General features: G+C 53.6%; 3 protein-coding genes and 2 long non-coding RNA genes across 20 annotated transcripts; 3 read left to right on the top strand and 2 right to left on the bottom strand.

Moving 5' to 3' along the window:
- Window positions 1–19,017: 19,017 nt before the first annotated feature.
- On the bottom strand, window positions 19,018–29,763 carry LOC141575735 (uncharacterized). Its single transcript, XR_012503508.1, has 3 exons — window positions 23,988–29,763; window positions 21,381–21,531; window positions 19,018–20,102 (listed from the first exon to the last, which is right to left on the bottom strand). It is a non-coding gene; the product is annotated as an uncharacterized LOC141575735 (long non-coding RNA).
- A 28,505-nt stretch (window positions 29,764–58,268) lies between these two features.
- Window positions 58,269–64,114, top strand: CKS2 (CDC28 protein kinase regulatory subunit 2). 2 transcript variants are annotated; one of them, XM_074355830.1, is made up of 4 exons: window positions 58,269–58,533; window positions 59,089–59,304; window positions 62,278–62,405; window positions 63,655–64,114. In XM_074355830.1, the coding sequence occupies exons 2-4, from the start codon at window positions 59,246–59,248 to the stop codon at window positions 63,705–63,707; spliced, it is 240 nt and encodes a 79-aa protein (XP_074211931.1). In that variant the 5' UTR covers window positions 58,269–58,533; window positions 59,089–59,245; the 3' UTR covers window positions 63,708–64,114. The 2 variants fall into 2 exon arrangements, with proteins under 2 accessions (XP_074211931.1, XP_074211930.1); XM_074355829.1 differs by having other exon boundaries at window positions 58,420–58,533; window positions 58,965–59,304.
- Window positions 64,115–65,613: 1,499 nt separating this feature from the next.
- SECISBP2 (SECIS binding protein 2) lies at window positions 65,614–104,982 on the top strand. 4 transcript variants are annotated; one of them, XM_074355827.1, is made up of 16 exons: window positions 65,614–65,771; window positions 66,774–66,922; window positions 72,402–72,651; window positions 73,127–73,250; window positions 74,513–74,742; window positions 77,895–77,976; window positions 79,617–79,705; window positions 82,180–82,302; window positions 84,981–85,113; window positions 94,255–94,421; window positions 95,081–95,219; window positions 96,606–96,729; window positions 97,332–97,552; window positions 103,105–103,259; window positions 103,540–103,732; window positions 104,107–104,982. In XM_074355827.1, exons 1-16 carry the CDS (start codon window positions 65,736–65,738, stop codon window positions 104,208–104,210), a joined length of 2,319 nt encoding a protein of 772 aa, XP_074211928.1. In that variant the 5' UTR covers window positions 65,614–65,735; the 3' UTR covers window positions 104,211–104,982. The 4 variants fall into 4 exon arrangements, with proteins under 4 accessions (XP_074211928.1, XP_074211927.1, XP_074211926.1 ...); XM_074355826.1 differs by having other exon boundaries at window positions 79,614–79,705; XM_074355825.1 differs by having other exon boundaries at window positions 79,500–79,705.
- Window positions 104,983–106,035: 1,053 nt separating this feature from the next.
- On the bottom strand, window positions 106,036–215,728 carry SEMA4D (semaphorin 4D). Of its 12 annotated transcripts, XM_074355821.1 has the most exons (22): window positions 215,564–215,728; window positions 184,469–184,541; window positions 151,902–151,966; window positions 140,415–140,774; window positions 138,773–138,918; window positions 136,131–136,193; window positions 134,456–134,554; window positions 131,354–131,447; window positions 130,655–130,768; window positions 129,753–129,898; window positions 128,634–128,809; window positions 128,393–128,549; window positions 127,213–127,435; window positions 126,312–126,427; window positions 121,062–121,234; window positions 120,926–120,969; window positions 117,494–117,703; window positions 112,339–112,492; window positions 110,690–110,899; window positions 107,752–107,849; window positions 107,258–107,433; window positions 106,036–107,137 (listed from the first exon to the last, which is right to left on the bottom strand). In XM_074355821.1, exons 4-21 carry the CDS (start codon window positions 140,518–140,520, stop codon window positions 107,258–107,260), a joined length of 2,505 nt encoding a protein of 834 aa, XP_074211922.1. In that variant the 5' UTR covers window positions 140,521–140,774; window positions 151,902–151,966; window positions 184,469–184,541; window positions 215,564–215,728; the 3' UTR covers window positions 106,036–107,137. The 12 variants fall into 12 exon arrangements, 11 of the variants coding, with proteins under 11 accessions (XP_074211922.1, XP_074211921.1, XP_074211924.1 ...); XM_074355820.1 differs by having other exon boundaries at window positions 106,036–107,433; XR_012503505.1 differs by lacking the exons at window positions 106,036–107,137; window positions 107,258–107,433 and adding an exon at window positions 108,141–109,089 and having other exon boundaries at window positions 107,774–107,849; window positions 215,564–215,727.
- Window positions 215,729–259,516: 43,788 nt separating this feature from the next.
- On the top strand, window positions 259,517–278,495 carry LOC141575676 (uncharacterized). The gene is made up of 2 exons (XR_012503374.1): window positions 259,517–260,048; window positions 271,020–278,495. It is a non-coding gene; the product is annotated as an uncharacterized LOC141575676 (long non-coding RNA).
- Window positions 278,496–283,654: the final 5,159 nt, after the last annotated feature.

Raw genomic sequence — 283,654 nt, 5'->3', positions numbered from 1 at the left:
TACAATCAAGTATTTAATTTCAATTATTATATATATATATTCATTTCTGTAAGTTCTGTTAGTTCTCTTTTCTAACCCTTTGGTCATTCTTATAGTTTCTTGTTCATTATTCTATTTTCAAATTTCTTTTTACTTTATGTAAACATGTTAATTGTAGTTATTCTATACCCTGTGTATAAAAATGCCAGTATTTGAAGACTTTACGAGCCTGTTTCTGGGAACTGTTTTTGCTGCTGGTTCTCACTCAAGACACCTTATTTCCTTCTGTAAGTGACTGTGAATTGCCCCCTTTTTTGCTAACCTCAAGCGTGAGAATATTTCACGTGAAGGATAATGTTTAGTGTCCTCCAAGAAGATGGTTGTTTGTTCCCAGGTGTTGCCTAAGAACTTAGTCAATTTGAAACCACCTGAAAAATAAATTCCAGGCATTTAGGGTCACCCAAGTGTGACTTCAAAATGAATATCTATATAAACAGTGGCTTGTGGTTAAAATGCTCAGGGAGGTTTCTTCTCATCTGAAGGAATGTCAGCAATTATCTTCGTATCCTCCACATGGTAGGGAAGGTTTGTTTGTGCCCCACCCCTGCAAGGATGGAGTAGACCTTTGGCGTCCCACTTCAAAGTTGGAGGTTCTCCTCTTAGAACTTACATCTCAGCCTGAGTTCCACGATGATGGAGTAGAAGGACCCATACCTCTCCCTCTCCTGTGAATACACCAAAACTTTACATCTGAAAAAGGATTAATTCACATAGAATACCAACTGAACTTTGACAGAATATCTCTCACTTTAGAAATACAAGAAAATCCTGACAAAACCAGATAAACAACAAGTTTCTTCTGTATAGCTCAGGGGAATATAGTCAATATCTTGTAGTAACCCATAATGAAAAAGAATATGAAAATGAATATGTGTATGTATATGTATGAATGAAACATGGTGCTGTGCACCGGAAATTGACACAATTAATTGACATTAATTAAATCAGTAATTTAAAAAAAAAGAACCTGCACCTGGTTCCGCAAATGTCCTCAAGATGAAAGCCGAGTTCAGGAGCCAGCTTGCCTGTTTGGAATCCTGCCTTCATTCATTTTTGTTCTTACTGTTCCTTATTTTGTGTATCAGTCAGAGTTCTCCGGAAAAACAGAACCGAGATACACACAATACACATATAGATATACAATATGTCTGGGATGGGGAAGAGAGAGAGAGAGAGTTTTTAGGAATTGATTTATGCAATTGTGGGGGGCTGGTAAATCTGAAATCTGTAGGGCAGACTCCAGACTCAGACAGGAGTTGGCAGGCAATCCTGGGGCAGAATTCTTCTGCAGGAAACCTTGGATTTTCCTCTTAAGGCCTTCCAGTGGTTGGATGAGACCCACCCACATTGTCAATGGCAAGCTCCTTCACTTAAAGTCAACTAGCCGTAAATATGAAACACATCAACAGAACCCCTTCCCACAGCTTCCAGCACCTTCACAGATGATGGACGAAACAGCTGCACACCACCGCCTAGCCAAATTGCGATACAATTAACCATCACACTTTGTTGCCAGATCATTGATCAATTTAGGGATTTTTTTTTTATTATTATTAGGCGTTACTTTCAGCTGTTCTCACTGACACAGTCAGGGAGATGTCCTGGTCTACCATATTGCCAGATATAGAAGTCCATTTTATTCTTTTTTTTTTTAATTTATGTATTTATTTTACAATATCATTTTTAATTAAAGTATAGATGATGTACAATATTATATGTTACAAGCATACAATAGAGCGAGTCACAAATTTTTAAAGGTTATACTCCATTTATAGTTATTATAAAATATTGGCTGTATTCCCTGTGCTGTACAATACATCCTTGTAGCTTATTTTGTACCTGATAATTTGGACCTCTTAATCTTCCACCTCCATCTTGCCCCTCCCCCTTCCCTCTCCCCACTGGTAACTACTAGTTCCTTCTCTATACCTGTGCGTCTGTTTCTTTTCTGTCATGTTCACTAGTTAGTGGTATTTTTTTAGATTCCACATGTAAGTTATAACACACAGTATTTGTCTTTCTCTGTCTAACTTATTTCACTTACACAATGCCCTCCCAGTCCATCCATGCTGTACATCAGGAGCTAGTACAACATTTTAAATCAGCTGTACTTCAATTAAAAAGCAAGCAAACAAACAGTCCATTTAAAATATGGACAAAAGAACTGGACAGACATTTTTCCAAAAGAGAAAATGCAGATGGCCAACAGGAACGTGAGAAGTTGCTCAACATCACTAAAATCAGGGAAATGCAAATCAGAGTCACAATGAGATGTCATCTCACATCTATCAGCATGGCCATCAGCAAAAAGAACAAATGTCAGCAAGAATGTGGAGAAAAGGGAACCCTTGCACATTGTTAGTGGGAATGTAAATTGGTGCAGCCACTATGGAAAACAATATGGAGGTTTCTCAAAAACCTAAAAATAGAATCATCATATGGCCCAGCAATTCCACTCCTGAGCATATGTCTGAGAAAAACAAAAACATTAATTCAAAAAGATACATACATGCACTATTAAAGCAACATTATTTATAATTGCCAAGATATGGAAGCATCCTAAGTGCACATCAATAGATGAATGGATACAGAAGATGTAACATGTACATGTAATGGAATACAACTCATCCATAAAAAAGAAGGATATTTTGCCATTTGCAGGCCTTCAATCAGTTTTTTTTTTCACTTCGAAAACCAGAATTTTATAACCAGCATAAACATTTCCATTGCATCAAAAACAATAAAATACCTGGAAATAATTTTAACCAAGAAGCTTACCCATACACTGAAAACTGTAAAACATTGATGAAGGAAATTAAAGATGACACAAAGAAATGGAAAGATATCTTGTGCCCTTGGATTGGAAGAATCAACATTATCAAAATGGCCTTACTACCCAAAGCTTCTACAGATCCAATGCAGCCCCTGTCAAAATACTCACGACATTCTTCACAGAACTAGAACCAACAATTCCAAAATTTATATGGAACCATAAAAGACCCCAAACTGCCAAAGCACTCTTTTGTAGGTCTTTTTTCTTTCTTTCTTCTTTTTGTTCTTTTTTCTTCTGGCTTGATGACTAGAGAAGATCCTCTAACATTTGTTGTAAAGCTGGTTTGGTGATGCTGAAATCTATTAGCCTTTGTTTATCTGTGAAGCTTTTGATTTCTCCATCAAATCTGAAAGAGAGCCTTGCTGGACAGAGTGTTTTGGTTGTAAGTTTTTCCCTTTCATTACTTTAATTATATCGTGCCGCTCCCGTCCAGCCTGTAGAGTTTCTGCTGAAAAATCAGCTGATAGCCTTATAGGAGTTCCCTTGTATGTTACTTATTGCTTTTTTCTTGCTAATTTTAATATTTTCTCCTTAATTTTTGTCAATTTAGTTACTGTGTGCCTTGTTGTGTTCCTCTTGGGTTGATCCTGTGTGGAACTCTCGCTTTCTGGACTTGGGTGACTGTTTCCTTTCCCAAGTTAAGAAAGTTTTCAGTTACTATCTCAAAATTTTTCTCAGGTCCTTTCTCTCTCTCTCCTCTTTCTGGGACCCCTATAATGCAAATATTAGTGTGCTCCATGTTGTCCCAGAGTTCTCTTAAACTATCCTCATTTCTTTTCATTCTTTTTTTCTTTTTTCTGTTCTGCAGTAGTGATTTCCACTAATCTGTCTTCCAGCTCATTGATCTGCTCTTCTACTTCATTTAGTCTATTCTTGGTTCCTTCTAGCGTGTTATTCATTTCAGTGACTTTATTCTTCAATTCTGTTTGGGTATTCTTCATATTTTCCAACTCTTTGCCAAAAACTTTGTTCTGTGCATTTATACTCCTCTTGAGTTCTCTGCACAACTTCACCAACATTACTTTAAACTCTTTCTCAGATAAATTGCCTGTTTCCTCATCACTTATTTCTTCTTCTGGGATTTTATTTTGTTCCTTGGCCTGGGAGATATTCCTCTGCCACCTCGTTTTGTCTATCTCTCTATTTGTATTTTTAGGTAGGTTAGTTATGCTTCTAGACCTTGAAGAGGTAGCCCTCTGTGTGAGACGTCCTACGTGTCCCAGCAGTACACTCCTCTCCTGTAACCCAAGGGTCAGGGTCCAACAGTCCCAGTGTAGAGCCTGGCCTTTGTGGATTCCTTCCACAGGCTTTGGGATTGTTGTTTGCTTACTTCTGGTATCTGCCCCCTGGTGGATGAGGCTGGACTAGAGGCTTATGCAGGTTTCCTGGCAGGAGGAGCAGGTGCCTGCCCACTGCTGGGTGGAGCTTGGCCCTGGACCTCTGGTGGGTAGGGCTGTGTCTAGAGGCATTTGTGGCTCAGAAAGTCTGCTGATGGGTGGGTCTGTGTTCCCACCCAGTACGTTGTTTGGCCTGAGGCTTCCCAGCACTTAAGCCTACAGGCTGCTGGGTGGGGCTTTGTCTAGATGCTAATGATGCAATCAAGATGTCAGCCTCCAGGAAAGCTCCTGTAGATGAACACTGCAGTAATGTCCACCACCAGCTTTTGTGTCTCCTAGGTGAGCCATGGTCATTCCCTACATCCCCAGGAGACATTCCAAAACCAGTAGGCAGGTCTGGCCCAGGTTCCTACGCAATCACTGTCTCTGCCCCTGGACCTGGTGCCTGCGAGATCCCAAACACGCTTCCCAAGCGAACTAAGTCTCTGTCTTCCCCAGTCCTGCGTGGGGCTCCTGGGCCTAACTCCACCCCCTCCCCCGGCCTTCAAAATCAGGTGTTTTGGGGTCTTCTCCTCCTCCCAATGCTGGAACCCCAGGCTGAGGAGCTTGACGTGGGGCTCAGGACTCTCACTCCTGTGGGAGGGCCTCTGCGACTTAATTATCTTTCAGCCTGTGGGTCGCCCACCTGGAGGGTATCGGGCCCAATTACGTCTCAAGCACGCCCCTCCTACTGTCCTGCTGCGGCTCCCTCTTTATGTTCCCAGTTGAAGAGGAACTTTTTTTGCTGGTTCCAGTCTTTTTTCAATGGTTGCTCAGCAGTCAGTCGTGGTTTCATTGTAGTCATGAGGCGAGGCGAGCTCGTGGTCCTACCACTCCACCATGTCGACTGGAAAAAAACCAGTTTTATTCTTTATACCAAGAATTGGCAATCTATAGCTCTTAGGCCAAATCTGGCTTACCGTCTCTTATCTGGCTTACTGTCTGTTTTTGTACACCCATGGGCTAAAAATGCTGTTGCTGTTTAATGGCTTTTACTTTTTTATGAACTTTTTTTAATTTACAAAAAATTACAAAGGCAGTACTGAGTTCCCACGTACCCCACACGCACGTTCCTCTGCTACTAGCATCTCACATTAGCATGGTACATTTATCACAATTAATGGGCCTACACTGATACTTTATTATTAACTAAAGCCTACATTTTATTCAGGATTCCTCAGTTTTTCCCTAACGTCCTTTTTCTGTTCCAGGATCCCATCCAAGCTACATTAGGTTTAGTCGTCACATCTCCTTGGGCACCCCTTGGCTGTGACAGGATGATTTTCACATTCTTAAATGGCTAGGGGGAAATTTTTTTTAATAATACCATTTAATGGCATAAAAATTAAATGAAATCCAAATTTTATTGTCCTTAAATGAAGTTTTATTGGAACACAGCCATGCCCGTTTGTTGACATGCCGTCCTCTGCTGCTTTCCCATGTCAGGGCAGAGGGCGTCTGTGTGGCCCAAAATACCTAAAATATTTACTATCCAGCCATTCACAGATAAAGCTTACCAATCTCTACTGCATACCAAGCAAATGCAGTAGACAGCTTATGTATCACCAATGGGGAGAGGTCTCCACAAAGAAATACGAGGAGAGTTGAAAGAAAGCACTGGACATGGACGGTTCCCATACACCGTGTGGCCGAAATGAACACCGTCAATGACACAGGTGCTCTTGGTCGGCTCCTCCAAGTGCAAATGCAGAGCTTCCAGGAGGCAGGGTTGAAGGGGAGAGCTCCTGAGTGGGCTGCTCCACATCTCCCTTGTCAGGGTCATCCTTTGATGGAAGTCACAGACGCCCACTACTCCCATCCACCCCTCCCTCTACAGTGTTCTGGTCACCACTCCGTGGTGCTGGCTCCTGCTTGCTTCTCCATCTCTCCTAAAAGAAGCAAAGCACAGGGGAGGGAAAGGGGTGGTCAGCAGGAAAAGCTTAAGAATTAAGTGTTGGGGGACACTTGGCAAGGCCAGTGATGTGGGTTGGTAAGAAGAATTTACCCAAGGCAAGGGAAAGTTTGAGAACAAAGGGAAGTTTAACAGGTTCACTGCTACAGGCAACAGCAACCCACACAGGCAAGAGGTGCCCGCGTGTCCACCGAGTGTGGAGGTGCAGGGTCTTTTACTGAGGAAGAGGCTGTGAACACAAAGGATAGGGGAGCAGACTTCTGATTGGCTGTAAGTGAGGTAAGGGGCTTTGGTACCTGGGGGGATAGTGGATTTATGACTTCAGTAAGATGGAGACACGAGCTGACACGAGTGGGCCTGACAGCCTGTGAAACTAGCCATTTCCCAGGGGTGTTAACTCTCCTAAGGCAAACGCGCGTCAGGACTGTCTCTCCCAAAGAGGAGCAGGCAGGTGGCTAAGGGCTGGAAGTCCGGTGGGGGTGTGGCCATAGGGCCTCGGGAGGTACCAGCTGGCATTGCAAAAGTGTAGGTTGACTCCCCAACCCTGTCCTCTACCCCCGCATCTGTCCACACAGCAGGAGACAGGAAAGGAAAGGTTGCTTCCCAAAGCCCTAGTCCACTGTCTACACCGGTGGACCCAACACCAGAGCAGATCACAGACACCTGCCCTGTGGGCCCCAAACTGCCCTGTCCTGTCCCTTCTCCCCAAATCTCCCCACATCACCGCCTTCCTGAAACACTCGCTGCCTCTCAGCCCTTCTCTCAAAGGCTCCGTACCAGACATGGTCTTCGGTTACCATTTAATCACCTGCTTGAAGTTTTTCAAATTTTAAACCCTTAGCAGAAAGGAGGGGCCCACTGCAGGGGACACCTTGCAGATGCCTGCTCAGCTCAGCTCCATTCCCCTAAACCCGCCAGGCTCTCATCATTCCCGTGGTCGTGAAAACCGACCCCTGGTCGTCCTTGCCTGTCATTTTCCTCTGCGCCTCTCCAAAGCCTGCTGACCTGCTGGCCTTTCTCTAAACCTGCTGATGACCCTGGCTGGGTTAATTTCCGGAATATCTTTCACTCCGTCAATACAGTGACTCCCCATCTGATGTCCCCTGCCTGGTAGAACCGGCCCAGAACGTCTCAAGGGGGATGAGTCCAATTAATTCGGTTCCCTGCCTTCCTGACTACTGAAAGTTCCTGAAATCTGACCTCTCGATACACAGGTTGTTACTATAAAAGTCAAAAACCGCTAATAATAGAAGGAAGATGTAGGGGGAAAAAAAGGGTAAAACACCTACAAAGGGGAGGCATGTGTCTGTGCACTTGCTGCCTCTTCTGCTTGAGAGGAGACAGGGGCTTTCTGCTACTTTTCATCCTGAGGCGGGAAGCCCCACAAAAAACCCAGTAGCATCCCCAGGCAGGGCCGCTGCTCTCCTCCCAGCACCGGCCAGTTCCCCGGCCCAGAGGCTCTAACTCACTTTTTGACTCTAAAGCGGCTAACTTACATCTACAATTCTATTGGCTCCCTAATTGGTTATTACTTTCACTCCTGATTGGTTATTACTCTCACTTCTAATTGGTCCACTTCCCTAACTTCTGATTGGTCCATTTGTAGTACGTCATTTGCATGGAGCTCACTCCTGATTGGTCTATTTCTACAAAGCTTGTTCCTGGTTGGTCAACTTCTGTTGTACTTTATTTGCATATGATGTTGCAAAGTGTAAACCAGCAGCCTATAAAGGCCTGTGGAGGCTTGCAGACGGGGTCCAGAGCTTGAGGTGTTAACTCGTGTGTTCCTGGTGGTGTGATAAACCTGAGTTCTCCAACCCTCCGAGTGCTGTTTGATTTCTCCCCCGGATCCAGGTTGCTGTCACAACAGATCTGAAACACCGAGCTGTCACAAATTTTTTCGCAACAATCCGAGTGTCAAGAAACAGAGGAACGGCAGTTTCCAGAACCAGAGCCACGTGTCCCATCCACAGGGGCTTCTTGGGGGCTCCAGGCACCACGCCAGCCTGGCCTTCTGGCCTCCCTTGAGTCTAAAGGTCAGCTCTGGAAGACATTCAGAGCTATCTATTTAAAAAAAACAAAAAACTCATTAAATAGAAAATCATGGGACACATCTTTAAAATTAGTAATCCAGGTTTTTAAAATGTCAATTGCAGGCTTCGGGTTTTGGAAAAAGATGACGTAGACTCACCTTTCCCTGTTCCTCCTCTAAATACAGCTGGGAACCCTGGAGATAATTTAACAGACACTGATAAAAGGACTGTGAGGGCAGGAACAAAGGAAGCCACTGACTCCGGTGCGGAACTTGAGAGATGACGACCCAGGGAGTTCCAGGGGCTCCCTGTTTGTCCCCACATACCTCAGACTGGGCGCTCGAGAGCCTGCAAGCGGGACCAGCAGCTACAGAGTAGGACAGAAACAAGGAACCCAGGCCCTCCGCCAAAGGACCAGAAGAGGGAAAGCCAACAGAGGCCTCGTGCTTATCGCGAGGGACCCGTGTGGCACCTGCTGGCTAGGCTGTGTGAGTGGCAGCCCCAACGCCCCAGCAGGCGGCCCCAGCTCTGTGTCACCAGCGCAGACAGTTGGAGTTCTCCGCCTGCAGGGCGAGCAGCAGTGGAGCCCATCGCCCTCCCCGCAGTGGCACAAGGAGACCCGGGCCCAGGAGAGTCGGCCTCTGAGCCCAGAAAGTGGCTTGGCCACACCAGGGGTCTGGAAGAGCCTCTTTCCCCTGCGGGTGACAACTGCGGAGCTGTGTGTGAGCTTTGGCAGCTCACAAAGAACGAGGCAGACCGGAGTAACAACGCAAGGGCCTTGAAAACAGAACCGCCACTGAACTACAGCCACCAAACCAGGCACAAGCCTAGCCCTTAAACCTAAGCCAGGAAGCTGCCTGCAGGAACAGAAGTCCTAGAAAGGACGAGGCTGTCCTAACATGATGCCAAAACGTTCTCATACAATCGAAGATCACTCATCATACCCAGAACCAGGAATTACCGTGACAACTTACCCTGAAATAAATTTTTAAAGTGGAAAATCTCAGCAAAGAAATACAAGGGTATTTTAAAAAGAATCAAATGGAAATTATACAACTGAAAGAGAACAACTGAAATTTTTAAAACACGCTGGGTGGACTCAATAGTAGAATGGAGATGACAGGATAAAATCAATGAACATGAGGACAAATCAATAGATTTTTTTCATATTTTTTAAAATTGTATTTTATTGAGTTGTAGTCAGTTTACAATGTCATCAATTCCCAGTGTAGAGCACAATTTTTCAGTTATATATGAACATACATGTATCCATTGTCGCATTCTTTTTCGCTGTGAGCTACCATAAGATCTTGTGTACATTTCCCTGTGCTGTACAGTATAATCTTGTTTATCTATTCTGCATATGCCTGTCAGTATCTACAAATTCAGAACTCCCAGTCTGTGCCTTCCCACCCCACTAAAATCAACAGAATTTACACAAGATAGCCAAGATATTTAATCTTGAACAAGATAAACTAGAAAAAAAAAAAAAAAGAAGAAGAATAAACAGAGCCTCTGGGATCCGTGGGGCAGGAACAAATGATCTAGGATCCAGAGTGTAGATTCTCAGAAGCAGAGGGAAGAGCATGAGGCTGAGAAGCAGTCAAAGAAGTAATGGCTGCCAATCTCTCAGATTTGGCAGAAGACATATACTGGTGTCCCGGTTTCTTGAAAGTTCGATTCCTATGCCACCTAGCTTTTACAAAAGACCTACATTGGTACTTGTTTTTGCCTACCAAAAGAAGTCTGAAGAGGACTTTTACCCCCCCCAAAAAAAAAAAAAAAGAAAGAAAGAAAATATCATTCAGCATTTATTTTGTTGAGGTTGTTACAGAGGCCACATGAACCCCAAACAATGAGCGGGGCCCCACCACGCTCCCTCCCAGGAAGGACACTCAGACCTCAGCATCAGGCCGTCGTAGCTTTGAACTGTCTGTGAGCATCTGTGCTTTCTCACGGTGTATTTTGTGCATCCAATAGCGAGGTGTGTCCCAGTGTAATTGCTTCTTCCCTCTGTACCACTTTGGCTTAGAAAGGGTTTTGTAGGAATGCTCTGCTTTTGGGTAGTGGGGGAACCTGTGCCTACAAATTCAGGCGGCTGAGGAAAACTTCCATTGGATAAATCCAAATAAATCCACACCAAAGCTTCATAATTAAACTTTTGAAAACTAAAGACAAAGACAATTTTCATAAAAATAGCTAGAGAGAAATGGCTTGTTCTCTACAAAGAAAGACCCGTTTAAATGATGGCTGATTTCTCACATGAAATCACGGAGGCCAGAAGGAGGTGACAACACTTTCAAATTTTTAAAGAAAAGAGCTGTCAATTATGAATTTACTATCTGGCAAAATTGTCCTTCAGGAATAAATGGAAAATAAAGATGTTTCTCAGGTCAAGGAAAACTCAGATAATTTGTTGTTAGCAGAGTTACCCTTTAAAAAGAGGCAAGGGAGGAGGTCTTCGCTCAGTGGTAGAGTGGGGGCTTAGCATGCACGGGGTCCCGGGTTCAATCCTCAGTACTGCCATTAAAAAAAGAAATAAATAAACCTAATTCCCCTCCCCATAAAAAAACTGTCAAGAAAAAGAATAGCAAAAGTGATTAAAACCATGTAATAAATAAAAATTTAAATAATAATAATAATAATAAATGTACATTGATTTTAGTATACTAATTACATTTTGGAAGAAGGCAAGAATGGGAAAAAAAGGGCTGCTTTTCCTAACCGTTGCTCGTATACACCTCCCATGGCAGCCAATTAAGGCCATGTTTCCCTGGGAAGATTTGGCTGCTTTTTTTTTTTCCCCGCATTACTGCACCATTATCTTCTTGACATGTCACTGCTCATGTCATCCTGCAAAGCAGGCTACGAAATGTTGCAACATTTATCGTTTCCAAGTTTGCGTTAGTACAGGGTGAAATCAATTGTAATTCCGCCGAGAGAGGCTCATTCTATTTTTGAACGATTCTGATTGGACCCGGGGTCATTGTCATTTTAATGGCGAAAGTGTGTCACGGGCACTCGCACCCGCCTCTCCGGGGCGCTCCTTGATTTGGGTTGTTATGGAAACGAAGCTTCCCCGGGTCGGCCTCACCTGCGAGTGGTGAGGGCTACCTGTCACATGCCCCCAGGGCAGGCCCTGAGCCGGGGTGGGGGGTGGTGCAGAGGCTGGGCCCACGGGGCTGCAGGTGCCAGCACGGCGCCCAGAGAGCGCGGGACCCGGCGCACCTGAGCCCAGAGCTTCAGCGCTGGTTACAAAAACCCTTGAAATACTAGAAAAGACTCTAACCTAAAGACACAATTTCATCGTTCCACCGGGAAAATAATGTTACATGCGCAACGTAGCAAGAACTGTGACAGAGAAATCTGTCCTGTTATCTTAAAAGAGAGTTAAGTTCATCCAGCAAGACCCATTCCGCCATCAAGGAGCCAGCAAGGTTCTCCAAGGCAGGAATCAAAATCTGCCTTTTTTTTTTTTTTTTTTTAAGACAAAGGATAAAGGAAAAGTCCTCGGGTGCTGGCTGGGAATAAACATCTCAAGTTGTAAATGGGCTTCCAGTGTTCAAATGTTCCTGCCGGGGAAGAGGGCACCATATTCCACACTGTCTTTTCCACTTCATGCCCCCTTTTTAACTGTTCTAGTATAGTTGGTTCATTCATTCAAGTATTGTCTTGCAGACACCGCAAATCTAAAATAAAGTGGCAGTCCCCCAGATCTCAGTGGTTCCTTCGTACCTAGAGGTGGCATTTCCAAGGAGAGGGTGCTCCCACCTGGTAATGCGGAATCTTCAGTGGAGAGTGAGTGCCAGGTGGGGAGCTGGTCCCTGCCAAGTGTGCGGGAACCCAGCTCACGTCTTTAGCATCAGTGCTTGGCTTCCTCCAAGTGTATTGCCCACAAACCAAGAGACTAAAAAATGCAGATTCCTCCAGGAGAGTTTTCTGTGCACGGAAACACGCATTTCATATGCTCATTCATCCATGATGTTATATGAAACACTTTGATGTTGTTACAAGAACCACAGGACTCTGTGGGACCACAAGTTCCATTAATTTTAATCACCCTGAGCACCTGATATGCAAGTGTTCAGCGCTGGAGGAAACGGCAGTGCGCAGTAATACTGCAATACCACGTCACAAAGTTGAATGAGCAGATACTAAGAAAAAGCATTTTTCCCTTTGGGATTCAAAATCCCAAAGATGGGAAGCGGAGACAGGAGGCAAGAGGGACAGGCTACGAGGCAGCCTTGTGGGAAGGAAGGGAGGGCTGCACTGACAACACCAATATCACCATCTTCCCTCTCCTGGACTTTGTTCTTGGCTTTCTGGTCCCCAGCATTTCCTGTCTTGACCTCATTCACCTTCATTCTCACAAGACAGAACTAGGCTTTCTCAGGAGGAATGTCTTAGGAAACAGCTGGTGAGTTTGTCCATGCAGCTCTGAAGCTTAGCTCACCAGCCTTGAATGCTGTTCCTTGCTCTGGGCCCCGGGAACCGCCTTGCCTAACTCTGTTAACCCCATGGCTTGAGCTTTGCCGCTGACGATCACCGGGCCCCACGGACTTGGGGTCCAGGCCTCCAGGGAAGATGTCATTTTCCCTGGAGCCCCCCTGGGTCATTTGTCCCAGGGTCTCTCGCACCTCCTCTGAGGCTTCCTCAAATCACCTGCCTATCCCTGGGGGGTCTTCCTCAGGCTCCTTCTCACGGTCCTCTAACAGCCGCCACTCCCTCCCCCGATGATGGGAAATGGCACCGGAGTTCCCATCACCGCAGGTACGGGCCATCGTATGAAAATAAAAATACCCCGAACATAAACGGTACTCAAGGACAAGCATCGGAGAAAAACCATCCCCAGCCAGTCAGTGCTGCGCGTGACGTCGCCGGCGCTAGCGAGGAAACGCCTCGCGGTGCCCTCTGTGTGCGGAACGCTGGAGACACTGTTAGAATGCAGGTTGTCCGTGTTGCCCAAGTGCAAGCAACAGGCACAACTGACCTGATGGGACACAAATGCGACTTTGTTTCACTTTCCCATCGTCTCTTTAAAAATGTGCTCAGTGGGGGATGTTCCCCCACATCTTCCCTGCTCAGGTAGGCCCAGGTTTGCTCCAGTTAAAGGAACGTTTTGAAGCTTGGGTGATTCTAAGTGACCAGCAGGGCCTCCCTGCCGGCTCCGTCGCCTCTCCCTGCGCCGGGCTCGGAGCGCGGCCGCGGGGAGAAGGCGCTCGGCCTCCCCTTCCTTGCTCGTCCCTGCCCTGCCCTGCCGAGCTGCCCCTTCAGTCTCCGGGCTCAGCAGGGGAAGGGAAGTGGGGGCACGGGGTCCTCATCTCACAGAAACGATTGCAGGATGCTTTCCCCTCTCAGAGGGCAGCTGACAGAGGGCAGGCCTCTTCTCTCATAAGCAGTTTCACCGCAGAGAAGCTGTGTCCGTCCCTGTCCATCCCCCCAGCCCCTGGTCTCTTCTACTGCCACTCCTGGGCATGGGCAATGCACCCCATTTCCCAGACTGCTACTCCCCAATCTGCCCCTGGTTTCTGGTCATTCTCTCCTCCACACTCACCCAGGGGAAGGCCCGCTGCCCTCCTGGGGGTCAAGTGCCCCCAGCCCCTGAACTCGTGCTGACAACACTCTGATGACTCCCCTGCACCCTTTAGCTGGAGAAGCTGCTAATTATTATTACTGTAAAACAAAAGACCCCAAAACTTAGTGGCATAAAACAACACGCATTTTCTTGTGATCGTGGGGTTTTGTTGGTTAGAAACAAGCATCCCAATGCAAAATTGGCAAAAGATTAGAACAGACACTTCACCAAAGAGAATATAAAAGGGGCAAGTAAGTACAAAATAAGATGCTCAGCGTTGTTATCCATCAGGAGGGAAATGCAAATTCCAACTTCAATGAGGTGTCACTACACACCTATTCAAATGTCGAAAATTAAAAAGACCCACCATACCAAGTGCTGGTGAGAACGTGGAGAGACTAGAACTCTCACACGCGGCTGCTGGTGAGGACGTACAATGGGACAGGCACTTCTGCAAACAGCTTGGCACTGGGTTAAGAAGTCCAGCGTGCATACACCATATGACTCAGCGAGTTCATCCCTGGTAACCACACAAGGGAAACGAAAGCAGGTGCCGTGCTGGCTTGCGCAGGACTGTTCACAGGGGCCACACGCAGCACAGTGTCAGCTTGTGGTCAGGGAATGCGGTGTCCCTAATGTTGCAAGTGCGTCCCTGTGGCTCCACGTGCCCTCGGTTCTTCTAACTCTTGTACACAAGCTAACGGTGGTGCACGTGCAGTAGACTTTAGTGCAGGAGTCGGTGAATAGCCTACAGCCTAAGTGCAATCACCTGCCTGCGTTGTGTAAAGAAAGGTCTCCTGAGCTACAGAGCTGCCCCTCGTTTATATGATGTCTACTTCACATGATGACCGCAGAGTTGAGCCATTGTGACACAGACTACGTGACCCACAGAAAGCCAAAATATTTTCTATCTGACCCTCTATAGTAAACATTTCCAGTCTCTGGTCGAGCAGAGAAGAACTTGGGATCTGGCTTCAGGTGAGCTCGGATCCAGCTGTGTCTCTTACTAGCTGAGTGATCCTGAGTCAGTTACTCAACTCCTCTCCGCTTCAGTTTCCTCAGCTCCTAAGTTAGCAGGAGTTGGTCACGCAAAGTGCTTAGGACCCTGCTGGGCACACCGTAAGTACGCCCACAAATGTTAGCAGTTATTATCATTATTCGTTTGGCACTGGGTCCTAAGAATGTGCTCTCTTTCCAGCTTTTAATTTTGTTCCTCAAATATTTCATATCTTTACTGAATATTTATCTGACGGATCTGTTCATTTCTGGAAGAGATGTGTTAAAATCTGCCGTTATCTTTGTAGATTTTTGCTTTATAACGTGTGGAAGAAAAGCGGTTAAGTATTGTCAGCTGAAATAAATATGCAGCCTAGAAGCTGAGAGTTATGTTTTATTTGGCAAGAGGACTCCAGCCAGGATGACAGCCTCTCAGATCGCTCTGAGGGGCTGCTCCCAAGAGGTAGGGGAGGAGCCAGGATGTATAGGAGCTTTACAACAAAGACCAGGTAGTCGGAACAATAAAAGATTGCTTGTTACCTAAAGAAAAGCAGGCGTCTCAAGTTAAAGAATGTAGCACTTTTCTATGTATGGGAGGGAGCAAACCTCTGGGCTCACTGAATCCATTCCTTTGACAAGCACCTAGAGATCCAGGGCCAGTGTCCTGTCCTTTCTTATTCTGAGTCCCCTCAGAGGGCACCACTGTGAGTGGCTGCAGAGGCCGGGCTGCAGGCTGGTCTTCACTGAGGGGAGGGGCGGCAGCGGCTGATGACTTGATGGCTTCAGCATTCTTTGTTTACTGATATGGTTTGCAGTATTTTTCATTCACAGTATAAAAATTAATAGAAAAACCTCAATTAAAATAAGGTCAGGAGGCCAGAAGGGGACGCTCCCACACCCTGTGATGATGGCGGAGCCCAAGGGGAAGAAGACTTCCTCTTCTTGCCTGGCACGAGCTCAGCCAATGAGAGATGTCACAGCTCAGCCAGTGAAAAGCCACTCTGCTTCAGACTCTCAATTCCTCCAATGGACTCCTGGTTCACTGTAGCCCTCCCAGCTCCCTTTTCCCCTCTTAAAGAGAGTTCTCCTCTCCTTGCTGCATGGAGACTTGCGCATGGCTTGCTGTGGTTGCAGACCCAGAGTTACAGTCCTTTGCTGGTCACCAAAGAAACCAATTTTTTGCTGGAGGAAAATTACTGACAGTCTATTTGTTTTAGGTCAGCACAGGACATACGCTTTTACGAATTTTATGTCTTCCTGGTAATGATTACTTCATCATCAAGTAGTGAGCCTTCTTAATTCTTCAGTATTTTTTTTCAGAGTCTAATTTATCTTAAATCCATGTTGCTGCACCATCTTTCTTATAGTTACTATTTTTTAAAAGTTTTATATCACTGTCGACATTGATTATGTCTAAGCTGTTTGTCTAGTAAACCATATAATTTGGCTTTTCTTATTCCAAATGAACTTTTCCTTTTATTGGCTATGTTTAATACATTTTCATTTATTGGGTTATAGATATATTTGGTTATTTCTTTCACCTGATTTCGTTTTCCGTTTACTTTCTAGTAAGTTGATAATATTTGCTCCATATTCTTTTTCCTCTGAATCGTTAAAAAGAAAACCACGGTCCCCAAATGGCCTCACTTATGCTAAAAGGCCACGATGCCAAACCTAGTTTTAATCCCTGATCTAATGGCAGTTTCAGCCTCTCCCAGAATGTAATCTTCATCAACCAGTTTGGAATTTTCTGGTCAGCACCAACAAGGAAATCTGTCAAGAAAATGTCCTGGCGTAAAAGTGATCCTTTCTCTTTCTTTTGCTAACAGCTCCCTCGTCCCACCCTTCTTCCTGTAAAACTCTTCCATTTTCCACACCCCCTCGGGGTGCCCTTCTGGGTGGTAGGTGGGATGCTGCCGACTCGCACATTGCCTAATGAAACCAACTGGATCTTCAAATGTACTCGGTTGAGTTTTGCTTTTAAACAGTATTAATTTAGAAGTTATATTCTACTTTTGGGAAGACAGACAGAAGAGAGGGAGATTTTTTAATGGGTTACGCAACACAAGGATTTAAAAATTTAATCGTGAATTACGCGTCTCATCCCCCAGCCTCCCTCCCCAGAGGCACCCCCTCTTCCCAGGTTCCTTCCGGGAATATTCTATGCTTCCGATAGTGAAGTGAGTTCTTCCGCATGTTAATTTTCAGGTCCGCCCTCTGTGTTTCTTAACTGTATTCTATTCCTCCTTTTCCCTTAATCTTTCCAATCTTCTACCAACCTTAGCAGGAGGAAACAAGCAGAGAGAGACAGGAAGTGGAGAACAGAATCTGAGGGAAGAAGAATTATCAAAGAAACATAACGCTCAGAAAGAAATCTTAAAATGACTAGTTCAACCAGAGTTCCAAATGTATTTGGTCTTTGTCCCCAGTTGCCAGCAGACCTCTTAAAACCCCTGAATTTCCTGAGTGGTACGAGTGTCCATTATTATTCAGAAGAAGCCCCTGAGAGTTTATGCTAATGAAGCGACTCAGGGCGGGGCCTCAGGGTGGGGTTGATCACCAGAAAGACCCAACAGGAGATTGGAGGGTGGGGACCTTCCCAGACTTCTCTATGTGGAGGGGCAGCCAGAGACTGGCTTATAGAAACCCTTGGACGTTAAATGAACGCGGTGATGTGCTGGGAGGCAGCTCTGCCCCTCCCACTCCCCATCTTGCCCTGTGTTTCTCTTCCACGTGGCTGTTCTAAGTTTTACTCTTTATAGCAAATCAGGAAATGCAAGTACAGTAAACACAAGGTCTGTGGGTCTTTCCAGTGAATCACTGAACCTAAGGAAGGGGACTCGGGAGCTTTAATTGATAGCTGGTGGGTCAGGAGCACAGGTGACAACCTGGGACGAGTGTCGCTTTCAGAACTGAATGAATCGTAGGGCACCCAGCTGGTGTCAGAACTGGAGAACTGGTTGGTATCAGGAAACTTTCCACATTTGGTGTCAGAAAAGACAGATGTCACAGTTCCAGAAGAGAAAAGTGGGAGTGACAGACGAGAGGGACACTGAATAATATGTATTGCTTCATCAACCTCTTGATTACACTGGTGTGTGAGAGCAAAACAAATAAACGAACAAACCTCCTAGCAGACTGAGCCGGTCCCGGACGAGAGGAGCAGAGGGAGCTTCGGGGAAGAACCAAAAGCTGGCAGGCGTGCTGGCCAAAGGCTGTCCCGCTTCACATGCGTCCTTCGGATCTCAGCTGAAGGAAGCGAGTCAGTACTGTGCACAGATCCCTGCGTTGCCGGTACATTCGACCAGGGTCCGAGTTCCTGGCCCGCCTCAGAAAGAATTCAGAGGCAAGACAGGGAGGTCAAGAAAGTAAAGCGGGGATTTATCAAGGGATGGTCAGCACACTCTCCAGGGGAGAGCGGGCAGGCTCAGGTGGGCGGCTGCCCTGAGTTTCTCTGACAACTTGGTTACACAGGGTGTAGAAATGAACGGGACATTCATTGGAGAGGGACAGGATGGGGTCATATTCCCTGATTTTCACTCCAGCTCCACCTTCCCAAAGGGAGGAGGGACTTTTGTCCTTATTTAGTCTGGATCCGAAGTGTCATGACGTCAGTACATGATGAGTTCTTCTAATCTGCAGGCAAATTTTACTATAACGAGGGCATAATGAGCAACAGGTTACATTCAGACACCGGAGATTCCTGCCTTTTCTCGCGTTTCTTTGTTGACCTCCAGGCCTATTCTTCATGGGCTGAAATTCTTATGGGCTGAGTGGTATCCTCCAAAATTCAGACACTGAAGCCCTGATCCCCAGTACCTCAGAATGTGACTGTATTTGGAGACAGTGACTTTAAAGAGGTGGTTAAGTTAAAATAAGGTCAAACGGATCATAAACTTAAGTGTAAAACTTTTAAGAAAAAACACAGGATAAAAATCTTTGGGATCCAGAACTGGGCAAAGAATTCTGACATTTGACATTAAATGTGGGTAATCCATGAAAGGAGAAATTGGCAAACTGGGTGTCATCTAAGCTAAAAAAAAAATTTGATCTATTAAAGGTCCTGTTAAGAGAATGAAAAAATAAGCTACAGACTAGGAGAAAATATTTGCAAACCACATGTCCAACCAAGGACTAGAATCTAGAAAATACAACTCAACCCACGATTAAAAAAAAATCTCATTTAGAAAATTAGGGCAGAGACATGAACAGACATTCCACAGAAGAGGACACACAGATGGCAGTTAAGTACATGAAAAGATGTTCACTTTTATTATTCATTAGGAAAATGCAGATTAAAACCACCATGAGCTATCACGACACATTTATCAAAATAAAACTGAGTGACAACACTAAATGCTGACGAAGGTGTGGAGAAACTGGGTCATTCATACATTGCTGGTGGGAATATAAAATGGTAGCGCCTCACTGAAAAACAGCTTGGCAATTTCTTATAAACCTAAACTTGCAGTTACCATGGGATCCGCAATCTTGCACTATTGGACCTTCATCCAAAGAAACAAAGACTTGTGTTCACATCAAGACCTGCACACTAATGTTTATAGCAGCGTCACGGGTAATAGCCAAGACTGGAAACAGCCCGGGTGTTCTTAAACTGTGGCATGAGTGACATGCCAGAGAATCTACTCAATGGATTTTTTTTTTTAAATGAACTGCTGACGCAAGCAACAACTTGTATGAATCTCCAGGGAATTATGCTAAACGAGAAAGCCAATCCTAAGAGGTTACATACCATATGATCCCATTGGTGTATCATTCCTGAAATGACAAAGCTACAGAAATGAAGGTGGCTGCCAGGCATTAAGGATGGCGGGGGAGGGAGGCGGCAGTGAAAGGGAGGTGGTGTGAAATTACCACACAAGGGGTCCACGTGGTGACAGAGTCAGGTGGTGCCTTTGTCACTGGTCAAGGGCTGGCTGCCTGGCACACATGAAAGCCAATACTATGGCACTGGCTTTTGAGAAAAGAAAGAGCTTTATTGCAAGGCCCACCGGCAAGGAGACAGGAGGCTCGGCTCTCAAATCTGTCTCTCCCATCCAGGTTCAGGGAGAAATTTAAGGGGTGAGGGAAATTTCAAATTTGGGAAGCTGATTGGTTAGTCTCAAATCAGTCCACGTAAGCTACTCATGCTGCTGGAAGCCAGATTCTCCTTACTGAAAAACTTCTTGGTTCGTAAAGGACTCTGATGACAATATTTCTACCCTTTGAGCTCCACAGACTGAAGATTCCTGGGGTCGCCCTGGAGACACAGGTTCCCGGCTTGCACATGCGCGGTGCTGTCTCTGTAAAACAGCTCCAGGTCTGATTTATCAACAACCTGTTTTAAGAAAGCAAAACCATGTTAAGCTGGGCGATGTTTCATGTGCTGTTTCACACTGACTGTGGTATGGGTACACAAACCTACACGTGTGATAAAACTGCATAAAACGCACACACCCCTACTCACATACACACACACAAATGAGCAGGTGCAAATCAGGAAATCTGAACACCGTCTAGGGTTTCCATCAGGGTCAGTATCCTGGCTGTGATATTACATGACAGTTTTGAAAGATGCTACCCTTGGGGAGACCGGGTAAAGGGCACACAAGATCTCTCTGTGGCATTTCTCACAATTGTATGTGAGTCTACAATTATTCTCAAAGTTAAAAGTTTAGTAATAGACTCATGTTCATAGTAGCATTATGCACAATAGCCAAAATGTGAAAGCAATCCAAGTGTCCATCGGTGGATGCATGGATAAACAAAGCATGGTCTATCTGTACAGTGGAATATTGTTCAGCCTTAAAAATGGAATAAAATCTTAAAAAACAAAAAAAAAAATAGGAATGGAATCTGACACACACTACAACATGGGTAAACCTTAAGGACATTACGCTAAATGAAATGGGCCGGTCAAGGAAGGACAAATACTGTGTGATTCCATTTATAGGAGGTTCCTAGAGGAGTCAAATTCATAAAGACAGAAAACAGAACGGCAGCTCGAGGGGCCAGGGGACTAGGAATGGGGAGTTGATGTTTAACAGGCACAGAGCATCAGTTTGGGAAGAAGAAGAAGTTCTGGAGATGGATGCTGGTGACGGTTACACAGCAATGTGAACGTGCTTAATGTCACTGAACTGTACACTTAAAAATAATTAAGATGGTAAATTTTACGTTATGTGTCTCTTACCACAATTAAAACAATTTTTTTTATGTTAGGAAAAAAAGACAACTAGCTTAAGAAAAGAAAAGCTGGAACTGACTCATTGGCTCAATTAGCTGAGACATAAGGTGTGGGTCTGGGTCCAGGCACGGCCGGCCCCAGGGCTTCTCATGGGGTCATCAAACCCGTCTCCTCCATCTCTGGGCCTGCCGTCCTCTCTGTCACATCATCTCAGGCCAGATCTCTCCATATGAGAACAAAGATGGCCAGGGGCAAGTCTAGGCTGACATTATTTATAAGTAATGACATCTGGAGAGAAGAGCTAAACCCCGTCTCTCCAAACAGTCATGTCAGTTCCTAAAAAGAAATTGACGATGCCAGCCCAGGCCTCGGGTTGCCCCCAGCGTGGGGTAAACGGGGCACATGACTGACCCCCCTGCCCAGTGTTACCGGAAAAGGACTGGGGTTCCATTTCTAGAAGGAAGGTCTGCAGGCAGGTCCACCAGCGAGCACACAAAATTCGTGACATCAAAATCGCGCTTCAATATGACAGTATCTAAGCCTCAAGAAACTTTTCCCAGCATAAGAAATCCTGGAGCATCTAGACACAAAAATAGGCGGAATTGTACAAATTTATGGAAACAATTCTCTGCTGATGACTAAATCACTAGGTCTGTGTAGTATTACAATTTAATATTTTAAAGAAAATGAGACCTTATAATCAGTGGAGCTAAAGAAGGTGGCTTGGAACTAGGAACAAAAGTTTTCTGTGCTTTGATGGCACAAATTTCTGCTGTATTTGGCAGGAAGCTTCATTTGTATTAAGAGTCCTCTTTTAGTGTTTCTAGAATTCCTCCTTGAAACAGTCCCCAGGGAGTGCCGGGCGAGGACACCGGGTACGCACCGTGTGACGCGTTTTTCATCCACTTTGCAAGCCCAACGTGTTGTGGGACAAGGCAGACTGATACCTCAGGTGGTAAAAGAATTTACCAGAAGCAAAGCAAAATGAAAGAGAAGTTTATTAGCTATGCCGCTACCAACAGCAGCGGGCAGACGGACAGAGGCGTCTGCGAGCCCCGAGGGCCGGTTGTGGAGGTCTTTTATGGGGGAGGGGTCACTGAACACAGGGGGCTGGGGGCTGTGTGATCAGCCTGTGCACAGGTTTCTGCTCGGTTGTAGGTGAGGTGAGAAAGCTGGGGTCCCTGAGGGGGCCGTGGGGTTCATGACTCCAATAAGGAGGAGACATGGCCTGAAACAAGCCATCCTGAGCTGTCGTGAGAGCAGCCGTTTCCAGGGCTACTAGTCCTGCAAAGGCAAACAGTCGTCAGAAAACGAGGCACCTTCTCTTTGGAGGGAATGCAGGTGCACATCTGAGAGCCCAGGAATGGGCGGCGGCGTGTTAGGTGGTCAGACAAGTGGGGGCACCGGGCAGACAGGTGGAGGGGAGGGAGGAGGGCCCGGAAGATGGCGCTGTGCCCGCCTGCAGTGTAAAAGGACTTCACTTCTTCTAAATGAGTGTCAGCAAAAGACTGGTTAGAACCGGACAGCCATGACTGCCAGGTAGCAGAAAGGACTTAACCAGACAGGACCCAGGGCTCATTGCATTATAATTAACGTTGCAGTTTAGGCTCCCCCAGCCCACGGGTGAGCCATTCATCAATCAAAAGACCAGCTCTGAGTGAGGGTATAAGAGAAAAGGGAGACCAAAAAAAAAAAAAAAAAAAAAAGAAGAAGAAGAAGAAGAAAAAGCTGCTTTTTCCTCCCGGGATCAGCCAGCCTCCCGTTCTTAGAGGCCTGCTTTTCCTTTTCTGAACCAATCTTCTAAAATCTTTCGCTGCACAACGCATCATCTCCCAACTGTAAACGTATCTTTCAGGTATGACAAGAACAGGGGGTCTCCCCTCTTCACCTACCAGGGTAACAGCGTGACTTGGAAGGACGCCAGGTGGCCCCATACACCGTAAGGTGCCTCTTTTGCTGAGAAAGGACTCGCAGGCATTCGCAGCACTTAGGCGTGAAGTGCAGAGGTGAAGCAGAATGGGGGCAGGGGTGGCGGCCTCTGCTGACGCGAAGGAGGTTAGAAGGAACCCCTGTGTGGCTCGCACAGCGGCCCTCCCCCATCCCGAGCCTGGAGGCAAAACCCGGGGGGAGGGGGGCCTGTAGCATCTCTGAGCGATTCTCCCTATGCATTTTCCTTGCTGTGTGCAGGCAGTGGTCCCCTGTGCCTCCCTCAGAACTCTGCCTGCAGCCTGACACCCTGAATTTACAGGGGCGCAAGTGGCTTCCTTGTCTGCAAGAGACAACAGAGCCTGCAGGGTCAGCATTCACGGCCTGACTGGGGAAGGGGGCCGCAGGACAGTGGCCCCAAGGGCAAAACATTCAATAACCATTAGATACACATACTGAAATGTCTCCCTGCAAAATGACACGTCTTCTGGGCTCTACTTTAAAATACCCCAGTAGGAAAACAATAATTAGGTAATTAACTAAATACTCCAGTGGGAGCGGGAGGGTGTGGCTCAGCATGCAGGAGGTCCTGGGTTCAATCCCCAGCGCCTCCCTTAAAGAAACAGATAAACAAAACTAATTACCTCCCCAACCCCCCAAAAAAGAAAAAATTTTTTTAATGGTTAGAATGGTAAATTTATAAAACCAACAAATAAACCTTCAGTTTTGAAAAGTGAGGGGAGTGTGAAAACAGCAGAATGCTGAGGTGGCAGTGGACACGTGGGGTTCACCACATTTTTGTCTCCACTTCTGTGTGTGTTGGAAATGCTCCGAGACACAATAAATTTTAAAAGCTGTATCACCTCTGACCTCCTGCGGTGACGTCCCCTCGCAGCCCGTGCGAGGAGGGCGCGGTCGTCGGCAAACCCGGAACCGCCCCGGGCCGGGACCGGGACCGGGACCGGGACCGCCCTCCAGGCCCCGAAGCCCCTCCCCGCCCCCCCCCCCCAGACCCCAGCCCCGGAGATCCCCGGGTGGAGGCGGGGCCCCAGGGTCGGTGCCCGCCGTCCGGCTTTTCTGATCGGCTGGTGCCATTGCTCCGCCCCCTACCGTTTCCACGTCGTCCCCCGAGGACGGGTGGCCAAACGGGGGAGGGAGACGCGCCGGCTGCGTGCGTCCTTGCTCCTTTCGCCGCGCAGCTGAGTTTCCGTCCACGCGGGGCGGCCGAGCCCGCAGCAGCGGGAGCGGGCTGTGCGGGAGGTTTGCAAACAGGGCAGGTGCGGCGGGACGCGTGGCTGAACGGGGCGGCGCCCTCCCGCCAGCCTCCTCCCGGAGGCGTCCCCGCACCGCGGTGGCCGGAGAGCCCGGACCGCCTTCCGCAGACACCCTTGCCACCGAGGCCCTGAGTCCCGCACGCAGGCGGGAGACGCGGGCGGCGGGGAGCGGGGCGGGGAGACATCTCCTGGGACGGCTCCGGGGGCGGTTCTGGAGTCGCAGAGGGTCGGTGGTGACGCTGGCGCGGGAGCGGTATCCCGTTGTGCCAGACGCCTTCTGGTTCCCCTTGGTCCCTCCCGGAATTTCTTCAAGCCACTCGTCCTCTTTTTAATGAGGAATGAATCTCTTTTCGCTTAAACCCAGTTTACTGGTGGATTTACTTTGAATAACGGTAAATGCTACAAGGCGCCCAGTTTTTGTAAGGACTGAGGGGAGAGAGGGCTGTACTCAAGGGAGAACAGGTGAAAAGCTAAACTGGAACCGAAGATCCCAGTCGAGCTCCAGAAAGCACACCTCACCCTGCCTGGCCCGTGGCCTGCCCCGATCTGGGACCCCCACTCCCGTCACTCTGGTTCTCGCCGCTGGGACCTGCGCCATCCGATCCGGTGGGTCCGCGGTCAGCTCCGTTCCGGGGCCCCCTGCAGAATCGGCTCCTTTCTCCACAGCTATGGCTCTGCTGGAACCATCCTCCTGCCCACTGTCTTCCCATCCTGTACTTCACGGGCAGTGAAGGTCATTGGCAGGGCTTGTCCTTTGCTGACAAGTGCGTCTATGTATGACCCCACCCTCATGCAGTCCTGGCCAACTTGGATCCCCTCGGGCCCAGGAGCATCTCCCAACCCCCTGGGTCCCCTCGGTCCGCATCCACTTTGTCACCTGCAGGTGTGGATCACTGAGTGTTCTTGTACGCGGACCCAGCCTCAGTCATCACTTTCTCTAAAATGCCTTCTCCCATTGAGTCGTCGCTGTTATGCTGGGCGCCCTGCACACGTGTCTGCCGTACCCCCACCACGTTGGTCTGCAACGGCCCCACCACATGCCTGTCCTCTCTGTCTGAGGGGAGGGACAGAAACCAGGGATCATTCCAGATGAAAGCAGGGTGTCAACAGATGCTTTGTAATGGAACTAAACTTACTCTTTGAATCAGGGTTTTTTCTGAGAAACAGAACCAACTGAATGTGTGTGGAGAGAGAAAGGTTTATTTTAAGGAATTGGCACACAGGAGTGTGGGGGCTGGCAAGTCTGAACTCTGCAGGGCAGGCTGGGGACCCAGGCAGAGTTGATGTTGCAGCTAGAGTCAGAATTCCTTCTTTGAGAGAGAGGGCAGTCCTTGCCCTTAAAGCCTTCAACTGATTGGACGAGGCCCACCCACATTATATAAAGTCATCAGCTTTGCTCAGAGTCTACTGATTTAAATGTTAATCTCATTTACATGCTACTTTCACAGTGATATGTGGACTGGTGTTTGACCAAACATCTCGGCACCACAGTCTAACAAAGATGACACATAAAATTAATTGCATTGATAATACATTTTGTCCAACACCTGCTAGTTGTTCAATAAGTGAGGGAGGAAGGGAAGGAGGGAGGAAGAGAGGAAGGAAAGGAGGGAGGGAGGGGGAGGGAGGCTTCACGCCCCACCCCGAGTTCGGTGTGCCAGGCTTCTGAGAAGACAACCAGGCTCCCCGATCCACCTAAACTGTGTGGTGTTAAAAAAACAATGTTCAACCCAGTGAAGGTTAAAGCTATAAATGGCTTTACTGAGTGACTCGTGAATCAGCCGGCATCCATCTAGCAAGGAGGGGCCTCCAAAGGGCCGCAGAAAGGGAAAGGCTTTTAAAGGCATGACAGGAAGTCATAAGCGGAAAAGGACGCTTGCAGGCGTGGGTGACCTACCTGCGGCGGGGAGGCGTCTTTGTGGTAGACTACCTCGCCTTCCTCAGGGACGTGGAGAGGGTCCATGTAACAGGCTGCCTCACTGGTGCCAACCAGCGGGATCCCATTCCCGAGAACGGCTGGAATGGCAGTGGGTTAGGTATTAAGCCCTGGCTCCGGGGGCCTGGCTTAGCGTAAGTGACTCCGTTTTAGGCCTGTGGTTTCCTTTTTAACAGTAGCTAGGTGAGGTTTTCTGGAAACAGGGCATTTCTTTCTTCTAGCTTTAATTCCTGGCTCTTTTTGTTTTATTTTGTTCTGAGGGGGAATTAGATTTTTATTTATTTATTCGTCTTGTTAATGGAGGTCCTGGGGATTGAACCCAGGACCCTGTGCGTGGCGCGCACTGTACCACTGAGCTATGCCTTTCCTCCCAGGTTCAATTCCTGACCTGTCTGGTGCTGGCTGAGTTGAACCGACACCTCACTGCCTCCTTCCTCTGGGATTAGCCCGGCCTCCCTGGGTTTCCCAGGAGAGTCAGGGACAGTCACTGCCTAGTTCCTGCCAGTGGACAGGACCTTATGAGAAGCAGCAGGACTAAATGTGCCTTCGTCAGGCTCCCAACCCCCACCTCAAATTTCAAACTGTAGCCCATTTTAAACCAGTATTCTCTTGCTTGCATGTCTTAGCTCTCCCAAACCAGAGCCTTGCTGACCACACGCTGGCATCTCTGAGGGCGGGCCGCGATATCTCCAGAAGGCACCCGCACCCAGGTGTATCTCCCCAAATAGTCACACATAACGTGATGTGTTATTTTAACGTACTCCAAACACTCTCTTGGAATGTAGTTTCAAACACATCGAATCACTTTCTTATGATGCAGCGAGAAAACTCAAAACACAATTTATTTGTACAGGGAACTATATTCAATATCTTGTAATAGCCTTTAATGGGGGAGACTATGGAAAGGAATGTATATGTGTGCGCATAACTGAATCACTATGCTGTGCGCCAGAAGTTAACGCAGCGTTGTAAGCCGACTGTACTTCAATCTAAAAAAATTTTGAAAGTTTAGTTGTGACAGATTCCACTAGGAAAAAATCTTGCTTAGTTTTCACTTTCTGTGACCAGTTCCTCCTCTTTTAAATATTGTTTAAAATTGTCCTCATCTGGAAACTACTATATGCCATTCATGCCATTTAACTACGTTCCTTATCCTTCTTCTAGACCGATTCTAAATTTGCTTCCTGTTTTCAGAAGGTGTCTGCAAGACAATACAGTGATGTTCCCAATGAGAGTCACACTTCATCAGCAGAACCCTTTGTTCCCCAGGATAGGAAATTTCTAAGAGGAGTCCCTACCCTGGAACACCCTGGGTGGGCACGGGCTCGGGGGAGCAGGGCTGCGGGGCTCTGAGGAAGGCGCTCCCTGAGGCTCAGGTCAAGTTCAAGTTCAGGGACCAGCCTGGAGCTCAGACTCAACAGGGTGCTTTCCCAGAAATTCTGGTACCGACGGCAGGCAGATGTTAAAGCCCGCAGCCGCACGTTCTCGGCCAGCTGAGAACATCAGCATGACTGCTGGGAGGCCGCACAAGAGCGCGCTCGCTCACCGCGCACTTCTGACAGCTCGCCCTTGACTTCGGGCACTTCTTTTCTTTACACTTGAACCTCCGGTGAGTAACAGGTCCGCTCTGCCCAGGACTGTCCCAGTTTTGAAACTGAAAGCCCCGTGTCCCTGGTACCCCCTCAGTCTCAGGTAACCTGGACAGCTGGTCACCCTACTTGAGGCCAGTGGGCATGTGACTCAAGCCCGAACTGAGACCCTCGGGAGAAGCACACCAGGTTCACAACAGGCAGAAATGAGCAATGCTGCTAGAAGCGGGGAGAATGCTGACTTGAGGAAAGGGCTACCGACTGATCGCCTGGGGTCTGCGGGGGAGACTGGTCACGTTCCAGTTCCTTCTCTGGTGCAGGTGGCGTGGAGAGTCAGTTTGTGAAGGTGCCGTGAACTGCTCCACGTGACACGTGGGCTTCTCTGTGGGCCACACGCTTTAGTACAGAGCGGCCATGAGAGAGGGGAGGTGGGGAGACGTGCCGTGTCCCTAAGGACCGCCTACGGGGTTTGCATTATATTCCATCTTTGAGACTGTTGTGCTCTGATCTTTGTCCCCTCACAGTTCATATGTTGGAGCGTTAACCCCCAGCGTCACTGTATTTGGAGATAAGGTTTCAAAGGAGGGGCTCAGAGTCAAATGAGGTCATAAGGGTGTGGCCCTAATTTGATAGGACTGGTGTCCTGAACAGAAGAGTGAGCGACACCAGGGCGCGTGTGCGCTCTCTCTGTCTCTGTCACTCTGTCTCTGTCTCTCTCTGTCTCTCTCTCTCCCCCTCCACGCGTGTGCACTGCAGAAGGACCACGTGAGGACACAGCGAGAAAGCAGCTGTCTCAGTCCAAGAAGAGCTGTGTCTTCAACACCAACCTTGCTGGCACCTTGATCTTGGACTTCAGCCTCCAGAACTGAGAGAAGTGAACATCCGTGTCTAACCCACCCGGCCTGGGGCGTTTTGTCTTGGCCGCCGAGCAGAGGCAGTGAGACCTGTCTCGAGTACCCTGCAAGAAGTCTCTCCCTCCCTCCTGGACCCCGGCGTCCCAGTCCCCGCCGCGAGGCAGCCATCATTAGCAGTACCCTGGGTACCCTTTCAGAGGCGCACTGCGCAAGGACAGAGGGTGGGACGCTGCCTGCTGCTCGGTGCGGCCCTGCCCCCCGCGGTTTTCACTTTTCTTGTGGAACTCGCTCCGTATCAATAAGGAAGAACCTCCGCTAGTCTTCTGATCGGGGGCAGAGTATACTACTCAACGAACGTACCGTCATTTATTAACCCTTTCCTCTATTAATGGACGTTTGGGTTATTTTCAATATTCCGATTCCATGTTTCAAAGGAAAACTTTTACTCACGTCAGGTCAGCTGTGTGTGCGGACACCTGAGAAGTTTGTAGGCGTGGCCTGACGAGGCCTCCTGGTCAACGTGTCAGCCATTTCAGGAGCTCTAGCAAGGGGGCCCTCCGCACACGTGGGGCCCAGGGCACTGGCAGCACCCTCCTCACGTCCTCACCCCGGCGTGCTGTCACGCTTAGTGACCTTTGCCAACATGAGAGGGGAAAGTGACCGCTCAAGACCATCAACACGCTCACCTTTTAGTTTTCTCCTCGTTTCAGCGAAATGGTGCCAAGCCCTACGTGCTGGTCAAGGGCTCCCACAGCTGAGGGCTTGCTGAGAGAGGACAGGGAGCAGCCACGTGGCACCTTGGCTGGCGGCCACAGGGCCCAAGCCATTGCGCAAAACCTTCATCGGTCAGCAGGATCTTGCATCCTGAAGCCCATTTAGGTGTGACAACAAATGTGTGTCCGCGGAGGTCAGGCGTGAACTGCCGAGGCCCAGCCCTCGCTGGGGCAGCCCCGCATGTCCCCGCCCACCGCCCGCCCGGCCCGGGGCCTCTCCGCCTCTCTGCTCTGGTCCAGCACGACTTCATCAAGGGGAGGTCGGCCCCAAAGGACTGGCCAGGCCACAGGCGTATGAGCGATGTGTTGTGTTTCTACTTCTGCTCCTTGTCACTGGCACAGCCTCGCTCATCACATTCGCATTAATTCACTCATGTGATTACTAATCCTGGAATACTGTGCCCAGTGCAGAACACTGCAGACCAGGACAGACCAGTATTACCCAGTACAGACCAGTGCTGACCAGTATCATCCAGTACAGACCAGTATTACCCAGTACAGACCAGTGCTGACCAGTATCATCCAGTGCAGACCAGTGCTGACCAGTATCATCCAGTGCAGACCAGTATTACCCAGTACAGACCAGTGCTGACCAGTATCATCCAGTGCAGACCAGTATTACCCAGTACAGACCAGTGCTGACCAGTATCATCCAGTGCAGACCAGTATTACCCAGTACAGACCAGTGCTGACCAGTATCATCCAGTGCAGACCAGTATCATCCAGTACAGACCAGTGCTGACCAGTATCATCCAGTGCAGACCAGTATCACCCAGTACAGACCAGTGCTGACCAGTATCATCCAGTGCAGACCAGTATTACCCAGTACAGACCAGTGCTGACCAGTATCATCCAGTGCAGACCAGTATCACCCAGTACAGACCAGTGCTGACCAGTATCATCCAGTGCAGACCAGTGCTGACCAGTATCATCCAGTGCAGACCAGTATTACCCAGTACAGACCAGTGCTGACCAGTATCATCCAGTGCAGACCAGTATTACCCAGTACAGACCAGTGCTGACCAGTATCATCCAGTGCAGACCAGTATTACCCAGTACAGACCAGTGCTGACCAGTATCATCCAGTGCAGACCAGTATCATCCAGTACAGACCAGTGCTGACCAGTATCATCCAGTGCAGACCAGTATCACCCAGTACAGACCAGTGCTGACCAGTATCATCCAGTGCAGACCAGTATTACCCAGTACAGACCAGTGCTGACCAGTATCATCCAGTGCAGACCAGTATTACCCAGTACAGACCAGTGCTGACCAGTATCATCCAGTGCAGACCAGTATCATCCAGTACAGACCAGTGCTGACCAGTATCATCCAGTGCTGACCAGTATCATCCAGTACAGACCAGTGCTGACCAGTATCATCCAGTACAGACCAGTGCTGACCAGTATCATCCAGTGCAGACCAGTATTACCCAGTACAGACCAGTGCTGACCAGTATCATCCAGTGCAGACCAGTATTACCCAGTACAGACCAGTGCTGACCAGTATCATCCAGTGCAGACCAGTATCACCCAGTACAGACCAGTGCTGACCAGTATCATCCAGTGCAGACCAGTATCATCCAGTACAGACCAGTGCTGACCAGTATCATCCAGTGCAGACCAGTATCATCCAGTACAGACCAGTGCTGACCAGTATCATCCAGTGCAGACCAGTATTACCCAGTACAGACCAGTGCTGACCAGTATCATCCAGTGCAGACCAGTATTACCCAGTACAGACCAGTGCTGACCAGTATCATCCAGTGCAGACCAGTATCATCCAGTACAGACCAGTGCTGACCAGTATCATCCAGTGCAGACCAGTATCATCCAGTACAGACCAGTGCTGACCAGTATCATCCAGTACAGACCAGTGCTGACCAGTATCATCCAGTACAGACCAGTGCTGACCAGTATCATCCAGTACAGACCAGTGCTGACCAGTATCATCCAGTGCAGACCAGTGCCAAGCAGGACAGTTGTCTGCAGGTGCTGGGGTGGCTGTGGCTCTTTCCCAGGCTGCGCAGAGCAGAGCAGCGGGCTTGTCAGATCGGCCTTGGAAGCCCCCACTTGGTGCCAGGCACTAGGATACAGCAGGAAGCACACGGAAGGGCAGCCTTGACCTGGAGGAGCTTACACTGTCGTGGAGGAGACAGAAAACAAGACATGTAGGTAGAATATCTAGCTCGACAGGCCATGATGGGTGCTGGTGAGAAACATAAATCAAAAGAGTGGAGCCGGGATGCGCCGTGAGAGGGGAGGAGGTGCGAGTTCAGGCTGGCTGTCGAGCGAAGGCCCGCCGAGCAAGGGCGGCTTAGAGTCACGCTCTGGAGAAGCCAAGAGAAACTGGGAGAAGTCGGGCAGAGTGGGTGGAAGACGCAGAGTCCCCGAGCAGAGCATTCTGGGCTCTGACACCAGATGCCTGGGAAAGAGGGAGGGGAGACCTGAAGCAGAGGGTCAGCAGGGACCCGGCCACGTGGGGCCTCAGGGGCCACAAGGAGTCCTGGGTTCACTCAGAGGGAGATGAGAAGGCATACATTCAGAGCAGGCTTCCGTATCTTACATCCTTCTATGGACGGCGCCGGCCGCCGTGTGGAGAACAGAGCGCGAGTGCAGGTGCAGGAGCGGTGGGCGCGTTAAACAGTGATGCTGCGGTCCAGGTGGGAACGCGTGGTGCCCGGGACCTGGCCAGGAGCAGAGCACCCGGAGAGGTGGCATCCTGGATGTATGTTGAAGGCAGAGCCGAAGGAATTTGCTCAGGTGTTGGACGTGGGTTGTAGGAAAGGAGTGAAGGACAAGTTGAAGATTGTTGGCCTGTGCATGGCAGGCATGCAGCATGGGGAAGTCTGTGGATAGAGCAGGCCTGGCGGGGGAAGGGGGAATTCGTCTTAAACTTGCTAAGTTCACGATATTAGAAGGCCAAGGGGCAACGTTGAGAATATATATACGAGGTATAGGAGTCTAGGGCTGAAGCAAAAAGTAAGGGCTAGTCGCGTAAATTCAGGGATGGTCAGCATATCTGTGGTATTTAAAGCCGTAAGATCAGGGCATGAATGTGGGTAGAAAAAAGAACAAGATCCTAATCCTGAGCTGGGGGTGCGCTCCAGAGGCTGGGGTTTGAGGGGAGGGGAGAGACAGGCTCTGCGGGAAGGACGAGGAGAGGGAGAGAGGAACCAGCTCTGCCCAGCGACGCTCGGTCACATGGAAACGGAGAGTGGGTGGTTGGCTTTAGAAGTGTGGGTGTTCCCTGGTGACCTGGGTGAGGGCGGCCGTGGCAGGCTGCATTGGACCCAGAAGAGGACAGGAGGGCAGCACACCGAGATGACACGTACAAGGGTATTTACTGCAAACTTAGATAAAAAACTATGAAGAGACAAGGGCTGAGATGGCGTCAGGAAAGAGATTCAGTTTTCAGAGGAGATAAGAGGTCTCTCTGATTCTTTGCTTCTGCTAGTCTTTTACTTTGGGATCCATTTTGAAGTCAGTGATTGATTAAATAGATAGATGATAGATAGATAGATAGATAGATAGATAGATAGATAGATAGATGAATTTATAGCTAATTCTTTCAGTCATTCTATTGATTCAAAAATATCTGATACATGTCTAATGCGAGGCCAACACCATGCTGACCCCAGAAATCAAAGGAAAAGCAAAGGGGCTTGGACTTCAGGGGGACTTGGTCTGGTGGGAAATGTTCTTCCCTAGACCGGCAAATATGTTGCATTTCCAATAGCACCGCTGAGTTTAGTAAGCATGGAAACATCTGTCCTACTACAACGGGCTGGGAAGAGAGATTTTAAAGTTGCGTTCCACAGCAACCCACACTTCCAGTGACTCCTCCAATACTTATGTGTAGCAGAATTCTGGTATGAAATAAAGTGTGTCATTGTAAGAGTATGGGTAGGCCTGCAGATACAGATCACACCACTGGCCACACCAAACTATTTCCACAAAGTGTGAAAGCTTGGAACAGCTTAGGCCTGGTATTGCATAAAGTCACACCTCTCCTCGTCTAGCTCCCTGAAGGCAGTGATGATTTTGTTTATTCTGGGGGTGGGTGGTTGGAGGCAATTAGGTTTATTTACTAATTTTTTTAATGGAGGTACTGGGGATTGAACCCACTTGAGCTGTACCCTCCCCCCAGGGCAATGATGATTTTAATCATTGGTGTCACTCCCCATTTCTCAAACAACCATCTCACTGAGCTCTCACGGAGTGTCTGGCTCTGTGCTAAGTACCAGGAATAAGATGATGAGCAGAGACTGACACAGCCCCTCGCTGAAGGCAAAGTAACATTGGGACCGTATCTCACCTAGAGGGACAGCAAAGGCTCCCTGAGGTGATGTGGGAGCTGAGACCTGAAAGACAAGATGGTGGGGAGGAGGGTTCCTGGGACAGGGAGCAGCATGTGCAAAGGCCCTGCAGCAAGAGGGGCCTGGAGCAGAGGAAGAACTGAAAAGGGCCAGTGCGGCTGGAGAGCTCAAAGGAGGAGGAGAGTAGGGCCCACAGATCCCAGGGGTCGGCAGATCCAACCACGCCAAGCCTTCTTGCTCTCCAAATATAACTACGTGAAAGGCAAGCTCGTTGCTTCTTACAGACTCTGACCATTGTCCACAGCTCTACAGGGGGTATCGTGAGAAGGTGGGAGAACAGAGTAGAGCACCAGCCAGGTGTCCTGGGTGTCACCGTTGACACTTAGGGCTGCAGTGTGAGATGTACTCATCTGTGAGACCTTGTCAAGTACACCGGTGGCTCCTCTGAGCTCTCAAACCTATAAGACTCCTGAAAGGATGTGAAGCAGAACTAGGCCCTCCATAAGTGACAAGCTCCAGGTAGCTTTGCTCTCCCTAACGAGAAGTTGATTTTCTCACATATAAATAAATGGAGCCCAGACGCCTTAGCAGCACTTCACATTCCAGAAAGCAAGAGAAATGAACAAAGATGGCAAAGGGTGCAGGCTGCTGGCTCTTGAAGGTCCCCGAAGGGAAAATCATCTTAAATGCATGGAGATAGGGCCATGTGACTGCGAGTAGCTGCTAGGGATGCTGGGAAATGTAGTCTTTATTCTGAGCCGCCAGGGGCCCGGCTAAACTTGTAGTGTCATTGGGAGAACAGATTTTGAATAATAGCAAACCCCTGACTTCATAGGACGCCTTGTAATTCCCCGATGTTTGAAATACTCACAAACATAACGTAATTTAAATTCTGGTGATGATTTAGACCAAGTTAGCTGATTCATTTCAGCATTTTCAAAATGTTTCAATAGTTCATAATCCCCCACAGTGAAATCTAAATTAAGTTCCTACATTTCATCTACCTCTAGCCAACATTCTCCAAGTTTAAAAATATTATTGATAAAATAAAGAATATTGTCAACTAAACGTTCATACTAAATTTGCTAATTTTCTTGATATTTATCTCAATTAAGAATGTTTAACGCAACAATTAATACACCAACATACTGTTGGCAGTAATTCATGATGATTCTAAATGGCAGGACTTTTGGAAATGTGGTTATTTTAGCCTTAATTCTGCTTCAGATTTCTACACCAATAAGACACTTTCCTCCCAGTGGCTCCATCTGCTAATTGGAATTTTGTTTTCAGAAACCATGGTAACACACGTTGTGCCACACCACAGCGTGAAGGAATTAATTTCAGGTTCTTTGGGCAAAATCCAGCGTTCTGTAAAACACAGAGGCAATCGAATTATTGGGAGAGAGATTTCCTGAGAACCCCACTCAGACAGTCCATGGCTGGCGGGCTACCACCGAAGCGCAGCAGCAAGCTAGCCTGCCCTTAGAAAACGCACGTTCTTAACCTTGGGTAAAGTGAGTTGCGTTAATCATGCTCGTTCATTGGTGGGATATGATTAGCACCAGTCTGTGCAGGAAGCGTCTCTTGTTTTTTCTGCCCTCCCCTTCGGAACCCGGCGCCTCCGTTTCCTGCTTCCTCCCCACCACGGGCATCCCCTCCAGGTGGTGCGTTTCAGGCTTCCGTGAGCTCGTCTCCTTGTGTGTGTGCATATGTTAGGCCGCAGAAATGGTCTTGGACTTTCTCTCCTGGTCTTCCCCCTTGTTGGCGCTAACTATGTATTTCAGAGATCACACACACTCCACTTGAATGCTGCATCCTCCCCAAGGTGAGCATCTGCCACACCCCACCGCCGTGAGCACCGGGGGACAGGCTCCCTTACCAGCCCGCGGTGGGTCTCAGCGACAAAGCCAACCACATCCTTGATTTCAACGGTGTCCGTCAAGTCCCAGCAGGCAGCAGAAGAAAAATTATCCACCAGGGTAATTGGAGGAGGGCTTCATAAGGAGACTAGGGGGAAATAAGACATGGGGAAACCACAAGGGTCGGTGGGAGGACGGCCGAGACCACCCCTGCGTCCTGTGGTTCCTGAGAAGGAGTCCTGTGCAGAGTCACCTTGATGGGAGCGTGGCCATCAGCAGAGGGACTGAGGCAGCCTGGCCCCCTTCATCTGTCCCCCACCCCTCAGAGCCCTTCACTGGGGACCCACCAGAGGGCAGAGGGCGAGATCCCCTCATGCAACTGGGTTGCTTCCCCTCTGACGCAGAGAGCAGGGACCCCGCCTAAAAGCCAATGTAAGGTGGTGGCAGAGCCACGTTCTAAACTGCCGTAAACCCTGTCATTTCGAATTCAACTCACCAAGAAGTGCATTAAGAGGGCTTTTTTTTAAGTTACGCTGTTGCCATTTAACATCTACGGTTCCATGACCAGTCGATACCGCCCTGTCGACCTGATTCTGCAAATCATTTGTAAACAATGTGAAGTGTTGTTTGTCATCTGGGTTTGATGGAGTATCTGAGACAGGAAGGGGGCAGGGCACAGCCACTCAAGGAACAACACAACAGTTAACACCGGGATGGCAGAAGAGTCAACCCCCAGGAGGCCTTGAGGTTCAGGATGGTGGGAGATCTGACGTCTAGTAGAACTTGAGCTTCATTATACGCCCACTGTAACATATTAGCGTGGTGAATAACACGCCCACACGCGCCATGACAGTCCCAAGGCTGGCCACAAAAGGTCACAGAGTGGGAAATGGCCAACTTCCTGGGTATCCCAGCCCTTCCCCAGGCTACTTAGACTGGTCCTTCCACTTATTAGCATATGAAGCCACCAAGCCCATAAAAACTGGCAACACTGCCCCTCATGGCCCCTCTCTCTCCCTCTTTGGAGACGGCCAGCACTCTGTCTATCTGGAGTGTGTACTTGCTTTTACTCTAATCTGAGCACCCACCCCCACACCTCGTGGCCTTTCTCTTGCCTTTTGATGTATCTCTAAGGAGAATTAATAAAATGGCCGCACTAAGGCTAACACACGTTTGGCTTTATGCTCACTGCTTGCTGTTAGAACGACCCGCAAACCTGACTGACCGGACACTGTTCCCAGCCCCAGGCCCGCTGTTAACGCTAACGGTGGTGGTACTACTGTTTGATCTGACCTTCCTCTGATAATTACAATCATGTTTGGCGTCCAAGTCATTCCCCAGGAAGGGAGCCACGGGACAATAGCCTCAGGAGAGCGACCGGACCCCCAGACCAGACCCCCAGAGCTCCTCCGTAGCGCCGGATGGGTCTGACCAGACAAAGGAGGTCGCAGGCAGATGGCCTTCCAGCTCCCGGGAGGTCCCAGGATCCCAGACCGACTCATCCAGATATTCAACATCTTGTAATAACCTTTAATGAAAAAGAGTGTGGAGATGAATGCACGTATGTGTATGTATGACCTGGACAGTGCGCTGTGCACCAGAAACTCACACATTGTAACTGACTGTACTTCAATTAAAAAAAATTTTTTTTTAATGGGACAACTATACAGAAAAAATTAAGGCAGGGGCCTAGCTACTCTACATTGGATTGCACTGACTGTGGGGTCAGGGTGGGGGGAACAGGAGGGACGGAGGAAAGACGGCCTGGGCAGGGAGAGGCCAGGGAGGGAGAGAACCTGTGCTCCTGGAGCCCAGCCACTCGACATAAGGAAGCGCAGCAGCAAAGCGGAGGCCACGTGGAGAGGAAGCAGAGCCCCGGACAGGCTCCAGCTGGGCCGGCAGCCAGCAGCCAGCCCCCCAGTGCCGACCATGCGGGTGCACCCAGTCACTCGGCCCCAGCTCACGTCGTGTGCAGCAGAGACGGCCAAGTCCTGCCCAGCTCCCTACTGGGGAGTAAAATTAATTATTGGTATTTTTAAAGGAGAAAAACGAAACCCTCCCTAGAGCTTTAGGAGATTGATGCGAATGTTAATTTGACAGAAGAGGAAACTAAGACCCAGAAAAAATAAAGAACTCACTCAAGGTCACGCACAGCGATGGAACCAAAGTTCCCACCCAGGTCCTAATGTAAAGCCCCTTGTCCCAGCCCCCGTGCTGAATGTGTGATTCTGCACCATCCGACGTGTACCCAGCCTTGCAGAACACACCTCGCTCCTGAGACCGTGACTTCTCCAGGGGGAGCAGTGTTCTCCGGGATTGCCTGCAGAGCCGTCCTGGAGGCTTCACGGATGCCTCAGACAGACGTGTGCGTGGTGCACGGGGCAGACACACATGCCCCGAGCTCTCCGCCCGCTTCCAAGTCCCCAGCGCTCTCTCTGTGCATGCGGTTTTCTCGGGCAGGCACGGGCTTCTGCTCCCCCTTGCCTCTCACGGCCCCACGCATCACCCAGAGCCCTACTGAAATGCTCTCATCTCCATGACTTTTCCCCAACCCAAATCAATTTCTCTCAAAATGAATTGCTCTGTGCCACCCAGTTATGTTGCTTGCACTTTCATTACAACTTACTTTATTCCGCCTTGTAAAAGTTGTCCTTCTCACTTAGAAATAGTGGTTATGTAACTTTCGATAATTAAAATATAATCCGGATTAATTTCTCTGACAAGTGCTCTTGTTCAAAGAAATTCATAATCAGAATGTGACAGTTTCTACAAAAGACACTTGCACGTGTGTGAGTGGCACATTGTCAGGGACAGACGGGTTTTCACATGTTGCAGTGAGCATCTGAGGGGTGCTCTTCCCAACCCCCACTCGCCGAAGCTGCCCCTTTCCTCCACTCCTATGAAAGCTCCCTGGACACAGGGACGTTGCTTTGTTCGTGGCTCTATCTCTGTGCCTAGAACACCTGGAAAGTGCTTCAGAAATATTTGCTGAATTAATGATTTTAGCAGTGAGTCCCCAGGAGTCAAGTGACCTCAGTCCTCTGGCTACCAGTCAGTGAGTGGTCCATTAAGGCATCATGATTTGGAAATGAAACAAGAAAAAATTGGTAACTTCTGATTGACCAGATCTGTAATTTGTACCCTAGGAGCCCTCTTTTCTGTCATGTGGACCTAAGAAGCAGAGGAGGCTTGTCTTCAAGGAAGACAAGAATCAGAGGGAAAGGACAGTCTTTTCAACAAATGGTACAAGGAAAATTGCATATCCATATGCAAAAAAAAAAAAAAAAGAAGTTGGACCTTTACTTTACCCCACATCAGTGAGGGGGAAATCTTCCCCTCTGTCCTTCTTGGGTTCTTGGGGCTGGAATAACAATAAAGTTGACCTGGAGTGGGGAGGGTGCAGCTCAGTGACAGAGCGTGTGCGTAGCAGGCACGAGGTCCTGGGGTCAATCCCAGCATCTCCATCAAATAAATGAATAAATAAACCTAATTACACCCCCCCCAATTTTTTTAAAATAAAAATAAATAAAATTGACCCAAGACAGAAGAAAAAGAAACCATTCTGATTCATGCACACAGAGGCTTTATAGAAATAAGATCTAATAAGTGGCCAAGGCAGGCAACTTTATACTTTTTAGACAAAGAAACAATAGATTTGTAAGGCATTCATAGGACAAAGAAACTTAGGCTTTGGGTACTTAATTAGTGAAGACTCTAAACAGAGTTTGGTCTTGGGCTAGTAACTTAAAGAAAGAGCAAGGTTTGATTATACAGACTCCTTGGTCCACACTCCCCATCTCTGGTGATGGGGGTGCCCTACCTCCAGCCTCAAGTACGCACCTTTCACGTGGAGGTTTATTTCCTGCCTTCAGTGATACAGAAGAGGGGGTCAAAGTGTCCCTCTTGCATCACCCACGTCTTAAGTAACTTTAATTCAAAATAATCAATATGCCATGGAGACATATTTTAGGGTGGCCTGCCCCGGGCCCCAACACCCATATATAAAAATTAACTCAAAACTGATCGAAAACTTAAATGTAAGATTGGATCCTAAACGTCCAATCACATTGTAGTATTTGTAAGATTGGATCCTAAACGTCCAATCACATTGTAGTATTTGTAAGATTGGATCCTAAACGTCCAATCACATTGTAGTATTTGTAAGACTGGATCCTAAACACCCAATCACATTGTAGTATTGAATGTTCTTCCAAATATGAAGATGTACTCAGAACTTTATTAATAAAAAAAAATGCAAGAGGTAAAACTCTTAGAAGAAAATGAGTAAAAGTTACATGACATTGGATTTGGCAATGTTTCTTGGATAGGACACCAAAAGCACAGGCAACAAAAGAAAAAAATAGATAAACTGGGCTTCATCAAAATTTAAAACTTTCGTGCATCAAAGGATACAATCCACAGAGTGAAAAGGCAATGGTGGCATGGGGGAACATATCTGCAAATGATACATCTGATAAGGAATTAACATCAAGAATATACAGAGAACCCCAAAGAAACAAAAACAAAAAGAATATATAGAGAACTCTCTAGCACAGGGAACTATATGCGATACCTTGTAAAGACCGATAATGAAGAAGAGTATGAAAAGGAATATATGTATGTACATGTATGTATAAATGAATCACTATGCTGTACCTTAGAAATTAACACAGCACTGACTATACTTCAATTTGAAAAAACAGAACTCTCAGCACTCAACAACAAAAAACTGACAGTTCCATTGAAAAATAGGTAAGTGACTTGAACAGACATCTCTCAAGAAGACACAGAAAAGGCCGACTAGCACATGAAAAATGCTCAATCATCAGGGGAATGCAAATAAAAACCCAGGCAGATACCACTTCATCCCACTAGGTTGGTTACTTGATAAAAAAAATAACAAAGTGTTGGCAAAAATGTGGAGAAATGAGAATTCCTGGGCACTGATGGTGGGAATGCAGAATGGTGCAGCTGCTGTGGAAAACAGTGGTGATCCCTTGAAAAATTAAATGTAGAATTATTCTGTGTTCCAGAATTCCTGTTTCTGGGTGTATACCCAAAAGAGTTTAAAACAGAGACCCGGACAGATGCTCGTACACCCATGTTCATTACAACATTATTCACAACAGCCAAAAGGTGGAAGCAGCCCAACTGTTCATCAGTGGAAGAGCTGGATAAACAAATATGGTACATCTGCCCATAGAATATTACTCAGCCCCCAAAAGGAAGAGAGTTCTGACACGTGCTACAACACGGATGAACCTCGAGGATATCATGCTACGTGATCTAAGCCAGTCACGGAAGGGCACATACTGTATGATTCCACTTATACAAGATACTTAGAGCAGTCAAATTCAGAGACGGAAAAAAGAATGATGGTTACCAGGGGCTGGGGGAGCAACTGCTTAACAGGTGCAGAGTCTTACTTTGCAATGATAAGGAAGCTCTGCAGATGGACCGTGGTGACAGCTGCAGGACAGTGTGAATGTGCTTAGTGCCGCAAAGCAGCACAAGTGAGCTGTCAAAACGGTAAGTTTTATGGTGTGTGTGTTTTGCCACGACAGCACACAGTCACAGGAAACAACAAAGAGCAGACAAAACTCTGAAGGATTCAAATCCTTGGTTCGAGCCTCATCCTCCAGGGTTCCACGAAGCACCCATTTCTCTCGTGGGCTTCTGTTGCTTGCAATCAAAGTAATGTGGTTGTTGGTTATAATAAAGCCCCACCCCCGGCTGAGGTCAGAAGGATCCGGAGAACGCGGTCCTGTCTCACCACTGATATGAGGTGGTCAGTGACGAAGGATAAACAAACACGCAGACAGAGAAGAAGGAAGGACTGTCGCTCTCATAAATTCTCCGTGCTGGTCGCCTTGGTCTGCCCCACCTCTGCTGAAATGCGCTTTTGTGCCTGGTGAGCTGGTTAAATCAAGGCTGTGAAATGAGAGCTAAAAAGCTCCGCAAATTAACCTAGGATAGAAGAAAAAAGCTTCCCCTGAAAACTAGTTGCTGTGATGCGGCAGTAACTGAGAAACTGAGCCAGGGAAAACGTGCTACCACATCTGCCAGCTGGCGCGACCTGGACCCTTCTCCGTAACCATGGTAACTACCGAGCTGTGGGTGAAAGGAAACAAAGCGGCATTAACTTTCGACGCCTGTGTAGCTCGTTTCATCAGCCTTTGTCTAAGCACTAGACATTATCTACATAGACACATAAAAAAGGGAGGAAGGACGGAGTCATAGAATTTCAGTGAAGATTATTATGAATGACAACAAAAACTGGAAGCTGTGGATCATTAAAACTAATTTGTTCGGACCTTGAAACTAACCGACAGTGGAGACTCTGAAGTTCACAAAACAGTTTTGAAGGAGCTGACTCATATAGTACATCAGTGAGGGGGCGGGTGCCGCTCAGTGGCAGAGCGCATGCTCAGCATGCAAGAGGGCCTGGGTTCAAGCCCCAGCACCTCTGTTACGTAAAGAAAGAAAGAAACTGATTGCCTCCCTCACATCCCCCCCCAAAAAAGAACACTGGTGAGGATGAGACACCGTAAACGAGAACACACATTAGAAGTTGTGCATTAAATCAAAGTTATGTCTCATCCTTGAAAGAGTGTAAGTCTAACCAACACTATGGAGTCAGAAGCAATGAAAAAAGAAGAGACAACTTTTTTTTAAATAGTGCCAATGCCCAATGCCCCCTCTCTCAGAGAACAGTTCCTTCAAGGTGCAGGAGCAAGTTCTGAGAGCCAGCAACATTCCAGTTCCTCACCTGAGTGTTAGGAGTGACTGATTTCATCAGTAGCATGGTTAATCATGTCATGATTCCGTCATCAACTCTTTTAATGGTATCTATACAGTAAATATTGTCTTTTGTATCGAAGATTTATTTCACAATGAAATTTTACATACAAAAATAGAAGAGGCAGAGTCAGGAGCTCCCCCACCCCCCACCCCTACTGTGAAGACATCAGGTCTGGCCTCAGGACAGTCTGGAGTCGGGGAGGAAAAAAGTTGCAACCCAGAGAGAGATTCCGTGAGACCCTGTGACTCTCAGACGCACCAGGAGGCCTTGTTGCCGGGCCCACCCGGGTTTCTGCTCCAGCAAGTCGGGGCGGGCCTGAGAATTTGCATTTCTAAGGGGTTCCCAGGTGCGGCTGCTGCCGCCCGGGGCCACATCTTGGGAACCCCTCATTCTGGAGGCAGTCTGTCTCCCCATCTGTGTTTGTTCGACCATTCGATTTCACCGGGGCACCCTGCTAGGTGCCGTCAAGGGCGGATTTCTCCCTTCCAAAGCGGTATGCTGCTTTGTGAACCATGAAAGGGACTTTCCCCTTTAGCGCCAATATTCTTCCCTTCATTTTCATTTTTGTTTCTGCTTTAAGTGTCACCCGCACCCGGTTTATCCGGCCAAAATCATTGGAAAATCAAAGAATTCAAAGCCTTTCCTTTTCGCCCAGCATACTGAAGATGCCGCATTTACACAGCAGTAAAATAACTAGCAGACCAAAATGAAACAGGCGTTCCGTCCTTACACGTCCCCCGTGGACTCAGCTACCTATTGAAGCCCTTACACAGAGTCTGAAACAGACCCAAGCTAGACAAAACAGCGCTGAGGTTCATCCGCAGTCGGTCCTCGGCGTCCACCGTCCAGATCCACAGCAGCGCTTGCCCGAGAAGGACGTGCCGTGTTTCTTAGTAAGCAGCTTCAGCACCGGATCCAATAAACGTACTCGCTTCTTTTCTACCTTTCTTGCTGCCTGTTAGCTCCCCCCCCCATTTTATTTGCTACTTTACAAGGTACCAAGGAGAAGAGCCCGCATCTAAAGGATAACACTGCCCAGGCTCCCCGGTCCTAGAGTGGCCGGTCTTTGCCAAGAGCCCCAGGGCTCCCCGCGCCCGGCGGCCGCCCTGGCGTTGGTTGTTAGGGCTCCAGCGTTAGCTGTTGCGGAGCAGCGGGCGCTCGAAAGCCGGGCCTGGGGGGAGGATTTACAGCGCTGCGAGGCTTCCTCCCCTCCTGAGCCGTTTGTCAAGTACTTACAGCACCACTGCCTACAAACGTACAGAAAAACAATGATAAAGTAAAAATAAAAATAAGGGAGGGAGGGAGGGAGGAAGGAAGGAAAAGACACCTGTACCGCTGAAGCCGCTGCGTAGGAACAAGAGGAGTGGCAGGCCCTCCTGTGGCTGCTGCCAGAATCGCAGGGACCGAGGGCAGGAGGTAAGGGACCAAGATTCCATCCCAGACACATTTTACATAAGGCTTTGGAAAGAGTGTGTTTGCTTCGATGCCACCTGCCTCTGAGCAGCCTTTCCTCAAGCTACCTAAGGACGCCACCTAACTGTCTCCTTCTCAAGGGCTGGAAGTACCTTTTTATGAAGAGCAGGCTTTCCTTCGTGGGAGTACAGTATGCATTACTTCTTCTGAAAAACATGCATTTTCTGTGGGTTACTCTGGGCATGTCACAGCAAGGCGGTGTGGCTTGAAATTTCTGTGTCCTTAGCTGTCCAGCAAACCTGTGTAAGGAAAACAAACCCACATATAAGACACAAGTCGCACCAGGCCACCCCCAGTGGCTTCCTGCAGCATCTCAAATAAAACCCAAACTCCTTGCCAAGCTGCACGGCCCTGGGCCACCTGTGGCCTGCTGGTTCTTGCGCCCAGCTTCCACCCTCCCTGCCCCTCACTCCACTCCGCACTGTCCCGTGTGCCTTAAGCTGTCCCTTAAGCTGTCCCTTGTCTGCTCAAAGGCCACTCCTCACTGGGGTCTTTTCTGGGGGCCTGCTAGAAATCCGTGCCCACCCACCTGGGGTGTCCATCGGCCACACCACCAGGCTGGTTGTCCTCTCTCTGTCTCTACCTGGGCTCACCCCGACTGTCTGGCCACCCAGGAGAACGGGATCTGGCAGCTCCCTGTGAACAATGCCTTGGTCTGTCTTGCGTGCAATGTTTCCCCCAAGGCAGGTCCCTGGCATCAATCATCAAGAAGGTGACAGATGTCCACAGACAGGGAATTGGGAGCCCAGAACACACCCAAGTTCCCGCTTGGGTGTTGGGTGACCAGCTCCTCTGGTTTGCCTGGAGCGGTCCCTGGCTTAGCACTGAAAGCCCCCATCCTGGGAAGTCCCTCAGTTCCGCTCACCCTCTAGCTGAGTCACGCACTTTTATCTAGAATTACCTTCTGGGATGATTGTAAAAACAAACTTCAATGACACTAAAACTTTTTTTTTAATATACAAGCTTCCTCTGAAAACAGAATTAAACTTGCAGATTATCTATCCTTTAATACTCTGTGGAAAGAAAAGTTATTTTGAATGAGCAGAATTAACCTATCTTAGCAAATCATCTGTATTTGCCTTAGCGCTTAAAATATATATGCAACATATTGTTTAACAAAAAAGGATCATATTGCATTTCTCAGGTAGTGTTTTTAATTTTAAATGTCATTGCAGAAATAACGTGTTACAAACACTGCAGGCATGACTCACGGCTGGTAGGGTTTGAAACTTCCCACTTGAAGTCACTTAAATTCCTAAAATAAGTTTATTCCTCTGTTTCTTTTACATCTTCCTGATAAGAACTCAAGATATTGCCTTTTCCCTTTTTAATTTTCAAAAGAAATATTCTTCGGCATTTCTGTTTCTCCTTGAAATTGGAGGGACGACCAGGGCCCAGAGGGGTCATCACCCCAAAGGACATGGGCTAAGCTACCAAAGTCATCCAGGTTGGGGAGGGGTTAAGTCAGTCTTCTGTTTACATTGATCAGAATGACTCACTGAAAGCACCCAATTTTTCCAAAGATAAATTTTAAATCTCTATTTAGTGAATTAAACTGCAAGCACGGGCAACCTGAGACTGCCCAAAGTGTGCCGAAGAGCCGAGAGCGCCACCGTGTCGCTGAAAATGTGTTGGAAGCCAGCGAAATATTTCTGACTGTTGTCTGTTTCAGCCGGTAGAGAGAAGGCGGCTGGCCAGGAGAGGCCTGAGGTCGGGGGCCCGGAGGACACTGGGCGGTGATGTGGGTAAACCTCCTCCCTGTTCTTTCCAGTCCTCACTCTCGCGCCCATCAGGGCTCACACCTGCCCTCTGAAACTGCTGGCAGGCGGAGAAGCCCCCTAAAAGGAGGCGGACCCCAAAGAGTAGGTTCCTGTCTTCCGGCCGTGAAAGAATCCACAGTGGGGACCGAGCGGCAGAGTGAAAACTGCCTTATTGCTCAAAACAGGAAAAGACATTCGCGCCGAGGGCTATACGCGCAGGGGGCCCGACGTGGGAACTCCCACTCTTGGCATCCTTTCATCTTTGGTGTTTCTTGTCCTCTTCCCATTGGCGGCTCTTTTCCTGCTTGGTTTCCAGCTCCATCCTGCTCTGTGGAGCAGACACTTCATGAAAACGAGATCAGGTGACTAGAAACCCCCAAACACCGTAGTCAGGCTAAAACGAGGTAACGGGACCCTCAGACAAAGTCAGGCTAACACGGTGTGGTCAAGCTAGATCGAGCAAGCCAGACCCTTAAGCAGTGCGGTCACATGGATTAGATCCAGGCGGGGATTTCTGTTCCTTCAGGGTGGCTTTTTCCATTGCCCAAGCAAAAGTGTCACCCAAGGCCAGTTAATTTTAAACAGGTTAATTTTAAACCTTTAAAGAAGTCTCTAGGCAACAGGTTCCAGCTTCAGTTCCCTAGCTCCCTGCCTCCCTCAAAAGCATGGCGAGCCAGCAGGTGGGGAGAGGGGCACAGAGGCAGCCTGTCGGCTTCATCGGTCCACACTGACCTTGCAGAAGGGACTGTGGCTCTCCCATGTCCCTCTCCTAGCGGCTGCCGCTCATGATCCAAGGCCAGCAAGAGACTTGCTGGGCAAAGTCTTGAGTACAAATCTGTTAAGTCACCTCTTTAGCTTACACTCATGGCATTTTTCACAGTGTGATCTAGTGAACACCCACGCCTCCGGAATCACAGAAGAGCTTTTTAAGAGTACCCAGGGTACTCTTAAAAAGGGTGCCCAGCCTCTGCTGAATCAGGGTCCTGGGTTGGGCCCCAGGAACCTGCATTTGTAACACACCCTTGGGTGGTTCTGGTGCACACTAGGTTGAGTCTCGGTGACTCTTGGTCTTCAGAGCATGGCTAACTCTCATGAACCCCACCCCACCCCCAAAGACTTCTGCCGTCCAAGCCACGGCCACGGGGAAGTCCCTTCCAAACATCCTTCTCTTTGGAAAATATCCACGCGTCCTGAGGATCGAAGTTAAGCGAGCACAGAAGTGCTTCCCTGGCCTCGTCTCCTGCAGACTAAAGGGCAGCCTGCTGCTCCTGAGGTATGTTAGTCGTTCTGATGCGACGGTAAATGGGACTGTTTCCTTAGTTTCTTTTTCTGGTATTTTGCTGTTAGTGCATAGAAATGCAACTGACCTCTGTATGTTAGTTTTGTACCCGGCAACTTTACCGGACTCAGTGATGAGCTCTGGTGGTTTTCCGGAATCACTTTGAGGACTTCCCGTCGGCAGCGTCGCGTCATCTGCAGGTCGTGACAGGCTTACTTCTTCTTTCCCCGTAGGGATTCCTTTCACTCCTCCTCCTTCTCTGACGGCTGCGGCCAGGGCTTCCAAAACTACGTTGAGTAGAAGTGGCGAGAGTGGGCATCCTCGTCTTTCTCCTCATCTCAGAGGAAGTGCTTTCAGCCTTTCCCGGTTGAGCATGATGTTAATTGTGAGCTTGCCACATGTGGCCTTTGTTGAGGTGTGTTCCCTCTGCGCCCACTTTCCAAAGGTTTTTTTTGTTTTTTTTTTTTTTACCATAAATTGATGTTGAATTTTATCAAAAGCTTGTTCGGCATCTATTGAGCCTATCATACGGTTTTTATTCTTCAGTTTGTTAATGTGGTGCATCATGTTGATTTGTGGATATTGAAAAAATCCTTGCACCCCTGCAGTAAGTCTCACTCGATCATCTGTAGGATCCCTGTAACGTGTTGTTGGAGTCAGGTTGCTGCTGTTTTGTTGAGTATTTTTGCATCCATGGTCATCAGGGATACTGGCCTGCAGTTTTCTTTTTTTATATCTTTGTCTGGTTTTGGTATCAGGGTGGTGGTGGCGTCATAAAGTGAGCCCAGGAGTGTTTCTTCCTCTGCAGTTTTTCGGGATAGTGTCAGAAGGATGGGTGCTGACTCTTCTCTGAAAGTTTGGTAGAACTCGCCTGTGACGCTGTCCGGTCCCGGACTTCTGTTTGTTGGGAGTTAATTACCGATTCAGTTTTGGTGCTGGTCATTGGTCTGTTCATTTTTTCTATTTCATCCTAGTTCTGTCTTGGGAGGTTGCACCTGTCTGAGAGTTTGTTCACTTCTTCTAGGCGGCCCGTCGTATCGGCGTACAGTCGCTGTGGTCGTCTCTCACGATCCTTTGTATTTCTGCGGTTTTGCTGGTAATTGCTCCTTATTCATTTCTGATTTTATTGATTTGGGCCTTTTCCCTTTTTTTTCTTGATGAATCTGGTTAAAGGTTAATCAATTTTGTTTATCTTTTCAAAGAACCAGATTTTAGTTTCATTGATTTTTTTCTAGTCTGTATTGCATTTATTTCTGCTCTGGTCTTTGTCATTTCTTTCCTTCTACTAACTTTGGGTTTTGTTTGTTCTTCTTTCTCTAGTTGCTTTAGGTGTCAGGTTAAAAAGAAACTGTGAGAATTGTAACCAACTACAAGACAGCACCTGAGTGCAGAATCTAGGGTAAGGACATCCGTGTAAGTGATGCCAGTTCTATCCAAAATTAGGTTTTGCCCTTCTTAGCCTCCAACCCTCAAAATTTCTTTCCTCAAGTATAAATTAGTAAACTCCTGCAATTCCTCCTCTTTCTTATGCTGGTTCTGTCTCACACACACACACACACATATAACCCCCCCCCCCAGGTGGGTTAAGTATGAACTCTGGGATGCTTAGAGCAGGAGGATAACGTTTTTCTACAGGTAAGGTAGCTTCTTCGAGCTAGAGAAGCACAGGGGAAGAGGGTACCTGAGAGGACCTGGTGTTCTATGAGTCTTCCAGTTCACCCACAATGACACCGATGCCAATTCAGGGAACCCATCCTTTCTGCATTCGTGCTGTACCTTTCAAGGAAGAAACTGAGTAAGAGAGTGAAGTCAACTAGCAGTTTTGCTCAGGAACCTGGAAAATCAATCTCTGAGGTTTGCTTTTTCCGAGATGTCAAAGCCAGAGCTCCAAGGATTCTTTCAGGACGCCGAGGAAAGATCCTGGGATGCGATTCCTGCCTCGCAGGGGAACAGGGATCCATGGTGTTCTTTTTGTAATAGGGGAGAACCAGTCTGACTCCTCGTTAGACCTGCTCCTTTGGCTCTGACCCTGGGCTCTGTCTCCTGTGCTTAGTCAAGCTGGTTCTGCACCTTTTGTAAAAGCCTGTTGCTTCGAGCCTGAAATGTATAGGAGAGCCCATGTGCAAGGCTCTGCCCTTTGAGGGTGTGACACTTTTCCATTCGCATAGAGATAAAAAGCTGCAGAACAGAGAAGAACATTTGTCTTGTTGGAGGTTTACAGGGACACCATGACCTGACCCACATGGATGGCTGCAAGACATAGGATTCTGACACCAAGAAATTCGCCACAACTGCATCCCCTCCCTTTTTAGTATGAAAGGAGCCTGAATTCTGACTTGGGTAAGATAGTTCTCCAGGACATTAGTCCCCCACCTTCTCAGTCTTCTGGCTTTTCAAATGAAGTCATTATTTCTTGCTCAACACCTCGTCTCCCAATTTATTGGCCTCTCCTTTGGCAAGCAGAACGAGTTTGGACTTGGTAACATTTCATCATCTTTAAATCAGCTTAAGAGTCCAAAACAATTGTGGAACCCTGTGATCGTGGCAGTTCCTGTCTCCTTTCACATGGTCCTTTCAGCATCCAGCTGGGGTCTCGAGCTCCTTCAGGAGACCCAGAGCCTCAGGGAGCCACAGGCAGCGGGTCAACCAGCTGGCTCCCCGCCGTGCACTGCTTGTAAGTGAGGGTCAGCTTTCCCAGAACAGGAGCAGACGGCACAGCCCTGTTGTAATGGAAAAGAACAAATCTGACTCCCTGTTAGTTCTGCTTCTTTGGCTTTAATCCTGTGCTCTGCTTTCCAGGCTTAGTCCTGCTCGCTCTGCACCTTTTGTAAAAGAATGCTGCCTTTAGCCTGGAATATACAGGAGAGCCTGTTCTCGGGGCTCTGATCTCTAAGGATGTTAACACCTTTGCACTCATATAAAGATAACAAGTTGCAGAATAGAAAATAACGTTTGCTTTGTTGGAGGTTTTACACGGGCACCATGACCTGACCCACGAGGACAGCTGCAAGAACAAAGGATTCCTGCAGCAAGAAGTTTGCAACAACCGACCACACCCCCTCCCCTTTTTAGGATAAAAGGAGCCTGAATTCTGACTTGAGGAAGGTGGTTCTCCAGGACATTAGTCTGCCATCCTCTTGGTCTGCAATCTTTCCGAATAAAGTCGCTATTCCTTGCCCCGACACCTCGTGTCCTTGTTTATTGGCCTGTCGTGCGTCAGAACGAGTCCGGACTGGGTAAGACTGTCTCAGTGGCTAACACTTCCAATGTCCACATTTCCTTTAAGGTCCTTCGGGCCTGTAACCCACTCCAGTGAAAGCCTTTTTTTTTTTTTTTTTTCCCAAGTCATTACAGTCAGAGGCTGAAGCTATAAAAGGGAATTATCCCAGGTTGCTCATAGGATCAGAGAGCAGGAATGGGGCAGCCAGGGTCTTGGGGAAGGACACGCAGACCACTTCCTGGGGACACTGCTACTGGACTCACTGTGTGAGTGTGTTCAGTCCCACTCAACATTCAGACTCCAGAGAAGAGGCCCACATGCTCACATGGGCCTCATGCTCTCCAAGCAGGTAAGGGTTAGGATCCCAGGTTCTGTATGAAATGAGGTAACAGGTGTTTGTGATGGGGCGAGGAGGGTGAGAATAGAAAGATCTGAGGAAACAGAGAAGAGGGAATGCGCTGACTTCACCTGGACAAAGGGAGGAGTGGGACTTTGCAGAACAGAAAGGAAATTCTGGACCAACATACACTCCAAAAAGTCAAAAACCTAATAATCCTGGGGCCATGAGCAATAAACTTCAGTTGGCCCTGACACAGTGATCAGAACCAGTGACAGGGAAGAGCTCACCCCCTATGTTGGTACGTCCCAAGCAGTTTGGGGGACGTGACGTTGACCCGTTCGTGGCCAGTGCTGGCCCCCCAGCCTGGGTCTGGGTCAGGCGCTCCTGGCAGCTCCCTTGGGCACGTGCTGCAGTGTGAGAGCTGCAGCTGAGGGATGGGGTGTCGAGGGGTTACTAAGGACCTGCAGATACAGGGAACGGGGACTGAGAACATCCTGTCCTGTGGCCTCCTCATTTCTTCTTAAATTTAAAGTATTCTGAGGAAGTGGGGAGATTTCGTGAGCTCTACCTTCAAGTATAGAAACAAACAAACAAAAAGTGCAGAAGAATTGTTCAGCTCCCACTGATGGCAGAAGACAGAGTCTGCAGACCCAGAGCTACCCGGGGTACGCTAGCCAAGCGCTTCTGTGTTAATCTCCAAAATCTACACTAGTTTTGACTTAGGAACTTCTAGTGGCCCATCCAGTAACTTATTTTATTTATAAAACCATGCTTCAATGTATAACTTATACTGATTTTTAAAATGTTTTACCTTACCTTGAAATAATTCCAAATTTACAGAGAAATGGCAGGAATAATACAAAGAACTCCCTCCTGTGTGCCCTTTATCCCTAATTCATATTTTTTCAAAATTACCTCAATTCACAAATTTTCACTTTCCATCACATTTGTTTTATTATTTTCTATGTCTTTCTTTCTCTGTACACTCACAGATGCATTAAAGAGTGTCCCCATTCCGAGGAAATACATTGTATTTGTGAGTATACGCTTACAGTGGTGTGTGTGTGTGTGTGTGTGTGTGTGTGTGTGTGGTTGTACAGTGATGTGGATGGGCCATCATTTATTTAATTAGGGCTTTAAACTTCTTTAGAGCTGAGCGTTTCTTCTTACCGGGAAACTAACAAAATTGTACTGTTTCCATGGGCAAATTTTCTTTTCTTTTTCTTTTCTTTTTTGGGGGGTTGGGGGAGGCACCTGGGTTTTGTTTTGTTTTGTTTGTTTATTTACTTATTTATTTATTTATTTATTTATTTATTTAATGGAGGTCCTGGGGATTGAACCCGGGACCTCGTGCATGCTAAGCGTGTGCTCTACCACTGAGCTATGTCCTCCCCTCTTACAGTGTTTTATGTATAAAATGTACACAGTATGTAACATATGTGGGTGTATATATAATATTTTTGAACCATTTGAGAGTAGGTTCTAGACAGCAAACTCCTTTACCTTTAATGCTGAAGTACGTATTTCTTAAGAATGAGAACATTCTTTGACCTAGCCACAGTACATTTGTCAAATTCTGAACATGTAACACTGACAATTTATATAACCTGCCGTCCTTTAAATGTCTCTGAAATGCCCGTTACAGCGTTTATCCTTCTTCCTGCTGCAGGATGACATTTTGCATTTAGCTGTCACATCGCTTTAGCCTCCTTTAACCTGGAACTGTTCCTCTGCCTTTGTCTTCCACATTAACAGTTTTCAATGCTGCTGCTCATTTATTTTACAGACGACCCCTCCATTTCTGTTTGACGTTTCCTCGCCAGTAGATTTAGGTTGTGTATTTTTGGCCCACGTGCTGGTGTGACCTTCTCAGCATCGCACATCTGAAGGCACGTGATTTCCGTCTGCTCTGTACGCGTGACGTGCATTTTGATCGTGTGGTTAAGGTGTTATGCAGTTTCTCCTTTTTATAATTAGGATTTCCCCCCTTTGTAATTAGTAAGTAGCTTGTATAGGAAATTGTCACGCATTTTACCAAACTATCAGAACAAGGTAAAGAAAAACTTTCTGCAAATGACTTGGCATACACAAATGACTTCCCTAAATATTTAACAGAATCAGAAATGAAGACATCATTGTATCCAGGTCATGGATTCCCAGAGGCAGAACTCTGGAGGTCTCTGCGTTGTCCAGCCCCTTGCAAAGCTCAGATAAATGAGCATTTACCCCAGTCCTCCTCTTCCTTTTAGAGGCCTTCACCGTCCCGCGACTGCGGTCTGCTGCCCACGGCCCCAGGATTGTTATGTCTTTTTGTGTTTTTGGAGGGAACAGGGAACGTTGGTTGGTCCAGAATTGGCTTCCTGTTTGGCAAGTTCCCCCTCCCACCTCGGGAAGCTCCAGACGATCACGTTCTCCATGACATTTACTTGGGGCAGTCCTCTCTCTACTCCAGGGGAAATGAATTTATTCCCTCCTCCTCTCCACCCCCAAATCAAAACCTCTTCCAGCAGGGCAATGTTTCGGCTGGGAGCGAGGAGGAAACTCATCTATTTACACGAGGTGGCTCCTCACCCCTGAGTGTTTGTGTCCTTCTAAAGCTCTCTGATTGTTAGGACTTTATGTGACATTTTTCCGTCTTGAGCGAAGGTCTGCATGAGGGAACACAGGACACAGCCAGCGCCTGGGCACACAGCCAGCAGTCTGCACACAGTCCACCTCCAGGAGGCTCTGCCCACACAGACCTCAAGGTGAAGGGCGTCCCAAGAGCTGTGCAGCACTGCAGGCCAGAGGGAGGCACCCCCACATTCTCATAGAGGTTTTCAAACTTAAGTGTACAGGTCACTTTTGAAGGGGAATAAGTCTCTCCGATCACCAGTATTAACTTTAAATCCATTATACTAGAGAAAAAACCACCATGATATATTTTTATTATAATGTTACTTAAATATATACAAAATTAGAATAAGGCTTGTATCATTTAAACAATTAAAGACAATAAAATGTTAAATACAAATGTGGACTGGATAAAAATGCACAACCCAAAAGTTGAGAATTATGTCTTATTCAGTGGATTTTCTGATGATTTCAAGCCTGGGAGACAGCTTCTCATGTTAGAGCAGGCAGAGAGCTAGACATGACCAGAGAAAGGGGGACATAGACCAAATGGCAGGAATTGGGCAGAAAGGAGGGGCACAGGCCAAATGCAGGAAACCACACATCATGTGAGCCCCAGGGGTCCCTGGGCAGAGAAAGAAAAGCTGGAACCTTTGGGCTGATAAGATGTCACAACTTTTGGGGTGATGAGAGGCCTGGAGACCACAAAGAAAGGTGGGAAAAGGCAGGAATCTCCAGTGTCCGAATGCAACTTTTTGTTCATTAAAATTAGCCTTGCAGGTCAAAAGTACTCATTATGCACTGACAACATGACACTTCCGATCCAGACTAAATAAGGACAAAACCCTCTCCTCCCTTCAGGAAGGTGGAGTTGGGGTGAAAATCTGGGAATATGACCCCAAGCCCTTCCCTCCTTAATGAATATTCCGCCCATTCACTTTTACACCCTATGTAACTAACTTGCCAAAGAAACGGGCAGCCGCTCCCCTGGGCCTGCCCGCTCTCCCCTAAGAGTGTACTATCCATCCTTTAATAAATCCTCACTTTACTTTTCTTAACCTCTACGTCTTGTCTCTGAATTCTTTCTGGGACGGGACAGGAATCTGGAACACCGGCTGCATCCACCAGCAACACTTAGAGCTCTGAGAGACTGCTCTGAAGAGGTAGGGGAGGAGCCAGAGCTCTCCTGTGTAAGGAAGATGCAAGAATCTGGGCTCACGGAAACCATCCCTTCGATCTGCACCTTAGCTCTCCAGGGTCAGCATCCTTTTCTTTCCCATCCTGTGTTCCTTCAGTGCTCACTGTCGGGTCGGCTGGGTGGCTTGATGGCTGCAACATCCTTTGTTTACTGATACGGCAGGCAATACTTTTCATTCACACAAATGAACTTCAGTTTAAATACAAATTAAATTGACTTAAACATAATGTGAGAATGTTTTGCTGAAGCCAATGATGACTGTCAACACAATATGACAGAATGGGCACAAAGATGGGGGTTTTTTGAGGCCAGCATGACTTACCCACCCCATTGGGCTTTCTGATACTTCATATTGTGATTTTGTGCTTTATGAAAGAAACATATATTTGGTCCTTGACCCTGTTCCTGGCACAGTTCCTAAAACCCTGGTAATTTACAAAGACAGGAGAGTGAGAAAGGTGTCTTTTGTTATGTTAATGAGGTGACTTTTGGAATGCACTTGAGGATGGAGGACTGGTTACCAGGGTAACCAAACACCTGACTATCGGTTGGAAATTTTAGTCCCATCTCCTGACTTCCGGGGAGGGGGAGGGCTGGAGGTTGAATCAATCACCAATGGACAATGAACGCAACTGTGCCATGAAATCTCCATTTAAATGCCCCCAAAACAGGGTTTGGGGGGATTCTAGTTGGTGAACATGCGGGGGTCTGGGGAGAGCTATGAGCTCAGAGAGCGCGTGGAAGATCCGTGCCCTTTCCCCACGCCGCGCCCTGCGCATCTCTTCCACCTGGATGTTCTTGAGTTACATCCTTTTATAATTACCTAGTAATTTTGTAATTGGCATCCTGAGTTAGAGGGCATTGTTGGAAACTCCAATTTGTCTTCGGTCAATCAGAAGCACAGGTAACACACAGGGATCGCAACTGATGTCTGAAGTCTGTCTGTCTCTCCACTGTCATGTGGGGGGGGGGACAGGCAGTAGGACTGACCCTTAACCAATGGGACCTGATGTAACTCCAGGTGGACAGTGTCAGGACTGAGCTGAACTGCAGCCTACCCAGCTGGTATCTGGGAATTGCTTGGTGGGGTTGTTAAGGGCAGACCCTCAGCCCACCCTCCACACTCTGGTTTGTGATCAAAATCTGAAGACAAATCCTTCACTACTTTCTCCTAATGACTGCAAAACCTTCCTCTAGAGCTCCTTTTGTTTTCTTTCCACATATGCAATCTAATTCTTGGCTTCTCACTGGCCCACAACTATCAATAGGAACAAAAAACATGCTTGGGCTCTGAAATTAATAAGTTACAAAGATGACGCAGAATTAATTTGTCCATGGGCTTAAAATGCAAGATTTAAACAGTCTGGCAGAGAACTTGAGAAGACTTCAGATCTATGAAACCGAATCTGAGAAAGAAATACTGCTCATAAAAGCTGTTTTCTTTCACAGCTGCTTCCCTTCTTCCATGCACATCTTCTGGTAACTTTTTTTTTTTTTTAACTTTTGTTTTTTGGAGGGAGAGGTAACTACGTTTATTTATTTATTTAACTGAGGTACTGGGGATTGAACCCGGGACCTTGTGCATGCAAAGTACGCACTCTACAACTGAGCTACACCCTCTCCACTCTTTTGCTTAACTTTTTAAAGAAAGAGTCCACAGTAATAAGATAATAAAAATCTTGGGCAGAATCCAATTTTTCACCTATGAAAAAGTGACAGAAAATGTTTCAATAAGAATAGTTAACAACTTGATTAGGTAAATTCAGGAGACCTTTTACATTGCCAGAGTTCGCTTTTTTAGACAATAATAAATGAACTAAGTTACTTTGCTTTATTTCCAATATATTTTGAATTGTCTTGAATTTCTTTCTACTTCATTCAGCGCTTTGTAAACAGTAATCTCTTTCTTCATGAATCCAGTGCTGCTTGAGATTGCTACTGTCGGTCTATTCTTGCTGCTTTTTAGGTGTGATGTGCAACTTCTCCCTGGAAGCTGTTAGAACTTTCCTTTGTCCTTGATGTTCTTAAATTGCACTATAAACTCTCTCTCCAGTTATATTTTTTTCTCATCCAGATTACTCAGCACTCTCCAAGCCCTTTCAATCTGAAGTATTTTATCTTTCCTGAAAACTGAGGAATTCACAGCCATTGTATTTGTGTATTTCCTCTCCTGTTTATTTTATCTCTCCTTTTGGGACTCCTCTTGTAACGAATGTTGTCACTTCTCCCTTTAGCTTCTGGGTTTTTCTACTTTGTATTTTCCATCTCTGTATCCCTAACTGATGGTTTCTGGGGCTGTTACTCAACCCTATCTTCTAGCTCACTAATCTGTTCTTCGTTAGTATCCACAATGCTTTCAGTTTACTTATCAAATATTTCAACTATTAGTTTTCAATAATATTGCCATTTGACTCTTCCTTAAGACTGCAGTTACTAATACCCTTAAATCTCTTTTGATATTTACAACTTATAGTCATAATTCCAAAAAACTATTAATCAAATGTAAAAAAGAAAAACTTCTAAAGTATTTGATGAAACACAATGTCTATTTATGATAAACGCTTTGCAAACTAGGAATGAAAAGATTACAACCCCAAATGACAACGGGTATCTAGAACTTCAACAGAACTGCAGTGAACACTGTACTGGGCTGGTTATTACATTCCAGTCTGTTTGTCCATCCGGTTATCTTAATTTCTGTAAGCTGCTGCTACAGTCTTGATTACCAAAGTTTCTTAATAGATCATGATCTGCTAGAGTCCACTGAAGTGTCTTTGCTGTCACTGGCCCTTTTCTCATCCAAGTACGTCCTCTGGTTGTGGTATTTTCATTAGGGTTAGACCCACTACAATGTGGAATTCATATGCCATGCTGTCTTCCTAAGCATGAGCGAAGAATAACTCTTCACTTACTCAAGTCTTCTTTTATGTCTCTCAAAGTTTCATCATTTTGCACATCACAGCTTTGTATATCTTTAGTTAGGCTTATTCCTAGCCATGTGACATTTGATGTTAATATTCTTTGTGAGTATGTTTTCCAGTCACTTGTTTCTGGTGTATAGGAATGCAACAAACTATGAATATCAGTCTTATACCCAGACATATAAAGATTACACCAAGTGCAAATGAGTTTTCTTTCTCCCTTTCCAATTATTATGCCTTAAATTTCTTAATTGTGCTGGCTGACTTCCTGTACATTGTTCAGTATAATTGGATGTAATAGAACATTTTAAAGAGAATGCTTCTAACGCTCCCTAGTAAGAATTATATTAACTGTCTTTTTTATAGACACTTTTACAAGGTTAACAAAGTTTCCTCCTCCAAATTACTAAGAGTGACATTACCAGTGAGTGGTGGGTTTCTAAGGGTTTGTATTATAAAAGAGCGAATTTTAGCAAATGTGTTTTCTGCATCCATTAAGGATGTTTTTCTCCCTTCCACTGTCAAATGTGAATTACATGAACAGATTTTCTAATGTTAAACTATCTTTGCATTTGAAGCTATTATACCATCCTTTTTAAAAACACAAGCGGATTCAGCCGGCCAGCACTTTACCCGGGATTTTTACCTGCGTCTGAGTGGAAGGGACATTGTCCTTACTTGGTTCTTGAATCAACATTATTCTCGCCTAATACAATAAACTCTCGGTAAAACCTGGAAGCTTGGTGAAGCTCACCTGCAGAGCCACTTGGGTCTAGTTTGCTTTAGACTTTTCGTCACTGCTTCAGTTTAACCGACGGAAGGCTCTTTCTCCGGCTTCCTGAGCCATCACAGGGAGCCGGGCAAGGGGGAAGCACAGCCCACACACACGACAGGTGTCAGAGAAAAGGGGGCCGTAAGTGCAGCAATGGCAGAGTGCTAGGTGTGTTTTAGGTTTTTCTGGAGCCTGTACACTGTACGGGGATACACAGGTTATAATCTCAGAGCGAGATGACGTTATACTTGGGACCTCGGTAGATACTCCAGGAAAAGGGGGACGGACGGAACCAGGCCGGCTGCCCTCCCCGCCCGCCCCGCGCCTGCGGCCCTCCGCGGCGGCCCCCGCGGGACGCCTCCCCAGCGAGCCCCTCCCCGTCCTCCGCAGGCGCGCGCCGAAGGCAGCCCTTGGGAAGAGGGCCTTCCGAGGGCGAGGGCGGAGGCGCAGGCGCGGCCCCGGGGACGGCGCGGGGCACCTGAGCGCAGGGCGGGCCGCACCCGCTACAAAGCTCGCGTGGGCGACCACCACGCGCCCGCTGCGGGGAAAGCAGGGCTGCCACGCGGGTGCGCACGGCGGCGGACGCGCCTCCCCCCGGCGGCCGGCGGCGACTTCCGGAACGTTCCCCGCGGCCCGCAGGGTCCCGGGGGGCCGGCCTGGCACCTTCCTCAGGTCAGGGCACCGCGTCGGCTCCGCCGCGTCCCTACTCGCGAACGCGGGCCCTCGGGCGCCCGCGGGAACACAGCGCACCGCGCGCTCCCCACGCCCGGACTTCCCTCAGGCCGCGGTCGCCCTCCCCCACCCACCACAGGCCTCTGGGAAGGCGCGCCTGCGCACAGGCGGCCGCTGGACGGGCAGCCCCCACCCACTCCTCGGTCTCACCAAACCCCGCGATACCTCACCCCCACTACCCCCCAACAGGTTTGCTGCCCCAACGGCTCCGCCGACCTGGAACCTTCTAACCCCCTGCGCACGCGCTCTTCGACCCTTAACGTCCCGACTCCGCCCTTCCCTGACCACGCCCTTTCCCTCTCGTATCAGGGAGCTCCCGCCCCCACGCCATGCCAATCATCCATTTCTTTCCTCGGCCAACCTCGCAACAGGCCGCTGATTGGCTGGTCTTGGGAGCGAAGGCCGCGGAGGGGCGGTGACGATAGGCTGGAAGACGGTCTCAGCCTGCCCCCAGAGTGGGCGGAAGGTGATTGGTTGGCGCTCTCTTCCAATCAGCGGCGGGCTGTCGGATTCAAACCTGGCTCGTTCCGCCTGCCGTCGGTTGGTCGCAATCGAGTCGTTGCCTTGGCCTGACGTGGACGTGCGGCTCGCTGCGCCCGCTTTTCTCGCCCCATCGCTCGGGTTCCGCGCTGCTCCCCCGTCCGCCGGCAGGATGGCCCATAAGCAGATCTACTACTCGGACAAGTACTTCGACGAGCACTACGAGTACCGGTGAGCGGGAGGGCCGGGCCCCCTCAGCCGCGGCCTCGAGCGGGCCTGGGCCGGGGTAGGGAACCGGGCGGCTAGGGCGGGGAGCCGGGGTGAAGCGCGTCGGGCTGGGGCTTGGGTCGGGGGCCAGAGGTCGGGCGGGGTCGGCGGAGGAGTTGGAAGTGCGGCGTGTCGGGGTCCGGCCTGCCCGGCGGGAGCGCACCCTCCCCTCGCCCGTCCGGCCGGCGGCTTCCGCCCTTTGTTCCCGAGCCTGCCGCCGCCCAGCGGGTCCCCAGAACTTTCGGCCGAGTTGTCGGGGCAGCCCCCCCGCCCCTCCCCGGCACAGCAGGCGGAGGCCGGCCTGAAGGCAGCTCTGCTCTGCTGATGGCACTGAGACGCACCTTGTGCGGGAACCGCCGAGGAACAGGCGGCTTGGGGTTTGCAGTGTCGCTGATAGCTGACTTCGGTGGGCGCCGGTGCTTCCCCGGGGCCTGGTGACGCGGCCCGGTATCAGAGGGCCTTCCTTCGCGGACTAAACCGAGGACGCGAATGGACCTTAAATGGGCGTTGTTCTTCCTGCTGGTGTTTATCGGCCAGATGACCTTGACTTGGAGGGACTTGGGGCTTCTGCATCGTCGTGTGATGCACTGCAGAGTAGCTTTTGAATTAACCTGTAAAATTAGCGACTTGGATTGCGGGAGGGAGGACCCCCTGCGTCCTTGTTGGCTTTCCTGTGGGGCGTGGCTTCAAGTCCAGCCCGGCCCAGTTCTCCCGGGCGGTGACGGGGACGCAGCCTTCGGGAAACTACAGCGTGTGGGAGGGGCCGAGGGCGACCTTGTTTTCTGTGCCTGTTCTTGCAGGTTGGCTTTCCCAGAATGCTATTTGAGTTCTCTCCTCTCTCCGGTCTCTTAGAAATCTATATTCTCTGGAGAAGAACTGTGGATCTCCTGGGCAGCTTTACAGATTAGTAGTACCTGCGTTGTTCCGTGTTGCTAGCTGGAACAACCTCTTGTTTTTGTGACTGTAGATAAGTTTGAAGTCGACTGTCTTATTTTTGCATAGTAACTACATACTGCACAGCTCTAGTCCTCTAATACGTTGGCATAATGCTCAATCATGTGAGGTCAACCAAGAGTCCGGCTGGGGATCTCCAATAATGGACAGAATGTAAAGTACAATTGGAAAAATACTGTTCAACACATTTGGCTCCAGGTGGAACTTCTCAGGACTGATGCCTGGCTGGCAGTAGTTCCATTTTCCGTTTTCAATGCAGTAGCATAATCAGTGATGAGCACTAAGTAAACTAGATTGTGCTATCAAAAGTTTAGCTTAATTTACTAAGTGGTTTGTGCGTAGTAGTGAATAGAAGAAAATCCTGTTACACCTGAAATGATATATTCTAATCGAATATTAATTAGAGTTGATCTTTCTTGACCAAGCTACTTGCATTCATGAAACAGGAGAGTAATCTCCAGAGATACTTTAAAGGGAAATCTAGACCGGTAATCACTGATGTGATTCTGGGGTGGGTTTTGTATACTGTTGTTCAGCATGCAATGTGAATTTCAAAGCTAGCATCTTAAAAGTAGACATTAAAGCAGCATTTCCAGAATGAAGTAGCTAGTAACTATTGCTAAGAATCACCATGTAGTTCACTGGAATTGGTAAAATTTTTACCAACCATGACACAGTAAGCATAATTTGATTTGGTGGCCTTGTGGCCATCAAGCAACATAGGACAATTGTTAGAAGGCTTGATTTTGTTGGGCAAATGATAGGAAACTGGTGCTTAACCAACCACCCACAGACTAGAACTTGACATTTTAGTGCTTATAATGGGTTATGGGTTCAGCCAGTTTTCCTGTGTGCCAGAAAGTGGCCAGATTGCACTTTTCTCACTCCTCAGCTAACAGACTCATAGGTAGATGTCCAATACTGGTCAAAATTCAGTGGGTGGTAATTAATGGATGAATCTATATAAAACAACTAGTGCTACTGGAAGTGATTAAAAATGAGGCTGGGAATTTTGATTTTTATGAAGATCCTTTTCATTGTAATAAAGTCAGTGGGGGTACAGATTTGTTTTTAAGAATTCTTCAAAGCTACAAGTACATAGTCTCGATGGTTGAATATTGCATGCCTTCCTTAAAAATTGATCAAAGGTTTGGATATAGGTCAGTAACTTATTGGAAAACTGAAGGTCTGTGTGTGAGGTAGTAAGTATGTATACATGTCAATTAGTGTTTGCTTTTAATTTTGAACAAAGTTAAAGCAATTTCTGGAGTATATACAAGGACTTGTTATTTACTACAGATCTATAATTTTGAAGCCCAAATTGACCGTAACAAGTTGGATTCCCCCCCCCCCCCCCTTTAAAAGGCTACCCAGGGCTGGTATGACAGCTTCTACAATCAGGGACCATTCTCAATTTATAATCACTTTGGTCCTAGATGGCTTCCCTAGCTCCCTGATCACATCAGTCGGCTTCATAACCAACAGGAAGAGGAAAAAAGAATTGGGCATGTTCTTTCCTTTTGAAGATACTTCCATAAGTTCCATATTTTCTGCTTATATCCTATTGGGCAGGATTTAGTCACAGGTGACCAGAGGTAGCTGCAGGGAAGGCTGGGATGTTTTGGGTAACCATGTGTCCCACTTAGTTTTTGAGGTTCTATTTCTGAAGCAGACTGAGGCAACTGGCAAGCAGTCTTCTATCAGGGAGAAAAGTTAATCATAAATAAAATGCCCTCTACTTCTGGACTGCATATTCTAACCTCTAGTTTGAACATAGGCCATCAAAAATCAGAATTAGAGGTAGTAGACAAAAGCCCTTAAGACTGATGCTGCATATGGTAACATGGTTGCTTCAAAGAACTTTGTTTTGAGGACAAAGAACTCAAATTTTAAGTATCTTAAAGATGCATGTGTAAAGTGATCATAATTGTAGGAAAGGCATATTCATATAGCGCACTAATATTTGGCTATATCTTTTAACAGACATGTCATGTTACCCAGAGAACTTTCCAAACAAGTACCCAAAACCCATCTGATGTCTGAAGAGGAGTGGAGGAGACTTGGTGTCCAACAGAGTCTAGGCTGGGTTCATTACATGATTCATGAGCCAGGTAAGTTTTGCTATTTAGGAAAGCATTTATTAAAATAGTAGTTGTTGAATTTTTTTTCATAGTGACATGCAGTGATATCTCAAAGTAACTCTCTGATAAGTTTGACTTATTTTTGAATGACTTGATTCCTCCCTAGAGACAGTCCCAATTTTATGGTAAATAAAATACCACAAGGTTGAAAATAATGCATTGTTCTAACTGCAAAAATAACTTATGAAGTAAAACCATACACTATTCTAAATAAGTAGGCCGTTTTATTTTAAAATTTGTGTCATTATTAATAGTATCTTAAAGTGTTTTGCCATAAATATATTTGGAATTCTGGTATTTCTTCTTTGAAAACTAAGAACTGGAGTGTCCTAAAGTTCTGTGTATAGAAACTGATGCAATTTGAAGTGGTTTTGTTTTTTCCTTTAGACAATTGGTATCTATCACATTAAGATTAAATGAGATAACATTGTGAGTGAACTCAAATTTGCTGCATACATTATACTTCTTGCGTTTTTATGCTATTATGTGGTATTTATTTTTCAGATACTAAATAGTAAACTAGACTAAGAAACCTTGTGCTGGTAAATTCTATTTTGGGGTAATCAGTCTAACTTGAAGGATTTATATTGCTTCGAATAAAATTTGAAGGGATAGAAGCTGAATTAGGTGAAACTAAAGCTATCTTGCTTTCCACTTTTGTTAAAGCAAAGTAGCAGCAAAAATTCTTTCAAGACATAACTTTTTTGGGATTGGAGCATGTAATTATATTAGAGTTCAGTCATTATATTAGAGTTCAGAAGTTCTTTCTCCAGATAATACAAAGCAACTGAGGAATTTAACCATAGGTTCCAGGTCTCCCCCACCTACTGAAACAGAATCTACAGGGCTGGGCCCCCTTGGATGGCCAGTTATTTTTGAATGAGGTGTTGTGTTTTCTCCACAAGAGATAACCTTTTCTTTTCACTGGAATTGAGATTCTGAAGATAGAAACCATTCTTCCTCTCAAGTGACTTCTTTATCATCCCTTTTCTTCAGTGTACGTAAAACTAACTGGGGGGGGTATTATCATTGTTACGTCTGTTTACTGTTGACAGCGACTTAGAAGCAAAATTTATGTCAGATACCTCGAGTAACATTTATTGACTATAGGGTTATTTTACTTCATTTTGCTTCAATTGAGAATTCTTTCCATTTTTGTTTAACAAATGAAAATTAACCATATTATATTAAAATAATATAAAACATTTTCTTTCCACAGAACCACACATTCTTCTCTTTAGACGACCTCTTCCAAAAGATCAACAAAAATGAAGTACATCTGGGAATCGTCAATTAAATCTTTTTCAAATTTAATGTATATGTGTATATAAGGTAGTATTCAGTGAATACTTGAAAAATGTACAAATTGTTCATCCATACCTGTGCATGAGCTGTATTCTTCACAGCAACAGAGCTCAGTTAAATGCAACTGCAAGTAGGTTACTGTAAGGTGTTTAAGATAAAATTTCTTGTCAGTTTTTCTCTTAATATAAGTGCCTGTTTGACTTTACTTGTTACTTTTGTTAAATAAAGTTTGTATGTTGCATTTATCAATGTTTGAAGTCATTGAGATTTGTTTTTGTTAAGGTTAATTTGTGATTATTGAGGTTATTGAATGGTTTCAGTTTTATGGATTTAGTCCTGAGGAAATAAATTCACTTTAAAGAAATAAAACTAAATGGTTTTAAACTTATTGCTTGGTGTGATGAGGGTACCATTTAAATTTGCTTATGAAGAAACTAAGAATTAAGGATAAGTTTAATAAAGCCAAAGTAGATTTTACAGCTGTCAATCTAGTTCCTAGAGAATTGTCTAGAATCTCCAATTGAACAAAAAGAAGCACAATTTAATACTCTGGCGGCTTCCACTTATCCAAGAACTGCCACATCTAGTAACCTTGGTAGAAACCACTTAACCCCAGTTCTCTTTTCCATGTGCTAAGATAAAGTTTTCTATAAAATACCACAGCATTTGAAAAAGTTCAAAAGCACTATAAACACCCTTTGTTCCATATGCATTTTGTATCTGTTAAATTGCTTTTTTTTTGTTGTTGCTAGAGAAATATTTTAGACTTAATGCAAACACAGGCTTTTTATCTTCATTGCTGTGCTGAAGAAACCTTTTAAATGAGCTGTCAATAAGCATTAAGACCCCAGTGTGGTGGTCCACTGTATGCCCTTCTCTTTAGAAAAGTGCCTTTACACAATGAGCAGAATACATACTGAAGGTGTTGGTGGGCAGCAGCCTAAGACTTACTCCCATCCCCAGGGACCTATCCGCTAGAGGTCCAGGATTAAGCAACAGAAAGAAGCCAGAATTGCTAAGTAACTATTTAGCGTAGACCACAGTACTGACAGGGAGGGATGACATCCCCCCTTCAGTCTCCAGCGCTGCTTAGACCCTAGGCCTCTCCCCACTCTGGAGGTTTGGGTATATCCACGTGTATTTAATCCACCTGTGGACTCCACAAAGCAGGACCCCAGGAGATGCACTGAAGCTGCCTGCGTTTACAGCTTGGAATACCTGGCTGTCACTCAATAGGAAGTCTACTATTACCTCCCAGTTAAGGATTTTTCAACCTAATTAACCCCTTTGGTCACACTACTTGGCACTGCAGGCAAACCTTAAATATGCCTGCAGTTTCCTCCAAGTGAGCAAGAGTTCTTGGCTCTTTGCTCTGCCGCCCCACCCCCGCCCCGCCGGTCTCCTGGGCACTGCCGCCCATTTCCCACCCCACTTAACGCCTCCTGCCCTGTGGACTGCGTTCTTCGTCCTACTTTTCCATCTCCGCCTTTCCCAGCACACTTCCTAATGGTCAACAGCCCTCTGTTGAACTGAGCAGTTTCGAAATTCTCTGTGGTTACTTCTAAACTGCTGTAGGTTCCTGGAAGTTTTAAGACGCCAAACGTGTTGGCTTTCTCCCTTTACAGGACTACAAGGCATACGGGACCCCTACCCCGCTCCAAATGCGCCGACTCCTCTTCTAGGCCCGGCTGACCGCATCCTGGAGGGTGTCGCTGCCTCCGCCGAGACGGTCGGCTGTAACTCCGTGCTTGGCACGGACCAGGCTACGGCGGCCTAGAAGGTCACCCCACCGGCCTCCTCGCGCAGGCCCAGAGCCGCCGCCGCGCGCACTTCCGGCCGGAAGCAGGGTGGGCCGGGGCGCGTTTTTGTGACGCACTTCCTGGCGTCTCCTCCGAAAGCGGAAAAGCAGGGAGGAGGAGCGTCGCGCCTGGGTCCCGCCGGCTGGCCGACCGGGCGGCTGCTGGCCTCGGCCCGGCCTCCCCCCAGCCGCCCGCCATGGCGTCGGAGGGGCCGCGGGAGCCCGCGGGCGAGGTGAGGATGGCTGCCCCGGAACGGTGTTCGTGCGCGGGCGGGGTGGGAAAGGGACGAGCGCGGGCCGGAGGCCGGTGGCGGACAGAGCGGGGGGAGGGGGGCGTCGGGGCGGGAGGCCGCCGTCCTCAGTCCCCGGGCGGACGCCGTCGACGGAAACCGCCCCCCGTCCCGAGGCAGCGTAGGGGCTGCGCGGCCGCGCGGGCCCACTGCGCTAGTGGGCAGGAGTGACTTAAAACGTTTTCTGAAGCGGAAGTCTGCCGGACGTGTTCAGCGTAACCTCTAGACACGGAGTCTTGGGAATCGCATGAATCGGCTTTCAAACGCATTAAAAAGCGTGATTATAAACTGTTACTGAAAGTGAATTTCTCAAGACAGATCTAAAAGCTGAAAGGAAAAAAAAGCCAACAGATTTGTACGTTCAAATTTCAACGGCTTATGACGATTATATATTGTATATTATGTATATTATATATATAATAAGTATTATGACGAAATTCTCCTGAGAGATTTTCTAGCAGAGCCTTTGCGTTTCAATAGAACAACTTCTAGTGGTTCGTTGAGTGAAAAGCAAGTGTTTTGTTTACGTTCTTTGAGAAATTTAATAGAAATAAGCTTCTACAGTGTGTTTTGAGTGCTGCAGTTAAGTTCGAGGGTCCCTGTTGGCCGAGAGAGGTAAGCTACCGTATTCCACGTTGAAGTTAAGGAAACGTTGTCAGTTGTGGGTTCTAACTATACAGTCTAAGTTGAATTTTACTCCCAATTTAATTGATGGTCCTTATTTTTCATTTTTAATATGTGGTAGGCTGCTTTTTCTAGTGGAAAAGCCTTTGGGGAGAAATTGTTAGCAAACAAATTCTTGTCTTTACTAGGCGGAAGTATTTGAACAGCAGCATTGGGATTAAGCGTTTCCCCGGCTTCCTCTCTTTAAGAGGGTTTTTTTTTTGTTTTCATTTTAGTTTATCTCAGAATTTATGTAGCCAGAACCTCCCTGTTTTTCCTCAGGGCATCAAGTTGTCAGCAGATGTCAAACCTTTTGTCCCCAAATTTGCTGGGCTCGGTGTGCCATGGTTGGAGTCGTCAGAAGCACGAGTTTTCCCCAGCTGTGCAGCCACGACATACTATCCATGTGTCCAAGAACTACCGGTGCCTGAGTATGTATTCTTCTGAACGTCTTGCCTTACCTGGGGGTTTTCTTGCTTATTGCTTGGCTTGGATGATGGTTAGACTTTGACGTATGTTGCAGCTAACACATTAGAGTCTTCAGAGCAACTAGCGAAGATGCTCCCAGCCAGGAAGGGTCTGAGGCAGTGGCACACCTTAACTGTGTCCTGCACCAAAAGCTGGAGCTTCGACTCTCCTTTCCTTTTTCCATACTCATTGGATTATTTTGGGCAAAGAAAGTATGGAGACTGCATTGCATTTATTAGTAGGAAGTGCAGTTCCTTTGTGCATACAGTTTAAAACTATCATTTATCAAATGGGAGATGAAGTGGGGCAAAGGAAAGCTCAAGTAAGTAAATATGCTGCTTGGTTTTAGGGCTTAACATTGAGAAGTCTTGCTCGGCGACAGAGTGGGGCCTTGCAACCATGGCTGCCGCTGTGTGAGATAATTCTTTGGAAATTGCTGAGTTTTGCTGTTTTGTTTTGTTTTGTACATGTCCTGTGGAAATGGGTTCTACAAATTTTGATTATAAATTCTTCTAGACTTGAGTTGGAAGAAGGCTTATATTGTCCTATAAGTGTTCTTTTTTCCTTCTCAGGATTTATTTTCTAGGTATTTACAAAATGATTTCCTTTATTAGCTGAATTTAGAAAAATAAGTATTAAATATTTTACAAAATTGTGTAGATTTCTTGTAGATTTATTTTTAAGGCATGAATTGCCTTTGCTTATGTAAAAATCCTATCTTTATGTGTCTGTCAACTTTTTTGTAATTATTGATAAGCTGAACTTTATTAATTTCATATCCATATTTTACTTGTTAGTTATTCATGAAATTATCTATTTTTTTAACTTTTTTATTGAGTTATAGTCATTTTACAATGTTGTGTCAAATTCCAGTGTAGAGCACAATTTTTCAGTTATACATGAACATATATATATATTCTTTGTCTCATCTTTTTTCGCTGTGAACTACCACAAGATCTTGTATATATTTCCCTGTGCTATATGTTTCTGTCTTATAAATCAGACTTTTTTCCGTTTTCCCCCCCATATCTACGTGGTGTGATTGAAAATAGTTTATACTTCATGTAAATTTTAGAACCGTGTTCACAAGGATAAAAGTTGGAATGAATAAAAAAATCATTGGGGTTGTCTGGTGTATTTAGGAAATATGGAAAGTTACGTTCTTTGACAGAAGCTGAAGCCCTGCCTGTCTGTGCTGAAAGCCTTTGGTAGGAATATCAAGCTTTCCGTTGTAATTTCATCTTTTGTAAAAGCGAAGTTGGCGTGAATCTCATTTGAGTCCTTTCCTACCTTGGATGGCTCACGTAACAAAATACAAGTTGTATCTCACTCCATGACAAGGACTCTAAGCCATCTGATGGGAGAGATTCTAGTGACCCGGAGTAAAGGTGGAAAACATTTGTGTAGCTGAAGCAGCATTCTGGCGGTAACATGAATAGAAAGTGATCAGAGGCTCCAAGATGCATAATGCTGAATTTAAAAATTATGTTTCGGGGAGGGTACAGCTCGGTGGTAGAGTGCATGCCCAACACGCATGAGGTCCTGGGCTCAACCCCCAGTACTTCCATTTAAATAAGTAAATAAGCCTAGTACCCCCCCCACCAAAACAAAAAACAAAAATTATTTCTTAACCTCTTATTCCTTTGTAGGTTTCGTGTTTGTTTGTTTGTTTAATTGTTTATAACTACGGAAAAGGTTGCCTGACAGTATTCCTGCCGGGCAAGAAAAAAAAAATTGGAAGCATGAAGCCAAAGGGCAAGGTTAGAAGAGACAGGGGTGGGGGTGACATGTGAGACTTTACACAGTGGAGAACTGGTTATCTAATAAGATGGTCAGTTTGAGTGTAAGTGAAGACTTGCATTACTGTAGTCAGATTTCATTTAGATGGCCATCTCTTGCTGCCTCGAGAAAGAGATTTTTTTCTGTAACAAACATACGTCCTCTTTCCTACTTGTTCCACTATAGCAGCCTAATTCTGTGTGTCCTTAAGGAGGGGTGTGACCTTTTACCGAATATCCACCTCTCGTACCTTTAATAGTGCACTCCAGGGGACTTCATTTATTCATTTGGAGTTAATTATCAAAAGGCTACTGTATGGAAAAGCACTAGTTGCTCAGAGGGGGAAAGACTAGCACATGAGCTGGGCTCCACGTTTTGTGGGTCTTACACAGACTTGCACCGGTGAGGGGACGGAAGAGAGTGTGCTGCCGGTCTCCTCCAGGTCTATAATATAGGTAAGACAAGTACCAGCAGAAGTGTTTGGTATATAGAATGGGCCGTGTTTGAGAAGTACTGAGTATTTACTGGTGTAATGAACAAACGGGGATTATGCAAACAAAGCAAGTTCTATGTTCCCAGGGATGTCCCTGGACGATGGCTTTGCTGATGGTCATAGTGCATGCTTTGTGACAGATCCTGTGGAGCACATGCATGGGGACGTCTGTGTTTTCTTTGGGAATCACTGTCTATGTTCGCTTCTGTCATGCTCGCCACAATCCACGCGGTTGGCAGGCAGGGGTAGTGTTATCTTTACAGACAAGAAACCGAGGCTAGAAATGCTTGTCCAGGTGCCCAGGCAGCCCCAGGGCCAGAGTGAGCGTGTGATTCTTCTAACCTGAGTTCGGTCGTCTTCCCCAGAGCTGCTGTTGCTGTTGAAGTCGAGCTTTCTCAGTGTCTTGCAGTTGTGAAAATCACAGCGCCAGTGGATGCTTTTAAGTGAAACTTGTCATCTGTGAGAATCAGCAGTCCGCGCAGAGCATGGCTCATGCCAGGGGGTGGGTGGAGGGGTGACTGCATTCCTGACAGCCCCTGGCCTGGGCAGAGGCACCAGAGGCAAGATTTGTTTGGGAGACAGTAGAGGAGCCAGGACCCCCTGTTTAGGGGGCTGTCATTAGTCACCTGGAAGCCTGCGTGGTACAGCTGAGAAGTTTCGTGTCCCTGGTAGGAAATGGGTGTGTTTTGGATGGGCTCGTGATAGTCACTCCTGGATTCTGGTTCCGCTGTCAGGGAGAGGGACGAGCAGGCTTGGTTTGGGTTCTAGGCCCTGGAAGTAGAGAGGAAAGTACATGGAGACCTGCTGCTGCTGCAAAAAAAAAAAGGGTTCAGTGGTGGTTCATCTGGGGTTTGGTGGGAAAGATCCAGCAGTTTCCAGTGGAATACATGGGAAGATGTGTGGGGTCACTCATCAGAACACGAATTGGCAAGGGGGCTGGTTTGGGGACCAGGTGTGAAGTTTCGGACTTACATGTGCCGGATGAGGGGCGAGGAGACTGGTGAGTGGGAGCGGCCTGAAAGCTGGAGACAGAAGCCTGCAAGCGGTGAAAGCGCTGGAGCTCAGGCACACGGGAAGTCCTGAGCAGAGCGACGGGGGTCCGACAGGTGAGACGGGGGCAGCGTGGAGGGGCCCGTGCCGTGGAGGACCCTGGGGAGGCGTGTGGGAGCACGGAGAGGGCAGGGGGCGCCAAGTCCAGGCTGGTGGAGCGTTTCTGGTGATGTCATGGAAGGGCCAGACCCAGCCGACACCATGCCGTGGGGCTGCTGAGCCTGGGAGGAGGGAGGTCCTGGGAGACCTGGGGACCTTGGTGGTGACGGGGAAGGGGAGTGGGGCTGAGAGATTAGCAGGGGAGGTTTACTTCAGGAGGCGAGCTGCTGGTATCGAAAGGAGAGGGGGGTGGGATGAGACGATGGGGCATAAAGGAAGCATGTTACTGTGGTTAAGGGCCGTCTGGGTGGTTCGTGGCAAGTGAATTTTAGAGATGAGCCGTTTGAAGCCCCAGCAGGTGCTGCGGGTTGGCTCTGCGAGATTTTGTGTTATGTCTTGTTCTCTGCATGTAATTGTATTTGCCTTGGAAAAATACCAGCTTTCTAGAGGAAGAAGGACCAGTGAGGGGATATAAACCCAAGTGACTTGTCCAAAGTAGAAAACCAGAGAGTGACCCAAGCCAGGGTCTCCTGATTCACAGATGGACATTTTCTAGGTGACAACAGCCTTCAAAACCACCACCGAATCCTACCTACCCCCCCGCCTCCCTCCTTTACCTAAATTTCGTTAGTTGGTTCACTTATCCAGTTTTTGAACTTGGGATGGTCTTTTAAACTATTTTTGCTGCCAACCCATCCTTGCCCGTCTTTTGTGAAGAACAGGTCCTCCACTTTCATCCGTCCCCCCTTTGTTAAGTTTTCTGAGCATCTCACAAAATAAAACAGATTGACATCTAGGATTAGCATCTGGAGAGCAGAATGAAGCTTTGAGTCTTTCTCTTCTCAACAAAAAGCAGCAGGAGGCCAGGTGTTCTTTGGGGCAAAAAAAAAAAAAAGGTCAGCGAAAGAGGGTTCATTGGGATTTTAATTAGGAATACTTCACTGCTAGAAGCAATTGCTTATAAGTAAAAGATCTTATGAGATCTGAACTTACTGTAAAATATCATGACTCCATGGACAGTGATACCAGGCAGTCTGTAATTCAGTGCTGCATGGAAGCAGAACTAGGGAGCATTCTCATGAGGGTGTCGTGGGTCTCGTGTCTGAATAGCGACTCCCTTCTACTTCAGCGCAGGCTCTCACTTGCAGCCGAATGGAAATTCTAGTGAGTGATGCCTCCTCCCGTGTCTCCCGTGTCTCCCGTGTCTCCTGTGTCTCCTGACAGTCAGACGGCTGGGAGACCGTATGGCATGTCTCATCATTAGCTGTGGAGTGTCCTGCCTTTCGGGGTGGACCAGTACGTTTTGGGGTTTCACTGATTTGCTACAAGAAAATTTTGAGCTGTGGAAGGTCACCAGAACATCTGCTGGTGCTTATTTGTGGGAGTGAAAGGACTGTGGTTTGTATTTAATCCAGTGTGTAGCATTTCGTCGCTGGATCAGCTTTCACTGCAGAGTGGCTGAAACCTCTAGCCTTATACCACATATTCTGAAGTCAGTGTTAACTTTCCTTTTGGTTTAGCCTAGTAGCTTGAGCAAGTTGAAGCAGTAGCGGTGTTCACAGGTGGTTCTGTCTCGTCTGCAGGATGTGTGGTTCCCGGACCACAAGTCAGCAAAGGACAGGATGTGGCAGTGGCCTTGGAACAGGGAAGGGGCGGGCAGGCTGTCTGCAGGCGTCCGGAGGCCTCAGGAAGCAGGCCTTGCCGGTGGTAGGGGTTCTGTAAAAGCCCGCTCGGCAGGGAGAACGGTCTGGACGGCGCAGTTTGTTGAGAGAGGAAGCGTGAGGGTGGAAGGCTGCTGGGCCTCCCTGGGCTCTTCTGATGTACGAGGGGAAAAACAGAGCTAGTGAGGCATCTTTGTTTGCAGGTGAAGCGAGAAGTGCTCAGAAGTTTTGTTTGGCTTTTAATTCAGTGCTAGAATGACCTCAAAAGTAATAAAACGTTTAAATTTGTTTGTTGCAAAATAGTAAGCTCCTCGGTTTGTAGTATGAAATCTGCAGCTAAAATTTACCCTTTTTATTTAGACAGAAACTCTATACTGAAGATACAGCTTTTGGAGCTTCAACCTTTCCAGCTCAGTATTTACCTCCTGAGATCACTCTTCACCCATACGCCTACCCTCCTTACACCCTGGAGTCTCCACAGAATGTTTGCCGAGTGCCTGGCCCCCAGTATGATTACAGCCAACCCCGTTGTTTTGGAGGTTTTCAGACAGTGAAGCCACGAAATGAGCACACGTGCCCTCTCCCACAGAATGCGAAAGCTCTCTTCAAGGTCTGTAAGTGTTTTCGTTTCATTGGTCACTTTAGCATTTAAAATGTGAAGCACTGGTCAAGTCTCGCATGTTATTTTTTTTTTTTTATTGAGTTATAATCAGTTTACAATGTTCTGTCAATTTCTGGTGCATAGCATAATGCTTCAGTCACACATGAACACGCATATATTCATTTTCATACTCTTTCACCGTGAGCTACTACAAGATACTGAATGTATTTCCCTGTGCTGTACAGTATAAACTTGTTTATCTGTTTTATGTATACCTGTCAGTATCTGCAGATCTTCAGCTCCCAGTTTCATTCTTGTATGTTATTTAAGTGCTACTTAACTTTTTTTGAGGTATTTAAAATTTGACTTGGTCTAACCTTTTTAAAACATGGTTAAGTTATGAGTACTTATGAATTTGCAAATTTAAGCCTTTTTTACAGTGGTAATTTTCTTAGTTTATGCTACTTTTTCATGTTTTCTGCAGAAGAAGGCCTATGAAGAGCAGAAGTTTGACAGTAAGAAGACCGATGGACCTGTATCATCTGACTTACAGTCAGTTAAAGGTTCACATCATATGCCCATTCATGCTGAGAATAGTTTGAAATCAGGTAAAGAGAACACACTCTGTAGCGTTCTGTCTTCTCGCCTTGTCTGCCCCCAGAAACATCACTGTTCTCTGAACAGCTGTTTTTGTGGACTTGTTCATCGTGAAGAACTGAGACTGTCAGACTTCCTGTGGGTCCCAAGGCCTCTCCTCCCAAGGAGGGGAGCTGCGTGTGTGGGGTCTAGGCTATGCCTTTAACATGTTATCACCTTGCTTTATGCAGGAACCTCTGTGAAGGCGCAGAGCAAGTCGGTGACAATCACGTGCCTCCAGATGTGTTGTCACAGTTAGACCCAGCGTACTGTGTCTGATCGTGTTCATTCCTGAAACAGCTTCTCTGCTGTTCTGTTGGGACACTTTTTAGTAGGTGGGAGAGTTTGACTGTGGTTTAAACCCCCCCCAAACAATGCCAAGGCTGGGGCAGGATGGGTACTCAGAGGACGTGTCTGCTCTGGGCGCGGGAACTGCTGTTCCGTCTCGGGGTGAAAGTTAGTGCTTCTGAATGGTGGGCTTTCCCTGTAAGTCATTCACTGTTGCACTTTGCTCACGGCCATCACCTGTTTTGTAAAGACGTAGAACCTTGGTAATAGTGTGCTCACTGCGGACGGTCTGTGTTTTATTTGCATGTGTAATATACATAGTATTTACGTGTATAGCATATGTTGATACATACGTTTTTTCTTTGCGTTGACTTCACTCAGAAACCATCTGGTACATGGTAACGTGAAAGGTAGGTTGAACAGTTAACTGTACTGACTTTAGCCTTAGACCTAAATAATTTAGAAAGTGTGGGGGCTTTGTGGCACTGCGACTTGCAGCATCAGTCGTTCCCGAACATGGGACAGAGGTTGTAAGTTCAGTCCTCCATGCTTCCTTCCCGTTTGTCCAGCAAGCTGAAATGTGGAAAACTTACTATTGAAGGACATTTGTTGGGACCCTCTTAAACTCACAGGACTCTGAAGTGTGTGTTAAGAATAACTGAAATGTCCAGCCGTACAGTCAGGTTAAGGTAACTGTTTCGTCAGCTTTAGAGTTACTCCCAGAATTTGCAGTGTTTTCGTTTCTCTGCCTGGTGGCCCATGTGGTCACTTACGTTTTCCACTGTGACGCAGACGGGCACCAACACCAGCAGAAGATCGGGCTGTTGGGACAGTACGTGTTGTTCATCAGTAGCAGTAGGCATTCTGCTCTGCAGTGTAAGTGTTGAGTACTGGTCATCAAACAACATCTGAATTTTTACCCCTACTTTTAATTCTGTAAATACAGGTGGTTATTATAAACGAACAGACAGGAAATCCAGAATCATTGAAAAAAGTGGATCTGCCTCCAAACCTGAGTTTGAATTTACCAGGTTGGATTTTCCTGAACTGCAGGGTCCAGAGAACAGTGAGAGACCAGAGACACAAAAGCCGCCCAAGTGGGGGCCTTCACACCCCGCCCCCACCGACATTTCTCTTCTAAGAGAAGTGGGGAAACCCGCTGCAGCGTTGCCAGAGGTGAGTGCAGCCCCCACTCCTCGTTCCCCTCTTCCTTGCTCCTCGGTGACGCACAGATGCAGGTCCATCACCTCAAACGCCACGCATCACAGCTGGGTGTGGGAGGGCCTCTCAGCGCGCCTGGGTGACTCTCTGTCGTTTGACCTGTTCACAGTCAGGCTGTGACACCTGTGTGACTGTTGTGTCTTCGTATCTGGTGGCTAGAAAGCCGTGTGCTGCCTCCGGAGGAGAGGACTAGCCTGAGTTCAGGCGCTCGCACAGCCCGCTGTGAAAATGTCGCTTCTGCCACTGCGTTCTGACAGCGCTTTTTCCAATACGGAGAAATTTTTTTTTTTTTTGGGCAAATAGTAAAATGTTAAAATCGCACAGCATAACTTCTGACTTTTCCAGGCTTGTTATCTGCACCCCTGTCTCATTAATGATGCGGAAAATGTTCATTGCAGCAAAGGCATTGTTTGCTGCTCACTAATTTTAAATCGCACTGTAGTCAACATTTGACCTCCAAGTTCTAGGCCATCAAATTGAAGCATTTTCCTATCAGACTGATTTTGAGACTTTCAGGAGAAAACGTTGTCGGGTTAGTAAGTCCCTAAAATGGCTTCTGACTCATTCGGGCACGTCCCCGTGTGGAGGCAGGGAGAAGGAAGAAACAATGAAGGAGAAACAGAGCTCACAGCTACGTTATTTCTTGAATGGAGACAGGATTTCCGTCTCCTGTCCCAGCACTGCTCTCGGGTGCCTGGATACTAGAGCCTGAAGTCTCAGTGGTAGTGGCTTGTAACGTGCAAAGGTAAATCATTCTCCACATGTTGACCTTTGGGCTGTTACACCTCGGGGTTTTCCTTTCACACAGCCTTGGCAAGTAAGGCTGATTGACCGATGGAGAAAAATCGGTTTGACTTGGCAGAAACGTGACTGCCTCCTGGGCCCTGGCTGGGTGTGCGGAAGAGCTGAGGAGTTGACGGTCCCCGCGCCTTTGTCACGGGCGGTTGGTGGGTCACTCCAAGCCCTTGAGCGCTGTACAGAAGTAGCGCAGGATGCAGTGGGTCCGGGGCGGGGGGAGCATGACTGACGCTTGATGGCAGGGCCGCCCGTCCTGGGGGAGTGCTGCGCGTCTGGGCAGCGCGTAGGGCCCACGGTGCTTCGTGGGGAGGTTTGCGTGCTCACTGCCCTGCTGTGTGTTCACACTCTCGAATTGTGTGTACAGTTTGTTTTTTTTAATTTTCCCTATAAATGAAAACTTTTTTTGTTGTTTATATTAGTAGCATCTTTAAACACCAGAAAAATATTAAGAAAAACAAAGAGTATAATTGAAGTTGCACAACTGAGAGAAAACCACGTTTGGCACTTTTTTCCAGTGATATGTTGTGGGAATTGAGGGGCAGTCCAGTCCTCTCAATTTCGGATACGTATGTATGGGCTTGTGCTTGAAGTTTTAAAACTCGCGCGTTGTTTTTTCCATGTCATTAAATATTTTCTCAAAACTAAACTGTCGCATTGAATCTTTGATAGCAATAATATGTAATTTGTTCAACCATTCTTGAATAGATAAGGCATTTCTAGTGTTCCATTGGCCTTGGTGTGCATGGAAGTTGCATTTCCTCAAAGAGCAGGCTGTGTTTTTGTCTTTTTTTCCCTCCTTTGATGAGGTTATTCTGTCTTGGTTAACACTTTTGCTTTACACTCTGTGTCTGTCTGGAACCTCCATAGAGAACAGAGCAGCCTGTAGGATGGGGCCAGATGAGAATTTGTTTCTCGGGGTGCATTCACTTCCACAGAGCCATGCTGATGCCACATCATCTCCTCCGGGACAGCCCGGTGTTTTGGAAGCTGAGAAAGACGCTAATAGAAGGGAGAGTAGCATCTTCGGCTTTGCCAAACTTCCAGAAATGCTCCATTGAAGATAAAAGTTCACTTCCCAGATGGCCCTTGTCTTGCATTCGTTTGGTGGCAGCATAATGAAGTCACCGAGATCCTGTTCAGAGGCAGGAATCCTCAGTCCTGCAGCGGGTGGGAGCAGGCAGCTCCGAGCTCCCGGGAGGGGGCCGCTGCTCTGTGTGGCGCTTCCTGCAAGATGTGTGTGATGTGCGTCTGTTGGGCGGTAATTTGGAGTCTGCAGCTTAGCAGGTGACACCTGTCCACCCAGGAAGCCACACCTGTTCTCTGGAGGGAAGCTGTGGGTCGTAGTCCGGGGAAGCTCTGGGGCAGGAGGGCCCGGGGCGGCGGAGGCATTTCCAGTCCCTTAGTGAGCTCTGCTGGGGTCCGGGGATTGGTGGAAGATTTTGTGTTGTTTTTGTTTTTAATGAAGATAGTGGCTTCGTGTCCTAGTTTAGAACAGGTCCTTTACACTATTCGGAAACACCTCTCAGAGGCTGCCAGGCTTCCAGTCCCCAGACAGAGAAGCGGTGCACGTGTGTTCAGCAGTCGGTGGTCTTGGCCGTTGGACAGTCTTTTTTTTTTTTTAGACTTAGATGTCATGAAATGGTAAAATGGGTACATGTATGAACTTCTGAATTTATTTTAAATCCATTCAGTTTGAATTTACCAATTTCCTTTCACCTTGGGTGCAGCCAGTCACTTTGAGGTCTCCTTTAATGTGCTTACATGTCCCCCCCGTGTTGTTTGGCGCCTCTTGTTGCTCGCGTGTGGCGGCTTCGTGTCTACAAAAGAGCGTACGCATCAGAAGGCTTGTATTTGCCTCTGTAGACGTCATGAGGGATTTGTTTTTGAGCTTTGGTGAGGGGGCTTGCGTGTTCATTGGGGGCACGTGGCTTCAGGCGTCAGGCAGGCACAGATGTGCTGACTTGGAAATTGTTGATGACACGTTTATTTTAAAGTTACCTGCTATTACGTGTGATGTGATCTCCTTATTGAGATCCGTGTAACAGTGACACACAGATGTTTATCTCCTAGGCAGAGATGTAGATTGAAGCTAGCTAAGCTGTAGACAGTAGGTGGTTTCTCCTCCAGGGAGTGAAATTTGGCGGAAGAAAAGAATTTGACTTCTCATATTCCATGCTGACGTGTTTGGAAATATTTAATTAACATACATTTTGCAGGTTTTAAAGAATGACAAAGGAAGCTGTATAGTTTGAAAGTAATGACTCACGTTTAGTTTGAAATAGTAAGAAAATAACTGGTTTGCTTTTTAGGGCGAAATAGTGGTGAAAACCAATAACCCGACCGAGTCTGTAGCTGCTAACGCTGCTGCCAGTCCCTCCTCGTGCACGAGAGGTAAGAGTGGCTGCCGAATACGGTTTTAGAAAACCCGGTTGTCTGCTTTCTCAGTTCATTCTTAGTCCAGTGCAGCTGAAGTGTTTTTGTGCTAAGCCTTCTTTGAGGCAGCTGATGGGTTGTTGATAAACTGACATCATTGTTAGAAGATTGAAGTAAAGGAGATTGCATATCCAGACACAAGGAGTGTTAGATGTGAGTAGAAAATTCTAAACGGAACGTTTGTCCCGTTAAGTGAGACATTTCCTGAACTCAGACATGACTGCTTGCTTAAGCATTACCTGTGCCCGTGGTTCTCAAAGTTTTTGGTCTCAGGACCCCGTAATACCCTTTAAAAACCCCAAAGAGCTCCTGTTTATTTGGATAACTGTCAACATTCGTATTATCTGAAGCTGAAACTGAGAAAAAGTATTTACCAGATCACTTAAAAGTAACAATAATAAACCCAGTACATGTTGACATAGCACATTTTAATTAGAAAAATAGCTCTTTTCCAGAGTTAAAAAACTAGTCAGCAGAGGAGGGCAGCCATCTTTTATGTTTCACAACTTTTTAACATCTGGCTCAGTAGCCCTCTTCGCAGTCGGCTGTTTCACTGTTCCCTGTGGCGCGGCCACTGTACCCCCTCGGGGGAGAGCGGGGAAGGCAGGCGGCAAGCTCCTGTTACCAGGAGAATGCTCCTGACCGGGACCCCTGGGAGGGTCCTGGCAGCCTCGGAGCCCACTCTGAGAGCTGCCGGCCCGTCCTGACCTGGCCCAGCCGTGTGCTGTTGACCGTTCAGTGGGTTCTGCTTCTGAAATTTTTATGACTGGCCTGTCCTGACGGACGACGTCTTTACAGAACTATTCTGGACTCATTCCCGGGTGTGTTTTCTCCTGCGTTACTGTGTTTGGTAGGTGTGTGGTGTAGGAGAGAGCTTCACTTCAGTGGCAGTAAGGGTGCGTAGCTCTGTGGTGCACCCGTGGTGGGGTGGCCGCAGGCCGCTGGCGTGACCTGCCCGTGTCCTGATGGACTCCTTTTTGTTTTGTCTGTATGTAGAGTTTCACGGGCACCTAAGGAGTGCTGTTCTAAAAAGAAACTGTGTTATGCCTGTGTTCTAAAAAGAAATAATTGACCAGTTATCGTGCTAGCTGAAGTCTAGCGATCTTTGACTTCTGATATTAAAGGTGCACATCCAGGTTAGTAGGGCCACAGTCTGATCTTTAGCTTGTTAATTCTGTGTGTTTGCCACGTGGATGTGTTGTGGATTGTTGTCTTTTTTTTTAACGGAAACTATTGTTTGCCTACCACCCGCACCTCCCAGTTAAAAGAACAGTGCCTAGGAAAATCAGCTCCCTTGCAAGTTAATTCGGCATGCATGTTCCAAGACGAAAAACAAGTTTAGTGGCGCCAAGAGAACGTTCTGAACAATACCTTTGTTTAACTGTATTCTTGAGTACTTCATGTAATGCATGTTTGGAGTTTCTAAGTAATTTCTATTTTACTGTTGAGATTGTTCAACAATTTTGGTTATCTTTGAGCAGAATTATCTTGGACACCAATGGGTTATGTTGTTCGGCAGACATTATCTACAGAACTGTCACCAGCCCCTAAAAATGTTACTTCCGTGATAAACCTAAAGATGGTTGCTTCATCAGCAGATCCTAAAAATGGTAGTATGTCGTCTTCTGAAGTTTTATCTTCGGCTCCTTCCTACAGAGAGAAACACGTTGCCCATCCTGCGAGAAAGGTATGCGTCACACTTTGATTATGTTGCTTTCCTGCGCGACCAGATAGTCTTCCTTTTTTCTCAGACCCTAAGCGGAAGTGTTTCTGTCTGTGCTGTAGTCACTCATCTGAGTTGGTTGTATTGCCTCTTGAGAAAAGAGTAAGATCTCAGTCGAGGGACACAAGTGGTAGCTTAAACACGAGCGAGGATGTGCATTTTAGATCTGTGGTCTTAAAATATCTGTGGGCCGTTTTGAACTCTTTAAAAGAGATGCTGGCAGAAGCTTTTGCTCTGGTTTATAAAGGGCTGCACCCTTTGTTGAATTTTACATGGCTTTTACCTGCCAGGTACTCGTAGCAGAATAGTTGTATTCCGTCACGATCATCTGGTATGTTACTGATTCTTCGTTAATTGCAACTTACTGTAAGATAAGATTTCAGAACCCGTTTTTTCCTTTCAATTCAAATATTTTTAAGCTGTGATTTTTATTGATCTCTAGATTTGTTTCTTGAAGAGTCTTTTTTGTTGGGCTAGATTTTGTGCTTGATTTTCCCTGTGTACTGATTTATTTTAGGTTGAAATGTGGTCATATTTGTTGAGTGTGCTGGTTCCCTATCTTTGAGTATCAGGATACTTTTTGATATCCACAGTGTCTTAGACCACCCCACACAGACAGGAGCTGTGCATTTGTGCCTGGTTGATCAAGGGAATCTGTGTTGGTGACAGTTACAGTGAAGTCCGACCTGTGTGCCTGTTCCCCACGGCTATATGCACACACATCTGAGGAGCCCAGGAGGTGGTGGTGAGACTGGCTGGAGACTGGCCAGCTCTGAAACCCTGCCGGCGTCTGGGTGCAGGCTGCCTAGCAGGCCTCTGTCTGGTTCTTCACTGTGGCCACCAAGTTACCGTCTGAACCCATTTTCCTAATGTGCATTCAACATGCTAAGAATTAACGGACTTTGCTTTATTTTCCCAGCATCTTTTGAAAAATTACTTTTTAATTAGAGGTGTAAGAAAAGTTTATTGTAGAGAAGTTCCAAAAAAAGATGAGAAAATAAAGATCTCCTGTAATCTTATAACCCAGATGGCTTTGCATTATGGTCCTAATATTTTTCCCCCTCTCTAAAACTTTCTGTCTTGTAAATTTTTATTACTGAAGTGACACATGAAATACTACAAGGATCTAATTATGGAAAAGGTCGTTTTCCCGTACCCCTTTGGTTCTCACCCTTCAGGAAGCCTCCATTAACAGTCTCAGAGCTTCTGTACAAACATAATAAACATATAAACAAATAAACGTAATATGCAATAAACAAAGACGTTTATTTTGTTAAGTTTTTTATTTAAAAAAAACAGAAATGGGATAATTTGTTGCACATTACCCATAAAAGTTGCCTTTTTCACTTAACAAAATATCATGGCCAGGTTAGTAGATAATGGCCCTTGAGGCTTTTACCTCTTGTATTGTTTGTTTTATGAGAGGGAGGTAATTAGGTTTATTCATCGATCTCTGTTTGGAGGAGGTACTGGGGGTTGAACCCTGGACCTGTCGGGTGCTGAGCGTGCGCTCCGAAAACCACTTGAGCTACACCCTTCGAGGCTTTTACCTCTAAAGGGTAAGTTCCCGTTGGGAATTAGACAAGGTCTCAGACACTATAAAGTTCCCGCCCTCTTCGAGCCTCCGTTCTCATGGTGAGAGACCAGCACAGAACCTGTTAGGTGGTGATCAGTGCTCCAGAGAAGACTGAGAGTGAGAGGTTAGATAGAGGTGAGGTGCCTGGAGCTGAAATGAGGGCACGGACTTAGCCCAGATCCAGATGTGTAGGTGTAAGCGCAAAGAGCCTGAGGCCTGTCGTGTACCAACCCTTAATGAAGAAGAACCTGAAAACGAATACATGTATGAATATCCATGACTAGGACACTGTGCTGTGCACCAGAAATTGACACATTGTAACTGACTGTACTTCATTTTAAAAAAAAGAAAAAAAGGGCCTGAGGCCAAAGCGTGCTTGACGTGATTGAGGAAAGGCCAGGGGACTGAGGCCAGGGAGAGTGGAAGCGATGCTGTCAAATCCAGCAGGTCTGGGATGAGCCCAGATGCATGTCTGATTTGAAGGTTCCACAGGTGATTGCAACGTACGGTCAAGTTCAGGAACCCCTGGGCTGTGGTGATAGAAATGGCACACCTGGATTTATGAAAGGACTTCAAGTTGCTATTAGTGTAAGAGTCATTAACATGACCTCAAGTTGAAAACTAGTGTATGTCCGAGTCTATCAGTTCCAAGGTAGTTGGACGTGACAGCTGTTTTAATGGATTTTTTTCCTTCAAAATCATTTAACCAAATGCTGGCTATTTGGGAAATAAAGGGAGTAACTCTGAGTAAAATTGCCATGTGGTTGTACAACTCGATGTCTTAATTTTATTCCCGTATGTGGAATTAAACAGTTACTGAGTGTCTTAAAAACCCATGATTTTTGCTGTTTTTTTGTTCTAGTCCAAAGCATCACAAGGTGGCGATCCTGAGCAAAACGAAGCCTCAAGAAGGAATAAGAAAAAGAAGGAAAAGTCTAAATCAAAGTACGAAGTCCTGACAGTTCAGGAGCCACCAAGGATTGAGGTACATTTATGTTTATTACTCACCTTGTATGGTGTAATAAATGGGTCTTCCTTAATAGAAGTACGAGTTCCTGCTGGTTGCCTAAGTGAAAATTCTCCAACGTGTTCTTTAGTATTTGTTTTCCCAGTGCTAAAGAAAGTAGTTGTCACCCATTTTCTCCACTTCCTCACTTTGGCGTCCCAGCACAGTGCCCGTCTCGTAGCGGGCACTCAGGAAACATTTGAATGAGTGAATGAGTGAATGAAAGGCCTAGAGACAAAACCGCTTGTATTGAAATGTCATGCTGTATATGCCATACTGCTGATGCATGCTCCTCGCGAGTCTCTTCTTGACTTGTTCTTCCCTTGCTGTGGCGTGCTGGCTTCTGCAGGGCCTCCCTTTCTGTCCAGAAGTCTTGGTACGATGTGCTTAGAAAACCGTAGCTCCATCGTGGGCCCTGGTCAGGAAGAGAATGTCATGACCACCTGAAAGCACTCTTGATGTTGTTGCCTGTGATACTCCAGGAACGTCCCTGTCCTCCAAGGAGCTGTCCTGAACTCTGACTGTTTCTCAGGGGTCTGCAGGACCAGACTCAGCAGCCTGGCTCCGAGCGGGTGAAAGTGTCTGTCAGCAGCGCTCCCCCGGCCTCCGGCTTAGGGCCAAGCCCAGGGTGTGCCCACAGACTTGGGGGGCTGCCAGGGCTCTTGGAACATTCCCTTGAGAATAACGGGACTGCCTCTTTGAAGACCCTCGGTCATGGTTAGAGCATTATTGTTTGGGGCAACAAGTAACTCATATTTCTGCCCCGTTTCTCACGTAATTTCTCCAGGGTGCCTAGAATGTTGACAGGAGCACGTTAAGACATTTTTAAATGATTTAAACAGTTGTTTAGAGACCTGTTCCCTTGTTTTCTTTTTTCTAACCGGGGATCAGCATATGTGACAGGATATTTACATCTCCTGAGTCCAGATTGATGGCTTCTCTAAAGAGAAGCAGAGTTGAAGGATGGGTGCCAGGGTGGTGAGGGGTGGTTCTGTAGACCACCCGGTGCACCCACATCCTTGAGGCCCTTGAGCGGGGATTAGGACCACGGTCTTCGGAATTTGTTCTGAGAGTAGAATAAAGCCGAAGCACTTACATTACAGGGTTTTCTTTTTTTTTTTTTTTCCCACTGTTTTATGACACCTTTGAGTGCTTTTATGGGAGATGATTACAGAAGGAACGTACAAGCGAGGGAGAGGTTGTAGTTGCGCATACTTGGTTCTCGTGGTTCCTGAGGAGCTGAAGGCGTGTGCTCCACTTAGGGTGCCGAGGAGCTCCCCAGTCTGGCAGCTGCATCTGAAAGAAGAGACAGAGTAGAGTCACCGAGAGTTCAGTCTAAGCAGCAGCCACAGGTCATGTTTAGGCTGAAACCACAACTGCTTCAGGCGTAACTTTTCTTGCTAAACTAAACTCTTGGGGAAAAGCTACCCTCCAGACCTCTTTGTGTGGGAGACACGTGGTTTTGTTTTGGTTCGTTCCTTCCTTGAACTGCATGTGGTGTGTTGAAACAGTGTCCCTGAAGCTGAAACCTCTCTGTCACTTTTGTAATAAGACTGCTGGTAGCTGCCATCGCTGTATAGAAAAGGGAGGGAACCACAGACGAACCACAGACCGCCTGTCTAAGTTCAATTTAAAGAGAAAAGGTTGACTTAGTTTATTTAAGAAACAGTTCCTTTCTGAGGCAGTGATGTCTGACTGTGGGGGGAAGGGCCACGAGTATCTCACTCTGAGTCGTCAGGATCAGGGGAAGACACAGTTCTTGTGGATCCAGGAATGAACTTGTAGTTCATGATCCAGATGGAGAACGTGCATGCTCTGGGCATGTTCATTGTCTTTTTGCCTTTCAAAGTGGGGTAATAAGTTTCACATTTGCGAAAAGTAAAATTCTAGACCCCGGTAACTTTGTGTTCCTATTTTGTAATTTGGTCCTCTTCCACCCCCATGGAGGTGTCGTGTAGCCACCTGTGCTGCGCGTGGCCCTCGCCCTTTGCCGTGAGCCCCCACCCAGTGGGGGTTTGGCGCCAGGGAAGAGAACAGCGGTGGGAGGGCAGGAGTGGAGGTGCAGACGCGCAGAAGACAGCGTGCATGTGCAGCCTTTGTACGGTCTCAAGACCCAGATCCCAGTGATGTCAGGAGTAGCGTGTGTTTAGAGTATATCTAACTTTGTGCCTAAATTTAATACTTTAATACTGCTGGATGTGGTTTGGACTTGTGTAAATGTTTGGTCATGTCTCCAAGATTTCATGGCAGTTGGTTGTCTCACTTCGGCAGTTGGAAAGTGCATGGTGCTAACAAGGCAATGATACCAACCAGTTAGCCTCACATGCAGACTTGTGTAGCCAAAGATTATACAACGTGCAAGCCTTGGTTCCTAACGTGTAGATGAACTCTGTTCTTCACAGTGGAGATGTAGATAGAAATGTAGGTGGTTTAATATAAACCAGTAATGTGAAAGGAGATGAACAACCGTGGGGGTAACGTTGACAGGTAAAGTGGGATTGATTGGGTTTTTCTTTAATTTTTTTAAAATTTTAAGATTATTATAGTCTCTAAACCTGTGCCATCTTACCTTTAATGATGTGACTTTGTCATAAGATGAAGAGCACAGTTGTAAAATATGCTACTATAAATAAACTTCTGATTTTTGACCTTCTTAGAATAATTTTAAAAATAGTGGAAAGAAGAGCCAAATTCCAGTACAGTTGGATTTGGGGGGAATGCTGACCGCGCTGGAAAAGAAGCAGCACTCCCAGAATGCAAAGCAGTCCTCCAAACCGGTGGTGTTCTCAGGTGAGAGTCTTCATTTCAGACAAATGATTGAAAGTCTTTTCCAGACAGTCTTGTGACTGATTTCTCTTGTAATCAGAATTGATTTATGTATAACAAAACAGCGTGGCGCTGTAATAAGGATCGGTAGAGACCAGTTGAATAGTCTTGAGAGTCCAGAAGTAAAACATATCTATGGCCAGTGGAGTTTCGACAGGGTTACTGAGCTAATTAAAAAGGACAAGGAACAATCTTTTAAAAAACGGTCCTGGGACAGCTGGATTTCCACATGCTAAAAAATGAAGCTGGGCCCCCTACCTCACACCATATACAAAAACTAGCTCAAAATGGATCAATGACTAAAATATAAGAGCTGAAACTTCAATTAAAACTCTTAGAAGAAAAACAGGTGTATCTTCATGACCTTGGATTAGATAATGAATTCTTATTTAGGACACCAAAGAGCACAGGCAACAAAAGCAAAAATAGATACACTGGATTTCATCAAAATTAAAAACTTCTGTGTACCAAAGGATATTATCAAGCGAGTGAGAAGGCAGCTTACGAATGGGAAAAAATATTTGCAGATCACGTGTCTTACTGTTGCAGAAAAGTGTGTGACAGCTCAGTTCTGACAGCAACCTGGATCCGGGCGAGAGACCAAGCAGCACTGGGAGAGCTGGAGAACTCAGGTTTATCACGCCAGCTGGCCCAGAGGAGCTAACACTCCAAGCTCTGGACCCCGTCTGTAGGTTTACACAGGCTTTTACAGGCTGCCAGTCTAGACTTTGCTACATCATATGCATCAGGTATAACGGAAGTGGACTAATTAGGAACAAGCTTTGTAGAAATGGACCAATCAGGAGTGAGAGAAATAACCAATCAGGAGTGAGCTCCGTGCAAATGAAGCACTACAAATGGACCAGTCAGGAGTTAGCTCAGGAAACCAATAGAATTTTAGGGGTAAGTTCCACTTTCCTAGAAGTTAGCCGTTTCAGAGGCAAAGAGTGAGATTGAGCCAACAGGCCAGGGAACCGGATGGTGCCGGCAGGAGAGTAGTGGCCCTGCCTGGGGGTCCTGCTGGTCTATTTTATGGGGGCTTCCCACCTCATTACAAGGGTTTAGTATCCAAATATATAAAAACTCCTACAAATCAATAAGACTCATTAAAAAATGGGCAAAGCTCTTGAAAAGACATTTCTCCGTAAAGATACACGTATGGCCAGTAACATGGAAAGATGCTCAGCAGTGTCGGTCATTTGAGAAACACAAGTCAGAACCACACTGAGGTAGTTCTTCAAACCTGCTGTGGTAGCTATAATCATAAACATGGAAAACGAAAAGTGTTGGTGAGGATTTGGAGAAATTGGAACCTTTGTACACACACTGCTGATGGAAATGTTCCGTGGTGCCGTTACTTTGGAAAGCAGTCTGGCAATTCTTCAGGATGCTAAAGAAAGAGTTGTTGGCAGTTCCTCTCCTCTGTATGTACCCAGAAGAATTAAAAACAGAGATGCAGAACGTGTACACCAGTGTTCATAGCAGCATTACTCATAAGAGCCCAAAGGTGGAAACAGCCCAGATGTGTGCCAGCAGAAGAATGGGTAAACAAGATGTGGCATATACATATAATGGAATATTCAGCCTTAAAAAGGTAGGAAATTCTGTCATGGACAGGCAGTAGATTAGAGGTTGCCAGGGGTTGAAGGGGGTGGGGAGTTACTGTTTAAGGGACAAATTTTCATTTTGGGGCGTGAAAAAGTTTTGGGAGTGGATAGTGTGATGGTTGTACAACACTGAACGTAATTGCTGCCACTGAATTGTGCGGTTAGGAATGGTTAAAGTAATAGATTTTATGTTATATGTATTCTACCACAAAAATTTTTAAAGTTATTTAAGTATGATGATTTTAAGAAATAGATCTTGCTAAAAGTTGGGTTTTCCATTTGATATGACGGCATGGTGTACCTGAGAACCTCATGGTAACGTAAGTGCCCGATACAGGTTAGGAAGCTGCGTCTGATAGAGATGGAGTACCTGCCTGTCCATGGGAACGCCGCTGGTGGCAGTGATGGCTCGGTACCGAAGCTGTCATTCCCTCCTCTGAAGCATCTCTTAGAGCCAAGACAGTTAAAATTGGCAGTATGTCATACAGAGAAATAATGCACATTTGCCACCTTAGTCTTTTAAATGTTTCTTTCTTCTGAGGAAGTTAACTTATTTAGAAAAATAAAAAAATAGGTACCCAAGGGAATAATAAAGAAGCTTACTTCTTTTATTTTTTGCATTTTAAAGCAGTTTGTGGACATCGTGTCATTGTACCTATGAATACCCCAGTCCACATGGGGGTGACTCATGGTGACTTCGCTACGGCATTAATCCCAGAAAGGATGAGCATCATTTGTGGGTAGGGAGGGAGGGTATTTTTCTTTTGAAAAATTTAAGACATCTGAGAAAGCTGAATAAATCCTGCAGTGAGCACCCCTGTACTCACCACCTAGATTGGACAGTTGTTCCCTAACTTTTTCAATCACACAACTTTCCCAGAGGTCAGCACACTACAGCCTGCTGGCCACTTGCACAGTTTTATTAGAACACAGCAACACCCATTCATTTAAGTGTTCTCTGTGGCTGCTTTTGAGCTGTAATTTCAGTTGAGAATTATGACACGCATACGCTCATTAGCCTTAAATGTTTACTCTCTGGCCCTTTAAGGAAAAGTTTCCTGGCCCTGAGCTATCCCTTTTTTTTTTTTTTTTCCCCTGCTCAAAGTAAGTTGAAGACATCAGTGTATGTTACCCCCAAGTGTTACAGCGTTCATGCCATTAACTAGAGTTCAGTATTGGTTTTATGGCTCTTTTTTCCCTTTGGAGGTAAAAATATGCATATAGTGACGTGCACAGATCTTAAGTGCACAATTCAGTTTTGGCAAAGATGGAAGTGTTACCCAAACTCCTAGCTACGTGGAGCGCACCCTTGACATTTTCCTCAGCACCTTGCCAGCCCAGTCAGTCCCTGCTGCTGCCCCCAGGCACCCATGCGTGGTTCTGGTTTTTTTTCTGCCATAGACTAGTTTTTCATGTCCTAGAACTTCATATATCTTACGAATCTTAGTATTTGCTCCTTTGCGCAAGGTTTCTTTCACTCAACAAAATTCTTGTGACTGACTTATGTATGTATGTCAGTAGTTCCTTTTTGTCGTTTATTGAGGTGAAATTCACGTAACGTAACAGGAACCATTTTACCCTGTCCAGTTTAGTAGGGTTTAGTACATCCAGAGTGTTGTGTAACCATCACCTGTCTCGTTGCCAACGTTTTCATCACCCCATAAGGAAGTTCCTGCCCATTAAGCTCCCCACTGTACGCCTTTCCCCAGCTCCTGACAGCTCCTGTGGATTGACCTTATTCTGACATTTTATAAATGGAATCGTACAATTTGTGACCTTTTGTGTCAGTTTGCCTTCACTTAGGATAATGTCTTTGATGTTCATCCGTGTGTATCAGTATTTCACCAGTTTTTATGGCTGAATCGTATTCTGTTGACCACAATTTGTTCATCCATTGTTGGTGAACATTTAGGTTGTTTCCACCTTTTGGCTGTTGTGGCTGATACTGTTACGAATATTCGTGTACGATTCTTTTGAGTATCTGTTTTTAATTCTCTTGGGACTGTGGAATTGCTGGGCCATCTGGTAGGGATGTATTTAGTTTATAAATTTGCCAGACCAGTTTTCAGGCTGCTTGTGTACTGTGTTACACTCACCAGTCATGTATGAAAGGTCTCATAGTTCCCATGTGATGTTGTTGGTCTTAGTTTTAGCCGTTCTGATGGGGGTCGAGGTGGGATTTTTTTGAAGCTGAAAACTCTAAACGCTGAATCATTTTATACGGGGTGCTGAGTGATCTAGTCAGCATTTTTCTAAATAGCTTTCTTATGGCTACAGCAGAAGTAAGTTTTCGTGACAGTTTCGTAGTGACCTTTATTAAGAGCCCAGAGTACAGACTTACAGTGTCTGAATGCAGTTAATTTCGCCAGAGTACAGTGGCCGAGGTGCCGGTCGACCGTGTGTCCCTGAACCCGGTGTTTCTTCTTCGTGCCGTCCTCCCGGGACCGCCAGCGGTGGCGCTGCCGGGGGGCATGCTGGACACGAGGGTTCTGGGAGTGGCTCAGATGTGGTGCACGGGAGGCGCTTGGTGTGGGGCCAGCGAACAGGTGTTTTCAACAAGCACACCATGGGATTTTTTGTTTTGTTTTGTCTTGTCTGTTTTTCACTTTTTATTGTAGCAAATGTAAAACATAATCAAAAGTAGAGACTAAGATGACCCTCGCCCGATGCGCCCGTCACCCAGCTCCCGCAGGCAGCAGCGTTCTGCCAGTCTTGTCGCACCTGTCGCCCTGCTCTTTTTCCTGAACTGTTTTAAAGCAGCTTGTAGACACCATGCCGTTTAATCTGTTAATACCTCGGTCAGTATCTCTAACTGATGGTGATTTAATTTTTAACCAAACCACTCTGCCATCCTCCCATATTTTTTCTTGTTAGCATCTTGTATCCAATCTGTATTTAAATTTCCATGACAGTCTTAATGATTTCAGTAATTTAACGTCTTCAGGACCCACAGCTTCGTAGATCACGTATCTGGGTAGTTCTTATGTATATGTCAAAGCTTGGGGCCACAGGCCCCTGAGATAGTCTCCCCCCAAAGTTGCTTCTCTTAGCTCGTCCCGTTTGGTGAAGGCCTGCAGTGCTTGCCTTTCCAGAGAAATCTGGAAAGTGCTCTGTTTCTGAAGAATGTAGCTTCTTGGGGAGCCTGCAGGGAAGTGTGTAGACAGCGCTGGCTGTTCCAGACCTCCAGTCAGAGGTGAAAGCAGGAGAAGGGAAGGCACCACCTCTGAGGCGACGCGAGGTGGCCCTCGTGCATCTGGGTGTAGGTTGGACCTCTCAGGTGGAATGGTGACGGAAGTAAGCAGCTTGGCAAAGAGGGCCCTCAGTCAGATGATATTTTTAAGTAGTTTGAGGTTGTTGTATTGTGAGGTTGGGATTTGGTAGTATTGAAATGACATTTTGAACAGAGGTCCCAGGAATGCCCAAACGCTAGCGTGCTCATCGCCTTTCTTTTTGACGTCACTAGTGGAACCATTCTTACCAGGAAGAGTAAAAATGAGCTGAGAGGAATTTAAGGTTCCTCTTTACTTTTAGATGTGCCAGGACCAAATACCCTCGTGCAGAGCTTTCTCGCCAGAACATAACTCAAAGGACTTTGGAGGCTTGTTTCTGTTCTGGAGCTTGAATCGGGCCTTGCCAACTGGCTGATGAGGTTAATGAGGAAGTGAATGCTTTTACCATCAGCATGAGGAAGAGTGGACCCGCCACTTAGCAGACAGTGTGTTTAATCTGAGATGCGTTTCTTGTAGACAGCATAGCATGTTTCTCTTTTATCCAGGCTGACAGGCTCTGTCTGTTGAATGGGGTGTTCTGTCCACTCACATTTGATATAGCTGTTACTGTGGTTGGATTTACTGCTGTTGGTCTTTTCTGATACTTTCATGTTTTATGTGTTCGTCTGTTTATCCTCAAGTGTTTTCTGTTGCGTTTAATAAGTATACTTAGAGTACCATTTTGATTCCATTCTTGATTTTTTTTTCCTTTAAAAAAATTAATTTTCTTAAAAATTAGGAAATAAGTGGTTGCTTATAAATAAGTGAAGTGGTTGCTCTGGGAATTACAGTATGCACCTTTCATACTTTATATTTTATATTCTGAAGAAACTTTATTCCAGTATAACTCTGTTTTCTCTCTTTGGGCTGTGGTTGTCATGTATGTTACACATATGTATGTTACAAATCAAACAATACACTGTTGTAATTACTGCTTTATGCAGCTGTATCTTTCAAAGAAGTTAACAGAAGAAATGAGGGGGAAAAATCTGTATTTACCAGTTTTACGCTTGTAAGTTTTTATGTTCATTATTTATTTGTCTGGATTCCATTACCATCTGGATTCAGTTACCATCTGGTGTCACTTTCTTCTGTGTTTCTACTCATGGGCCTCCTTTAACGTCCAGAAACTCTGCTAAGCAATGAATTCTCTGTCTTTGTTTATCTAAGAACATCTTTATTTTACATTCTTTGTTTTTGAAGCTCAGTTTTGCTGGATATAGAAATTCTTGGTTGACAGTTTTTTCCCCAGGACTTTGAATGTCATTCCGCTGCCCTCTTGTCGCATGAGAGGCATTAAATGATACTTGTTCTTGTTCCACTTTCTGTGATGGGTGGTTTTTTACCTTGCTGCTTCCATAGTTTCTTTTGGGTTTGACCTTCAGCACTTTGACTATAATGTGTCCAGGTGTGGGTTTCTTAACAACACCTTTGTTGGATAATATTGATACTATTTTGGCTCTACAGATTAAAATTTTCATCAAATTTGGGAAATTTAGAAATTGTTTTTTCACAGTATTTTTTCTTGTCTCTCCTCTCCTCTCCTGGCCTGGCACTCCCATTGTATGTATGCTGGTGTGTTTGTTGTTGCTCTACAGGTCTCCCGAGGCTCCGTTCGTTTGTTTGCAGTTTTTAAAAATCTTTTCTTTCAGTTGAATAGTTTCTGTTGATTTATCTTCAGGTTTGCTGATACTTACTCCATCTCAGATCTGCTGCTGGGCCTCTTCTTTATAATTTATATTTATCGAAATACTGTGTTTACACCTGTTCTCACAGTTCCCTTGAAGTTTTGCTCTGCTGTGTGCCAAAGCTGCAGACGCTCAGGCAGTTCCTGTTTTCTTAGGATGGGTCACCCTTTTTTTTTAAGTTATGGAAATTATCTTTAATGTTAGCGATATATAATAGCTCAACAATTCAGAAACAAAAGGGTATTTTAACATTTAATAATACGGGGAGGCCATGTACCAAGTAGACGTAGTTAGACTGATAATACGGTCCTCAGTATTAACTTGAAGACCAGAAGATGATGTTGAGAAATTTCAATCGATCTAAAATTCCAGACTGATCAAAACCATGTTCAAGACAGAAAGTAAAAGCAATGATATTTTCAGGTGAGCAGAAGCTGACAGAGTCATTTCTTACATTACAGTACATTTAGTTTGTTTGTCACAGTCTTCCTCGCATCTGGAAATGCCCTACATGTAAATATTTTTTGAATTGTACATGTTAAAATTTAATTTTCGCTGTAAAGTTCTGTGCATTCTAAGCATTTTGGCAGATGTATTAAATTCACCATTACAGTATTTTACAGAATAATTTCACTGCATTAAAATTTACTGTGCTTAATCTTTGCAGTGCTCCTAACACAACTCCTGGCAACCACTGATCTGTTGGGCATCTTTAATATTTGCCTTTTCTGTAATATTATGTAATTCAGTGGTAAAGTATCGAGCTTTTCGGAATGGTTGCTTTTTCACATAGCAAGATGCATTTAAGATTAATCAGTGTCTTTCTGTGGCTTTATAATTCATTTTTTTATTGATAAATAATTCTTTTGTGTATGTGCCACAGTATAGGATGGGTCACACTTTGTTGTTTCTTTGAAAGTCTTAAGACTTTTCATTAAATATTTTAGTTAATGTATTGTAGCAGCTCTGAATTTGATTTTTTCTTCTAAGGGTAGTGACGTTGATGGGTTTGGTTTACTGTTTTTTGTTTGTTTGTTTGTTTTTAAGAGACTGCTCTTGTCTGAATCTGGTGGCTGTCTTCCCCACAGCGTGGGTGCTGATGTCTCTGCTCACTTTTTCTTTTTTTTGCTTGTTTTTATTTATTTATTTATTTATTTATTTATGGCTTGCCTTTCCAGGAGTTTACCCGTGTCTACACGGCACTTTAAAAACATTCCAAAATTAAGGAGGGTGGGTAAAGTATGTTTGGAAAAATACTGATAATTGTTGCAGCTGGACAGTGAATTATGTGGGTTTGTTGGTATACATTCTCTTTTGTTTGGTGTGTGTTTGGAAACTTCCCTAATTAAAAAGCAGGGGGAAAGTCTGCACCAATGAACTATTTTTGGACCAGGAACAAGTGGGAAGAGCGGAACAGCAGGATGCGGAAGCACTGAGTAGTGATCTCGGTCATGTTCTGACCCTGTGCAGGGCTTGTGTGTGCGGGAACTTAGGAACCTGTGTTTATGTCTAGAAAACACAAGAGAATCAGTTTGAAATATTACTAGACTCTTAGAAGGCAGACGATATGCATAGGGAAACCAACAGCTGACTTCTGCAAAGGCGGCGTCAACTGAATATGGTGGAGAGACTTACTTAAAAGAGGCATCTTTTACACCCCATGTTCATAGCAGCACTGTTCACAACAGCCAAGACACGGAAACAGCCTAAATGTCCATCGACAGAAAAATGGATAACGAAGCTGTGGTGTACTTATTGAATGGAATACTACTCAGCCATAAACAATAATAAAATAATGCCATTTGCAGCAATATGGATGGCCCTGGAGATTGTCATTCTAAGTGAAGTAAGCCAGAAAGAGAAAGAAAAATGCCACATATCACTCATTTGTGGAATCTAAAAAAAAAAGGACAAACGTATGTCCAAAACAGACAGACTCAGACATAGTAAAGAAACTTACGGCTACCGGGGGGAAGGGGGTTGGGAAGGGATAAATTGGGGTTCAGATTTGCAGATACTGGCATATGTAAAATTGATAAACAAGTTTATACTGTGTAGCACAGGGGACTATATTTGATATCTTGTAGCTTATGGTCAAAAAGAAAATGAAAACGAATGTATGTATATTCATGTACGACTGAAGCATTGTGCTGTGCACCAGAAATTGATTATAAACTGACTAGACTTCAATTTTAAAAGACGAATAAAAGAAGAGGCATGTTAAGTACAAGCTACCTGGAAAAATCCTTAGTCCACAAGTGAGACCCGCACGTCATCAGACTTCACTGAGAAACATCCGAGGTCTGAGTATAGGGACAGGAAGATGGCTCTTCCCAAATTGATTGAGAACTGTGTTGGATCTCTGCCGAAAGAGAGTACATTCCACTGAGAACCACTGCCAGCTAGAACCACCTCTGAGGGCGGCTTGGTGAGGAGGGGTGAGGCGGCTTCGGGGGCCCGCGAGGCCGGCGCGGAGTGAGCCCGCCCGCCGGAGCCAGGCGGCCGGCGGCGGCCTGAGCCCGGCTCCCCCCTGTGTTGCAGTCGGGGCGGTGCCCGTCCTCTCCAGGGAGTCCGCGTCCGGGAAGAAGGGCCAGCGCCCCGGCCAGGTGAAGACTCCGCACAACCCCCTGGACTCCAGCGCGCCCCTGGTGAAGAAGGGGAAGCAGAGGGAGGTGCCCAAGGCCAAGAGGCCAACCTCGCTGAAGAAGGTGCGCTGCTTCGTTGGGAGCTGGGCGCGCGAACCCTGCCGCCCCTCCTGCGTCCCTGCGCCGCCTCCTGACTCGCGCCCTGTAATCTGCACGCGCTCCGTCCGGGTGCGCGCGCGCGGCGCCGGGGCGTGGGGAGCGGCGTGGGGAGCGGGTGCCCCAGCTGCGGGCGGGGGCGGGGGAGGGGGTCCTACTTTTTAATTTACTGTCTTAATACTTCGGAGTGACGTGGACGGAAGACCAGAAGTGTGGGGAGTGTGTTTTCACTCGCATTTCCTCAGCCTCCCAGTCGGTCTGACGTTCAGGTTTCATAAACACTGGCCCCCCTTGGCGCGTGTTCTTTGGTTTAATTCTCGAAGCAGCCTGGGGGGCGCGGTCCGTCTCATGTGGAAGAGCGGCTTTCTCTGTGGGCCTGGCGGCCGTGAGGCGCGCAGCGGCAGCAGAGCCCGCGTCGCGCGCCCGGGGCTGGTGGCCGGCGGCTCCTGGGCCGGGGCTGGGGGGGTTGGGCCGGGGCGGGGGTAGGGGGGGACATGGGGGGCCGGGGAGTCAGGGCCTCGGCGGGCGCGCTGCTCACAGGCTGAACTGAGGCGGCTTATTTTGCAGAAGATCTTTATTTTTTGATGCAGGCATTGGGTGTTTTAATCGTGTGTTTAATTTTAAAGATTATTTTGAAAGAACGGCAGGAGAGGAGGCAGCAGCGTCTCCAGGAGAATGCCGCGAGCCCCGCCCCTGCCGGCGAGGACGCGCAAGGCGGGGAGAGCGGCGGCGACGAGCAGGCGCCCGAGCAGCCTGACCCCTCAGGTACGCGTTCTGCTGCTGGCTTCTGAAACAGCCCTTCAGCAGGCACAGCCGTGACACCGCCGGCTGTGCAGGGCGCTGCCCCGTCCTGCTCCCTGCACAGTGAAAGCGGGTGGGCACTGGGCTCGGGGACGTGGAAGTTTTCAGATCCCAGCCGACAGTGAGAGGACGTCCCCGGGGGTGGGTGTGGGTGAGGCCCCAGGCGTGAGCTCCGTGGCCTTGGGTGGTCCTCGCGATTTGAAGTGGCCTTGGGAACGGACACCGTTCACTGCAAAGCTGCTTTCCCACAAGTGCGAGAGGCGTGGTATCCTACAAAAACATGGGGTAAATAAGCGTGTACTTTCGGAACAGCACACGGATCATGAGCACATAGCTGGGGTGGCCACAGCACCCGGTCCAGAAGCATAGCAACCTCGCGGTCCCTGCCGTGGTCCCGGCCCGAGGCCTCGCCGTCTGCAGCCCCACCCATGAGCCTTGGGCCTTCGTCCCCGTGGGATCTTGCAGCGTGTGCCCCTCCGGCCGGCAGCATGTCTGTGGCCTGCAGAGATCATTCCCAGTTGTCACTGCTGCAGAGCATCCAGGCGTAGGGACATGCCCGGTGGCCCGGGGTGTTCTGGGAGTTTCCACTTTGGGGCTGTTAGAAGCTGGGTGGCTGTGGTGGCGTGGGATGTGTGCAGAGGACGTGAGCACCCCTCCGGCTGGCATTTCCACGGGCAGAGCCCAGGCCTGGGTCCATGGCCCTCCAGCCCTAGAGGCTCCTGCCGCATGGCTCCCAGGACGTCTGCTGTCTCTCCTGATGGGTGGGCTCCTCCTCCTGGTGCACGTGTGCTTCGGAAGTCTCTAGAAGTGACCCTTGAGGTGCTGTGAGCTGTTGCTGAATCCTGCCTGATGTGTTTAAACACACATGTTGTGGCTCTCCCAGTTCAGATGCTGACATTCAGCTCTTTTTTAAGGTTATTTGATAAAGGAACAGTCTCAAGCATTTAAGTGCAAAAAAATTCAGAACTAAAAACCTGCGTTTAAAACTGATGGATATAAACTTCAAGTTCAGTTTCAAAATTAAAAAATAAGTTTGGCCACTGAACCACACATTTAAAAATGGGTAAGATGGCAAATTTTGTGAACATTTGTCACAATAAAAGTAAGTGAAAAACTAAATTAAGGGCGGGGAGGCACCTTCAGGCAGTGCAGAGAGTTGCTCGGTTCTTCTGTTTTTCCCAGGCTATTCCTGTCATTCCTCTGCCTCCAGGATGCTCGGAAGCCGAGGCTGGCCGCTCTGGTGACACCACCCGCCGAGGCGCTGTCGAGCATTCCTGTCTCCAGGCCCCCTCGGTTTGTGCACAGGGCCCTGCAGGTGCCAGGCCATGACTTCTTTCTCTGAAACTCCAGGGGGGTCGGAAGAGTCGGTGTCCTGTGCTCCTGTGGAGGAGAGCAAGTCCAAAGAGCACCCGGGAGCTGAGCTCCAGAGGGAGGCGGAGGCCCGCCCCAGGATCCACAGCCGGCGGTTCCGGGAGTGAGTGAGCCGGGGCCGTGCCCGCGCGGGGCCGGGGACACTCACATTGAGGGTTCAGCTCTCCGCCTGGCGTGCTCAGCGCAGCAAAGCTGCGAGGCTGGGCCCCAGGGCCCAGGGCCTAGTCATAACACGCAGAGGGCTCCCTGACGTTCTGCGACATCTCTGTCCTAGTGACATGATGCCAGAGGTGCGCTTGGGGAGACGGGTCGTGAGGTGACAGCTCCTGACATCTGGTTTCCTTCTTGTGGTTTAATTTCTCTGCATTGTTTTTTAGGGAGCTCTGCCTCCTTCCCTCCCACTTTCCTGCACCGTAGACTCCCCCAGGCGTTTGTTTTCACGGGGAGCAGCCGTGGTCGGGGCGCAGTGGGGCTGTGCTGGAGAGCAGGGCGGAGGTCTCTGTCCTTGCAGTCGGGGGCGCGGGAGGATGCCTCCATCCTTACCTTCCTGAAAGTCACATTAGCGAGGAGTTCCACCTTTCTGACTAGCGGTGTTGGTCAAAGCGCGGTTGTTGGGGGTGGGGGGGCCCTCATCTGAGCTGTGGCGGCAGCCGCGCGCTGAGCCACGGCCGGCAGAGCGCTGACCGTGTCTGGTGCTGCTTCCAGCTACTGCAGCCAGGTGCTCAGCAAGGAGGTAGACGCGTGTGTCACGGGTCTGCTGAAAGAGCTGGTGCGTTTCCAAGACCGGACGCACCAGAAAGACCCGGTCAAGGCCAAGGCCAGGCGCCGCCTCGTGCTGGGGCTGCGCGAAGTCCTCAAGCACCTGAAGCTCAGAAAGCTGAAGTGCGTCATCATCTCGCCCAACTGTGAGAAGATCCAGTCGAAAGGTAAGGGCGCCGCGCGTCCCCGCCGGGCTCCGGTCGGCCCCGTGCCCGCGCCGCGGCGGCACAGTTTGTTTTGTGTTCTTGTCGTGGAGTAATTTGTTCCCAAAGTTCGTATGGTCCCTAAGGGCCGTGCTCTGTGAGGTGGCCGGGCCCCTGCGGTCCCCACGGTGTGGATCGGGTTGGCCCCTGCGAGCCTCTGGCGGCAGGAAAGGCTGCATGTCCGTCACGGGTCGTGCGGGGTGCCTTCCCGGCGTGCTCTGGGGCTGGGGAGGGGCGCTCGCTCACACCGCACAGGCTTGTGATGGCAGCCGTGGGCTTCCGTCTGTTTCGCTTATTTTTTATGACTGGTTTTGGTTGGGGGAGGTCGTTAGCTGTGTTTGTTTTTTCATGGAGGCGCCGGGGATGGAACCCAGGACCTCGCGCCTGCTGGGCAAGCGCTCTGTCCCTGAGCTACACCCTCCTCCCTTGTGCATTTGAAGTTTACTTGCTCGGTCTGTAAGTCATCCGGCCACTCTTTACTGGTCCAAGCGCTTGCCCTCCCACTGCAGCTGGGGTACTGGCTCTCTTCTGTGGGGTGTGGTACGCCGGGCGAGGTGATCACCGGACGGATGCCTGTGATGAGGTCTCTCCGTCGACCCTCGCTGGTCTGTTCTCCGTCCTTCTTGGGCCACGTGGTAGAGAGGCTGGTAGTTGGGAGCAGAACGCCGTCGCTCAGACAGCGGTCCTCCGTCGTCGTCCGAACGTTCAGAGCCCCCCCCCCCCCCAGCCAGTCCTCCCCGGGGGTGTAAAGTTCGGCTCGGCTGGAGCCCCACCCCCAGGGGTCAGCTCAGCTGGAGCCCCACCCCCAGGGAGCCAGTCCAGGTCCTAGTGCTCAGCGTTTCCGGTTGCTGCTTCCAGACTCACTGCCGGCCCCGCGGGCTTGTCCTCGTCCTGGCTCAGGGCAGGTCCAGGCCCCGCCCTCGGGACGGAGCCTCGGGGACCTGCCCGTCTGGCTGTGCCTGGCAGCGTCCCCCCCGCAGTCCTGTGGCAGGCGCTGGGCGTGACGTGGCCCGTCCCTCGGGCTCTCGGCCAGCTGCCTGGGCCTCCCGTGAGGCCGGGGGTGCATCGGGCCTCCTGCAGCCTGGCCGGCCTCCCCGCCTCCCGTCAGGGTGTGCCGTGTGTTGGTTCCCAGGCCTCGGGCTGGGAGAAGGGGTGCGGGCAGCGCATCTGGGAGGTGGGGCTTGGCGTCCAGCCTTCCTGATCTGTGGCTTTTCCACCGTTCTCCCCTGTGCCCAGGGTGCTGGGACGCTCTGCAGGTTGTGCTCCGTGTCCTCCCCCCGACGTGCCGCTGGGAGCGCCTCCCGGACCCGTGCGTGGGGTGCCGGGCCTGCTGGCCTCCTGTGACTCCCTCCTCTTCCTTCCACCTCTTTTCTTTTGGTCTTGGTTTCAGTAGAGACTTTCTAGCCCTGTCTTTGAAGCTTTGTGTGGAGGTTTTCATCTCTGGGAGCTGTGTGTGTCGTTCTCTGCAGGTTCTGTGTGTGTCGCAGCCGCTGTTGCCTCGGGTTGGGGGGGGTTACCTCCCTGAGAACCGCGGCGACGTGAAGCGTCCTTCTCCGCGAACGGCCTCCCTTTCCAGGGAAGACCAGGTGGTCTCCAGGGGGCTTGCTGTCTGGTCTCATGGTGGACGTCTCTGCACACGTCCGGGTCCACCTGTCTGTCTGTCTGTCTGTCTGTTAAGAGCCACTGCAACTGAGGGATACCCGGGGGCGTGGCTGGCATTTACAGGCGTGGAGCTGCTCTGTGGGGCAGGGGCTCTCAAACCGCAGTGAGCATCAGAGTCACCCAGGAGGCTGGAGAGGACGCGGATACAGCGGCCCCCAGCTCTGCGTTCCTGGCAAGTTCTCGGGTGGTGGTGCTGCTGCTCAGGGACCCCAGGCGCCACCCTCTGCTGTAGGAGGGTGGCGGGGCCTCTGCCCTGTTGGAAAGCACCCCAAGGGCCAGCTCTCTGCCTCCACATGCCCTGGAGGAGAACCTCGTACCTCCTGCTGGGAGCGTGGGGTCCAGTGTCGCTCAGGCCTGCTGCTCAGTGCTGGGGTGTCCGCCTGGGTGAAGTGGGCCTGGGCACCAGCTTGCTGCCACCTCATCTGAGCTGCACCCTGAATCTCTGAGCTCCCTCCGGACTTGTGAAGCTGGCGCTGCCAGCTAGTTGGCGAGCTCTGGGTGGTGAATTCTAGGGTGTAGACGGCTGGTCCTGGGTGTTTTCCCCCTGGCTTAGTCAGCTGTGTGCATCTCAGCTTCCAGAAATGTTTTTGCTCTTCTCTCGCATTCTTCTGGGGATTTTCATCCTTGAAAGACACACCAAAAAAAGGGGATGGATGTATTCATCTGACGGTCCGCCCTGTCTTCCCTGTGAGCCCCACTCCTCTCCTCTGATGCTGGGAGCGTGCTGACGGCGTCCCGAGGGCGTGCTAGGCGTTCACAGTACGTTGTGTGCTCATTCGTCCCTACGTTGTTTTGTTTTGGGGCACAAGGAACTTGATTATGTGTCTTACGAATGTTCCTTGATAGCCAGTGGGTTGCGGTCACTTTAGAGATAAAATGTAGTGTTACAGCCTGGGATTCTGTTAAAATGCTGTATTTGCTCTGAGCAGCGTTTTGCCTAATAATTCTGAACTTAAACTTTTAAGTGGAAGTTGTTTCTCTGAGCACTTGCGTGTTTTAGGTTGAGAAGTCGGCACTTAGAAGTGCTCTCAGCTCTCACTGGAGACGTGGGCTGGGGGTCAGGAAAGCATCGGACGCTTCCAGTGTCTTCTCCCAGGCGCGTCAAACAGGACACGCTGAGTCCTCCCCAAATGAGGTGCGACGCAAGTGTGAAGTGTCATGTCATCCACCAGGGTAGCTCCTCAGAGACTCGCGCACCCTGCGTTTTTACTGGGGCTGGCCATGTGGGCACCCGCTGCCTGGCATGTGCCGAGATCCCAGACGCACAGAAGAAAAGCATAACCCTCTGTTTGCTTACGTGTTTTGGACACAGTAGCCATTCTCATCAGGGGTGGGGGGCGGCGCTCCCAAAACCCAAGTTCAGGTGCCAGCCAGGGTTCAGCCGCATAAGCTGACCTTCCTAAGGGTAGCAGCTGCCCAGTTGGCCCTGTGACAGTTCTTCCCTGCACCTGCTAAAGTCACGTCTGCGATCATGTCCGGGCTTGGGGTGGACACCAGGCGTGAGAGGCCACGAGGCCAGTGTCTTAAGAGGCTCGGTCAGGGTCCTGTGATGAGCTGTCCCCTGTCACCTCTGTCCCCGTCCCCCCGGCGCCCAGCCTCACCTCCATCCCCGTCCCCCCGGCTCCCAGCCTCACCTCTGTCTCCCCAGCTCCCAGCCTCAGCTCCGTCCCCGTCCCCCCGGTGCCCAGCCTGCCCGGAACTGGGGCTCTTCTTTAACGTCTGTGCCCCTGAGGGGCTCCCTCAGCACCTTTCACACTCTTCAGGTGGCCCTGGGCGGGGGGGGGGGGGCAGGTTTAAGGGAGGTGGGGCCTACGCATGGATCCCCAGTCAAGCCAGCTGGAGTGAGTTCCCGGTTCCCACTGAGCAGGCGGATGTGCATTTGAGAAGTTGCTCTTTTCAAAGAAAATTGGGCAGTCACACGTGACCAGGTACCAGGCGACAGGACATGCTGGGAAGTCTTCCTTCTCATGCGGGTGTTGTGGGTAGTGTGCGCGCGGGGGTCAGCTTGCCGAGGACCTGGGGCAGAGCCACGATGGGACCTGCTTCCAGGTGTTAGGCTCAAGCAGCTGGCCATGCCGGGGGCGGGGTTCAGTGCCTAGTACTGTGCCTTGGCGAGTGAGTCCCCCAGATTGTTCCCACCTCCCGGATGCAACCCCCTTTGTCATATTTTGATGTGTCCTTGATATTCTGTACGTGCGCACGTGTGTGTGTGTGAGAGTATGTGTGAGATCTGGCATCCTGGGCCCCAGTTGTACCTTGCTCTTTTTAGCATCACAGTGTGTCTCGGGACCCTCCCTTTCCTCCAGCCGCACAGTCTCTTGCTGATGGACACTTAGCTGCCTTCGGATTTCTGCAGCCGTAAACAAGGACGCCCTTGCACGCCGTGGCTTCTTGCCCTTGTGAATGTCTCTGTGGGCGCATTCCCAGAGGAACAGGGCACCTGCACCTGTAAGGCTAACGCACGTGCCACCTCCCGGGCCCCCGCCCGCTTTCTTGTGGGGAGACTTGGAGCACGGTCCACTTGTGTACGGACTTGGTGTTTTCTCTAAATTGTTGATTCTCTGCTTTGGGAGGTCCGTCTGTTTTGTGTGCATGTACTGTTTTTTATAATAAGAGTGCTTTGGGTGAGAGTTGAGTATTTTTCTGGGTTGTCATTTGCTCGTTTTTCTTTACACTTGGTTTTGGCCATGCAGAGGTTTGAGGTGGGTGTGCTCGTGTGTTTAGTCTTGTTTTCACTGCGTCCAGGTTTTATGTTATTCCTCGACCTTCTCCGTGATTATCCAAGATTTATTTTTCCATTGCTCTTTCCTGGGTTTTCCGTGTTTTCATTTTTGTTTGCTCAGGGAGAATGTGTTTCGGGTGGGGCCTCGCGGGGGCTGCCCTGCTGTTGCTGCTCCGCTGCCTCTGGGGCTTCGAGATGCCCCTGCTGACCCGCCCTGCTTCCGCGCATTTGGGTCATTTCCGGGCCCTCCCTTCTGCCACCCTGCGTCCCCTTATCACGTTCTTGTAGTTTTAATGGAGAATTGGCATGTGATCATCCTGGATCGTTCCATCCTGGAGTCGCGGTGCCTTGTGTGTGGACAGTCTAATCACCAGCATGTTGAAGTTGCTTCGTAAATCCCTCAGTTTCTTCGTATGGTTGTTGCCACCTGTTGGGACTCTCCGGCTGCTGTTGGAAGTGGAGCCATCTTTTCTGTTTTCTGTTCGGCCGGATGATGCCTGCGTGCGTGTTACTTGTGCGCAGACGCCCAGATGTGATTCCTTGTTGGTTCTGTCCCTGCAGTGCTGCTGGGTTTCTGACTCTGGAGGCCGTCACCCTCACACAGAGCCCCTTCACCCCTCTTCCTGCTCGTGGTGTCCCTGCTCCCCAGCTCCACCCTCCTCCCCAGCCCCACTGCCGCCAGCCCCCAGCCCCCAGCCAGGGCCTCGCTGGGAGGTCGGGTGGAGGCTGGAGACTCTGGGCAGGTGCCCAGTGACCTCTCGGACTGCAGATTTTCATCTTTCAGCAGGGTGCAGGGTTTCCCGAGGATTCAGGAGCTAATCCACGCGAGGTAGATAGACCGCGGCCTGGCGCCTAAGTGTTCATTTCCCGCCACAAACAGCGCTCGCTGTTGACTCGACATGGACACGTTTGATTCCACGAGAAGTGTCTTTTTTGGAGAGTTGATTTCTTCCCCGTGGCTCAGAGCAGTAGTGTACTTGCCCTGGAGTTTCCCAGCGAAGCCTGGCCCGGGACTCTGGCAGAGGAAGGAGGTCGCTGGGAGTGTCGCTGTCTGATGGGAAGAGCCCTTAGCGACTGGTGCGGCCAGCACGCTCGTGTGACGCACTCCTGCTGTGTCTGTTCCCTCGACCAGGTGGGCTGGACGACACGCTGCACACCATCATCGACCATGCCTGCGAGCAGAACATCCCGTTCGTGTTTGCTCTCAACCGCAAAGCGCTGGGGCGCAGCCTGAACAAGGCGGTCCCCGTCAGCGTGGTGGGGATCTTCAGCTACGATGGGGCCCAGGTGAGGCGGGGAGGGGGCGCGGCCTGTCTGCCAGTGCTCGTGGGAGGGAGTCGGGAGAGGTGGGGCTTGCCTGTCCTCCGGGGGAGCAGCCCGAGGGCCCCGGGCTGGAGGCGGCCGCCTTGGCGGCCTTGTTTCCTCAACAGCACAGGCTTGGGATTCCGAGAGCTCTGGGCTCACGGCAGGCTGGAGGCATCCCTGTGGAGGGCGCCGTCGCCAGTTTGCAGGGGGCCGTGTCCTCTGTGGTTGGGGGACATGACCTGTGCTCTCGTTTCTGCCCAAGGACCAGTTCCACAAGATGGTTGAGCTGACGATGGCGGCCCGGCAGGCGTACAAGGCCATGCTGGAGAATGTGCACCGGGAGCTGGCGGCGGCCCCCGGGCCCCAGGCCCCGGCCAGCCCGCCTGTGCAGGGGCCCGGCTGCTCCACGGAGGACGGGCCCCCGGACCCCGCTGGGAAGGAGGAGCCGCGCTACAGTGAGTGCGGGGTGGGGGGCGGCTGAGCGCCCTCTAGGTCTTCATGCCTCTCAGGCCCCATTAGGCTGGGTTCAGACTTGTGAGGGCTGGTCAGTGGGTGTCTCAAACAGACCTCGGGTCAGTCAGCACCCGAAGGGGGTGGCCTTGAGGACAGCTGTGTCCCCCGTGGGCCGTTGTCAAGGCCTCTGTGAGCCGTGGTCAAGGCCGCTGTGCGCCATGGGGACCGATGCTGCTCACAGGGGTCGCAGCGGGGGGCTCAGAGCGGGGTCCTGGCCGGGACCTGTCTGCTGGGCGGGCCGTGTGCTGCCTGCCTCCCAGGAGGCCTCCCGGCCTGTCCCTGCCTGTCCCTGAGCTGTGTGCTTTCCTGTTCCCAGTTGAAATCTGGAGAAGGCACCTGGAGGCGTACAGCCAACGTGCCCTGGAACTGGAGACGTCGCTGGAGGCTTCGACCTCTCAGATGATGAACTTGAATTTGTAAGAAGAGTTCTGTCCTGTGTGTGTACATTGGGAGTAAGGAGGGGTTTGAAAGACTTTGGGGCCTTTTTCTTCTCAGATCTTGGTTGACCACGCGTGTTTTTATGACTGTTTAATTGGGAGTCACCCAGCAGTGTCTGCCGGCATCCCCGGGCCCCACGGGTGGGCTCTCCGTAGGCTGGCAGAGACCTTTTCCAAAAGCCTTGGGGCACAGCTTTGGTTCCTGAGTACAGTGAGGCTGGAGGGGGCCAGGGAGGGCGGCGCTCAGAGCACCTGCTGCTCCGGAGACGCGTTGGCGTTGCAGGGCAGCTGGGCCAGGGTGTCTGTGGGAAGCAGCGGTGGGCCGAGGGGATGTGGCTAGGAGGCTCTGAGTGCCGGTGACCCAGCACAGCCCCGGGGACGCCGCCGGACGGGCCCTGCAGGGGGCCGGTGTCGGGGCAGGAGGCAGGGTGGGGTGCCTTTCTCAGGATGTGGCTTTTCAGCCAGAAAATTTGGGGGATACTTGAAGGGTTTGCTACAATGAGCCTCAGAAGGAAAATCGGTTCTCTGACCTGTGACCTTTTGACATGAATTACTCTGTTTATTCTTAATTTTTCAAAGGAACACTGTGTATTGAAGTCGCTGAATTTCAGTTTTGATAATCTTGAGTCTTTCTTTTGTAAATGAACACATTCTGGATGTGGTCTCTGTCCTAGAGGCCAGGAGGACAGCAGTCACTCCTGTGTTTTCCTGGAAGAAGCTTATTTATTTTGAATAAAGAGTGATTATTTAACTTCGCTGGGGCCTCTGCCTGTCTCGGGCTAGTCAGCGGTCCCCTCGTCCTGATCTGGGACTTCGGGGCATCGTCTCTGAACGGAAGGGGGCCGAGCAGGGAGAAGCTCGCTGCGCCCAGACCCACGCCTCCTGGGTCTCACAGCAGTGACTGCTGAGTGTCAGGCCCTTGGCGGCCCCGTTGCTGACCCGCCTCGTCCAGCCGCCCGCGTGCCTGTCACGTGGGAGATGGCGGGGACAGACACTCTGCTCTGTGCTTACCAAGCCAGCAGGGCATTGCGTGGGCCTTGAAAACGCTGAGTTGGATGTGGTCACGCCAAGTGCACCCCTGAGAGTGAGTGGCCTGTGACGAGCAGATAAACGTGGGACAGCGAGTCGGAAACGGCCCGCTGCGTGGCCGGGGCCGGGAGTGAGGCGGGGGCCGTCTGTGCAGCAGTGATCTGTCCTCTCATCCGGGACCCCCGTTGTTCCTAGTGTGCGCCTGCTCTTCCCTATACTTTCTGAGCTGTTTAAACGGGTGACGTGACACCTGGTTGACCGAGCCCTGCGTCCCGTCCTCGGGTTTAAACGGGTGACGTGACACCTGGTTGACCGAGCCCTGCGTCCCGTCCTCGGGTTTCTCCCCCAGGAGGAACCAGCGCGGTCTTCCCTGCCCACCCTGTGTCAGCGTAGCAAGTCGACTGTAGTAGGTTAGACAGTCAGAGATTACTTGAGAATAAAGGTTCCAAAATGAACTTGTAGGGAGAAAACTAAACAGCTGTCAGCTGCACCCAGCAACCTAGAATTATAAACGTCTCTGCTGGAGACGCAGGGCTGCCGGAGCGCCCGAGGCCTCGGGCCGAGGGGTGTGTGCAGGCGAGCTGAGCGCAGGGGTGGGGTTTTAACATGGCCTTCGGCTCCCCAGGGAGTCTGCTGCTGGTGTGACTGACCGCCCGGTTGCCCTGGTCATGCTGCCACTTTCCTGGCAGGGGCCACCACTGCAGGAGTCACGGCGACCCGCGCTGTGCTGACGGCGCCGCGGGGCCCACGGGGCCTCCCGGGTACAAACACGCCTCACGCAGCAGACGTAGAACTCTTTATTTTTTTCCAACAATTCAGAGAATCAGAAGTCAACCTCGTAACCACATTACCCACCCGCGCACGGCCCGTCGACGTGACTGTGACCTAGTGTTTCAGTGCTGTGGGGCGTGGAGAAGGGGGGCTGACAGCAGCAGGAAAGGGCCCAGCTCAGTGCAGCTCGCTCAGCAGCAGTGGTGGCTGGAGCCACATGCGCACAGGAGTCACGGCGAGAGCTGAGGGAGGTTTACCAAAAACTATGTCCCTGGCTGTGATGCTCTGTGGGCCAGATCGGCATCTGTTGGCAAGATGGGCGGCGCCTGGGCAGGAGGGGAGAGGGGTAAGGCGGGATGGGCCGCCAGGGCGACCTGAACCCCACAGCCAGCCGTCCTCAGAGCCTTGCTCACATCGGATCCTGGAGGTGACTGGCCGGAAGTGTGTGCTACTCCGTAGGAAGGGGCCTAGCTTCAGAACAAGGGGGTCTGGAAAGAGGCTGCGTCATGAGGCTGAGGAGACCGGGGTCACAGGAGAAGCAGCGCTTTAACGGAAGTTTTGGTTTTACAGTAGACTGCATTCCGGTAAAAGCTGTCATTCCACAAGCAGACGTCTGCAAGCCGCTGGGCGGAGCAGCGTTAGGCCTGGGCGCTCGTGCTCACACGTGCACACGCGCGGGCACGCACACACACACACGGTCCCGGCTGCAGTGTGGACCGGAGGCCCCGCAGCTCAGCGTCATGGGCTCGCCCCGCTGTGAGAGGAGGGGCCGCGGCCGGGGACACGTGCACAGCTGGCCCGCTGGCTCTTCCCTGCGGGCGAGCCTGGTGCGCAGGCTGCAGCTGCGGGGACAGGTGCACGCTCGGACCTCTAGCGAGCAGGCCGGAACTCAACGGTCTCCCCACGTCCGTGTCAGCTTCCGGGTTTGCACCTTCGTCCTCAGGGTTTAAGGGAAATTCCTGTCATTTGGAGCCTCACCTCCTCTGTCGCTGGGCGGCGTGTCTTGGAGTCACGTGGCTAAGTGAAGGCGGCGAGAAGCAGCCGTCAGGAGGGGCCACCACTGCCAGCTGCTCCCGGGGGCAGCCCGCTTGTGTGATCACATGGGGTGACCTGAGGAGGAGACAGGAGCCATCACACACGCTACTGTCTGAAGCAGTTTCTGTTTGTAGCTTGTTAGTCGCCTTGGTTTCCTGCGTCTGCCAGACAGGCCCTCCTGTTCCCTCTAAGCACCTAAATAAGAAGGAGACATTCCGGCAACTGTCGCAGGTCCACTCGGGGCTCCAAGTTCTCTGCGCAGCCCGACAGCAGTGTGTGGCAGGTGGCGGCAGTGTGGGCTTGGGCTTGGGCTTGGGCTTGGGGTGGGCACTGCCTCCTGGTGCTCAGAAGGCGTCCTGGCCGCAGCTTTCCTGAAAGAACAACGTGGTCTTTTAGGTCCTGGAGCATCAGGCGGGCCCGAGTCCCTGTCCTGTGTGCTCCCCGCGGGGCCTAGGGTCTGAGCTCTGTCTGGGGTTAGGGTGGCCGTGGGGGCATCTTGCCAGAACCAGCTGGTTCTGCCTGACTCGGGAATTCCTGATTCCCCTCCCGGGATTGGCCCTGGATGGGAGGGGTGCGGGTTTCAGAAAGCAGAAGTGCTCAGTGGGCCTGGGGAGGCACCAGCAGGACGGGCCCAGAGAGGGGCGGCCGTCCCGCCAGACCCCGGCACCCCCCCGGGCCTGGCCACGTACCCACGCCTTCCTCCAGCTCTGCACCATGCGGTCGTGCTCCCCAACCACGGCCCTCCAGGCGGCGAGCTCTCTGGTCCACCTCTCTTGGTGGGTCGCCTCTGCAAGACAGAGCAGGGCTCAGGTCTCAGCTCCACTGGCCTTGGTGGCCCTCGGGTGCCCACCGTGCTGCACCTCTGCTGGGCTGAGCTGGGCCTTGGCAGCCGAGTGGGCTCAGGGAAGGTGTTTACCCCTTGGGCCTCACCTTCCTGGCTGCGGGGGCTTCAACAGAGAGCCTCCTCCACCCAGCCTTCCTTGGGCCACCAGCACCCCAGGCGGCCGCTCCCCAGGGCCCCGCTGGCCCTGTCCTCCGTATCTCAGGGGCATTTCCATCCAGCCTGGAGGGGACTCACTTCCCACGCCTCGAGGGGCAATGCAGACACCCTGGGGTTCAGGGTGGGCAGGGGCTGGGAGCTGAGGCCCGGAAAGCAGCTCGGTAACCAGGGCTGGCGTCCTGTTACATCACGTGCTGCTCGCTCCGCGCAGCGGCCGTGTGAGTCTGGTCCTGAGGTTTGAGGAGGAGCGACTGCAGGGCTGTCCGGGTGGCACCAGCCTGACGGCCACGTGCTCTCTTTGTAAACACAGAAATGCGCGGCAGCGTCGCTTGGGACCGCGGCTCACATCGCTGGTCTCAGAAATGGGTTCCAAGAACCTGAGCCCTTCAGGCGGGAAGCAGGACTCACACCCGGGGCAGAACTGAGCGGGCCCAGCGCTCATGGTACCCACACAGCCAGCCCTCAGCCGGCGCCGCCCCCCAGGGTGACAGCAGGGAGCTGGCGGGGCTCTGTAGGAGGGCCCTTGGTGGCCTGAGCTCCACGGGGCCCTGCAGGGGCTCCTGACTCAGGACGCACAGGGCTGGGGCAGTCTGGGTCCCCGGAGGCCCATTTTATCGTCTTAACACGTCCTCCAACACCGCCTGTGCCTTCGCAAACATGGGGGCGGGGGGAGGACGGAAAATACTGAGGCGCCTTAACTGCTTGCGTCTTTTAGCCCCTCTCCTGGCTTCTGTGTCTCCTGTCCGCACGGTGCCTTGGGTGGACCCTTGCCTGCCATCGAGTCAAGCCCTGTGCTTGCGCGCTGGTGGGCTGCGTGACCTTGGGCGAGTCCCTTAACCTTCATCGTCAGTGCATGGGGTTCACCAAGTTAGATGACAGTTGGGCTCAAACTGCCTCGTTGCTTCTCTGGCTGTTACTACTTCGCTGTTTGCTGACAGCATCGTTCACTTGGCTTCTGGGTAAGACGTCACAATTTCTAAGTCTCACACGGGTATTCATTTTATCCTGACAGCAACAGGCAAGGGCACTTTATAGAAAAGAAGGAAATGGGGGTTCTGGGTGGGAGGAAGTACTTGAAATTTCCTTTTCTCTGAAACCCCCACTTAAAAGGACAAGGGAGCTTTTAAAATGTGTACTTGGTGTATAAACTCTTGAAAATGGACAGAGGATAGGGGAGGAAGCAGTGGAAGCTGGAAGCTGAGAAGCGGGGGGACCAGTGGAAACTGTCGCAGCAGAAGCAGCAGACCCGGGAGGCAGAGCCCTGCCCGGCAGCGGGAGGCAGAGGGGTGGCCCCTCTCGGGGGCACTCGGGAGCCTGCCTCAGCCTGGCGCGCCTGCTGCCCCGGGCGTGGGCTGCCGCCAGAGGCCCTGCACACGGCAGCTTCTCTGCTAGCGCGTCCGGGAATCACGAGGTGTCCCCGGGACGGGCTCCCAGGTGATCAGATGCTGCCCAAGGCAACACCTGGGCTGGGAGGGGCCTCCCGAGAGGGTGCCCTGTGCCCGTCTCTTAAATGTACCCGGGCAGTCACTCCCGAGACTTCTGAGCGAGACTAAGGCAAAACCACCAAAAAGGGGCAACTGGGAGGGAAAAGAAAACGGGGAAGTCCTCAGTGACCTCAGAGCAGAGCGGATGGCCACATGCAGGACAAGAGGAGGACGGGGTCCTGACAGAACAGAACGAAAACCCCTGCGTAGTGAAAATGTGAGGCTGGGGTGGGGACTCACTACAGGGGGCGCAGCGGAGGGAGGGCAGCTAAAGGGTGGGTGGGCCGGGAGAGGAGACGGACGGAGGGCCAGCCCGGGAGCCCAGCACCCAGGCAGGTAGTTCCAGAAAGAGCAGCGAATGACATGCGTGCGGCACACGTCCGAGAGTTGCAGGCCGGGGGCTGTGAAATGCGGCGGGCCCCGCCCGAGAGGTCCGCGCCCGCGCGGGGCTCAGAGGGACAGTGATCACGCGGGGTCACAGGCAGCCTCCGGGGCCGGAGGACGGAGCCAGCCGCACGCGCTGGGAGTATCTTCAGGCCAGAACTGTCTACGCGGCTGAAGATGGAGGAAAGACGTAGGCTCTCGGGACACTGACTCCCCCAGACGCTATGTCTGAGTGTGGCCGCAGACACCCCACAAAACAGCGGAGGAGGAAATCAAAAAAGGAAGGGACACCGGGAACTAGGTCACGAGATCCAGCGTCAGAGGAGCGGACTCTCCAGCCCCAGCAGGAAGGGCCAGTCCAAGGAGGCAGAGCGTTTTGCGGGGGTGACAATGGGGACACCAGGGTGCCTGCAGGGGTCGGGCACTTAGCCGCAGAGCCCGGTGTGGAATTCCTGGTAACTGAGCAAGCGAGGCGGCACGGGGGTTCCCTACGTGGGAAGCAGGCATGTGGAGGGATGGGTTCCGGGCCTCAGCCATCCCCGTGACGTAACAGACTCCTCCTGGGCGGTTGGGGGATTAGCAGCCGTTGTGCGTGCATGCGTGTGCGTTCACACGTGCGTGTGCACCGGGGAGGCAGGCAGCGGGAAGCTAACTCATTCGTCTCAGCGAACACCAGCAGGTCATCCCTACTGAAATGTCAGCGTGTGGGGCCGCTGCCAGAGAGACGGGGGGGGGGCACTGAGGAGGCGGGGGACTCACCGTGTCCCGTCACGGCGATGTGCACCCGGGAGGTCTGGCTCCCCGCCGTGGACAGCGCAGAGCAGCGGTACTCGGCGCCCTCCCGGATGGCGTCTCGCAGCCAGCTGAGCACGAGGGCCCGGCCGTCGGGCAGCGTGTGGGTCTGCGTGGGGACGCACGCCTCCAGCGCGCGCCCATTCTTCTCCCAGAGGAAGTGGACGTCCGCGGGACCTGGGGGCACACAGACCACCTTCAGCCCCGGGACCCCCACCTAGGCCCCAGGGGAGCCACCCTGGCACAGGGGCGGGGGGTGGAGCCACCAAGATTAGGTGCCTCGTCCCAGCAGGGCCCGAAGTGACTGGGTGGGTGGCTTTCCGGTAAGTCTCTGTCCTTCCCCTGGAGGGGGCCTGGGAGGGGTTCCCCTCTGTGGTCCCCAGTGGCCCTGGGAGAAAAGGGTGCGGACACCTCAGTGCCCTGTGCCCCACGGCTCCCTGCTCCTTGACCTCACTTGGGCGCCTTTTTCAAAGCACACTTGCATGGCCATGTCCCCCGGACGTGCTGGGCTCCTGGGTGCACCCTTATTCCTTCCTCCCCAGGCTGTGCGCCCCGTGGAGTGCCTGGTGGCCGGGCTCTGGGGCAGAGGGTCTGGGCCAGGAACTTAGCTGCACACCTGGCCCTGCTGCCACCGCTTTGAGCCTAGAGCTCTGTCTGCACAGGGCCACTCGCTCTCCCTGGGGCACCAAGAGGCCAGGGCAAGCCTGCCCCGCTGGCCGGGTCACTGTGGCCGGGGAGCAGGACTGCCACCAGGAGCCCCAGGCTGGGCCAGGGGACGGGCGCCGGGTGCCAGGAAGGGCTGATGGCCTGTTTTTTCCACATAAGGACTTGGAGGAGAACAGACCCGAGGGAAGGGCCTGGCAGAAGCCCCTCCCCAAGCACAGCGGGGTCCTGTGCCGGAGCCCTGCCCGGGCCCCATGTTCATCTCAGTGGCCGGGGGTGGGGGCCGTGGAGCCCAGTGCACGGAGAGCCCGGAGCAGGACTGGGCTCTGGTCCCAAGGCCAGAAGCTGCCTCAGCGAGCACCTCCTTGGTGGGGCCCCTTCCCCAACCCTAGAGGGTGGCCAGGTGAGCCTGGGGTGTCAGGCTCCACGCCGGGTCCCCGGACTGTGCTGAGACGGGCCCAACTCCGTCCTTAGGAGCGAACCAGGTGGGTCACCTCCACCTTGACCTGCTTACATACTGGCTTCCACTCAGAAGGGCTGAAGACAGGACCCAGCTGACACCACTAGGCTCCTCCCTGGGGCGTGTGCAGACCCCCGGTGAGCTGAGCTAGGACCGAGCAAAGGCGGGGCTGGGCCCTAGACCGGAGCAGCAGCCCGGCCAGCCCCGGACGCCCTGGGGTCAGAGCCAGGCAGGAGGGGATGCAGGCCCTCCCCACTGTGTGCGCGGAGGGGGGCGTGCAGCCCCTCTGTGCCCGCTGCTCCCAGTCGCCGACAGGGTGGTGCTGGGGCCAGGCCCTGACAGCCCACGCCCCTGCTCCCCCCACACCTGTGCGGGGTGGGCACCCACAACAGTGTGGACTGGGGGGCCCTCTGGCCGCCTTGCCCAGGGACCCAGCTCCCTGACAAACGCCCGCCGTTCCGAGTGGACTGCCCCATGCGGGGGGAAGGCCGACCTCAACCAGAGCAGCCGCGCCTGATGGCCATGTGCCTGAGAATCAGCTTTCAGAAGTAGATCCCACCCCAGCCGCCCGCCAGCCAGGGACTGACACACGACGGGGTTTCGTGCGGGATGGTCGGTGGACTCGATCTGTCTGTGGCTGGAGTTCACTGAGCAGGAAGAGAGAACGGTAGACGTGAAGGATTAAACAGCACGGAGAGCCGCTGGCGTCCGGGTGTGCGCGTGTCGGGGGGCACGTGCCGGCGGGGAGCTGGGCGAGGGGCCGGGTGGTGGGCAGAGGGGCTCTGTCACGTGCTGGGCTTTTTACAGGGGGAGAGGCTTCTCGTTTAGATGACTTCTGATGGATTCCCAGCCGGTCAGGTCCCTGCGCAGCCAGTCTGGCACCGTTCACCTTTGCCTGGTCCCTTTGTCAGTGACAGACCATGTTCAGGACCGGCAGAGAACCTTCCTCCCAAAGGAGAGTCAGACCCTTGAAGCGGACAATCCCAGGAATGGGTCCTGAGGCCACGAGCGGGACCCACAGGAGCCACTGAAGCCGTTTGCTAGTGGGAAGTTGGGGAGCGTCCCACAAGGGGTCCCCTAAATGATGTGGTGCCCCCCCCCCGCCTGGGTGCCTGTCAGTCGGGCAGAGGTATCTCCTCCCGTGAACTGCATGCACCTGGTGACACCGCGTGCTGTTCAGTCACTCCCTGGCTGATGGGCATCTCGGTGGCGTCTGACTTTGAAAGCTGACACTCGTGAGGCGTGATTGGTCACGGACGTGAGGCGTGATTGGTCACGGACGTGAGACCTGTCTCTGAGCAGCCACTGAGGTCAGTTCTGGAAAGGCCCCGGCGCCCCCCTCGTCCCCCGGCCCTGTCCAGGGGTGACGAGCACCGAGACCCACCCCCTAGGCTGGGGGCCGCAGTCGCAGGAGCGTCTGGAAAGTTCTCCTGACCCTCGCCGGGACGAGACCCGGATGGCCTGAGCTGGGGAGGGCTCGTCACCCCGAACCACATGGGCCAGGACCCCTCGGGAGCAAAGCTCCTCAGACGCCCGGTTCCTGGGGTCTGCACCGCCATCACGAGGACCGTGTCAGGCACTGTTAAATGTGCTGTAAATGTGTATTTAACCGCAGTAAAACGTTAGAAATGTGAAAGTACTTACGTTCCATTTCTTTTCTAAAACTATCCAACTCATTCTGAATGCAGAGGTTAGAGAGAGAGGGAAAGTGAAAGTTAAAACCGGTCAGCAGGGCCACCACCCTGGACACTGGGGACCCCGGGTAGCAGGGGCCTGGGCCCATCCCTCGCAGCCGCCTCGGGCTGGCCTCTGCAGGGCGGGGCGGCTGGGGTCTCGGGGCCCAGCCCCCACCTCGGGACTCCATCCTGCCCCACCCCCGGCCCCACACGGTCTGAGGAGACCCGCCGGGGTGGGGTGTGATAAAACCAGAACCCCTCTGAACAATGGCTTCTCCCCAAGGGAGGCCGATCCATCCTAGGGGCAGAGGGCCTGACAGCCCGCAGCTGGAGGGGACCGATGGGGTGCACCCAGCCCTCAGCCCACATCCTGACTGGTGCCCCCACTGCCGTCTGTGCAGCTCCAGGCAGGCGAGCCTTCCTCCAGGCACCCTCCTGCATGTGGTCAACTCTGACCCCAGAGCCAGCTGCCCCAGGGCCAGCACCCCCCCCCATGCCCAGGGTCCTGCCAGCTACTCCAGTGCACCCCTGGGGGGCTGTTCTCTGAGCACCCAAGGCTGCACGCACCAAGGATGCTCATTGCGGATCCCCGGGACCAGGCACTCCCCTGCGCGGCCGGGACCCCACAACCATATGGGAATCAAGAGGGCCTGGCCGGCCCGGAGGGCAAGGGGTCTCCCAGGTCTGCCGCCCCAGTGCCATCGGCTCTCCTCCCCGTCACCTCTCAGGCCCTCCCTCAGGTGCTGGGGCCCCGTGGTCAGCTGAAGAGTCACTCAAATATCCAAGTCCTCATCCCTAGGCCCTTGTGTGGCCAAAGGCGCTTCCAGACCAGTGGGCAGTGCATGGAGGTGACCTGGTCGGCCCCGCCCTGACGCGGAGGGGTGTCCCAACTCCTCCTGGAAAACTCACAAGTCGGCTCTCCGCCGTGGCTCAGCCCTGGCCTTCCAGGGGTCCTGACGCGCACGCTGGCAGCAGCGGTCACTGCAGGAGGCCCAGGTCTGCCCTCTGACGCCAGCCGCTCACAGAGCTCTGCTTTCTAACGTCTTGGTTAAGACATGAGCGGCCATCCAGAACCTAAGCATCCAATACCACCTACGTGTAGGGGATCCGCCCTCAGCTTTAAAGGTGACGCAGGTCTCACCGCGACACAGGGAGGGAGGGCCCTTGGAGACCGCACTTTGGTTAAGGAGTCACATACGTCTCTTTCTGCGCTACGTCAGTGCGTGTGCAGACACATGACATGGCTGGCACGTCCGCGTGCACGGCCGCGCCGTCCTTCATTGGCCATTACCTGCCAGGCGCGCTGCGCCCCCTTCCCCTGCACTTTGCACGCCGCAGGTGCTGCACTTTCTGCAGGTGGAAGGTTTGCGGCCACGCAGCGCCGGGCCGGTCTGCCGGCGCCGTTTTCCCAACAGCGTCTCTTCACTTCCTGCCTCTGTCACATTTTGATGATTCTTATAGTATTTCAGACTTTTTCATTATTGCGGTGACTGTGATTGGAGACCTTTGCTGTTAGCACTTCAGCCTGCTAAAAGCTCAGCCGACGACTGGCATGTTTTAGTGGTGTTTTGGGTTTTTTTTGGGGGGGGGGATTGGGTTTATTTGTTTATTTTTAATTTTTTTTTTTTTTAGTGGAGGTACTGGGGATTGAACCCAGGACCTTGTGCGTGCTAAACACGAGCTCTACCACTGAGCTATACCCTCCCCGCAAACATTCGGGGTTTTGTGTGTTTATTTTTTGTTGTTTTTGTTTGTTTTGGGGGGTAATTGGGTTTATTTTTATTATTTTTTAAAATTTAACTGGAGGGACTGGGGATCGAACCCATGACCTCCTGCACGCTAAGCACGCACTCTACCACTGAGCTGTACCTTCGCCCCTTTAGCGGTATTTCCTCAGGTACGTACACTATTGTTTTAGATGTGACGCTGTTGCACACGTCACAGACTGCAGCATAGCACCACCTAACTTCCACGTGCACCGGGAAACCGGAGCGTCCGTGTGCCTCTCTGTTGTGCCTGGACCTGCACTCAGCACCTCCGAGGTCTGCTCAGGACCCCTTCGCTCTGCTTGTCAGTGTTTTCCTGACTCTCCACTGTGCATGTACATCGCTCGCAAATGGAAGACAGCCAGCAGTCAGGAGGGCCACTCCGGGGCCCGGAGTCCGTCCTCCCCGCGCGCAAGCCTCGGAGCCTGTGAGCGGAAGCGTGGCCCCAAGGCGCGGTGCCCAGGGTGCTCTGGACCAAAAACAAACACACACACACACACACACACACACGTCCACACAAAACACAGACATACCGGCGCACACAGGTACACACACGCGTGCAGTTATGTCAGCACGCAAAGCGCACATGTACCCACGTTAACGGGGGTGCATGCAGACACAGAGGCGTGCACACGCTCCACCAGGAAGATCTGGAGACGGAGAAGCCCCTCGGGGTCCCTGCGCTCTGAGGCCAGGCCCGCTGTGAGACGCTGGCCCGGCTTCAGCGCAGCCAGAGCTTGAGCCTCTGTGACCGGTCCCATGAACCCAGCTCTACAGAGACACACAGGCCGAGGCCACGTAGGGTAGACAGGGAGCAAGCCAGACAGGGAGGTGCCTGCAGGCAGAGGCAGGAACCACCCCTCCTGCAGAGCTGCAGCCTGACCTAAAACTTGACCTTCAGTTCTGGTGCCTTCCGGGGCTCGGGGGAGGGGACGGCCAGAGACGCCGCCTTTGTAAACACCGCCCCCCAACACCACGATGCACGGTGACCAGCACTGGCTGGTGGGCTGTGGAGGGCAGCACCTGCCTAGATCCGGACGTGTCCCTGGGGACAGCCAACCCAGGGGCCTGCGGCAGGACGGGCCTGGGGCAGGGCCTGCATGGGGCCTCGGACAGAAGGGACGTGCTCTCGTCCCCTGTCCCTTGACAGCAGGCGGGAAGAGCATGTTTCCCGAGGGCAGGCGTGGAACCGCCCCATCGAGGGCTGGTCCCTGCGAGCCCGTCAGCAGGGTCCCCGAGGACCTGGTGAACCCAGCACCGAGCCTCCCCGCTTTCCCAGTGCCAAGGAGGTCCCCAGGTGTGGCAGTGGAGGACGCTGCAGCCGCAGGACAGGCCTGGAGGGTGGAGTACATACCTCAGTGCCCGCCCTGAGGGAGTCAGGCGGCCCAGGTGACCCGGGGCCACACAGCCGCCCCTCACACGTCTGTCTGCACAACATCCCACTCACAGCACCTGCCCATCACCTGGAGCCCATGCAGAGCCACCAGCGGCCAACATGCAGAGCCACGGTGGACAGAGGCCCATGAGCCGACTCCACAGGGGGACCGGCAGCAGCGTGACACTCGCGGCTCCTCCCAGCTTGCCCCAAAGCTCCAAGAAGGGAAGAAACCTATCTGTCCTCCCTCCTCCTTGACTCCTCTCCCCGCTCTGAGCAGAGGACGAGCCCCAGGCCTGGGACGGGCTGTGTGCTTTCTCTCTGCAGCCACAGACGAGCGAGAAGCCGGCAGCCGGGGGACCAGGGCCGCCCGCGCTGCCCAAAGCCTGGGACACATTCAGAACGCGGGTTTGGCCGCCGTCCCATCCCAGCATATCCAACACAGAGCAAACCCCCCGCGCCCGAGGGGGCAGGCTAGACTCTCGGTCTTTTCTGTGTTTAAACATCCTGAAACAAGTCATTCAAACAATTCCCACTTGGCTGGCTCTGGAGTTAATTTTTGAAATCTCCAGATGCACAAAGACCCACACACATCAAACCCAAACGGTCGGCCGACACAGAAGTGCCCCCCAGGCCAGCCGCGGCCCGGCAGCTGGTGCTGGCGGATACAGTTTGATGGGCACACGGCCGCGCCCGTCTTCACGAGGGGCGAGCTGAGTAATTGCAATGAAACTACGTTCCCTGAAGCCTCAGCGGGTTCAGCCCTTCGTGGAAAACGCTGGTTGGGCCCTGCCGCCCCCACCCCCCGCCCCGCACAAGTGCCCTGCTCACCTGTGGCCTGGCAGAAGAGGTGGAAGGTCCCCAGGGCGTGCACGTGCTGGGCCTGGTCGCTGAGGAAGGGCGGCAGCAAGGTGACCCGCGGGCGGCTGTCGGGACCCACGCCCGAGGCCGGCCAGGGGCTTCGGGGAGAGGAAGGTGAGTCGGGGCCCAGACAGGACAGGGAAGAGGACCCCGGAGGGGGGAAGGGCAGAGGAGATGAGGCTGCGAGACAGAGGACAGAAAAGAGAGAGGGCTCTGAGAGGGGCGTCGTCAGGGACACGACGCACGCCGGAGTGGGGGGCGGAGCACAGGAGAGAAAGGGGCCCCTGTCCAGGCCGCGCGGCGGGGCGGGGCGGGGAGCCACAGCAAGCCACGGGCCGCGTCAAGGATGTAAGTGTCTCGTTTATTCGGTTACTTTCCAAATGTATACAATTCAAAGTAGAAAAATAAAAACAAAGTAAATCTTACAAAACACAAATGTTTACACCAAAACGGTCGAATCCATCATGCTGGAAGATGACACTGTCCACACACACACACAGAGTTTATTGCTCTTTGCCACGGAAAAGAAAGGCTCCTCTTGTGGGCGTCCGGAAAGCAGGAGGTGGAGTGTCACACCGGTGGCGGGAGACTGCTGCCCGCTTGCACCTTTAAAGATGGGGCCGGGCTGGGCCGGTCTGTGCGGTGACCTCTGGGGGGGGCCTGTGGTCACCGGCCCGGCCCCCAGCTCTCTTCCAGTCGTGGTCAGCTCGTTACGCCAAGTGGAGAGTCTGGGCGGCCGGGGGCATGAGGCAGAAGCGAAAGGAAGGGAGACGTTCAGACGACCGAGACATCCTGGTGAACATCCGTCTGTCTGGACAGGAGGTTCTGACCGGTGGCCGTGGGCATCGGATTGTGAAAACGCGTGTCCCCTCAGCTCTGGGCCAGCCCGGCTCTCCCAGGGCACACGGGGCCCCATCCCTCCCTCGACACCCCGCCTGGCGCTGCATCCTCCACAACCTTCTCCTCCTCCAAAGACTTAAAACAAGAGAAAAAAGGAACAGAAAGAAAATCTCTGAAAACGGTGCTTCCCTCAAGAATAAAATTAAAAAAAAAACCAAAAAGGAAGGATGTTCAAGAGACAGTTTTGTCTACACTTCTAAAAGCAGAAAAGAACGCATTTAAGCAAAAGCAAGTTTATCCCTGAGAATCTCAAGCAACGTAAGCCATACCTTACCCTACCAGACGACAGAACCGAGATGTGCATCTCCTAAATATTAAACACATCTGCTTCAGTGATCAAAAAAAAAGACCTAACATAACAACACAATTAAAGCCAAATCCTAAAAAAGTAATTACGTGGGGGAAAAACGGTCCGTGCCAACCTGGAAAACAGGTGATAAGTTACCAATCTGATAAACGAAGAACGTCATTTCCAATCTGGAAGTAAGCTATCCTGCAGTTGCCGCCGTGAGGAGGGCCGCCCTCCCACCACAGCGCGGGCTCGTCCCCAAGCACTCTGACCCACCGAGGGAGGCCGCACACGATGCGCAGCGTTTTCCGAAAGGACAAAGAGAAACCAAGTCACAAGCGTGACCCAAGAGAAAAAGACACAGAAGACGGAGGTCTGCAGACGACGGCTACCTACGAGGCACTGGGCGGGGGACGGAACTGGCCACACGGGGACATCCCTGCGCACGCTGGGCGCCTCAGTCCCCGTCCGCGTCCGAGTCAGCGAACTGCAGCTCGCACTTGACGTCGAACGGCTTGTCCCGGCCCGGGAGCTCGTCCATCCTCTGCGAGTCCTCCCTGTCGGTGGGCACCCTGCTGGCCATGGTGTCCTGCTCTGTCTCGTAGCCGGTGTCCAGGGCCGGCTTGGGCTGCCCTCCGTTCTGCTGGGAGAAGCTGCCCTGCTCCACCAGCGTCTCCTTCCCGCTCTGCTCGCAGTCGGAGAAGTCCAGCGCGGGCTTCTTCTTCCCGAGGAACACGGCCGAGCGGAACTTCAGGCACTGCCCGGGCAGGTAGCCCTTGTAGCAGTTGTAGGTCAGAAGGCAGAGGAAGAGGACGAAGAAGAGGAGGCAGAGAGACATGAAGAGGCGGTTGTCACTGGACTTGAGATACATCGTCTTCTCCGAGTGGACCTGGGGGACCGTGTTGATGACGATCTTTGGTTCACAGGACGTGCTGGTGGGCGCCGCGGGGCGGGACGGGGGGCTGACGGCACTGGGCGTGCTGACCCGCACGGCTGGGGTCTGGGGAGGGGAGCCTTGGGTAGGCCCCAGCGACATTTTGGGGGTGATCCTGCCACCTTCTGTCCGTGTGGCCGGCGGGGCAGAGGCCGCCGGGGTCCGCGGGACCACCTTGACCTCCAGGACGTGCTTGGCCACCACCTGCAAGACGGTCTTGTTTCTGACCCTCTCCTCCGACAGGCACTGGTACACCCCACTGTCTCCTTCCGACAGGTCGAAGATGAGCAAGTTCTTCCTGCCCACCAGGCTGTACTTGGGGCTCTCGACCTTGAGCACGCTGTCCCGGAACTTCCACACCACCCGGGCCAGGTTGGACTTTTGGGAGCACTTGAGTTCTGCTGTGCCCCCACGCTTGAAAAAATGCTGCCGGTAACTTTCTTTAACTTTATCTGGAACATCAAAATAAACGTGCACAGTGTCAACAGCCCTGCTCGGTACTTGCTTCAAAAACAGGTCAACACGCACAAGAGGACACAAGAGTTTCACCCAGTGGAGCAACATGGAATCTTCCAGAACAGCTAAGGAGGTAAAGACATGCGTGACAGAAAAGCAAAGATGAGCAGCCCTTGGGGACAAAGAGATCGAAGCCAACTCTGAGCAGGAGAAATCCCGTTTCGCACCCCGGTTCTCCGGGAGAAAACGTGCCGGGCCGGGGAGGCTGGGGAGGCCAGGCAGCAGCGCCGAGTCAAACCCGACAGGCTTCTGCTGGGGCCGCCGGGCACGCCAGCTGGTCCGTGCACCTCCACGCCCGCCTCCTAAACTGGTCTTAATGGGGTCAGGGTCGGGAGGGCAGGAGCCCAGCGCACGCCTGCCTTCGGCTGGGACAGGCCTGCCCTCCCGGGCAGAGGTGGGCTCCCCCGAGGGGCGCGAGGACTAATCTCTCAGGGGTCCCCCCTCCTGTAACCAGAGCCGCAGGTTTTGTTTAGGGAGCCCCAAGCTAAGCAGGAGAGAGACGGATGCATCTCAGGAGCAGGTGTCACGGTCTGGGATAGAGGGTGCGTTCTGGTAAACAAATAGACCCTGCGTGGCTTCCACATCCTGTTCTGCGATAAACAGGACAGAGAAATGCCACGGGGTCAGCCACGAGATCCTTGACCTCTGTTCCGAGTAGAGAAAGGAAAATGAAATGGGCGAAATGCCACACCACGGAAGCACTGTGAAATGGTTAGGGGACCCGGCCGGTCCCGAAGGGAACGCAGCGCGGTGAGCTACTTACCGGGGCAAGCGGACGTGTCTCCGCTCATTTCCTGAATCAACTCCCTGCAAAACAACCGGGCGCAGGTTACCCGCAGGCGTGTACTGCGCGGCGGGGGGCGGGGGACGGGGGCACGGACGGGCGGCGGGGCCGGTACCTGCTGGGGCTGTCGGTCTGGTGCAGGGTGACGCAGGCGGCCGCGGCCGGGCTCCAGGCGCAGTAGGGGTCCCGGGCCAGCACGCAGTCCTCGCAGGTGCCGTGCTGTCCGCAGAAGGCCACGGGGGCCTGCACCACGCCTGAGTTGGAACCGGCATAGATGAACCTCCTGCCCTGTGGGTGTGGAACAGATGAGAACGGTGGGCACGGGGTGTAGCCTCCAGCGTGACGGGGCGACCGGTGCTGCTCTAGCTCGGGGGCGGAGGGGGATGATGAAGCATCCCCCGAGGTTCTGGAGGAGAAGGTGGAGCGAGGCCCGGGTGGATCCAAGACTAATCTGAACCACAGCATTGTAATGATACAGGCTAACTCAGGGCACCCAGGGCCGTGGTGCGAGTCCCGCCCTCCCTGGCCCAAGTGCCCCCATCACCCTACCCACCAGCAGGGCGCTGCGCTCCTCCTCCGCGGGCAGGGGCTGCTCAGGCCCGCGGTGCACGGGAGGCCCCCACCAGCCTGGCACTCCCGGCCGCACCACGGGCCAGGGCCAGAGGACACCACCTGCGAACCCCGCCTCGCGCCTGCCACATGCGAGCACCAGTACACAGAAGGCCCGTGCCCGTGTCTGAACCCGGCGGGGCCGGGGTGCGGGAGGCGTGCCCACGTTTACGTGAGATGAATGCTGCTGGGGAGATGGACAGCCACGCTCCAAGCAGGGAGCAAAAAGCAGGATCCTTCTGGAACTCCGGGCACTCGGGCCACCGCCGCCAGCGCCCACGGCACCGGCGGGTGGCTGCACACGCAGGCAGGGCTGGACCGAGGGCCCCACGGAGCGTGCCAAGGCCCGCGGCACAGCCAGGGCGGGCAGCCCAGGCCCCAGGAGATTTCCGTCTCCTCTGCTGGCGAGCCCGTTTCACTCAAGTTCCAGATGGGCCTTCAGGTTAACGTCAAGAGACTCCCCAGTCTACACAGAGCTCAGTGTTTTCCACTCGGATGAGATGCAGCCTCTGTCCCCGGAGGACGCGTTCTGAATCGACTTCAGAGTCCGGCTAGAACTCAGAGTCCTTGCTGTTACCCCAGAGCCCCTGGCCTGTGATGCCTCCCTTCCCGGGGGTCACAGACCCACCCTGCGGAGGGACAGTCAAGGGAGGGCAGCCCCTGCAGTGAATGGACAAGCGGCTGAGAGCCAGGCCCAGGGCCGGCCTGTCCACGGCGGCAGAGGCCCGGGCAGATGAGGGCACGCGAGTCCCATATTCACACAGGAGGGATGATGTCCCAGGTCACAGCCAGGATTATGTGGCTCACAGAGGTGAGGGAGCACCTCCCAGGGTGACAGGCCAGCGGGGCTCCCGGAGGAACCCTAGCGCGGGCCCGGACACTCACGCAGAGCCCACCAGGGGGCCCGGGCTGCCAGGGGAGCCCACGGGCACCTCCCCCGGGGAGGAGGCCCTCCCCAGCCCGGCTCCCGCCCCCGCCCCGCAGCCGGCGCAGCCCGGCTCCTGCACCCAGCAGGGCGGGCCAAGCCCCCATGAAGCAGAGCCGACGGCGCCCTGCCGACTCCCGCGGACGGGGGAGGGAAGGGGACGGGAAAGCTGCTTGGATCCCACAGCAGTGCCCGCTGTGGGCCAGGCCACGGGCAGACGTGACGAGTCAGCGGGCGTGGGGCCGGGTGTCTGTGGAGCCTCAACGTCGCCCACAAATTAGTGGTGGCGACAGTAGGGGCTGAACGTGGCCCCCAGACTCTTCAGCCGCCCCCTCCAGGAGCTGGGGCTTAGCTCCCCATCCCCTGGGGAACACAGGGCATGGGGACAGCGCAGAAAAAGAAATCAGTAACTCTGAGAAGTCACGTTGAGGCCACGTCCCTGAGACAGTGGTCATCTCCCCAAACGCTCACCCCCAACCTAAACACAACACTAGAGGCACCCAAACTGAAGGGTGTCCGCAGAACATGACCCGTTCTGTCCTGAGTGTCACAGCCACCCAGACGAGGGCGGACGGGTAGCCGTGCGGGCTGGAGGGGACTGAGGAGAGGAGCCGGAGGCCGCATGGGGCCCTGGAGCCTGAAGGCAGGTGGTGGGACATGGGTTCTGGGGCCTGGAGGGGATTGGGGGTGCGGTGCCAGCGGACCTCCTTGGGTTGGCAGGTGCACGCTGGACTCTCTGCACCATCATCCCAACTCTTATGAGAGAAAACCACCTGGCCGGGCGCCATGAGAGATCTGCTGGGAACGCATGTTCCCCAGCCCTCTCCCCGTGGGCCCCACGTGTGTCTCCGCCCTCCAGCTGACTACGTGCCCTGCTGGAGCCCTGGGCCCACACTGTCTCGTCTCCGTCCCTGCACACACAGGCACATGATCGTGGGGGGATGTGGCTGGAGCTGGAGGAGCACCTGCCGAAGCAACTCTTCCCTCCCCTTTGCTGCACAGGCTGCCCCTCACCATCCAAGAGTGTCCTTGGGGACAGCAGACGCATCTGGCTCCGTGGCCCAGGGCACACCTGCCATGTACACACAGAGACGTCACACGGCACTAGTCACAACAGCCCAGGGGTGGAGGCAACCCAAGCATCCCTCAGTGGGTGAGTAAACAAGATGCGGTGTGTGCACACGATGGAATATTACTCAGCCCCGAAAAGGAAAGAAATCCCATCAATTGCAATGGCATGGATAAACCTTTAGGACAATATGCCAGAGGAAACAAGCCAGTCACAAAAGGACAAACGCTGTAGGATTCCACTGAAGTGAGGTTCTTAGTCAAACACCCAGAGATGGAAAGCAGAACGGGGCTGGGGAACGGGAAGAAGGGGGAGTCAGTGTTCAACGGGGACAGGGCTTCAGTTTGGAAGGATGAAAAAGCTCTGGAGGTGGACGGGGATGATGGCTGCAAGGTGTGAATGCACTTGGCGCTGCTGAACTGTACACACGAAACAACCAAAACGGCAAAATTTATCTGATGCGTATTTACCACACAAAAAACCCCCAAAAAACAAAGTCACTTGTTAGGGAACAGGAGGTAGTGACAAGGGGCAGTCCCCCTTTCTGGCTGCAGGGGGCTCTGTGCTGCCCAAAGCTGCCCACCAGCCTTCCACAGTGAGGCTCAGGCACGATGGACCGAAGAGCCTGCGGGTGGGGACAAGGGGCAGGGGGGCCTTTTACCCGGAACAGCCGCTTCCTGCTGCCCCGGCAGCATGGCCAGCAGCCCAGGAGAAGGCGAGGGGCCCCGTGGGTGCGCGATGAACTCCCATGTGTCCCAGGTAGCTGAGCATGCCCCAGTGCAGTGGGGACTCCTGCAGGGACAGGCCATTCATTCCCCGGGCGCCAGGCTTCCCCCAGCCACGTGACCACATCCTGACCGCAGAGTGGGGAGCACAGGGCTGACCTGTAAGACGCCCCCAGGAGATCCTGCCCTCCTTCTTCCTCCCCCCATCCTCCAACGGGATGAGAGCCCACATGCCCTGGGCCCTGGACGCGGGTTCAGGGTAGGGCACTGGTCCGTGACCTGCACTGTGGCGCAGAGCAGGGCCCTGTTCTCACCGCACGTCCGCCAGAGCTCGGGATCCGGCCTCAGTTCTGATGAGTATGTGTACATTTGGAGGCCTCAAGGGTCCTCGTCCCAGCCTGGCTGAGGCACCTGGGGGACCTGCCAGCAGGCGGACGGTCTTCTGGGTGTCCTTGTCTCAACAAGGACGTGGGGTGGGTGGGTCCCCAGAAAGGGGGGCCGAAGCACCCCCCCCCCCGAGAGGCATGGATGCCACATCTGGTAGCCTAACTCCGTTTACCTCGTCCTCCCTCCCTCTCAGAATGGGAAGGAGGGAGCTCGCCGTGCAGTGGCCAAGGGGGGAGGTGGCCCTATGACAGGCGTCTAAAACCAGAGCCATCTCTTCAAGCTCACGATGAAAGATCCATGTGCGATGTTTGCCAACACGTGGCGACTGAAGAGTCGCCTTTTTTCTCTTCATTCCCGCCTGGCTACCAGGGGCGCCCACCTGCTGCCCGCGGCCCAGGGCTGAGGGAGCCGTGCGCCTGGGCCCCACAAGCCGGGTGGAGCCAGGGCAGCGAGGATGCTTTCCAACATGAAGAGAGGAAGGCCCGGAGTGTCACGGGTCAAACTGGGAAATTTCCAGCAACAGGGTGACACCACACGAAGCAGGGACAGCCTGGCCTGGTGCCCCCGAGCAAAGCTTTTCAAATGGGGTGCAGGTGGGGAGACTGAGCAGTGGGGGGCCTGCAGCGCAGGAGAACGTGACGCATGGCCGAGCTTCCCCGGGACTGCCAGGCCCCAGAGCCCGTCAGCCCAGGGACACTCAAGTCCCCACGGGGGGACCCTACAAGCATAAGGGAGGTCCTTGACTGACAGCCCAGGGGCTGCAGCGTGGGGAGTTACAGGGCAGGGCCGGGACCCTCCCATCTGCTGTCCATCACTGTACGGGTAGAGACCGAGGCAGGACTGGCCTGCCCAGGCTCCTGGTCACACATCATCGAGCCCGGATTTGGACCCAGCCCCCAGGTGCCCGGCCCGCACTCTGCCTGTCACTGCTCCATCCCAGCTGTAAACCGGGTGGCATGTTTCCCAAAGGCCACTACAGATACACGGCAGGTGACAGCCCGTGGACGGCAGGGCAAACCCAGCCCGCTGGCTGTCTCTGCATAGCCCACCAGCTAACAAACGGGTTCACATTTTTAAATGGTTGAAGGAAAGTCAGAAGAATGACATTCAGTGACACGTGAGAATTCCATGAACTGCAAAGCTCGGCGCCCGTGCGTGAGGCTTTGCGGGAATGTAACGGGGCTCGCTGGCCTGCAGACCGCCCGTGGCTGCTCCAGGCTGCAACAGCCCGGCCCCTGGGGCCTCGAACAGTCACGCTTGGTCCTGTAGAGAAAAGCCTGCGGCCCTAGAGTAGGAGGAAGTGCCCTGCTGTTACTCAGAGGACGGTTTTCTGCAGTGATGAGGCGGTGCACGGGTGGCGCACCGGCCGGTGGGGGCTCGGCCTCACCGAGTCCCGGACACGAGGAAGTGCTTTCACAGGCCAGTGCCGACGCGCCCCCAGCGCTGGTCCCGACAGCTCAGTGAGGCTCTGTCAGCTTTTAGGACAGTTGCCGTCCCTCCACCCCAAGCCCCACAGCTCATGGAAGGACCTTCTGTAAGAGCCTGAAGGTCGGCTCATCTGGGCCAGACAGACGGCGGGGACTGCCCGGCCCAGCCCAGCCTGTGGCTGCTGAGACACAGGGCCACCCACCCAGCCGCCCGTCACTTTACCTTCTTGGAGGACAGCAGCAGGGTCTGGACCGGCTCGAAGTCCTGGAAGAGCTGTGTCTCCTCGATGATGTGGACGTCATTCTCAAGGTTGATGGCTTTGTGCAGGGCGCCCCGGTCTGCGAGGTCAAAGGTCAAAGCTATAGGTCAGTCCCCAGGGGGAAAGGACGGTCAGTGGCAAATGGTCACCCTTCCTCCCCTCACTCCCTCCCCCCAACAGGAGGCTTAGAAACAGATGGTGTTTTTGCATCAGAAACAGAAGAGGAAAAGCAAAATAAACAACTGGAAACCCAAACAGCACAAGCTGCTCCCATTCTTTTCTGGAAAGTGCACAGCCCTTTGTTGACCCCGACTTCCCTCGTTAGCACGGTCAACGTGCCATCTGAACAAATGGGGCGTGTTTCCTGGGCTCCAGGGGCCTCGGGGGTGCCACCCCCCCCCCCCCCGGAGCCCCAGGCCGGGAGGGCGGGGTCTGGACAGAGCCGCCGCGGCCGCAGCACCTGGCCGCCATCCCTGTTCCGGGAGCACCTGTGTCAGTCCAGGGGCGACCAGGAAAGGCGTGCCTCGCACGGCAGGTCAGGACAGGCCTTGAACTCAGCCACGCACGCGGGGAGCTGGGACGTGCGTATCTGCTGGCTCTGCCGCCACCTCCCCAGGCACCACCCGGCCTCCCTTTACACCAGCCCAGCCCCATCAGACCTGAATTCCCAGATCTGGGCCAAGACTCGCACTCTTAACCAGTGCCCCCGGTGGTCTGATGGCCACCGAGATCCGAAGCCACCTTCTTAGAAATCCTCCCACGCTCTAATAAACCACCTGGGCACCTGGGGGAGGGAGACGCTGGCAGCACGCGGCAGAGATGCGCCGGACCTACCCACGTTCTCGCCCAGGGCACGGGACCCACCTGTGCTGACAAACATGACATCGTAGACGGTCCCGTCCAGGGCCTGGGTCCTGTCCACCACGATCTGTGTGTAGTTCGCGTCGGTTTTGACCAGCCGGGGTCTGTTGTCTACCGGGGTCACAGAGTCGTCCATGAGCGGGTGATCTTTGACAAACTGCAGGGTCTTGTCTGGCAGGTTGAGCGAGCTGGAGAGGTTGGCCGCCCGCGCCTCCCGGTTGATACACTGCAGGGGGCAGACCAGCCGTCAGCACGCACGCACTCGGGCGCGCAGCACACGCTCCGAGCAAGAGCTGAGGCTTCCCCGAGGTGCAAAGCTCGGGACCCCAGAGTGGGCTTCTTCAAAACATGGAAAAACTGAGGTGACCTTCCCCCAGGAATCTGAAGACACAGTTAAAAAGCACGTGGGAAATGCAACGATCTTTTCGTCCACAAAACACAGCTGTGTCTCATGATATGTAATGATTTTCGTCTCTTCGTAAGTGAAAAAATTGTGTCAAGCTTTTGAAATTAAAAATAAATATTTATCATTTGATAGCTCTCCTAGAAAAGAAGCCTGCAAAATTCACTAGAAACAGTCCAATTCTAAATACAAGGAGCACAAAGGTCAAGAGAATGAAGGATCTTTTCTCCACCCAGCACCTGGTGTGCAAAAACCAAAATTCACGGCCACAAGTGAACACCTTTTGCTTAATGACATGCATGAAAGTTTATGGGCCAGGTCAGCAGGGGTGGGGGGCCCAGGGAGGGGGACCGTCCCGGGGGTGAGCTCTGAGCACCAGACCACTCACCCAGGTCACAGCCCTGCCTGTGGGCCGCCACCCGGCCTCGCTGACCAGTCACACAACACAAGGAGGCAGCCACACAGGCCTAGAAACCCAATTCACTACTTTCAGAAGAAAATGTGACTCCCATTAATGAATGGAGAGTATCGCTCAACTCTTTGCTGAGAAATCGTGTGTTTCTTTTGCAGGAAACAGAAAATGAAACAGAGCTGGTTTCATTACGCAACGTGCATCCCACACGATGCTAATCCCGTGCCAGCCAGGACGGCCTTCCTTTCCGGGGAGCACGTCGCACCAGCTGTCACGCAGCACGCCGAGGAGCAGGGCCAGGGGAAGGGGGAGCGCGCCCGCAGCCCCGCCCCGCCCCGCCCCGCCGCCTGCAGCCCCGGCCTGCTCACCGCCCCGGGCTGCGGCGTGGGCACCGGCCCGTTGTAGCGCACCCACTTGGTGTGGGACTGCTCCACCGTGGCACTCTGCATGTACTTCCCGCTGGCGAACACCGCCTCGGCCGTGGACAGGTTGTAGGCACACACGGCCGACAGCCCCACGTTGTTCCTGGGGGGGAGGGGTGGTGTGACTGCCCTGGGTCGGGGGGATGCAGAGAAGACAGCCCCGCCCCCGCCCGCCCCGGGCACTCACAGCTGCGGGGTGAAGACCCCGTAGAACACGGGCTCCTTCAGGCCCGGGGCCCGGAGGACGAAGACGTCCCGCAGCACGTTGAAGACGAGGTTGCTCTCCGGCCGGGAGCAGATGAGCCTGGCCTTCAGGAAGGAGGTCCACTTCTTCTGTAAGGTCCTCAAGCCGCCCTGGTCCCCCTGAAACCCAAAGACGGGCGTGGCAGGAGGAGGGCAGGCTCCCCCCGCGGGCGGGCGGTAAGGGACGCACTCGGGCCCAGAACAGCTCTTCTTAACGAAAGGCAGCAGAGGCCGGATGGGCAAGCCGGCTGCAGACCGCTCCGCATCCCCGGCGCGTCTTCCACAGCAGCTCGCACCCCGGATCCAAGCACAAAACCGAGCCGGCAGGTAACTCCCCCGATGAGGCGTCATCCAGTCGCAGCCAGAGCCGCCCGACTGCCCACACCCAGTGTCCTGCAGCAGACGCCCCTTGTCCTCGAACACGGTCACTGCTGCAGCCTTTGGCTCGTGTGCCTCTCCAGACTCAAGGCCCGGCTGTGAGTGACCTGCGGCACCAGGGGCCGGTGGGCGCACGGGCGCCCCCGTCTGTCTCAGGTCAACTGCGTAGGTGTGGTCTCCCCAAAAGGTGCTCCTCGTGGGAGATCAGACCCTCACTTCCCACCGGCCCCCGAGCGACCTGCTGGTCTCTGGACCTGCCAGGTTCTCCAAGAACACTTTTAAGGAAACTGACCACCAAGAGACAGTTGTCAACACCCCTGATGTGACTTAAATCTGGAGAGAAACAGTGAAACTGGGGCGACCAGACACACGTGAAATCGAAGTGTCCTTCTTTATTCTGGACACACTGAAACACGTTCCTCCCCGTCTTCACACTGGAACGGCAAATCCCAATTCTGGGAGAATCTGGCTAATAACAGCACAGGAAAACTAACTTCCTATAAACCAGGGGAGGTTGGAGGGAGGTGTGGTCGGCGCAGATCTGACCGCCACACACAGGTGCCGGTGCTCCCGGGGGGACGGAGGCCCGCACCCGATGCCCGTCCACACCGGCATTTCAGTGGCGCCCAGACGACACGAGGTCACCGAGGGCTGGAACCAAGGAGAAGGGGGGGAGGGCACTCACCTTGCACACCCTCGCCACCCGGGGGATCAGCAGCTTGAAGACAAACTCGTATTCGACAGACACCTCCGTGAAGAAGAAGTAGACCCTGTCGTCCTCGCCGTCGTCCAGGCTCTCTCGGATGACGTCAGAAAACACGAAGCTGGGCTCTGCAGGGAGCACTCTGGTTGTCCCTGTGCCCACAGAGTGGCCCGGGCGCCCCCTACAAAGGACGTGAGGGGGGCCCTGCCACGCCCCAGACTAACTCCAGGCCCAGGAAGGGCGGCGGTGCCCAGCACGTCCTCCTCGGCCTAAGGAGATGCCCGAGATGGTGGTTCTGAAGCACACCCTCCGGGGCCACCCCGAGAACTGAGCTGGGGCTCCCAACAGGCAGGCGGACTGGGGGCCCCAGGGAGCCAGATCCCGCCGTCCCTGGGGACCCGCTGGAAGATGTGCACCTGCCGGTTCCAACAGCACACGCCTGAAGTGGACAAATCCCTGACCACCAGACCCAGGGGCCCCGAGGCTCTGGCTCTGCCTGGCTGGCACCCATGAGAACAGTCCTGTGGGAGCAGCTGAGAGCCCCTGCACCGTGAACCTGACGTGGACACACGACGCTCAGAGGTGAGGTTGTAACATCGCGTGCCGATCTGATGAGCCTGGTTCGCCGCTCTGAGCCTCCCAGGTCCATCCTCAAGGGGAGGTAAAGGCAGACTTAAGGCAGCACCCCCTCAGCAGAGCAGAGAACAGCGAGGGCCCTGGCTGCTGGCCGTGTGGCCCCAGCAGCGCCTGGAGCGCCCTCACCGCGCGGGGGCACACGCGGGCGGGCTGGGAGCCAGGAAAGGGACAGCCAGAGCCGGGGCCCTGCTGGCGGGGAAGCGACCCCAGCCGGAAAGCCACCTTGGCTGGCGCCGCCTGCTCCTTACCGTTCAGCCAGGGTATCGCGTACTCTGTCCTCAGAGGGCTGTGGGAAGAATTTCGGGAGATGATGGGTTCGCTTCCCAAAAAGTTGTACGACGTCCCGGAATAAAGCTCTCCGTCTTCAGCGGCCCAGGAGGAGAGGGAAAAGGGGACAGACGCTCAGCGCCACGTTCCCCTTGCCGGCCTCACAGCAGTCCTCCCAGGACCCAGACAGCCCCCCGCCCTGCCGCTGGCCACGTGCTTCTGTTTCGTTTCTGTGACACGGGGCATCTTATGCTCCATGGTAAACTGTACTGCATGGGCCTTACGGGCAGCAACTAAGCCAAGCAAGGAGATCCTGCCTCCAGCGAATCAGCAAATACACCGGAGGCCGCACACAGGGCTTGGCCGGTCCGCCTCGGGCGTACAAGGACCACTCCCAGGCAGGCCGGGCTCAGGCACCAACTCTCCTCGAGCGGGGGCACCGACTCGGAGTGACCGACCACGCCAGACGATTTGCACAAACAAAGGATGTAAAATCTTCTCTCCCCACGGTTCTACCTTGTGGACCGTGGTGGCGGCTAGTTATCCAACCGAACAGTGAACTCAAAAGCTGCTATCAGGGGGCCCGCGGAGAGGCACCTGTACCTCTCGTGAGGACTGTGAACATGGGAGCGAAGCAGGGGGGACCCAGGGTCCAGCAGAGCTGAGAGCCGGAAACTCACCAACCATGACAGACGTGTAGCTCTGCGCGGGGTCGAAGGGACACCTTCCTTTGCCATCTTCATTTTTCCCCAGAAACTGAAAGGATGTTAAGCTCTATAATGGAACGAGAAGAAACAGGATCACAACGTGTCTGCGTTTCTGCAGTCATAGCGTCGTCTTTGTTGGACCGTTTAATTACAGACTCGCTCTTCTGGGGGGACGGAGGGGAGAGCGCATGTGTGGCCAGCCCCCGAGTCCCGGTCTGGACGCCGGCGTCTCGGCGTGCTTGCTCTGACACCCTTGAGAGCTCCTTGAGATTCTACAGCCTCGGTTTGCTCCTCTGTAACACAAGCACAGCGGTGCTGATGGCTCGAGGGCCGTCGAGCAGCCAGGGAAACCCAAACACAGGACGTGCTCTGGAATGAGCAGAGGCCACGTGCAGGATCCTGACGTCCACAGAGATGGCCCTCGTGGCAGCGCAGGACCCGGCCAGCCAACGAACAGATGACAGGAAGAAGGAGCAGGACCGCCCCCTCATTCTGCCACCAAAACCCACTGCAGATGGATCAGTGACTTGAAGATTAACAATGGGACCGTGCTGCGTGAACAGAGATTTCAGTCTTAGGACAATCTCGTCACCTAGCGAGAGAGCCCGGATCAAGTCGGGGAGAGAGACAACGGACAGAGCCAACACGTGAAGGACCGGACGGCTCCTGTCGACAGAAAGAATGAGACAGAGGCCAGCAACAGTGACCACGTGGGGGGAAAGCCTGCAAAACGCGGCGTCTCCACCCCGAACGTGTCACAAGCTTGTTCAGATGAGGTAAGAAGGCCTCCAGGAGGAAAATGGTCAAAACACAGCGAGGGAGAGAAAGAAGAAACCCACGGGGCAGCGCAGACAGGAAAGGGTGCTCCGAGCTACCGGAAACGCAGCAAGCACGCGAAAACGGGCGCGGGAGGCGATTTTCCACCCAGCAGCCTGGAGAAGCTCCAGAAGGGGGACAGCCTGCCTGCGAGGGTGGACGAGCCGCCTCACTGTCTGTCTGTCTGTCTGTCTGTCTGCCTGCCTGAGGGAGGCAGGGAAAAGTGTCACAGCCACAGGGCAGAGAGGGCCCAGACGCACGGGGAAAGCCGCGGCCACGTTTCTAGCAGGCTTCGGTCACCAGGAGTGAACTGGGGCTGCCAGGGCACTCACTTGGCACGACTCGCAGGCCGAGTTCCCAGGGAATGTTTGGGGAAATCTGCGTGAGGGCTGAAGGTGAGGTGACACCGGGGAATTCCTAAGTCTTAGATGTGACGACAGACTTGGCATGATGCAGGAAAATGTCATTACTCTCGGGCATGTGACAACATTCAGGGGTGACGGGCCACAGCCAAGCACGCCCGCACGTGCACGCTCCCCACTGTGCGGTCCAGGTGCTTGGGACACGCGGGCAGGACCAACTGTGCTGTCGGCTTGAAAAATTTTTTAAATATTGGGAAAAAAATACAGGTCTAGCTTGAAATGGAACATACGATTCCCCGACTTCAACAACGTGTCTATGGAACTGAAGTTTAAATTCCACACCCTAAGATTCTGACTAACTAGAGTTTAGCCAGGAAATCCTTTCACGTACAAAATGTTTCTAATATGACTAACACGCAGTCCGTCACTGAGGACCGCAGGTCTCGGCGTCTCGGAGCACCCCCCACCCCGACACCAACCTCGGCCGCGGGGTCTGTGGACACAGACGGCCCGGCAGACCCAGGCCACGTGCGGACCCCTCCCCAGGGGTCCGTGTGAATACCAGGCTTTCTAGGCAGATCCTTACTTCGCCCACACCTTGTCCTATCCTTTACCTCTGACTCAGGCTTGGAAAATATTTTAAAGTTCCAACTGATTCAGGGTTTTAGCAAAGTAAGCCCTCCGCGCCGGCATACTTCACGTGTGACGGGTGCTAAGTCAGGGTAGAAGGTGGGCCTCATTTTCAACCCTCATGTGCATTTAAAACACTCCTCCTCCCCCTCTATGGTCGTTACAAATGGCTCATCAGATCCTCTGGGGATGAAGATTACCTCCAGGAGAGACACTGCCCGCTAACGCCCTCGCTCCTTCCGGCTCACAGTCGGCAGGTGAGTCAGCAGTGGCGGGAGGGCGGGGTGAGGGCGGGGGCCCTCTCCCCAGGACCCTGACACAGCGGAAGGCAACCGAACAGGCTCGGGGCGAGTCGGGGACGTGACGCGGGTGAGGGAGGGGCGAGGCCCTGCTTCTAAGCCCCAGCACACTGACTCGCCCTTGGAGGAGCGAATTCCAGAAGGGGCATCGGGGGCAACTCACACCCCAGCAGCCAGCACCGGATGGCAGCGCCCCAGGACCAGAGGGGTAGACATGCTGTCCTGGGGACAGCGGGCCCAGGCTGCTCTGAAGACCACACGTGGGATGGGGACACACATTCACTCCTCTTGGTTCTGGGGGCAGGACGCCAGGGATCAGGGTGCCAGCATGGTTAGCTCCTGGCGAGGAGCCCCTTCCTGGCTGGCAGACAGCGGCCTTCTTGCCGCATCCTCACGTGGTCAGAGATAGAGAGATGTCTCTTCCTCTTCTTGTAAGGCCATCATCCCATCGGATCGGGACTCCACCCTTATGATCTCGTTTAACTTCACTTATCAGGGAATTCCGGCTTCAACATATGGATTTGGGGGGGGGGGGTCACAGACATTCAGCCCACAACGTACATGAGCCAAGAACAGGGGATGGACCTAGGAGCAGAGGTCCTGGCTTCCCCACTTGGCCAGGACCCAGCACATAGCCAGGGCTCCTCAAACAGTGTAGAATGTGACAAAGAGAAACAGGCAGGACGCTGGGTCCCGGCTCGCTGTGCTTCTCTGTCAACAACGCCCCTCCCAGGAGGTGCCCCGCTGCCAGCTTTGCACCGTGGGTCCTGCCCCGGCCACACCCTCAGCCATGCAGAGAGGACGCAGGCTGAGAGGAGGCTGGGAGAGGATGGGGCCTTCGGAGCTGCCCCCACCCCCACACAGCTGCAGGAAGGAAACCCCCCGGCTCTGCAGAGTGGGGATCACCAGGCGCTGCCCCCCGCCCTGCTCGGCTCTAACTGCTGGCCAGGGACATGCCGCAGCCTTACCAGGTGGTCGCAGGCCGGCTGGAACGCGTTGGTCCCGCACACGTAAAGGGCGTTGGCACTCAGCGGCTGCAGCACGCGGATGTAGTTCAGGCATTCTGTCTACAAGGGAAGGAAACGCACGGGTCAACCAGATGTCCTCACAGCTCACCAACGACAGACCCCTGACGACGTGTTCACTGCTGCATGTCCTCACGCACCGGCCCGGCCCGGCCCTGTCCAGCGTAAGGGGAGCAGACTCACTGAGATCCGGCCCCATCCCTGGACAAACCTAAATCTGCAGCAGCCTGAGGGCTTTTGTCTCCGCAGCACCCACAGGCCGCTGTCAGGTGCCAAGTGGACTTCACTTCAGGCACTAATTTGCACTCCGCAAAGATGTGCCAGCCGAAACAGCAATGGAAGCTGACCTCGAACCTCGCTGGACACCCACCATGGGAGAAGCCATGTTCGCTCTCACTGAGCACACGTGCACGGGGCTGGCAGGCCCACGGGGAAGTGCGCTGTGCGGAATTCCCTCCGGTTTCCCCTCCTTGGGGGGCCCCAGCCTCCACGCCCCAATGCGTGCAACTGGAAACCGTGCTTGTCAGGAGAGGGGTGTGTCTCGCCCGCCCAGCTCAGGGCCGAGGCTGGACTAATGAGGGGTCCGCCTCAGAATGCCGCCGAGGAACCCACTATTTCAGGCTGAAATGCCCTTGGATTATACGAGCCAGTATCTGAAATTATCCCTGCTCAGAAGAGTGTTTTTGTTTTTGTTTGTTTTCTTTTTGCCATGATTGTTCTTTAAACTGGCTGGAAGTCACTCATCCTCCCCAAAAAGAACTGGGAGGGGCCCTGACCGCCGCCCGGCCCCCACGCGGGGCGGCCAGAGCGCTCGTCCTAATTTAGCTCCAGGGCCACTCCCTGCAGCGCCTCCTACACTGCAAGGCCTGCATGTTCCCTCGTTTCTCACACTAACTTGAATTTAGTGACTTTAAGTGAAAGTATTGAGCATTTTGCTGAAAATAATTTAGCCAAAATTCTCTTCATTTTGGTTTTTAAAAAAAAATTTAACTGTTTTGAAATTAACTGGTAACTACTACGATTTACAACTCAGCTGTCTACACCAACTGCCAAGACAGGGTCTTAAATTCTAAGACTCCGACACTGGCCCAGCACCAGTTAGATGCAGGGAGGCCCAGTGGGTGAGGGGTAACCCGAGCTCGGGACGGAGACAGACCCTCAGCCCAGGGCTCCCAGACGGGCACCAGGTCCAGGTGCCCCGCATCTCCTGGAGAAGGAGCAGACTCTCAAGGGAGAGGTGCTGCCCCAAATCCAGGACCCCTGCACCCCCCGCCAGGCTGCTGGGGTGCAGGGGTGGCACGAACCCTGCACGCCACACCTTCAGCCAACAGGCACCAGGCACTGCTTTCCGTAGTCAAAGTTTTAGGCCCTCCGAATAAATTCAGTTCAGATAAACTTTAAAGTAATTTGCAAAAGCTGCGTTTGGCACCTGCTTTGAGAGCCCCAAGCTCACCAGCTGGGCACAGAGGGGTCACCTGCAGGGGTAGTCAGGAGGACGTGACTGCTAGAATTCTGAGGGCTGGGCCACCGCCCAGGCGGCGCTGAGCAAGCCGGGGCACGCGGGAGTACAAAGCAACTAAGAAACTGGGCGGCCTTTGAAGTCTGCCGAAGAAGTTACCTGTTTTGACTTCCCCTTCTCCGCGCATTTGGCTTTTTTATCTTCTGAGACCTTCCAGTAGGCCTGTGAGGAGCAATGAGGGTCCATTTTAGTGCACGTCCCCCTTTCAAAGGAGATGCTGGCATGAAAAACGTACAGTTTACAAAGCGCATGGCGGCATCTAGAGCACAACTGTTTCCCGAGACGGTAACATCCGAGGCTGCAAAGTGAGGCTCGCGGAGCAGGCACCGGGGCCCGTGAGCAACGGGGGCCCCGGGCAAGTTCTAGCCGTGAGCCTCCCCCGCAGCCGGGCACCGGGAAGGCTGCTCCCGGATGACCGTGATGCACAACAAAACAACTGCAAAAACTAAACGTGTACAAGTGGGGAGGACTGAATTATTTACCAAAAAGCTGAACCACCGGCATTCGCAAGATCAGAGTGGGTTTTTTCATCCCTTCCGAAGAGACTCTGGGGTCCAGTAAAAAGTCTTTGCCGTTTACTTGAACCATCAGAGAAACGGCAGGATGATGAGTCTCTAAATGTTACGTGATGGCAGCAGGGGAAGGGGACGGAGCAGCGCGCGGGTGGAGCACCTTCCGCAGACGCGGGAAGCTCTGGGCTCCTGCTCCGTCCGCACCAGGTCTATGGGTCAGGCTGGCGGCGCCTCGGCCCCTCGCCCTCCAGAGGATGGGGAGCGACAGCCTGCGTCACCGAAGGCTCCCGCGCTCCTGCTCCCCCTCCCAGAGACCCCCCATCTGCCTGTGTGATATTCCAGGACTGATGCCAAATTATAATCTATTTCCCCCCTCGAGAACCAAAGCCGGCCATCGGGCGCTCAGAGGTCAGGAGGCACACAGAGCGTCTCCACGGCAGTGAAGCGAGTCCCTCAGCAGTGTTGCCAGAGGACTGGGAGTCCCAACCAGGCCCCAAGAAAGCAGAACAAAGCCCCATTTCAAAAAGTAAGCCGCCTTTAGAAATCAAAATGCGGAGAGTTTAACCATCATCATCTACGCACAACGCCTGAGGACGCGGGAACGGAGCTCTGACGGGCCCTTGGCCACATTCCTGGGGTGGCCCTGAGGCGTGGCTGTGGCCCTTTCACTTTTTCTCTTCGTCTACGTCTGCGGGGCCCAAGGCCTCTCGGTCACCCCAAGGGGCCGCAGTGACTGAGCACCCGCGGGCCGGCGTGTGTGCGTGGTGGAACCGCGGTTCTCCCAGGATGACACCCTGGAGGGCGGCATCGGCCCCGTCATGGGGAAGGGGGTGCCCAGGGGAAGGGGATGTGAAGGACAGGGGGTGGGGCAGAGTTCCAGGAGGCAGGCCCGGGCTCCCTCTGCTCTGAGCGCCCTGCAGTTTTACGTGTTTTATTTTCACAGGGTGACGTGGGAATCTCCTTTACGTGAAACAGAAATCAGCCCTACGCCTGACTCTGGAGATTAAGACAAAACCAAGCCAAAAAACCAAGGCGTCTGGGGCAGCAAATGCACAAGATGAGTGTGGACTGGCTCGACTCCAGAGAGCAAGAAAACCACACCAGCCGCTGGGGTCGCGTCTAAGGACTCGGGAGCCACAGAGAGGCCGTCAGAGGCCAGGAGGGGACAATCCGAGCATTGAGAACGGCTCGGGGCACTTCCAACACGTTTAAATCCATGAGTCATGGTCGTGCTGAAAAAAATCCATCAAAACACTCACTCTCTCCCTTTGGAGAGAATGAACTCATTATTTTGAAAACCTGTAAATCGTGGCAAGGATTTCAAGCACTGGTCCTGCCATTCCCAGAGGAACCGGCGTCGGGAGGCGTGATCAGTTGCTGACAGACAACGTGCCAGCTCACAGGCAGAGAAGGAAAGGCAGAGTTGGAACGTCCCATTTCGCAACCCTTAACGTGCGTGTGGCTCTGGGCTGTGACGGGCAGAGGCTGGCTGGAGGGTCCTGCCTGTTACAGGAGCCAGGCCGAGGCTGGGGGCCGGACAGGACTGCGAGGGGCTTTCCCAGCAAGTGGACCCTGGGCGGCTACCAGAAACAGACCTCGACAGAGTGCCCGGCCACACCCACAGCCTGGTTTCAACCCGATCAAACAGAACAGTCAAACGTCTTTTACAAGAGAGTCCGTGAAACGGGAACCCTGACTATCTGATGACGTTAATGATTCGGACGTGATAATGATACTTTGGTGATTCTAAAGAGAAAAAAAAGGCGTCCTTTCCTATAGGGGATGCCCAGGGAAACACCTGCAGATGAAGAGTGTTTGGGATTTGCCTCACAGCCTCCCGGGGGGCGCAGAGGAGGGGGACACGGGAGGGAGGACGGGGGTGAACCGCTGGCCTGCAGGAGCCTCGATGGTACAGGGTTCATCACATCACTCCCTCCGCTCCCACGTATGCCTCAGATTTTCAAACATCCTAGATAAAAAGAGGGTGATCCCAGGTGAGCTGCCAGCCCAAGGAGGACAGAGGCTCCCAGTGGAAACCCCGCAAGGGGGCTTCGTGGACACAGGGCGGAAAGGAAGTTTCGGGAGGAGAGGACCCTTGGTCCTGGTAGGCGGGCAGGCTGCTCAGTAGGTGCGCAGGACGTCTGTGGGGCCGGCCTTGGGGGTGAGCAGGCCACACGCCAAGCAAGGGTCTGACACCCTGGGCAGAGCCCAGCGGAGCCCACGTCATACCTCGTGCAGCTTCCTGGAGATGTTGTGCGCGTTCAAGGCAAACACGGCTTCCCGGGCGCCCACGTACAAGGTGTCCTTGTCCTCGCTCAGCAGCAAGGCCGAGTAGTTGAAGATGCCCGGCTCGTGAAACTGCGTCAGCTGCACCTCTGGGGGGGGGGGGGAGGAGGGGCAGGTCAGGGGGAAGGAGAGAACATTCTGGGTGTTTCTGAGCCTGGACACACCCTGAGCGCCCGGTCTCCTTCCACTGCGCCGTCACAGCCGGGCCATGCAGGGGTCTGCTGCCCCGGTGGCCGGAACTCAGGCACCTTCGGGTGGAGCCGACCCCCCGGGCGGCCACCAGGTGTGAGGCCCAGACCCTGCCCCGTGGCTTCCCAGCAGTGTGACCTCTCAGGAATGTGCCCTTCTAGGGACACGACCTCCTGGCAGTGTGACCTCCTCGGAGTGCAGCCTCCCAGCAGAACGACCTCTTCGCGGCGTGACCTGTGACCTCCCAGGAGACTGCAGACCAGCCCCAAGCTTCTGGCCACTGGGCTTCCCTCCGCCTCCCACCAACCTCCCCTGTATGTGTGTTTGAATATCCACCGGTCAGGTTTACAAAGAACATAACTGCTTAGGATTTTCTTATTCAGAAAAAAACCATCTACCTCAACACCTTTAAAATAATCTATTTCAGCGATTGTATCTTTCAACCCAAACATTTTGTCAAGGATAAACACCCCAAACTTACAAAACACAGAAACCAGTGACTTTTCCACTTACTAGCTGATTGCATCCAGAGCTGTTTAGGAAAATGAGCGATTTAGGGGTTAGCGATTTAGGAGTAACGCAAGCATATCAACATTATTGCTATGATTATTGGTTTTTGCGGGGGAAGGTAATCAGGTTTATTTATTTATTTTCAGGGGAGGTACTGGGGGCTGAACCCACAACTTCGTGCAAACTAAGCACACGCTCCACCACGTGAGCTACGCCCTCCTCCTCGCCGACACTATTTCTTTGGAAGATGTCTCTTCTTTTTGACCATCCCAGCGTCAACTCTGAACGTGGCTTTCTGCATATCACCCAAGCTCTGACTTTACTTAAGGGGGAGGTGTCCTCGCTCCCCGCTCTCCTCAACGTCCAGTGTTGGCGAGAGATGCTCGCAGGACAAAGGCACCACCGGGCTCTGCGCGGGGCAGCTCAGCCCTGCAAGGGCCCCGGACCAGGACCAGGAGCGGAGCCCTCAGTCCACTGAGGCTGAATGTCCGGGGCCCCAAGACACAGCTCCCAAGAGAGGAAATAAATAAAACGGAAACTAATAAACGGCAAACGAAGACCGCTAGTCTGAAGCTCAACTACACGTACGTAATTCAATGTCCTCGAAGCACGGCCCTCCGTGTGGTCTGCGTCTGGGCGGCGGGCACCAGACATCAGGCATGAGGACGCTCAGCTTCCTCCCGGGGCCCCTGACTTAAAACCCAAAGCAGCAGGCGGTGCCCCAGCCCCGCGAGGGGCCGCGGCTATCCGGGCACCTCCCAGGAGCGCGGTGCAGACCCGGCAGACCCAGCGGCTCCCGCGCATCTTCGCATCTTGCATCTCGACATCTGAGCGGGGGCCGCTCCCTTCAGATGCCGAGGCGCCGCCGACAGGGCTCTGCCCTCACCTTGGTGCTCCCAGGTGATCCGAGGTACGGGAGCAAACGCCACCGCTGTCCCAAACACCATGGCGAGGGCGGCGAGCAGCCCCCCCGTGGGGACGCACATCCTCATCGGCTGGGCCGCAGCGGGGATTTCGGCAGCAAACGCCCGTGGGTGGCAGCACCCGGCAGTGGGTGTCCGGCTGGGTGCTGCTCAGAGCCCCGGGGCCACGGCCTGCAGCACAGCCGGGAGCTGGGGGGCGGCGCCAGCCCCGAGGACCCGCATTTCTCGGTGCGCTGGGAGAGGGCGGGCTGCTCTCAGCGCCGCCAGGGTCAAGGGCCGCCCGGCGCTCTCAGTGTGCTGCTTTACGGCCTTCCGAAGAAATTCTGGAAGAAAGTGAGAAGGAAGGATGTGTGGTAATAGCGCCTGCTTTCCGTTTGCCCAACATCCCCCATGGCTCTGCTCTCCCCACACCCCCAGCCACGGGCTCCGTCTGCTGAGGAGCAGAACGATGAGGACACGGGGCCCCGGGGGACGGCCCCACACAGACACAGGCGGAGTTACAGGAGTCGGGGCTTCCCACTCCTCAGGTCAGCCCGGGATGCAGGACGGACATGGGGACCCAGGCCAGGGGGACAAGTGCCGGCCTGGCTGCCCAGCTTCCTCCCCGTGCGGCCGCCGAGTCCAGCTGGTAATGCGACGGGAAAGAAGGAATGGAACCTGGGTTTCAGTTTCCCTCACAGACTCCGGCTTCCCAATTCCTGTGATCCTCATCGAGGGCGACAGTCAGAGCTAAAGACCGGAGGGCGGCACAGAGGCCGAAGCCTACGGGTACACACGCACACGCTCGCCTGTGCAAGCACACGCCTATGCACGCATACAGACACACACACATGCACGCGTGTCCTGGTCGTGCAGGAGTGGCTGACCTCCCGCAGGGGACAGGGCCACCCCCGATGGCCTCGCCCCTCCCGCCTCACCCTCAGTGTGCACCCATGGGGACAGTGGTCATGGGCTCTGCTTTGTCACTGAGAAACACTCGATGGAAAAAACAGCCCTGAGTTGTACACAGCAACTGTGGGGCTGGGGGTCCGCAGGTCTCCTGGCCTCCCCCTTGCTCAGTCCCAAGCACCCTCTGCGAGGGTCCCGGTGGGGGGGCCACAGGAGAGCCCCGCTCCAGATCAGGGCATCAGGGCAACTGAGCACTGGGGTTTGCCCCAGACCTGAGGCACCACCAGGATCCCAGTGACACTCTGAGATGGACTGGTTCCCAACTTCTCAGGAGGAAGCTTAAACCACAACGCGGCCTAAGAAGAGGCAGGACCCTTGCTGACCACACCTGGGGGTACAATTAAGTGACGGCAGAAGCCCCCACGCTCTGCAGAGTAACCTGCCCCGGGAGGCCCCACGCGGCGTCCATGGGCACACAACCCCTTCATACCGAGTGCCCTCTTGCAATACGGTGGAGCAGCTGCCTCCCCCCTCCCCCCTCCCCGCCCCTGCAGGTCCCAGGAGTCGGCCATCCTCACCTCCTCCTCTTCCCTCCACCCCCACCAAGCCAACCCACCTCCAGGTCTATCTGTCCAACTGACAGCCCCGGGACCCTCCCTGCCCGGAACCTTCCCCTCGCACCTGCCATCACCGTCAGCATCCTGACCACCATCTGTCAGGACGTGTGAGGGGCAGCCAGCTCCCTCACTTCCTCTCCTGGCTCAGCCTCTCCCTGCACCCCCCAACCTGCCACAGGCCAGCATTTGTCCAGCCACCTGCCCTGCTGTTCCCTGACACCTCAGGCCAAACCTAACCTCCCAAGAGGGTTTGGGGAGAAGTTTCGGCTTCCTGTTCACCTGGTTCGGTCACTGCCTCCAGGAAGCTCTCCCGGCTCCTTCCTCATTCCGCCCAGGGACGTCACCGCTCACATCCCCTGGTGTCCCTGTCTCGACCCCAAAACCCATCAGAGAGCACGGCGTGCCCTTGGCGGAGCTCTGGGAGGTCCTTTTATTTGCATGGGGCACTACACCTCATGCTCCACTTCAGGACTCAGGGAGGACTTGCCACTGGGGAGATGCCAGGCAAGGGCCAGACTCCAGGGAACAGGCCTCATTTGCCTGCCCACCTTCCCTGCTCAGGCGCGAGGCACTAGCCAGGCTCCCCGTCCACCCAGCATCTATTCTCCGTCCTGACTGGTCCCCTGAAGTCAGGGAGCACACGGAGTCCGTCTTTTTCTCCAGGGACTGGCACGTCCTGGACGGAGGCTGGCACTTCTTTCCACAAAGGGCCAGATGGGCATTACTTTCAGCTTTTTGATTCTTAGAGCCTCTGTCCAGCGTGGTAGCTCGAGAGCAGCCACAGATGACGGGTGAATGGACGAGCGTGGCTGAGCGCCAACACAACTGTGTACAGGACAGGCGCCGGCTGCTGGCCAAGCCCCGCACGGGGGGCCCACAGGGACAGCCAGCCCAGACACCCAGCGGCAAGGGCGTGACCCACGCTGAACGCAACACCAGATACAGCGGGAAGCTGAGGAGGCCAGGAGGGGAGGAGGGAGGGCTGCCTCACGGAGGGGCTGTCAGTGCACACCCTCCGCGAGCCAGCTCTGGGGGCGCCCACCGTGTGGGTCACATGTCACCGTCGGCCCGGGCCCCAGGTGGGGACCCTGCTCTCCTGCCCTCAGTACAGAAGTGAGGTACACGGAGGCTCTCGTAGCCCAGGCCAGGTGAGGTCTCACGCTGCCGAAACGTGCTCAGTACACAACCCCACTGAGTGTCCAGCGAACACTAAACACTGCAGAAATCCCGCACGGCCCCGGGACGCGGAGGTCCTGGGGGAAGCTGTCTGTGCAGATGAGGCTGGGGTTCGAGGAGCACTGGATGCCCGCCTGGCTCACCGCCAGGCCCACGTCCGCTCCGAGCGAGGCAACGCTCACCTCTCATCCTGATCTCTCCACAGCCTCCTACCCACCGACCCTGGTTCTGTTCAGCCTGCTGCCTGGAGCAGAGATTGCTCGCTTCATGTCCCAGCATCCACATCCCTGCATTCTCACTAACAGAATCTTAATTTTCCCTGGGGTGGCAGTGTGCCCAGCTGAGCATATCTCCCAGCTTCCCTGCTGGCAGCTCTGGCCAAAGAACTGTGAACAGCAGTTATTAGGTAGGACTTCCAGTAAAGCTCTCTAAAAAAGGCTGACTCAGCTGGTGTTTGTACCTTTTGGTTTCAGCCTTTCCTCTTTCTGCTGCCTGGAAACTGATGGCTGGAGCTCTGGCAGCCATCTTGTGAATGTGAAGATAAGAGGGTCAATTCTAAGAACAGCCAAGTGGAAATCCACAAGAACTTGGGGCCCTCACAACAAACTGGAGACTTTTCACCTGGTTTCCTCTGCTTACCTCTAGACTTGATAATAAACTACTAATCCCTTTAAGTGACTGTTTTTTCAGATCGTTGTTACCAGCAGCCAGACACAACCTCCCTATAACACATTTACCAAACAGCAGCAGGAGCCAGAATAATGCTTTTCATGTAAATCAGAACATATCATTTCCCGACACAAGATGTTTCTCACTCATGTTAAACCCAAGTGTGCGACCTCGGTCCACCCTTTATCCAGCCTCTCCCGTTCCATGCCTCCTCCACCTTCCGTCCCAGCCATGCCTGGATATGTGGCGCTTGGCCCATCTGCAGGCTGTGTTCCCACCGCCTGTCAGAACCTTTCAGAGCATTTCCACGTGCGTCTGTTCCAGAGATCACGTGTGCAAGTCCCACAGCACTGGGGTTTCCTGGAGAAGACTTTTTCTCCATATGACTGATCAGTGACTGGCAGTGCCTCCCCACAGCTTCTCTGCCTTGAGCTCCCAAACAGGCTAAGTTTTCTAGGAACGCTCCACCTCAGGGCAGGGAGAAGACGGGTGGCTGCCAGGGTTAGGGCAAGTGAGGGATGAACAGGCAGGGCGCAGAGGGTTTTTACTGCTCTGGAGGGGGACGCTGAAATGGGGAAGGGAAACTCCATGTACTTTCTACTCAATCTCACTGTGAATCTGAAACTGCTCTTAAATAGAAAGTTTATATTTTAAAAAACACGCCAGCTCAGAGAGCTCCTTCCTGACCACAAAAGGAGCATGTGTGGAGCCCTATGCAGATGTGCCCACGGCCCAGGATGCCCCCCAGGCCGTGGGGCACAGATGTGAGGCCCCCTGGGATGTCTCACTTCCCCTCAAGTACCAGCCTGGAGCCCAGTCTCTGATGGAGGGAGACGGTTTGCAGGGGCCCCCCGACAAGAACAAATTCCTGCTTAGGTCCCTGATAGAAGTCACCCCCCGGGACATCCCGTGACAGGCACCGCAGCCAGGCTTAGAACCCAGAGTGGGAGGGGGGAGACTCCCCCTTCTGGAACCTGACACCCAGAACACAGAGATTCACCTCAACTCACTCCTCAAACCCAGTAACATTCTGACACCCTAAAAGGACACAAACTCATCGGATAAAAATGGGGCGAGGATAACAGCCCACGAGGATGTTAACAAACCCTGGGAACTAGAGAGAACAGACAAGCATAAGCAGCGGTGTGCTGGCAAACCCTAACAGCCGGCTCCCCGGGGGCAGGGCGCCCGCCTCGCAGTGTATGCCCCCCGCAGGGGTGTAAACGCTGCTCTCAAGCTCCCAACACGGCACCCCGGGACAGAGACGGGACGCAGTGCACAGAAGCACACCGGTGTTCGGTACTTCCATCACGCGCAGACAACGGGCACGTGGCCTCCAGAGCAGGAAACAGTGAAGTGCACAGGGGGTGGTGGGTCTCGAGCATGTTTCCCTCCACCTCTATTTTTCGTACAGTTCACTTAAGTCCCCATAATTTAGTTTCTGATCACGGGCTGTGTTCACCGCCAGCCCCAGCACACCCCCGCTGGTAATGAACCGACTCTGTGCACCAAACGGCTGGAGAGGGAGGAGCCTCAAGACACACAACCGGAGAAGATGAAAGCGACCTTCGACTCTGAAACGCTGATGAAGGAAACAAAACGTTCAGTCGAAGGACTGGAAGATAAAATCGAGGCGGGTTCCTGAGACTTGAACAATGTGACAGAGACGAAAACAGGGACAGGAAAGATAAGAGAGCTGGAAGGTGGTTCTGGAGACCCCGATCCGACAGCTGGAGCTGCAGAAGAGAGTGAAAACACGTAAGGGATCATCAGAGGAATAATAAAAAGATGTCCAGAACAACAACAAAAAGCCCCACGGGCTTACAGAACGGAAGCGCCCAGCAGTGCAGTGAATGAACAAAGACCGAGGTACCAGGCACGCCGTGGTGCGATGCGAGAGTCCCGGGGGACAGCTGCAGATCCCGAAAGCTTCCGAGAGGAACCAGGCCCCGTACAATCACGCTGACACCCAGGAGGCGGCAAAACGCCTTTAAGATCCCCAGAAGAGCATGAGTTCTCACGCAGAGCCTTAGACGGAGCCCAATTACCAACCAGGAGTGCGGCACAGAAAACGTCTCGAGCACGGAAGGCCTTCACCCTTAGCTCCCTCGCGGTCCTTCTCAGAAAGCTGCTGACGATCAGGCTCCACCGGGACGAGGGCGCCATCTCCCCGGTCTTCCCGAGAAGGAAGGGGAGCTGGGGGCAGGAGATGGGGCGCGCTACATGGAAGCGGGGCGCAGGAGAGACCCGCGGGTCTGCGCACTGACAGTGAGGGTAACGGGCCCGGCAGAGCCTGAGGATGAGCTAGTAACACAGACAGAGACACAAATGGCGCCCACGCCCTCCAAACGAAGCAGCCACTGACCCCCGGGAAGGCAAGACGGGAACCTTGGACGGGAACGTAATCCAAGTGAACTCGTCACGGTCCGGCTGTGGGCAGCACTGACAGGGCACGGATAACAAAGCCCGAGGAGGGTCCCTGCCGGGAGGCGGGGGAGCAGCGAGAGGAGGGCACCCAGGGAGCCCCACTCCCCATCCTCTATGGTAAAGAAGCGTCTGAAACCCCAAAGGCAGGAAATACAGGTACAAGCACTTTGAAGGAAACAATACCCAAAACGGCTAAAACAGTGACAGCTCGTTGTCTCAGGGACAAAGGGACAGGCCCGGAGCTGCTGCTTGTTCTCGTAAGAACGATGTCACTTTAAAACCATGTGCATTAATTGCTCTCATAAAAATTAGTGAAATTTAAAAAAGAAATCAATGCTTTGATTCCTTGCAGCCCGGAGGCCAGCAGCTCAGTGAGTGAAGCAGCCGCAAACACAGGCCCCTGCAGGCAGCACCCCCTCGAGGACGGAGCAGAGCGAGGTGCGTCCACGCACCACACTGGGGCTCACACGCTTCTGCAGAAGCAGGATTGCTCACCAAGCGGCAGACGTGCCTGAGCAGAACAAGAGTTGCATAAAATGCTGCTCCAAGGGCGCGTGATGAGGGGACCTGGCCTCCCGCCCCTCCTGTGCATAACGCACCCCCCCACCCCCAGCCACAGGATGCACCCAACGCCTTTGCATGTGCTGGTCCCACCTCCTGAACACCCCCGCCCCCCACCGCCCCAGGACCTCCTGGTGGCTGGCTCCTTCCTGCAGGCACCTGGCCTCAAGGCCACCTCCTCCCAGGCTGCCCACCCCACCCCCATCCGCCTCCTGTTTTATTTTCTTTATGGCATGAATAGTCTTGAAAATGCTCAGTGATGTGGTCCATTGTAGGGCAGGGCAGACCGGGGGGAAAGGCAAACATCCCAGTTGGAAGACGAAGGCCAGAGCTGGAGAGAAGCCAGGCGAGGCCTCAGGGGCAGAAAGTTTCACAACACAGTACCCAGGGCGAACGGACCTCATACAGGCATTCACGGCCACAGCTCCGGGACAGGCCGAGCTGCCCGGACAAACGTGCCAAGCGAGTCTCCGTGGATGCCCGGCGGAGGGGCCCGTCTCCCTCTGGGACCTGAGGGAAGGGCTGCCGTTCACGTGGGCAGCTCAGGCTGGTTTGGGTGACAACAGAAACATTCCTCTTAACCACCTTGAGCCTGGACCCACCCAGACAATGCGGTTCAGGAGCCGGGCAATGTTGAACCAGCCGGGCGGCCGCTCACCCGCCGGCCATTCCCAAGCCCGCCCTGCCCACGGCAACCGGGGCGGGGGGCGGGGGGCGGGGGGGATGGGCTGAGTCCTTGCAGGGGCACATGCAGGCCTCCCAGCGTGGGTTTCACCCAGCTCTGAACTGTCTTCATCTCATCGGCAGATGCCAGATGCCCGATGGCCACGACCGGACCCTGCCTCTCGTCCCCAAATGGTCTTTAAAAAAGTCCACACGAACAGCCAGAGGTCAGGAGGGTCCTCTCCGGGGAGGGGTGTGGGGGCTGCACATTTTGCTTTATGACATTGGACGGGTTTGACACTTGTTCTTCTCCGAGAAACACGCATGGCTTTGTGTGATGGAAACCTGCTAAGCAAAGCACGCAGCACACTCACTCACACACGCGCACACACACACACACGTAGCCACTGTGCACTCAACCGGGAACCCTGGCGCGGCGATCACTGACAGGACGTCACACTCGGAATCGAAGCCTGAATGTTCAAATGGAAGCAACTGGACAAGCGCCCATCCTGCTGGCTTCCGTGGGAGCCGAGGGTCGGGAGTGTGCACTTAGCCTCCTGCATGTGAAAGTGTCACACTGAGATGGGAGCCCATTAGAAAGACGGGGTCACACGATGTCACACCCATTACCCACACGTCATCGTGCCGGTTCAGGAGGAGCGCACGATCCCACTTTAACTGCCAGGAGGGGGGAACCCAGAGGGTCTCCGAGCCCATCACTCAGAGGCCCGTCGGGGCCTGTCACACAGCAGCTGTCCCCTCGAGTGGCCCTGAATTAAGTCGGGGGTTGGGGCAGAGGAAACAGGGCAACGGCTGTTACATGTTCCACATGTATCGTGCGCCTGTTTTAGGTCCATACACGTACATGCACACCTGTATATGCGCGAGTGTGTGTATCAGACTATGTGCACACGTGCACCTGTGTGTGCATCTGTACATGCGTGCAAGTGTACACTCGTGTTGTGTGCAAACACGTATCTATGTGTGTTCATACACACATACACCTACAGGTATGTGCGTACATGTGTACCCGTGTCTGCTCACGCGTGCCTATGTGTGTAAGTGTACATACGTGTGCATGTACACCTATGCCGTGTGTGTGCTCTCTGTTACGGCACAAAAATCCCGATCCAGCACTGCAGCCCTAGATGTGACTGGTGACCAGAGGCTGGGGTCCTATACGGCAGGCACCACGGACGGAGGGTGCCATCTGGGGTCTGTCGCACCCTCCCCACGCCTTGGCTTCCCTTTCTGGGACCGGCTGCCTGTGGCAGCAGGGGCGGGTCACAGAGGGGAACCGCTCACTACCACTTGTAAGGTGCCAGTGCTTCGGTCAACAACAGGATGCTAGACCAATGTTAAACAGTGCCCTCGCTGGCGTCCCCCGGGGAACCCACGAAAGGGCAGCCTGGTGACAGCTGTCGACAACTGCTGGGGGCCTGTTCTGGCTTCCTGTCTGCCGGGTTTGCCCAGACGGGGCAGGTGAAGCCCCACACACCCTCCAGGCCCTGTGGCCAGCAGAACAGAAGACACACACCTGACCATGCCGTCCCCTCCCAGCGAGGGGCAGAGAGCACAGCGGCTACCCTGAGACCATGCCCTGCCAGGCCGACGTCCCCGCCTCCAGGCTGCCCCCCACCCCCGGCTGTGGTGCTAATGTCACCACCTTCCCAAACGGCCTTGTCCCCTCAGGAATCAGAAAAGGTTTCAGGAGCTCTCTGCGTCACACACACAGGACAAGCAGTCCATTGTTTCAACTCCAGTTTCCCCAGAACTTAGAACTGATCCCGGGAGCAGCACTCCAGCTGCAGGGGCCATGCTCAGCCTTGGATTTGAGTCCAGCTGGACCCCCCGCCCCCCCTACAGACACCCTGGCCAACAGAAGAGCATGCAGGACGCCGGCCTTCCCCGCCGGTGGCGCCGCATGGGCAAAGAAGCCAGGACGTCACGACGCACCTTACCCCTCCTGCCCGCACCCAAAACCGGGCACTTGTGTGCCACGCACGCCGGATGGGGGCCAGAGGGCGGCGGGGTGACAGATGCACATAGCAAATAATCAGCAGTCGGTCAGCAGGGACGACGGACAAGTGCTGAGAAGGGGGTCACACCACCTGCGCGCCATCGCCCTTAGCACACGGACACTCACCACCGTCTCTTTCCAGAGGGCATGCGGCACCTGCGCAGGGCGGGTGCACGTGTCCCTGAGCCTGGACAGCCTAGCGCTGTGGAATATAACACAAGTCCCCTCCCCTGGCCTGACTTTCCCTGCCGCCCGCCCCAGGGAGGAATGCGTGCGGTCAGGGGCTGCTGGTGTCACGGGGAGCTCGGCCCCAGATTCACCCCCAGGCACGTTCCCCAAGGGCAGGAGGACACGGTGCGCACAGGGCAATACTTGAAATGCCACTGAAACTGGTGCTTAGGGCTCCAGTTTGACCTGTGCAGAGGGCAGATGTAGGTAAAGGGCACTGCTGAGAAGTCTGGCCTTGTCTGGAATTTATTTGCATTCTTAATTTTCTTTTTACCTTATGTAACTTTCCTACCTTCAAAAGCAAGTCCAAGCAGGCTTAGCTCTGCTAATAAGGAAACGTAAATTAAAATAAAGTGCCTGATTACCTCCCCACGAGGGAACGAGAAAATTTAAAAGACTGATTGATGCTAGCGGCGCTGGTGAAGGGGTCGGGTGGAGGATTTCTGAAGGTGATTCTGAATTTCCAAACCGTTCCTACTACCTAGCGACTCTCGGCAGTCATCCTACAGACAGCCCGGTGTGCAAAGCCACATGGACGAGACTGCACCTCCATCGGGGGCCGGTTAACAGATACGTGCAGGGGACCGAGCCACGTGTGCGAGATTCGCCAGGGAGCACACGGCAGCCCGACCGCACGGAAAGGCAGGTGCAGGGCGGGCAGCAGGCCGGGATGGCCCATGTGCGTCCAGGGAGGAGGTCTACACACACACACACACACACACACACACACAGACACACGTGGACACACACGGACACAAACACAAGGACACATGTGGATACAAATACTCACGGACACACACACACACACACACAGACACACAGGGACACAGACAGACACAGAGGCAGACCCGACTGCTAACAGTGACCATCTCTGGGCGGGGAGAAAGGCCAGGGGACTCACTTGTTATGTTTGTTTTTAAAACAATGAGTTGCACTTTCTATTGCTTTGTAAAAAATATTTAATACGTTAACAACGCATGTCTCCTCTCTACTCAAGTTGGTGGACAAATCTCACACGCAGCGTGCTGCCCTGTGGAGCGGGTGCAGTGGTCCCCGCACCAGCCCACCTCTTGGTGTCAGTGTCTGTTCCAGTCGTGTCTCTGCCCTTAGTGTTCACATAAAAATGAGAAGTGGCCTCCTTTCCTGCACACACTTCATGATTTTTATGACCACAGAGTAACAGGAGAGCCCACCCTCTTCGGCTTTAACCTGGGAACTGTCTCAACTCAACACAGTACTAAACAGAAGAAGCAAGCAGCCTTGCTTTCAATTCCCTTACAGCCGAAGATTCCAAACTACATCTTGAAAATAAAAGTGCTCAGCCAACAAAATCCAAAGACACACGATCCGGGGGGGGAGGGGGTAACTAGGAAAAAAAACTTGTAACACACATGCGAGGGAATGGAGTTCCTGATTAGAGCAGAAAGAAAAGATCTAACAGATCACAGAGCCCTGGCCCCAAAGAGCAGGTAACCGAGCACATGCATGTACAGAACCAGCCAACAACACGGGAAGGGCTAAGCGACCCTGGAAGTGGAGCCGTGCTCCTTACAGCCGCCCCCCAAGCTGGCGTGACAGGCCCCGGGACTGCCGCGCGCACGGACACCAACGACTAGGCTGGCAGCGGGCGAGTGGAGGGGCGGGCAGGAGCGACAGCCCCGCCCGCCCGCGCACGGCACACGCGTGCCAGCAAAGGGTGGAGGGAAGATGGCGGCTTGCCTTTTGTTTATACAAATTAAACTGGCCTTTCTCTTCCCTCTAAAGCTGGAAAACCATGGTTGACCAGGTATCAATTGACCAAAATTAAGGTTAATCATAAAATGATTCAAATCCCGGGCAGGGGGTGACATGGAGCGCCTCTCTTTCCCATCAGACCTCACGATGACCCCCCTGCTCCCCCAAAAGAGAAGACGGAGCATCTCGGTCCCTAGACTGGGGCCTGCAGCCTAGGAAGAGGGCAGGGGAAGAGTCGGGGGCAGAACGGCAGGGAAGGAGAAACAGGCAGCGCACCTGCTGCCCTGTGGGCTTTCCCCCAAGCCAGCCCCGGGGGGCGGCGGCCAGGTCCCGACCTCCGCAGGGGCCGAGCACCGACCTCCGCAGGGGCCGAGCACCGACCTTCCGCTGGATCCCACTGAGGCTTCTACAAAGTGTCAGCTTAGCCAAGCTGCGAGGCAGACTGAGAAACGAAGTGACTTTACCTGTATCTTGTGCTTCTCAGATCTTCCCAACTGTTTCTAGAAAGGAGTCTTCAGAAATCTTGGCTCTGAAAATAACGAGGAACAAGGATATTTAAACACTTAAACTGTCTGTCCACATAAACTTAACATGATTGCTGGAAAGGCCCCGAAAAGAAACCCGGCCTTAACTTCTGGACCTCCGGCAGCACACGCTCATCTGTGCACTTATGCAAACTGGAGGTGGGGGGTGTGAAATCCCGCGCCCACGAACAAAGGAAGTGCAACCCGTCGGTCACCCAGGTGCCGGAGCTGCTCCCCAGCCACTGACCGCCACCACTTCCCTGCCCAGGCAGCCATTCAAATGCGAGCCGGGGTCACTGTCAGCTGAGAGTCTGTTAGTCACAAAAGCATCACCGACTTGTCTACTGGCCTCAGGTACGCGGCCTTTAGAGCCCACTGCCATTGAGATCCAGGGGCGCAAGGCACAAGGAGAAGAGATACAGGTGACGCGCTCACGAGAAGATGATTTCCTCAAGAACCCACTTACAACTCCCTCTTCCTTTGTTTCTGGTTGTTGTTTTTAAGCCAAACAGAAGAGTTTCCACACTGGTGTAGCAAGTTCCTGCAGGGTACTTGTCACCCCCTCCCAGTGCAGGATGGAGCCCTCAAAACACGGGTCCCTGGGTCCAGTAAGATCACAGACTATCAGACCATGGGTCAGAACTGAACCACCAGAGGCCACCAGCAGGTCTGATGAAGGTTTAGAGGCTGGTTATGAATGGGCGCTGACAGACACCTCTAATGACTGCAAATGGTTCGACATACTTTTTAAGCCTCAGAGTCAAATTCCAGCATTTTTTGTGGTTGGAATTTTTTTTTTTTTTGCTTTTGCTTTAAGGGCTTAGACAATTTTCGCGATTTTTCCGAAGACAGCCGAGCAGTGGCAGATGCTCCCTGGAAACATGGCTGACGTCCCGTCTCTCCCACAGCCCCGGGGGCAGTGGGACCAGCGTGCCTGCAGCACACAAACCAGCCGGTACTCCACTCGCCCATGTCCACCCGCGCGCACGCCTTCCAGGGCCACCCACGGCCCCTCGGTGCCCAGTAGGTCCCCTGAACCCTAAGCAAACAGCTCAAGGCACCAGATGTGACCTCAAGGTGACAGGCGGAAATGGGTGGGCTGCACCAGGGGCCACTGTGCTGTGCGGCCCGAGGCTGGTTCTGGGTCCTTCCCACACAGCGGCTGCTTCTGACGGCCAATGCAAGGGCAAAAATATCTTCAGGTGAGCAAGCAGGGAAGTGTCCCGGACAAGGTCATACCCACCAGGACCCAGAACCGATGTCTCCTGTTACAACGCTGGGCGAGGGGTCGGCACAACCAACGGGCAGGCGATGGGTAAACCAGACGACCTGTTCACACGGGGCTCCCCTACCACGGGGCACGGGGGCACCTGGAGACTGCCGGAAACACTTCAGGGAAAAAGAAGCGGGTCTCCCGTAAGTAAGAGGTTGAGGTAAACAATGCGAATGCCAAGAATTTTAAAACCAAAGAACGCCTTTCTTCTAGAAATTCAGTAAGTCTTTGTCACTTTAATAAATAAAAGTCCAGAGCTGTCTGTTCTGTGGTTGGACAAGCCGTGCATCACAGTCGCCCTGACTTCATGGTGCTGAGCAACAGGGGCAGCAGGTTAGGGGGTCTGCGTGCGCGTCTTCGGCTTGACCCCCTCCCACAGGGCACCTGGACACCGGCGTCCCCCACTCCCCCCCGTTTTCTGCCTTCAGGCCACATCTTCATATCTACCCCCCATCAAAGAGCTTCTAGCCCCAAGGCTCCTGAGTGAAGACACACACTTCTGGCTCAGCCGACCGCGAGGCCCCGGGGGCCCCCAGCTGTCTGTACCCTTTACCGCTGCAATTTTTCCTCTCCCTTCCCAACATAAAAACCCACAAGCTATAATTAGTTATCACACAATGAAGAATGCAAAAGAGGTGCTCTGTGCGCAATTACGAATCAGATCAGTCTATGCATCTCCTTCAGGTATGCATACCTGCTTATCACGGAACCACAGCGGTCCACTTGCCAAAGAAGTGAATGACACTGACCAGAAGAGGGAGAGGTGCTTCCCTCTCATGCAGGAGAAATCTGGTCTTCACCGCCCCCCCCACACCCCCAACCCGGCAGGGAGTGTGGGAGCCCCAGTGCCCAGGCCCTGACGCCAGCTGTCGCATGACCGTTAAGGCAACAGCGCAGAGCCCAGGTGAAGGGGGCCTGAGTCCTGCTTACATTCTGCAAATGTCACCTCGCCTTCCCAAGGCCCCTTGCCTCAGCAGTAGCCCAACGCTCTCCAGCACGTGAAGAAGACACAGGCGGGGTGGGGTCGGGCGTGGGACTCCGTGGTCAGAAGCACCTGGGTTCTGGGCCCGGCTTCTCCATTTTCCAGCTGTGTGACCCTGGGGAAGTTCCTGCGCTTTTCTGTGCCTCTGCTTCCTCATCCAGGAGATGGGGATAATAATAGTGCCTACCTCATGTTAAGTTCCATGAGTGACCCATGCGAACAGCTTAGAACTAGGAAGCACCAAACACTGACGATGACTCTTCCCATCTGTGAAGTGGAGCTAGTCACACCTAACCTGACTTCCGTACCTTGTCAGACACAGACGTCAGGGTCTGGCCCCAGCAGGTGTGAGCACATTTCCAGCCCCCGTGATGACCGGGGGCGCCACCAGCCCCCTCCTCTCAGGGAAGCCAGAGCTCAGCGCCTGGGTTTGCCTGGGGCCACGTCCACGCTCTCCTGGGAACAGGGGCCTTGTCTCTGCGGTTGCAGATGGGGAGGGGGCCCCAGGCCCCACCTGCTGGACCTCCTCACTTCCGCCCAGAAGCCCACCCTGGAGGAGCCCGAGCAATGGGGAGATGCCAGCAGCACCCACCCACGCGCCCTGTCTGGGGTGGGCCTGCACACCAGCGGACACTGATCTGCATCTCTGAGAAGGGCCGCGTGAGGCAGGCTGGCTATCACGCACTGTGCTGCGGGGCTGGGGGCATGCGCTGGGGCAACCAAGCTTTCTGGGAGCCACTGGGTGACACCTGCCAAGATTCCACATCCAGACCTTCTGACCCAGCAGTCCTTCTTCAGGAATGCAGTTGGGCACAACCCCACGTGTATAAGATGCCCAAGTATGAGTCTGTTGACAGGAAAACTCGGGAAACACCTGGTCTACCTGTGTGCGTGCAGACCTGTGTATGTGGGAACTGATTTGTATACCAGCTATGGCACATCTGTAGGACGGAATACTATGCAGCTGTTAAAAAGGTGGCCACTGAGCTAAAAAGAGGTCCAAGATACTCAGTTCCGTTAAAAGTAAGGTTCCCAATGGTGTTATAATGTGCTCCCATTTGTGTAGGCACCATTTCCGTGCTCACATAATTTAATCAAAACTATTTTTAGATCAGCATTTAATCAAAGATCTGTTGCCAGTGACCAACTACAGTGGCTTTGGTCTGGGGTAGGAGCATGTTTCTTTTTCACTACTTGTGTTCTTTAGATTGGATTCTTACCTTAAGGATGTGGTTTTCTAGTTAAAATACTTTTAATCTAATATTAAAAGTAAAGTATATTAAATGTAAAAAGTTTGGAAAATAAAAGGCCTGAGAAGAAAAAATGGGAGGGTAATTTCAAAAAACAGGTTACCATAACTATTAACATACGATTCCCCTTTCTGAAATTTACTAAACGTATTTCATCAAAATGGAAATTTTTAAGAACAGCTGACAGATTTTACATCATTTCTGGCTGTTGTGACATTTTGTTAGACCTGCTTCTCCTAAGAAAACTCAGACATAGAGGAAAGCATTTCTGTTTAGGTTGAGTACAGGAGACCCCAACCCCAGCGCAGGGCCTGGGGGAGGGCAGGCTGAAAAGACCCCACGGTGCCCCGGGAAGTGGGGGAGGCAGGCTCGCAGCCACACGGCAGGAGGAACAGAGACCTGGAAGTCCCAGAAAGGAGGGCTTGTCGCCTGTGGGCTGCCGGAGGCGAGGGCAGGCCCCTGAGTGAACTGTGCCCCAGGAGTCCCTGCACGTGGCACCGTCCCATGTGATCCAGGGCTCCCAGGCACCGACTCGTGGCTGTGTGACGCTCCAGAGTCAAATATGATACTGTTGGATGTTCAGATCATTGCCAGCTTCCCACTTAAAATTCATCTTTAAAGACTCATTTTAACAACCAGCAAAACTTGAGCAAGCAGCCCTTCTTTCTAGAATGGAGAGCCTACTCGCAGAGGTCTGGGTGCCACACAGAGGACACCGTGAGATGGTCGTAAGTCCCTGTCCTCACACACGGGGGGGGGGGGGGGGAGGCAGGAAACAGGCCCAGAACACTTACTTGTCACGCCCATAGGCTTGCTTCCTTCTACTGGGAAACACTGCACAGAACTTCCATGACTCACGGCCATTTGACTCACTGCTACGTTTTCCATTAGTTGGGGTCTTTTCGAAAAGGCCTAATTTTCTCTGCTATAAAACATAGTCAATGTCTAAAACTTTTTAAATACTTCTTCCAAGCCAATTAGATGCCTTAATTCAGTCCACGTTTATTCTCCCCCTAATGGGGTAGGCGGCAAAGTGTGGTGGCCAGAGAGCGGGCTCTGAGGCCAGCCTGCCTGGGCTCAGATCTGGGGAGGCCACTTCTCAGCTGTGTGACCTAGAACAGGCCCCTCCCCTCCGGCTGCTCCCTCAGCCCCTCCCCCAGCTGCTCCCTCAGCCCCTCCACCTCCCCAGCTCCACTCCGGGAGAGGAGGTGATGCACCCCACCTCCGGGGAGGGAGCAGCATGAATGAGGAGCTGTAAAGCACATCCGTGTGCTGCAGGAGTGGACATTAAATAAATGCCAACACGGTGACACACATGACACCCTGCTGTCGCGATACAGCTGGGACCCTCCCCCGCGCTGGGAAAGCCCACCAGAACCTCGGGGCCACACTCGGCCACGTTCTGGCAGAAACGAGTGTGGGGCAGAAGCGGGTCCTTTCAGTCCAGCACCGACCCCCCTGCGGGTCTAACTCTGTGATTGGCACCTAGATTTAAAGCTTCTCTTTCTAAAACGCACGGCCATGACATCAGCTCTTACCCCTGCCCCCCGGTCCATGAGCTTGAGAAGGCCTGAACTGGGGTGCGTCCTCTGACTGCAAACTCCTGCAAGCCCTTGCTTTGCCCAGAGTGACCTCTGCCCTCTCCTCCCCAAGTGTGTGACAGGCGCCACCTCTAGGGCTCCCCCTCAGGCCGCACCCCTCTCCTTCCTGTGGGGCTCGGAGGGCACATGGTGGCCCAGACTCGCCCCCAGACATCCCGCTTGGAGCTCCCTGTGCACCAGGGGTCTGTGTGATTTCGGGGGCTGAGCAGAAGCACCACCACACTGCCTGCCTTTCCCAGCGTGGCCCTGCCCTTCCTGCTCCACACACCCCGGCTGTGCCCCACCGGGTACGTCCCCGTCACACCCGCCCTCCGACATCCTGCTGTCACCCCAGCTCGGCTCACGGGCGAGGCCAGTCTCAAAACTGCCCTCAGGGAACAGGTGCCTGGACACAACCAAGCTTCGCTCACCGGGTCTCGTGAAAAATTTAAGCAAGAAGAGTAACAAACAACCCACCAAAAGGTGACGGTGAGGAAGTGACACTGACAAGAGCAGAGCAGGCACCCGGCTGGGCTCCACCCGCACGGCTCACAGCTGGGGTTTCCATCGGCTTTGCCGTACTCACCCCTGCACGCCGCCAGTGACCAGGGCGTCAACGGCGCCGTGAGACAGGAGGCCACTCACGTCCCAGGGGTGTGCCCGTGCCTGACCACAAAGCCTGAGCCATCAGTGTGGGCCAATCTAGGGCCTCAGCCCCATGGCACTGGCCACGGGGCACCAGCTGTGCGGCCCCCCTGCCTCTGGGGGCAGCTGTGACATCCACCCCCTCCCCGGGTGACCCCAGACCCTCCAGGGCCCCGGTGGGACAGGTTTTACCTGCTGCCGCCGCAGAGGAGAAACAGACTCACAAAACACAACCACCAGTCCGGAGCCACAGTCAAGCTGGGACTCCCTCCCTCCCTCCCTCCAGGGCCTTGCGTCGCCCAGAGGCCTGGTCAGCGCATCCCGGGCTCTGCGACTGTCCCTGGCACAGGAGCAGGGCAGAGACCGCTCTCGGGGGACGTTCTGTGTCCCCAGCCTGAGCCGACGCTCCTTCTGCCCTGCAGCCAGCAGCTCCCGCCCTTGCTCCCCCGGGAATGCAGGGGAGAGACGAGGGCCTCTCGGCTCCACAGTGGGCACTTCAGAATCAGTGTCCCTTCTCTTCACCATCTGCCAGGTGGTGAAGATGCCACTAAATCTGCCCAGAACCATCCAGAAACTGGGGCTGGTGCAGGGCTGTGCTCGGGGCCACCTGGCGCAGCGCCCTGTACCCCAGGGACTCAAGGCCCACCTCCCGTGTCCACGTGTGGCTTCACCAGGGACCTGACTCCTCTCGCCCTGCATGAGGCCCCCGGACCCACCCCAGCTGCAGGAGGACAAGAAAGCTGCTCCTCTCGGCCGAGGCACCAGGGATGGGCCGGGAGCCTCACCAGGCCCAGGCCCGAGTGGGGATTTCTTTTTTAAGTCTGGAAGCCACAAAATGCCACTCTCTTTGCTTTTATCTCTAGTGATTCCTTAAAAGTACACAGCAGAAGTACAAAGTTAGGCCAGCTCGACCACAGGCCAGCAACTAACTAGAGTCAGCAAGGGCCAGAGCCACCGCCAGGCCTCTCCTTTTAAGCCGGCCGCCGTCCCTGGACGTGGCCTTCCCCCCCAGCTTGGCAAAACCCAGCTGGGAAGCCACACGCTCCAACAAAAGCGCTGGGAGGGGCCCAGGCCGCCTCACTCTGGCAGGACACAAAGGAACAGTCACCATCCCACCATCGCAGGCCCAGCTCCACCTCGGTCATGACTGTGGGCCCCCAGCTGTTCACTGCTGAGCACACGCTGCACGCACAAGCCTTGCAGCCTGACTGCCGGCTTCCACAGCCCTCCGAGGGCACGTGCAGGAACGCCAGCCCAGCCCCTGGCCTCAGCCGAGCACCTGGCAGCAAAGGCCGTTACTCTGAGATTCTGCTGCCTCTGAACCATGTTCCAACCACACCAGCCCACAGCTGGTCAACGGGGGACCAAGGGGTCCCTGTCTGTCTGAACCCAGGTGGGCACAAGCCGCGGGCAAGGTCAGAAGGACATGTAACCCAGCAAGACGGCCGTACTGGAAAAATCAAATGCCTGCGTCCGCCCAGATGGCACGAAGGTGCCGGGGCATCACCTCTGATAAAACTCCCCGTGTGAAGTGACGCCTACGTCGCAGTGACGCATCTGAAGTGACCGCACCCCCACCCCACAGTCCAGGAATTCACCCCGCGGCCTCCACGTAGTGAGGAGACCAGCCACGTGCCACGAGCCCCTGCAGGCCAGACCCGGTTCTGTGAAACCGCAGTCTGCCCCGGAGCCCAGCCTAGCGGTCCCAGGGCCCAAGAAGGCTGTCCTCCCGGTGCTCAGAGTCCCACGGCGGGAGGGGTGGTCCCGTCCGAGAACTGCGTCACCTTCTGGGTGACTCAGAACGTGTGACACACGCACAAGCGGCAGCTGGTGCATTGTCATCACGCCGTCATCTTCCAGGTGGAGGACGCCAGCCGAGGGGGGAACCAGCCCTGCTCTGTCTCCTGCAGCCCCAGGAGGCCTCGCCCCTCCGGGACCACTGCTAAGAGCGGGTCAGGGGCGACGCGGGGACGGAGGGGGTGGGTCAGGCGGGTCAGCAGTGACGCGGGGACGGAGGGGGTGGGTCAGGGGCGACATGGGGATGGAGGTGGGGGTGTCTTGAGTCAGGAGGTCGATCCCCTCAAATTATGGCAACCAAAATCAACTGGAAAATCTGAAAGACGTTCTAGAACGTTCTTACACCATATAAACTAGGCCACCTGCTCCACCCCCAACCCCACTGGGGTCCTGCCACCGCGGCCCTGTGGGGGTCGCCTTGGGCCAGGACACCCGGGCTCCGCCACGACAGCACAAGGTACTTTCCTCGCCTGCCAGCACTGCCCCACGCCTGGGCAGGCGCCACGAGAGGCGCAGGACTGGCCTTTCCCTGATGACCGCCATCCCCGGGGAGGGCCCTGCTAGGGACGGTCTCCACCTGACTCCTCACCTTGGGACCCCGAGCTGAACCCTCAGGGGGCAAACGTTCACCTGAGGGGAGCCTGGCAGGCAGTTCGTCCGGTCCCTCGGGGTGGGAGAGCGCGCCCGGTGGGCTGACCTCACACAAACGGGCCTGGCCCTGGTCCCTGGTCCTTGGTCCTGGGAACGGGTCCTTCGCTGGCCTGCGGGCCAGGCCTCACACGGGCACTTCTGCTTTCTCTGTGACCACACAGAAGGACGTGGTCTAGACAGATGCCCCTGGGAGGTGCGGGAACCACTTCCTTATGCTCCCAGAGGTCACTGGACGGTGCCGCCCCCACCGCCACAGCTTCCCCTTGGGCTCCATAGTCAGGGCCACCCAGTCATGTCCCTGCTGGGGACACCTGCGTCACTGCGTGCTGGACACAGTGAGGGACACATGCAGGTCTGTGAGCACCTGCTGAGGGCCAAGTCTGGGCACAGTCACAGGGGCCAGCCACACCTACCTCCACCCAGGTGGGCTCTGGGCAGCAGAGGAGTGGGCGTCCTTGGCCAGACGCCAGGCACGGCTCTCAGAGCTGCACAAATGTCAAGTCTGGGAAACTCCAGGGCCCCCAGGGCCCTGGCCCCGGCCCTGCATTTCAGGCAGGAGAAAACTGAGGCACAGACAGTGCTCAGCCCTGCCCTGCCCTCCACCTCCACCTCCAGCAGGACAGGACTCTCCCTGCACTGGGACCTCGACCCCGAGCAGGGACCCTGATCACACTCACACCAGCCCTACCTCCAGGTGTGGGGTGATGGGCGTCCCCAGGGAGGAGGTGCTCCCAGAGGAGCAGAAAATGAGCTCCAACTCCCGGCCGGCTGTGGGGGTGCCAGGAAAAGTGGAATTCTCACCTTGGGTCTGGGTCTCTGACCTTGGGTCTGGGTCTGGAAGCTGGCGCGCAGCCCAGGGAGGGCTGGGGAGGGGCCCCTGGGTAGAAGTCATCTATCTCAGTCAGGCCTAGGAAGCAGTGTGTCCCAGGGCACCAGCAGCCTTCCCCGGCAGCGGTCACCGGGCACCTGACCACCTGAGTGGGACTGGAGGCAGCCCCTCCCACCCAGCGGGACCCCTCTCCAGCCAGTGGTCACCTCCGCCCCCTCTGGTTACCTTCAGTCGCAGCCTCACCCTCTACCTGTGAGAGGCCACGGAGACGCCTGAGGGAGCACCGACTGCCCCAGCGCCACCACAGCAGCCCTCCCGGGGCCGGGAAGAGAGTGAGTCACGTCACCTGTGACCCCAGGAGTGTGCTGACATCTCACAAGGGTTCTTCCAGCGACCACCGCCACCCTCATCTCTGCTTCCCAGATGAGAACACTAACGCCGAGGAGCGGAAACTTCCAGAAGCCACGTCAGTGCTGAGCAGGGGGGTCGGTGTCCGAAACCCGGCGTCTGACCCCCGGCCTGCCCCCGACACCACCTCGCCAGTCCTCAGGCGTGGAAAGCCAGGTTCTCCCACCCCCACGTGGCAGACCCTAACCCGGGCGGCCCACATCGAGTTGGCAAACACACCTAACTGGGCTCCTTTAAATCCAGTTTCCCGTCAAAATCTCAACTTGTTCCACGTTAGGAGTCCAGCGGACACTTTGTAAAAGGTGGTTCTGACCGAGGATGGCTGAACACGGGCCACCCGTGTGTCCCGGCCTCCAGGAGATGCCTTCCCCCAGGGAAGTCTGGGAAACACCCGTTTCCAGATAAATGCACTTTGCTCATCAGGTCAGGCAGGCGTGCACGCCCCTCCTCGTTCCCTGCTGGCTTCACACAAAGGTATGAGTGAAATGAAACGATCCCCACGAGCTGCAGTCCACACAGCGAATGAAGACAGACTAGTTTCATGCTCAGAAGAATGTGGCTTCTGTTCAACGTCAAACTGTCTCAGACGGGACATTCTGAAGATTCACGTGGTGGTACAGCCTCATCACAAACTCTGCAGCTGCAAAACTTTGGCAAAGACGTTTGCAGAGTGGCTGCTTCACCCCGACCTGTGGTCAGAGGGGAGTGCCCGGCGGGCGGCTCTGCAGGGGGAGGTGGTCACGCCCGGCTGCCCAGGACAGGCTCCAGGCTTCGGATGGCAAGTCCACCCGGAGCCGCCACAGGCAGCACAAGTTTCTAGAAACACTTCAGCCACGGGGAAGGGAATTACTCAGTGTGAGGCCACCCATCACAAAATTTCAGAACCAGAAGGTTTTTTCATAATACCTTCCCGACTTGTAGAAATTTGAAGCACCTGCCCCAGCTTGCCCGGCCTGCCCCGGCTCCCCCCACGCCTTTGTGAGGTCCCAGGGGCCATTTCTCTTTGGTCCCAAAAAGCAGAGGAGAACCACACTGGGCAGCCCTCCCTGCCCCGCCTCCAAACACATCCCTGCATGGAACCCACTGGCAGTGGCTTATGGGCCCCTCAGTCTTCAGTGGGAAGCAACTTCCTGCCTTCCTGGGGGTGCCTGCTATCCAGCTGCGAAGCCTCCCCCAGGCGGGGCTGGCACCTGGCCAGCAGCGTGGCCCCCGGGCCAAGAGGGCCCCCCCACCCCGCAAAAGGCACCGCTCACTGGGGAGGGCGGAGCGCGGCCCGGCCCTCTGGAGGCGTCTGACAGGCCCTGCCAGGCTTCTTTCCTCGGACTCAGCGCTCCCCCAAGTTCGAAAGGACGCCAGCCGGGGCGCTCACCCCACACCACTTTAACGAAAGTAAAACCTTACCATCCGAACGCCCGCTCATCAGGGACTGGCTGAGTAAATGATGACATTGCAGCCCGCTCGGCAGGCGGCACGGGCCGTCGGGCCAGTGCTTACCGACGAGCACGGACGGACACAGTGTCTTGTAAAATGCAAAGAGGAGATGGCAAAACAGCACTTAAATGTGAGCTCGTTCATGTAGGAAAAAAAAGCCATGAAGGCTCCCGCCCTCCTGGGTGCAGGCATCACCGCTCCAAGCACCCCCAGTCCCAACAGGGCAGCACCACCCGCTTCCACGGGCGAGCTCACCGGGGCCCAGCGGACCTGCCTCAGAGCCGGAGCACCAGGCAGGCTGGCCGTGACCACCCTGGGCGCAGGAGGGGACCAGGTGCCGGCGGAGCTCAGCTCCGGGCAAGGGCCTTCCGGGCCACCTTTGGTGTCTTCCTGGGGCTTCTCTGTATCTTCTAATTCTTTTACGTTAGAAAACGCATTGTTTTTTGTATCTTTCTTACAAAACAATCATGTCATTTCCAAACAACAGCAGTTTCTCCAGATTCTCTGCCTTTTTGCTCCTAGGCCACCCCACAGCAAAGACAAGGGTGGCCCTGAGTTCCCCCAAGACTGCAGTCCTGCCGTCCTCAGGGCCACACTCCAGTCCTCAGACCAGGACCCAGACCTTCAGTCTGCAGTGCAACTCCAGTTACTCAAGCCCCTCTCTCCCGGCGTCCCACCTCACTCACCTCCACATCTCTGCTGCTCTGCCCCGTCCCTTTATCCCCCAGAGAGCTAAAAACCAGTCTGGGTGCTGGGCCCAGCGGCCTGCGTTCCAGCTCTGGGTCCCCGTACCAGCTGTGTGACTCCAGGTCAGCTGCGTCCCCCCTGAGCTGTGAGATGGAGCTGGTCTCAAAAAGTGCGTGGGCTGCCGACGACACACAGCGCTCAGCACCGTCTCACTGACATCTGGTGATGACACCAAAATCTCCCGCAGAGCGGCCTGGGCCCTCCGCTGAGCCTCTAACGAGATTGTCACAAGGCAGCTGCCTTGTCCTGCTAAGAAACACCAGCTCTGCCAAGTTTCCCATTTTGCTTTTTCTGCAACATTTCCCCAAAGAAACTGGTCGGAGAGGGAGAGCACTCGTCCTTGGCACAGAAGGAACCCACTTCTTCTCTGCACCTCCGAGCAGCTCTCGTCTCTGCCTGTGACTCTCACGTCTTGTCCTAAAAGGCCTCACCCTGCAGGGCGACACCTGCTCACCTGAGGACACCTGGGGACAAGAGCTGCTGACGTGGGCAACCGACTCACGCAGCGACCCGACGTCACATTCCCAAGCAGAGAGAGTAAGAAGGCCCACGGCAGGGAGGAGGGCACTGGGGCTGCACAGGGGCCGCCAGCAAAAGCCAAGGCCAGGCCGGAGAGGCATCCCCTGGCCCCACCGGGGCACCTGGGGACTGTGCTACCTTCCTGGTGCCCACGCCGCGTCCCGGCCACGCTGTGCCCCTGGCCCCCGCTCGTTACCTCCTGTGCCCCGAGAGTGAGGTGCGTGCAGGGACAGCAGTGCCCAGGGCTGCCAGCCGCCCCGGAGGCCCGCATCCGCTCGGCAACCACTGTGCTGATGCACCTCTAAATCACTCGGTCTCCGGGATGAGTCAGCCACGGCTCTCAGTGAGAACGCTGTCTCTCCGAGAACATAAATCAGATGGCCCTCACCAGTGTAGGATGTGGCTGCCATCAGATCAGCAAGTTTTTAAGTGGCTGGAGTGTGCATCTCTGAAGAGAGGAGGGGCCGTCAGAGTCCATAATGGGAGAGGGACTGGCGCGGGCCACGCCCCCCAGCCAGGCTCCCCCAGCCTGGCCACACCCAGCTCCGCCGTGCCTCCACCCCACCCACCGCGGCCCACAGCTCGGCCTTGTGAGGGGCCCTCGGCCCCCAACCCCATGGCACCTGCAGTCTGGGGGCATGGAAGCCCCAGTCAATGCTCACACGAGGGCCCAGGTGCAAATGCCCGCGGGCTCTGTGCAGACAAGACAGAGTCAGGGCGCAGGGCCAGGGGAGTGCGGCCAGTGCTAATCGGGCAGCTCCCCGTGCTCCTCTGGGCAGCGCTGCCCACACCTGGAGAGCCAGGACGGGACCCGGGGGGCCCTGGGCGCCCACATCTGAGGGGAGAGGCTGTTAACAGGGGATGAAGTCATGCCCGACTCGGCGAGAGCCCTGGGACGCTGACTGAGACATGGAAGTGGACACCCTCCGGCATCCTCTCCTAACGGCAGCAACGAGAACGCGAAACCGAGAGAAAGCCCGCGGGGCTGAGCGGGGCACCCAGGACAGGGGAGCCCGGAAGTGGGAAGCCTGGAACGCACAGCCCACGCCACCCAGCACAGCCCTAAGGCCTTGGCGGCCAGGGCCTCCCTCCACGGTCCTGCCCATTCCAGGGTCCAGTTCCCCTTCATCGAGGCAGGAGAGCCTGGCCAGGCTCTGCTCCCCTCGCCGAGTGACCCCCACCACGTCCGCTCACAGCCCGGCCCCTCCTGGCTCCCCTGCTGCTCCCTCCCTGGAGAGCTCTCCCTCGAACACAGGGATCGCCAGGTCACCACCGCTAACCTGCGGGTCCTTAGACTCCCCTGGGGAATTCTGTGGCCGGTTAGGACGGTGAGTTTGAGTCCTGCTCAGACGAGTGAAGGGCCTGAGCAAACAGGGTGCTTTTCCATTGCTGCCGCGTCTCCGGAACCCTCCAGGGCCCGTCTCCCCTCCCAGGGCTCCTGCAGAAGGACTCCGAGAGCAACACGAAGCCGGGCCGACGGGTGCAGATTCACCGGGACCTCACACACACGTCCGCATGGACACATCACACCTGCGCCCACATGCACACAGGCCGAGGGGCCGGGCGAGAGCGGAGGCCGAGGCGGGCAGAGCCCCTGGGTGCCCCATGATCCTGGCCCACACGGGGGCCACTGAAGGCAACGTACGGGCAACGAGAGGTCCTGGGATGGAGGGTGAGAGCAAAGCCCCGAACACAGCCTGGCTGACTCTTCTCAACCTGAAAGGCCCCAGGAGGGTCAGCGCAGTGTCCTCTTCAACGGCGTCCCGGAGCAGCGTCCCCAGCCAGCCCACGCCTGCGTCTGAGCCGGCACGGGGACAGACGGGCCTCACACCCACGACTGTGGGCTGGCGCCCAGCTCTGCCTCCTCTGTGCTCTCCCCTGAGTTCCTGGTCATCAAAGAAGCACGAGACGCCCTCTGGGGACTCGCACATCCCGAAAAACAGGCACAGATCTGCTGCTGCAGAGTGATGCCTGATAACCACGTGAAGATTAGGGGAGGTTCCAAACTGAGGCTTTAACGAACCGCAAAGGCAAGCAAAAGCAATCACCTCGTGCTCCCTGCAAGGCGGCTACTGCCAAAAACCCAGAAGAGGAGTGCTGGTCAGGGTGTGGAGACAGGGGACCCTGGTGCAGCGGGAGGGGGGATGTGGAACGGAGCAGCTGCTGTGGGAAACCATGTGGAGGTTCCTCAGAAATTAAACCCAGAACTGCCACATGCTCTGTTAATTCCACTTCCACGTCTACCCCCAGTGAACTGGAAGTGGGGTTTCACACGGGCACTCGCACACCCATGTTCACGGCAGCATTATTCACAAGCCAGAAGCTGGAAGCATCCCACGCGTCCGCTGACGGGGCAGCGGATGCAGAAAACGTGACCTGTCCATGTGATGTAATATTACTCCATCCCGAGGCAGGGAAGAGGGCGTTCGGTCAACGTGCCCCAGGTGTGCCCACCCACAGCCGCGCCATCGCCACCCAGCGCTGCAACTGGCACCCCGGGGCGCCGTGAGCCAACGAGGCATCACTCAGAGGTGCATGGGGCTGGGGCGAATGAGGAGACACCAGCGTCTGGGGATCCCTGACATCCAACCTTCCCACGGCTCTTCTTCACGAGACACAGAGTCACAGGGGAGGCAGAACAGCTCCCCTGCTCGTGGAGAGAGGTGGCGGGCTGGGCGGCAGCGGGGAGCGTCAGAGACAGCGCTGGAGACCAGCAGCCCCTCCCCTTCCAGAGCCTCCGCCCCCGCTGACTCGGCCCCTCCGCCAGGGCCCACCCGCCAGCATGGGCTTCTGTGGCAGAGAACACACGCAACACTGGCATGTGCGAGCCGGGCTGGGGGCACCTCCAGGTGTCTGCGTTTCACGATGGGCCAGACCGTGGCCGGGAGACGCAATGGCACTTCTGAAGGGTGGGCGCCCGTAGGCTGCACAGTCGGACAGGCCTGTGCCATGTCCACTGGTTCCCAGTCCACGGCTGCCCTACTCCCACCGTGTGACTAGGACGCTGAGCGCAAGGCGGGGTCAGGGGCCAGGGGCCAGGGGTCAGGGGCCAGGGGCCAGGGTCTGGACAGCCAGGCTCCAGGAAACTCCAGAAGTGAGGACGTGAGCAGGAGGCTGCTGGTCACCTGGTGGACCAAGGCTCCCTCCTCCCAGCAAGATCTCCAAGCCACACACAGGGTGACATCCAGGCTGACGTCCAGAAGAGACCTGAGCTCAGCTGGAATACACGTTTGCGCGTGACTTGTGTAACGTGCAGGTGTGTGTATGGTGTGTGTGATGCGTGTGTGCGGTGTGTGCGCGATGTGGGGTCTGTGGGTGTCTCTTAAATAAAGTAAGAGCTGACTGAGAACCCTGGAGCCGACAAGCGAGTCACACACCGACGCTGTCGGCTGAAAGAAAGAGACCGGACGGGTCACAGTTCTCCTGGTTTATCGGGAAAGAGAATTCCCCTTAGGGTGGGACAGGGGAACGTCACTGATGGGTCTTCACCTGAAAGGGGGCCTTATCAACAGTATCTCTGGTGCAAAGTGTAAAAATTTCTGAAAGCTCGTTCCTACGCTGACCTCCCGGCTTCCAAACACACACAGCTGAGGCCACAGTCAAATCCCACCCCAGAGAGGGCGCTGCCACCAGGAACCAAGTCCGCAGGGTCCAGGGTCCAGCATCCTGCAGACCCAACCCTGCAGGAGGGGCAGGGAGCGGGGTGCCCGCCTAACGCTCAGACCTTCTAACTTTCAGGAAATGGTACAGAACAAGCCAAAAACACCCATCAAGGAAAGAAATCCGCTGGCCACTGACACAGAGCTAATCTATAGATGCACAGATGCTTCTGGAAACCCAGGGCCCCACTGCGGGGCTGAGACAGTGAACCCCACAGAAGCATAAGCTGGAAAGGATGGGCCCCAAGTCCCAGAGCTGGGCACCCGTGAGCACCAAGGAGGGGGTGGCCACAGGGCCTCCGGTCAGGGCGGCTCTGGGCCCTGCTCGCTCCTTCTGCTCCATTCACACGGTCCTGCGTCCTCTCAGTCATGCACACCTGGGCCCCACGGCCGCCTGCCTGGCCCCGAATGCACGAGTGCCCCTTGCACAGCGCACCCCTGGTCAGGTCCCTGGGGCGGGAAAGGATGCTGCATGAGAGAAGCCTGGCCGGCCTGGCCAGCACTGACTGCTTCTGCCCTGAGCGGGGGCTCCCTCTCTGCGAAGCCGAGGTCAGGGCAGAGCCCCAGCACGCTTGCCACTCCCCCCACAATGTGTCCCCAGACACACACACCCCCCCTTCCCTCCCGGGGATAAATCCCACCATCCTTCGCGAGCCAGCGGCTCCTCCAGCCCCTCCCGAGCTGCCCTCTGCTCTAAACCCAGCAGTGCCTGTGGTCTGGACGGTGTGGCACAAAGCTCCCCCCAGCCCAGCAGCAGCAGCAGCAGCAGCAGCAGCAGCAGCGGCAGCGGCAGCCCTGCCCTGGGGGCACATTCTCAGCCCCCCACCCTCTGCGTCTCCACAAGCCACGTCTGTGTAAGCCCCCAGGTGACTCTCTCCTAAAGTCTGAATGCCACCGGCCTGCATGATGCAATTTCACGCTGGGTTTCACACCTCCTCTGCTGCTCAGGCAGGGCTTCATTTATCTTGCCTCCCCTGAGCCCAAAACCGCTTCGTAAGGGAACGACACCGCTTTCCTACGGCTGCTGTGAAACATCACCACAAACTCGGTGGCTTAAAACAACACAAATTTGTTATCCCAACTGTTCTGGAGGTCAGAAGTCTGACGTGGGACTCACTGGGCTAAAATCCAAGGGTTGGCTGCATTCCTTCTGGAAGCTCCAGGGAGAACTGTCACCTTGCCTTTTCCAGCTTCCAGAGTCCTCCTGCATTCCTCGGCTGGTGGCTCATTCCTCCGCTGCAAAGCCAGTGAAGAGGCTACTCTGGCACAGGGAGTATTTTGAGCGTCAGGCACCTGAGATCAGAAATAAGAATGCCCTGCCCTCCTCCAGGTGCCCAAAAGCAGCACGTAAATCTCTCTGTAAAAGTGGACCAGGGACGGCACTGGCATGAGTCTGCGTAACAGCCTGCCTAAGCATCATCTACCCTGCCTTTTTCCTGGTCACCTTCCCGCAGTTTACTCTCCCGAGGAACCCAACCCCGCCCACCTTCGTCCTGTCACTTCACAATTCACTGCCCTTTGTTAAAATGATACACAAGCCCCAAGTCTAACTGCTTCTTTGGGTTTTTACTTCTTTTGTGTGAAGCCCCTGTGCAGGTAACAGTATTACATCTTATACGTCTTTCCCCCTGTTAATCTGTTGTCAGTTTAATTCACAGGCCCCAGAAACAGAACCTAAGAGTAGAGGAAAAGCTTTTCGTCTCCTACGTCAGCAGTATAGCATCTCCTCTTCTCCCTGCCCTCCTGACTCTCTTATTAAGAACCGTGTGATTACATTTTAGGGCCTACCCAGATAAACAACGATAATTTCCTCATCTCGAGAACCTTAATTTAGTCACACCTGCAAAGTCCCTTTACCATGTAAAGTAGCATATTCACAGGTTCCAGGGATCAGAATGCGGACATCTTTAGGGACTGTCATTCTGCCTCCTGCAGACCCCTACTGCTGTTCGGTCATGTGGCCCCATATGGGCACAACTCCTGATCTATCTTCCAGAAGAAAGCTAGATTTTTCAGTGGTCTCCCAATTTCTTGATGCTGGAAAGCAATTAAGATGTAATTTTTTAATCCTGGGAAGTCCAAACAAAACCCGTCTGCCTTCTGAGGGCTGAGTTAGCCAGAGACTTGCGAGCTCAGAGTCCACCCAGGTGCCGTGCTGGACGGAGGCGGCTGAGAGGGGAGACCACCACTCCCGCACGCTCTGTGAGGGCGGTGCCAACAGTGGGGGCGGTGCCAACTCGGAAATCCACGCTGGAAAAGTCAGGATTAGGGCAATCAGCAAGGTAGCATTAATTTTAAGAATGCTGGTTGAATAAAAATGCAAATGACTTTTAATAGGAACTGGACAATAAGAAGGAAACCACACATTCCAGGGCAATCAAGCCATTCAGATGCAAATTTTACCCCAATTTTGGAAGGATTACAAGCACCCCCATTCACAGCCCTATTTCGATGTTAATTGTAACCTCGGAATTCCTCCTCCACAGTTCCCAGCCTGGGCACTCTCCCGCCACCGTCTCTTTTTATGCAGCCCCTCAACACTGGCACTTTTTCAAGCAGCCACAGCCGAGTTGCTGGCGTGGTTCCGGCCCTCTCCCCCGGGCCAGCCCCCAGGGACACGCCCTGCCCGGTTCTCTGACTCTCACGCACTTGAGTCCTAATGGACACGGCACCCGGTGTGCACCTCACTTGACAAAACTACATGTGAACGAAAAGCACTGCAAGCCACGTAAGTAAACATAGAATGCTGTGGCCTTCAAGTCATCAGCCAACTCAGGATGCGGACAAACAGGCAGCCGGGCCTCTGCTGCCCCCCCCCAGCAGTGCCCCCTGAGGGGACTCAGGGTGGGAAAGGACAGGACCCTGGCCCTGGATCACTAGATGCTTGTCAAAGGAACGATTTCAATGAGCCCAGGCATTTATTTGCTCCCTCCCATACACAGAAAAGCACTGAATTCTTTAGCTTGAGATGCCTGCTTTTCTCCAGTTAACAGTAATCTTCTGATGTTCCAACTAGCTGGTCTTTGTTGTAAAAGCTCCTGTACATCCTGGCTCCCTCCCACCTCTTCGGAGCAGCCCCTCAGATGTCATCCCGGCTCCAGTCCTCCTGCCAGATAAAACATAACTCTCAACTTTTAGGTCGGGCACTTATTTCAGTCAACAAACATTAGAAGGAAGACCCTGGATGGTAACTACGTCTGCTTCTTTGTGCAAAACCCCCAGGGCCTTGAAGCCAGTCTTGCAGGTTCCACCCACACTCGGCCCGCTGCCAGCCCCTGGACAGCCCGGCCTGGTGACCCCCTTCCCCCACGGTCATACCTGCAGGTGGCAGGTCCCTTGGGGCCCATGCCTTCACCTGCTTCTTACCAAGCACACGTGAAAAGGAGAAACCGAGAGATCGAAGCAATCCAAACAATAAAGGAAGGTGGCGAACTCTCCTAGCCCCGCGTCCAGCCCCGTGTCCACGTGTGCTGTGACATGTCCACAGGGAACTGAGTCAGCTGCCCAGGAAGCCTACCAGGAGGGAGCACCCCCCAGCCAGCGGTGCGCCCGCCCCCATCACAGCCTCAGCCCTGGATCCTCGCTGACCAGCGGGACAGACAGATGGACGTCTCACAGACAAAGTCCTCTGGTCCTCGTGAAGGGTGGCCGGTCACGCAGGTCAGGCACTCAGAGCAGAAATCCAACTCTGACCTTTGCACACCCTCCCACCCAGTAGTTTACAAATCCTTCTGGATTTTTCTAGTGGAAACTAACAAGTCGTGCCATCTGGAAAGAAAAAGAAAGAAAATGCTGGGCCTCTTAGCAGCCAACCCTGAAGAGCCAAGCCCCTGCCTCCCGGCCCAGCTGGCCTCACCTCTTCCAGGGAGCGTGCGCCAGCCGGCTCCCCGACCCCACGGAGGGGACGGCGCTCAGGACACGGTGTGGCTCGGCCGCCCCATCCCCACGGGGAGCTCTGCTGCCGAGGGCGCCGGCGGGCCTGCCACCGCAGGGTCTCCAGGGCGCAGCCTGCGTGGGGCCCTGGGACAGGCCACGGTCAGCTGGGCCCCCTCGGGCCACAACAAGGCGCCGTTCAGCCGCGGGACAAGGCCCCGCAGTGAGCCTCCCTCGGGCAGTGGGACACGCCGACCCCATTCTGTCCCTTTCAATGGCCGGCTGTGCGCGATGTGGGCCCGACTGTTCTCCTGTGTGGGCTCATTCAGGGGCGCGGGGCAGGCCGAGGAGCCCCGGTCCCCCGAGGAGAAAGGCGCCTTAGAGCCGGGCGGGGAGGGAGGAGGGCTCCTGCCCGGGGCAGGCCCCTCGGTGCCCGGGGGTCACAGAGGCCCCGGCCACGCGGTTACCGAGGCCCTCAGGGCTCTAGGACGAGGACTAGGGGCTGCCCCTCCTCCAGGCTCTCCTGCAGGGTCCTGGGCAAGCCCCTAGGCCCCCCCGGGTGTCAGGGTCCAGCCTTGGAAACAGGGAGAGTCGGAGCATCTGGTCGCGGTGGCTGCACCGTGGCGGTGAGGGCGAACGGGGAGGTGGTGGGAGCGAGACAAACGCGGAAAGCCGTGCGGGCCAAGGGGCGTCTCTTCTGCCTCCTGACACTGCCCGCCACGGGCCTAACCCGGGGACCGTCACTCAGCGTCCGTGAGGGGTGGTGGGGCGGGGGCACCGAGCCGCCCTGCGGGGCCTGGAGGGGGCACAGCGCGCAGATGGCGGCGCCCACGCCTGGTCCTGAGCAGACGCGAGGAGCCGGGCAGCGGGCAGGGAGGCGGGCCCGAGTCTGACAGCACGGGCTCAGCCTCCCAGACACGGCCTCCGACCGGCACCCAGCTCCCCAGCCCCAAACTCCCCCCACTGCGGGCAGCAGCACCTGCAGCTCGACGGTTCCCTCGTGCGATCCAGGCTCTCCGGCCTGGGAAGCCGCGGCGCCTGGTGACAGCGGGCGCTAACCCACGTGTGCCGTCCACAACGGGCGCGGACTCCCGGCGTCCACCTCTGGTCGCACGGTGACCAGGCTGGAGGCCTGGCTGAGAGGTCCAGTGATGAGGGAAGCTGGGACGTGGCGTGGGCACAGGTGACTGCCACGCACCCTGAGTGTCTAAGCCTCAGTCATAGCTGGACAGGGACTGGCCGCACCCAGTGACAGACAGAGGTCCCCGCTCCAGCAGCACAGAAACTTGCTTGGTCCCAGAGCTCAACGCTGACATCCCTTAAACACAGCAACCCAGGGCCAGCTCCACCCCGCCTGCCGAACAGCCGGCGCCCAGGCCGCTGCCAGCACGATGCTCTTCGCTCCTTCTAACTGGACGGTTCCTAGCGACCCACGGAGGCAGCGGGAGGGCGTCAATCTGCGCGAGATGCGGTGAGGTGGTGACAAGGAGCGAGGCAGGCAGACTCTGCAGGGAGTGGACCCACCTGACCCCAGGCCCCTGTCCCGGTGCCCTCTCGCACCTTCCCCTGCCTCGGAGCCTTGGGTGACGGCACCCTGAGCACTGGGCTTGGAGACAAGGAGGAGGAGGCGGGACGTCCATGGCTGGAGCTCACGTGGGCTCCTGGGGACGCCCGGGGAGGACTTCCAGAACCTCCCAGGGCCGCGGGACGGCTCTCATCAGAAGCCCAAGAAGGTGTGCACGACGACACGGCCAGGGGAGCCGGGTGACTGCGACCTGAGCTACTGACAAAGCTGGGCTCCTGAAATTAGGGAAGCTATTAATCCGTCCCACCTTGAGTTAAAAGCCGCTCCGGTCAAACCGGCATCACGAAAACATTCACCTGTCGTTCACGAGAGACAAGGACGCTCTGGCTTTAAAGACGCTTGGAGGCAACGCGCTGCCGAGTTCTTCACACTCACTGACTAGAGTTACACGTAACTTGCGTACTTTAAGCCTTTCAGAAAGTCTGCTGTATGCGTCACAATTTTAGGGTGTTTTCATAGATGTATACAATGTGAACTGTCTGTTCTAAATTAGAGAGTTTCTTTGCATCCTTTAAGGTCTGGCTGCCGAGAGTGGAAGCCACGCTGGTCTGTAAACCGCCTGTGAAGACAGAGAGCTCCGGAGGAAGTCTCCTTAAAGCGGCAGCAGCATTAAAAGAAAGGCCTACACCCGGGGCAACACTTCTGTGGTTAAAGCTTTCACCGGAAGAGTAAGGCACCAAACAGAGGCTAAGGGTGTCAAACAGCAGCCCTTGCCATCCACGAACTACGAGGCGCAACACCGGAATCCATTTCCCTTGCAAAGGTGCTCCTCCAGTCACCACGAGCTCGGCAGACGGACCTCAACATCTTCGCTGCCGCCCCGGACCTCAGGCCCCGGAGGCACCGACCGGTCGATGCGGTTTACGGTGAAACGCGAGAGAAATGTCTATTTTTAAAAACCTATTTACAGATACGTGTACCTTTACCAAAAAGGCAGCAGAGAACCCACCGCACGAATTCCGGCCAAATGAAAACCAACCGACGCACGTTCAGGCTCACGGCACCTTAGCATCAGTTTTAAGCATTAACTCAGCCATGTTTAGCCCACGAGGGCACCGCGTGACAATTCTCCTGTCGGTGCACCTGCAGATGCAGCCTAGGCCCCTCTGGGTGACACGGCCCTGGTCACTAAGGAAAAAGGAGGCCACGGTAGACAGACCACCACGGGGGCTCTCAGGGGGTCTGTGCAGGGACTGGCCACCCTGGGGGCCTCTCAGGGGGTATGCGTGGTAGACGGGCCATCATCCAGTTGAGGGAAACGAGAGTTTCCAGGCAGAGAACCCACAGGTCCTGACTCTAGAGCCCAGCGCATTAGGGCCACAACCAGAAGAGATGTGGCCGGAGCACTGACACCAAAAGGGTGCCCCTGGGCTCTGGCCACAGCGCCTGGAGCCAGGCTGTGTCAGGACGCCCGGCCACGAAGAGGGACGCAGGGAGCCCAGAGGCAGGGGGGGTGGGAGGGCAACCCCCTACCCCCCAGCCCCGCAGGCTCCTTCTCCCAGACAGCCCCCTCGCCCGACTCGCAGTCCTGGCTGCTTCCTGCACGCACGACCCCTGGGTCCTTCTCGCCATTTCAGCCTCGACACCAGCCCAGCGCCTCCTGTTTTCCACTACAATCCCGTCCAACCGTGCAGTGCAGCACCAGGCCCCACGGCCAGGACAGCGGGCTGGGGGCTGGCCGTGCCCACCCGCACAGGGGGCCGTCACCCGGGACGGCAGGGAGGAGGCGGCTGCAGGGTGACCGAGGTGCCGCCCGGGGCACTCAGCCCACGGCTGTTTCAACGTCTCTCTTTCCCACTGGACATGCAGCTCACCTGGCACCTCACTGACGCCCCCTCACCGGCCAGGGCACCAGGAGCCTGTCACGTGTCCTCCCCACCCATGCTGGCCACCGCCTCTGGGCTCTGACTGACGCGGACGGAGTGGCTCCACGCTTCCAAACTCCTGGTGTCTGTTAAATGTGAACGTCTCTGCAAGGAACACCGTCCATCTCGCGGGCCACAGCAGCGCGTGAGGAATTATAAGGACGCCAAGTGCCTGCCGAAACCCAGAGGAGTGGGGCACTCGCAGCAGGGTGGGGACAGGCGCCAGCACGACCTGCAGCATCAGAAGCAGCTGCCTGGCCAGGGCACCTACTCTGCTGGCTGGAAGACAGCGTCCAAGGTAAAATTTGGGAAGACAAATGATTTTGACGTCCGCAGGCACCTAGCGGCTGGCAAGGAATCAGCACTGCCCCCACCCCCCAAGCTCTCCTGTCAAAACCCACTCATGCGGGGCTATGGCCCACGAAGGCCCGGCACGGCCTGGTCCTCAGCCCCCCCCTCACCCCTTCCCAGTAAAGGGAGCAGGTCAGACCACCAGGCACCGACCCTGGGTCAGTGCTGGGACCTGGTGCACGAGCACCAGGGCAGGCCCAGCCCGCAGTCGGCTAGGACCGTCCGCAAACCCCGAGCACAGCCCGTCACAAGCAGCCGGACCCCATGTCTAGAGGACCCGCGTCACCCAGGAGGAACACGCCTCACCGTGGGCAGACCCCTCCCCTGCGGCAGCACCAGCTGCTCTCCGTCCTCCGCCCTCCTCCCCACCCGGCCTGTTCCCCATCCTTCTCCCCCAGGGAGGCTCCCAGTTCACGGTCCATGGACCGCAGAGCAGACGTGTGAGGTCCAGCTATTCCTGCAGAGCCTCCAGTCAAACAGGTGTCTGGGGGCCAAACGAGCCTGCCCTGCAGAACGCATCCCGAACCCCACCCGCCCATGGCTGCCACCCGTGAAGCAGGCTGGGCCGCCAGCAGCCGCCCGAGGAAGACTCTGCGGGGCACAGGGTGACAGGACGGCCCCGTGCCTGCGGCACCCACGCCCACCTCCTCTGGCCCAGCTTCCTCATGTGAGTCTGTCAGCAGTCAGTCCTGTGTGGGGTGAGGTGCACGGAGCTCAAGGCACAGCCCCACCTGCCGTGCAGGGGTGGGGCCGGTCCAGTTTGGGCAGCACAGTGGAAACCTGCGCACAGAAGGCATGTGGGGGAGCACAGGGGGCTTCCGGGGAGCCAGAGGCATCTGGGGGACACAGGGCGCTGCTGCCCAGAGGGCCTGAATCAGCGCCCAGGTGTGAGCGCCTGAGGGCAGCCGTCAGACACAGGGTGCCTGGTGCGCAGGCCAAGGGCACATGCACCCCGCCGTGCGCAAAGCCATGAGAAGACCCACGTCCCGGCAAGTCCCCGACACAACGGCGGCGCCAGCGCAACGTGCTGTCTTTTCAGTACCCCCACGATAAGCCTGTTCTCTGTTCAGTGCCTTACTCCTTAGATGCCACTACTTCACTTGCTGAAAAATCTTCCCAAATTCCGCATGCACAGAGGAGTCATTTTACCTAACATGATGGTCTTTGGGTCCTTTTTCACCTGACCCCTCCCTCCAACCTCCACCAGAACTTCCTGCCCCCTGCCCCATCGTCCATCCACCCAAATCTTCCTCTGCCCCAGAGCCACGAGACACACTTAAACGTGGACACAAAACACACCCTCCATACAGCTGCTACCCACGTGATGCTGGCACGTGGAAGACAAACGGGTCAGTGGGACGGAATGGAGAACCACTGCAGGGAGCCAGCTGACGCGAGACCACAGTACAGCACAGAGCTGAAGTTCAAGCCATTGGTCAAGGCGTGGACTGCCGAAGAGCGAGCTCTGGCACGCTGGAAGGAAATTAGCCCAGACACCCCCTTTCTCAGGCACCTTCCTCCACGAAGCACAAGCATCTCAGACACGCTCAAGAGCAGAATTTGTACACAAAACAATAAAACGTCTGCAGGAAATCAAGAGACAGCCGTGGAATCTCCCTAACAAACAGGGCTCCCTAGAAGTCACAGACGAGAAGAGAGATTTAACCCCGATGGCAGATGGCACATTCATAAAAGCAATTAGCCAATAACAGATCTGGGAATAAATGCTTTCAAGGCAGAAGAGGATCAACATCTGGGACAAGTAAGCAGCCCCTCAGATGGACGAGGGAGCGAGAGACACCCTGCGAGCGACATGGGCACAGAGCACAAATGGGCAATTCACAGACGGAGCAGGGCAAACCGCGAGGGCGCCGAGCACAGACGCCGCACTCACCAGATTCAAGAGAACACAGGTCACTGACAGAGCCGCAGCCCCGCCCTCTCAGATCCCAACACCAGAAGGATGCTCTCGCGCCCACTGCCGAGAGCGTGCGGGGTCAGGGCATGCACACGTCCCGACAGGGAAGAGAGACGGGCTGCCGGATCTGCTTTGGAAAGTGATCCGGCACAATCTACAAGACAATGAGACACACACCCTGACCGGCAGGGCCACTCCCTGAAGTCCACGCCTGAATGACAGCCCGTGTGTGTGGCGGGGGTGTTTACGGTAGCACTGTTGACACTGGCTGTGTTCTTTTCCTGCGGCAGTGCTAACAAATGACCATAAACCGGGTGGCTTAGAACAACAGAAATCTATGCTCTCACGGTTCTGGAGGCCAGAAGTCTGCAGTCAGTTTCTTTCACTGGGCTGAAGTGCGGTGTCAGCAGGGCCGAGCTCCCTCCGGAGGCTCTAGGAGAGAACCCTTCCTCGCCTCTTCCAGCTTCTGGTGGCTTCTGGCACTCCTTGGTTTGTGGCCACTGTATTAGTCAGCGTCCCCAGGGGAACAGAATCAATAGGATGTGTGTATACAGAGCAAGAGATTTATTATAATGAATCAGATCACGTGATCATGAGGGTTGCCGAGTCCTGAGATCAGCAGTTGGCAGGCTGGACCCAGGAGAGCTGATGGCGCCAGTTCCATCTCTAGTCCGAATCTGAAGGCAGGAGAAGACCAACGTCCCAGCTCAGAGACAGCCAGGCAGAGAGAAGAAATTCTCCCGTCCTCCTCCTTTCTGCTCAAGTCAGGCCTTCAGCGGATTGGATGAGGCCCACCCACACGGGGGAGGGCAATCTGCTTTACTCCGTCTACAGATTCAAATGCTCATCTCATCCAGAAACGCCCTCACAGACACCCCCAGAAGCATGTCTGAGCAAGGACCTGGGCACCCCATGCCACTGCCAAGATGACAAATAAAATTAGCCATCACACCCACATCACTCTCATCTCTGCTTCCATCTTCCCACCCCCTTCTTCTCTTGTCTTTCCCAATCTCCTCTGCCTCCCGCTCATAAGGACACCTGTGAAGGTATTGAGGGCCCACCAGATAACCCAGGACCACCACCCCACTGCAAGATTCTTAACTGAATCACATCTGCAATGATCCCGTTTCTAGGTAAGGTGACACTCAGAGGTTCCAGGGACTGGAATCTGACGTCTTTAGGGGCTGTTCTTCAGCCTACTACAAGGGACAAAAAAACTAACCCTGCAGCCTGAGTGAGTGGCTCTAAGTGGGACCTGGTCCAAATTCATAATGAACACCGACCAGTCAGTAATTAACGCCCTTCCCCACCACCAACATGGCCAAGAAGACAAAGACACACGATCTCGACTCCATAACAAACACAGCTGGTCCTCTCTCAGGTTCTACTGAGGACACTGCTGCCCGCAGAACCTTCCTGCAAAAATGAGCACCCCTTTGACTCAAGGCACGGACCATCCAAGACCCTGGGGAGCCATGTCTTTCCAACGAGGCAGCAAAACGAGGCGATGGATGCGTGAAGAGTGTTTGTACGCAGCTTGCAAAGAAAGAGGGAGGCATCTCCTTCCTAAACCCACCTCTGGCTCCCCAAACCACACTGTGCAGAATCTGAAAGGCCAGCCATGCCAGGCACGTGGGCTCTGCCTCACCCACACTCCTGCCACCCTCCCGCCCCCAGCTCCAGACGCCCCGGTGCCCAGCCACCGAGAGCACACCAAGGGGCTCGGCGGGGCGAGACTCTCATCTCCACACACCACCCACTTCCTCTCCCTTCCCGTCCAGCCACCCGTCCATGTCTCCCATCACGGGCCACCTCACCCCACGGGTCCATCCTGGTGCCCCACACAGGCCAGCCTCACCTGACGGACGCGCGCATGGAGGGGGGTCTACTCCTGGGAGGACGCGGTGCTGAGCTGCAGCTGGCCCCAACCCTTGGGGCCACTCCCTGGACGGCTTCTGACTCCCGGCGTAGGCTCCCAGGGCTCCCTCCCTGCCAACTTCACGTGTCCCCAAACTTCACTCCCCGCCTCCCAAGGCTGGGATGCCTCCCAGATGGCCCGGGGGGAAGTGCACCCCCCATCCTTCCAGTTGCTCAGTCAAAACGTCAGTGCATCCTCGGTACCCACCCCACCCCAGAGCCAACCTGGCGGCAAGTCCCCTTAACTCCACCTCCAGATCAACGCCCGTCAGGCCATGCTCCCACCACCATGCTACACTCTGGCCCAAGCCACCACCGCTCTTCCCGGTTCACCTCACAGCCGCCTAACAGGGTACCCTGTCCTACCCCCCAGGGTCCATTCTCCCCAGAAGCCCTGCAGTCCCATCCAAACCCTTAGCTCCCAGGGCTCCCATCTCAGCATCCCTGAGTGTTGATAAGCTCACCATCTACCTACCTCATCTCCTCTCACCTGCCCTTCCTCGACACCTGAGGCACACTTCTGCCTCAGGGCCTTTGCACCTGCTGTTCCCTCTGCCTGGAACACTCTTCCCCAAACCCAGCCCAGTTCTTGGCTTTTCTTAACCAATTGCCTCTTCTCAGCAAAGCCCTCCCAGGACCCGTTCTCTGCTCGATTTCTCTTCTTTGCACCCACCACCATCTCCCCCCTCATATCTGACATACTGATCCTGTCTGTGGTCCCTCTTGCCAACTAGAATGCTTTCTCCACTGTGGAAGGTCTGGTGCCCAGAGTGTGCCAAGCACAGCTCAGGAGTTCAGAACACTGTTGGGTTTCCACAAATGACAAATGCTGGAGAGGCTGTGGAGAAAAGGGAACCCTCCTGCACTGCTGGTGGGAAAGCAGTTTGGTGCAGCCACTGTGGGAAACAGTATGGAGATTCCTCAAAGGACTAGGAATAGACTTACCGTATGACCCAGGAATCCTGCTCCTGGGCTTGTATCCAGAAGGAGCCCTACTTCAGGATGACACCTGCACCCCATTGTTCATAGCAGCACTATTTACAATAGCCAAGACATGGAAACAGCCCAAATGTCCACCAACAGATGACTGGATAAAGAAGATGTCGTATATTTATACAATGGAATACTACTCAGCCATAAAAACTGACAACATAACGCCATTTGCAGCAACATGGATGTCCCTGGAGAATGTCATTCTAAGTGAAGTAAGCCAGAAAGAGAAAGAAAAATACTATATGAGATCGCTTATATGTGGAATCTAAAAAAAAAAGGACATAAATACAAAACAGAAACAGACTCATAGACATAGATACAAACTTGTGGTTGCCAGAGGGAGGGAGGTGGGAAGGGACAGATGGGATTTCAAAATGTAGAATAGATAAACAAGATTATACTGTACAGCACAGGGAAGTATATACAAGATCTGGTGGTAGCTCACAGAGAAAGGAATGTGGCAATGAGTATGTGTATGTTCATGTATAACTGAGAAATTGTGCTCTACACTGGAATTTGACATGTTGTAAACTGACTATAACTCAATAAAAAAAAGTTAAAAAAAAAAAGAACACTGTTGGGGTGAGGGCCCCCGGGGGACCTGTCCCTCCCCAGGTGTCACGGGAGAGCCAGGCCTGCTGTCCCAAGGCAGGAGCGGGGCCCCCTAGGGACCACACGCGCAGCAGCGCCGGGCAGGTGTGGAGCCCCGAGGCCTGTGTGTGCGAGGAAAACCTGCCGGACGCAGCAGAAAGCCATTTACTGAAAGGCTTGTTTCACTGGCTTCACCCGTGCACATGACAGCATCGCCACATGCCCACTCTTTCCAGAGAAAACAGGCCTTTGTGGGATATAAATAGCCCAGCCAGATGTGGGAAGGCCTGCGGGTCTCTCCCGGACTCAGGCCACGTGTCCCGCAGCTGCTCAAACGGCAGCCCCCATTCAGCAGCTCGCCAGCAGGACTTCCAGGGGCGGGAGAGGGGGAGACGGTGGTCCCTCCTCCCGCCAGACCCCCGGCAGCAGTCCATCAAAGCCATCGCCGATTCGCAGGCTCGGCAGGCCCACCAGTGGGCACACGACACAGCTAGAAGGCGACGATCAGGCCGGACGCACCGCACATTTCTGTATCCACAGAAAACAGGGAGACGGAAGCCCAGATAAGGGGCCGCCCGGACAGCAGGGCGCCGGGAGGGCCTTTCGGGGCAGCAGCGTGCTCACCGAAGCGGAGGGTGGGCTCCCCGCGCGGGGAAATGTGCTCTGAGCATGGAATCCACTTCCCGGATGAGGCCCGGCGGCCCCTGGGACTGTCGGCAGAAATGCAGAAACAACAGTGCTCAGAGCTGGCTTCAAGGCGTCCTCAAAGCCCGATTCTCCTGTTCCTCGTCTGCGCCTCCCAGCCTGCGGGCCGGCGGTGACAGGAGGGGACCCAAACGCAGAGGGCGCCGCAGAGCGGTCCAGCCCCGTGCCTTCCACAGACACACCTGCCGGGCTGCACACGGAGCCACGTGCGCGGTTTCAGGCGAGCCTACCAGTCACACTGTGAGGGAAAGCAAACAGCTGAGGGTGGTGTTAATAGAATGCGTCAGTTAACCCAACACACACCCAGAGCACAATCGAGTCAACGCATAATTAATCCACTGACGTGCGTAGGGGAGGGTGCAGCTCGGGAAGAGTGCGTGCCCAGCGTGCATGAGGTCCCGGGTTCAGTCCCCAGCACCTCCAGTAAAAATAAATACATGAACGTAATTATCTAAACCCCCCCCGAAACCACCCCCCATATAATACATAGACACGGACAGGACATCCCCAGGTCCTCACAGCCTGCTGTGTATAAATGCCGGCCACACGTGGAGCCCTCCTCGGCCCGTGCGGTGTCAGCCGCGGCACTGGACAACGTGGGCCAGGCGTGGCTGACAGTTTGGAAGCTTCCGGTCACCATAAAGGGACCCTGCACGATCAGAGGTGAGCGGCGGGGAGGGAGGGAGGTCCCAGATGCAGCCCTCTGTCCACCTCAGTCCTGGCTCCTCGGAGCCCCGTCCTCAGCAGGACGGGTGGAGCACCAGCATCCACGGGCGGCTTCTCAGTAGAGACTGAGCGGGGCTGGGCCCCGGCCCTCAGGCTCTCCGACGTGTCACAGTGGCTTTCGGACACACCGTTCTAACGTGCCTCCTTGTCGGCGGCCTGCTGTCCCTGCCATGCAATCTGCACCGTGGGCCTAGAGAGGACGCGTTCGGGCTCATTCCATGCAGGGACCAGCATTAGGGTAGAGCCAGCCACGTGCCGTTTTTACATTACTGAGTTAGTTTCAGTCCCTCAGGCCGGTCTTCAGAGAATCAAGCTCAGGCCACTCACCATGAGTTGGAGCAGCACCCGCGAGACCTGGATGCCCTTAGGGGTGATGGGACAGCCTCCCAGGGCTGCACACAGGAGACCAAAGACACCCTCCCTGGCCTCTGACACCTGTAGAAGTAATTGGCTCCCGTTTCAGTGTCACTCACATCCACGGTTGTCCCACTCCCAGCTCTGCAAGACGCTGAATGCCACTTGCTAAAAGCAAAGCACCCCTCGTGCCGACAGGCCTATCTCACATCTGCGGAGCCCCTCACCTCCGGGGGCCACCCCGGTACCCGGGCAGCACGCGGCACGGCTGGTTAGGACTCAGGCCGCGGGACTGCACGCCCAGACTGCAGCAGAGCACAAGCACGCAGAGCAACTCGCTCTCTCCACTCAAGACCTCCCTATAAGCAAGACCGTCGGGTTGAAGGGCTCGGGCCTGAGGGGAAGGAATTGCAGGTGAGACACAAAATCGTCCCCGCAGGCAGACACCCACGTCCTGAACCCACCCTGGGAGGCCGCCGGGCCCGCCTGCTCCGGGACGCGGGGAAGCCCGTGGGCCCGTGACGGCCCCACAGCGGGCACCCCAGCACCCCCGGCGGTCCCGCGTCTCGAAGCCGGGCCTCCCGGGCCACCTGGCCCTCCTCTCACGGGGGACGCACGATCCCAGCGGGCAGCTCCTCACAGAGGCTGAGCTTGGTTCACGGCACATCCCAGGACTCTCACCACAGAGACAGACGGACGGACGGACGGACGGCCTGCAGCGGCAACGGAAGGACACGCCTGCTGCGTCCTCACATGAAGAACCCACCGATGTGACAGTTCCCTGTGAGCTACTTCAAACTGGCATTTGAATCCTGAAATGAGTGGTTTCCCTCACTTCAGTGCAAGCTGCAGACTATTATTCAATCATCCTCAGCCTTTCAATCGTCTTCTGTAAGCGGACTGTTTATAACGTGAAAGGTGAGGCCAGGGGGAGGTTCCTACCATGGCTGGGGGGGGGGGGGAGGTTCCAGGGCCGAGGAGTCAGGGCAGAGCCAGGAGTACGGGGACCGAACCCGGAGCGCCCCCGCTGAGAACAGTCCAGTGGGAATGTGAACGTCCCACACGCTGAATGTAAAAGCCGCTCCGGGAAGCTCCCTCTAACGCAAGCACGTCTGGACAGACAGTGAAGGGAGGCCTCGTCCGGGACACGCAGCGACACCTGCGGGTCGAGCGGCCGTGCAAGCCCCTCCAGGTCGCAGGGTGCCCGACAGGGCTGGACCTGACCCTCCCGCCACCCTGCTCCCCCGCCGCGTCCAGAGCTGCCAGCATGGCTCCTGCTCAGTTTCCTAGCTCTTCTAGAAGCTTATTCTCAGGCCCAAACAGACAGGATGGCTCCCTCTGAAGCCTCTTCTCTCCCGGCTCAATCAGAGCAAGTTAATGTGATGGAAACTCAAGCCGTGTCCGGGGCGGCCCCTGAGCCGCAGACCGCCCCTCCAGGGCCACGGCAGGAACCGAAGCTCCACACCCCGGTTTAGGTCTGCGTGCCAGGGAGTGAGGCTGGAGGACCCGGGCCGTGAGCCCATGCAGGGGAGCGGCACCCAGGGCGGCGACAGAGGGAACGCCGGGAGGCCCCGAGCCAGCAGTCCCGCTGACGCTGGGCGGCGGGCCCCTCTGCAGCCTGGCCCGTCCCCTCCTGCCAGGGAGCCCTGGGCCATCCCCGGGCCCGCACCCTCAGCCCGGCCCCCGCAGCCCTCCCCCTGCCCTGGCCACGCGGGGCAGCGACGCCCTCCCACGCCCGCCCTCCACCGCGGGCGCGCCAAGCAGAGGAGGCCGCTGGCTGGCCACCTCTGACAGGCCCTGCTCAGGAGCCGCTTCTAAAAAGAACCACTCTCTGCAGGCGGCTGTCATCCCCTACCTGATGATCGGTGTCGTCGAACATTTCAGCAACGGGGGTGCGGCTCCTTCCCGGCGTCTGCTGACGGCAGAGCCTGAGACAGAGTGAGAAGAGGGGGCGTGTTAGCAGAGCAAACGTGAGCCAGAAGCCCTCACCCTCCCTCCTACACGCGCACGCACACACACATGCCCCACGGGCCCCCGGGGCACAGCTCACCTGGCCAGGTGAGCCCAGACGCAGCATCCGAATGAACTGGAGCAAAGAGTGTCACCTGCGCCCCGATTCCATCCAGGCCACCCCCCTTGCCCCGTGTTCACGTGGCGCACGGACTCTGAGTGTGAGCGCCGGGGGTGCCGGGGGAGCGGGGCTGGGTCAGGCCTGGCCGGCCACGGGGTGAGTGGCGGTGACGTTACAGCAACACAGCTTCCAAACGGGTCCCTCCGTCAGGGTCATGTGGGAGCGAACTGTTGCTGCTCAAGCTTCGTGTTTCCACAATGTTTACGTTTTATGATGAATTACGGACGTAAAAACCAAAATCAGGGAAAGAGGAAGGGGGGAGGGGGTGGAGGAAGGGGAGAGTCAACACAAGGAAGGAAGAAGCCAAAAACGTCCAGGAATTTGTGAGGGTTTTGAACCACCTTAAAGCAGAGCAGGCCTGCGAAGCATCCCCCAGCAACGAGGCTCAGGGCTCCTTCCTTCCCCAGGCTCCCGGCCTTGTCCCGGGGGCGCCCGGAGCCCCCACCCAGCCCCCCGCGCAGCGACCCTGCCGATGGCCAGCGGCCCCGCGCCGGCCCTCTGTCCCCGGAGCCACTCCTGCATGCGACTACGCCCTTCCCATCGTCACGGCCCAGCCCACGCGCCTTCCCTGGAAGCAGGTCCCCGTGGGAAAAGGCCCGGCTGGGCGGCCCGGCTGCGTTTTCGGCGCCCAGGTGGCTACAGCCCACAGCCCGGCAGCTGCACGGCCACCACCAAGACAGACCCGCTCCCTGCAGAGCTCAGCCCGGCAGCCTCGCCTGCACTGGCCCTGCGATCGGCGGGTGGACCTCCCTCTGTGATCCCGAAAGGGCTCCCTGCACGTGAGTCGGACAAGACAGAAGCCCCCGCTCACCCAGGGCAGTGCGAGACACAGGCCCCCGAGTTCCACCCTGTGCCTCCTCACAGATCAATCGGAACAAAACACGTGTTACCCAACTCGGGTCCAGCTCCTCCCTTCCAGACCTCCCTCCTCCCACCGCCAGGCTGAGCCCCTCGGACGGCCCCCCTGAGAACAGCCGGCCTTGGGGGGCACACCCTCCGATCCACCATCCGCTCACTCTACTCCTCCACCCGCTGCCGCACACCCGGGTCCTCAGCCTTGTCTACGCCACCCTGCAAAGGAAAACCCGTTTCCCTGACCCCTAACGTGCTTGGTGATTTCACGGTCACAGGTCTCTCCACCGCAGAAGTCCCCTCCCGGCTCCCCCACAGGAATCCCTCCTGACAGAGCCTCTTCTTCCTGAGTCTGGTATCCTTTTCCGTTTGACAACTGATCGCAAACGACTTGAAGCCCAGAGCACGTGGGCCTGATGGAGAGTTGAGACCTCTGGCTTCCACCACCGTGAGGCCTCACAAGGTTCTGTACGGTCCCACCAGTTCAGGGGCAGTTCAGGCGGGCAAGAGAGACGGGGGGAGCAACGTCAAAGGAAGACCCCAGCCCTCACACACGCCCAGTGTCCCCCACACTGAGGAAAACCCAGCCCTTCCTTGGAGGCATCAAACACCGCACACGGGACCTTCTGCTTAAGCCGACACCCCTCCAAAGGCGGGCAGGGCTCCGAGAGCCATCAGAAGCATGACACACAGCGTTCCAGGACCCCTGCTCCCCACGCCCCTGCAGGGAGACAAACGCCTGGCGGGGGCGCTGCCCACCACCACCACCACCACCACACGCTGGCCCTCGTGCTCCGGGGGCGCGCCCCTGAGCTGCTCACCGCGCTCCTGAAGGCTGAAGACTCCCTTCTCGGCGGGAGGGCGTAGCTCAGAGGTAGAGCGCACGCTTAGCACGCACGAGGTCCTGGCTTCAATCCCCAGTGCTTCCATTAAAAGAAAAACATACTTACCTCTCCCTACAAAAAAAAAAAAAATTATACAAAAAACGAACCAAAAAAAAAAAAAATACAAGACTCTCTAATCATGCTGCAACCAAATGTGTGAAATGAAATGTTCCTCTCGCTGGTAGTCAGAAAAATGCAAATGAACACAAGATGTCCTTCTCCCCCCACAGAACTGACAAAGGGAAAGCGCTAAGGCTCAGCGGTGGTGAGGCGGGGTGAGCCCCCCCCCCCCCGCTGTCTGGCTACGCGTGAGGGGGAGGAGCTGGGACGGGCACCCACACAGAGAAGGTCTCGTCCAGCGGACGCTCACCAGCCTAACACTAAGACGTTCCCAGAGACAGGAGGCAACACGTGCCGTCATAGAAAGGACCAGACCGCACCGGAGAGCGGGCCTGCGTCGCCCTGGACACACGGCCCTGGGCAGACACTGCGGTTCTGAGTCAACACGCAGCTCCTCGGCCCACTAGGGAGGGAGCGGGAGGCACGTCGACACACGAGGAGACCATCAAGGACAAACCCCAAAGCACAGCCTTCATCTGAGTTCCCTCCCACCCTGGGCAGAGGCACAGGGGCAGAAACCACGGTGTCTACACCCCAGAGAGTCCTGGGTGGGTCTGGGATCAGCGTTTCTTCAGCGACACGTGAATTAGTGGATCAGATCTAACAGAAAGGGAGGGTGTGTTTCAGCAAATCGCTCTTCCCGGCAGCTGATTAAACTCGGACTGGGTCAGGAAAGGACATCCTCGGGCTCTGCTGGGACCACACACGCCCCACCTGGGACATCGTCTGCGTAGCCAAAGGGAAATGCGTAGAAATCAGCCAGCACCACTGGGCTTGAATCCCTGAACCTGGTTTCTCATGAATGCAGGTGCTGGGACATCCCACTCCCTTCTCTCCAAAACTCTGATACGGTGCCATAATTCCTCGCAAATTAAGATCATTCACGAATGTCATTTACGATGGGAAAACCTGCAAAGCTGGTTTCTGCAGACGTGTGGGGACTCTGAGGGAAGGGGTCCCGACTCTCCCCTCATGACAACACTGATGTGTCCATCAACAGGCAACCACCGACAGGACGTGGAGACGCTGCGGACCCCTGTGATCCGAGAGCTGTTTCCTCCACAAGGTAGGCCTTCCTTTGTACCCCGATGGAATGCCTTAAATCTGAAGGAGAGTGCACCCACGTACCAGTTGGCAGGAAACAAGAAAAGCCGATCATTCAAAACCACAGGCCAGCAACACCCTGAACTGAACACTGTCCGTGGCCATTTCCAAAGGCACCAGCGGCCCCTCCTGAGCTGCAGATCCTGACAGCAGCCGTCCTTCACCCGACAGTCCAGTCCTCTTGGTGGACTGGGGTTCGTCTCTGTTCAGCAGGGCTACGCGGGGGATTTCCCCGATCAAGTCTTGACCTTCTTCTTTCTGCTCAAGGTCACAGCCACCTGCCCACTGTGGTTGGTTTCGGCAGCAGGGAGAGGCCTCTCCCCACGTGCTGAGGGAGGGGGAAAAGCCAGGGTCACCAGAGTGAGCGCCCCACGAGGGAGCCTGGCCTCGCTGGGGGCCAGGGTCAGCCTTCACACGGGGAGGCTGTGCTGCAGGTCTGCTGGGAACCCGGGGTGCCAGGGCGGCCTCGGCCCCCCCCCGGAACAGGCCTGGTCGAGTCCTGGCCGTTACACTCCGTGGGTGAGGGTCCTGCTCTCTGCTCATGCTCACGATTACCGCGCAAGCCCGCTGGCACCGGCTCCTTTCCTTAACTCAGTGTGTGTCTGCCCTTGGCCCTGCGCCCGCTCCACAGCTGTGAACACGTGGCTCGCTCCACACCGCACCGGACAGATGATAACTGACCAGTACACGCTGACCGGCCCGGCAGGCCGCACAGCACCAGCCCAGGAAGAGGATTTCTTTTCAAAGTATCACTGAAGAGCCGCCTTCTGACACAGAAAAGACAGGGAACTCCACACATGAAGCGCCCACCCGCCCTCCGTGACCAGATTTTGGCCCACATCCCACGAAGGACAGACAGGAGGAGGCGCCGGAGGCCGCTGGGACCAGCACCGCCCGGTAAGGAGGGCTGGCGGCTCAGCCAAGGAGCGCGTGGTCGTTAAAAGATTAAAACAACTGTGTGTTTAAAATGTTACTTAATAACTCAGTACTCAAGACGTGCTACAATGCCTTCAAAGGAGAAGTCAAAGAACCGCAAAATGATGCAGCGTTGGCCAAGGGGTGGGGGGGAGACTGCTCGGTGGCACGGGGGTCCTTCTGGGGTGATGAAAAGGCCTCAGACACAGGTGGCGGCTGCACGCACCTGTGAACGTGCTAAATGCCGCTGAGCTCCTCACTGTGCTGTGGTTAATTTTATGTGAACTTCAGCTCAATTTAAAAAATACAGAATAAAGGAATATTGAATTTCCAACCGGCACAAAACTGGCTTTTGCTGTGGCAGATCAACTGCTCGGCCACTGCACAGAATTCGTCTGCCCATCTAGAGCGAGGGTGGTCTGCACGGCTGGCAGTTCTGCACAACTGAGGGCTGTACCACGACCCACGAGCCCGAGGCCCCCACGTTCCACCCAAAGGCCGCTCACTCGGAAGTCCAAAGCGGACCGAAGGGAGGGCAGAGCTGTGAGATTTGGGAGGGAAGGGGGCTCGGGACCCAGCAACAGTGCGCAGTGAGATGCAGAGTGAAGTCATGTCCAGGGGACTCCTGCATCTCTAGAGGGAAGCGGGCGATGGCGGGAGAGCTGGGGAACGGGGAGCTGGAGGTTCGCCCCTGACAGAGAGGAAGGGATGGAGGTCCCGGGGCATCGCTGTCCAGGGAGAGCCCGGCGGTGTCTCAGGAGCCCCTCCCAGGCTGAGGGACGCTCCCAGCACCAACGGAGCCCACACACACAATGCTGAAGGACACGAACAAAACAGGACTCCCCTGACTCAAACAGGACACCATCGTGGTCCCTTAGCTCTGGGCTCACAGAGCCTTGGAAGTAAGTAACGAGGACGCCCATTCACTTTCAGAAACGCCTTTTCTTTCTGCCAAACTGGAATTCTTTCCAGGGTTCCTCGAGCATCTCTAGGAACCCCTAATGTCAGGGGGGGGGCGCTGCCTCGGGCTTTCTCCTTCTTTAAAAACAAAAAACAAAAAACCACTGCTCTGGAAGCCACACGTGTTCACCCCAGTCTGCACCCCCCCAAGACCCCGTCCCACCTGCACGAGCCTGCTCTGACACGCCGATGCCAAGCGGACCATGCCTCACAGGCCAGAGCCCTGACCGCACTCCAGGGGCACACGCTTACCAGAGAGGGCACCCAGGGACTCTGAGGTTCCCTCTGCACGGAACACACGCGGTGCCGCGCCGAGCGCGCACGTGCTTCCGTCCGCACGAGGCCACGCTCGGGAAACGTCTGTCTCACGGTGGGGCTGGTCAGAGGCGCGCACGGCGATGAGTGTGCAGTGATCCACACCCACGTGACCCGTCCCCGGACAGCGCACGGCAGCGCGAGCGCTCCTGACCGTCGGTGTTTTCGGGTGAGTTCTGTTTCCGCGTGAAGCCCAGGGAGGTGGCCACCGGCCTCAGGGACTCCTGTCTGGGCTCCCAGGACGATGACACACGAGAGCCATGTCAGTTACCGGACCCTCTGCGAGGCTGCGGCTCCACGTCCGCTGTCCTCCCGCTCCTACGGAACGAGGTCCTCAGCCCCCGGCTCCAGAAGGCATGGCCCAGGGAGGGTTTCGTAACTCTTACAAACAATCAGAACAGATACTAAAATGTCACCAAACTCCTGGAAAACCCTGAATGATTATCTGCAGAGCTGACAGCAGAGGTGAGGACTAACAGGGCCTCCCCTTCCTAGCGGTCAGAGCTGAAAACTCCCAGGGAAAAGGAATGCGCATTCCTCCCTCCACCCACACCCCTCCACCCACACCCCGCGCCTGCAGACACGGGGACAAGGACGCCGGAACTTCATGGGGTGGGGGGCTCCACGCACTTTACCTCCTCCCAGCCTGGCTGCCAATCTTCTGAGACCTCAGAGCTCCGTGGCTTTGTGACCCCCCGCGGGGCGACCCCCGCCCTGCCCAAGGCACCATGCTAGCGTTCGGCTCCTACAACTCAGCCCCGAAGGAGGCTAGGGCTGCAAGCGTTACAAGGATGTAGACCCAGACTCTCTCTGGTGGACGGGCTGCTTTTAATTCCCCTCCTTTCCGTACTTCCTACAGTAACACGTGCTGCTTTTATGTTAAGGGGGGAATCACACCTGCGAGAGTTACAATTTCTGCAAGGCTAGGACCCACCCCACATCCCCCATCTGGAAACAGCCCTCTCCACACCTGAGCTGCCCCGGCGGCCCCTCACCTGGATTCCCCGGCCGGCCACAGCCTGCGGCAGACGAGCAGCAGCAGGACAGACTGGGCTGCCACAGGACCGTGGCCCAGTGACCAGTCCAGGGTGACCGCCGCGCCAGGCCCGGCCATCCAAAGCACACGCCATCATTAGGAAAACTCTGCTCCCCACAACCACGCCGGGGTCTGCGCAGGGCGGAGCTCCACTCTGCTTGTAACAGGTATTTCCAAACCCTTCTGCTTTTGCAAAAACCTATTTTCTTTCTCTGGCTCATCCTAAAGCCCCATGTGACACAGGTTTTTTAATTAAATGGAGCAAAATTAATCTTGCGTGATGAATGACTAAACAACTCTGACCCTTCCCCTCGCTTAGGAAGATGTCAGATATCAGAGTCAGGATGGCCTGAACGTCAGTGTCCCCCCCAAATTCAGGTGCTAAAGCCTGCCCCCCAGTGTGACGGTATCGGGAGGGGGGGCTCGGGGAGGTGGGCAGGGCACGAGAGTGGAGCCCTCCTGAACGGGATTAGCGCCCTTACAAAGGAGGCCCCGGGGCGCTCCCTCGCCCCTGCTGCTGCGTGAGGACCCAGTGAGAAGTCCAGGGCCTGAACCCTGCGGCACGGGGATCTCAGGTGTCTAGTCCCCAGAGCATGAGAAATAAATGTCTGGGCCCCGTAATGTTACCAAAAGTAAGTTTGTCCGCCTGCAGCACCGTTGGGCCAAAAAACTGAAACATCGGAGTTTGGAGCAGAGAAAGGTTTACTGCAGGGCCGAGCAAGGAGGACGGGGTGGCTCCCGCCCAAGAAAACCCCAAACTCCCCAAAGGGCGTCAGCAAAGTATATTTAAAGGTCAAGTAAGGGAAGAAGGTGGCAGGGTATGTGGTCAGTTCGTGCACAGTTCTCTGATTGGTTGATGTCAAGGGAACAGGGCTGTCAACACTATCAACCCTCCGGCATCAGAAGGACTGGGGGCCACGTGTTCTGGATCGTCAAGTAGTTAATTTCTTCCCTTTGGTGGTGGTTTTCAGCATCTGAAACACTCAGGAAATGTACACGAGACACGATTACCTGGCGCTTCAGGAGGAGCTCCCGCAGAGGACACGGGGAGGGGCCTGACCCTGGAAGCCCCGCAGGGTCCTGCTCGGTTACAACGAGCCGACGAGCCGCCCGGTCCACGGCACCGTCACAGCAGCCCACCCCCCCACAGCTCTGTCCTTCCAAAAACGTCTCCTTAAGGATTCGTGATGAAGGAAGACAACGTCTGGTGCATCGTCAGCCACCTTCCGTCCCAGCAAATAACCCCCCCCCACCCAGTCTCGGCTTCGGCCTCTGACGGCGACACACCCTCCAGAGGCCTTGTTTCACCTGGTTTCCAAAGTAACCCAATCTGCGGCCTCGACTAGAAACAGATGAAGTACGCATCAGCCAGTGCCGCAGACACACCGCTCGGAACAGTCCCCTTACATGTCATAAACAAGGTGAGAGTCTCTCCCACCCTTTAGGGCGAGTCCCCCGTGTGGGACGGCTCCCCGGCGGCAAACTGACACATCTGGAGACACGTGAACACGTGCAGGTCGCTGGGGGGGCCGCGTGTCAACTTTCCCCCCCCGGGCACCAAATGTTTCCCCAGCGGCTTACAAGCCTCAATGTTCCTCCGAACACACCTCATTTGCTACTCCCCCCGGACACCCAGGGCCCCGAGGGAACCCAGCCCAGGGAGACGGGGCAAAGCCTTCGGCTGGGATGCTGGCCCCATTCCCAGCAAAGGCTGCCTCTCAGACACCAGGTCTGACGCATTCCCAGCTCCAGTGTCAGGAGGGAGAGGTGTGGCCACTGCAGACCCCAGAGACAGGAATGGATAAAAGGGGGGAATGCCACGGACAACGGTGCAAGTAAACCCCCAGCCCAGAGGGAATGGTCCAGCCTGTCAACCACCACAAACCGCCACAGTGCGCCACGATGGAACAGACGACCTGAACAACACTAAAATAACAGAATCCTTGGCTAAAAACCCCTTTGAAAAAAACATCTCCAGGCCCGGATGGTTTTACCAGCGAATTCTACCAAACATTTCGGAAACAGCAACACACATCAAAACTCATACACCTGTAGACCAAAATTGCCATTTTTCCTGTAAAATAATGTAAAATATACAGAAAAACAGAGTGAAAAGGACAGCATCAATTTGACTCAAATGGTTTTAAAAACACCTTTGCTTTTAGCTGGACACGAAAGGGCAAATACTATGCAATTCCATTTGTCTGAGGTGCCTGGAAGAGTCAAAGTCACAGAGACAGAAAGGAGAACGGTGGTGCCGGGGCCGGGGGAGAGGGGGCGGGGAGCCAGCGTTTAGTGAGTGGGTGCAGAGGCTCACTTTGGAGATGGGAAGGCAGGAACGGCTGCCAACAGCGTGAGTGTACTTAATGCCACTGAACTGCGCACTGAAAAGCGGTTACACTGGTAAAGTTTATCTAAAACCACCTTTACTCTTCATCAGGAAAGTCGACTTCCCAAATTGTACTCGTATGAAAATGAAACAGCACAAGGGCGTTCTGAAAGCAGGCAGTGAAACCTTGAGCGGTGGACCCGTCTCTGCAGACGCGTGCGGCGTGGCCTGGCATGCGCACTCCGGACTTCCTTGCACGTGGCAAGCACGCAGGCGCCGCCACACACGGGACAGGGTCTGCGTGTACCGTGATCACGAACCAGACAGACCCTGAGTCCATCTGTCCAACCCTTTGGACTTTCAAAGAATCTTGCTTTTGCTTCCCACAAAAGGCAACCAAAAGCTCGGTAAAACACATCCACGGTCTGAAGAAGGATGTTGCATTCATTTCTGGCCAGACCTGAGCCAACCAGAGCCTTAAACAGACCAGCACATGGACAGAGGGCCATGGAGACTCTGGCCCCATCAGTCAGTGACAGAGGTTTGAGTCCCTTTCCTTACCTCCCCCTTGAGGTCATCCAGAGAAAAGGGCAGAGAGAGAAGGGGGGCCACACCCCCACGGCCGGATTTCTAGATCCCGGCACCTGCCCTGTGTGGCCCACATTCCTGAATCAGAAAAGTTTCAGTCCCTTTGCAGCTTCTGGGCCCAAGTCCTCCCCCAACCCCGACAATTGCCAACTGACTGAACCCCAATGATGTCCACATGCAAAGTACAGCTTCCAGACACCTGCCACCAACAAACACCAAAAATAAACACAGCGTGACTCCCTCACCCAGCTCCGCGCGCCACAAGCTTCTGAACGGTAATTAACCCCCGTGTAAACTCCGGGTTGGTGGCCGAGTCAAGAAATCACTGGCATTTTAATCCAAATAAGAGCATCGCAAAGATTACGCTGGACAAATAAAGGAAAAACCGATCTGAATGTTCCCAGTTCTCAACTTCCAGCAGCACTCCCCCGCGTGCACAGCTTAAAGAGCCGTGTATTATGAGCAAACAATCTCTGCAAACCATGTCTGAGTTAGTTTCTCCTTCTTTCTCTGTGGTTAGGCCTCCAATCGTTCAACGTCCACGCAGAACACACGCCTCAGGACACGGGGACCGCTTCTGAAAACCCCCATGCACTTCATCATCTCTGTCAGGTTTTATGATTCCAAGAACATCCTGACTGAGGACAGGGCTGCGAAGAAGAAAACCGACCCAGCCGCTGTGTCCCAGACCTCTACGTGACAGACACGGGTCCCTCGAAGCAGAGGAAGGAAGGCAGAAAGGACTTTTGTTCCCTGACACGTTCCTCCTGGCCAACCTTTCCAGTGTGTCAAGACCGGAGGGCGGGCCCAGTGTCTGTCACCCGTGAGCCCCACGGGGGTTCCAGCTGTGAAGGCCCCGGACGCGCCATCAGGCCACCCTAGGAAGTTCCAGAAGACACCCTGAGCCAGGCAGCTGGTGCTTTAGAACCTGGGGGGCGGGGGGACGGGGCTGGAGCTGCCAGCGCTCTGCACTCACCGCCATCACCAGGCGTCTCCGGAGCCAGCTCTCCGGCACCCCAGCGGCATCCGCAGTGGGGGAGGGTCGGCTCAGGGCACCACGAAGGCCCCACCAGCCCCCGCAGGAGGCACCAGCTGGACAGATCAGAGCGTCAGAGCAGCAGACTCAGGCACGTCCCCGGCCGCCAGGGCAGGCCGTGCCTTCCTAAGAAACAGCGAGCCCAGAGGCTGCCCTGGAAGCCTCAGAGGCCGGGGGTGGTGCCCGCACCATGCCCCACACACCCAGAAACGAGGCGAGGCCCTGGGGCCCCAGGGATGTCTCTCTGAGCCTCAGCCAGCAGGGAAGCCACCAGACACAGCGCCAGGCCCAGAACCCACGCTCCCTCCTGCCGCCCGACCCTGGCCACAGCCCCGGCCCCCGTGCCTCGGGCATACACCCGCCACCCTGCCCGCCACCCCGAGCCCTTCCAACCTCCGGTGCCAGCCTGCTCGCCCAAGCACGCACACGCGTTAGCTTCGAGCGTCACACCTGATAGGAAGGAAAGAAAAGACCCACCTTCCTTATCAGTCTGGGGAGCCCTGCCTCCCTCCCCTCGGTCGCCAAGCAGGCGGTTTCCAGGCCAAGCCTGCCCCAGGGCAGCACGCTGCTCCTCTTCTGTTCCACCCTAGTTACTTAACATCCAATTAACAGGACGGCCAAGAGGCCCGACAAGAGCGTGCCAGGAGGACAGGAGGCCAACCTCGGCGGCGTGGAGGGCAGCGACAGGGCGGCCAGAGCGGGACCTGAACGGAGCTTTCTGCCCAGAAAGAGACGTCATCAGGAGGCGGGGCACCCAGGTTCCAGCTGACAAGCACCTGCACCACGTCCAGGTCAGGAACCAGAGCGTTTCGTGGAAAGAGGGTGCCAAGCACCAGCCCCAGAGACTCCGAGGGAGTCGCTCAGGCCTAACCATGGGGCCAGAGGCGACCACGAGGAAGGTGCAGTCCCAGTGAGGCCACAGGCCAGCAGGCGTGGGGCTCAGCGCGCACAAGGCCAGAGCTGCACTCCCAGCCCCATCAGGATGCAAGGAGCACCGCCTTCCTCCAGGCCAGAGCCGGGCTCCACGCAAGGCCTCTGCAGGTGAGCCACAAGCCCCGCCTGCCTGGTCAGGGAGCAGTCACCCCGTGGGTGGACATCCTTGTGCACCCCAAGTGAGCGCACGCACCTAGCCTACAAGCCATCACAGGGGCGAGGCGCTGGGGGATGCTGACCAGGACGGTTAACTTTATGCATCACCTCGGCTGGGCCACGGTGCCCAGGTACCTGGTCAAGCTGCTCCAGAGGCTTCCATGAAGGCGTTTTTTGAATGTATTGCTACTGAACTCAGCAGCCCTTGACTAAAGCAGGTTACCTCGCTGCTGTGAGTGGGCTCCGTCCAGCTGGCTGCAGGTCTCCGCAGGAAACACACTGATCTCTCCCGAGAAAGGGGAGTTCTACCTCCAGGTGGCCTGAGCCCCCAGCTTCTGGCCTGGCCTGCAGATTTCAGACTTGCCAGCCTCCCTAATTACGTGAGCCGGTTCCTTAAAATACACTTCTCTTTCTCTCTTTCTACACACCCCCCCCCCGGTCAGTTCTGTTTCTCTACAGAACCCTGACTGATACAATCAGGGGCACAGCTTCCCAGATGCCACCTGCCTGGGCCACCCCAGCTCCAGAGCAGAACCTTGCTGCGGAGAAAAGGCCCTGCGAGTACAGAGCGCCCCCCAGAGGGCCCCATGAAAAGGCCGCGTGTGCACACAGTCAAGGACCCACCAGCTAGCGTCCTGTTGGGGTGAAAACTGCTCCCAGGAAGACGTGCTGCGTTACGTATGACGCTGTGACGAGTTCTCACCTGTACACGTGACCATTCTAGGTAAACGAGAGGCGTGGGGGGAGTCGGGGAATCAGTTTTATCATTTGGCTGAAAATACAATGAGGATGATGAACAGAAAACTGGTCCCATCAGCCTCCTCCTGCGCAGAGACTCCTAAATCCACGAGCGCCTTTTGGAATGCAGGCCTCCCGCTCTGCTGTGCACTATTTTCATGCACACACATGCACACATGCACACGCACAGCCAACCACAGTCACCACCAGTTCCTTTTCTGGGCCCCGTCATTCACAGGGGCCACGGGACGTCCCAGAGGCGGGCGGCCAGCCTGGCACAGCCAAAGCCGGCCCCAGAGTGAGGGACACGGAAAGCTCCGACCCCTCCGGACACCCCTGTCCCCGAGACAAGCCACAGAAGCAGGTGACGGTCCCGCTGATCTCCAGTCAGAGTTCTTCACGTCTATGAAAAACTTACAGATGAAATGCTTTCAAACAGGCTTTCCTTTCTCACAATGCTCTGAAATGAAAGAAATGCTCCAACTCAGTAACATGAGTAAAAGAGCAATTCAACCGCTATTAAAATGGGTGAAGACCAAGGGCAGGTGCTTCAGCAGAAAATGCAAACAACCAACAAGCCGAAACAGGTGATGGGGCCAGAGACCCAGGGACCACCCCCACGTTCCCGATCGTGCTGGTGGGGATTAAACACAGCAGCCTGCTCGGGCAGAGGGGCAGGAGGGGCTCCTGTGAGCTCGCAGGCCCAGCACTGCCCCAGCAGACAGCCCGGCCACCCCGGTCAAAAGTACACACACATACACCCTGTGACTCAAATATCTCAGTTCTAAGGCTTCTTCCCATAAAACATACTCATGCGGGTGCACCAGGGAAAATGGCACGGAGGTGGCAGCCTGGGGGGACACCCACACTCCCACCACGGGGCGAAACACAGGGCATGTGGCCCGCAGGGGCTCGTGCACGGCTTCAGGGCACGACCCGGAGCCCACGTGTCGATGCCACACGCTGAGTGAAAAAACGCAAGTCGCAAAACCCTCCAGGGTGTGACCACGTCTTTGGGAAGCCACCTCTACGTGAACGCGCCCTGTGCATCTGCACACATGTGCGTCTGCACACACGTGCGTGTGCCGACGGCGCAGGGAAGCTGGCGGTGAGTGGCATGCACCCTGGGCACGGGGAGCCAGCTTCTACCTCCGCCTTCTTTCTTCATTTTCAAAACAATAAAAATGCTATTAAAATAAAGGAAAAGTTAGTCAGCATATCTGACTTCCTGTTCACACTCAAGATTCAACGGGTATTTTTTGTAGAAACACTACTTAAAAGAAAAGGTCCCACCGGCCGAGATAAAACTCACATAAAAAGATAGAAGGCCCTTTCCTGTTTCCCCTCTGAGTCAACGCAAGATTATTTCGCCGAGCAGCAAGTTTCCACCACGCTCTCATTTCTATAACTTCCCACGATGGCAGAAGGCGGCCACGGTTTCCACTTTCCTGCTGATAAAGCCGCACCGAACTGCATCCTGGGGAAGGTGAGCGCCTGCCAGTGCCTGTCCCCACCCCACCAGGGCCACCCGCCTCCTGCCAGCCCCACAGGGCACTTCCACTGCCTTCCTGTGCATTTCGGGAGGCTGCAAAAAACGTACACCCAGAGCCTGTGGGTGTGACATTATTTGGAGAAAGGGTCTTTGCAGATGTATTTAAGACCACGGAGTTAGGATGGGATCATCTTGGGTCCCCTGGGTGGGCCCAAAATCCACCAACAAAGGTCCTTATAAGAACTACACAGAGGAGGGGGGAGGGTGTAGCTCAGTGGTGGCTACGTGCCTGCGTAGTGTGCACGACGTCCTGGGTTCAATCCCCAGTACTTCCATTACAAAACAAACAAAGAAATAAATAAACCTAGTCCCCAACGCCCACCCCCTAAAAAAAGAGAGACATGGAGAGACACAGGGAAGAAGGCCACGTGAAGACAGGGGCACAGGCTTGTGACGTGGCCACAAGCCAGGGGACACCTGGAGCCAAGAGGAGCTGCAAGAGGCAGGAAGGGTCCCACCCTGAGAATGCAGAATGTGACACACACACACGCACACACATACGTGCACATAAATACACACGCAAGCAAAAGGAGATACTGCTCAGCCACAGAAAAGAATGACAGCCTGACGTGTGCAGCAACGAGGATGACCCTGGGGTATTACGCTCCGCACAGTCAGACGGAAAGGCAAAGCTGGGGGAATTCGCTTACGTGCGGAACCTGAAAAGCCTTGCCAATGAACGTATACATGCAAAGCAGGAACACAGACTCACAGACACAGGAGAGACGCCAGCGGTCACCGAAAGGGAGCGGGAAGGCGGGGGGGGGGGGCACGGTCACCGAAAGGGAGCGGGAAGGCGGGGGGGGGGGGGGCACGGTCACCGAAAGGGAGCGGGAAGGCGGGGGGGGGGGGGGGCACGGTCACCGAAAGGGAGCGGGAAGGCGGGGGGGGGGGGCACGGTTACCAAAAGGGAGCGGGGGGGGGGGGGCAAATGAGGGGCACAGGGTTAAGAAGCACAAACTACCATGTGTCAAACAGATGAGCAACAGGACACATCGCACAGCAGGGAATCACAGCCACTATCTCACAGGAGCTTCTGAGGGCGTCTAGTCTGTAAAAATGCTGAGTGACTGTAATAAAAAAAAAAAACGTGGAGCTGTCTGTCTATAACCTCAAGAGCCCCCTCCCCAGCGTGGAGGGGAACTTGGAGCTTCAGGAGCACGGCCCTGCTCACACCTGGACGGCGGGCTCACGGGCTCCGGAACTGGGAGCACAAACCTCTCTCGTCCCAGGCACCCGCTTCGTCACGGCGCCCCAGGAAGCACACGTGCACAGCGCGGTTCTGTGGGGGGCGAGCCTGTCTCCTTCAGGGCTGGTTTGCCGAGAAGGCAGAAGGCCCCCGGCCACACAGACAAAACGTGCTGGATGAAACTCCGGGAAAGTACCTTTATCACCCACTGTGGTTCCCACTCTGCCCCCCAACCCGAGTCCTGGGCTGCCCCCACCCCCCGCCGGGCCCTGCCCTCTCCCTGGGGAGCCCCATTTCTGTTCCAGCCACCGCAGCAATGTAACAAGCCAGCCTGGACTTGGGGGCCCAGGACACTCCCCCCACGTTCATGGATCTGTGGGCAGGAGTCCCGATGGGCCCAGCAGGGACACTTGTCTCTGCTCCAACGTCTGAGGCTCCAGCTGGGGTCCGACAGCCAAGGGCTTGCCATCACATGAAGGCGGCTCCTGTCACACACCAGGGCCCTGGCAGGGAGGGCGCAGAGACCGGGACTGCCCACTCCAGTCCCCGTGCTACGTGGCCTTCGGTGGGGGCCGGGGGGTTGGGCTTCCTCACAACACGGGAGGGACATCGACCGACCCCCGACTTGGCATCTCAGGGCTGCAAGATCTAAACAGTCACGAGGCCACCCTGACCCACAGGGAAGGCAGACACCGCACCTCAGCGGCAGCAACGCTGGGTTTACAGCCACGTGCTTTTCTTAACCTGCCGCAGCTTTCCTCCCCGCTCCGCTCCGGCTGCTGCCTGCCATCCCTGAGTTCCGACTCGGAGTTCCTGACTTGGAGACCTCAAGCCCGTCTTTGCTGGTCGACCCTGACCCTCGAGGTTCCCCCGTGGTGGCACGCACCCCCGTCAGCACACCCACGCACCGTCGTCCAGCTGGAAGCACCGCATCCTGCCCGCTCTCCGCCCACCGCTGCACACACAGTGCCTGGGATGCACCGGACACGTCACCCGTCACTGAAGGAGGGACAGGGCACGATGCAGTGAGACAAAACCGTGCAGCAGAGGGACCACAGTGTTACAGAGACCAGGGAGGTTTCCACCCAGCCTTACTGGGCCCACCACTGGGGCGAGGCAGAGGGTAGGAAGGAGCGGGGTGCAGCTGGCCAGACCCCAAGGGACAGGTCAGCAGCAGGGGTGGAGGAGGCCCAGGGCCCTTCCCAGAGGCTTGGAGTGGGTGGGAGACAGGGGTGCCAGCGAGCGAGGTCTGAGACCTGGACTCTGGAATCCAAGCTACAGATGGAGGCAAGCTGTCTGCCCTGGGAAGGGGAGCCGTAAACAGTCGAGGACCCCGGTGTCCCACATGGAGAATAAAGGGTCAAGAATGTTCACAGGCCACATTCACAATGGTCCAAGCCGGAAACCAAGCCCACAGCACAGCAGACACATGAGCTGCGGTGCACGCCCCCGAAGGGATGCTGGGGAGCGGGGAAGAGGAGAGAGCCCCGGGCGTGTGCAGGGCCTGATGCCACACGTGGGAACTGAGTACCTCCCTGGGTGAGTGGCAGGATCCTGTGCACGCCAAGCCACACCCAGCCAGAGCACAACTGTGCTGCAGTCAGTGAGGACACGGTGCCCTCAGGGAAAAACGCAGTGCCCTGGAGGGGGGGGGGAGCGCGGTGCCCTGGGGTGGGGACCGTGGTTCCCTGGGGGAGGAGCGCCAAAAGGCCCGGGGGCCGCAGGCCAGTGGTGTTCCAGGTGCCACATGGTTGGGCTCCATTCGTGAGCAAAGCAAGGTCCTGTGTGCATCACTGTAAAGTCTGCAAACATCTCACCAGAGACAGAAGGAGGAAGCGGGAGGATGAAGCAGAAGCAGGGGCAGGCCAGCTTTACTGCTGCTGCTGCCGCTTTGCTGGTGACCGTCCCTTGAATTTCAAAACAGAAGAGAGGCCACACCAAGCTGGGGGAGGGGACCCACGGACAAGCAGTCAGCGGTGGGTGGCCATGGGAAGAGGGCAGCCAGGAGCCTGGTGGCCTCTCCCAGGTGGGACTGGACCCCAACAAGGTCTCCCCGACTCCGGCACTCGGGGCGCGCACCGCTATCCACCAGCTGCTCCGGCGTCGGGCTGCTCTCCTGGAGAGAAGGCGCCCAGGACAGGAGGGCCAGCCCAGGGGCACACGCGGGTCACTCTGCCAGGCAGAAGATGGCCACGACACCACAGCTCACATTTCCTTCCACGAGACCCGTCCCCTCCAGCTCTGAGCAGGCAGGCATCGCGCTGCCAGTGTGCCAGAAGAAGCACAGCCAAGCCTGCAGGGCCTTCCCAGCAGTCCCCTCCAGCTCCCGGCTCCGGCCCCTGGGGCTGCACCCCAGACACTCTCGGGTTCTCAGCCGGGGGTCCAACAGCCGCTGCCACGCTTAGGGAAACCACTCCGGGCAGCAGAAGCCACGCCACTGCTCCCCGAGCCCCCGGCCGGCGGCTGGGGAGGCTGGCACCTGGTGGCGTTAGTGGCAGGGGCCGTGTTTGGAGAAGTGTCTTCCGTCTGTAAGGGCTGCAACAGAAATGCCAGAAAAGGCCTGGAAACAGTCCCGGCACAAAAGCTCTGAGCAGAAGCCTGGGGCTCAGGAGAGAGCTGGCGCACACGCGCCGCCGCCTCTCCGAGGAAGGGGGAGCGTGTGTGTTCAGGGTCTCGCTGGCTTTTGAAGCTGGCGGCGACCCCTCCTGCTCGCTGTCAGTGATGCTCTCTTCCCAGGGCAGGAAGCCCGCGCCCAGGGGCAGAGCCATCCCTGCAGGCCAGGGGGCCTGCATCTCCCCAGGGGCCCGCTCTGCAGGCCTTCGGCACTGGGCATCAATTTTCAAAACCGTGTCCCCACCCTTCCCCGGTTTGCCAGAGAAAGCCAAGCCCTGCTCCCTTGGTGGTCCTGTCCGTCAAGCGGGAGGGGATGTAAACATAACGGGGGTGGCCCTGCTTCCAGGGAGGCCCGAGGGATCCCACATGCGAAACCCAAGCCGCAACCTCCGGTTTCAAAGACCCGCCAGGGCTCCCCTTCCGCGGCTTGGGGGCCCTGATCTGACCCAGTTTCCTGGCCCCACAGGCGGCCCCCGCGTAGGCAGCCCCCCGGCCGAGGTGGGGGCCGGCTGGCCCACAGCACGGCCCCTCGGCTCCAGGTGCCAACCGGCCGCGCTCAGTCCTGGGTCCAGAGACACAGGGTGAGGGCACCACGGCCAGGCGCCAACGGGAGGAATAAAACGACACCAGGCAGCCTGCACACGCCGCTCAGCGCCTGAATGCTCACGCGTCCAGGCGGTCACACGTAGGGCCAGGCGACAAAGCAGGTTGAGGATTGTTTGATCTGGGGGTGCCGACAGCTTTAAACAAGATGCAGCTGAACACAGCATCACAATGCACCCCATGTGGCCTCTGAGTGCTGTGCTGAGGGAAACCTGAGTTTCAGCGGTGTGTCCCTGTGAGCGCGTGCACGTGCGTGTGCGTGCATGCGGGCCCACGTGCACACGCACACTCATGCCTCACGGTACAAAACGCACACCTTGCTGGGAGACAGCCTCAGGGCTCCCCTATCAGTCAGGCTCCCCGACTGCTGTGAAGTTTTCATATTCTCCTAATATGTTTTTCAGCAGCATCAGACAAGCCTGAAACTGCTCTGAAGCTTGGCTTTTAAACGGGAAGCAATTCCACGTGCATCCCAGGGCGAAGTCCGCCAAGATGGGCTATCTCGCTGGTCATCCCCCCACCACAACCCCCGCCAGGAACCGCTGCTCTCACCCCGTCTGCGAGAGGCCAGCGGGGCTGCTCTGCATCCCTCGGCATGCTCTGCGCTCAAAAGGCCAACGCGCTGGACTCCCAGCTGCTTTGAAACAAGGCAGGTACAACGCGGCTAAGAAAAGCGTGTCCGCCTCGCAAGGCAGACGACGTGCGTCTGCGCCTGATCTGAAGTTGTGTTTTTCCATTCTCCTTTGGACTTCTCCTCCATGATTTCCACGACAAGTGACACTGCAGAAAAACGGAGACACGCAGACAAGCACCGAGGACACGACAGACGAGACAAAAGCCCCATCGTTCGGGAGCCGAGGGGGCACCGTCCTGGGCGCTGTCCACCAACGCCCTGGGCAAACCACCATACGCGCAGCTGTAGGAGGGGCTCGTAGCACTTGGTGTGACACGTTGGTCCCCCATCAAATTAGTCTTATTTTACACCATTATTTTTAGAGACTGGCCGGCCTGTGTCCCCTCACCTCTGACCATCTGTCAGTGGCTTTCAGCTGGCATCCGAGTTTTCTGTTTATCAGACCAGGAAACACCCTTTCTAATAAACGTTTCTTTGCATCCACGATTCTTCAGGACAGATTTCTAGACGTTGTGCTGCAATGGCTGAGGGTACAGATATCTTTAACATTCTTGAAAAGCCTCGACCAGTGGTCACCCACCCCGCTCCGGTGTGTGCGTTAGATGCAGTGTTTGGGAAACCCACCTTCCTGCAGCCGTCAGGCTTCAAGTCACGCTCCCGGGTTCACATCTTGGGCCCCAGCACCTCTTGGCTGAGTGACGCTGTGAATGAATTTCCTGCTCTGTCTGTTCTCAGTGTCCTCACCTGTAAAAGACAGAACTGTCCCGATCGGATGGGGCTGTGGCCAGGACTCCATGGGACAGGTGTGGAAGGCATTCGGTGGGACATTGCCAGTGAGGTCACCATGACACCGCCATGTCACTCTTTCCCATAACGGCCTCCCCGTCTCCATCCCAGCCTTTCCGATGCACATAGATCAGAGGTGCCAGTCGCCCCTAAGCACAGCCCTGATCGCACTCGTTACCGCGCAAACACTTGCACAATTAGGCAGAATGAAGAAAGCCAGACTTGAAGGCTGCACACTGTATGATTCCACTTGTACAATGTCCTGGAAAAATCTGTACGGACAGAAAACAGATCCGTGGGTGCCGAGGGTGGGGTGGGTGGGGGAAGGACCTGACTCTAGACGGACAGGAGGAAATGTGCCGAGTTCTGGAAACCTTCCACATCTTGATCTGCTGGTGGTTACACGGCTGTTTCCAAACTCGAAGAACAGGACATTAAACAGGGCGAATTTTGCTGAACACAAACCCTGCCTCAGTAAATCTCATTTAAAAATAAACAACAACCCAGCAGAGAAGGAAGTCCAAGCCGGGGGGCCAGGCGTCCCAGGCCTTGTCACCTGGCCAGCTGCCTTCCTTCCCGTTTCTCGCTCACTCCCAGGTCTGGCATTTACTGAACACCCTCCACACCTACAGGCCCAACCACGGCCCACACCAAACCCAAAGCCCCCTCCGAGGCCGGTGTTCCCCAGACACACCCCGCGTTCCAACTCCAGGCCGCGCACCCTCCTCCGCCTGCCCGGACCACCAGTGAGTGAAGATTGTCCCTCCTTCCTCTGCCTCAAAGGCTCTCAGCTCTGGCTGCCCGAGAACCACCTGAGCAACTGTCAGAGTCATGGATCCACACCCTCCCTCCCACGCCAAGAGATCCCGACGTAACGAGGCGGGTGGGGGGACAGACACTGGGGTTTGGTTTTGCTTCATTTTTTTTTAAAGAACCCTAGGCTCAGAAATGAAAGAGGGGACACCACCCAAGTCCAGAGACGTTAAAGGATAATCAAGGGATATTACACTCGACTCGACGCCAACGACTGACGGCTCAGATGAAACGGGCAGATTCCTTGAGACACGCAAATCACCGGGACTGACGCAGGAAGAAACAGAAAGTCTTGGTAATCCCATGTCAATAAACTGAATTCATAAAGAAAAGCTCCGCCAGAAAGTAAATCCAAGATCACTTCACCAATAAACGCCGTCCAGTGTTTCAGGCAGAAACAGTATCAATCCCACACAGATGCTTAAAATAACAACAAATCAAGAGGGAACACTTCCCAAGTCATGTGTGGGGCCCGCGCTACCTGGATACAGACACCAGGCAGACGTATTACCAGGGTCCACTCTCTCACGACACAGTTACAAATATCCTTAACGAAATCGTAGCAGACTGAATTCAGCAATACACACAAAAAAGGAACACATCATGAGCACTGGGGGTTGTGCCAGGAATGCAAGGCAATTTCACATTCAAAAATTAATCAAAAAAAGGAGAAAAACCATATGATCATCTCAACAGACACAGAAAACGCGTAAGACAAAATTCAACATCCATTCACGATAAAAAAAAAAAACCCAAAAAACTCTGCAAACTTGAAAACTTCCTCAACTTCAAAAAAAGGCGTCTCCGTCAAAGGGTCCCCTAACATCATATTTAACGAAAAGACATTGCGTTCTTTTTGCTAAGACTGGGAACAGGTGAGGATGTCCACTGCCACCTCTTCTGTTAAATGCTGCCCTCAACACCCTAGACAATGGAACAAAAGGAAAAAAGAAAGAAAAGGCATTTGAATTGGAAAGACAGGAGTAAAATGGTCCCTTGTTGTAACTGTCAGTATTATCTTTGTGCAAAATCTTAAATGACTATAAAGAAGCTACTCAAACAAATAAGTCAATTTAGAAAGGGCACAGGATAAACAAACAATACAAAAAAAAATCAATTGTACTTCCAAACAGCAGCAATAAACAATTGGAAAATAAAACCTTTAAGAATCCATTTATAACATTCAAAACTACAAAACACATAATAAACACGATACAACGCGTGTGAGACCTACACCGATGGCCACAAAGCCCTGCCGGGAGGAATGCAGGAGGGCGAACACAGATGGATGGACAGTCCTCGACCACAGGCTGAGACTCAGCATTGCGACAGCGTCAGCACTCCCCACGCTGACCTGAGGAGTGAATGCAATCGCAGGCAAGGCCCAAGCGGGCTTTTCCGCAGAACCTGGCAAGTGGATTTTAAATTTATACAGAAATACAAAGGATCCAGACTAGACAATACAAGTTTGAAAATGAAGCACGCTTGTCAAGCTCACAACCAGACTTCAGGAATCACGATAAAGCAAGAGTCATGAGGACAGCGTGGTTTTAGGGTGGATGGTGAACAAGCCATAACGGACCAGAACTGAGTCCCAAGGCAAAGCCGCACAGAGAGTCTCAATTCCTTTTCAGACAGGATGCCAATAATTCAATGGAGGAAGATCCTTCCTTTGACAGCTGATTCTGGAACAACTGGATACCCACACTCCAAACAATGTACCTCAATTGTTAGCTTTCTTCCAGTTACAAAGTAACTTGAAATGCGTAAGAGACATAAAAGCTTAAAATCATAATGTTTCCCAAAGTAAACATAGAAGAAAAATCTTTATAACTATGAGCTAGGCAAAGATTTCTCACACAGGACACAAAAAGCACAATCTACTAAAAACAATACAACTGGACTTAACACTAAAAATGTCTGCCCTTTGAGAAACACCACTCATAAAACAAAAAGGTGAGCTGCAGACCGAGAGAAAACGTTTGTAATACAAATATCTGACCAAGAACTTGAATCCAGAACACGTAAAGAGCTCTCAGAACTCAGATACGAGGCAAACAGCCCAATCCAAAAGTCGGCAGAGGATGCAAATAAAAACTTAAAAGAATACATACAAACGCAGAAGACACTCAGCCGGAGCATCTATGTCCCGGCAAGACAACACCCAGCAGCTAAAATTAAAAAGACTGATGACAGCAAGTGTTGGCAGGGATGTGAAATAACTGGGCTCCCACGTTAGCAGCAGGGATGTAACACGATACAGCCGCTTTGGAAAACAGTTTACCAGTTTCTTATAAAGTTAAAGATACACTTACCACACAACCCCACAATTCCAAGTAGTTACGAGAAAAATGGAAACGTGTCCACGCTCAGATTTGCATACACATGAACGGAGCCTTTTTATAGTGGTAAATACACAGAGCATAACATTTACCATCTTAACCATTTCAAAGGGTCCAATTCAGTGACACCGAGCACGTCTGTGATGTCGGGCAGTCATCACCGCTCTCTAGCGTCAGAACTTCGTCAACGCCCCAGAAGGAAACCCCACGTACATTAAGCACTCTCCCTTCCCTCAGCCCTGGCAACCTCTAATCTGCTTTGTTTCTGGGGTTGCCTGTTCTGGACATTTCACATAAATGGAGTCGCACAATATGTGCACTTCACTGTCCACCTGCACTTAGCAGGATGTTTCCAAGGGCCATCCAGGCTGCAGTGCGGGTCAGTATTCACTCTTTTTTTGGCTAAGTTATATTCCGTCGTCTGGAGGGACCCCGGCTGTTTACTCACTCATCCACTGATGGGCTTTTGGGCTGCTTCCCAAATTGTGAGCAGTGCTGCTAGGGACGGCTGTGGATCAGCTTTTGTTTGATTATCTGCTTTCAATTTTCTTGGGTGTCTATCTATCCAGGAGTGAATTGCCAGGTCGTATGACAACTCCCTACTTAACTTTATGAAGAATCTCTAAACTGTTTTCCAAAGCCGCTGCCCCATTTCACACTCCAGAGAAACATACGAAAGCTGCAGTTTTTCCACATGCTCACCAACATTTTCCATTTTTTTTGACAGAAGCCGGTCTGGCGGGCGGGAAGTGGCAGCTCAGTGTGGTTGGGATGCGCGCTCCCCTGGTGACTAACGGTGCTGAGCGCCCTTCCACGTGCTTATTTGTCATCCGTCTACCAGGTACGTGCACTCACGCTCTACCTGGTTGTTCTTCCTCCTGGGCTGAGTTGCAGCTCACAGCACTTTTCTTCCCAATAACCTCGAACAGGAAGTAATTTGAACACCCGCCAACAGGTGAATGGGTCAACAAACCACAGCACAGCCCCTCGACGAAACAGGACTCAGCAATAAGCAATGTGAAGTACTGACACACGACGCCACCCGGGAGTCTCGGGAACACTGTGCCAAGGGGAACAAGCCGGACGCAGAGTCCACAACGCGTGCCTCCGCCCTGGACTCTGAAGACACAGACCTCATCTACAACCATCGACTCTCGGCAGATCACTGGTGGCCAGGGTGGAGGGCTGAGAGCATCGCCCCTGGACACCCTCGGCCGTGCTCAGAGGCTCTGCTGTCGCAAGCTTCCATGGCGGGGGGAGGGGACAGCTCAAGTGGCAGAGCGCACACTTAGCACGCACGAGGTCCTGGGTTCAATCCCCAGTACGCCCTCTAAAAGTAAATAAAAATAAAACCTAATCACCTCCCCCCTCCAAAAATATTAAAAAAAAAAAAAGGTAAGCTTCCATAACCACTCTGATGTCCCAGCCCCTCTCCCTTGTCTGGGGACCACAGGGCCAAGCATAGGGGGTGCACTTTACAGGCCAATGGAAGCTTTTGGGGGAACAGCTGGCCTCCCGTCTGCCCCCACCCCTTGCCCCGACTAAGGACTCCAGCAAGTGCCACCCCCAATGTCTTCATCACTCCCTTGTACTCCATCCTTCCCTGCAGACAGAAGCCTGACGTGCGAGCCTTCTCTCAGCCTCTCATGCCCACCAGCCCCTCCCCCATTTAGCCCCCTCTTCACAGCAGAATTCTCAAAATAGTGGCCACTCTTGCTGTGCTGAGCTCCCCCTCTCCCCCCTCGCAAACTCCAGGCCCACCACACCCCCAGCACCTCCCATCGGGACACCAGTGACCCCCGTGTTGCCAAGGTTAATGTCCAAGGTCAGGTCCCAGTCCTCACCTCACTGGACCCCGCGGCCAGGCAGCCCTTCCCCCCCACGCACGTCCTGCCCATGGCCCAGCTGCCCCAGGCACCCCTGGCTTTCTCCGGCCCTGATGGACCTCATTCTTGGTCCCTTGACCTTGGACCTCTCCTCTCTTCCATCCATCCGGCTCCCCCGACATCTCGTGCTGACTCACAGCTTTAAAAATACCACCTGTGTGCCAGCAGCAGCCAGGCCGCTCCCACAAGCCCCAGCCCCGCTCGCCTGGCCAGCCCCTCGCCACCTCCACCGGGACAGCAGTGGAGCTCACGGTGCTGCCTGGAGAGCCAGCCGTCCTCCCGAATGCCCCACAGCCACTCTGCCCGCCGGCAGCCATCGGGGGGTGCTGCCGACTCCCTCCCTTGGGTTGCCTGTGCCAAGGGTCTCGGGGTCACCCCGGACTCCTCCACTGCTCCAACCATCCCATCGGCTCCATCGTCACAACCCACCCAGAACCCAGCCGGAGCCCACCACCTGCGTGAGGCCACTCCCCTCTCTCACCACACCCAGCCTCCGGCCCAGCTAAAGTGTGCCTGGACATCCCCCTGGGGCACCTCCTCCATCAGCCCACCAGCCACCTGATTTCAAACCTCAAACACCCCCAAACCATTGGCTCCCTTGAGCACCTGGACCCACACTTTCTTTCTCCACAGCATTATGGCCCTGACACATGACCTATTCTGATTTACTTCCTCTCCTCGGCCTTCCATCACCTGCTGCTTGACTGTAAGTGCCAAGTTGGCAGGACCTTCTGTCTCTCGGTTTCTTGCTGTAAGTGGAGCTCAAGAAACACTTGCTAGGGGGAAGCAGTGAGACTCCAAACAGCGGACAAATTGCAAGTTGAAAGGGGCCTTAAAGGTATCCAACTCCTGTGAGAGGAATGTCTTTGACCACCCAGCAGTAATGTTCTCTTAATTAAGAAATATCCCCCTGCCCCGCTCAAAAATTGTATAGGACCGACACAACCAGATTTTGTAATGTGTGGACTGAATTCAATAAACCAACTGTAAGAAGACATTCTGGAGACAACGGGGGAAAACCAAACACTTTAAGAAATAATGCTAAGTAATTATTACTACTTTCCTTAGGAGCAATAATGGATCTGCTGCCACGTTAAGTCTAAGTCTTTACGTAGGAGGATCAGCGCTGAAATTTACAGGTGAAATAACATGCGGTCTGGGATTGGCTTAAATGCTCCAAAAACCAAGAGGAACAGGTGAAAAAAGAATGGCGAAATGCTGACAGTAGTTGGAGCTGGGTGATGGGTACGGGGAGGGGGCGGGTAATTTTTACCACTTTCTTGACTTGTGCATGTGTTTGAAATTTTCCATAATTAAATTTTTTTAAAGGGTATCCAATTCCTTCACCTCAAGAAAGATGACCGATCTGGGGGAGGGGTCAGCTCGGTGGTAGAGCGCGTGTTTAGCACGCATGAGGTCCTGGGTTCAATCCCCAGCACCTCCGTTAAAAAAACATATACGTAAGTAAATACATAAATCTGATTACCCCCCCACCAAAGAAATGATGGGATGATGGGACCTGGCCGACAAAGGACATGGGCCTGCTGTGTTCCCGAGGTGCCTGGACGGCACAGCTGTACTCGGGCCTCTGGGTTCTGTGCCTGGGGTGCACGGAACGTGTCTGATCTGAATGGAAAACCGGCCAAGTGCTCACGGCGCGTTCTGCTGGCAGGCGGCTCACGGGCAGGCAGAGAAGACCCCAGGCCCAGAGAAGAGCCACCTGGCTGCTGGCCTGGCCGTGCCCTCCCACAGCCACGGAGAACTCCAGTCAGCAAGAGCTACAAGCAAAACTCCCGGAGCGGGGTCCAGCTGAGGTCTTGGTTCAGGGCAGGCCGCGGGGTGGGGCGGGGGACAGAGCATCCTTGCAAACAAAATCAAAACACGCACCAGAGCCAAAAACACCCAAGTGCTAGATCAAAGAAGGTTATATTCTCGTGCTCAGGCAACTCGAATTTCTTGCAACAGGACAGAAAAACAGAAAACAAAAAACAAAACCCTAGGATTCCAGGCAACATGCGCCTTCTCACTTCGTGGACTTAGCACTTTTATGTCTGCTCGCTGGTGAAGATTAAAGCCACGTAGCACACCTTCTACTAAATGAGGAAGCAGCACTGCTGAGAACCAGCGGCAGCCCACCCTGGCCGGTCGTCCAGCCGGCAGGGGAACCGCCCTGAGGGCCCTGGACCGCCTCTGCTTTGCTTTCTGGGCCAGGTTCCACGGGAGGGGATGTGCTTCTCCACTGAGACCAGGGCCGTGGTGGGTCTGAGCTGAGCGCCTTCCCCACCCACCGCCCCCGCCCGGGCCCAGGCCCAGGACGGTGCCTCCGCGTCCCGCCCCCTCGACGGGGGCGCTGTCGCTGCTTCCTTTCCAGGGTTTGGGTCTTGTTTCCTCCGTTGCCGAGGTCAGCATATCAATGGCTTTTTCTCACGGCCCCCAGGGCACGAGTTCAGAGCATCAGTGACCATCGATTCACCGAGTGCCTCATTTAAGCCACGTGGTCTGTTATTCCGCTGGGTGGGAACCTGAATTTCTACAAATCGATTTAAATTTAGACTTGGAAATTTAATATTTAAAATAGGATATTCTATTCCCTAATGGGGACCCCTTCCGAAAAATTATTTTGATAATTGCAAAAACAATCCCATTGTAAAGGAAACAAGCCACACAGAAGTACATGCTGGGGTGGGGAAGGTACAGGTTCCGCTTCCTCCTCCCTCCCCCAGCACACAAGCCCACACCCCCTCCCACACACACCGTCCCTCCCACCCCTGTCGCTAACTGGACAGTCACTCCTGCGCGGATCTGTGTCCCAAGCCTGGAGCAGTGCCTACTCCACTCATCCACGGTGGGCACCCCATAATTATCTGCTCAATAAACACCGTGGGTCCTTCCAGGTGCTTCCACACCTCACCACTACACCTGCAGCAAATGGGCTAATCCCACACATTCCACACGAAGGAGCAGTGTTTTCAGTGAGTATAGGGGCACTTCTTTTAAAGGCTCAACTATTTCATGAAGTGAAAGATCCTATAGCATGTTTTTTGGGGGAAATGCGATTCTTAGATTATTAACTTCTCATGATAAAGAATTTCAAAAATACACAGAAGTAGACAGAACAGAATAACGGACCCTCTGGTACCCTCACCCGGAGCCAGCAACCCCCCATCCACAGACAATCCTGTCCGCTCCACACCCCAACCACCTCCCGCCCGTGCTAATCTGAAACGGATCTCAAATGCTGTATCATTTCCTCTGCAAACACCCCAGTGCCTATCGCTAGAAGGTAAAGGTGGTTTTAACAGAAGCACAATGTTGTTATTACAGGATATAACTACTCTCTAAATTCATCATCCACTCAACAAATGTCCAAGTGTCTCACAAACACCTTAATTTTTGAAAGGAGTGATTCTCGGGCCAAACGCTGATTGACTGCATTTTGTTCAGAGCCTGCAATCTTGGGGTGCTACTCAAAAGCGATCAGGGGACGGCATGCAGTCTTCACTTTCATGGACAGCATCTGAGGTTTTAGACCCAGTAAGGGACTCCGTCCCACTGGAGGATCACTTCTGGGGCTGCTGTCACGCCAGGCCCACGTACAGCAGAGCCAGGCGCACATCCGTGCACTCAGGAAGGGTCAGGGAGCTGGACAGGGAGCCACTCCAAGGAACTGGGATGAGCCAGTCTGCTTATCTCAAAGATCACCTTAACAGGCGTGCTGTAAAGGACCGCCACCCCAGCTCCAGGCGGGGCCCACGCGCACGCTGTCTCCACTTGGCCGAGTCAGAAGATACTTTCTCCTGATAAGTCTGCACTTCCCCACATCTCCTCTCGACAGCAGGCAGGCCGACAGGGCCTGCCTGACGGGTCTCACTCTCGGGGGACACCCCAAGACGCCCCCAGACGGCCACGGGGCCCAGGGGTGCAGGCAGAGCTGCACCTGCTGAGCCCCGGGCACTCCCAGGACCGAGGGTGAGGACCTCCCACCTCTGCCACTTCTCCTTCTTGGCCACCTTCCTTCCATCTCGCCTCTGGGATGGAGAAATGTCTGGAAAGAAATCACTGCCCCCCGCCAGAAACTAGACAGACATCTTTCTCCCAGCAGCTCCCTCAGCTGCCAAACGGATGGCAGATTCAATTGTACATTTTCACATGGCCAGCTCCACCCCACCCTGCAGGCCTGGATGGTTAACTGGTCACTGCTGTCACTCCAGACAGAGCCTGGGGGCAGGGGATGGGGGGGCGCAGGGGCACTGGGAGCCACTTCCTACCACATCTCCTTCCCAGAAGTTTTAACTGAACAAATTCATAGCATGAAGAGGAAAATCGCTGTTAATTATGGAACAATCAGGAAGCCAATTCAGTCCTAACCCAGGGATACTGGGGACGCATGGTGGTTGGGGGCGGGGGGGGGGGGACGTGGGTCCCAACTGCCAACCCAGGAGCTCTGGTCCCAGGCTCACCACACAAGACACGGGGTCCGGTGGAGGCTTCTGGCCACCCTCCCGGCCCCACCCATCCCTCCCCCACCAGCAGTAAAGGAACCCAGAGGGAAGGGTGGGAGGCCAGGGCCTGTCCATGCTCAGTGTGGAAGAGGCAGGCTCCGTCTACAAGCACAGAGGATTGATGAGAAAACCATTGATCTTTGCAATGCATTATTGATTTTGCTATGTGCTGGCACCAGCGGATGGTCCTCCCCCCCCCACTCAGAGCCAGACATCAGCGTGCACTCCCGAGCCTGGCCTAGACATCCCCGACTGGTGTGGGGAAAGCGGATGAGATGAAATCCGCCTTGTATAACCCACACGGAACAGATCGCAAGTAAATGATGTCATTAAGGTCAGCTCCCAGCCCCCCAGACCCACTGGGCGGCTGTGCAGGATGGGCCTGCACCCCACTCCTCAGCCCGGGTGGGTGTGCCACCTGCCAGGACCCTGAGGAAGGCTGCCTGAGCCCCGCCCCTCCCCACCCTCGTTACCAGTGGAGGGGTTCTCTGCAAGCCTGCACTTTCCAGCAACCACAGGGAGCCGGTTCCACTCCCGTGGCAGCTCGTGGTCCTGGAACACAGTGCATGAGTGGACCCGGGCAGAGCTGCATCTCGTGCCAGCAATTCGGTTTTATTTCTTTATTTGGTTTACCTGCTGGTTGCACTACAAACGTTGTTTTTTTAAACTTCTGAAGATCTGGCCTCTTCGGGCCACAGAATGGCCCCAGTGTGTCCCTCACCGTCCCCTCATTTCTCCTGCGGGTTTTACTCCTGGTAAGACCCGGTACCCAGAGTACTCAGAGCAGGCCTGCTTTATTCTTGCAGACGATGTGCACAGACACCAGTGGCTCAAGGGACAATCGGGGCATTATCCCTGCCAGAATCCCGGGCCCAGAGCTGGCCGAGGCAGTCTGTTTCTGGGACACAGTAAGCATTCCCAAAGAACAGCGCCCAGGCGGCCAGAAGGCAGGCCCCAGGCCTGGGGCAGATATAAGATGACAGGCCACGGATGTCACTTCACCTCTTGAAAAGGAAACTTCCGCTCCGTTGTGCCTGGTGGACTTGAACAGACTCACAAGGAGGGGGTGCCCGGGGGGAGGGCAGCCCCTTGGCCACAGTCCCCAGGTCCTGGATGTGCTTAACACAAGGGGAGGTTTCCAAGTCAGAACCAGAACAACTTCACATGGCTGACGCCCCCAGAGAGCAGGGCCCAGCTACGGACAACAGGCCGCACTGTCGGTGAACTGCCCGCCTATACGGACCCCCACGCACCCAACCTCCCAACACGAAATCAAATAAACGAAGAGGACCACCGCGACCCAAGTCCCCTCTCCACGCTGGCACTGGCGACACCGCAGCGGATTCGGCCTCCTGCAGCTCGCCAGGCGGCTGCAACAGGTGCAGCCCCGAGCTCAGGCTGCTGACGCTCCGTGTCTGCTCTGGAACCCCGCAGCCAGAGCCCTAGAGGAAGCCGAGGCCTGCAGCGCTCACCGCCGGCCCGACCTGCCCCACCTGTCTGAGCGCGCGGCTCCGGGTCCAGCCCCCGGGGGCCGCGGCCTCCGCGACAGAAACAGAAGCCGTGGCGCCGGCGCGGGGCCTGAGTGGCCGGAGTGGGGCGGGGGCCGGGCGGGCAGGAGCCGCGGGCCTGGCCGAACGCGCCGCCCCCGCTCCCGGGCCACGCGCCCGGGGCCCCCCGGCGCCGCCGCGCCACCTGCGCGCCGGGGCCGGGAGGGCGCCGCGGAGGGGAGGGGTCCTGGGGGGCCAGGGAGGGGCTCCGCGAGGGGTCCGGGGAGGAGCCAGGGAGCTCCGGGAAGGGGACTCCCGGAGGGGCCGGGGGTCCCGGCAGGGGTCGGGGCGCCGGGCGGGGGCTCCGGAGCCGGGGCCGGGGAGGGCGCCGCCGACCCCGCGCACCTGCCCGGCCCGCTTCCCCACCTCCTCCCGCCGGCCCTTACCTGGCGCGGTGCGTCCCGGCGGCGCGGCCCCAGCGGCGCCCGGCCAGGCGAGCGCGGGCGCAGGAATGGCGGCGGCGGCGGCGGAGGCGGCGGCGGAGGCCCGGCTCGGAGGGGAGGCGCGGCCCGGCGGCGCGGGGATGCTGCGGCGCGCGAGGGCGCGGAGGCCGGCGCGGGAGGGAGGGCGCGGGGCGGCGCGCAGGCCCCTCCCCCGCTCCCCTCCTCCCCTTCCCGCCTCCTCCCTCCGCCCTCGGCCTCTCCCCGCCCTCCGCCTACTCCGTGCCCGGCTCCCCGCCCTCCTCTCTCCCCCACCCTCTCCGCCCCGCCCCTTGGCCCTCCCCTTTCTTCACCTTCCTCCACTCCTGCCCTCCCCCCCCCCGCCCCTGCCGCCTCCCACCGCACCTCCCTCCCACCTCCGCAGTTCCCCTCCGTGCTCCTCCTTCCCCACCTCCCGCCTTCCTCTCCTGCCCGCCGCGCCCCCAGAGGCCACACCCTGCCTTGGCCAGGCTTCTGCTGGGATCAACGCCGGGTCTGATGAAGTGCCCAGCGACCTCCTTCTCACCACCTGCTAGTGGGGCAGCGTGCCCCTTCTGGGAGCCTGACCTGACCTCACCCTTTCCAGGCCCCCTGAAGTCTCCAAGGTTTCCGAACCCCCAGGCCCTGGTGCAGCTCTGGTGGCCACGTGACCTGCACAAACGTGTGGACGAACATGTGGGCTCCCCGCACACTTGCTTCTCTGCTTCTGAGCAAATCTGACTTGGATGAGAACGTTCCAAAACAAGACCCCCACCATTGTCTTCTCAGGGTGAGGGCGCCAGGTGCCTTCTGCTGCCCTCACGGCAACTGTCTGCTAAGTGTTCGCCATTTCTACACCCCAGTGACACGCATTTATACTAACCCACGGGTCTGAGGACCTGGGTGCCCTCAGAAGCCTGCTCTAAACCCTTTGCCGTAGAGGAAGAAGTGACAAGCCAGGGAGGGTGGCTGGCCTGGACGCGGTCTGGAGAAACAGGCACAGTTCCCGATGAGCCAGCCAGGATTTCCCCACTTGTCGGAGTCAGGGTGCTCCCCCACCAGGCCTGGCCGTAGATCCCCAGGCTGCGGGTGCCCTCCCAGGGCATCTGAGGCCACTTTCCTGAATCCCACAAGCTGCTGTGAGCCAGAGTTAGAGTTTAAAAGCAAAGCTGTTCTTCAGTGACCAACAATGGGCCCAAGAGCCTCTCTTCCCTTCCGAGGCCTCCTTCCTTTCCGTGCTGGACCTCCTAGAGCCAGATCTTAGGGCCAGTGAAACTGAGATGGCAAAGTTAGTGCAGAGGGTGCGGGTAGGGGTGGGCGGGAGCTCATGTGCTCTGCCTCTGTGGGAGGGGATCCTGACTGGGAGTCTGGAATCCAATAGACTCCGGGCTGAGTCTTGGCTCTGATGCTTCCAGGGTGCAGTGGGGAGCACTGTCCTGCCTTTCCCAGGTGAGGTTACCTCCACGGGTTGCTGAGCATCCAAGAGAGGATCCTGGGTACACCCAGCAGCACCATGTGCCCTGCGTTCACTGTTGACTACTGTTACAGGGAAGGTAGGGGGAGATTACCTTTCCGAGCTCTCTTCCAGGGGGAGAAGTCAGTGAATCTGCATTTCCCATCCCATTTGGATTAACAATCGATGGGAGGAGATCAGGGCAGGGCTGTTTCAACAGCACCCCAGGCCCTGTGAAGGGACCATTCTTAGCATCCAGAAGAGCAAGAATTGCAGTTAGGGGGACTCTCCTGCGTTCCTCCCCAGCCGGGCACATCTAGAACACGGTGCCCTTGCTTGGGGTCTAAGGACAGCCACCAGCAGGCCGTGGGAGGGTGGCTGACACATGGGGCGCCTTCAGCCTGGAAGATCAATGTGTAGAGGACAAGACGGCGGAATCCAAATATTTGCAAAACTGTCCGGCAAGAAGCATTACCCTGTGGGGTTATGAAGGGCAGAACGAGGACAGATGGGTGGAAATTAGATTAAAGAGGAGATTTCCTCCCACTTGTGAGCGCTTTCTGGCAGGCCTGCCTGCCGGCGGAGCCGGCCCCCGCCGGACGAGCATGTCTGACAGCGCCAGCGTCTAGACAGGTTCTGGGGCCACGGCGGGACCTGCTGGAGGGGGCCTGCCGCAGGGGTGACCCCTGAAACGTCCCCCAGCTGTTAGACATCGCCACGCCGTCTTTAGTGAGGTACCGGGCAGTGCACCGCACGCAGGGCAGAGCGAAGGGCATCCGGGCAAAGCGGAGACCCACTTAGCACCCCGACCTGGGGCTGGGGCTTTCGGCTTCAGCACCTTCGACAATCAGTCGTAACCCTCCCTTCACCCGCTTCCTCGTTTGTGTAAAGGAACTAGGGGACGATCAATGAAATGACAGCACTTTCCCAACACCCAGCACCCATCACTCATCCAGGCCACACAAAGTGACCTGGTTTGTCTTTTTCTTCTTCTTGTCAATGTTTTACATGCTATTACGGGACATTTTAAACCTGTACGTCAGAAGAACCAAAGGAACCCCCCTGCACAGGGGTTAATGGTAATCTTTTTTTCCTTTATGGTATGTAATTTTTTTTATTATTTTATTTTATTTTATTTTATTTTCCTTAACACTTTTGCTGTGGTATGGTCCCTGTGCGGCAAACTACAGACATTTCAGATGTACAATTTAATGGATTTTGATAGATGCAGACACCCATGAAACCACCACCACAATCAAAGCAGCTAACATTTCCACCCCCCCCAAAAAGTGCAGTTTTCAAATTCCCGATTTATCCCTTCCCACGGGGGTGGTGATCTGTGTCACCCCTGACCCTCTCCCCACCCCATCCCGACACTAAACTGAAACACATCAAACACAATCATCTCCACCCATTTGTCTGCTGGCTTCCCCAGAAATGCCAAATGTTCGGATACGCGGGTCCCATTTTGTGAAGTCTCTCTACATCCTTTCTCCACCCGTCAGCGCGTTGCTGCCTGTCCATGTTGCTGAGCTGGGTGACTGCCTTGACGATATTTCAGTCCCACGGGAGGAGAAACTCAGCGTGGCAGCTTAGACGTGCGGCTGCGCTGGGGCTGCACCGTGGCCCAAGCGGACGTGAGGAGACACGCCCGTTTCTCTGCCTCTGCTGCCCCGTGTGCAGCGGAACTGGTGTGTGGTTGGCGGGGAGCAGTTTTAAAGACCATCCACACTGGGAGGGTTTGAGCAAGGGAGGAAATGGCTTCTAGAAGAGCTGGTGTCTGTGCTGTTCACCTGCAGCCAAGGGTGCAGCCCCGGGGCCCCAGCTGGCACACGAGGGCTTAGCACGTGGGCTGGCAAAGTGAAGGGCAGTGGTCCCCAGAGAAGGGGGCCCTAGGGGCTGAGGTGACGTCTGGGGAGCTTCTGTCCGCTTGCTTCCAGGTCCAGGGAAATGTCTTTTGAATGTGACCTGAAGCGCCCCTGGGATGCAGGGGACCGCCCTGAGTGCTGCCGTGGCTGCGATGGCATGACTGTCGCCCCACCCCTCACTTTCCTTCCCCCACCCCAGAGAAGGCCCACTTCCTGGCAGCCTCTTTAAGATGAGAGGTCCTCTTGGGCCTCCACCAGGCATCTCCTTGTCAGAGCACCCTCTTCCATTGGGGAGGGAAGTGTCATGTGCCACTGACATCCTGGGACCCCCACAGGCCGTGGAGGGCTCTTTCCTTGAAAGCGGCATATAAATGAAGGCCTCGCCAGCCATCCTCATTGTTCTGTGTGCCCTGCGCAGCATGTTAGCTGTCAGACCACTAAGTACTGACTCGCTCTGGTTAAGGGCTGTAATCTAGCGCTCGCGCACTCTCTTTCCCAGCGCTTTCCACGTTGCTACACGAACAGCGAGGTTTATCAAGGCTTCCTTTGTCCTGTGCCCGGAGTGTAAATATTCCTGGGAGCGGGGCTGGTGAATGCAGCCGAGCACTACCCCCATTGGATCCAGTGAGAGTGGAAATCGGGGACACAGAGCAGCAGGCTGGCGTGCCGCCCCGGCTGACCATTAACTTTAACCAGAGCTGGTGTCCTCGATTGACCTGCAGCCTCCCTGACCCCCGAAGGCCACCTACATCGCCAGCTGCCCGAGGCCCCACCCCAATGCCCTCCTGTACAGCCCAGCATCCTTTCTCCCTCCCCCTGACCCCCGGGCAGAGCCGAGCGCCCCCTCCCACTGTGATGTCACCTTGCTGGCTCTCAATCACAGCCAGCAGCAGGGCCCCTGCAGTGGTCTCTTGGTGTGTTTCTTTTTAGCCTGGTCTTCGTTTTGAGCTTCGAGAGCTTAGTGAACTCTTGACCTCTTTTCAGAATATGCTTTTAAACGCATAAAGTAAAGTACAGGATTAGAACGGAAACCTATTTGCCTGAAATCCAATTATCAAAATAACATGTGATCCGTTGGCTTCGTGATTCACACACCGAGCTGCACGCTCTAGCAGCAGGCCTGATAACTAGTAATTCTGAAGTCGTGACAAAGCTGCCTAGTATTTTGAGATGTGATGTGCAAATATCTGTGATTTATGCTGAGGGCAAGTTGCCCATTTGGCCAACGTGACTGCATTCTGTTGCCTGCACTGATACTTGGGAAAAATGCTTAATTTCAGTTAGAGGTTAGTGGGGAGGGGACGGGATACAATTATTTTTTTTCCTCTGTAAATTCCATCTGGACGGGCCCCTCAAAGTCTACCCAGATTAAAACTTACTATTTTAAAGGGAAGGGGCCTCGGGTCTCGTCTACCCAGCACAAATGCTTATATAAAGTCAATCGCCCTTAAACATGTAAATTGCATTAATGAAGGAGATGGGACTGTCGGCTGCAAGAGACAGAAATTCAGCTCAAACTTCTGGCTCATTTACATGAAAAGGTGCTGCAGGTGCAGTGAGATCCGGGGGCGAAGATGCCACTGGTGGCCTTCCTCGTCTTGCTGACTCCTCTCCTTTCTCTGATTGGCTCTGCTTTTGCTCCGGGGTTGGTTTCACTCTCCTGCCATAAGGTCACTGGCAGCCTCAGTTGAAAACGGTGACAAAGACTCTTTCTTGCCAGACTGCGAGTCCCAGGCAAGGGCCTCGGCTGGCTCTGTTGGGTCCCATGCCTATCCCATGGACTTAAACCCTGGACAGAGCCGGGAACCACCACCGGTCAGACCGGGGGCTGCACCCCTATGTCCTCGGTGGGGCGTGGTCCATAATCTCACAGAACCTCAGGGCTGGTGGGGGAGCAACACTCCAGCGGACAGGTGCTGCTGAGCAGACAAAAACACCGCCACCCTGTTGTGTTAGAGGGTAACTGAGTAATCACTGCGCGTTCTTTTGGGGGCAGCATGACCTGCTTCATTAAAAAAAAAAAATATATAAAACACAGTGGTTTCACCAAGATAGGGGTTTATTACCTTCCTACGTAACATAGCCGAGGGAGACAAGCAGACCAGGACTGCAGGCAGCTCTGTCATCCCGTCTGACTGGAGGGAAGAAGAGGATGCTCGTGTAATTCTGTAGACCAGGAAGTGGCCCGCAGCACCTCTGTCCATACGGTTGACCAGAACTCAGTCCCGGGGCCACACAGAGCCACGAGGAAGGCGCAGACACGTAGTTGCTAACTGAGTGACTGCATGCCCAGCTGAACGTTCATCACGTTATGAACGTGGGAGTAAATATGGGTGGACAGTTAGAAACTGCCACACACACGCTAGTGTATTTAGTGCTGTTGTAAAGGTAGGTGGGACACGACTCAGCCACTGGAATATCTAAAATCTCAGACACCAAATGCTGGTGAGATTGCAGAGCAACTGGAACTCTCATACACTTAACAGAAAAGAACAAATCTGACTCCATATTAGATCTGCATTTATTTAGCTTTATCCCTGTGCCCTGTTTTCTAGGCTTCACCCTGTTCACTCTGCACCTTTTGTAAAGGAATGTTGCCTTTAGCCTGGAATATACAGGCGAGCCCATTCTCAAGGCTCTGACCTTTAAGGCTATACCACTTTTCCATTCATATAGAGATAAAGAGTTGCAGAACAGAGAATAACATTTGTCTTGGTGGAGATTTACAGGAAAGTTGTGACCTGACCTACATGGACAGCTGCAAGAACAAAGGATTCCTACACCAAGAAGTTACAACAACCAACCACACCTCCTCACCTTTTAGTATAAAATGAGCCTGAATTCTGACTCAGGGAAGATGGTTCACTAGTTCATCAGATTCTCGGTCTGCTGTCTTTCCGAATAAAGTCACTATTCCTTGCCCCAACAACTTGTCCCCCAGTTTATTGGCCTGTCATGTGGCGAGAAGTATGAGCTTGGGCTCGGTAACATATACACATGCCAAAATTCATTGAGTTCTGCCCTGAGGCTTTCTGCGCTCATGTTTGTAAGTTACACCTCAATCAGAAATCAACAAAATGCAAAAAAGTAAAGAAAGGGGTTGTGGAGTTACAATGGCGGCACATTCAACGCTCCCTGGAGGCCGTGCCTGGGGTTGGGCCGGCCTCCCACCTGCACTGATGGGCAGAGGCTGCCAGCAGGTGGAGTGGCATCCCTGACACCCCCAGGCTGGGGCTCCTCAAAACAGACACGCACGCAGGGCAGGCGTGCTGGCCTCATTTGTCAGACAGGAAACAGGGTCGGGCTGGTTTTGTTCGTTCCTCAATGGTTGTGCCCTTCTGAGGCCAGATTTAGACCCTGGCGTTGGGACGTCCTTGTGTTGCCTCTCTGCACGCAGACGGGTCAGAAGGTTCTGTGCAAACCCAGGCACTGATTGGACCACATGGTGGGTAAGCCGCCTGCCCCAAGAACTGCAGGCCACCCCTTAATCTCCTGCCCACCTTGGCTACCCTGGGGACAGGGAACTTCATGATCCAGCTCCCCTCTGATTAATCAGAGACTTGGAAGGTACCAAGAATTAGCGTCCTCAGAGGGACAAGTGGAAGGCCTGCCCCCACTGCACTAACCCGTGGTTTTTTGTCTACGGCTCTTGACTCAGGCCTTCTGGAGACTGACAGCCTTCCTCTCGCAGCATCGCCGAGCTTCACTTATTATCTATTGGCGTGAGTCTCTGCACCTGCCTTTTCCTCTCATTCAGGACCCGTCACCGTATCTGACGGAGGCACTCACTGAGCGCTGAGTCCGCCGTGCTGTTTATTGCCCTAGCAGAACAGAGGAAATAGTTAGCTTTGAATGAAAACACCTCACGCCCACAGATGGCAATACCTGACCTGTTGTGATCCAGTTCTGAAAGGTTTTATGAAGATGCTGAACTGAGAGATTTCACCTCCTAGGAACTCTGGAGTTGCTAGCAGCAATCAAAAGTCTTTTCATTTTTATCGCAGAAATACAAACCGTTTTCAAATCAGGCTATTGTATAGCATTACGGGACCATCAAACCCGCCACCTTCCTGGCCCCCACCATCCGGCTCCCACACGCTCCCCTCCGGGGACAGGACAACTGTCTCCGACGCCAACATCTCATGCTTGCCTGCAAAGTGCTCAGCTGGTGTTTTACTCAACAGAACCAAAGTCATTCTGAAAGAGAGTATGTTTGCAAAGATTGTGTTTTAACCAATCTCCATTACTGAGGCAAAATACAGGAGTAAAAGAGACATTTAGAGGGAGATTCTAGTGAAAGCCAGTTTCAAAAGAAAGCACACTGCAGGGCAGAACTGCATCCATTTATGCTTTAAAGTTATTATGCAGATATCTCAAAAGGAGTCAAATTAAATCGAATAAACAAAATGAGCAGTGACAACACTCCTTCTCCCACTTTCTAGCACAATCAATCTTAGCACTTTGGTGCTTTTTCTTCCAAGCCTTGTTCGTCCTCAAACAAACACGTAACTATGCATTACTGAATCCAAACACGTTCTGCTCGCCGCACGACAGGCCAATAAATCGGGAGACCAGGTGTTGGGGCAAGGAATAAAGACTTCATTCGGAAAGCCGGCAGACTGAGAGGATGGCAGACTAATGTCCTGGAGAACCATCTTCCCTGAGTCAGAACTCAGGCTCTTTTTATACTAAAAAGGGGAGGGGGTGTGTTTGTTGCAAACTTCTTGGTGTCGGAATCCTATGTCTTGCAGCCGTCCACGTGGGTCAGGTCACGGTGTCCCTGCAAAACCTCCAACAAGACAAACGTTATTTTCTGTTCTGCAACGTTTTAGCTTTGTATGAATGGAAAAGGGTTATACCCTTAAAAGCCAGAGCCTTGAGAATGGGCTCTCCTGTCTTTATCAGGCCCTAGGCAACAGTCTTTTACAAAAGGTGCAGAACCAGCAGGACCAAGCACAGGGGACAGGGCAGAGGGTTAAAGCCAAAGGAACAGATCTAATATGGAGTCATATTTGTTCTTTTCTATTACATATACACATACTCTTCTAAGAGGTCTGGTGTGGATTTCTCTCTCTTGCTTTGTTATTTAGTTTTAAATGGGACTGTGCAATTAAATTTTATTCTGCAGTTCACTCATGGACACCCTTCAATGTGCACATATACAGCCCTGCTTCTGTAACCGAGCAGGCCCCTGTGGGGCATTCCAGGGTCAGGCCCCTCCCCGTGTCCTCTGCGGGAGCTCCTCCTGAAGCGCCAGGTAATAGTATCTCATGTATATTTCCTGAGTGTTTCAGATGCTGAAAACCACCACCAAAGGGAAGAAATTAACTACCTGATGGTCAAGAGCACGTGGCCCCCAGACCATCTGGCGCCTGGGGTTGACAGTGTTGACCCCCTGTTCCCTCATCATCAACCAATCAGAGAACTGTGCATGAACTGATCAGGTACCCTGCCACCCCCCTCCCTCCCTCACCTGGGCTTTAAATATGCTTTGCTGAGACCCCTCAAGGAGTTCGGGGTTTTCTTGGATATGAGCCACCCCGTCCTCCTTGCTTGGCCCTGCAGTAAACCTTTCTCTGCTCCAAACTCCGATGTTTCAGTTTGTTTGGCCTCGTGGTGCAGTGGGCACGTGAACTCGCCTTCACTCCTTTCTTTTTAAAATCATTGTAAACCACTATCAAAGTAACAGGGGCACGAGGTAAAGATAGTTTAATCCAACAACATAGAAGTCCAGTTAAAAAACCATTCTCCACCGGCCTCCTATTACAAGCCTCAGAGAAGCCGTTTTTGGACTCTCATAACTACCTCCGTAGCTCTAACAGAAGGTCCTACAGCTCTGTTTCCTGATTCATCAGCATCAGACAGTAGCTAACGGCTTCTCGGGATGAGAGATGACTTAGCACTCACTTGTCCCTGCTTCTCTTTCTCCCTCCTCAATTTAAAAACACATGCGCTATTTTGAGTTCTTCCTTTTGTTGGCTGCATGTTTATTGTCAAAAACTGGGCTTGAGTGTCTTTTTCTGACTCATTTTAGGCCATTTCATTTGAGTGAGATGAGAAGCAAGTGCCCTCATACATCCTACCCCTCTCCTCCCACTGTTACACCTTTTTCTCCCCCCGTCCACTTGCTGTGGGGTGATTTTTTACATTCTGAATGTTCCGTAGGTTGATTGAAAAAACAGAACAACCAGAAGGAACGTGAATGTGATCACAAGTTTGTAGCTGTCATTCCCTGCAGAATGAGTGATGGATGGAACCATCCTGGGGGAGGAAATGTCATCGTGGGCCACTGACTCGACCTTGAAGGGGAGTGTCCCCAAGGCGAGGACAAGCAGACCCCACCCTCCCCCTTTACCCGTTCCTCCAAGCCCGACCACTACACCGTCTGCTGTTTTTCCCTTTTGTTTTACCAGAATTTCTAATGCTTTTTCCTTCTGAACACACGCCTCCAGCATAACACAGATTTTCTGTTCCATTAGTTCGATGCTGCTCATTTCTTGTGACCCCATTTCCTCCCGGAGACGTGCTTCTCGGAGCCGGCTGCCGTCTGTCCCATGCCTGACGTGAGGCAGGCCCGCGGCTTCCTGTCCCAGCCCAGCCCGCCTCTCTCCTGGACTACCTCCCCCGTTTGGCAGGCCCACATCTTGCGTTTTTAGCTGGCTTCCTCCTTCTGTTGGAGCACCCACACACCCCATCCTGAGGCCCTGGCGAGATGCACGGTCAGAGCAGATTCGAGGATGGGGATGCCAGCCTAAAAGTTGAGAGTTACGTTTTATTCGGTGAACATATCTGAGGACTCAGCCCGGGATGACAGCCTCTCAGACTCCTCTGAGGGTCTGCTCCAAAGAGGTGGGGGAGGAGCCAGGATGTACAGGAGCTTTTACAACAAAGACCAGGTAGTCGGAACATCAAAAGATCACTGTTATTAAAGAAAAACAGGCATCTCAAGTTAAAGAATGTAGTGCTTTTCTATGTATAGGAAGGTGCCAAGGTCTGGGCTCACTGAACTCAATCCTTTGACAAGCACCTTAGCTCTCTGGGGCCAGGGTCCTGTTCCTTCCCATCCCGAGTCCCCTCGGGGGCACCGCTGGGGGTGGCAGCAGAGGGCAGGCTGCCTGCTCGTCTGTGCCCTGAGTTCCCCTGCTCACGTCAGGGGTGGCGGTGGCGGGTGGTGGCTTGAGGGCCACAACATCCCCTGTTTACCGACATGGCTGCAGTATTTTTCACTCACAGGTGTCTGAAAGATGCAGCTCCTCCTACGGTCGTGTCTGGTGTTGTGGACGATGGCCGTCCTGACTCTCAGAGCTCTGCCGTGGCCTTTCTCTCTGGAACCGACTGAACTCTCCTCTTTGTCCCTGGTTCTCTGAGCTCCCACGCCGTGCACGAGACGTGGGGGTTTTCCGTGTGGTTTTCGCTCTAGGAAAACGCCACGAACTGCTTCTTTGCTGATCTCCTCTCCTCTGACTTTGCTCTCTGTGACTCCCGTTAGTCCGACATTAGTCTTGGTGGATTGATTCTCTAACGTGCTTAGCAGCAAAGTGCTAAGATCGATTGTGCTGGAAAGTGGGGGAAGAAGGGGGGCTGTCACTTCCTATTTTGTTTATTCTATTTAATTTGTTTGCATCGTAATTTTAAAGCATAAATAGATGCAGGTCTGGATCGTAGCACGCCTTCTGTTGAAGCTACTTCTCACTAGAACCTCCTTCTAAATGTTGCATTTACTCTCGTATTTTGCCTCAGGAATTGCGCCATGATTTTGGTTAAAAACTCTTCTATTATCCACCCTTTTGCCTTTTGGTTTACTTTTAGAGTCTCTCCACTTCTTCTTCGAGCCCTTCTGTTGCCTTTTCACTTTGGCAATCCGAATTTTAACTTCAAGAGCTCTTTCTTACTCTTGAGCGTTCATTCCTTATAGTAGATTGTTGGTATTTTGTGGGTACACTAGTATCTTTTCTCTGAGGATCTTAACTTTAGTCCTGGGGGAGTCTTTGAACGCTGTGAGCTTTTCTGTATTTCCTCCGAGTTCCTTTTCCTCGGGGGGCTGAGCTGTTTGCTGACTTCTTTCTGCTCCAAGGATTCCCTCATGGTGACCCTGGTCTCAGAGCCACGCGTGAACCGCTGGGTCCCTCACTGCCTGTTGAGGACCTCACTGTGCAGTGTTTGCGCCGGCACCGCACACGGCCCGGGACCCCGGCTTCTAGACTAATAAATCTCTTCTCTTTGGCTGTTCACGTCCCGGGGAAAGAGGCCTCCGATCCCCTGCCAGGTCAGGATGAGGCTGCGCCCGCTGCCCGTCCTCCGGCCGGGGCAGGGCAGGGCCGCAGGGCTTCTCCGCCCCCGTGGTCAGCGTCCTCTTCTGTGCCCCTGCCATCCCCTGTCCCTGGCATCTCTGAGGACAGAAGGTAACAGAATGGGAGTGGACGCCGGAGTCTCATGCTTCTAAGATTTTTGCCCAATTCTCTAGATATTGGTCACTGCCTCATTCAAAGTTCTCTCACTCCTGAGACTTTCCTGGGTTCTGTGGCCAAGCAGTGTTCATTCCTGACCTCCTCAGTCGGTACCACTCATCCATCTGTTTTCCAGCTCCCAGAATGCTATTGACATCTTTCAACTATTGTCACGTCTTCTCCCCGTCTCCCGGTCGTTCATCTGTTTCTTCCCTAACATTTTCTTATGAAAACTTCCAAACAGACGTCAAGGTTGCCAGCACAGCAAACACATGAACACCTACTGTGGATTCCACCACCGGCATGGTACCACTCTTGCGTCCTCCCATCCATTCATCTGAGTCTCCAGCCATTAATCCGTCTCATTTTGAAACAGGCATTTCCAACTGCAGACACCACTACACGTCTCCTAAATGCTTATTTCCATCTCAGCTTGTTCCTTTTTTTTACAGTTTCAATACCTTCTCCCACGTCTGGGAAAAGGAGTGCCCTATGAACTCTCTCCCACTCCTTGAGTTGTCAGGGTTTCTCTGGGGTCAGCCAGCCCCTCCCTCTCGTCACTGTGGGTTATCCCAAGTGCCTGGTGGTTCTGGGTTGTCTGTCCATCTGTGCAGATGGAGACCGGTGACTGAGGCAGGCGTCTGGCTTGACGTTCCTCTGCCTTTCAGCGTGTAGGTCTCTTTGACCCAGAGGGAAAGGCTCCTGGAGCTAACTGTGTGTGGGGACACCGTGTGGGTGGAGGGCCGTGGGTGTGGCACGAGCCTGGGGAGTGGCTCCTAGGCTGAGCTCCACCGCTGGGGCCCGGGTGACGTGACGGTTGGCTATGGAGTCCCCACGCTGGGCAGGGTTAGCATGGGCCACCCTGTTTGGAAGGAGGAAGGAGACACAGAGGCACCGTATACTGAAGGGGACGGGGACAGGGCCTACCAGACGCTGCTGCAGCCGCTCACACGTCCCGGCTGGCGTGGCTGCCTGGGGAGCTGCTCCAGCATCAGCAGGACCCTCCCTCACTTTTCTCCATCCCCTGGGCTGGGCGCACGATTTTCTCAGAGATGAACCACGTTGCCGAGGCTGGAGCTTGGCGGCAGAACGGGCAGGATGGGGACCAGTCCACCCCTGGATTCCAGCTTGTCCACACTCTCCCCCTTTGCAGCCCTCTGTCCTTCCCAGTCCCGGCGCCTCCCCAGACTCCAGAGACGGCAGCCTCCCTCGGACCCTCAGCCGCACCAGCCCTCGAGCTTCTGCCTTCCCGCCGGGCCCCCACACCGGCCCCCAGGTGCCCACCAGAGCAACTTGGCCACCTAGAAAGTTTAAACTCATTTTTACAGAGACACTTCTGTTTACGTTTTTGGTTTCCCCGTGTTCTTCTTTACATATAATATGGATGGTCTCACGCCTGTTGTGTTTGTAATAAAATTAAGTGCACCTAATTCCACTTAATGACTCAAGGCATCTCCCTGCCAGGTGAAACTGGGGCTTTGTTTATCTGGCTGCAACCCTCCGTCAGGCTTTGAGAACACGAGTCTCGGGCTCCCTGCTCCTGCAAGTCCGGGGGAGCATCACCTCCCCCCGCGCCCCACCCACCCGCTCACAACACTGAGCGGGGGCATCCTCCTCTGGGCTCTAGTCACGTTCTGGAGCCACGAACACTCAAGCAAAGGGTTTTCCTGAGGGTCTGTAAGTCAGGAGGCTCCGTGCATTCGTTCATTCATGTCACCAGGACGATCATCTCAGTGTAGACACTTAATGACCCCTAATGACACAGTTGGTTTCAGCTGAGCATGTGCCCTAGGATAAACTCCAATTCAAACGTTTAAATTCCACCGTGGCATAGTTCAAGCGTACAAAAAGCATGGAAAATAACAGCAAATACTCACCTAAAGGCCAAAAACGTTGCCAGTGCAGACGCCCCCTTCTGTGCCCCCTCCCACTGCGTAACCCCGAGGCAGGCTGGGCCTCCTCTGGCAGGTTTTAAACTTTACAGAAACAGTTAATACGTTTAGCTCAGAGATTCTCTGAGAACCTTAGAAGTTGCCAGGTGTGAAAGGTTGTAAATTAGCACACAGTCTCCTAGAAAGACGGTGAGCCTTTGAAACAGCCCTGTTCTACTTTGGAATTCATTTCCACGCCTGCTTTCGGGTTTCTCCCCCATTCTACGCGGAAGCCCTTCCCGACTTCCAGTGAACTGGCTGTTTAAAGCTGGCCTTCCCTGGCTGTATGTGGCTTCCCTAATTATTGTTCATCAAATTCTATTTCCCTGCATCATGTCAAAATCAGATGGTGATTTTTCCCATCTGTTGCCACAATCTGTTCAAACTGTCACATTCTGAGAGCTCTCTGAAAGTTGAATAGCCCCCAAAAAGGGAAATAAATGTGCTCCCTCCAGACTTCACATGGACAGGGTTTTGGTACACAATGCTGTGTTGGGATTCTTTGCAAATAATGTCCAGTTTAGAAAAATCGCTCTTTTCTCTGATGCCCGTGGTGACCTACACGAAGTGATTGGCGAGACCCAAGCAGGATTAAATTCTGAGAGCCGCACAGTGTTCTCTCCCGCTAACATCATTTAATAAAGAGCCTTCCCGTCCGTAGCCCTTTCCTCTTCAACCACAAACGTTCTTAGCTCAGACAGAAAATTGAAGCACCTACGTTGCCTTTCACAGGCTGTAAATGCCACGCACCTGCAGCTGAAGGGAAAATTCCTGTACTTTAAAGCGTTTCATGAGAAATAGGCAGGTTATGGACACATTCTGTTCCTATTATGCAGAAGGCTGATTTCCTTCCTCATAAAGTGCTTTGCAAAGCCGCCCCGTGGATGTGCTAACGGCCTTGGGGCCCAGGGGCCGCGGGCACCAGAGCCAGAGCCGCACACAGGACCAGGCTCGGCCTTGGGAGAGCGGAGCAGGGCCTCCACTGATTTTTATTGCGGATGCAGCAGCATCTCAGCTCCCTGCGGACAGAGAGAATGCAGCACAAAGGCTGCTCTGGAACCAGTCCAGTCCAGAGAGGAGGAAGCGGTCAGTCTGAATGTATTTTCCAGGAGAGGCTCAGATACCTGCCCCAGCCCGGGGACGCCCATGCTGCTTAGGAGAGCAGCCCCAGTGGTCCCGTCCCCAAGTGGTCCTGGAAGCCAAGAGCACCCCCATGGCGCGACCACATGCCGTGCTGTTCCTCTTTATAAATGTCAACTTGCAGTAATGCATCCTGCGTTCAGAGCAGAAAACAGACTTCCCCGTGGTCTGGGGAAAGTGCGCTTTGGGGGCTGCCTTCCTCAGATATGTTACACATGAATTTCCATTGTGTAATTACCAACCCTCGCTTTCATTTAATTGTGTGAAACTGCAGCCAGCCCAAGTTAGAGTCAGCGTCTCCCTTTTCTTCCTCTCTCGCCCCATTTTCATATCCAAAGGCACGTGCTGTTTGTGAAACGAGGTGTGAATGAAAAATATTGCCTTCCAATCAGTAAACAGAGGGCGATGCAGACATTGGCCATCAGCTGCCAGCCCTCCCCGCCCCCACTGCCATGGCGAGCCGGAGGGGACTCAGGATGGAGACAAGCAGGCCGCCTGCTGCCAAGCCCTCCGCCACTGCAGCCCCCCCTCCAAACAGGGCATCCAGAGGGGACTCAGGACGGAGGAAGACTGGACACTGGCCCTAGAAAGCTAAGGTTCACGTCAAAGGGATGATTTCCATGAGCTCAGACTGTTGCAGCTTCCCACACACAGAAAGGCACTAAGCCCTTAGCCTGAGACGTCTGGTTTCCTCTCAGTAACACTGATCTGATGATCCGACTGCTTGGTCTTTGTTGCAAAAACTCCTAGTATCCTGGCTGCTCCCCGGCCTCGTGGAGCAGTCCCTCCGAGCAGTCTGAGAGGCCGCATCCCAGGCCTAAGTCCTCGCAAATCTCCGCTGAATAAAACCCAACTCAACTTCTGTGTCGGTCTTTTTTTTTTTAAGTCAACAGAGGGCATGAGTGACGACCCCACGCGGGGACCGGGGTCGTGCTGCCGCTCAGAGGGCCTGCTGCTCCGGCTCCGCGTGGCTTGCTCTGTCTGGGTTCCTGAAGCAAGACTCCTTTCCCGGGCACATTCTTCCTTGCCCTCCTTCCTCCGGTGCTAAGAAGGGCTGAGCCCGTCGGGGGCCTGCTCCACCCAGACGACCTGCACCCAGGGGCCCAGGGAGCGGCCCCTGGTCTCCCCGGGGGTTCCAGCTTCTCAGCAGCAGGTTTAGGGGGGTGAGGAGGCCTCCACCCTGTGACGGTGCCACCTCCCCACCATGAGGAGCTCGTGTCCTCGGGGCCAAGAGCGTCTCTGCTGGACTCTCCCCACCTCTCTCTTTGGAAGCAGGGGTCTCGAAGGCTCTGGGACGGCAGGCCCCAGGAGAAGGGAGAGGGCTGGACGGGATGGGGGCCAGTCTCCTTACTGCTGCTTCACAGCATCTCTCCTCTCCTTGTGGAAAGAGGGAGGGAGCAGGGATCGTGGGCTCCGCAGGGGACTTCATCTCCACCACGAGCTGGTCCCAGCTCTTGGGCTGCCCCCCCCCCCCCCCCCCCCCCCCCGTCTGTGTTTTCATTTATCCTGGTTGAATTCCTGGGGCGGGGGGAGTGCAGAGATGGCTGCTAGTAGGTGAAGCGAGGAGTGTTTTCTTCCCTAAGAAACTGCCACATGCCTTCCAGGGTGGCCGGACCACCGACACATATCAATGCAGGTTTCCATTGCCCCGCCCTGGTCAGTCTTCCTACTGTCAGCTGCTCTGATCTCATCCACTCAGTGGAGGTGGGGGGAGCCTAAGGGGACACTCCCAGCGTTTCCTAAGCACATCTGGCTGCAGCAGACCTTGTAATTCCAACAGAGGGACCATGCCAGCATGGGACGCCCTGCTGAAGGGTGGAGCCGAATCTGAGACTCCCTGGTACAGGGCTCTGATCAGAATTGGCCGGAAGTCCTGTGTGCTAGGTGCTCCCTGATTTGGGGGAGGCTGTCCCCTCTCCTGGGCAGGGGCACCTGCACACAGGTGTTGCCACCCTGAAGGCTGCCCTCTGCTGTCCTTGGGCTGTGGGCAGCAGGTGCATTGCTGTGGTCACAGCCCACCCTCCATGTGTTAGGAAGGGCTCTGCAAACCACACACTGAAGCTTCTCCACCTGGTCTGGATCCAGGGCACGTCCGACCCAGAGGGGCTCCTCCCCCAGCCCCAGACAGCCAGCCCGTGGCTTAGGCCATTGAAAGCTTCTCCAACAGCATCTCCAACAGATCTTCCCAAAGCTGAGAATTGTCTCAGATGGAAGAATGGGTTGTTGTGAAGTTTGTCTGGCCCTTTGAAGGGACGGACACTTGGCCTTGCACCCTCCACCAGGACTTAACTGTGCGACTGGGAGGCGGCAGCATCTTTAGGAAGAAAAACTCTCCCAAAGGGCTGGCTGGCTGCTGAGAACCGGCCTTCCAGGCCCTCAGAGGGAGCCGTCACTCCAGCCCGCATCCCCAGGCGCCCTGAGCAGCTCAGCCCCACCCCTCGGCCCCCATCTCTGCACAATCATTGGTGGCGCCGATGCTGCCGGAAGTTGCCCTGCTCTTGAAGTTATGCACAGCTGTACAAACCAGAGCTTCCCTTTGTCAGCTCGCTTGCAGGTTTAACCTCCAAGACATCTTCAGGGACAGTTCTGAAAGCCTGGCGTTGGGAGGAAGGATGCACCTTCCGCATGGAGACGCCAGCCCTTGGGAGCTGGCACTGACAACGGTCTAATTGCAGACGCGTTTTCTTGTCCTTGACGGCACTAAGAGGCTGCCTGCTTCTGACCAGATGGTAACTGATCTTTGACATCTGTGGTGACAAAATGTTGGCCTCTGGAAAGAGGCTGCGAGCCTCAGATGGCGGACACCACGGGGGAAAATGATGACTACGTGGAGTGAGGCTGGTACACCCACCGCACCCCGGGGAGGCACGGCTGCGCCCCCCACTGGCTGTGTGCGATCAAGGCTGTGGGGCTTGTGTCGTGTGGCCGGGGCCTGGAGCGAGCCCTTTCACAGAGAAGTCACTGCCTTTGGGGGTTTGGTGGAGTCTCAGGGAGGCTCCAAGCTCCATCTGGGGAGGGGGCGGGGAGAGGTCCCCAAGAGCACCGGAAAGCACTTGAGGGTGACTTTTGGAAGCAATCGGTCTTCTTGGAAACTCTGACCTCAGGGCAGCAGGGAAGCACGCTGCTGAGCAGGAAGCTGGAAGGGGCTGGATTTTGTTCCCTTCACCAGGACGAGGCTGTCCCGGCTATGAGGTCTGCAGCTGGTCGGGCAGCAAATTATTTTCTGTGTCCTGCCTCTGGAAGACCCTGTCACCCGGATGTGAATCTCATTTCTTCCCCAGTGGACGGTCACAGCTCCAGGCCTGCGCCTGCCTGCTTCCCCGGAGAGCCTCCCGGACCGCGTGAGACAGAAGAGGGGGTTTTCAGAGCAGCTGTGAGGGAGGGGCTCCTTCCCTGGAAGGGGGGCGGTGGTGGAATTGCCGGCCCTGGACCCAAAGCAGGGACATCGTATGTGAGTCTAAGACGGGACAGGAGGACCTGGCAGGAGGGTAAAAACAGAATGCCAGGTTATTTTCTGTGTAAAAATATAAAGCAAATCCTGCTACTCAGGCCTGCACTGAGTGAGGAGCCCATAACAAAGGGCGAGGCATATCCATCCTGCCTCAGTCCCCATGCTGGGACTTGCACGGTCACCTACGGTGATCCCACGTGCGGACAGAGAGCCCTCAGAGGGGGTGCGTGTGGGCCTGACCTGAGTCCTGAAGTGCCCTGAGTGGAGTGTCCTGTGTGCAGGAGCGACCGCACCACAGCTCAGGGGGACATAGGCCTCCTGCCTTCTGCATACGTTACCTGAGCACCTACTGTGTTCCCGGCTGGGAGCACAAGGCTGGACGTGGGGACAAGACCCCCCCCCCCCCGATGATAAAATGATGGGGAGGAAAACGCGGAGTGAACGGATACAAGCAAGGGCGGGTCGGGACGCCGCGTTACAGGACGGAAATAAACCAGCGAGGAGACAGAGAATGGGAGACAGAGACCTACCCGGAGACAGCCTTGCTGGGCGGGCACCACACACACAGAGGCCAGAGGGAGGGTGGGAGTGCCGGCCGTGCGGGGCAGGTTGAAGACAGAGCGCCACGCTGTTGGCAGGCCTCCCACTGTGGAGAGGGGGTGTCTCCGGCCCCTGCCCTTGGGTCCGGGCAGTCTCGTGCCTGCCTTAACCGACAGAGGATGGCTGTGGTGGTGCCGCGTGACTTCCTGGGATCGTCCTAAAAAGCCAAACCCTCAGGTCACTTTGGCAGAAGCCCCCATTCTTGGGCTCCGAGTGGCCAGCTAAGAAGTTGGGGCCCTCTGCGGTCGCCATGCTCTGCAAACCCAGGCCACCGGGAGAGGCTTCGTGGGGAAGCTTGACTCAGCAGCCCTGCTGAGCTGCCAGCTGGCAGCCGGCATGAGCAGCCGGCCAGATAGGTGAGTCACCTGGAGTCACCTGGAGGCCCGGCCCACTCGAACCTGCAGATCTTCCCTCAACCTCAGGAGACACCCCACCAAGTACTCACCAGCCGAGTCCTCCCAAATCCCTGGCCCATGAAGCTGCGACATGTAGCACAACAAAGTCGGTGCTGTTTTAAGCTACTAGACTGGGTGCTCGGTTATGCATGCACGAGGCTGTGCCCATGCTCTGGGCGGTGTGCACGCCCAGAAACACCGAGAGGCCCTCAGCAGTCACCTGGGGCTGACCTGGGGCCCGTGCCGGCAGCAAGCGAGGGCGAGGGCAGAGCTGCCGGCTGCCCCGTCGAATGTTGGAGGCTGGCCCCCAGCCGTATGCAGAGCCCCTTGGCAAAGCCTGGGAGGCTCACTCGTTCCAGGTGTTTAAAGAAAGCTCTGGTCATCAGGTGTCCCCTGGAAACTAAGGAAGCAGAGACGACTGTGGCCGCACATGTCAGGAAAGTCACCAAACAGCAACCGTGAACTCTTGGGAGGGGTGAGAACCGAATTTCCAGAGTTACCACATTCTAGTATTTAAAAGGCATTTTCAACAACAACAAAATAAGAAGCAAGCAAAGAAAAAGAAAGGATGGTGCGTACACGAGGCTGACAATAGAAAGTATGCCTTAAAAGCCCAGATGTTGGGCTTCCTAGACATTGAGGAACTAAAATGTGCTTAAGGAGGCAAAGGAAGCCGAGTCTAAAGAGATCAAAGGGAGTGTGAGACGGAAATAAAGAAGGTCCGTAAAGAGACCGTGACAGGCGCACGCAGAACAGGTGTGTGCCGTACTGCGCAGCACAGGGAAGTGCGTGCAGGGCCTGGTGGGGGCTCACGGCGGAAAGGAACGTGACGATGAATGTACGTATGCTCGTGGGTCACTGAGAAACTGTGCTCCACGCTGGAATTTGACACAACACTGTAAATGACTATAACTCAATAAAAAATGTTAAAAAAAGAATATTAATAAAGAGAAAAATTATAAAAGGGAAAAGCAGAGAGCTGGACGTGCCTCTAAGATGTCCAGTGTCCCAGCTGAGAGACGCGCCACGACTGTGACAGCGGTGGGGGGGAGGGGAGCAAACCCAGCGAGGTCTGGGAGAAGCCCGCCCCATTGTGGGAGAACGGGGGGCTGCGAGCCAGCCCCGGCGGTGCCCTGGCCCCGGGGGGGGGGGGCAGGGGAAGAGGCCGGGGACAGCAGGGGGGCCTCTTGCCCGCGGCAGCGCCCTGCGCCTGCTGAGTTGGGGTCTACACCGAGGCGGCCTCGGGGTGCCGGCGCTGGCTGCCCGCGCCCCGGGGGCGGAGGGCCGGAGGGCCGAGCAGCAGGGCTGGTGGGGGATCGACAGGGTGGGGGCAGCCGGAGGGCTTTGGTTGGAGCCTGTTTTGTGGCCACACCGTGGAGGGTGGGAACCACCTGCAGGAAGTGGTTTGCATTTGCCCTGGTGTAGAGGCTTCCTGCTGGCAGAACGCAGGCACCGTGGGAACGTCCGCCCTGTCCAGCCACCTTGAACTGGGCCAAACCCAGTGGCTCGGGGGCAAGGCCTGGACGCTTGGGACCAGCTCAGTGGGTGTCTTTGGAGAGGCGGCCACGTTCCCAAGTGCCTGGGGGGTGATCTCGCTGGCGAGATGAAGGCCCCTGGCCGGGAGGGACCAACAACCCGCTGTGAGGCCAGAGGGGAGACCCAGCCAGGCTGTGCCGGGTTCTGAAGACCAGGGAGAGGTCCTGGAGGAACTCATGGCCTCTGTGCGGTGTGAGACTCTCCGCAAGGTTAAAGGGCGTCCAATGCCGTGAAACTCGCGGACTCAGTGAGCGACAGCTTTGACAAGCCCCAGAGACCAGCAACTGCACACGCTCTCAGCTGGTACAGCTCTGCCTGCTGTTGGCCGGCCATCCAGGCCTTTTCTCGTCCTCCTCCCGCTGCCGGCCCTGCCCCCACCCACCTGGCACACACCTCACCTGCCCGAGACGGGCTGGGAAGCCAGCCACGCATCAGCAAGATTGTGTGTGTGATGACCGGGCAGAAACTCACCACGTCACTTTTCTTTATGTTGTTGATCTTGGAAAGACTGTGTGGGACGAGGGTTTCGAACGCTGGACTCCTGTTACCTCATCGTGTTCCTCTTCCTGCTCAGATTCCAAAGACAACGGAGATTTGGTCCTATTTGGAAACTGCAAACACAGACCCTGCCTGAAATAGGAAGTGTTTAAATATCTGGGAATCCCCATGAAAGATACTGTCCATTTCCGACCCAGTGGCTCTTCCTCATTTCCTTTCCCACCAGAAGCACCCAATTTTGTGTTTATGTAGCAGACAGAGAGCCCTTGACCTCAGAGAAGGTAGGTTTCCCATGCCCCTTTGGTCTAAACTTGTCACAGCAGTCCGTTTCCTTTGCCACTGCTTGTTCCAAGGGCTGCATGGACCCCTGTTCTGCACAATGAGAGGTAAAAAGAAATCAGCTGGAGTCTCATTAGGTTTTTCTCTCCTGCCCCTTCCTTCTAGTTTGGGATGTTGGTGCAATGCCTGGAGCTCTGACAGCTATTTTGTAGCTAGGTGACCAGCATGAGGATTAAAAGCCATTGTGCTGAGAATGGAAATGGAAGGACAGGCCGTGTCTGGCTCAGATGGCGTCACTGAGCTAGGGCACCAGCTCTGACTGTCTCTTCTGTGAGACCACTGAATGCCCCTGCTGCTTAAGCCCCTCTGAGATGGTCTTTGTCATATTTGCAGCAAAAACCACGTTAGGGGAAATGTTTTTACAAAATTCCAGCCTGAGTAGGTGTCACTTTACACAGGCATATGTATCCCTTTTCAACGAACTTTAAGGTTTTCATTCCTCTCTCTGCAAAGTCTTGTTCTTCAACAGACGGGGATGGGAGAGGAGCTGGAGGGTGTCACCTCCCGACAGAAGAGGAGGTTCGAAGCTGCCCCGTGGCCCGGCAGATCAGGCAGGAGAGGGACCTGGTGAAGCTGGCTCTGCCCTCTCGGCTCTGGCTTTGTCCTGGGCCGAGGATCTTGCTGCATCAGCCAAGAGAAGGGGATGTAGGGACTTCTGGACAATCAAATCAACATCTTGGGACTCACAGAGCTCCCCAGGGACACTCGCAACCCCCTGGGGTGGCTGGGAGGTTGGCAGTGTGGCAGCGTTTAATGTCTGCAAATTCTCTGACAGTCCTCCAAGCCGAGAGGTGGGGTCTGGGCTCCCTCCCCTCGAACCTGTGGGGGCCTCTGTGGCCTTGAGTGACTTCTGAGGCTCTGACAGGAGAGGCCACACAGCTGGGCCTGCCTTTCTCTGGACACTTGCTTTGGGCGCCTCCAAGTTAGAAGTTTGGATTCTGAGGGCGCCAAGCAAACAAACCACACGGAGAGATAGACAAACGGAGAGAAACCGAAAGAGAAAGAGGTCAACAGAAACAGAGACACTGAGACACTGAGAGAGACAAAGAGAGAAAAATAGAGACACTGAGAGACAGAGACAGAGAGATAGACTGAGAGACAACTCAGAGAGACAGAAACAGAGCACGCCCCGAGGATGTGCGCACGCCCAGCCAGGGCCCAGTGCTTAAGTGGGAGGTCCCACTCCAGCCTCGGCCTTGGCTGCTCCGCAGAAGAGGCCCTGGGCTAGGATGCCCTCTGAGTACCAGCCACCACCCTGCTGACTTGGGAAACTGGCCTGTTTGCTGTGTGCTCCAGATCACAGCGGACAACAGGAGGGGATGCGAGCCAGCCCCATCCAGCATTCTCAGGCCATGTCAGGTGGGACAGGATGTAGTGGGGGGCTCTCTGGGGCCGCTAGGGGTGGAGGAGATACTCAGGCTGTTGTGGGGGAGGGGGAGGGAGGTCGTGGTGCAGAGGTTGGGGGAACCCTGGGCCTGACCCAGTTGAGAGAACAGACCCATCTCAGGGTGCCCGAGCACATGGGCCCTCCTCCCGCAGCTGCCCTCCCAGCACCTAGAAGTTATGTTGGAGAGGGCAGGGCTGGCAGAGAGAGTCTTGGAAGGACCCGTGCATTCAAGCCAGCTGAGCTGGAATCACAGAGCTGGACTGGGTTTCGGTTACTCATGGCCGTGTCACAAACAAACCTAAACATCTGGGTGAGAACAAAAGCCATTTACCACTTTTCACAGTTCTGCGCGTGGCCGGGTGGGTCCTTGGCTGATTTTGCCCCGGGCTCAGGCAGGCACTGGGTGCGTGTTCCAGGGGGCTCCCTCACGAGCCGGGAAGTCCCCAAGGCCCTCGCTCCACGGTCTTGATCTCAGTCCTCCCTGTGCAGCGGTGGCCGCGGGCATCTCACGGAGTCACCTTGGCCTCCTCACAGGAGTGGAGGTGCGGGGGTGCGGACGTGGCCCACCTCTTGAGAAGGGAGTGTGTGGCCTCACTCGATCCACTGCTGGCCGGGGCTCTGGGACGGACTGAGTTGAGCTGACAGACTCGTCCTGCTGCATCCCGATGGCCCACCCCCAGCCTGGCGGGGCACAGGCTCGGGCAGGCTGGGATTCATCCTGGGAGATGGAGAGCCTGTCTCTTCTGTTCACCGACACCTACCCGGTCACCTGGGGTCCCCGGCAGGCAGACAGGAACACCGTTTGTTCCGGACTCAACCTCTAGGACGTCTTATGTACAGAAGTGTAAGTCGGCGACACGTTAATCACGCGCTCTGCACTGGGCTTTTCATCTGCGCCCCTGGAACCTGTGCCTGAGCTACTGTCATTTTGTCTTATTTTAAAAAGCACACGAAAGTTGCAATAAAACTGTGTATATTAAATGTGTGCAGCAAACGTATGTAAGATGATGTGATGTACGTGTAGACAGTGAAACGACTGGTACAGTCAAATGAATGAACGTATCTTCTTCCCAAATGCTGGTTTTTTTTTCTACTAATTTTTGTTTATGTGATTGTTACCGAGTCCAGACTTGTTCTGCTCGCCGCACAGCAGGCCAGTAAATCGGGAGACGAGGTGATGGGGCAAGGAATAGCGACTTTGTTTAGAAAGATAGCAGACCGAGAAGACGGCAGAGTAATGTCTTGGAGAACCATCCTCCTCAAGTCAGAATTCAGGCTCCTTTTATACTAAAAGGGGGAGGGGCTGTGGTTGGTTGGTGCAAACTTCTTGCTGCAGGAATCCTTTGTTCCTGCAGCCGTCCACGTGGGCCAGGTGATGGTGCTCCTGCAAAACCTCCAACAAAACAAACGTTACTCTCTATTCTGCAACTTGCTATCTTTATGTGGGTGCAGAGCGAGCAGGACTAAGCCTGGGAAACAGGGCACGGTGGTCAAAGCCAAAGGAACGGATCCAACGTGGAGTCAGATTTGTCCTTTTCTATTACGTGATGACAGCCCCTGAAATCCACTCTTGTAGCAAAGCTCCAGCACCCGACAGCTGGTCATCACGCTGCACATTAGGTCTCTAGACTTATTCCCCCTCCGTAATGACAGCTTCCTCTGCTTTGGCCAACGTCTCCCCGCTTCCCCCACCTTCCAGCCCCCGGGAACCACCGTTCCAGGCTCTGCCACTGTGTGCCTTTTTAGATTCCACATGTAAGTGAGATAATGCACTTGTTTTTTTTTTTTCCCCCTGTCTCTGGCCTATGTCACTTAGCATCATGTCCTCCGGGTCCATCCACGTGGTTGCCAATGGTAGGATCTCATTCTTTATTATGGCTGAATAGTATTCCACTGTATACGTCACATATCTGATGGCTACCTAGGTGGTTTCCATGTCTTGCTCAGTATGAATAATGCTGCAGTTGAACACGGGGGTGCAGGTATCTCTCCATTTCCTTTGGTTAAATACTCAGAAGTGAGATGGCTGGATCATAGGATAGTTCTGTTTTAGTGTTTTGAGGAATCTTCATACGGTTTTCCATAGTGGCTGCACCAGCTTACATTCTCATCAACAGTGCACGAGGGTTCCCTTTTCCACACATCCTCACCAACACTTGTCATTTTAAAATAATGAAGATTTGGGGGCAGGCAGAGCTCAGGGGTAGAGTGCGTGCTTACCAGGCACCAGGGCCCAGGTCCATCCCCAGTCCCTCCACCAAAGATAAGTGAACAAACAAACCTAATTACCTCCCCCACAAAATACATAAATAATTACAAAATGAAGATTTAAACAGACCCCTCCATGTCAGCAAAAAGACAGGATGAATCCAGGAAGCTAGATAACCTTTTTGCCCCAGGGAAAGAGCCTGAATTTCCTGAAATTCATGGAGTGCGCTGCGTGTGCCCTTCTCGGGCCATCCTCTTTGTCTCGGCCTGAACTGCTGGGTGTTTACTGCCGTAGGAATACACTCAAAAGAAGGTTAAGGGCAGGGCGGAGGAAGGGCAGAGAGAGAGAGAGAAATGAGAGACACTGAGAAACAGGAAAGACAGCGGGATTGTAGACGCTTAGAGGAGAGCAGCAACGGGGCCGGAAGCACAGGTTGAACCACCTGTGGTTTTGGGCCTTGATTCTCTGCTCAGCTGGTTCTCTTCGCAGCCTTGTCGGCTCTGCAGGCTGCCGTCTAGAGGACGTGGGGCGGGAGAGGCGCTCCCGCCGGCTGACCCGATGCAGAGGTGCCTTCCGAGCCTGCGTGTGGACACCCACGGAAAGCGGGGCTGCTAAGCACACTGGCTCCGGAGGACCCAGCCCCAGGCCCCGAAGCCCTAGACACGGTGATTATTGTTAATGCTTCGTCCCAACCGCCTGTTTATTCTTTTATCAGGTGTTTCCTTTGACCCACACATTCATGCTGATGATTTATCAAGTGTCATTTCTGATAAGGCTGAGGACCTAAGAGGAAGGGATTGGTTCTAAAGGTTTAACCGTTTCTTCCGTTTCTCAGCTTTCATGGATGATAGGAGACGGGAGGGGAGCTGCAGGAGGAGGAGGGGTAACAGGCCAGAGCCCGGGGGGTGGGGACACAGCTCACCGGGGGCAAAGCAGTCCTGCCTCTGCGTCCATCAGTCTGCTTTGAGCTTAGAAATCCTTGACTCAGGACTGGCTGGCTTCAGTTAGGCAACATCTGAACGATTTAATCAAGAGGCGAAGACTGGAATTTTGCTGTTGCAAAAGCCTTCCGTGCCCTTCCCGGGTGCATCCGTGTGACTGTCCTGCTCAGGGACATCCTTAAGCCCTTTTACATGAATTTTCACCCAGTCGTTTTCTTTCCATCCGTCCACATCCTCCCTCCAGAGAGAACACTGGGGCAAAACAAGTCAAAGGTTCCATTCACGGGCTCTTCCCCTCAGGAGAGAAATATAATCCTCCAGGAATGTGGGTCTGAACCCAGGAAGATCCTGAGGGACAACTGTCAACTTCTCATTATCCAACTGTGATGAAACCTTCCGTGAATTCCTCACGGCCTCCAGCCTTACTTTCCAGTTTCTTAACCTGTGTTCAAGGGCCCTGGAGTCAAGCTCTGCTGCTCCTGCAGGTCTGGACCTCTGCCCTCCATTTCCTTGGGGGCAGGGTCATTTCTCCAAGGAGTGCTGGGTCTCCCCACGCACACCCTGGCCTCGCCGTGTTCCTCGTTCCTCCAACTGGAATGTTCTTGTCAGCATCTTCACTGTTAATACTCTCCCCACCACCATCATGCCCCTTTGGGGAGGCAATTTGGCCATTTGTTTTCTAAATGTGTCCAAATGCAGACCCATTATTGAGGGTTTCTAGGAGTCACTCCTACACACCCAGGGCTGCAAGGGTCTACGTAAGAGTGTGCCCTGCATGTCATGTGCAATGGCAGAAAGTAATGGGGCTCATCTCTGTGTGCAGGGACAGGTTAACTGCAGAATGGTACCACCATCCTGGGACACACGTAGCTCCAAAAGGGTCTAAATATGCCCAGAGACTGGAGGACGTCTACGTTAGCCATCTATTGTGACACAGCATAAACCGCAAACTCAGCAGCTTGAAACACGTCACGTTTATTCTTTCGCAGTTTCTACGGGTCAGGAGTTCGGGCACAGCTTCGCCGGTCCTCTGAAATCAAGGCGTCGGCTGGGGCTGCAGTCTCAGCCGGGGCTCGACCGAGGAAGCCCCCCCCCTCCCCTCACAGGGTTGTCGGCCAATTCAGTCCCTCGCCTGCTGCCAGAGCTCTGATCTCCAGCTTCCCCGTTGACCTCTTGCTTCCTCCAAGCCGGCCGGGAAGTGTCGGCTGGTAAGACTGGTGTTAGTGACATAATCACATGTGTCTCACCACCTTTGCCGTATCCTGCGGGTTGGAAGCGAGCCACAGGTCCGCCCACATCCCAGAGGGCGAGCTTACACGTGGGAGCGGCTGTCAGGGGGCGGGCGGGCTCACTGGAGGTCATCTCGACATCTGTCGGCCACAACACCCATAACACATTCTTTAATTAAAGAGACAGGAGAATATGAACACAGTAGAGACGGGTAGCTGAGCACAGAGGTTCTGTGGAATCGAGCCACTGCTGGGAAGGGGCTTCCAGCCAAGCCCTCGTTCCTCAGCGTCCACTTCTTTCTAACCAAGTGGCCCGTTCTCACCAATGAAACGTGAATGGATGTTAGTAAGTATCTCTTCTCCTCCCTGGGGTTAAGAAACGGATGTGACCTCTCCTAGTCTCCCTCCCCATTTGCCCACTGAGTTGGAGAGACCCGTGTTGAAGGCGTGGAAACTCCAGGGGAAAGGCTTTGGGTCCCTGAACCCACGCTTGGAGGAGAAAGACTCAAACAAAAGCACCGATGTGGATGGTGATGTGCCCAGAAAATACACTTCCATCTTGCTCAGCTGTGCAGATTTCAAGACTTATTTAAGACGGCAGCTAGTGTCACCTTAAATAATACATATGGTGGAACATAATCCCATTTGAAACCACCCCTCCATGCCTGTGCGTAGGGGTGTGTGTGTAGATACGACTTTTTCTTCTCTTAGTTGGGTCGGCAGGAGCCCTCAGCTCTCCGTTGCTGCACAGCAATCTACTCTAAGACACTGAGTCATAAAACAATATGCATTTATAATCTTTCCTGGTTTCTGTGGGAGTAGGTAGCTGGATGGTTCAGGCTGTGGTCCCATCTGAAGGTATGACTGGGGCTGGAGGGCCCATTTCCAAAATGGACCCCTGCACGGCTGGGCCGCGGGTGCTGGCTGTTTGCCGGAGGTGTCGGTCCCTCTTTGTGTGGCTTCTGCACAGGGACTGCTTGAGCGTTTTCATGGTTGGTGGCTGGCTTCCCCCGGAGCAAGGGAGCCCAAGCAGCTGGGCAGAAACTTGACGTCTTTCACGACCTAGCCTTGGAGGTCACACATAGACCCATCTGCATGTCCTGGTGGTGACACAGGTCAATGGCACACAGAGCATTTGGACTTGGAGGAGAGGACCAGTGGACCATCCTGGAGGCTGGCTGCCTCAGGAGGGAAACCATAGGAAAATTCCTTGATGAGATTCTCAGGGCAGGGCATGGAAACCTGAGGAGTTGAAACCAAATGCACAAACCAATACATTAAACGGAAAAGCTGAGATGTTCCTGGTGAGAGAGCAGCGCAGGGAGAGGAGAACGACGCGGGGGCTGGCGGAGGGCAGCCCTGGGTGGCGCTGGGTGGAGGGTGGCAGACACACCATGTGCTGGGCTCTGAGGGCCCCTTGCAGACCAGAGGTGGCTTTGCAGGAGCAGGAGCAGAAGCCTGGGCACAGATGACCACACAGACGTCAGCCCGCTGCCCTGAAGGGCTGAGGGACTGACGCCCTCTCTACCTCGTGGGAGCCGGAGCTGAAATCAGGGCGCGTTTGCAGTGGGAGCCCTGGGGGCTCACCGCCAAGCATTCTCACGAGATGCTGAAGAGGCTGCAATGGGATCTGTGCTCCACGTCTGCCTGCCTCCACCTCCCAGGCCGAGGAGGTTCGGGGCTGGCTGCTGCCGGCTGTGCCCAAGGTTTCCGAAGCAGAGGGTTCACACGGAAAAACTTGCATTTCCATTTTTTTAAATCTACAGAATAAAAATCTGTCCTGGGAGTGTGCGCCCACCCTGGGGGGTGGGGGTGCCCAGCTAACTGGAATCAGGGACTTCGTCATCTTATCCAGCAACACCCACCCCCACTAGGGGACAGGTGGCTCCAAACTGCAGAGTGAAGATTACACTCATCCTTTCTCAGGGAACGAGAGGACAGCTGACATGTGAAAACACCCACCGTCTGGTAGATCTCACAGGAGGCCTCTCCCAAAATTACAGTAGCAGGAATTATGTGAAAGGGGACTTTTACACCCAGAGTCAATACCGCAAACCCTGCCCTGCGAGTATGTTGTCCGCTGAGCACTGACCAGTGTGGTTAAGGCCAGCCTTTTCAGCAGAACATTCAAAAATATTGTTTCAGCTTCGTCTCAGCCAGTTTGTGTGTGTCTTGTAACGTACATAACACACAAATACAGCATTTACATGTATTAATACACACATACATACGCCATCGTCTTTCCACTGACAGTGATGCACCATCAGAAAATATAAGGAGAAAAAAATAAAAAGGAAATATAGGGGGCTGTTATTCCTGTCTCCTCTCACCCCTGCCCCCAGCAGTCAGGGCTGGCTCCCACCTGGGGTGCCCCACTCGGCCTCACCCTTGGCAGGCAGGGAGCCCTCGCTGCTTGGCTGATTCACTGGTCTTTCTCTCCCGACCCAGGTCCTTGCTGGGCTCTGACTGGGTCAGCAGCCCGAGGGGGGCCGGGCTCAGCTCAGGTCAGAAGATGAGGAGGGAAGAGGTCCTCATCAGGGTCCAGCCCAGGCTTGCACAATGCTCTGGGAGCCCCAGGCTGTGCCCCTGCCTGCTGCTCATGTCACCCTGTCTGTGGGGCTCACTCTGCTCCTGGGGCCCCCCCGTCAGCCTCGGGCTCACCCCTGGGGCCCCCAGCACCCCACCCACCAGCCATGAGGACCGTGCTTTCCCCCACAACCCATCTTGCTGTGGGTTGGCTAGATCACTTGGTGGGTCTCCAGGAGCCCCTCCACCCTGCGGACATGGAGGCCCACCCCCAGCTCAGGGCGGGCTTATTTCTGGACTTTTTGGTGTCTGTTTCTGTGCCGGTACCATACTGTTCTGATGACCGTAGCTTTGTAGTGCCGTCTGAAGTCAGGGAGCGTGGTTCCCCCAGCTCTGTTCTTCTTTCTCAAGGTTGTTTTGGCTATTCAGGATCTTTTGTGTTTCCATACAAAATTTAACATTTTTTGTTCCAGTTCCATGAAAAATGTCATTGGTAAGTTTACAGGGATTGCATTGAATCTATAAAACCACTCCTTCCTGCCCTTCTCCTGGAGCAGGGGGAACTTTTTGGAGCACTGGATGATGACCCGCCAGGCATTTCAGTGTCAGTTTCTGAAGATGGGCAGAAAATGTCCAGGTGCCCCCGTTGAGCTCCAGTCTCAGCCTCTGTCCATGGTACCAACTGTCCACTCTAAACGGGGAGCTCTCTTACACCCCTCTGTGTCCCCAAATCCAAAGCCGCACTCCAACCCTGTTCTGCAGCCCTCGCTGAAGATGCTGTCGGGTGATTATTCTGTCTCTGAGTGTTAGGTTGGACGGCCAGCCAGATCACGGCCCAGTTTCTCCCCAGCCTGCAGGGCAGCGCCCTTTACATCCCCAGAACGCAGGTGGAGGGTAGCAGGGCTCCCAGGGGGCTGAGATTCAGCGGTGAGGCCGCTCCTAGGAGCTGGGACCAGCAAGCGGGTCCAGCCCCTCTCTGCACTGCGTAGTTTGCCCCTGGAGAGTCTGACTTCAGTCGCTCATTTCTGGCTGGGAGTCTCTGTGGGAACGGGGGGTGACGAGGAGCCATCCTAGACGGTGTTCCCTGCCGGGAGGGGTCTCCTCCCACTAGGAGTGGCACTGAGTCAGGAATCCATGCCCGGAAAGCCACTCCCAGGGCCCCTGGCCTCCCTGCAGGTTTGGGACGGGGAGCCATCCTCACCCGATGCGTCCTGGCTTCTTCGGTCAGGGTTTGAATGATAAGAATGAATGCACGCAACGCCAGGGGTTCGGTCCAGCTCACCTCTGGGGACCGTGTTTCCTGCTGAGTAAGGCAGGCCTGGGTGTCTGGACGTGCCTGGACCATCTGTGGTTAGAGGAATCTTTCTCCAGTTAGCTCTGGGGATGGTGCCCTGTCCTTCTGTCAGGAGCCAGCCTGCATCACCCCGGGCCTGGGGTACCCGTAGCCACTGTGCACGGGGACACCGGACCTGGGGGCCGTTCCCAGGCTGCCTCACATCCTCTGCCTGGAGCTTTGCCTGTTCCCCCCGGGCAGCGGCTGCGGGGTCGGGGGTGGTGCAGACAGCCTGGGGCGGCCAGCACACACGGCCAATGAACCTCAACCACTCGACCCAGCCGGCAACCTGCACAGAACTCAGCACCCATGAAACAGGACCCACCTGTCTTAAATGTGGTGGGAGCCACAGCAGTTAGAATGGGGTTTCTAGACGTCGCAGATAAAATCCTGCCCCGTGCAGTATTTCGGATGTACTCACACTGAAGTTTGTTGTGTCTAAAATTCAGATTTAACTGGATGGTCTGTATTTAATCAACAGCCCCAACTCTGAATCCGGGTTCTGCCATCGAGCGGCCTGGCTGCCGTCTGACCCCCCGAGACTCCGCTATGTGGTCTGTAACAAGGAAATGGTGATCCCGGCCCTCCGAGTGGTGATGGTGATGACACGGGAGGCGGTGAGGGCCTTCTAGCGGAGGGTCCGGCTGCCCTGGGCAGGGAAGCGTGACTGCCCATCGCAGTGGGCAGAGAGGGGACCCGAGGTGGCTCTGATGGCTCGGACTAAGGCTGGTGACGAAGGAGGACGTTTGCAATGGCAATTCCCGACCAGGATTTTCTGTGCGGCACACAACAGGCCCCCGTGAGCGCTGGACATGTTTGCTTTCATTGCTCCTGTTGGCCATCTGGTGTGAAAGGGCCTGGGGTGTCCATTAAAAGTTGTCCCCTCAGAGCTGTTCTGTCACCCTGGAGGCGGCCCCCTCCCTAGTGCACTGCATGAGGGTGGAGGTGGGCACCTTCCTGTCGGCCACATGGGGCTCCTCGCCCAGCCGTCCCGGATGGTGCCACTGACGCCTCCTAGAGCCGGCCACCCTCGGGCACCTTCCCTGCTCTGACCTACATCACCAGGAGCCCGGCCAGGCCAGGGAAACTCGCCCACGGCTCCGTGGCCAGCGGGAGGCACCCCGAGCCCTGCCAGCCTCGGCCTGCCTCGTTGGCCCGAGACACTTCTGCTGCTCGGGAGACCGGGAGTGTTTCCATCGGGAGATACCTCGAGGCTGTTCCCAGGGCTTTCTGGTTGCCATGGTGACAGATGGCAACGCCTCAGATGGTTGACAAGATGTGGTGTTTGGTGCCGTCACAGGTACAACGCGCTCGGGGCTGGCGTCCTAACGTGGTGTCTGCGGCTTGGCACCTGGGAGGCGGTGGGGGCGGTGGAAAGGCCCAGGGGACAGCGCCCCCTCCGGCAGCGGCTGGCGGATGTTGTTATGCAGTGTGGCAGGTCCTCTCTGAACAGCAGCTATTGTTCTGATGGGAAACCCACACGCCGACGGCGGGAGGAAACTCAGAAGTGGACTCAGGGACCAGAGCGAGGCTTCAGGGATGATTCAAGCCTGGGATGCCTCACAGCCGCCTCCAGCTCCCGGATGCTTCATACCCTGGGAGACACTTATAAGAAATGCTTTCTACCCGTTAACTGGGTCTCCTTTTCCCCTTAGTTTTGGTGCCTCAGCTACATTAATTTTCATTTTCAGCTGTGTTCTTTAATGGCTTCTAAAACTCAGTCTCTTTTTTGTTTTGCCTTATTTTCATTTGGGAATGTTTGATGAGTAATAAAATACTGTTTATCCATGTGGTTTTCTGATTTAAAAAGTAACATTTATCAATCAGCAACTTGTGAAGAAATAATCTCAGTCACCCACGACCTCCTCGCAGAAGTCAGTCGCCGGACCCCCAGACGTCCCCACCACCAGCTGTGGGGGAGAAGGGCTGAATTTTCTGCTCGGGGGAAGGTCAAGACCCCCAGAGATTCACGGGCATCACTTGGGGGCGGCAAGGGTGGCCTCTGCTGGGAATGGACGCAGCCCTCCAGAGAGTGGCCATGAAAAGGGATGGGAGCCCTTGAGTAAAATAAGGCTTTTTCATTACATTCAGACAACAGCGAGCACCAAGACGCAAGGGTCTTCTGCAAGTGGCTGTCGGGGCCGCGGCAGGACTGGCTTCCTCCCCTGCAGCTGGTGGGAGCCCCGGGGAGGCAAGACGCCTCAAATAGCCATGATCGCACGGTAGTCACAGGGCTTCCGTTGTCACCTTGTGCTTCAAGGAGCTGCCTTTCCCTCCCGCTAGACTGTGAGCCCCACAGAAGCTGAGTTGTTCTGTCGTCTTGCCTCACCCACGGGACCCAGCATTTCCCTGAGCGTAGTAGTAGGTCCACAGAAGAGTCATTGCTGCTGTCGACGCTGCTCAGCTGCCTGCTGTTCCCCTTGCACGCCTGCTCTCCTAAAACCATCCTGCTCCATGGTGATGATCACAGTCTTTTTTCCGCCCGGTTGCAGGTGCAGGGAGTCAGCGCTCTCCTGGCTTAATATCATCACAAAGCATTGATGTTCGATCAGTGTAGGGAGCAGAGATTCCCACCGAGAATGAGGCTGTGTCCTTCACAATAAGCCCAGGCAAGATCCCCTGTGGCCGTCACAGCCTGCCACGCCTCTTCCTTGTCCCTGCTTGTGTGTGCACGTGTGTCAGTGAGTGCACGCGTGTGTGCAAGGCACGCCTGTTATGTGTGCATGCCTATGCGTGAGTGTGCATACACGTGTGTGCATATACATGTGTGCGTGTGCATATACATGTGCATATACGTGAGTGTGTGCATATACGTGTGAGTGTGTGCATATACGTGTATGCATGCATATATGTGTGTGTGTGCACTGTACGTGTTGGGGAGGGCTGCATGCTCCTCCTTCTCTTGGGTAAACACACACCTTGTGTCCTCAGACCCCAAGGTGTCACCTTTGCTGACAAGTGCATCTCTTCGTTTGTCTTGGTCAGATGTTCACACACGGTCTCTGAAATGAAGTTCAGTTGACGGGCTAGAAACACAGCTGACATGCAGTGATCAGCGTCTGCAGAGGCAGTTCCTCCGGCCACAAGCATTGCAGCATCACCCTGGGAAGGTGCCCCACCCCGGCATCCACCACCAGGGCTGCCTCCCCCGGGACCTCTTCCCAGGGCCCACTGGCTGCTCAGCCCGCCTGCTTCTGGCTTCCTGCATTTGGTGTTCAGTCCAAGAGCTGGTTTGTTACAGTATTTAAAAAATTTATGTTTATTTTCACCCAGTTGAGAGATGGGGAGTCCTAAGAGTCACAAACTTGGGAGGAGAACCAGAAGACCCCCGCTCCATTCCTCTGGTTTCATTTCTCACATCACAAGCCTCACGTCACCCCCAGTAAGAGAGCGTGGTCACAGAGCTTCGTGTGTCCCGTCCCTGGAGTCCCAGCGGGTCCCCGCGTCTGGTCCTCTCACTGCACAGCATGTGCGATTCACGCAGGTGGTTATGTGAGCGGTCGAGCTTATCCATTCTTATTGCCGCATCGTGACTCTGTGCCATCTGCATAATACAAATACCACTTACATAGATAGGTAGGAATGATTTAATATACTTGTACAAAAATTACACATTATATAAAATATATTTGTGTTGTATAGTTACAATACAGTGATCCCAGCTATGCAATACATGATATATATCATATATATTCTATGTGATATATAATTTATATTATATATTTATTATGCATATGTTTTACATCTAGTTTACAACTGATTTATGACATGTAATTGATCTACTAAATCATCATATTCAATTACATGCAGACTATGTCACTGTTGACGGGGATTTGAATTGTTTCAGTTTTTAGCGATTGTTTTATTGAGACATAATTGACCTATGAGAGTGTGTCAGTTTTAGGTGCGCCACATAATGATTTGACGTATGGATACATCGTGAAATGACCCCCGAAATAAATTTAGGGAACATTCATCCCACGCAATAAGATTTCTTTTTTCCCTTGTGCTGAGAACTTTTAAGATTTACTCTCTAAGCAACTTGCAGATACACAATGCCGGGTTATTCAGCTTTTATGAATAGCGTTGCTCTGGACAAGTCTTGGGGTGACCATGACCACGTTTCTGAGCGCACGCCAGAGTGAAATGAACGGGTCTCAGAGTGTGTTCAGCTTTCGCAGATGTGGCTGGGGGTTTCCAAAATGGTCGTACCAGTTTATTCCCCTCAGGAACATAAGATCCTTTCAGTTGCTCTACGTCCTCGCCAGCACTTGGCATTTTCAGTCTGTTGCATGCAGCCGTGGGTCGGTGACAACCGAATACAGTGTGCGTGTACTTTGCACTTTCTTAGAGGTTAATGAGGGTGAGCACCTTTTCATTCGCTTACCGGGCACTGGGTTAGCCTGTTAGAGGAAGTGCCTCTGAAAATATTTCCCGCGGGTTCCAGCGGGACTGGGCAGTGCTCTTTGCATACGTGGGTGCCAGTCCTTGACTGGGTGGGCACAGGTTTGTACCTTCCTGCCCTGTATGGTCGCATCGCCCAGGGAGGTAGCTGATGACGATCCGACCACGTTTAGCTGAAGTCTGTCCTGAACCCCTGGACTGTGAAACCTCTCTCCACACCTCCCGACCTTGGGACAGAGGAAGGGGGAGCCTGCGAGCCTGCGGCGGCGGCTGCTGCTGCTTCTGTTTTTGGATAGAGTTGCCTGCCTTCTCGTGGAGAAGGTCATCTTTCCCATTTTCGCTGTGCGGAGGGTTGCTGCTGACTCTGCTCTCGGAGTTCACCTCCCCAGACAGCCTAAAGAGCTCCTGCTTACGCCGCAGACTCCGCTGGAAGCAGACCTTGCCTCCTTCCTCCCAGGTGGATGCACGTGAGCGGACAATCCTGGGATGGCTTAACGTGGCAACGAGGCAAGACTGGGATCAACTATTTACACACTTAAAACAAGCAGCTTGTTTCAGAGGATCCCTGATTTGCTGCCTCGTTTGTTTATATACAACCTCATGCTGATCACTCCGCATCCCTGTGGTCCACCTGGCTCTGCAGGGGCAGCTGACGGGCAGTGTCCCATCTCCAGCGTCTGCGTGTCCCCTTTGCACGAGAGTGTGCCTAGCATCCAGGGGACACGCCCTGCAGGCAGGTGTGACATGGAAGTGCGGGGATGTTAGCAACCCTGGAGCAGCCCGCCTCGTCACACACACAGGACAATTCTGGGTGCTCTCCACGCGGCTTGGCAGAGAATCCCTGGTGGGACTGCGCCCCACCGCGTACGGCACTGGCCTATCCAGAGATAAGCCTTCGGCAGAAGCGCTCCCTCCCTAAGCTCATTTCCCGTGCTCGGCTCCCTGGAATCGCCTTCCAGAAAGGCTGCCTGCGCCCATGACTGGCTGTCAGGCTCTGCCTTTGAGGGACCCAGACTCAGATACCCGCTTCCTTCCAGGAGGGACACAGGCAGCGCACAGTGTATACGTAACGTACGTCATGGTGCGGCACCGAGAAAATCTTGGACTTCTGTTTGGGTGTCCTTCCCCAGATTATGGCTACATATGGCCATCACTTCCCCAGCATCTGTAACAACCTGTGGATGCATGTCTGTGACTGTGTCTAATAATAATAATAATAATAAAATAGTTAGGCTGTGACGGAAGACTTGACTGGCCCAGTCTGATGTGTGTGCTCCCAGCTCATCTGATGACGGGGAAAGAAATGGGCTCAAATCCACCCTAAATGAAACGGCAATCCCATCGCTGGCCTGAGCCTCCAGGGCACCAATGGCAAGACTGTGCCGGGCCCCGCTGCCGCCCGGTGTGCCTTCTCTGTGGCAAGTGCTGGTCAGCTGCCCTTATGAAGTGGTCTGGGCGAAAGGGAAGGACATCTTCCTATCACAGCCACGTGTCTTCCCTGCGTGTCTTGGAGGAAAGAACCCGGACCAGGAGGTGCTGGACACTTCTCACAGGGGGAAAGGACACTGCCCGTCCTGCCCCAGGCCACGTGTCCCCGAGGGGTTTCTGTTCTCGATTGTGCACTCACGCAGATGTCTGCATCCCCGTGCACACCCGCAGGGTCCCCCAGCCCTGGTGCCCACGGGGGCCACTCCCCTGTGTGAGCAACGCGGGTCTTCTGGGCAAATGTGCGGAAGCAGACTGGAGGCTCTGAGCCCCGGCTGCATGGGCCCAGCTCTCCACACGCAGCATCCTGTCCTGCACAGTTTCCCCTTCCCTGCCCTTCTCTGTGCTGTCCCCGCCCCTGCCCCTGCCCCAGCTCCCAGACGCCCAGATCCTTCATCCTTCCTTCTACAGTGTGACCGCCATCTCCACTCAGGAAATTAACTCACTTCCGGCTAGAAGGGGCCCTGACGCCGGTGGTTCCAGGTCTTGATGCTGTGCTCAGGGCAGATCAAGGACCCCGCTCCCTCTAGCCCTCCTCCTCCTCCACCACACGAGTCTCCCTCTGGGTTGCACGTGGAATTTCCACCTGGATGGAAAGGGTGCTGGTGAAGGGGGTCTTCTCCGAGGCGCCCACCTTGCATCTCACGTGCCCCCCGTCTCCTGCTCCTTCTCCGCATTTGTAGGGCAGTGATGTGACCTCTTGGGCTCTGATCAGTCTTGCTGCATCTCCTCGGGCTGGCATGCTAACCCAGAAATAAAATCTGGGAATCTCTGGGTGGGCAAAAATGTAAGGGGAAATATCTGTGAATTCAGCAGCTGGTAGTTTTTGTCAGCTGGTCAGTGAGTCCACCTCCTTGAGCACCAGTCGCAGAAGGGAGCATCCGTAAGGCAGACAGAGCATCTCACACCAATAAAGGCTAAGAGCCCCGTCAGAAGACGGGCAGAGGACGTGAGCAGTAACTAACCCCCCAAATCCAACTGGCCAATAAACACACTATAAAAAGGGCGCAGCTTCACTAGAGCCACGGACGGCAAACCAGTCCAAGGCCATCTAGTGATTAACCCACCCAGTTAACCAAATTTGAAAAATACTGTTTAATAGCCAGAGATGGCAAAGACATGGGGAAACAAAACTGTCTTATTCTGCTGAAGGCAAAGTAATTGATACCGCTTTTAGGAGCAAAATTCGATGGTGCTAAGCGTTGAAATTCAAAACGCATATACACGCCATCCAGTCATTTTATTTCTAGAATAATTTTCAAAGGAAATACCAGCACATTTGCCGATAATGGACATACAGCGTTCACAGTTTACAGAGCAAGAAAAAAAAAAAAGGGAGAGGAACTGTTTGCCTCCGACAGAGAACTAGTTAAGTGAAACATGAGCGGCGTGCAGCTGAAAGAAGGCTTTGCTGCTGACGCGGAAATGCCCCTACGTTTCAATGTTACAAGAAAAAAAAATCGGGTTGCAGAATAGTGCGTGCAGTTGATAAATAAAAGCCTATGTAAGCAGGCACACGCACAGGTGCAAACTCACAGGTGCACATGCACAGATGCACACTCACGGGTGCACACACAGGTGCACACGCACGGGTGCACAAGTGCAGGTGTACACACGCAGGTGCACACGCACAGGTGTACACGTGCAGATGCACACTCACGGGTGCACACTCACGGGTGCACACGCACAGGCACGTTCTGAAAGAATGTGCATCAAACCACCCACAGCCGCACCTGCAGAAGCGGGCTTGGTGGTGGCGCTGTGACTTTGAAGGGCCAGTAATTTCTACTGTGTGCCCTTCATATTGTCTGAAAACTGTTCCATAAGGAAGGGTAGCTTCTGCCTCTGATCTGGCGGACTGGGTGGTTTAGATCACTGGTCCCACCAGGACAACCAGGAAAGTGGACACAGTGTAAAAGGTGGTGCCTGGAGGCAGCGGGAAGCCAACAAGCCCACGAGGCCCTGGAAGAGGCTCGGGACCCGGGAGGCTGCCCACAGCGCTGGGCTCTGCTGTGCGACTCCCGGCGTCAGAGCATCCAGGGTGGGCAAAGGTGGGGGGCGGGTGGCACGGCCCATGCTTCCGGTTGTGACCCCAGACAGTCGCACCCTGGGAAGTCAAGTAGCCTCTCCATGCCTGCAGCCCAGCTCCCAGCACCTCCCAGAACACCGTGGTCCCTGACACTGAATTGAGACCAGGGAAGCAGCCATCTTCGCTGCAGGAGGATCACACTGTCCTCAGCTTCCAAGTGTGTCTGAGTGAGCGGGTTTTCAAACAGAGTATTTGGTACCCGGCTCAGCAGGGGGTGGGGTGGGAGACTCCCTGGAGGTGGGGGGGGCTGCAGCCCTGGGCGAGGCGAGGCCAGGGCGGTGGGCCCCCTGGGCTGGCAGGAGGACGTGCTCCGAGCTGGGCTGTGGGGCTTGGCAGGGGTGGATCCAGGACAGGCAGCGGGCCGGGAATTCCCCGTGGACTGGGGATCCTTCCTGACTCCTGGTCAATCGTGTGCCATTTGCTCTCACTTGCAGAGATGGCCAGAGGGACCCCTATGGTCTGTTCACATCGGAAGACTCCCTCAGGATGAGAAAAGCCGAGGGTCACTGTTAAGGGCAAAGGTGTGTCCCTGAAAACCCTAGAAACAGCGCGCTGATGGGACCACTGGCATCTGAACGGCAGTCAGTTCCTACTGACATCACTGACATCACCTTAGTGTTCGGAGTAGCAAGATTTAACTTGGGGAATGTCTGACCGCGTTGGACTAAGCAGTTCAGTCCAGTCCTTCGGTTGAAGGCAAATAGAAAGGCTGGCGAAATAATTTTTAAGGTTTGACTGAGGCATCGGGGGACGAGCCAGGAAGGAGGAGTGACTAGACGGCTTCAGGAGAAGACGGAACTCAGAGTCGTGGGCCTGGACGCGGTCACTTTCGCTGGAAGGCGGCTGAGTAGCTTAGCAGAGCATCTGATAGGCTGGAGGGAGGTGGGGGAGAAGGTCGGAGGGCCGGGGCCCGGGGGCACCCGTGACCATCTCCTGACTGGTTGGGGCTCTGAAAGGTGGCCCTGAGGGATAACACTGAATCAGAGGGAAAGTGAAAAAAAAAAAAAAAAAAAAAAAAGCAGAGACAGCCTTGAGCAGGCTGCAGCCCGGCGCTGAGGTATCTGGGGCTTAGAACTCTGAGTTTTTGAAGATGGAGTTAGGTCGTGCCAGGTTGCTGTCGGCCGGGAGCCTCAGAGGAGCCGCAAAAGACCTGTGGGCCTCAGACCATTTCTTGAGGTAACTGTCACGTGCAATGTCGAGTAAACAACCAGACTTAGGCCAGCCGGGGAGGAGACAGGATGAACGGGAACCAGCAGAAGGAACCGACGGCAGAAACAGCCCCTCCGGGGAGCCGGAGATTACAATCGGGTCAGAACGTGCGTCCTTAACTTCAGCCCAGGCCTTTCCCGCCTGGACAGGGCAGCCTGTTGAGACGGTCTGTGTATGATCAGCCGTGGGCCAGTTCACACAAACCGTGAGAAGCTGAGCTGAGGGCGATTCCACTGCTCCGCTGTCTCTCGTGCTGCTGAGAACATGTTTTGCTTCTATAATAGCCTAAGCCCTCTGCAAAGGGTTTATTTGGTTTTTCCTTTCCCTCCTCGCCTTTCCCCCTTCTCCTTTCGTTCTTTCTTCCTGTTGTGGACTGAATGTTTAATTCCCTGCCGCCTCCCCCGACACCCGCATGTTGAAGCCCTAACCCCCGTGAGACAGTATTCGGAGGTGGGTCTTTGGGAGGTGACCAGGGTCAGATGAGGTCGTGAGGGCGGGGCCCCTGTGATGGGCTTAGCGCCCTCATAAGAAGCGGCACCAGAGCTCTCTCTCTCCCCATGTGTGCACACAGCCAGAAGACCGCCGTCTGCAAGCCAGGAGGGTCTTCACCAAAACCCAACTGTGCTGGCATCTGGATCTCAAACGTCCAGCCCCCAGGGCTGCGAGAAACGAACGTCTGTGTAAGCCGCTGGTCTGTTGCACTTCGTTACAGCAACCCGACCTGAAGGAGGCACTTTCCTGTTTAACCCGCCCTCCTTCCTCTCTCGTCTTGTCCTTCTTCATAGTTCAGGCTGACTCTCCTGTCCTCCGCGGTCATCTCACCATGACATTGCCACAGCCACCTCTGCCTCAGGACCCTCGCTGGCCGGGTGGGTTCCCCGAAGGTGCCCAGGATGTTGGCTCTCAGGCTGTTTATGCCCGGATGAATCCGTGCTCATCTGATTGGGCCCCAGGGCATCTGCCGTCTGATTTTCTGAATCAGGTCTCAGTCCTCCCGCGCATGGTTCTGCTGTCCGTGCTTAGGCAGTGGCTCCGCCGTGGGCATCATTCCAGTTCTGACCAGTGGGCAGTTTCCTTTCCCACGTCCGTATCCTGAAACCACTTTGAATAGCGTCCTATGCTTCGCATATTCCTTCTCTCACTGGGGCTGGGCAGGCACACTCTGAGATAAGTGCTATGATCTTCATCTCAGAGACGAGAGAACTGAGGTTCGTAAATATGCAGGGACTGTTCTCAGGACGTCCCGGGTTTTGGAGGGGGGTGGAGGGCCGAGTCTCCGGACCTCGTGGGTCTCCGTGGCTCATGAGGGAGAAATGTCTCAGTGAATCAGACTCTTTCCATCCAGAGCAAGCGTTTGCAAAAAAGCCTTTATACTTACTTGCGCTTTGCAAAGAAGGCTCTTAGAACGTGGAGTTTTAAAGTTGTACTGGTAAATGTTTAATAGTCGCTTGGGGGGTGGGGGTCTGGCTTAGGGCGCCCGGAGTTCTGCTGCGTAAACACCCACACCGTGGCTGATATCAGGCTGCCCACCGGACACCACTGAAGCGGAGCCGGGGAGAGGGGAGCGGCTCACTGTCGTGTGTTACTTCTGTCCCACAGACACGACAGACAGGAGCACAGATGATAGAAACTCACTACTAGGAAGTGATGGGTGTTGAGTGCTTATTACCTTTGTTTTCAACGTAATTTAATTCTAAGTTTATATAATTTAATTCTTCATGTGGCTGTTGAACAGCCAGCTCATGAGATTGCTGTGAATCCAGCCATTGGCTCTTGGGATCGGTGGGGACTGGCTCCATCACTCTGCTGCGTAAGACGCTCGGAATAAACTGATACAGAAGCCAAGACCAGGTCACACAGTCCAACCCCAGCCCAGCCGGCCGGGGCCCGCGGTTTGGATGGCTCCGGCTGCGGCACACAGCAGCGACTACACGCGGGGGCCTGCCCGGCTGGGCAATGGCTCAGGGAGGGTCGTCGGGGAGGCGCCCCGGCGCGGACGTCTCCGCCCCGAGTCGCTGAATCTCTGGGGGCAGCTGCACCCCCTGCAGGCTTTAGGCTCTGAAGCTGCACCCCTTGTCTCAGTGGGAGGGGTCCCACGGGGCCCCTGGAAGGGAGTGAGCCCAGAAGCCGTAGCAGGAGAAATCAGAATGGGAACGGACTGAGAAAGCCAGCCGAGAGCCGCGGGGTTGGCCCTCCCGTAAATATTTACACGGCCTGATTACATGTGCAGTCATCGCCGCGTGTGTGGAAGTGTTTCACCTGCTGTTTGTTTAAGACGTTCAAGAGCAGCTGACACAGTCGTCTTGCCATTTCAGTTAAATGTTTAGGAGAGTGCGTTTGCAGGCAGACTTCGGGGACGCCTGATTTAACTCAGAACGTGCTGTTCACCGACTGTGAGAGCAGCGAGTGTTCGGAACAGATGTCGTCCAAGCCTGGTCTCCAGACTCTCAGTTTCCCCCCAAGACCTGCTGAGGCAGAAGCTCCGGTGGTGGTGTTGGGGGGCAGCGAACGTGCTTTAATGACCCCCCAAAGGGGTTCCAGTGCACCCTTGGGTTTGGGAACCATTGCTCTACAGGGGACTGCTAACGCGTTAAGGACAGTGGACGGGACGCCAGGTAAGACGCCACAGGCAGCGGGCGTTCCTCTCAGCACAGCGAGCCTCTTGGGCATTAAGGAGTCTCTTCATGTGTTTCCGGAGATTCTTGCCACCAAACCCTCGGTTCTCCTCCAGCCCGCACACGTTTTTTCCTTTTGTAAAGTGCAGGATGCAGGAACCAAATACCAGAGGTTTCCCTTCTGGGTTTGCGGAGTGGGGCTCTGTGACTGAACCGCTGCCCAGGTCAGGCAGTGCCCTCGCTGGGACTGCCCATCGGACACCGCCGTTCACGTGCTCCCTCCCATTTCCCTTGTCCCCTGTTCGAAGCGTCAGGTCCCGATACAACCTTACCATCTTTGGCAAAAGGGGGAAGCCGGGCAGTGCTGGAGTCAGCGGCTCAGAGCGTGTGTGCGGTTTCAAATCCTGCCTCCACTGAGCAGGTGATCCTGGGTGGACTGATGGATGGGAGGAGAGAGTCCAGGAGGGGAGAGGGTATGGAGGGTTTGGGGGGCCATGATTTAGCACAGACGCACGTCCCTGGTCCTGACAGCATGCTGTAGAGTGACCAGTTCCCTGAAGGGAACAGCGTGGTGCCCTTGGCAGACATGGCTTCCATCCTCACCAAGGGTGATGCTGGCCTGCCTCCCGGGCCGGGCTCGTGCTGGGAAGGGGCGTCCGTGCCTGAGGGTCCCCGAGACCTCGACATGCCCAGTGCAGAGGGAGAGGGAGGCTGAACTTTGTGTCACTCGTGGCACGATGGCTCAGAGCCAGATGGAAGTGGATCTGGAGGAAACAAAGAAGTGGACGCTCCCTTGCACACGCCTGAGGGTACGATGTAGGTTTTCACGCCAGCCTCGATCAGCCTCTCAGGGCCCTTGCCTTCCTCAGCCACACGTTCCAATCCTCGCTCCTCTCCCCACATCATGATCCCAGGCGAAGCCCCAGCGTGTTGAATCTCTCCCTCCGTCTCTTCCCCCGGCTTTAGACAGAATGTTACGCATTTCAGAGCACCAGTAACTGCTCGGAGCCTCACTCTTTGGGGTAAATAAATGCTCTTCCTCCCGGGGTGGTGCCTGCATGTTGGGGGGGGGCAGAGCCCTGAGTCCCCAGGGGGAGGGGGTCTTCGGGGGAGGCGAGGGGAGGGGGCAGCGTGGCGGGCTCAGCGCTCGTGCCACACACACCGCCCCGCTCCCAGCCTCGGCGTGGTCGGAGCCCTCGGGGGCGGGACAGCGTGTTCTCGCGAGGCTGGTTTTCAACAAACGCTTGCGCAGGAAGCGCAGGGCGCGCGGGGCGGAGCAGGCGCACCGTGGGGCCCGGGGCGCGCGGGGCGCCCGGGGCAGGTGTCTCCCTTGCTGAGTCCCGTACTCGAGCATTAGGGGAACGCAGCCTGTCCTGTCTGCAGCAAAGGTAGGTTTCCGGTTTGTCCTCTGTCCTCTGACGTCTCTTGTATTTTTGTCTGCGTAGGTGCCTAAACCTGTTTCCCAGTCAAACAGCATTTCTTGTCCTTCATGGATTTTTCCATTGATTTTGAACTTAGCGAGCTCCCCTCACCGCCGCGTTGAAATTCGTTACCTATTAACCATGTTTTCCATCTAATGGTTTTCCCGGTTTGGCTAATACAAAGCTAGGCGTCTCTCGGTGCCTGCAGCAGAGGTCAGATGCAAGCTGCTTTCTTCCCCTTGACTGCTTAGCCAACGTCCTCACACGATTTGTGGAACAATCCATTCCTCGCTCATTGGCTTACTCTGCTCCTTTTTACAAAAAGAGCTTTCCTGAGGCCTAATTTACATACCGTAAACTTCACCCACGTGAAGCACATGATGCAGTCGATTGTGGTAATCTGTAGGGTTCTGCAGCCACTCCCCCCAGGCCAGCTTTGGAGCGTCTCCATCACTCCCGAAACACCCCCCGTGCCTGTCTGCGGTCAGCCCTCGCTGCCGCCGCTCCCCTGGGCACCCACGGGTCTGCTTTCTGTCCCCGTGGATCCGTCTTTGCTGGGCATTTCACGTCAGCGCCATCTCCCACCTGTCGTCTTTGGCACGTGGCTTCTTCCACGGAGCAGGATGGTTTTGAGGTTCACCTGTGTCGTGGCCTGTGTCAGCAGTCTGCTCATCTCACCTGTGGATGAATCCTCCATCGCAGGAGCACACCAGGCTCTACCTGTCCATTCATCCGTTGATGGACATTTGGGTGTTTCCACCTTTTGGCTGTTGTGAATGAGGCTGCTCTGACCGTTGTCGTACAAATCTTTGTGTGGGTGAACGTTTTTCTGCCTCTGGGGTGGACTCCTGGGAGTGAGATGACTGGGTCATATGATAAAGTGAAAACCACCGGGCTGTTTTCCAGAACGTCGGCTCCATGTTGCCTGCCTGTCAGACTCGGCCTCCTCACCACCACTTGTTACCGCACGCCTTTTAAAACATTTGCCTCTGTTCCGTTTTTATATTTTCAGTTGGTATGTTTGCCAGCCTTTTTCAGGCTGTGCTTTAAGAGTAGCTATGTTTTTAATTCCTTCCAAAGTGAGGCGAACGCAGGCTGCTGCCTCCCTGCTTAATACATCTTTATCTCAGGTTATGGAAACTCCCATGAAGGTTTATTTCCCTGCAAATAGTTTTTAAAAATTAAATATTTACTTTTCCAAACTCCCAAACAAATCTCGCATTCAGAGCCAAGTAAATGTTGGCTGTGATTTTCGAGCTTCCTTCTTTGGGCTTTGGAGATGATAAAAGCACCAGGAAAGTCTCCGAGTCCTTGAGACTCCCTTCATCTTAAGGTCCTTTGGGACACTGGGGCCTGAGCAAGGCTTTTCTCCTCGTTAATCATTCAGGGGGGTGTGTTCTTCATCAAGGACTTTGCTCTGTGACCTTTACCCCGGCTTTGGCTCTGTCTTCAGGAGCCTCTGGGCCGTTCAAACGGGACCCGGGAGGCCGGTGTCCACGTGGAGATCCGGGGCGCCCTGTCTGCCCGCTGACCCGGTGCCCCCAGCTCACCGCCGGCTCTCGGCATCCGCTGGGCAGGCCTCGCGCACGCTCGGGCACTGCGTCCTTGGGAACACCGGCCTCTCCAGGGCGGAATGGGGCTTTTTGCTCTGCGCTGCTCCTCCCGCGCTCTGCGCCACCTGACTGGAAGAATTAGGCTGATCTTTATTTCTGCAAAGCTCCTGGGGGAGCCAGGCAGACGGACGTAAGTGGGGCGGGAGGTGCTTCCGCACGGAGCTCCGTCCAGTCGCCCTGCACTCAGCGTCCCCCCGGGGTTGTGCAGGGACGGCACCTTCTTCCCGCAAAGGGACATTAGGCTTCTCTGAGGGAGAATTTTACAGACTCTGACGGATTTTTTTCCTTTTAAAAATACAGTTCCCACATCATTACCATCTATTTCAAAAAATAACCCGCTTCATCCACCTAGTGGATGGATTTTAAAAATAGAGACGTATTATATATGTATTTGCATTTTTTTTTATTGTGAAATGCTAACCCTTCAGAAAAGCTTAGAAAACTTACGGGCCATCATTAACGATTAAAAACCAGCCTCTGTGTCACACCCGCCAGTTGGGGAGGCTGCGCGTGGCCTGCCCCCGGGGGCCCCTCCCTCCCAGCCTCCCTGCCCCTCGCCGCCTCCGTGTTCGCCCTGCAGCTGCCCCGACGTTCACGCGAATCACGTCCTTACTCCCCTTCCCCTCTCAGCGCCGTCTCCGAACGCTCGCCTTCAGCGTTGCCTGCTTTGCTTTCTGAATGTGCTCCTCTGCCGAACGAAAGTTCTGAACTGCAGTGCAGCCGAGGCCGCTCAGTGTTTCCCTCGACGGCTGTTGCTTTTCACGCCCCGTTTGTGAAGCCCTTGCCGAGCGGAAGTCCTGAAGGCGGTCGGCATCACTGCTTAAACCCCTACCGTCTGGCCTTTTACGCAGGGCTTCTCCGCGCCCCGGACTGGGGCGGACACAGCCCATGGCTCACGTTTGGTCCCAGGTCTCACCGTGGCTCCCTGGGAGCGTCCCCTGCGCTGCAGCACCATCCTCCTCAGAAACCGAGGGTCGTGTTTGTACGACGTCACCCTGAGCTTTCTAGTCTCTTCCATCGGCCCGTTTTCTTTCAGTCCTTGAGCTGATGTCGCACTGGCTTCCTTCTGAGCCTTTGTAATAAATCTCGGTAGAATGAGGTCCCGCAGAGGAAGTCCTTCCACCTTCAAGTGTCATGGCTCCTCTGTTTCCATGAATTTTAGATTCAGCTTGTCAAGTTTCACACACACACACGTTGGCTATTTGAGAGAGTTTGAGATTTGCAGATGATAACCACTATATATAAAAAAAGAGAAAAACCAAATTTCTTCTGTACAGCACAGGGAACTATATTCAATATCTTGTAATAACTTTTAATGAAAAGAAACAAATTTATGTATGTATGTGCATGACTGGTGCTGTACACCAGAGATGGACACTTTGTAACTGACTGTACCTCAATAAAAAAGGAAAAGTGAAAAAATATTGAATATTTGATTGGAATCACACTGAATTTATAGATCACATTTTGAAAAATTGAAGTATAGTAAAAAAAAAAGACACTAACTTATTTACAAAACAGAAACAGACTCACAGACATAGAGAACAAACTTACGGTCACTGGTGGAGTGGGGGGAGGTGGTGGGAAGGGGTAAACGGGGCTTTGAGATGCATAGATCACTTTTGAAAGGACTGGCATTTTTCCAATACCGAGGGCTTCAGCCCGTTAGCGCGGGGCAGCCCTCCACTTGCTCAGCTCCTGCTTACGCTTCCTGGTGCCGTTTTCTGTTCTGCTGTATAGATTGTCGCACCACCAGGTGTGCCCACAGCTGCCTCCCCGTGTGCTGAGCACTGGCCCGGAGCCCCCGCTCCAGTCACAGGGCGGCCCCCACCCCGAGAGTCCGTCTCCTCCTCCGGTCCTGATTTGGGTTTGATTATTGACTGAACACCTGGAGGACAGGGCATATGTCTCGCTTCTCTGGGCCTCAGTTTCCCCATGTGCAAGATAAGAACCCTCTCGCAGGAATGAGAAGATTAAATGAGAAAATACACCGGACGTGTTTAGAATCTGGGACATGGCAGGCACTCAGTTAATGTTATTTAAAAAAACCCCTGAACCAAGGAAACAAGCCACCTGCAGAATGGGTGCAATTCAGAGGGAGCTTATACCCCAGGGGGGCCAGCCGCACTCACGGGATGGCCGGCGTCCACTTGCTGGAGAAGGTGCTCCTGGAAGGATGCGTGGATTTGCATATGGGGCCAAGGGGAGAGCAGTCCCGGGCTCACAGTCTGCACCGCCAGCCCCGAGGAAGGTCGGCGGCCATTAGCCCACCTGCCGGTGAGCAGGAGGCCGGTGGAGGGGCGCGTGTCATCCAGGTGCGGGGAGGCGCGGCTGGCCCGGTGCCGTGTCCCGACCCTGCGGAGTCTGTGTTTCGGCCCAGCTCGGCCCCTGGTGGGGGTCGCCGTGCACCAGCCCAGCGCCCCCCCAGCCCTCTTCCTCCAGTGAGGACAGCACTCGGCCTGCGCTCGGCCTTGAGTGGCGGCGTAGAAAGGAGCCGCAGTGTCCTCCTGACACTCACGAGCGAGACCTAGGTGACAGCACACCCCTAACCTCGGGGGGGACCCCAGCAGCTCTGGCCTCGCGATGCATTCCAATGTGCCAGGGAGACTTACAAGCAACGCCTTAAGATGATAGTCGTAAAGGGTGTTTCTGAAACGACAGGGGTATTTTAAAGCGCGGGAAGGTGTGACAGGGACGTGCGTGGGAGCTGGGCCTGCGGGCTTTGGAGACTGACCAGTCTCCTGACAGCGTGACCGAGAGCCAAACCCCGCACGGGGCCCCTGCCTCCCAGATCCGGAGGGGCGGGCCGGTGGGGCCTTCCTAGTGCCGCTGACCCTGGACAGAGAATCAGGAGCTCCCGGCCCTGCCGCCCCGGGAGCCCAGTCCTCTGCAGTTACTGCCTCGATTGGCTTCCTTGCCTCGGCCCAGCCGCCGCCGGCCACCTGCGCTGGTTTCCTGCCCAGGACATTCTAACGCTTCTCACCACCTGACGGGCCCAGGTGAGGCGTCCCACGGCCCCGCTCTCTGCATCTCTTCTCCAGAATCAAAGCCCTTCAGTGTGGGACGGGCTCTCAGATGTGACTGCCTGGGTCTCCAGATGAGGAAATCTGGACTCAGGGACTGTGATGCCCCTGAACTGACCAGCCATTTGGCAACAGCACCTTCTGTTTTTAAGGAACTCAAGTCACAGGAAAAGTGACATCCACACAGATGGGGGGAGGGGAGCTATGTCTAAAGACACTTCAGCGTACGTTCGGCTGACTCAAGGCAGAAACGGAGCACAGAAATGCCAAATTGTTTAAAGAAAACCTTGCAAGTGTGACAGCTGGCCCTGGGCAGCCACCCATGTAGCACACGTTTAGCGGGCACGTCCTGTGCCAGACAGGCTTCTGGGCCTTCGGAGGCAGCCCTGAGTGTCCACCAGGCAGACGGCGGCCCTGCGGGTCCCGCCTCCTCACAGGCACGGGGACGGAGTGCGAATCGAAGGAGCGAGTTACGGAAAGTGATGGAAGGCGATGAGGGCCAAGGGGAACCACAGCAACAGGAAGAGGTGCAGGCGTGGGAGCTGCTATCGTAAGTGCTCTGAAGGGACAAAGCAGGGCAAATGTGTGTACTTGAAAACAGACCCGTCTTTTTTTGTTGAAGACCCAGGACTTGGCGGGGGTGGTTCTCCTTGGAGAGCTGTCATGTCCGTAGGAGGTGCTTGGAGAAAAACGAGAAGCAGGTCCACCCAGATACCCCTGAATTCTGCGTGATGGTGTCCACACATCTTGGGAAATTAGTTCTCCCCCCTTGACGTATTTATTGAACGCATCCCCGTTTGCCAGACAGACGTCCACATCCTGGATGAGGCTGGAGAAAGAACTTTCTGCTAAAATGCCCTGGAGTTGGGTCTGACTAAGAGCCAGGGCAGAGCATCAGACAGCTTCTCAGGTCAGTGGACGCTGAGGGACCAGGGGACTCAGAAGGGACGGCAGGAGGCCCACCAGTGGTCCTGCTTGGGGCGCGGGGAGCCCTCCGACCCTGCAGTCCTGTCCTTCTCACCCGGTGACTCTCAGGACCTCAGGGGACTTCTGGCTGACCTGTGGTGGACTCTCTCCTTGAGCAAACTTTGGACAGGCACCTCTGGGTGCTCTTTAGGCCTTGCCCTGCCCTGTTCTTGGCTTTTTCAGCCCAATTTTAGCAAGAATCCTGCTAAGTAAGTTTAGAGAGAGTCCCCCGGCCCCTGCAAGCTGAGCTCCCTGGGTAACTGATGAAGCTCCTCATGCCCCACCTTGACGTCTGACCACCCTGGCCTGCTTTCAGCAAGGGGCCTGCTGGGCTGGTCAGCCAGAACCCCCCACCCTGGACGTCTCCTCTTAGTGGTTTTCCGTCCACTGACTCCCCCTCTGCTGTTGGCTGTAACCCCCCGAGCCGCCTCTGCTGCATTTGGGGTTGGGCCCCAGCTCTCAGCCCTGCTGAAATAGTCCTGGATAAAGACCTTCCTGTCTTCCCCCTTCAAGACATGAGCCATCGCCGTCACCCCCCGAAGTTCCCTCGTGCCCCTTCCCAGTGGATCCCCAACCCCTCAGAAGGAACCACTGTTCCAATTCCTTTTCCATTGTGACCTGGTTTTGCCTTTTCTAGAGTTTCATAAAATAGAATCACACGCTACCTGTTCTCTCGTGAAGGGTTCTCTCACTTAACGCAGCCATTTTTCAGTTCATTCCTGTTCATTCCTTTGTGTTACTGAGTAGTATTCCATTTTGGGGAGACACCACAATTACTTTATCATTTGTGTGCTGGGGGACACCTGGGCTGTTCCCAGCTTTGGGCTGCGGTGAACGAAGCTGCTATGAGCTGTGTGTGTGTGTGTCTGTCTGTCTACATGCTTTCATTTCTCTTGGGCAAACCCCTAGGAGTGGAGCTGCTCAAGCAGAGGATGGGTAACAGTGGGTAAGGTCCTTCCAGAACCTTCTCAGAGAGAAATGTGCTGTTTCACATTCCCTTTGAATGCAGCGCTGCTTAAAGCCCTCTGTGGCCTGGCCTGCCCTCGACTCTGGCCTCTGGGATTGCAGTCGAATTCCATTCAGCGTGCAGGCTTTGGGGAAGAGTTGGCCCACAGCCTTCAGATCCTGAGCAGTGCTCAGTAAATGTCCTCTATCTGGAATGTGTTACCCGGGCCCCTCCCCTGTCCTTGGAGTAAATGCTACACGAGAGGAACACTAAATAGTCCAAACATTTAATTCACAGCTTCAGTTTCTCTGAACTGGAACCCAGGGGCGGCCCTTGGTCAGCTGGTAACACTTCTAGTACTTGCTCATGGTGTTTGAATTTGCCTGTAAACTCATTCATTTATTCAATAAATGTTTACTCAGCTCCTGCTCTGTGCTGGGTCCTGCCCTGGTTCTGCGTGTCGTGCGGGACAAGATGAATCCCTGTCTGTGGCGTCCGGGAACTCCCACTCTTGTAGGGGAAAGATACGTTAGACAGTGAGTGACGGAAACATCAGACAGTGATACGATTCACTATTTAAGTTGCAATGGTGAGAAGCGCTTCGGAGGAGAAGACTAGGGAGCTGTGAAATCGTCCTGCAAGGGGATTCGACCTTATCGGGGAAGACGGGGGACTCTCTGAGCCAGCGATACCAAAACTGAGCTCTAAAGGGAGGAGAGAAATTAGCTAGATGGTGGGGTAGCAGAGCACGTGCAAAGGCCCTGAGGTGGAAAGGGGCTCTGGGACACCAAGGATTGGAGTGGTGGAAGGGTGATGAGTGCAGGGAAATACTGGGGGTGGTGAGATTGGAGAGGCTTGTGGGGGTCTCAAGGGTCAGTTAAAGCTTCTGCTTTATCTTTAAAAGCAGCGCCGTCCAGCAGAACTTTTACAGAACATTACAGATGACAGAGAAGTTCCAAGTCGCATGGCTTCCAACACGCCAGCCCCATGAGTTATTGAGCCCTTAAAATGTGGCTAGTGAGACTGAGGAGCTGAGCATTTAATTTTAATTAAATACAATTTAAGGAGCACATATGACTTTGGCTGCCTAATTGGACAGGGCGGTTTTGGCGCCATGGCGCGCCATCAGGAGTTTAGAGCCGGCAGATGACACGATCAGATCTGCGTCTGTTACCCGTTATCTGTCACTGTGGCTCCAACGTGAGCAGCGTAAGGACCAGTAGGGGTGTCCCCAGAGTCGTCCAGGGGGATAAATGATGGTTTCCGGAGCTGGGATGTGCAGTGCAGTTGGAGGTAAATACATAGGTTTAGGACTATTTGGGGATTAGAGTAAACATGCACCGAGCGGTCCTGGTCAGGCTGCTGACCGCGAGGAGGCAGGGATGGAGGGAACCCCTGCCCCTTGCAGAGTGGAGCCGGCTGTCCAGGTGGGCGGCGGTGGGGCTCCCGGAAAAGGCTCGGCTGGCGAAATTTCTCAGAAAGTTAAGAGGACGCTCAGAAGCGATGCATCGGTGTGGAAATGTGGCACGAACACAGAAAGTGTCCTGCAAAATCCAAACTCTCTACTCCCTAGATTCCTAGTCCGTGCTGGCCACGTGCTCACACGGGCGTCATCAGGCGTAGAGGTCTTACCCGACGCTCTTAAAAAAACAGCAAAACCAAACCACAAAATAAGGACCTCGACTTGCTCGTGGGCACGTCTGCGCGGACTGAGAGGGTCCCCTCGGTGCTGCTCTGGGAGTCCCGTCGCGACCTGGCTGGGGCTCGTCGGGCTCCTTCCCCGCTGCGGGCGCTTGACTTCCTTCCAGTTTTTCACTCTCGCACGGCGGGGCCGCCGTCGGCGGGGCAGCCCGGAAGCCCGTTCTCTAGAACCACGGAGATCGTTCGCGGTGTTTGACCCAGCAACGTGGTGCCTGGGAAGCTGTCCCAAGGAAACGACCGAGGGAAGAAAATAAACGCAGGAAGGCGCTCCTTGTGGCGCGTCTGTAACGGGGGACCGATCTCAGCTGGCCGGCGGCTTCGACAAGGGGGGCGGCCCGAGGGCGTCCGAGAAACGTAAAGACGGTGGCTTTAGGGGCCGTGCAAACGTGGCAGAATGCCCTCGTGTTTCCAGCGAAGCGCACTGTGGTTACAAGCATGAGAAGTGGGTGTGCGAAACTGAAGGGAGACATCGCTGGTGCCATGATGGGATTATGAGCAGTTTAAGGTTTTCTTTGACAAGCTTCATTTTGATGGTGCTTAGCTGTCTCGTGCAACACGGAGCGCTTGGGAAGACGATGGTGAGCAGCACGGTGCTGTTTCACATGGGAGCGGTGATTTCTCCTGGACACCTTCACACCGACCACAACTTTCAAATCAGAGCTAGTTGTGAAACATCTTCTGCTGAGTTTTGCGTGTGCGATTGTTTTTATATTCAGCTTTTACAAATCTTATATCAAGATTGGCATATGTAGCTCATCGTCGTTTGGGGAAGGTGTTAAATGAGAAACAACGTTCGGCAAAAAAGCCACCAAAACCAAGTAAGTGAATGGAGCGTTTTGTGATTTGACATTAGATGCACGGCTCACACGTGCAGTTACCCGGTGCTGAAGCAAGGTGGACGCTTACTGTCCTTTTATCTTTTGTAGAAACCAGGCCCATTTGGTTGCAAGGGACCGAACCCCACAAGCGTGAGTGTACACACGAGAGGGATCTGCGGTCCCCAGAACCAAACAGTGGGAAGGGAGGGGTGTGGATGGGCCCCAGGGGGACCCACATCCAGGCTGGTACCCGGTACCTCTTCTCAGTCGCCTGCTGACCACGCCCGTCCCTGGGTTCTCCTCCCCTTGTGACAGAGCTCCTGCCGAATCCGGTATCCCTAAAGCCCTTGCGTTCATCAGCCTCACGTGTCGACAGACCGTAGCTCCCATCCCTCCCAGCGTTGCAGGACTCTCCAGGGAATTAATGAGCAATTTGCAAAGGGCGTCGAGGGCCAGATACAGGCTTTGAAAAGACGGCGCATGCCCTGTGAGCCGTAGTGACAGAATCCTTTAAGGTCACAGTTGTCAGTTTTGTAAATGGTCATCTCCACTTCGCTGAATTCTGTTTTGTCTCCTTGAAAGGTGGCCGGGCTAAGGGTCAACCACACTGTGGCTGGACCGCACTCTCTAAAGGCCAGATGAATTCTCGTATTTTTCGCGACTTCCTCTAATAAGACAGTTTCTTTCCCCTGTTGTTGCTTGTTTAGGTCACGTACCCTCATTTAAATTTCTAAAAAGAATTAAAACATGAATTATAAGTGTAAACAGACGGAAAATATGCCGCCTCTCCAGTCAAATCACATCCTTTATTGCCTACGGTTTTACACTGTTCCCAGGTCTGCTAACCTTTCTTTCAACGTGTGTAGCTGGGTTCTCGTCTCTCCAAAGCAGATAACTTAATACAGGATATGTATCTGTGGCCTGCGTGACCTGTTTCCTTCTGCTGTTGTTCAGTCCTGATTTAACGTGTGTCGGGCCCATTACGTCTCAACGCAGAAAGCGCAGCTAGGAGTAAGTCCTGAAGATGACAGGGAGGACGGCGTATCTCAACGGCAGGACCACGGATTGACCCCGCCACCCCCTCAATACACCCGTGCTCACGCATTCGCTTTCTCTCGTATACACATGTGCACGCGCACACACACACACACACGCGCACACACACACACTGTGGGACCAAACGGTGTCCTTCAAAGTCCAGTGACACCCCCCCCCCCGCCGGACTCTCAGATGTCGTCTGTGGTCCCTCAGCAGATGAAGTACGTTCTTTGCTGGACGAGTTTGCCCTAACAGACTAGTAGCCCCAGGTAATGCCTAATCTCACAGTAGCTCAGGCTGGCTTGTTTCTGCCCACCTTATCAGAGTCATAAACCCCACTGCCCTTCACAGATCCTGAACCTCTTACCTCACCTACAACCAACCAGAGACGTGTGCACAAGCCGATCGGGCATCTCGTGACCCGACCTTATAAAGACCCCGACAACCGGCCCTCGGCGCTCTCACAGGCGCCTCTCATCCGTGTGGCCCGCTGTTGCCTGTGGCAGTGTGACCTAATACACTCCTTTTCTTTCTGTTTTTTAAACTGAAGTACTGTCAGTTACAATGTGTCAGTCTCCGGTGCGCAGCACACTGTCCCCGTCATGCATACACGTACATATATTCGTTTCCATGTTCTTTTTTTATTAAAGGTTATTACAAGATATTGACTATAGCTCCCTGTGCTGTACAGAAGAATTTTTAAAAATCTAATTTTATATCTAGTGACTAACACTTGCAAATCTCCAACTCCCAAGTTTACCCCTTCCCGCCTTCTTTCCCCTGCTGAACCTAAGATTGTTTACTACGTCTGCAAGTCTGGTTCTGTTTTGTAGACAGACCTGGAGATCGTCGTTCTGAGTGACGTAAGCCACAAAGAGAAAGAAAAATACCCTATGAGATCGCTCATACGTGGAATCTGAAAAAAAGGCAAAAAGAAAGAAGAGGACACGGATGTAGTTTTGAAATGAGCGGTGCCATCTTGGTTTGCCCCGGCCGTCATGCTGTCCCACGTCTGCGCCTTGCAGGATGGAAGAAGCCATGATCTTCTAAGGTCCACTGCCTGCCCTCATGGTCCTCGGGGACGAGGGCACGCTCCTGAGAATCTTCAACATCCCAGCCTCGATCTGGGGCCTGGACCTCGCTCGGATTCCGCTGAACCACTGCAGTGACACTCAGCGGGGCTCAGCGCTGATACTGCCCTTCGGAAATAACCAGATGCGTCAGTGCGAACTGCTCATTGGGACGGCGGGTTTATTCAATCGGCTTGGCCCGTCGACTCTCACCCACCTTCGATCCACCTCCAGCCTGTCACCTGGCCCCCTTTCGTGCCTCACCGACTGGAAAGAGCTTCTGGCTCAACGTGCTTCTCACTTCTGTTACCACACGGCACGTGCACCTCTGTGTGGTGCAGTCAGGCCACCCGACAGCTTTCCTCTTGGGGACGATCATTTCACGTTGCTTTGCTCTGCTTGGCACATCCTGGTCCTCCGGCGCGCTGACACACTCTGCCGCGCTTTCGCATCTCTAGACGGCGCTCCTGCTCTGACGCTTAGCGACGTGGCCTCACAGTTTCCACAGGGGGACCCCTGCGAGGCTGGCAGAGCCACCCAAACGCCTCTGCAGGGTCAGCCCGCCGCCCCTAATACTGTTTTCTATTTCCGGTTATTTCAATTCCATTTTCTAAACGTGTTATTTAAGCCTCTCTGAGATTTGCCTGCTATATGGCAGTAAATATACGGTTTGCTGAGAAAAGTTAAAGCCAGTTAGCTGATTTACAGCTTTTTTTTTTTTATTATGTTTTTCAGCGATAAATGAATGCAGTGGTGTGGCTCATTTCCCCCCAAATTGTTTTTTCAGTCAGATATGCATTTAGCAACAAATTGATTCCATACATTTATATTACAGTGATTGCCCACATCCAGATTATCTTTTAAGTTTTATTAAATGTGCCGTGTCTGGAAATGCCAAATGATTTTTTAACTACGTGGGCAAAACTTTAAAAATTGTAGTGGTGTTTTTCACAGGTTAAGTTGATTTATTCATATTATTTGATGAGCTCTCCCCCCAGAAGCTTTGTTATATGTGACTTATTCAGAATATTACCCGTTCGTTTTCTCATGGGTGATTATGGATCGTCTGTCTGAACCCAGAATTTTCTCACTGCCCGTTCTGATAAAAGAAGTGTTTAACACTTTCCACCGTTAAGCAGACAAGTCTTAACATTTGCATCCAGCAAGTGCATCGCAAACAACAAAAGGGAGCCATTCGTTTTTCTTGAAATGAGCAAGTTGTATCTTGTCATTTCTGGAAAAACAAAGTATTTCATGACCCGGTATTTTAAGTATGAAAACAAGAGGACGGGCTTACTTATACCTCTGTTTTCTCCCCCAAGTTAAGAAAGACTGAAAAGGGACACACAGAGGGTGTGAACCCAGGGGGACACAGACGCCAGCAGGGAGGTGGCGGTTACTGCGTCTTGGATGCTGGAGGTGAGACAGACATGGGGTACCCGGAGGCAGAGGAAGCTGAATTCTCGCTCCGCAGCGTGGAGCCGGCTGAGAAGCAGGTCTGATTCATGCAGAGGAGTGCAGAAGGGACCAGGAGTCGCAGGCATCCGCCACCCCCAGAGGAGGAGAAGGGCAGAGGGAAGCAGGGCTGTTAGGCAGTCTGTATGAAAAGCCATTTAAACCCCAAGTCCCGCCCCTCTGCCACGCTGCCCCGTGGCCGCCCTCTCTGGCCCCGGAAGTGTCTGAACTTCGCTCCCTGCAGAGGACCAGGTGAGGGAGGCTGGACTCAGGGTGCAGGGATTGCTGAAAGGGGTTGGTCCTCCAATGTCACCTCGCCCGCTCTCTTTCTCCACGTGACTCCAAGAACGTTGGCAGCCAGGGGTACACCCTCCAGGCAGGGGACCCAGTGGCCTTCTCCAGAGAAACCCACCAGCCCATGAGAAACGATGACGAAATAGCCCAGGTGTCTAGCAGCCACAGCTGGGAAGCCCACCGGCCAAGGAGCTTTGCACAACACCCCCCCCCCCCGACTCTGCCATGAGTGTTTGGTTCCTTGTTCTAAGGTCACACTGCCATGAATCAGACATTTGAAGACCGAAAGCTTCCAACAAAAGAACAGAAACCAAAGTAAATAGAAAAAGCCCAGGGCAGTGGTTGGGGTGGGTGAGGAGCTGAGACAAACAATATAGATATAAATCCAAAATTTCCGAAGGACTATGGTTTGTATTCTTAACGAAATAAAGGAAGAAATTGCTCCTAAGAAACCGAAACAGGTAAAAACCTAAAAGGAATGTTCATAGAATAAAAACAGATCTTGGAAACTCAAAAAACAGGAATACTGAAGTGGGAAGTTTTAGTGGAGGTGATGGAAGGCGGCTAGGGGATCCTTCCAAGAAAGCAGACTTGAAAACGAGGCGGAAGGTAGGAGAGAAAAGGAAAGAACATGAGAGGAATACTCCAGATCTGACATCTGAAGAAAGGAACCCTCCAGTGGAGGGGAGAGAGAACAGAGGAATTTATCAAAGAAATCACTTTAAAAAAATTCCTAGAATAGAAGGACTTGGGTTTCCAGTCTGAAGGGACCCACTGCAAACATCTGCCAAACGGAGGAAGAAAGAGCCCCCTGGCCCCAGAGCACAAGACATGGAACGTCAGAACACAGACACTGATCCGGAACGGTCCTGACGTCCTACAGCGGGAAAAAAGGGGCCCAGGTCCTGCACTGCGGGGGCTCACAGGCCGTGAAGGGATGTCTTCCTGAGGTTGCTGGGGACACTGTCCAGCTGCGAGCCTAGACCCAGGGGGGCCGGGGGTCAGGAGGAGCGGGGAGAACGACGTTTCAGTCCTGAGAAGTTTTGAGGAGCTTGCTCGGTAGGTAGCCTTTCTCAGAAAGCTGCTAGAGGGTGCGTTCCATCAAAATGAAGGAACAAATCAAGAAAGAGGAGGACAGGAGGTCCAGGGAGTAAGAGGGAGGTCAAGGAATGTCCCCGGTGATGTTATCTGGGGTGACCTGAGGGCTGACACTGCAGAGCAGAGTCCTGAGGGAGCCACAGGAGGGGGTTCTGAGAAGGACTCTTCCTAAGGGGAAAAAAATGCAACTAGTGGAGTACCTGATGTTTCTGGATGCATTGAGAAGAGATTCGTATTTCTGGTGAAGGGTTTGGAGTGAATTTGTGCCAAAAGGCACATGGAAAAAAAGGGCCCAATATTGCTAATTATCAGACAAATGCAAATCAAAACTACAATGAGGTATAATCTCACACCAGTCAGAATGGCCATCGTTCAGAAGTCCACAAAGGAAAAGTGCTGGAGAGGCTGTGGAGAAAAGGAAGCCCTCCTACATTGCTGGTGGGGATGAAGTTTGGGGCAGCCCTTATGGAAAACATTATGGAGATTCCTCTAAAGACTAAAAATAGACTTACCCTATGACCCAGTCATCCCACTCCTAGGCATTTATCTAGAGGGAACCTTAATTCAAAAAGATACATGTACCCCAGTGTTCACAGCAGCACTATTTACAACAGCCAAGACATGGAAACAACCTAAATGTCCATCAACAGATGACTGGATAAAGAAGATGTGGTATATTTATACAATGGAATACTATTCAGCCATAAAAAGAATAAAATAATGCCATTTGCAGCAACATGGATGGACCTGGAGATTGTCATTCTAAGTGAAGTAAGCCAGAAAGAGAAAGAAAAATGCCATATGATGTCACTCATACGTGCAATCTAAAAAAAAAGACAAACAAACTTATTTACAAAACAGAAACAGACTCACAGACATAGCAAACAAACTTATGGTTACTGGTGGGTAAGGGGGTGGGAAAAGATAAATTGGGAGTTTGAGATTTGCAGATACTAACTACTATATATAAAATAAACAGGTTCATATTGTACAGCACGGGGAACTATATTCAACATCTTGTAGTAACTTATGGTGAAAAAGTTTGAAAATGAATATATGTATGTTCATATGTGACTGAAGCATGTGCTGTACACCAGAAATTGACAAAACATTGTAAACTGACTACAGTTCAATAAAAATAGAAAAATGGATAACCTATGATATTTTACAATGAAACAAATATCTTTTCCTAGCCTGAAATACTTGCTAATTTCAAGAAAAATGAGTGGCTTATTTTTGCTGTTAATGTCATAAGTGTTGGATGTAAATATTACTTGAAAGTCATTAAAAGTTAAAATTATCAAAGACATTTTTATCAGCATTGGCAGTAATACACTGGTACGTTCATGGTTCAAAGTAAAAAATGTGTAATTATCAATGTGAAAACACAAAAGAACATTTTGAATTGGTTACATACAATAAAATAAAACACTTGACATAGAGTCTTGGGGATAAAACTTATGGGGGATATTAATAATGCTATGAAAAAAATCATCAAAATCTGCAATTTTTTTTACTGCATAAACATAATTGAACATTTCCAGACATGATGTATTTAATGGAATTTAAAAAAATAATAATATTGATATGGGCATATCATTGCAATCCAAAATTTACAGAATCAACTTTTTGCAAACTACGTATCTGACTGAAATAAGAAAATAAATGTGGGAAAAATTTATTAATTAAGGCAATAAAATTTTAGTCATTACCAACAAAGTACAGAGTCTCACAGTTGAGGTATATTGTATTAGTCTTCTCAGGCTGCTGTCAAGAAATTCCGAGTGGCTTAAACGACAGAAATGTATTGTCTCACTGTCCTGGACGCCGGAAGTCAGATCAGGGAGTCGGCAGATTCAGGTCTGGTGGGAGCCCTGGCCCAGGCTGCAGGTGGCTGCCTCCTCGCTGTGTCCCCATGTGGAGAGGGAAGGGGAAGTAAGCTGCCTGGTGTCCCCTCGCATAAGGGCACTAACCCCATCAGGGGACCCCATCCTCATGATGTCCTCTGATCGCCTCCCAAAGGCCCCACCACAAACACCATTCTGTGGGGTTAGGGCTTCAAACATGTGAGCTTGGGGGGCACAGTTCAGTCCCTAGAGCACACCTGGGCTGTAAAGACGGGATAATTCCCCAGTTGTGTGTGTGTGTGGGGGGCACTGACCCTTTGGAGGGCAGTTCTCGTCGCTGTGAGGCTGAATGGACACACGCCTGTGACCAGGCAAGTCTGCTCTCAGATGCGTGCAGGAGCCACCAGGAGACGGGGGAGAGCGGCACCGTCCGGAAGACGTAATCCTAGAAGAGAAGTGATGTGCGTGTCCATCCGCAGGAGCATGAGCAGCTGGGGCACCTGCCTGTGACACGCAAGGACACGAATGCACCTCGAAGAGGTAATTTTGTGCTCAAGAAGGCAAGTTGCAAAAAGTCGCATTCTATATGATGCCAAATGTACAAAGTAAAAAAAAAAACAAAACGCATGCACTACAACGTAGTCGTTGTTTATGGCTACATACATATGTGTGTAGGTTAAATACATACATATTTGGATTAACTTCAGTTACATACTGTAATGATCTTGGCTAAAGTTCCATCAAACATACAAGATGAATTGAGGAGAAGGGACACGTACATTCTCTTCAGTCTCTCCATCAAGAAGTAATACATGATTGTGCTCTACACTGGAAACTGACACAGCATTGTAAACTGAGTAAAACGCAATAAAATAAAATAAAAAAAGACTCATTATATATAAGTGAAGACAAAAATAAATAAATTAATTACATAAATTTAGGAAATCCATAAAGTCTAAAAAAAGAAATAATATGTGTCTCACCATATATACTCCATTCTATAAATTTTGATGATTTTCTTCCTTAGTCACAATACATGGCTCTTAGGATTATCTGTAGGTAATTTATTTATTTTTGTTGCTGCTTCCCTGCTGCTATTAATGGACTCTTTCCTTGTGATAAATTATATTCTGTGATTGTTGTGTTATAGAAAAGATATGAATTTTTTGTTCTTTATTCTCATACCTGTGTTATAAGAACTTTAATAAGATTCTCTTAGTTTTCAGTACATTGTTTCATTGTCTTCCAATGGTGATACTTCCATTTTTCTCCTTTTAAATAATTGTACATCTTGTTCCTGTTTTATTCATCTTTTTAACCTTCTGTATTGGCTGAGACGCCCAGAAAAATGCTGAATACTAGTGATAGTGTGCAATTTTGTTTTGTTTTTAGTTAAGGAGAAAATGTCTCTCTAAAGCATGATATTGTTTGCCACTCAAAGTTAGATTTTTAGATTTCTCAACTCTTTATAACTAGTAGGTATTAAATGGTATAAAATTACTTTGGGGCATTAAGTGAAACATTTTTTAACTGGGTCTTTTCATGTCAATGTATAGCATTCATTATCTTTCAACAGATTATATTTTAAATGCACAGTTTGACCACTAGATGGTGCTGTGCCCCCAACTTTTTGATGCCCTGGCATTAAACCACTGATGTGTTGTTGAAGTTTAAAACGTTCAATTTAACATGACCCTCAAATGAGTGCCGTCCTTTTAATTTTCTCTAAAATGACTCGAAAGTAAGATTTTTTTTAAAGTAAAAACCTATTTATCCCCTTTATTTGGTCAGTTTTATGGAGGGTAAAATTTACACACAATGAAATTTACCATTTTAAGCCTGCAATCCAGGGTTCTAACAAACACGTGGAGCCTTGTAACCACCTCGCGGTCCTTGTGTAGAACATTCCCAGCGCCCTGATAAGCTCCCACACACGTTTTTGGAGTCAGCACCCATCTCTGACCAGCCCCAGGAAACCACCGACCTGCTTTTGCCTGTGGTTGACTTTTCTGTACGCGTGCACGTGGCATCGCTCTGAGTGTGATCAGTGGTAGGTCTGGCTTCTTTCCTGCAGCATCATGCCTTTAGAATCCATCCATGTTGTCAGGTGATTCTGTCACTGGTTCCTTTTTATTGGGGAAGAGCATTTTATTGTGCAGATACACGACAGTTTGTTTATCCATTCACCAGCTGATGTATATTATGACTTTAACTGCTATAAACTTTCAGGTGCAAGTCTTTGCGTTGACGTATATTTTCACCTTTCACGAATGAACACATGGCAGTGAAATTGCTGAGTCAGATGGTTAGTATACGTTTAACTTTGTAAGATGTTGCTTTCTAAACTTTTTCTGAAGCGGCTGAATTTTACATTCTTGGCAGGAGTTCAAGAGAATTCCAATCTCTCTCCACATCTTCACCAACACTTGATATTATCAGTCTTTAAAATTCTGATGGTGTGTAGTTGTATTTCATTGTGGTTTTACTTTGCATTTCCCCAAAGTCTAATGATTTTTTTTTAATAAAAAATTTTTATTGAAGTATAGTCAGTTATACTGTGTCAATTTCTGGTGTACAGCAGTGTCCCAGTCATGCTTACACATACATATATTCATTTTCATATTCTTTTTCATTAAAGGTTGTTATAAGATACTGAATATAGTTCTCTGTGCCATACAGAAGAAATTTGTTTTTTAATTTATTTTTTATATAGTGGTTAACTTTATAAATCTCAAACTCCCAAATTTATCCCTTCCCACCTCCTTTTTCCTGGTAACCATAAGATTATTTACTATGTCTGTGAGTCTGTTTCTGTTTTGTAGATGAGTTCATTACTGTCCTCCTTTTCCTTTTTTTCTTTTCTTTTTTTTAGATTCCACATACAAGTGATCTCATATGGTATTTTTCTTTTCTCTTTCTGGCTTACTTCACTTAGAATGACGATCTCCAGGTCCATCCATGTTGCTGCAAATGGCATTATTTTATTCTTTTTCATGGCTGAGTAGTATTCCATTGTATAAATATACCACAACTTCTTTATCCAGTCATCTGTTGATGGACATTTAGGTTGTTTCCATGTCTTGGCTATTGTATATAGTGCTGCTATGAACTTTGGGGTGCATGTATCTTTTTGAATAAGAGTTCCCTCCAGATATATGCCCAGAAGTGGGATTCCTGGATCATACGGTAAGTTTATTTTTAGTCTTTAGAGGAATCTCCATACTGTTTTCCATAAAGGCTGCACCCTAATGATGTTGAGCATCTGATAACTTCTTTAATGAATATCCAAACTTTTGCTTCTTTTAAAAAATTGGGTTATCAGAAATTTAGGTTATCTCATTATTGAGTTGTAATGCTCTTCATATATTCTGGATAGAAATCCTTTATATGTTCTGCAAATACTTTCTCACAGTCTATGCCTTTTCATTTGGCTTATACCAGAGCAAATATTATTAATTTTCATGAAGTCCAATTTACTAATTTTTAAAATATATGGTTCATGCTTTGGGATTCAGCTTAAGAAATCTTTGCCCAACTCCAGGTGGCCAGGCTTTTCTCCTATGTTTTCTTCTAAAAGTTTCATAAGTTTAGCTTTTATGTTTAGAGCTACAAGCCATTTCAAATGAGTCTTTCTAAATAGTGTGAGCTCGGAGTTGAGTTTAACTCTTTTGTTTTGTTTTGTTTCTGCGTGGGGATAGCCAATTTTTCAGCACTATTTGTTGAAAAGATTATCATTTCTCCCTTGAATTACCTTGGCAACTTTCTCAAAAATTAATTGATTCTATATGAGTGGGTCTGTTTCTGAGCTCACCATTTTCCCTCTTCTGATCTATAAGCCTGTTTCCCCTAAGCCTTGATATCACATTGCCTGGATGACTGTTGATTTATAGTGCCTCTTAGAATCAGGAGTGTGGTCCTAAACCCTGCTCTTCTTTTTTAAAACTGTCTTGGCCGTTCTAAGCCCTTTGTGTTTCTACATACATTTTATAACTAGCTCCTCAGTTTCTTTAAAAAAAAAAAGGTCTCGTGAGGTTTGGTTTGGGGCAGTACCAAATCTATCCACCAATTCCGGAAGAATTGACAGTATAATGATGCAGAGTCATAAGAATGATATATCTTTCCATTTATTTGGATTTTATGTAATTTTTCTCAAGGTTGTTTAATAGTTTGTACACCTCTTGTTTGATTTAATAACAAAATTACATAAATTTTGTATAAGTGCATCTGAAATAAGTGTCTCATATTCTTTGATATCCTTGTAAATGGAATTTTAAAAACTTCCATTTGCCGATTTTCACCGCATTTCTAACACATAGAAAATTCCAAATCACTTTGTGACTCTAGTGTATGAACATACAATGGACCTTTGTGTGTGGACCTTGTGTTCTACAGTCTTGTTACATTCATTTGCTAGTTTTAGCAGCTTTTCATAGATTCCTTAGATCTCTCTGCACAGATTATCATATCTCTGTGGATAACGCTGGTTTTATCTCTTCCTTTCTGAACTCTAAGCCTTTTATTTATTCTCCTCGCAGGACCCTTGTGGTAGACAGAACAGTGGCCCTCCGAGGACGGGTACATGGTGACATTTAACTCTGTGAACAAGTTAGCAGACATGGCCAAGGGCACTGAAGTTTGGGGATGGAATTAAGGTTGCTAATCAGTGACTTCAAGAGATTGTTCTAGACTATTCGGTGGACCCCGTGTAACCACCGGGGCCCTGATGAGGGAAGAGGTTGGTGAGGAGGGGGTCAGAGTGATGAGTGAGAAGGGTTCAGCCGTGGTTGCTGGCTTTGAAGCTGGAGGAAGGGGCCGCGAGCTGAGAAATGCCCACAGCTTCTAGAAGCTGGAAAAGGCAAGGAAACAGATTCCCCCCGAGAGCCTCCAGAAGGAGCCAGCCCTGCCCGCACTTTGGCTTTAGCCTGATGAGATCCGTGTCAGACTTCTGCCCTACAGAACTGTCAGATAATAAATACATAGGGTTTTAAGGCACCGAGTGTGTGGTAATTTTTCACAGCGGCCCCAGAAAACCAAACAGCCTCCAATGATGAATAAAAGAGGTGACAGTGGACAGAAGATGCACTTTAAATTCAGTACATCGATTTTTAGAATGATGCTCCTTACAATCACGACTGAAGCGGTGGTCGTTCCCCGGACCCCTGCCGTGAACCGGATCTGCAATAAGATGGGCCTGGACCGTCTCACACTAGTCTTGGTGCTTGCTGATCCAGAGCGGAAGGACGTTTTAACGGAAGCCTCCAGCTCAAGGTGATGAGCAGCGTCATTGTCATTTTTGCTTCTCTATTTGGCTATTTTTGGGTGACATTTACTGTGCGCGTTAGGGATTCCATACCACACCGCCTGAAAATCAGGGCTTCTGATTGATTCTTTTTTTGGGGGAAAAAAAATGATGGAACCAAATCTACCTTTCAAGCTGGCCTCTCTCAGAGGACAGTCCCTGTTCAGTATCTTTATTTATTTATTTATTTTACTTTTTAATTGAGGTATGGCCAGCTTCCAATGCTTTGTCAGTCTCTGGTGCACAGTGCAATGTCGCACAGGGGTACGCATACATTCATTTCCACATTCTTCATCACCGTGAGCTACTACAAGATCTTGAATGCATTTCCCCGTGCTGTACAGTATAAACTTGTTTATCTATTTTATATATGCCTGTCAGTATCTACAAAATTTGAACTCCTGGTCTGTCCCACCCCACTCCCCTCCGGCAACCACAAGTCTGTATTCTATGTCTGTGAGTCTGTTTCTGTTTCCTATATAAGTTCATTTCTTTCTCTCTCTTTCTCTTTTTTTTTTGTTGTAGAATTTACCTTGAACGGGTTTCTGAGGTCCCGGGGAAGGGGGCCGGCCGAGGGTTAGGGCTGCTTTCTCGGAGTCTGTCTGTCTGTTCTTTTCTCTCGCTCTGTCTCTCTGTCTCTATCTCTGGTGACAGATCACAACTTGGCACGTAAGTGCGCAGGAGAGGCTGCCTGCGTGTTTTGCTTTTGCAGCAGGACCTGGCCTCTTTCTGTCCTTTGACACCAAGCTGCCACCGCCCCCCTCGCCCGTCTTCTTTGCTTTCCTTTGCCTCAAGTTTCTCACTGTGGTTTGGTTTCAGGCAGCACAGAGTTGTGTTTATTTGTAAGCCGCCAGGAAGTATCTCCGGAGGCAAATAAAAAATGAGTATCTCTACCTTGTACTCCCTGCACTTAAATGTCCCCAGGCCTGAGGGCTGCTGCAGACCCTCGTAGGACACTCTGCTTGGATGGAGCCCACGGGGGAGCCGGCCCCCAGGACGGCTGGGGCTGCAGCTCACCCAGGGCGTCGTGCTGCATTTGTGCATGGACGCCTTGCCTCTGCCCCGGAAGCGCACAGCTCAGACCTGCCACAGTGCAGGCCCTTGGAGAATGAATGGTCTGTATGCTCCCCCCACTTCCAAATGTAGCTGGAGAAGCAGCGGGCTGCCCTGGGAGGTGGGAGGCGGGGCTGACATCCCCATCTCCTGGTCCAGCCTGGCCTTGGTGTGACAGAGGCAGGGACCCCCCAGCAGGCCCTTTCTTACTCCTGACCCCTTGTGAAAGAGGAAGCTTCCACGTTCCTGGGGCCACTGGGAGAGCATTTCCTTCCTTTGCATTTAGGTGCATTAGGTTTCTGAGAACTGGAGTCTGTCTTTGGATTGTGTTTCTGCACATTGAATGGTGTCTGGCAGGCCCTCCTCTCCTCCAGTCTGGGCTTTTCTGCATAGCCAGTGATACCCCCCATGCACCTGTCATGGTCGAGATTCTGTGGTCTTTCCTGTATCTTCTCAGTGGTAAATCCCCCATCAGTTCTGCACTGCTGCGTAACAAATGTCCCTAAGCCAAGTGCAGTGAAGCAACAACAACGTCCTGCTCACCACCCCTGTGGGTCTGGGGCTGCTTGGCCGAGTTGGGTGTCCCCTCTCAGGGCTCCTCACAGGGTGGCGATCACAGTGGCTCGGTCATCTCCACACCCCCCTCCCCACTTCTGGAGGCTCTCGGCTGGAACTTCTGCTGGTGTTGTGGGCCAGAATATGTGGCCTCCCTATGTGGCCTGGGCTCCCTCAGAGCATGGTGACTGGTGTCCCAGGGTGAGCCTTCAGGAGAGCCAGGCTGTCACCTCTTAGTACCTGACCTCAGAAGACGTGTGCCATCACTTCCGCTGTGTTCTGCTCCTCCGATGCAGGTCACGTGTTTGAGCTGAGGGGTCAGGGCTCCATTTTTGTCTAGAATTTTGAGACATGTTTTAAAACCTCATGAATTCCTTTAGGGACTGTGTGATTTGCTGGGGCTGCTGTAGTGAGGTACACAGACCGGGGGGCTTGAACAATGGGGATCTACCCTCTCACAGTTCCAGAGGCAAGAGTCTGAAATGAGGGCGTCGGCAGGGCTGCTTCCTTCTTTGGGGGCTCGGCGCAGAATCTTTTCCAGCCTCTGGTGCTCCCAGCCATCCTTGGTCTTCCTTGGCTGGCATCTGTATGACTCCAGTCTCTCCTCCATCTTCACGTGGCCTTCTCCTCTGTGTGTCTGTGTCCAAAGTTCCCTCTTCTTACAAGGACACCACTTGCCGGATTTAGGGTCCTAACTTCCAGGTAGCAGGGGGTGTGATCTTCCTACGTGACTAGAAGGACAGCAGAATAGGAACGTCCCCCACAGCACCCCCTGCCGTGGGGAGCCACGTGCCGAT

The sequence above is a fragment of the Camelus bactrianus genome, chromosome 31 (assembly GCF_048773025.1).
Source record: "Camelus bactrianus isolate YW-2024 breed Bactrian camel chromosome 31, ASM4877302v1, whole genome shotgun sequence".
NCBI classification, from domain to species: Eukaryota; Metazoa; Chordata; class Mammalia; order Artiodactyla; family Camelidae; genus Camelus; species Camelus bactrianus.
The sequence above is the reverse complement of the archived record's forward strand: the minus strand, read 5'-3'. Positions and strand labels throughout refer to the sequence as shown.

Coding starts and splice junctions, on each gene's coding strand:
- SEMA4D (XM_074355814.1), bottom strand. CDS start 140,520: ATGAGGATGTGCGTCCCCACGGGGGGGCTGCTCGCCGCCCTCGCCATG. Junction 138,919..140,414: donor GATCACCTGGGAGCACCAAG/GTGAGGGCAGAG, acceptor CCCCCCCCCCAG/AGGTGCAGCTGACGCAGTTT. Junction 129,899..130,654: donor CGCGATACCCTGGCTGAACG/GTAAGGAGCAGG, acceptor TGCTCCCTGCAG/AGCCCAGCTTCGTGTTTTCT.
- SECISBP2 (XM_074355825.1), top strand. CDS start 65,736: ATGGCGTCGGAGGGGCCGCGGGAGCCCGCGGGCGAG. Junction 65,772..66,773: donor CGCGGGAGCCCGCGGGCGAG/GTGAGGATGGCT, acceptor GTTTTTCCTCAG/GGCATCAAGTTGTCAGCAGA. Junction 95,220..96,605: donor CGAGCAGCCTGACCCCTCAG/GTACGCGTTCTG, acceptor CTGAAACTCCAG/GGGGGTCGGAAGAGTCGGTG.
- CKS2 (XM_074355830.1), top strand. CDS start 59,246: ATGGCCCATAAGCAGATCTACTACTCGGACAAGTACTTCGACGAGCAC. Junction 59,305..62,277: donor GACGAGCACTACGAGTACCG/GTGAGCGGGAGG, acceptor ATCTTTTAACAG/ACATGTCATGTTACCCAGAG. Junction 62,406..63,654: donor TTACATGATTCATGAGCCAG/GTAAGTTTTGCT, acceptor TTCTTTCCACAG/AACCACACATTCTTCTCTTT.